At 40.0% G+C, this 288,358-nt stretch overlaps 1 long non-coding RNA gene across 1 annotated transcript; it reads right to left on the bottom strand.

Moving 5' to 3' along the window:
- Positions 1-125,073: 125,073 nt before the first annotated feature.
- LOC134807595 (uncharacterized) lies at positions 125,074-220,766 on the bottom strand. The gene is made up of 3 exons (XR_010148439.1): positions 220,597-220,766; positions 142,404-142,501; positions 125,074-125,308 (listed from the first exon to the last, which is right to left on the bottom strand). It is a non-coding gene; the product is annotated as an uncharacterized LOC134807595 (long non-coding RNA).
- Between the last annotated feature and the right edge of the window lie 67,592 nt (positions 220,767-288,358).

The raw sequence follows: 288,358 nt of genomic DNA, 5'->3' as shown, positions 1-288,358 counted from the left end.
GCTGCTTGGATAATAACTGCACTATGGTAAGTGCTTAATAAATGTTTGTTGATAAATAAAGATAAAAAATTATACCAGTGAAACTTCACAGTTGTCCATGGTCAGGCTGAAATGCTCAGAAAGCATTTAGTGACTTCTCTAACATTGACAAAAAAAAAAAAAATCTTCGAGGAAACAAAATTAAGAAAGTATATAAAAATGTATTTTGCAAAGGAAAGATTAAAAATGTGTTTAAAGTATCTTCTTCCCAGTAAAGTGTGTATGCACCCTCAACACACACACACACACACACACACACACACACACAGATGGTCACTGTCTTTTAATAGATTTCATGTGACGTTTCAAAAGTAAAATTGCTTGAAACTTGAAAGTTGCTAAGAGTAGATTTTAATGTTCTCACCCCCCAAAAATATAAATATGTTATGTGATGGATATGCTAATTACCTTGATTTAATCATTTTACAATGTGTGTGCACATATATGTATATGCATATGTACATATGCACATATATGTATATGCATATGTACATATGCACATATATGTATATGCATATGTATGTATGCATATATATGCATATATGTGCATATCTATATATGTATTGCACATATATATATACACCACATTATACACCATAAATATATACAATTTGTATTTGTGAATTTTAAAACTTTCTTTTAAAAAGATGTGCTTCTCTGAGAGATGGGATTCTTAAGTTTCCAAGAAAACATTACTAAAGAAATCATAACAGCCTTTTAATTTTTTAATCTGCCTAAATGAATAAAAGATAAATAGCAATTAAGCTTGAACTGCAGTACCTATTTTTCTTTAGATCATTCTTAGGTGGTACACGATGCCCAGAGGAAGTAAGTGGATCAGCATCTTTCACTGATGTTATTAAAATTTGTCTAAACTTTGGATGCCTTTAATTTGCTATTCCTAGAAGTAGACATAAATTAAGGAATATCTATTTTAAAAGAAAGAAACTTAGTCCTCTTTGGGGTCTCTTTATTCCAAAGGGTTCTCAAGCAAATGTTAGCTGGACCTGTCTTGTCCCACAATCTTACCTTGCAAATGTAAGGTAAGTGAATGAGTTGTGTCAAAGGGATAATTTTTATCTTTCCTTGTGAGCGGTCTGGGGAGGATGGAATTTGGATTTAGAAAGGAAGGACTAAGATGTATGTTCATTGGTAACTTTGAGTCTCTCCCTCATGTCTCTGTTTTCAAAAGTGTGGATTTCTTTGAGAAGTCATTTATTCTATCACCACTCCCCTCCATTCCTCCAACCTCTCAGAGGCCATAGATAGGGCTAAGTTGAGGAATTCATCAGCAAAGGCACAGAGCAGCTGGCCCTTTCCCTAAGACCCACCCTGCCATATATTGGAGTAGAACACATTTTAAAGCTGTTCATTAGAGAGTCACCAGGCATCAAAATCATCCCAAAGCAAAAAATTAGCTTGGAACAACTACTTTGCTTGCAAAAGGTAACTGTTGGTCTAGAAAGGCTTCCCACCTCCGGCAGCACCCAAATACTGCTTCTGCCCACCTTCCCCAAATCTGTGAAGATAGATAGATAAACTCTGTTTCCTTGGACTAACAAAATAAATCAAGTATGAGAGTGAAAAAGGAGGAAGCAGAAACTTTCCCAAACTTTCTGTTCCTAGAATGTCCTTGGGAAAGCCAAGGAGGCAGGAGGCTGTCTTTGAAGTCACTCTTGTGAAAAATAACTACTAATTTTCCCACATGGAGTGCAGCCTGGAATTACACAATAGAGGTTTTGTGACTGTGAAGTGCTTGTGCCTTCTAAGACAAGGCACCTCAGCCTGGGGCAAAGACAGAGGAGCAGACTATACATGCCTTCCAGAGTGGAGATTCTCAGCACCGAGGACAGCACCCACATTTGTTGCCAGTACTGAGGGCAGGGAAGTGGATGGTAATCCTGAAAGCCTTTATTTATTTATTTATTTATTTATTTATATTTTGAGACAGAGTCTCGCTCTTGTTGCCCAGGCTGGAGTACAGTGGTGCGATCTTGTCTCACTGAAACCTCCGCCTCCCGGGTTAAAGCGATTCTCCTGCTTCAGCCACCCAAGTAGCTGGTATGTGCCATGACTCCTGGCTAATTTTTTGTATTTAGTAGAGACGAGGTTTCACCATGTTGGTCAGGCTGGTCTCGAACTCCTGACCTCAGGTAATCCAACCGCCTCGGCTCCCAAAGTGCTGGGAGCCAACATGCCTGGCTGAAAGCCTATCTTTTAATGGAGCAAGAGTCAGGCATGGAAAGAGAATGAGTTTGTACAAACACCAGGAAACAAGATTATGACAATTATTTTGCTTACAGGAAACTTTGAATAAATTTTGGCTGCATAAAGACAGAATGAAAAAGTGTGCCATTTATCTCCTTAATGACAATGTCCAATGTCTTACATTTTACACAGAGAAAAATCAGGTAACTTTTTAAAAAAAAAAAAAAAAAGCAGTACACTCCTACATGTTACAATTTAGGATAGAGACAGAAAGATGTAGCATCTTTCAGGAGACTGCTCTGGTGATCCCAATTCAAATGGCAGTTTTTCCATCAAGCTGAACTTATTTAAATAGACTCTTAATCTCCCCAAGTCTCAATTTTTTATCTGTAAGGTGGAGAAGATGCATGTCTATCTTATAAGGTTGTCACAAAGATCAAACAACATTTTGTGTATATGGAAGCTCTCAATCACTTCCAATATTACCTAACAATTTTAAATATTTATTATTCTTATTTAAAGCACAAATGGGCTCTAATAAGTCTTGGTTATTATTACTCTGATCATCTTGGTCCAGCAACATAATCCCAACTGACCACTCTTTCCAAAGAGATGACAACTGTAGAGAAGCTTCCAGTTGAGAAAAGAATTTTAATTAAAGTAGAATTTAAACCTTTCAACACACACTGCACATGCACACACACACATACATGTACACACATGTGCATGTGTTATGAACAATAAAATAATAAAATTTGCATCAACTTGAAACTAAAACTATCTTGAAAACGGCAACTTTAGAGATTGAAATTGAAATTTCCCATTTGAAGCTTAAGGCAATAGACCTTCATACTTTCACCCTCACTTCTGACATTGTTCTTCATTTTGCAACCTCCTTTCTCTCATGGAGCTGCAGCATTACCAGACTGGTAGATCATAATCTTCAAAAAGTCAGCATTTGCTTTATTGCTAAAGACATTTCTTGAAATGATCTGTCTCTGTGTCCCCGACCAAATCACATTTTGAATCCAAATTGTAATCCCCACAAGTTGGGGGAGGGATCTCATGGAAGGTGATTAGATCATGGGGGCAGTTTCCCCATGCTGTTCTCATGATAGTGAGTGAGTTCTCATGAGATCCCATAGTTTTATAACGGGTTTTTCCCCCCTTTGCTCTGCACTTCTCTCTTCTTCCACCATGTGAAGAAGGACGTGTTTGTTTCCCCTTCTGCCATGATTGTTAATTTCCTGAGGCCTCCCCAGCCATGCAGAACTATGAGTCAATTAAATCTCTTTCCTCTATAAATCACCTAGTCTCAGGCAGTTCCTTTTAGCAGCGAGAACAGATTAAGACACTTCTTTCAGCTGGGGGTGTTCCGCAGTGCACGTTTTATGAAATAGTTAACACTTTAACATAAACAACATTGATTTTAAAAAAATAGATCATGCTACAGACAGGTTGTTTTACTAAGGAACCAGCATAAGAAAGCATGACTTCACTTTGCTGCCCAATTTTAAGGTAATTTTGGTGAGATCTGGGAGGCTTTTTGTGTTTCCAGGAGCAGGAAGTGGAGAACAATTTTTAACACAAAAGTCGCTGGCACTGTGGCCATTTCACCCTTTGAGCACATTGCAGCCTACAGAAAAAGCCAATTTGGAGGCAGAATCAAAAATTCTTGCAAAATAGGGCAAGACAAACCAGTCTTTCAAATATGAGGAAGTGAAAAGAAAGCACCCTATTGCTCCAGGAATACTGCTCCATCCCCACTCATTAAAGGATTGTAAAATAAAAGTTGCAAAAATCTGCTACCAGGTGTATAGTTTGACGAGGGGGAAAGATAATCAGCTAATATACAAGGTTTTAAAACTCAAATTATTGCACTTTTCGGGCTTAATTCCACAAGTTTTTATTTGAAAATAAAATAAATATTTTATTTGGGCTCAGTGAAAGAGTAGACACATTAAAATGATTACTGCAAGGGCGATGCAGCAGAACCTCTATTGCTCCATCCTGTGGAGTTGATTTAGGATATTAGTCTTTTTGCCTAAGCACCGCTGGATTCCTCGACCTCCTTTTCTCTTCCCTCCCCGGGAACTCTCCAACCTGAAAAGGAGCGCCTTTCACTCATCAGTCCTGGCTTAGAACCAGCTTAGCTGGAACCAGAAACATGCTCCATTCATTTCAAGAGATTCAACCCTCATCGTTCCAAAAATTTAGTTTATATTTGATGAACTTAAAGTGGCATCCCGTCAACATACAGGCGGGGACGGTGGGTTTAAAACCAGTCCCATCCCCAGTTTGCCTCAGAATCCCCAAGGCCAGCAGGACTGCCTAGAGATCAGGAGTGAAGCTGGGAATGCCCATTTGGCTACTGCAGCCCTCACCTTGCGCTTTTCCACCTAGATTTGTTTGTGCGGCAGGGGAGAGAACTGGAGAGAAGTGGGGCGGTGGTGGACAAATTCTGGGGGATAGGGGAAAAGAGAACATGAGACGTATCCGAATAAAGTTTTCTAAGTCCTCAAAGAGAAATGGCACTGACGGAGAAACCGAAAAGAAACCTTCAGATTCTCATCAGCGGTGATTTGCGCTGCAAAGGGCGCAGAAACGCGGCTCTCAGACCTTGCCTGCGCGTGGGTTAATTAAAACCAATCCAGGTTCTGCAGCCCCCGACTCCTCCCTGCGGTTTAGCAGAAGGTAGGCGGGCTGCCCCAACCCTTAAATACCCACGGGTCGACGCCGGCCAGAACCACGGACAGCTCCCGCCCTGTGGCCCTTGTGTCCTCCCAGCGCTGTGCGGTCTGCAGTTTCACCCGGAGGACAAGGAGTGTGGCAGATCGGGTCGGCCTGCCCTTGCTCTGCTTCTTCCCCACCCACACTTGGTAGGTGTCTTCTAGGCTGTCCAGCCTTGAACTAAGCACCCCAAGAGGAGTCAGAGCCCGAGAGATGAGAAAGGGGCGCCCGATGAAGATCTAGGTCCGTCCCTCTCTGGGAGCCCAGCTACTGCGCCCGAGAGGCGGCGCTCAGACAGCGGGGAGGAGGCGGCCGCGGAGCCCCGGGAGATGGAGGGTGAAGGCCTGCTTTCAAAGTATCCCACGTCGTTCAGGTACCACTTCCTTTGAGAACTCTTGTTTGCTCACATATGAGACAGAGAGACCAGAGACGTGTCAGAGGCCTCACTGTACAGTGAAACTGAGGTTTCCCAGCATAATAAGAGCAGTCCTCATCCACTTTCCCCTCCCCATCCCTTCTCCACGCTCTTTCTAACTTGGTTCTTCGAGGAAAGAGGTTAGCCAGATGTGAAATTCACTCATCCATCGCGCTTCCCCTTTCCCCAACCACTGGGAGGTCTTTACACTCCCAGCTCCCTTCTTCCCAGACCTGGCAATCTTCAGGTCCCATGGAGAGAGCTGAGAAGAAGGTTGAGTCTCCAGGGCCCAGATGGGTTGGGACCTGGGGGTTCTCTCCTTTTGGTGGAAGGTGGAGAGGGAGTGTGAGATCCTTCTGCTTCAGGTTGGTCTTTTCTACTGGCTTCTGTTTTAAGTGCAGGGGAGAGCTCAATGAAAAAGTCTGTTTCTCCAAGACTGAAGAAGCTTTTTGCAAGTGCAACCTTTGTTCAAAGAGTTGGACCTTTCTTTGTGTATGTGTGAGGAGGGGTGTGGGTGGATGAGTGGGGAATTCTGGGAAGCATATTTTAATTCATTTGATCAATGGCTTCCAAGTGTTCGGTCTCTGTTAACCCCCAAAGGACTCAGGGCTGGTCGTAGAGAGAGTGGGAGGCTGGACTAGGCAGTGGGGAGAAGATAGAGGAAGGTGGAAGGTGGCCACCAAGTTTTCTTCTTGGTTGGGCATTAGAATGGGAATGCAGACATGCTGTTGTCTTTAAGGATTTAGAATATAAATTACTGCTGTTGGCTATGGGTATCTGAACTAGAATCAGAAGCAGGAAGTGTTTGTAAAAGGGTGTCTGGAAATCTGAAAACTAAATATTCAGTTAGGCTTTACCTACTTAGTTGAAGACAGAAAAAAACAACCACCTGATATCTTTAGGCAAGTGCTGCATGCTCTAAAAAGACACTATTTGGAGAGTATAAAAGAATACACCAACATGATCTCTGCAGCAAATGTCGCAATACAAGCCAAGTGCCCACTAGTAAGATTGCTCAGATAAATTATTATCTATGTAACAGAACATTGTTCAAGAGTTCAAAATAAAATGAAGTAAATCTATAAATAATAACCTAGGGAAGTCTATGAGGTATTTTTAAGCAAACAAAAAGCATGACCACATTTCCATTTTTTGAAAAACGCTATTAATGATGTATATGTATATACATGGATATATGTATATTTGTATGATCACAGAGGATAACAGAAACTAGCAAGTGGGAATGTTGCCAGTGGTTACTACTGGGTCTGAAATGATGGCTAAAGACTGCTCTTGCTCTTTATCCCACATGCTGTTTTAAAAAGAAGAAAGATAATGTGATTAAAGGTAATTTGAACTTGTTACTCTTGCTGTTTTCATTTTTATTTTACTATTTTATGTAATAAAAAATTACTGAAATTTGAGGATAAAAAGCAAGTACGTGAAGATTTCAATTACTGATCCATCTCTCCCTTTCAATCCCTTGAAGCAAAGATTCGTCATTTAGAATTCAGACCTGCCAAGACCAAGGATGCTTTGTCTCAGGTGAAAATTTACATGAAATGTAACATTTCTAAGTCCATTGTCACCATGTTTATTGATGCCTTAAAACAAGAGCTCAGATGTGGGCATGCTCACCCAAAAGAAAGAGGTAAATCATTGTATTTCTCTATGCAGAGGCTCTGAATCTAAACTGAGGATGGAGATGAAGTTCTGCCATTTCCCTGGATTGGCTATGATTACAAACCTGTTCCACTTTAAAGGCAGTTCCTGGAATTGCCATGTGCCACAGTCTACACACAACTTTGCTATTTCAAACCTTTCTAACTAAGGAGACAGCAGAACATCGTAGTTAAGCAAGGGGTGAACATGGTTTTGCCATTCACTCAATACATGACCTTAAGCAAGTTATTCATCATCTTGTGCTTTGGTTTCCTCACTGGTAAGGTGAGAACATAACAGTATCCACCTTATAGGTTTGATGGGAGTGTTAAGGAAGACAAGCCTGTAAGGAGCTTAGGAGAATGCTAACTGTAGTAGTTATTATCACTAATCCTACATGGAAAAAATGCAAATCAAGGAGAGTGGAAACCTTTTGGAAGCAAATTGGTCCTTTTTGGATAAAAATATCCATAATGAACAAGAGGGATGGAGCTGGAGATTATAGGTTAAGGAACCTGACGCTACAGTCTGCATAGTTAGATGGAATAACGTGGAGGGTTTGAGTCAGGACCCCTGGATTCAACTCCCAGCTGTGCCGCTTACCAGCTATTCCCACATGAACAAATATGTTACCTCTCTGTACTTCTTGTTAACCACAAAATGCCAACAATAATACACACTTTCTATGCAGACTGTGAAAATTAAACGAATTCTAAGCATTCAGTACATGTTAGCTACCATCTGTCTCTTACCCTCTAAAAGCAAAATTGCTTCAGATGTTCTCAGTGACCCTCCCCCCACCCTTCTGCCCTTTCCTTTTCAGTGCAGAGTGGCTGGCTGCCAACTGCCAGCTCCTAAGTTTCTCTTTTTAAAAGTTTTATTCAGATTCTAAGGCACTTTGTCTTTATGGTAGACCAAAAGTTCCTAGGAATTAATACCTTTGCATCACATTATTCCTCTATCAATGACTAGTAAGAGCTGGTAGAGGCTTTCTTCCTCACTGACTCTCAAAGTTTTATCAGAGGCAGTAAGCTCAGTTGCCCACAATAATAGCTGCCTGCCTGAAAACACTCCATGTAATTATTGCCTTTCTTTACCTGTCTCTGTTTCCCATTTTTCTATTTTTAGTTCCCAACTATACTATTTCCACCAGGATCCTTTTCTCAGAGTCTGCTTCTAAAAGACCCAAACTAGGACATATGTGCATATGATGATAATGACGACAATGATGAAGACGATGATGATGATGATGATGATGGTGTGTGTTTCTCACCCAAGCTTCTGCATTGTTTTTTCCCCAAGAGTCTCATCTATTAGCCCTTATCCTATAAATGATTAATTCTAATGTCTCTTTTTTTCTCTCTTAGCTCGGATATCTTCATTTCTCCTTCTTACAGTTTCCTTGTTTCCAAGGAAAAACACAAGATCTTGACAACTGCAATCACCTGGTAACCAATCATGAATCTGGTATGGACCACTTTCACCCTGTAAGTAAAATGCACTTGTTTATCTTAATTCCACCTCACAACTTATTGGTTATACTCTTCAACCTTCCAAAAAGAAGATTCTAGGCAGGCTTTTTATCTGCACTGAAAATAAATGCCATCATTGCCACTATCACGCAAGAACCTGACAGGCAGATCCCTATCTTTCCTAAGAATATGGCTAGAAATTTAGGCCAATCAATATGTTGTACTATAAAAACTCTAGCCCCAAATATAAAGACAAAGGTAAATTGAACTCTCTTGTTCATGTGTAACTTGGAGAGAGTAATTCCACACAGTAGAGTGAGTAGTCTGGAGTGAATAGTCTGGGCTGGGTTTATATCTTGCCTCCTCCACTCCTAGCTGGGTAACCTTGGGGAATTTATTTAACCTACATCAACTTTGGTCTCCCTGTTTATGAATTGGGGATAATGAAAGTAATACATACTTCACATTCTTTTTGGTAAGGATTATATATACTATATATAGTAAGTACTTAATACAAAGGCATATAGTTAGTGTCCAGGAAATGTTAACCCTTGTTATTCCTATTGATAATAATAATAAACAGCAATAGAATCTTACTGAGGAACCATAAGGGACCTCATGGTACATACCGGATTTATACATCTCAAAGCTGAAAAGAGACCACAGACATTCTGCAGCACAGAAATTCCCCAGCTGAGGTCAGGTGAGGTGACCTTCTCAAAAACACAGGATTCATTTCAACAAGCAAACGTGGTGATTGCTTACTGCATGATAGATATGATTGTTGATATTGGGTTTGTTATTGTACGTACTACAGGCTAAGAGAAGAGCTAGTTTTTGGAACACAAAAAGGCTATAATTTCATGCAGAATCTGTTTATTGAGATCTAGCAGGTGGCCACAAATAATACCTAACACCAGCTGAAAATAGGAAACCATTTCTCTTTTCCAGGCCAAGAATATTTCCAGGAACCAAACTGCTTTCGAAGGGGAAGTGGGGCTTCTTGGATAAAGTTTCCTGGAGAGAAAAGGAGTTCTAATTAGTATGGGCACTGAGGTGAGGGTAGATAGAAACAGACATGGGGGCAGCATGCTTCTGTCTGGCCACCCTTAGCGGGTTGATATCTTGATCAGTTGGTTGGTCAGTTCCTAGGATAGAATAAGGATCCACAGCATGTAGACCATATCACTGCCTAGGAAACACACAGTGGTGCTTGCCCTAGGAATTCTGCCCCTTCTTTCCAAGACCCCACATTGGAGGCTCTATCCAGAGTGAACTACTGAAATTCTTTTAGAACTTTTAACCCAAATAAAGCTGGGCTACCTTATGTCTTATTTTAGAAATAGTACTTCTTTCTAAAGAAATGTCATCATGACAAAAACAAAAAAACAACAACAAAAAACATTGTCAAGCAATATAATTCTTTAGTGGAATCTTTGGAAAGGGCAACTTATGGGAAATTCCATTTCTTGCCATACAGTAAAATGCCCTGATGCGCCACAAATTGCTCTTCTCTCTTTTGCCTGTACTTTTTATCAGTCTCAAACCTCCAGCTCTTCTTTCTTTCTCATATTTATCTTCCTATCTCCTGACTTTCTGGCTCTAAAGATAACAGCGTTATGGTACACATCAGAATCTCTGAAACCAAATTGGCTAATTAGCTTTGAACCTCGGCACTATCATGGTTTGTTTGTGGTCTTGGAAAAGTTGCCCAACAGTGGTTGACATATATTATATTAACTTTTACCTTGTGCCAGGCAGGTATTAAGTAACTAGCCCAAAGTTACTTAGCTAGTTAATGATAGAGCCAGGACCAGGCTCAAGCAACTTGACTCCAAAGCCTACATTCTTTTTTTTTTTTTTTTTTTTTTTTAGCGGAGTCTTTCTCTGTCACCCAGGCTGGCACAGTGCAATGGCACGATCTCAGCTCACTGCAACCTCCGCCTCCTGGGTTCAAGTAATACTCCTGCCTCAGCCTCCTGAGCAGCTGAGATTACAGATGCATGCCACCACACCCAGCTAATTTTTTTTTTTTTTTGTATTTTTAGTAAAGACAGGATTTCACTATGTTGGCCAGGCTGGTCTTGAACTCCTGACCTCAAGCAATCCTCCTACCTTTGCCTCCCAAAGTGCTGGGATTACAGGCGTGAGCCACCACGCTTGGCCCAAAGCCCAGACTCTTGAGGACTATGCTGTTCTGCTATGTTATGCCTCAGTTTTCTCATCTTTAGATGGGGGTAATAATAATACTGCTTCATGGCAGGAAAAATAATGTACTGGGGAGTGTTAACGCTATAAATATATTAATTTCCTTCTGACATTAAATGGTTTTAATGGTTGCATTTTACTGAGTCTACTAAAATTCAGAGACATTAAGTTACTTTTTTTGTAGTCTCCCTGGTAAGTTGCCGAACAAAGCTGGGCTTAAATTTAAATCTATACTATTTCTAGTTGAGGCATTCAAACTCATACTCAGCCATCTGAGGATGATGTAATATTGGGCGTCTGATTTTTACCTTCCTGGGCCTCACTTTTCTCACCTTTAAATTTAGGGTGTTCACCTCACAAATCCATGATAATTATAAAAATTAGATATAAAAATGTAATTTGTAGACCTTCCAATGGCATGGAAATGTTAAGTGTGGTATTGTTAAGTATTATTGGGTCTTTCTAGAAGCGTTTGCCCAAGTTGCACAGAGCTGGGGAATAAACAAAGTTTCATGGAAACACCAGACACGTCAAAATCACCCAAGGACACCACAGATGGCCATTCAGCCTACTGGGGGATCTAGTAAGAGAACCTACTGAGGAGAGGATAGAGGGGAGCCTGCTAAGGTACCTGAGGCCAGAGATACAGGAAAATTAGCTGACCTCACTGCACATGTGGGGATGGGGGGAGAATCCCTGTTCTGCTGGAAGAACAGCGCTTCAGAGAGGCTACTACTCATGGTGAAGAAGGAAGCTTTAACAGTGGAGATCATGAAGACCACAATCACCTACACATCCAATCTTCCCTTATCCCCTGTCCTAACAAAATCGCTGTACTTGCCTTTCCTTTGAACATGGGTTGCCTCAGGCATTTGTTCAACAAATACTTGTTAAGCACCTATGATGTGACAGACACTATTCCAAAGCATACAGACAAGATTTCTGCTTTTATAATATCTGTATCCTGATAGAGGGAGGCAGGAGGGGAGACTAAAAGAAACAAATGAAGGATATGATTATTTTGTCTGATAAAGACTGTGAAGAAAATAAACATCTGATTGCTCATCAAAATCATCTTTGGTAATAGATCATGATACACGTTTGCCAAATAACCTGAAGGTGCTCAAAGAATTGAGTGGCATTACTATATAGTTTCTCAGCACCTACAACTATAAAAAATGGGGAAAAACCCAAACAAATATAATCAATACTGGTTCCTGTTTCATTTTAGTAACAAATAAATTTTGCATAAACTAAGAGGGTTAAAAAATTTTCCATCATTTTAATTAACAAATGCATTTCCAATTATAGTGCACTTTTGTGGTTAGCAATTATTTATAAATTGTGTATTAATAATATTTGTAAATATCACTCAATCCAAAACATGTTTTAACCCTCAGGATCTTAGAGTCATGGAAAAAAAGTTTTAAAGAGGCTTAATTTATACTCATTTTTTTTGTGAAGATCAATAAAATGCTTTTAGGAATAAAATATATTGCATTGCAACAAAATTTTGTGAGCAATATGAAATGAAAATATGGTTTCAAGAAAAGAGGACAAACAGAAAATTTCTAACTATTAGCAAAGTGCATACCACAGCTTTTGGCTGGATTATTGTGAGTATCAAGCTGCAATGGAATCAGATTTCAATGGATACCAATAGAAGAATTAGCTAACCGTTTTATTTTAAATGTGAATATTTTAATACACCAGCGATTACATTTTTATGACATAGGATAAATTTTTAGGCGATGACTTAAAAAAATCTGAGGGGTATACATATTTGCAAAATTCTTTTAGAGAGTGTATAAGATTTGAATATCACGTGCGTAATCTTTAGACTGCACTATACTTAGTGGCCCCTAGATGGAGTCTCTCCTCACATGTTGCCCCAGTTCCGCAAGGACAACTTGGAAGGGTGGAGAGCTCTCATTTGCATTAACTGCTCCACAAATTATTAAAAAGGCCTTGATAGGAAGCTCACTGGAAGGAAAATGTGGCATAGTGGAAATAGCAGTAGATTTTGCTCAACATTAGTTTTCCTGATTCTTCTCCTAACTAGTTCATTGGCTCTCTGAGCGTCAGTTTCCTCATTTGAAATATGAGTGGTAGGATACATTCATATAAAGAATACAGACTCTGGGATTGGACTGCCTGAGCTCAAATTTCAGCTTTTCTACTTACCAGCTGGGTGACCTGATACATGTTTTTGATATCTCAGTGTTTTCTGTCATCTAATAACCATAATAGTAATGATAGTAGTACCTATTGAATAGAGTTGTTGTGAAGATTAACCAAATTAACACTTATAAAGTGCTTTGAATAGTGCCTAGCACATAGATATAATGACCACTTATTACCTTAACTATTAGTATTATTATAATCATTAACATGGCTTTTGAAAAAATGAAAATGAACAATGCATGGGAAATGCTTTAAACCCCATGGCTGCTACACAACTAAAAGAAATGCTAATACATCACATTAGCTATGGTGCTTTCAGCAGCAAATTACAAAAACAAAAACAAAACTAAAATGGGTTTAACCTAGGAGGAGATTTATTATTTCCTATAACAATAAGCTCATATACGTGACAGTCAGAGCTCCAGTGCTATAATTCCAGGCTCTGCCCCGTGAGGTGTTCTTTGTGCTCACAGTATCTTCCCTCTCACTCACAAGACAGCTACTACCGGAAGCTGAAGCCAGGTACTTCCTTCTTCCCTTCCATCTAATTGGCCAACGTAAGTCAGGTGCTCACCTCTGCATCACTAATATATCTTAAGGAAGTTCCGCGCACTGATTGCCTTAACCCCGGTGTCTGAACTGATCCCTGGTACATGGGATAGTGTGACTAGGTTAGGACAATCAAGATCCAGACCCTGGAACTGGAGATATGAGTCACACATCTCAGTCAGTGTCCCAGCAGGGAGCAGATGGCACATTGAAACTAGTTTAATGAGAATTTAATAAAGTGACCATAAAGCTGTGGGCAAAGTTTAGGGAACTCAGCAAGGGATGGTGCAGTGTCCAGGGCTGGCAACAACAGGAACCAATACCGCCCTCAGCCTGAGGATTAGGGGGCTATTATTAGAACACAAGTGCGGAGAATCAGATAGGGAGGGTTGCCCAAGAGGTTCTTTGTCCATTCATAGAGGGATGCTGTCAACTTGCAACTACCTAGCAAAGAAGGAAGCCAGAAGAATAAATACCCACCCTCCCTCTGAAAGCCACAGTGCAAGGAAGCCATTAATGCCATCAATGCACACTCATCACCAGATCAGGCACTCAGACTCTAGGTCACAGTGGAGAAGGATAAGCAAATGGAATTATGAGCATACATGGACATTGAATACACATGAGCTGTACAAAGGAGGGGACAGTTACCTAAACAAAATCATATCCTGTTAGGAAAGAGGAAGAGGAATGCTGGTTAGACATCTAACACAATTCACTATAAGTATTCTTTTTCAAAGTAAGATTGTTCTGTTTTGGTTTCAAATATAAATTATCTACAATTGAAGATATCTTTAATTTTTAAGTAAAATTCCTCCTCAAAGGAGAGGCACAACAAGATAACAAAAAAGGCTGAACTGTCACTACTTGATGAGAGATTCAGGGAAAGATGAATGTCTTGACCTTTCAGGGGAAAGTGAAGAAATCCATTCCCAGAAGGGATTGCAAAGGGAAGTGGCTGTTCCCTTGATAAGGCCAAAGAGGGCAAGCCTAATGAGGCCTAAGCCAGTTACATGGTGTAATTTACTGAATGGTGTTGGCTGCCTTGCAGTGTTTCAAGGCAATCTTTTTGCAATACATGATTAGTAGGAAAAAGAGATTTGGATTTTGCCATTTTCCAAAGGAAACTTGACTACATTTAGTAATACAGAAAAATGTTCTCTTTGGAAAGTCTCATATTTCTATGCAAAGTGGTGTCCCAAGTCAGAATTTACACAATGTATTATTTCCTAGTGTATGAGGATCAGCTAATTAGTTCTGAATGAAATGTCAAGATAAACAAACCCAACCTCTAAAGAACTCCAAGAAGCTCTGTGGCTAAGTGTCACCATCAAGGACGAGAAGAGTCTACACCAGTGATTCTCAACACTGGCTATGTATTAGAACTTTTTGGGAGATTTGAAAATTTTCTGGGCCCAGATTCCACCCCAGAGCAATTAAATGAGAATCTCTTTCATTAAGGTACAGGCATTGGTGCTTTTTGAAAAGCTCCCCAAGTGATCCTCGTAAGCTTCCAGGGTTGAGAAGCTCTGGTCTATAGGACACCTATACTTCCAATAGATGCAGCATGCTCAAATCAATCAGATCAGTTGCTGTGCTGATGAGTCAATTCAGTCCAAGTAGCCATGTTAGCATGTAGAGCCTACGACTGTTTTGTTGTGTCTTTTAGCCAGATATTGAGCCAGCACAATAGAGCAGTTAAACAGGAGGACTGCCTGGGGTCAAATTCTGTGTCCACTCATGGGCTATGTGACTTTGGAAAAGTCACTTAACTCTTTTGAGGCTTAGTTTCATCATCTGTAAAATGGGGGCAATGGTAGGAATTACAACACAGATTGTGTTGAGTATTAACTTAGAAAATATTTATGGAAGTCTTAGAGCAGTGCCCATCACAGAGTGAGCCCTCACTAATTGCACACTGTAGTTATGTGTCTAGATTTCAGCCAGCTGGAAGTGCCAGGAGGATCCCTACACCTTTCCCACTGGCTTTGTAGAGTTCTGTCTGGCATGGAGTTGGGGAGGAGAGGTTGTTGAAGTTACTGGATATTTTGGCCCCTCCCAATCCAGAATATATGGGTCTATGCGATGCTTTGGAGTATTTCTGCATGACAGGTAAGGACTTTAAGAATGAAAACGACTACTATTTCTGCCAATAATTGCCACCGTTTATTGATTGTGTCAGGTACCCTGTCAGGCAGTTTCCATCTTCTCACAATCTTCACAAGAATCCTACAGAAACAAGACGTATCCCCCGATTTACTGATGATGATCCTTCAGCCCAGAGATGGTGAGTAACTTTCCCAAGGTCATCCAGCCAATAAATGACCAAAGTGGGATTTAATCCCAGATGTCTCTGGCTTCAGACCTCATGCTTTTTTAACAAAGCTATGTTGCCTGCCTTCAATGACACTCTTCAACCTTAGGACTGTGGTAACTTCTTATCTTGGGGGGACAACAAACAACAAACAAAACCCCCAAAACAAAATTTCTTGCTGAACAAATGGGGCCGTGTCCCAAAGATGGAGCCTTCTCAGCAAATCTCTTCCTTTCTAAGGTACCACAGGTCTAGAGAATAGAAGTTAAGGGCAGACGTTGTGGAACTGGCTTTGGTCTGTGAAGAGTAGGTAAACCCACTACGTAGTATTCTGGGATCCAGAGCCTTCCCTGGAAGGGGACATTTTTAAAGGGAATATTTTTAATCGTGCAGGATGAGCAAGCATGTAGTGGTGCTCCATGAAGAGAGGGCAGTGTCTGCCTTTGGTGCTCCTCTGAAGATGGGCTCTCATTACTGATGGGTTCAGAGGTTGGGAGTGATCAGTGGGTGGAAGGCTGCTCACAGCCCATTTCTTAAGAAGTTAACATAAGTCAATCCATACAATTAGTTCAGAAACCCACTACCTACTTACTCCTGGGAAGGCTACCAGAACTATTATAATCTCACTTTCTCCTGGCGCAAATGGAGACACTTGGTCACACATGAATCTTTAATGAGTTTAAAAAGTGCTTATGTGAAGTCTCTTACAAACGTAACATTTTAAATCACATTTATAAACATATATTTAATGTCCTCATTGCAAGGACAAAATGTCGATAATAATAGCCTAGGTTTGTTGGTTTTTTTTTTAATGTGCCAAGTTTTATATATATTAACCCACTTACGCCTTACTATAACCCTATGAAGTATTGACCTATTTTTCAGCTGAGGAAAGTGTAGCCCAGAGATGCTGAGTAATTGCGTGATGGATTGTGTGGTAGTTCTCTATTATCTATCAGGACCCAACAGGAATAGAAGGAATACTCAAATTGAGTAAATTGGGAGGAATTCATTATAGGGACTGCATACAAGCAATGGGCAAGTTGTAAAAAAATCTACAAGGAATAGGCAAAGCCCCACCCCTAAACTTAAACGGAAAGAAAGATTTTAACAGGAGCTGTTACGTTGAGTGGAGGGAGGTAGCCAGGCCACATGGCCCAGCAGGGAGGGAGCTAGGGGAATAAATATCCTAATCACTCCCCTCTTTCCCTCTCATCTCCTACAGCACTCTCCATTGGCTGAACCCAACTGGAAGTCGGAGGGTAAAGGGCCCATGACTCAGTCCGTTCAGGCTGACCCGCCTGGGGCTCAGAGCATAACAGACAAGGGTGGGGAAGAAAAAAGAATGGACTTGGAGAAGCAAACGGGAAATATTCAGGCACTTCTGATCTCAGTTTGGCCAATCGGCTCCCCTCTCTCTGACTGTAAACACAGAGATACAGAAACTGTCATTAGAAATGAGTAGTGTTAATGATCCATGACAGAAAGCTCGTGAATTTCTACTGCTGAGGAGGCTTGAGCTTTTCTGTTTTCATTCCTTCTACACATCGGGAGCGGAGCTCCCCAGTGCCTTTCTGATACATCGTTACTTCTGCTTCACCTAATCAAAGGCACTAACTGCTGCTCAGAACCTGAGGCCTCCAACTGAACAATGCCCAGGTTTTCTCTCCATCACCCCCTGTTCTCTAGTGTGAGTAGTTAGATTACTGCTTTTATGTCTGTCTTCCCAACTACAGTCCACAAAACGGCTCATATTGAACAGTAATACAAATAAAGAGAAAAAGGAGAGAAGACAAGAACAAAAAGTAGTGAGTTTAGAAACTTGGAAAGTAGAAACTTCTTTGGTATGTTCCTGTTGAAAACCACTAGTCTCATCTTCCACTTTCTCACATTGCCGTTTCAGAGAAAAACTTAATTATACTTAATTATAGGGTTGTAATACTTATAGGGTTGGTTATTCTGGTTAGCCAAATTTACTGGTTATCTGTTTAGAGTCTTTGAATTTTAATTCTAGCTGACACATTTGTTAAAACATTATTAGCTTACCTTTCTTCCTTAATGAGTACTGGATCTTCCCAGAGAAAAGGTTCCCAGTCATTTACCTGGAATTTTTTATACATATTTGCAGCCATTCTTTGAGCTCCCTAAAGAGCATAATTAGAGACATAACATTCACTCAGATTTTATGCCCTTCTTTGTAATAAGTCAATGAGCCAGTCATTTATTCCACAAATATTTGTTGATACCTACTGTGTGCCTGTCTCAGCAGTTCTCCAAGCAGGGGCTACAAAAATAAAAAGATTGTCTTTTAATGAGGAGCAACTTCGAGTCTTAGCTCTTGGTACTCCCTCTGTCTAGTAATATCCATTTTTATACTTAGTATTTTAATAAATAACTCTTCCTCAAATTATTTTAAAACACATAGTAACAGAAAAAATTATTTATTTATTCTACTTTCTCTTAATTACACCTGTGGGGAGCTTGGCCGGGCAGACTCTGGGTTTCCAGCCAAGGTCTTTCTGTCCACCTGGGGGCAGCAGACCCTCACACAGAAAAGTACCTCGAAGGAAGCAATTGGCTTTCTGAGCTCCTGGCTTTCAAACACAAGTCTTCCAAATTATGGACCCATGAATATTCTAAAGACTTATACTCGAAGGACGCTTCCAAAATCAAATAAATTTGGGTTGAACCAAGTTAAATAGGTTTTTAACCCTGCAGGACTTCTCACAATGTTTAATACACTTTTTTTTTTCTTTTCTTTCTTTCTTCGACAGAGTCTCGCTGTATTGCCAGACTGGAGTGCAGTAGCGTGATCTCGGCTCACTGCAACCTCCGCCTCCCAGGTTCAACTGATTCTCCTGCCTCAGCCTCCTGAGTAGCTGGGACTACAGGCGCCCACCACCACGCCTAGCTAATTTTTTTTTATTTTTAGTAGAGATGGGGTTTCACCATGCTGGCCAAGCTGGTCTCGAATTCCTGACCTCAGGTGATCCACCCGCATTAGCCTCCCAAAGTGCTGACATTACAGGTGTGAGCCACTGCGCCCGGCCTAATATAGTTTTGTCGTACAAAACACAATGGCATACTTGCTCTGTGACTGGCTCTGTGCAAAGTACATCACCCACAGTGGCTTATTTAAACTTGGCAATAGTCCTATGAGATAGGCACTAATTGTGTTCCCCATTTTACAAATGAGGAAACAGAGGCACGGAGCTTACAACTGGTGGCTGAGTTTCCGGTTGGGGCCATCTAGTTACAGAACTTGCATGTTTAATCATGACACCATAATGCTTTGCAATGGGAGATTCCAAGAGGGGGAATTTGACATTCAGTGTTTCCCAAATTTATTTGGCTTTGGAAACCTTTTATTCCTTCTAATCAACATAGAGGACAAGTATGTAATGGGATACTCTGATAAATGCTTCAATAAAGCAATGGCTTTATGCCGCCCCACTTTAAAAGATAACTAAAGATTATTGGAACTGTAACACATTAGTAAATTTTATTTACCAAAATTTCTCTTAGAAAGTAAAGTAGGCTGTGTGGTAGATAGAGCTCCCTCTCCCCTCTCCCCTCCCCCCTCTCCCCTCTCCCCTCCCCCCTCTCCCCTCTCCCCTCTCCCCTCTCCCCTCTCCCCTCTTTCCACGGTCTCCCTCTGATGCCGAGCCGAAGCTGGACGGTACTGCTGCCATCTCAGCTCACTGCAACCTCCCTGCCCGATTCTCCTGCCTCAGCCTGCCGAGTGCCTGCGATTGCAGGCGCGCGCCGCCACGCCTGACTGGTTTTCGTATTTTTTTGGTGGAGACGGGGTTTCGATGCGTCGGCCGGGCTGGTCTCCAGCTCCTAACCGCGAGTGATCTGCCAGCCTCGGCCTCCCGAGGTGCCGGGATTGCAGACGGAGTCTCGTTAACTCAGTGCTCAATGGCGCCCAGGCTGGAGTGCAGTGGCGTGATCTCGGCTCGCTACAACCACCTCCCAGCTGCCTGCCTTGGCCTCCCTAAGTGCCGAGATTGCAGCCTCTGCCTGGCAGCCACCCCGTCTGGGAAGTGAGGAGCGTCTCCGCCTGACCGCCCATGTCTGGGATGTGAGGAGCCCCTCTGCCTGGCTGCCCAGTCTGGAAAGTGAGGAGTGTCTCTGCCCGGCCGCCATCCCATCTAGGAAGTGAGGAGCGCCTCTTCCCGGCCGCCATCACATCTGGGAAGTGAGGAGCGTCTCTGCCCGGCCGCCCATCGTCTGAGATGTGGGGAGCACCTCTGCCCTGTCGCCCCGTCCGGGATGTGAGGAGTGTCTCTGCCCGGCCGCCCTGTCTGAGAAGTGAGGAGACCCTCTGCCTGGCAACCGCCCCGTCTGAGAAGTGAGAAGCCCCTCCGCCCGGCAGCCACCCCGTCTGAGAAGTGAGGAGCGTCCTCCCTCCTCGTCCGGGAGGGAGGTGGGGGGGTCAGCCCCCCGCCCGGCCAGCCGCCCCGTCCGGGAGGTGAGGGGCGCCTCTGCCCGGCCGCCCCTACCGGGAAGTGAGGAGCCCCTCTGCCTGGCCAGCCCCCTCGTCCGGGAGGGAGGTGGGGGGGTCAGCCCCCCGCCTGGCCAGCCGCCCCGTCCGGGAGGCGAGGGGTGCCTCTGCCCGGCCGCCCCTTCTGGGAAGTGAGGAGCCCCTCTGCCCAGCCAGCCGCTCTGTCCGGGAGGGAGGTGGGGGGGTCAGCCCCCCGCCCGGCCAGCCGCCCCGTCCGGGAGGGAGGTGGGGGGGGTCAGCCCCCCGTCCGGCCAGCCGCCCTGTCCAGGAGGTGGGGGGGCGCCTCTGCCCGGCCGCCCCTACTGGGAAGTGAGGAGCCCCTCTGCCTGGCCAGCCGCTCTGTCTGGGAGAGAGGTGGGGGGGTCAGCCCCCGGCCCGGCCAGCCGCCCCGTCCGGGAGGGAGGTGGGGGGGTCAGCCCCCCGCCCGGCCAGCCGCCCCGTCCGGGAGGGAGGTGGGGGGGTCAGCCCCCCGCCCGGCCAGCCGCCCCGTCCGGGAGGTGAGGGGCGCCTCTGCCCGGCCGCCCCTACCGGGAAGTGAGGAGCCCCTCTGCCTGGCCAGCCGCCTCGTCCGGGAGGGAGGTGGGGGGGTTAGCCCCCCGCCTGGCCAGCCGCCCCGTCCGGGAGGTGAGGGGCGCCTCTGCCCGGCCGCCCCTTCTGGGAAGTGAGGAGCCCCTCTGCCCAGCCAGCCGCTCTGTCCGGGAGGGAGGTGGGGGGGTCAGCCCCCCGCCCGGCCAGCCGCCCCGTCCGGGAGGGAGGTGGGGGGGTCAGCCCCCCGCCCGGCCAGCCGCCCCGTCCGGGAGGGAGGTGGGGGGGTCAGCCCCCCGCCCGGCCAGCCGCCCCGTCCGGGAGGGAGGTGGGGGGGTCAGCCCCCCGCCCGGCCAGCCGCCCCGTCCGGGAGGGAGGTGGGGGGGTCAGCCCCCCGCCCGGCCAGCCGCCCTGTCCGGGAGGTGAGGGGCGCCTCTGCCTGGCCGCCCCTACCGGGAAGTGAGGAGCCCCTCTGCCTGGCCAGCCGCCCCGTCCGGGAGGGAGGTGGGGGGGTTAGCCCCCCGCCTGGCCAGCCGCCCCGTCTGGGAAGTGAGGGGCGCCTCTGCCCGGCCGCCCCTACTGGGAAGTGAGGAGCCCCTCTGCCCGGCCAGCCGCCCTGTCCGGGAGGGAGGTGGGGGGTCAGCCCCCCGCCCGGCCAGCCGCCCCGTCCGGGAGGGAGGTGGGGGGCGTCAGCCCCCCGCCCGGCCAGCCGCCCCGTCCGGGAGGTGAGGGGCGCTTCTGCCCGGCCGCCCCTACTGGGAAGTGAGGAGCTCCTCTGCCCGGCCACCACCCCATCTGGGAGGTGTACTCAACAGCTCATTGAGAACGGGCCATGAAGACAATGGCGGTTTTGTGGAATAGAAAGGGGGGAAGATGGGGAAAAGATTGAGAAATCGGATGGTTGCCGTGTCTGTGTAGAAAGAGGTAGACATGGGAGACTTTTCATTTTGTTCTGTACTAAGAAAAATTCTTCTGCCTTGGGATCCTGTTGATCTGTGACCTTACCCCCAACCCTGTGCTCTCTGAAACATGTGCTGTATCCACTCAGGGTTGAATGGATTAAGGGCGGTGCAAGATGTGCTTTGTTAAACAGATGCTTGAAGGCAGCATGTTCGTTAAGAGTCATCACCACTCCCTAATCTCAAGTACCCAGGGACACAAACACTGCGGAAGGCCGCAGGGTCCTCTGCCTAGGAAAACCAGAGAACTTTGTTCACTTGTTTATCTGCTGACCTTCCCTCCACTATTGTCCTGTGACCCTGCCAAATCCCCCTCTGCGAGAAACACCCAAGAATGATCAATAAAAAAGAAAAAAAGAAAAAAAAAAAAGATAACTAAAAATATAAGTCCGCAGGCCCATCACATAATTGAACAGGTAACGACTGAATTTTGATTTGATGGAAAGACTCTTATCATATTAATCTAAGTTCTCAAAGTGAATGCCACTAAACCAAGACTATTCAGTGTATTTGAAGTAGGTACAATACCAGTCAGAATTGGGACTTCTCAGGAAGAAAAAAGGGTATATGGAAGATAGGTAAGAATAGAAAGCCACAGGTCTAGCAGGGAAGCTAAATATGGTGTGGAATGTGTTGGGGAGATGGGAAAAATGCTCACCTCTTCATGGAAGTTCGAAAAGAAGACTGAGATTCTAAATAATGCTGGAGTATTGCAGCTGGAACAAGCATGATACCAATGGCCAACACAAGGCCTTTCTAGAATAAATCTAAAACAATTAAGAGATAATATGATGGCATTGGGAGATATACCTAATGCTAGATGACGAGTTAGTGGGTGCAGTTCACCAGCATGGCACATGTATACATATGTAACTAACATGCACATTGTGCACATGTACCCTAAAACTTAAAGCATAATAATAAAAAAAAGAAAAAAAAAGAGATAATATGCCAGGGGGTTGATGCCAGGTAATACTGATAGTTACCTTAAACAATGTTTTCTAAACTTCAGTTTTTTACACACCAAATTCATGATTTTTTTCTATCAAGATACGACTACTATTATTTATCTAGCGTTTTTTAAATTGTCTTATATCTTTGCTTAAATTTATTTTTTTAAACCTTAATATCTGAGAATTCATCATTTTGAAAGAATAATTATATTGTTCTAATATATAAATTTTAAAGTTAATATCTTTATTCCATCTAAAGTGGTATGTGTACTATTCTTTGTAAATGATTTTCTAAAGGATTAAAAACTTGCCAGTGTTGGAAAAAAAGGAAACAGGAAAATTAAGACTGAGTTAAAGAAGGTGAAAACAAAATTGAAGAAAAAGACTAAAGGTTAGACATGAAATATATCTGTCTCTAATTTGAGGTGCAATGTCAAATTTTTTTGTAGATTGTTCTAAAAATATCAGTTGTTCTTTTGCTTGTATTTTAATTCAATGATTAAATAAACAGATGACCTAGTTTCGTTAACAGATTATCTTTTTCTTAGTTCTGTCTGATAACTGCAACGAAAATATCAAATACCCCCATATAAATTATCAAATCAAAAGGTTATTCATTATATGGAATGTTTTATTTATGACCATCTGTATTGCAGCTTTGAGTTAACATTAACTTGGATGGCTTTTATTTTTATTTTTTTGAGAGAGTCTCACTCTGTCACCCAGGCTGGAGTGTCAGGGCACAATCACAGCTCACTGCAACCTCAACTTCCTAGACTCAGCCTCTCAAGTATCTGGGACCACAGGTGCCTGCCACCATGCCTGGCTAATTTTTTGTTATTATTTGTAGAGATAAGGGTCTCCCTGTGTTGCCCAGTCTGGTCTCGAACTCCTGGGCTGAAGTGATCCTCCCACCTTGGCCTCCCATAGTGCTGGGATTACAGGTGTGAGCTTCTGCACCTGGCTTTGGGTGACATTTTAGAAATCAATTTTGAATTTTTAAAAACTCATCTTGTGCTTCCAAAAAAAAAGACATATTAATGTGCTACAAAGTCCACTTTATTAAAGACTATTTCATCATTCCATTGATTACCCATGGCACGAAACATTCTTCCATGTTGACGTTAGACATAGAAATTGAAACACAGATGACTAAACTTACTGTTTCAACAAAATGTGAATCAATAGATTATTTGATAAGAGCAAGAGACATCCCCTACAGCAGTACTATCCACAAAACTTTCTGTGATGATGGGAATATTCCACACCTGCACTGTCTGATTCAACAGCTTCTAGTTCCATGTGATCACTGAGCACTTGAAATGTCTCTTATATGCCTAAATAACTGAGTTTTTATTTTATTTTAATTCATCTAAATTTAAGTGTAAATGACCATGGGTGGCCAGCGGCCTACACAATGGAATGTGGAGCCCTGTAGGGTAGCAAACCTTCTGCTCAGGATTCTGTCTTTTAAAGAGGGTTTGGAGAAAATTCATTCACATTTGACTCTTTTTCTTAATAGAGGAAGTCTCCATTTATGCCTATATTTTAATAAAATGGCTTCAACATTCTGTTTCATAATTAGTCTTCTAATTGGTTATGTTCAATATATTTACACAATGTCTTTCTTTGTGTTTTCTTTTTCTCTACTTTCTAAGTGTAGATCCCATGATAGATAATGGGCAACAAGTCTAGGGGCCAACAGCTAAGAAGAACTGGATGGAATGGCAAGACTCCGTCTCAAAAAAAATAAAATAAAATAAAGAATCGGATGGAATGAAATGGATGGTATATAAGATCCTAGAGGCTAAGCTGCTTATAACTCCTAACTTATAACTCAACAAGCTAACTCCTAATTAGTTTTATTGCCTGTTAAAATACTCTCTTAGACAAACAAAATTAGAGCAATTCCAACTATTAGAAAAACTAAAGACGTATTATCTAGGACCTAAGATTTTTTAGACCTTCTAGAACTGTTTGAACCTTAGAAAAAAGATGTTTTGGTTCCAAAACATAAAAAGAAAATTACAAAATCAAAAGTAACATTTAATTAGATAACTGCAAAATGTAACATGCTAACCAACCAACTGCAGTTTAACTATTTTGTAGCTAATTTAAATTATATTTAATTTGGGATGTGAAATATGGTTGACATTAACATGCTTGATAGATTTTATGGCCCTGCAAGAAAAAGACTGCCTAAAGTGCTGAAGAAAATGGCAATAACAACACCCTTCTGGAAGCAATATGAAATCACCAAGCTGCCAGCTTGCAAGCCTCAAATGACATGTTCATTGCCTAGTTAAGAAAGTCATGTCCAAGAAGGTCAAGTGATAAGTTCCCATAGTCTCATAGAGGTGTGTCCCGACTAGAATTTTTATCTCTTACCTCCCACATGAGGGCTTTTTCACCCAAAGGCGTGCAAAGGCCCTCAATCACCTGCATCTGGTTCAGGTGCTTGCTAAAATCCAGATTCATAGGCCATACCTCACGTCTACTGAATTAGAACCTCTGGGCTTCAAATCCAGCAATCTGCATTCTGCCCCACACAATGCTAACTATCATTTTACCTCTTTCCGGTGACATACTTAGCTAGATGGCTCTAGTCAGTTCAGCTAGGCAATTTGTTTTCAGTGAGTTGATTAATTGGATTCCATCGACCTGTTGACCCAATGTGGATATAATAAGTCCAAAAGTGGTTTCTTTTTTTTAAATGACCCTAAAATGGAGAAACAATAATACTTAGATTCTTTCCTCACCAATGCCATTGGATCAAGCATTCCAAAGCTCTCTTAGAAGAACTGTGGAGACAAAATGCCAGGACACAACTGTGAAGGAAGTACTGAGGACAGACATGGAAAAGCTTGCTTGCTGAAAGCTCAGGGATAGCCATGGCAGCCACCCAAGATTTTGTTCTCTCTGCTTCTCTGGCCTCTTTTTCTATATGTTAGGTCAAAATGGTGGATGTATGGAATGTTCTACATCTGTCAGTGCCAGGCACTGTCCTAGGTGCTGAGGAATCTAGGATGAGCAAGTTAGACTCAGTCCTTGTCTTAAATTTGCTTACAGACTAGCTCAGGAAGAGGCAAACTAGGCTTTAATCCCAGCCGTGTCACTCACGTGCTGTGTGACCTTGGGTAAGCCACTTCACCTCCATGCATTTCTGCTTTCTTATTTTAACCTCTCCTTCACCACAGCCCCTACAGGAGCATCTGTGGCCTTAGAGAGTCAGTGGGGTTACCATCTACATTGATAATTCATGGGTGCATGTGACTGTCTTCCCATTAGCCAATTCTTGTTTGTGCAGAGCTAGGCCATGCCAGCCCAGTGAAAAGGCTGTCTTCTCCTTCTGACCCCACCCAGGGGCCCCTGGGGCCAATTACATCAACCTTTTCAGAATTTGCTCTCCAAATTAGCTCGTGTGTGCTCTGGCTATGTGAGAGGGTCACATTCATTACCTCATGGATGTGAGGGCTCCAGCAAAGCCCCAGGGGAGCTGTGTAGCCCATGACAACCTCCTCCAAATGCTTTCTGAGGAGCTGCAGCAGGATGCCTCCCCCCTGCAGTGCCTCAGGTCCATACGAAGAGAAAAAATGATCCCAGAGTCAAAAGATTCACTCCCAAAACAGTCCAGGGCTAAGGAAAACCATGGGGGAGAGCTGGGGGGAAGAAGGAGATGAAGATACAGAAAAAAGTGACCTCTGTGGCTATTAAGGGAAAATGCTAATTGTTTCAATCACAAGCCTAACCAAGTCTGGCAAATTCTGATAGGGGCATTTTTATGAACATTTACGTTTAATCTGGGATTTCCAATTGCTAAATTAGTTCAGAGTACACACTCTGGGAGAGTGTACACATACTCAGTCAATTTGACTAACATGTATTGAATACCTATTGTGTGCTTGACATCATTATGTGCATTTTGAATGCAGTGGTGAAAAGCCATCTTTGCCCCCATAGTACGTACATCCTAGCTAGGGAAAACAGGAAATAAAAACAAACTAGTTAAATAAAAAGATATACCTGACATAATTTTAGGTAATGATAAGTGCTAAGGATAACAGGATAGCAGAGAAGGGGATAGAGAGAAAAGAAAAAAAAACACTGCTTTTTAAGAAGCATCTGAGCAGGGAAGACTTCTAGACAGAGGTGACATTTGAGCAGAAACTTAAATGAATGGGGGGTGGATCTGGGCAGATATTTCACACAAAGGAAATAGCCTAGCCAAATGCCTATCAGAGGCTGCCTGCGATGTAGTGTATACACATTATAAATATTTGTTGAGTTATTTTATAAAATATGATACAGGTATTTTTACTATTTGAAAAACCTAGGGCACAGAGAGGTTAAGTGATGTGTCCAGGGCAACACAGCAAGTTAAGTGGCAGAGTTGGAAAGTGACTCTAGCTTTTTGCTTTTTAATCCTTTGCCAAATTATTCCTGGAACTAGGCACTCCTAAGATTCACTAGAATCTGATTCTCTGCTCCTTGCCAGTCCGCCCCTCCCCCACCCATGTAAAGTGTATTTCCCCACCACCTTAAGCTTGGGTGCAGATCCCTAGAGACAGGGTTTGGTATTAATGCCTGACTCTCATAAAGAGTTAGATGAGAAACCACTTGAGGCATGTGCCCCCAAATTTCTGGGTCTGAAAGCACCTGAAGACATGGTGGAACTTGTTCTAATTGTATCAGTGGTAAAACCAGCCTTTCCCAGGCACTCAGTTAGACTGCTGACTCCATGGTCTGACTCCATTTCTGTCTTTCTGGGGAGAGCTGGATGTGAGAGGGGGTGTCAGTTACACCCTCCCTGACTAAGGAAATGTGCAGAATGGAAAGACAGCCATTACCCATGGCTGGCCATCGCCTCCTTAGCAACAATAGCCGTGTACACACTCACACACAAACACTGCACCAAAACAAGCAAAGGTCATTCTCTCTGGGCACTTCCAAGAATGATCTCAATTTTTCATAAAACAATGTTTATAAATTAGATGGAACCCCAGAGTAGTCCGGGAACAGAAATAACCATTTTATGAGACTTCCTGCCATTACATTATTACTTGTTTGCTTTAAATAAGCAAAATACAGTGTGTAGTGGACTCTAGCCGACCCCTTCCGGAGTCAAGCAAAGACCTCCTTACAAAGACCCCAGGCAAGTAAGTCTGAGTTGGGAAGGATTTTTTGGTACTGAGGGGGAGGAGCGCTTTCCATTCTGGGCCTTTTGACTAGAAGCATCTTAAAGGCAAGAGCTGTGCCCTATTTATCTTTCCATCCCAGCACCTAGCACAGTTACTAATACAACATATGTATTGAAGAAATGATTTTCATTGTTGAGTGAGTAAATATATTACCAAATCAATGAATGAAAGGATGAATGAATGATCTGATCCCCAGGGCTAAGTGCTGAAGAAAACGAAAACACCCAGCAAGAGCTACAAACACATTTAGGCCCTTGTTACATGTCAGGCTCTATCCTCAGAGCTTTATATGTGATGGCCATGAATAAGCATCCCATGCTCTTCACCCTTCTTCCTGCTGTTACTGGCTTTTCCTCAATTCCTTGGGACCTCCATGCAGCAATCTATAGCCCCTGACACAGACTGCTCCTTCATTCTAACTCCAGAATTTCCTTTTCCTCTTCATCTATAAAAATCCCTGCTATCTCAGTCCGCTGAGTGTAAGTGGCTGTCATAAAGAAAAGCATTTGATAAACTAACTGCCTTAGGTTGACTTTCCTCAGAAGCAGACTCTGAGCAAGCATCCAAGTGCAGGGGGTTTATTTGGAAACAGAGGCTGGGAAGGAAAGACAGCCAATCAAGGCTCACAAACTTAAGCCAGCTACCACTATAGGCAACCTTAGTTGAAAACTCTTATGTGATGCACACGTATGTTTATTGCGGCACTATTCACAATAGCAAAGACTTGGAACCAACCCAAATGTCCAACAATGATAGACTGGATTAAGAAAATGTGGCACATATACACCATGGAATACTAGGCAGCCATAAAAAATGATGAGTTAATGTCCTTTGTAGGGACATGGATAAAGCTGGAAACCATCATTCTTAGCAAACTATAGCAAGGACAAAAAAACAAACACCACATGTTCTCACTCATAGGTGGGAATTGAACAATGAGAACACATGGACACAGGAAGGGGAACATCACACACTGGGGACTGTTGTGGGGTGGGGGGAGGGGGGAGGGATAGCATTAGGAGATATACCTAATGCTAAATGATGAGTTAATGGGTGCAGCACACCAACATGGCACATGTATACATATGCCATGTATACAACCTGCACGTTCTGCACATGTACCCTAAAACTTAAAGTATAATAATAATAAAAAAAAGAAAAATCTTATGTGAAAACTCTGAAAAATGGTGAGAAAAATATGCCACCTATTCTGAGCTATCCTACCCAGGGGCAAGAGGGCTGGGGTCTTTATACACCACCTTGCCAGTCTTTGTTTGAGGAGTGTTAATTCTCTGGCATAGCCAGGCTTCCTTGCACAGAGGCAGACTTGGCTTTTCTGGACTTTGGAGGAAACAATCCAGTAAAGTGATGCAGATACATATGGTTGGAAATACCTGGGGCACATTAAAGTGTCGAAGCTGAAGAAGTGTAGGTAGGGCACTGACAGCATTGGCCACTATAATTTTTATAGGGTGAAATGGCTGACCACAAATTTCCACCCCTTGCCAGAAGGATCTCAGCTTCTAAGGAAGGGTTTGGATGGGGCAATAATTTGACACAAATAAATGTGTCTCTTGTTCAGGTTTGGAAGATCAGATGGAAGTATAGAAATTCATTTGACCATGGAAGGGGCAAATGAGTTTCCACTTACATATGGCAGATATATGAGCTTCTCCTGAGATTATAGGTGAGATGGGATCCATTTTCATAATGGAGTAAAAATGCAACCTGTACTCCTTCTACCGGAAACTAAGTAGTCCCTATCAAACCCATGCCTGTAAGCAGTACCTGGATACCTTTCTGCTACCAGAGAAATTCTGTGGGTCCTCAACAAGTGGGTGTGGAGGCCCAGCATGGAAAGTCACTTGCCCAGTGTTACACAATGGTTAGTGGCAAGCTGGTTTCATCAGGCAGTTTAGCCAATAAAAGAGAATCACACTAGGTCTGTCAAGCAAAAAGGGATTTAACATTGAGTAATAAGTTTATAAAATCACTGAAAAGGCTGAAAGGGCAAGTTAGGAGGATTAGCATTAGCTTTTAAGCTGGGGTTCCAAGAGTCATAACATTTATGAAGCTCTGCCTGGCTCAGAAACTTGTCCTCTCCATAGGCCTGCGGCAGGTAAATTTCAGGAGATCATTATAAAAGCATGCCTGCATGACATCACATGCTACTCCTTCCAGAGGAAAATGATGGCTTTGGTCTGTCTTCCCCCTTCCACGTCTTATGCTACTGCATCTCACTGGCAGACTGGAAGTCATAAGACTAAATCACATTTAGACAATCCTGGAGGCAAAGGAGCCCAGGAAATGTAGCTCCTTGGCTTCCAGCCCCTGAGATTCAGGGGCGAGCATTAAGTAGGCAGAAATAAATGCAGATGGTCCAAACAAAGCAAAACAACATCTAGCATTGTGAGAGCCCCAGTAAGTATAGGAGTGAACCTAGATAGGAGAGGGAACATCTGCTCAGTGGTACATGCCTCTCCCAAAGAATATATGGGGAACAGTGGCAAAGAAGAGAGTCAGCACTGGCCATAATTCTGTACCTGTCCCACCTTTGGCAGCAGTTCTAGAGACCCAATATGAGTATTTCCAACATCATCATTGAGCCTATAATATTCATTGTCTTCATTATTGCTGCCTCCCCACACCTATCAGTCCATAATGCTATACCCTGGTTTTATAGTGACAAACCCCAGATAAAAACTTGGGGCCCTCAGGGCCTGTGGCCACAAGTGGAGCAATTAGATATGGGCATCCAGAAAACCTCCATTAGTGAAGCCTACAGATGTTCATCAGAGACTCCGTCAATGCTTTATGGGTGTACAGATATTCGGAGTAATGCGGCTTGTTAATATCCATACATTTGGGATGACTTGGGTGGGGTTATGGCTGTCACACTAATTTGATGCATGACTTTGGGCAAGCTAACTTAACATTCCCTCCAGGGAGAATGTTATTGGGCTATATTGTCTGCATTCCCAATTCTAGTATCTTCACACAAAACATCTTATCTTAATTTTGCCATCCCAAAGTATGGCAAAGTTTCACAAGAATCTGAGACTTTCTATCTTAAAGGGAAAGATTCTGTTTAAATATTTCCTTCCTGATCATTTCTCTCTTAACCAAAGTTAAGATTGACCCTTTGAGACCAATATGGTCGCTATAGTGTTTGGTTCACAAACGAACATGTAAACTCTACTGCACAGCATAATTTTGAGTCATTCATTAGAAGCCAACCCAAAGCCCCGAATCATGTGTTGAAAACAATCCTTGTGCCAACCTTTGAGGATAACAAGACCTCCATTTTCTTGCAGATGTCCAATGCCTTCCTATCGTCCCCCTGCTTCAAACTCTTCTGGTATGGGGACATCTCATGTTCCTAACCTCTTTCTCATGAATCAAAACTTACCAAGTGTCACTCCTTCCTAGGATTTTTCTCTCTGTTCTGAGGTTGGTTTATGTCAAATAATCAAATTCTTGCTAACTTATTAATGAACTAATGTATCTCATCAAATATATAGAATATTTGAATCAATTAAAAATGTGACATTCATGGTAGGTTTATTAGAAGTATTGCCACTGTTATTATTATACTAAGGTAATTATTATTATTATTGATGATGATAATATAGCACTTTGCTTTTGCAGAGAACTTGTGATCTTCAAATCACCTTACAACTGATTTTCTAAGGAGGAACTAAGTCTCAGATCAGTTAAGAGATTTACCCAAGATCACCTAACTGATCAGCGGTGAGTTAATGGAAGTAAAACCCAAGTCTTTTGGCTTCCAGCCCATGCCCTTTTATGGCATATCTCACTGCTGAGAGGAAAAGCTGACAAAAGTCCCAGAGTAGGCATGACTAAGGAGGATAGATGAACCAAGTGAAAGGACTGACTCCATGGTAAGTCCCAATGTGCCATTAGGCTTGCAGTCCTTCACAGCAAAATACCCAGAAATAAGACCAAGTAGCTGGTTCACAGGATGGTCTGATTTCTGATTTTTAGAGGTAAATATTTATTTCTAAATATATCAACCTGGTTTCCTGCTCTAGGAAGCACAGGCAGGGCCACCATCTTTGTGTAAGTTGGGCAGTGCAAAACCCATGGGGGTTCCATTTACAAGATAGGCACTGTAGATTTATATACTTATTATTTAAAGTTTTAAGAAGATGACAGTCAAATGTCTCATTTTTAAAAAAATCAATGTATTATGACATTTTTATAATTGTCATAATTATGGAATGAATCGATGGGATGGAAGAGATGGGAGTGAAGTATCTTAAGGAAGAAAGCATTTTTAAAATTTTTCTGATCCACTCAAAAGCAGATAGGTGGGTGTTTGTTATAGATACAATCCAGGATCCAGATAGATGAAAGACATGAAGAGTGATTTGGCTTTTATTCATTTACTTATTAGTTTATTCATATAATGACTTATTCATTCATGCATGCATTATGCATCATCAATTTAAAAAGTAGACTTTGAGTGATAGCTTGTGCAAAACATTGTGCTAACATTGGAATGCTTAAGGCCAAATTCTGGCTTTCAGGGAGTTCAACCTAATGGGAGAATCTGACAAGTAGATAAAATGCCTTCAAGTAGCATAGGGTTTCATGAGGACCCAGAGGCAGGAATCATAACCCAGTCTTGCATGGGAGCTGATCGACAGAGTGGGGCGAGTCAGGGAAAGTCCCTTTCCTTCTTAGGAGGTAGCATGAGGGTGTTCCAGGCTGAAGGAGTAGCAAGTGCAAAATCCTGGAGCAATAGTCTGTGTCCTCAGCAGGTGACACGAATTTGCTTATTTAAACCTCATAACAACGCTACGAGAGAGGCACCATTATTATTCTCATTAATAGATGAAGAAGCAAAGGCACGGAGAGATTCCGTAACTTGCTCAAGGTTGCCCAGCTGATAAAGAACAAACCTAGCACTTGAACCCAGAGAATCCAGCTACAGAGACCACACTACTCTTGTCTGCCTCTTGAGAGAGAGCGTGGGCACTTTGGGAGAACCCTGAGAAAGTCAGTTTGGCAGATGCTCAGCCTTGGGGCTGGTGGTGGGATAGAGGCCGAAGGAGTGCAAGGGTGTGAGCCAGGCAAGCCTCAGAGCCTGGAGCTGGTTTGGTTCGGGGCTGCTTATAAGAACATGAGCTCGGCTCTTCTTTAGCTCCAGCTGGTGACTCCGCCTTTCCCTCTGGCTGCTTCCCGGAATCCACTGCCCAGTCCCCCAAGGGGCATATACCTAACAAACTATGGGGACCCCGGGAAATTACTCATCTTCCCCATCCCATGTCTGTACTGACTCCAGAGACATTTTCCAGAAGTTGCTTTGTCAATTTTTAAACTAAATGTTCATCTACTTGTTTTGTTGCTATGAGGCTCTTTTCTCTGAAACTTGAGTGACGGGAAGAGTGACCCAAAAACTAAACCTCAGTCATTTGAGCTCCGGTTTAGATTGATTTCAGTTCATTGTGAGTTTATGCTATTGTGTTATTGTGTTACTAAAGTTCCAAGAAAGCTGGGAAGAATACACAAATTTCAAAATGTCTGTTACTTGCCCTCTTGGAACTTTTGATCTATTTGGCCAGAGCCAAAATGTATCCTTGGGAGATTATTAGAAAAAAATCAAATTAAAACTCAGTTGAAAAACTAACTTTTTCTGTGCATACTTTGTGTAACAGCCCATTAAAAACTAACTTATTCTGTGCATATTCTGTGTAATGGCCCATTAAATCACTATGCAAATTCTTGCCACTGTTCATAGGGCCTGATCAAATGAGCAGGGTTTTTTTTTTTTTTGGCTCTGTCCTGGGTTAAATAACTAGATGATTATTTAATCATTAGATACAAACACTCTACCACTAAAATACCAGATCATTACACACACACAAGTTACAGGACATGTTTTAGCAAACACTAGAGTATCTCTAATACATAGCAAAAAGATCTTAATAAAATGTTCTTTCTGAAAACCAGTTTACTGTAGGTATTTTGCTATTGATCATGGAAAGCAAAGATCTGTCACTTTGGTCCATTTTCTGGGGAGATTAGCTTCCTTGTTTGAAAGGCAGTTCATATGGTGGAAATGGTACTGACCTGGGAGTCAGAGGTACACAATACCAACCTCAGCTCTACCATTAACTTAACTCTGGGCAAATCACTTTGTAAGCCTCAGTTTCTTATATGAAATGGATTGGACTCTATGATCTCTGAAGGTATTTGTTGTTCACCCAATTCTATGGTGAAAAAATACCAAAGCCTTGATACTGATAGGGATAGGTAAGCCTCAAGTAACCTTAAATTTTATTTAGGTCAGAGCTGTGCAAACTTTTTCTATAGAGGGCCAGGTAGTAAATATTTTGGGCTTTGTGGGTCGAAGTCTCTTGATCATAACTACTCTGCTGTTGTAGCAGGAAAGCAGCCATAGACAATACATGAATAAATAAGTGTGATTGTGTGCCAATAACTCTTCATTTACAAAAACAGGCAAAAGTTAGCATGCTGGACTTGGCCAGTGGGCTCCAGTTTACCAATCCCTGATTTAGATGATGGCTGTCATAGAGAGAGTTGGGAGAAGCAGTGACAGCAGAACCTTGGCCCATCTTAGAGATCTGATCAAACAGGGAAGCCCACAACACACTCCGGGCCCACCTTGCAAAGGCCACTCCACCTGTTCCACCTCCTGGGCACCCAGGAACAGGCTTGAATGTGTCTCTCCCCCAGGGATGAAAGAGTTAAGGAGGCAGGGACAGACATGATTGTTTCTTTCTAGGGAAGTTGTTTGGAATTGGGAATTTGCTCTGCTACACAGCTGGAACTCATTACTGCTCATTACAAGTTTTTTAAGTTAAAAAGTTTTATTTAGGCCCCTGCAAAGGTTTTCTTAGGCCAAGAGTGAAACCTCGTGCTTCGTACTTGCACTGCAAGCTCTCTTCATCCAAGCGCTCCTGTCGGGGCTGTCCGTGAGAAACCATCCTCCCTTCATGCATGGTGCCCTCCTCACCCTCCTGATGCCCCACTTCTCCCCTTCTTTTCTTCTAGCATCTTTCATAAAATATCAGTCCACAAACCTTCTCACGGACAAGGAGAACAGGCTTTTCAGCAATATGAGAAATTGCATAACTGAACAATAGAAACATTCACCTTCTTGTTAGCTAGGACCAAAAAATGCTAATATTTTAGGTGGATTCCAGAATCTCTCACACAGAGTCTGGGGTACAGACACAGAAGGTATGGTTCATAGACCATTGAAACTCAGGCCAACACGTGTTGGAAATAAAGTGGAAAAAAAATAGAATCTCTTTCCTTCTTTCAGGTTAATTCAGACAAAGGAGGCCATGGGTGGTTTGGATGATTTGAATGATGGCATGCCTCTTAACTAAAGCCCAGTGAACAGTAAATAGCCCTTAGCTAACTATACATCTTTCTTTTTTTCTTCTTTTTTCTTTTTTTTACTTTTAGGCTAAAGAAAAAAAAAAGCAAGGAACCAGCTTGTGTCAGGGTTTGATACACAATGTTTATCAAACAATGCTTATCAAATGTTATTTCTGGGATCCCATCTACAGGGTGACAGTTCGGTGGAATGGTAATACTTTGGGTTCAGAGAATCTACCCCTCAGCACTGGAGATTCAGAATCATCACAATTCAATTGCATTCCCCAGTCCATGCTTCAGCAAAATGGGAAAGGATCCTCAGATTTGTCAACAAGGCTCTGACCAGACAGTTTTTCTGGCTAACCTACTTCATCAGAAGACTGCTGAAAGGAGTAAACTTTCCTCGAAGCACTAGGTTAAAGATCTACTAACTCTAGGTAACAGTGGGTTACCCTGGTCAAGTTAGCTGTCCTTTCAGAAATTTGGTAGCAAGACTACGTGTAGCCGGAGTAGAAATAGGAATCAGAGGATCATGAGACAAAGATTTAGGTTCGAGCTCTCACTGAATAAATTGAGCATTCAGATTAAGCCAATCAAAATATGCCCAAATTAGAAAGGACATAATAATACTAGTCATATTAGTGATAATACACATTCTCTGCATCTTTACAGTGTACCAGGCATCATGCTTAGGGCTCTTCAAGCATGATTTGAGGCAGATACAACTGCTCTAGTTTTACAGACAAGGAGACTGAGGCTCAGAGAGATAAAATGATTGCTCAGTGACACATGGTGACCACGTAGCAGAACCAAATTGCAGGCCAAGTTCTAGCTGATTGTAAAGCCTGTGCCTTTAATCTTTACCCTGAAGATCTAAAGACTAGTAGAAACTCTGCCACCCAGTAGCTAGGTAAATCCTTTTTCCTCCCTAGGCCTCCAAACCCACCTTTACAGTGAAGGGTTGTTTCAGTGGATCTGGGAGTGTGGTGGTGGCCTGGGACTCTGTGTCAGAGGTCCAGATCATCCTCTTCTCTATAGGCAGAAAGAAGAGACTTTTAGCTGCAGGGCTGCTGTCAGCTGGAAATTTCCTTGCCAGCCTCACCTTCCAGATCCTCCAGAGCACCCAATACATCAAATACCCCTCATTCCATGAAGCAGTCCCCTGAGCTGTAAGTGCAGGGGCGGTTTGTAGTCTCCCCATTCCTGAGTGCTCTGTGCTTTGCTAAATGAATTACTCTTGCTGTGCATCCCTCCAGGGCTGAGCCCCATAGGCTCTGTCTGTGAACACTCTCCCAAGAAAGCCCTCTTCCCTGCAAGGGCACCAGGCCAGGCTAAGATTCAGCCAAGAGCCAGGATGGAGATGTAGCGATTATGAAAATAATTAAATATATCTGTATATCTTGATAAAAGCAGCTGCTCTAAGGTTCCTGCATGATGCCTTTAGGACCCCAGCCACTCTCCTGGTGCCCCTGGAACATCCTAGAATCCAGCCACTGAAGGGTTGATGCTTGGCCCTGAGAGCCACTCCAGTCTACTGCTAACATCAGAGTCACCAGCAGAAGCTGCCATCGCAGTCCTTACATATTTCGAGTATCACTCCTGGCCCCACGCCACCTGCACTACCCATGGGAAAAGCAGGTGGCAGTCTCTGGATAAACACTTTTAGGGGCATTAGAGTAGCTCCTTCTTCAGCCACTCGCAAATGCTTAAAATTGGACAAAACTTTTCTTAATAATATAAGTAGAAGAGAGTCTTACTCTTCATTCACTTATTCCCTCATCAGATCTGATATGTACCAAGTTCCTGACGAGTGTCGAGAACACAGCTGAACATGAGTACAAGGAGGAGAGAGAGAGAGACAGAGAAATGAACATGTTATGTGTGATTTAGCATGACAAGCTCTTAAGGAATGCACAAGATTCATTCATCGGACAATAGTTATCAGCCCTGACAGTGTACCAGGCTGTTTTAGGTGACAGCGACACCGCAGAGAATGAGACAAGCTTCCTCTCTCATGGGGAGACACAGAAAATAAACGTGAAACAAATATATCAATACAATAACTACAGAGTTGCTGGTGCTATGAAGAAATTAAAATAGGGTTAGTGAATAACTGGGGGAGGAGACTCGAAGCCCGCGCTGCTCAAGGGAGGCCTCTCTGAAGAGATGCTGTGTGCAAGGAGGACTCCCTAGAAGTCAGTCAGGTGAAGACCTGGCCAGAGTTGAGGGAGCTGTGGGGGAATTGGCAAGCCCCTAAATGCTGCCAGAACCAAGAGGAGGAGCAAATAACTCTGCCTGGGAGTCAAGGCTTCAAAGCCTGTAACAGAAAAGGTGGCATTTATGTGAGATGTGTCTTAAAGGATGGAAGTTCACCAGGAAGAGGGTATGAGGAGATTAGGGGCTTGGTGAGAGGTAGCAGAGGGTACGTGTTGACAGAGCAAACAGAGTTATGTGGGGCAATGTATGCAGTGAGTGGCAACCAAACCACCCCTTTGGGGTGGTGATTTGGGACATAAACTCACACCAAAGGATAAATTGCTGGTATTAGCTTAAGTAAAAGCACTTTTTGATAATGGAGAGCATCTTGAGTATATTGTGGTGTTTGTGGGCAAGCGGGAGCAGGTAATAAGAAGTCAGAGAAGAAAGGGGAGGATGGAGGCACACAGCAAAATGACCCTCCTCCCAGATGATCCTGTACAACCCTATTGCAGCCATTTTCAGGCCAGGAGGCCACTCTGCACACTGCCATGTCTAGTCCGGGGTACTTGAAGGCTAGTGAGGGGACTCAACCCTATGTCCTGGAGCATTGAAGAGTTCACAATTCTTCCCTCTGGAAGTTCCTGTAGAAATCATCTTCAATTCTCTCCCTCCACAGAAGGGAGAACTGAATCTCAGAGAGGTGGACAAACTTGCCCAATATCATGCCGCTCAGGTTTAGGTTACCCTGCTCCCCAGCCCCGCTGTACCCCTTCAAGCTGCTTATTATCCACAGTACAGTTCATTGTTTAAAGCAGTTGTTCTCAATCTTTTTCCTGCCAAAGCACACGTAGTGGGTATCATTTATGTTTTTGACAGATGCCCCAAAATGTGCCAAGAAAAAGCCCTGTGAGACAGAGCTCCATTGTAGGATGTGTATAATTCACAGCTGAGACTCCAACACTGTCCCTTCCGCACTCCAGAAAGCACATTGCTATGCAAATGAATAACCGGGAGGCTATTATAAAAGGGATCAATTTTGAAAATTATTAATGTGCTTTTTTTGCATTCTAATTGCAGCATTTCTAATTTCTCCTCAATTCTCTGCAGATTGATATACTGAGCCATGCACATACTGGGAAAAGCAAAAGAGTAAAGTCTATTATTGTCCCCATTTCACTTTATCCTTGGTAAAGTTTCACATACCCATCAATAACTTTTACTTACATCTAAGTGCTGCCTTATTTTAAGTGGGTTTGGGATCAGGCCTCGCTCAAATCTGTTTTTCTCTCCACTCTCCAAGCCCTCAAATCCTGCCTTGCTAACCTTTGGTACTCATGAAGCTTTACCTCCTGCCACAAGGTGCCATAACTCAATCCCCAAAGAGGCTTGATTCTCCCCTAACATAGATTCCATGAGTCCCCGAGGAGTTCAGTCACTGTGGCAGGAGTATCCCTGTCCAGAACCAAATCATGAGTGGGTCCTATACAGCTGGGAGTGAGCAGCTGGTTTGTTATGGCAAGTATTGGCTGATAATTCAACTCAACCATCCATCATGTTCCCCTCCTGACCATCTTGAATTATATACTCCAGGCTCCTGCCTGCTGGCTTAGGAGAGGAAGTGGCACTAGCTGAGTTAGCTCTTGCGGGACCAGCATGGCTCCCACCCTGCCTCCTATGGACTTATAAACACTTCTGCATTACTACCCATGTGCTTTCTGAACTTGTTATGAAGTCCCATCTCTTCCCCCAAGGTGTCTCAGAAGAAGTCCCAGGTCAGTGAATTAATGGTCTGAGTTCCAGCTGCAATTGGACTTTCTTTTCTGAAAGAACAATTCAGTTGTTGAAAATTTCAGAAGTCAAGAAAGGGCCTCATGATAACTTGTCTTATTCCTCCCATCTGCCGATTATTCTATATCTGTTCCTGACCTTGGCCTGATATACCTTCCTAAATTTAGTTTGAGCATTTATTAACCTACACAGAGACAGGGTAGCCATAGATCCATAAATCCTAATAGAACTCTCATAGGTAGCTGGCCACAAATTTACTCACCCAACAATTTGAAAGTGCAGAGGAAATGCAATTTTATTATTTTATCTATAACTAATTCTAATCTGCCTTCTGATAGCCGGAGGGGGTGGGGGAGTGGGGAATAACTTTCAGTCCTAGCTACATACTTTAAAACTTCAGTGAGATCTGATCACTAAAATAGTCCCTTTAGATAGTGCTCAGTGTCTCATCAGCGTTCTGATAATCTCCCTGATTCTTCTGTAAGATGGCATCCACGTATATGGGGTGGGGGTACGTGGCTCATGTGACCTTGTGAAGGGTGGTAAGGTTCAGAGACTTTGGGGGACAGTATCTTTGGCATTCCTGGTCTCTTGGGTGATGTTTCTTATTGCCTGAAAGCTGGGTATTTGCTGCCTTCTAATGCTAACCATTCTTTGACCTGGCCAGTACTCTTAGGGAAAATTGACTAGTCCTCTCTTTTCAGCATTGGCCTCCTCTTGTTCTCCTGGTAAAATGCCCCACCTAACTTCTGCTACAGGATCTTTTCACCCACTGTGATGGTTAATTTTATGTCAGCTTGACTGGGCTAAGGGATACCTATATAGTTGGTAAAACATTATTTCTGGGTGTGTCTGTGAGGACGTCTCTGGAAGAGAGGAGAGATTAACAACTGAGTTGCTACTGACTGAGAAAAGGGGATCTCTCTCACCAAGGTAAGTCCCATCATCCAATCTGTTGAGGACCTTGTAGAACAAAAAGGTGGTGGAAGGGTGAATTCACTCTCTGTTCTTGAACTGGGACATCTAACTTCCCTGCCCTTCCACATCAGAGCTCGTGGTTCACAGGCCTTTGGACTAGGACTGAATTACACCAATGGCTTTCCTGGTTTTCTCCAGTCTGTAGACGGTAGATTGTTAGACTTCTTGATCTTTATATTTGTTTCCATAATAAATTTCCTCATATCTATACCTCCTATTGGTCCTCCTTCCCTGGTTCTGCTAACCCTGACTAATACACCCTTCATCCATAGAAGAGACCAACCACTAGCCTATTGGGTCTCAATTCCACTTTTACCCCAAATGGGAACAGAAGGCAACTTCAGATGATCTCAACTCAGGGCCACCTTCAGCCTGACCACACTGCTATGTCAAGCCTATGGGGAAGTCTGTGAGTTAAAAACACAATACCCCCTTTTTCCTTCAGGATTATCTCTGCTTTTCTAATATACCTTCCTTTCTCCAGTCCAAAGATGAAAAAAAGGGAAGGTGAAGACACACAATCTACCAGCTTTGCTTTCTATCTCTGTTTTCTCTTTTCCTGAGATTGATGTCTGGGTATATGGGAAGAGTGATGTAACTTTTATTTTGTATCATTTTTCATCATGTACTATAATGAACTGATAGGCTTCTATCACATAGATGGGGTATCATCACCCACCCTACAGGAGGAGTCTTAGAGCTCATTCTTCCAGGAATGGCCCATGCTAAAAGAGAGACAAAGAGATTACAAAATCTTCCTCTGAACAAGAACTCAAGTTTCACACATTTTTTTTTCTAGTTCTGAAATCTTATTTTTTATGAAAATCATCCTCATCTTTAGCGATGAACTCCTTTATGATAGCTGTGATAGCCCTACTCCCCCAGCAAATGGATGAATGGATCTAGTAGAGTGAAAGTCAAATATGGAGAAAGAAAAAGGAGTAAAGTAAGGCACATTACATTTTACATTTTTAAAAATATTGTCTCTGTTTTGTTATAATAAAAGTAATTTTGTATTCATCTTCAATATTTTAGCTGCTATCATTAAGCAACTCCTTGTTAATTGATAGTGGCTAACAGTGTGAGTGTGTCACACCAGGGGAATATGTTACAATAGATTGTAGTCTAGCTTTGTAAAACTTCATAGGCTTCCAAGTTATCCAAGTTATCATACATCATGCAAATTTTTAAATAATAAATTGTGTCTACTGATTTTCCAAAATGCAGGAGGAAATGGGAAGTATCTGAATCTTCAAAGCCTCTGAATCATCATTTGGAGCCATAGTTACTATTGTATCAAGTGCAACTGAACTTTGAAAGTGCAGAAGATTGAACTGAAAGGATGTTTAACCCTGGATACTCTCTGCAAGTAGTCCTTACGCCTTACTCATTGTTTATGCCACGTGGTTTTCTTCTCGCTTCAATTTTTAATTTAAAAGAAGGATAAATGTGTCTAATTGAAAGGTCTTGTTGCTTCAGTTCTAGTTAATCAAGATGTTGCTGTAATTCAGACATAAGCATTCCTCTTGTGCCAAAATTTGAAGCAAACCTCCTATACTTTTCTTATGAAAGCCAGTCAGAGCTATTGTTCAAAATCTGGCTAGCCATTGAGTAAGCTTGCTTTAAAGTTGTTGAAAGTCTCAGGGCCAGCTCTAGAAAATGTTCTACAGAAAGCCCCATCATCATCTCCGAGTCTCACTATTCAGAATGCTCACTTCAGTGCTGCTTAATTTTAGCCTCTGTAACACTGGCATGGCTAACGGGTCCCCAATAATCTTAGTTTTTCTGCTTCTTTCTGGTTATCATGCCCTGGCTTGAGAGGGAATCTTGAGGAAGAGGGTCAGCTTGGTGCTTCTGACTATGAATTTGATTTTATACATCTTCATTACAGACAATCTTCAAAAGTCTGGGTTTCCGAAACAGACTTCCTGTTCAAGCAGCATTTCCCTTCATGTCTTCGGGTAATCTGATGGGTACAGCATGTATATGAATTCATTAACTTTGTGAGACTGTGCTGAAATTCTTCCTTCTTGTAAATGTTTCTTGGCTACACGTAAAGAACATACTGGGCAAGGCCAGGCCTATAAGAACTAATTTTAAGCCCACAAACTTCCTGTACTCCAAAAATACCTAAGATTTTGGATGTATGTAGGAAATGAAGATTTCCTTTTGAGATCATCAAATTGGCCAGGTGCGGTGGTTCATGCCTGTAATCCAGCATTTTGGGAGGCCAAGGTGGGTAGATCATTTGAGGTCAGGAGTTTGAGACCAGCCTGGCAACATGGTGAAACCCTCTCTACTAAAAATACAAACGATAGCTGGGCATGGTGGTGCGTGCCTGTAATACCAGCTACTTGGGAGGCTGAGGCAGGAGAATTGCTTGTACCTGGGGGACAGAGGTTGCAGTGAGCCAAGATTGCTCCACTGCACTCCAGTCTGGGTGACAGAATGAGACTCTGTCTCCAAACCCCAACCCCTCCGCATAAAAAAAAAAAAAAAAAAAAAAAAAAACTCCATCAAATTTGAGATGGATACTCTCTTTCTTGACAACCACCTACTTTAGACACCATGAAGGTGTACTCATTCACTCAGATGGATACAATATCCTATTTGTAATGTGCAGAGACATGATGCATAATCTAATGGGGAGTGAATTTCTATTATTTATTTTCTTTTATAAATATTGAAATCATTCAATAAATAGTTTTTGAATGCCAACTCTATGCCAACACAGATTCTAGGTCAATGGTTCTCCACCTTCTTGACCCCAGAATCCTGTTACACTCTTAAAAGTTATTGAGGACTTGGCTGCTCTGTCTATGAAGTAGCCATTCTTTTATTCCTTCACTTTCTTAATAAACTAAAAAAAAAAAAAATTGAGGACTTCAAAGGATTGTGTTTATGTACTGTGTTTATTATTGTGTTAATCAATATTTACTGATTTAGAAATTAAAACTAAGAAATGTAAATATTAATTGGTTGATTTTAAAATAATAAATCATGTATTAATACAAATATGATTTATGAATATAAAATAGCTTTATTTTTTCAAAACAAAAACATAGTGAAAAGAGTAAAATTGTTTTACATTTTTTGCAGATTTCTTTAGTATCTGGCTTCATCTGGAATCTGGATTCTCATACTCTACATCCAGTCTACGGTGATATGTGTTCTGGTTGAAGTACATAAAGAAAATCTGGGCTCACATAGTTACATAGTTGGAAAGAGGAAAATATTGTAATAGTCTTTTCAGATAATTGTGGGTAATCTTCTTTGATGCTAAAATAAAATCCAAGTGGCTATAAGTTCTTAAAAGTCAGTTGCAAGGAGGAATTTGAAACCATATCAATCAACTTTTCATACTCATATTAAAATTCATTGGTCTATCTTGAACTTGGAATAGATCCTTTAACCATGAATAATTTTGTAACCTCATGCATTTTTCACTTGGAAAATATTGGTTTACTGAGTCATTAACATAGTCTAAAAGTTGACACATTACATTGTACTATATAGACTAGATCCAAAAATAGCATACATTCGTTAACATCACCTATCAATTTCATCAGAAAAGTCTCTTAAGTATTAGGAAGCTGTCAAACCGATGGTGGCAGATACAAGTTTTCCAAAACTCTAACATTCACTTGAAGTTTTGAATTTTATCGAGTGATACTTTTTGTTTATTTGAGAAAATGTCTGCCAGATACGCAAATATAAGTAACTATTGCTTGACTGGTGGTCATTCTTTCAAGGAACAATGGTGTTTCATGAAAAATGTAGCTAGTGCAGCTTGCAATCAGTCACACAAATGCTTTTCCTCAAGACAATCATTATACTTTGTTACGTGGGGAGGGCTGTTTTAAGTGTGCTTTCCTATTTACCACATGGCACATCAAAAGAAAGTGTACTCGGCGGTCACAATTTCAAAATAATTTTTACCGCTTCATCAAGGGCACTCTTTAGTAAAACTGACTTTTTTTTTTTTCCTGAAAGAGCATGAAAAAGAAGAATGCAGTGACCTTTTGTACAGTTTGGTGCCACTGCTTGATTTGTGCTAAGGAGTCAGTAGTTTTACCCACTGTTGCGTTTACACAATCATTGCAAATGTCAACACAGTGAAAAAGGCATTTAATGCCTTAGTAATAGTATGAAAATAATTTGATCAGCCATCTATGGACCATACTTTGAGAAGTGCCATTCAAGGCACTGAGAATACTCACAAAGTCTCTGCTTTAATAATGTGGGGATTACACTATTCTGGAGATCAAGCACTGGGGGAGAACACTACAGACAAATACACAATTAAATGAATCAGCTAACATGAAGTAGTAAGTGATACAATGAATATATAGCAGAGTGGCATTGTAGAGAAGAAAGACTAGAACCGAGGGATTACTTTATACTGGACGGTCAGGGAAGCATCTCTGAGGCAGTGACACTAGAGCTGAGCCATAACTGACAAGGGCCAGTCATGTAAATATCTGGAGGAGGAAATTTCCAGGCAGAATGAAGAGACGGTGCAAATTCCTGAGATGGGATTGTGCTGGGCATGTCTGTGGAAGGCAAAGAAGGCTAATGTGATTGAAGCCAGCCAATGAGGCGCCTAATGGCAGATGTGTTTGTAGAGGTCACATCCATTTATAGGCTTAGTCCATTCAGGCTTTTATAACAAAATACCTTAGACTGGCTAATTTTTAAACAACAGAATTTATTGTTCACAGTTCTTGAGGCTGGGAAATCCAAGATCAAGGTGCCCAGCAGATTCAGTGTCCGGTGAGGGCTTGCTATCTGCTTCAATGATGGCATCTTCCAGCTGTGTCCTCACATGGTGGGAGGGGTGAACAAACTCCCTCAGATCTCCTTTATAAGGGCACTAATTCAACTCGTGAGGGTGGAACCATCATGACCTAATCATGTTCCAAAGTTCCCATCATCTAATACCATCATCACATTGGGGATTAGTTTTCAATATTTGAATTTTGACGGAAGGGGGCCCACAAAATTCACCTGACAGGTGCCAGATTGGTGTTCTCTGGAGAGAATATGGAATTTGCCTTCAAGTTCTGTTTCTGTTAACTGTTGGTAGGATGACTTAGAGTCATTATTTGGATTTCCCCAGGAACCAGGCCCTCAGGCAGAGATTTGCATGCATGATATTTACTGGGGGTGTAGAGGCAGACCCTGGGGATTCACACCTATGTTGGAGTAAGGGAAGTAGAACTGAAAAGAGGCAAAAGATGAACTGCGATGAAGTTTCAGAAGATTCAGCTGATCCTACAATGAATTATGTAGCTGGGATAGGATGGTCCTTAAGGAATGTCCTGAATCCAGGCAAGGGAATTAAGTTTTGTACCCTTTTACTGGCAAATCAGTAGATGTGAGCTCCTTCAGGGAGGGTGCCTGAACTTGGGCAAGGCAACTAACTTTGGCAGAGGGCAATTCCTGGAGAGAGAAATAAACTGAGATCTGTCAGCAGCCTCCCATTCTGTCTAGGAGAAGGAGAGCTCTGGTCCTAAGGGGAATTTGGGTGGCACACCACAGCATCCACTAAGTCTCTCTCAGTTTTTATTTTATTTTCTTATCTGTAAATTGGAGATAGGATCAGAATTGTATAAAATACAAATATTTTTAAAAATCTGAATAGTTGAGTGATTCAAATGTGATAAACATATAAGAAAGGACTATAATGATGACACAGTTATGTAAATAGGATTTTTGATATTACAGGGAACTTGCATGGATTTAGTGCTTCTTCCATGAATCATTTATGCTATTAAAAGCTATTTGTACAAATGTAGTAATATTTCCTTTATACAGGAATACATCTTCTGAATAGCTGGACTTTCTGAGATAACATTTTAATGAGCTAGAAGGTGAGATACTCTGCAGTAATTTCTGAATGTCAAAGCATGCACCATGTTTAACTTTTTCCATAGATACGTCTTCCTGTGGTCTTTGCTATGTGACTATGAATCGTATTTATCACCTCTTGTTTTTCTTCTCTAGAGGTTGCTGTCATGAATTATTAGATCATAGTGCCATGTTTGCAGATAAGGAATTTACCCAGTGCTCACAGGTAATTATTCTTTTGTTTTTTTTTGCACATACTGTCTTGCTGATAAGTCTAAAATTGCTAGACCAGGAATTTCTTGGGGGGAAAAGAAAGAATTCCATGATCAAATAAGTTTTGAGCAACAGCTATTTACCCAGTTTATTTACTGCAGGACTTCTTGGAGCCTTTAATAAGCTAATACACATTGTGATCTCTCAGCATAAAACTATGTGCAATTCAAGAAGGCAGTCTTTTCTTTCCCCTAATGACTAAAATGCTGCAAAGCTGACTTTGAGACATTTTGGATAAAATTATATAAAGTGATTACAGGGCTTCAATGTATCTCAAAGTTTCTCCCGTCATTCAGTTAACCCACTTTTATGTTATAGATGTGCAAAAAAAAGGCACATTCAAAAATTCATTACAGTGAGGTAATTCTGTTTCCAGGAAATAATTTCTGGAGAAACGTATCTTGCATCCTAGACAGATCACCACCCAGTATTCATCCCGATGAAACCGTCAGCCCAGTCATCACCTCTCAGCCCAGTTCAGGCAAATCACTCTTCCATGTGGTTCCTGGACCATATGGAAAGACAACAATTTCACTATCAATTTATTTTTTTGCTTCTCTCAACACATGAGCAGAAGTTTAAATTTTATTTCAAGATGTGCATTGTAAAAAAGAAATTATTCCAATTAAGGCCTAATCAATTCTAGTTTCTTGAGAAAACACTTGGCTGGTAGTAAGCCAGGACCTAGTCACAAGGATCAGACATGGTGTGGACAAGGCCTGGGATTAAGACCTTTCGAGTGAATGAAGAATGAGGGAAATAAGTAAACTTTGAAGGGAAAGTGGAGCAATGAAAAAGGAAGGCAGGTACAGTTTGATTGCCGGCTATTAGAAAAGCAACCACAGATGTCTGCATTAACAACTCCTATTCCTCGTTTGCTGATTCGAATACTGGATTTACTTCTCTTGTATCATCCGATGTTGATATTAAAATCTGGCACCATTAAGTGTGCACTGCATGATCATGGTTTATTCTCATGTTAGGAGAGAGGATAAGAGACATAATACTTTTTTGGTTTACAATTCATACAGTTAGTCATGGATGGTTGTCCTTTTACAAAGATGACATACTGGAGAGAATACCATACTAGGAGTCAGACCTGAGTTGAAATCTTGCCTTTGTCATGGATTGACTAGTCTCTTGAACATCTCTCTGGACCTAGGTTTTCTCCTTGGTCCCAGGTGAAGGCTGAGCTGATTGGGTTATTTTCCAGGCATTCAAGATTTCTTTGACTCTATATCATTCTTATGTTATTAAATATTGATCCACTCTCCCATTTCTTGTAGGATCAAGGCCAAAGTTCTTCAACTGTTATTCAAGGGCTTCTAGCTCCTGGTTTCACCCTTCCTTTCCAGCCTCAAATTTTAAATGAGACCTCTGTTTTCTTACCTTTTTTTTTTTCAGATACAAATCACATGCAAAAACACTCCAAAATATCACCTCTTTTCTGAAGCTCTCTCTGACCACTTTTCCTGGAAATTATCTCTGCCCCTCTAATGCTGACGGACATTGCTGTGTCTTTGGCTCTACCCACTTACTGTAGAGTACTATTAGGTTTCTTTCCCATGTAAATGTTTATTTCCACAAATATACTAATCTACTGGTATAATCCATGAAAATGAAGAGAACATAATGGAGATTATAATGAAGAGAACATAGTGGAAATTTGTTAACTAATGTCTTGTGATTGAGTAATGATTTTTTTCTAGCCATGGTGATAAATTCCTCCACACGATCTAACTTAGGCCAATGCATCAACAATGAATTCATTTATTACATTTATTAGATAGATATTCTGTGAATCAAGAGTGAAGCTTGTGACTATGGAATGGTGACAGGTCACCCAGCTCCTGTGTTTCTCTTTAGACTCCTTCTCTTGACACCGGGCTATTATCCTTATTATCCTAAGTGTTCTGTACATTCTCATCATATTTATCAGTGCTTCATGTACATAATCTCATTCATGCCTTACAATCACCCTCTTGAGGAGGAACTATTTGTAGATTAGGAACTTGAGTCAAAAATAAATTAAGAGGCTTGCTCTTGGTCATACAGCTAGCACATGGAAAAGTCAAAATTGGAACTAGGACTTCCTGTGTTCAGGGTCAAAGCTCTTATCTGGAGTGATCAGGAAGAATACACAATAAGGAAGTTTGATAAAGTACATTTCATATCCAATAGGCTATAGACAGTCTGCTTAGAATGTTCTCATTTGTAGAATTTCTTTTCAGTATCTGACTGAACTAAAAGAGAACTTCTTGTCTCACTCATCCGCTTGGGGCAGGGAATGAGTTAGAACATGGAAAAGTATGGCTCTCTACTTCAAAAGCCCAGTAGAAACTATGGTGGAAATGCTGACAACTTCAGGCAAAGAGAATTGGCATGGAAAGGACTAGCGATTAGAGGTGGTAGGACTAAACCTGAAAGCTACTGGTTTTAGGAGATGGAATATTATGGAAGGTGAAGCAATATAATGGTACCCTACTGTAAATGGATCAGGCCAAATAAACAGCAATGATCATCAATGTGAGCTTCCACAAGTCACTTAAACTTTCTAAGCCTTATTTTCTTCCTCTTTGAAATGAATAGAGCAGAATATGCTTCATAAATTTGTTGAGAGGATTAAATGATATGATTCATATTTTGAACACATAATTTCTGAATGTTTATTATGTATCAGGCATACTTTTGATATGGGATTTAACAAGGAAAAATTAGACAAAAATTCCTGCTCCCAGAGATTGTCCAGAAAAAACAAACAATAAATAAAATAAATAAGGACCTTACAGTATGTTAGACAGTGATGAATGCTAAGGAGATGAATTAAGCAAGGAAGTAGAGGTGGGGATTGCTAGTGGACTAGGAAGGGACAGAGGAAGTCTTCCTGAGGAGATCACATTTGGGCAAATCTACAGGATAGAAGGGAGTAGACCATGTAATTAGGCAAGAAAAAAGTAAGTCTGAGGGCACCGAGGCAGAAATGCACCTTAGGAAGAGCACAGTGGACAAAAGAGAAGGGTAGTAACAGATGAAGTTAGAATTGGTAAGGCCACATAGGTCACCATGAGAGCTGAATTCACTCTGAGTGAGGTGTGCAGCCTTTGGAAGGTTCTGAGCAGAGCAGTGACTTAACTTTGACCTAACTTAAGTTTGAACAGCATGACTTTGACTGCTACATTGAGAACAGAATCAAGGAACAAAGGAGGAAGCAGGGAGAGCATTAGGAGATTATTGCAATGATCCCAGCCAGAAATAGCAATGGCTTGAACCACATTGGTAACAGTGGAGGTGCTATAAGTTGTAAGATTGTGGATGTCGTTTGAAGATGAAACTGACAGAATTTGACGAAAAACAAGTGGTAAAAAAAAAAAAAAAGGATCAAAGATTGATGCCAAGGTTCTCAAAATACTCAAATAGAGAGATGGAGTTTCCATTTACTGAGATGGAGAAAACATTTTTTTGTGTGTATGTTTATGCGTACAGCGAGGGGATCAAGAGTTTGCTATCACTCATGTGACATTTGAGATGCCCATTAGATGTCCAAGCAGGAGATATCAAATAGGCAGTTGGATATACAAGTCAAATTCAGGGAGAAATGTGAGCTGAATAATAAATTGAGAGTCATTAGTATTTAAATGTTATTTAAAGCCATGATCCTGATTAAGATCATCAAAGGAGAGAGAGTCAAGAAAGAAGAGTTTCAAGACTTGAGCGTTAGGACATTTCAGCTTTTCAAGAGCCTGAGAAGGAGTAGTTGTGATGTAGGAGGAAGATCAGGAGAGTGTAGGGTCCTGGAAAGCAAATGGTGATTTAAGAAAGGTGGGAGTGATAATGGAGTCATAAGCAGCTTCTATGTCAAATAAGATGAGGACTAAGCATTGAACACTGGATTCAGGAATGTGGAGAGTATTGGCACCTTGACTAGTGTAGTCTGTTGAAGTGGGAGAGATCAAATTCTGACTGCAGTGGACTTAGTAGGAAAGAGAAGACTTGGTGATGGAGAATATAGCCAATCCTTTCATGGAACTTTGCTATAGTACGAGTCGGAGAAGTGAGGTGGTAGTTGTTGGGGAAAATAGGAGTCAAGAAAAGTGCTCCCTTCCCCTCTTCCCCTCTTTCCTTCTTTTTCCTTCCTTTTCCATCCCTCCCTCCCTCCCTCGCTTCCTCCCTTCCTTCCTTCCATCCTATGTTGATGGAAATGATGCATCTCAGGAGAGGAAATTGATGATGTAGGATATGGAGAGGGAAAAAATCTGGAACAAGAAGGATGTGATTTAAAGCTCAAAGGGAGAAGTCACTTTTGATAGGAGCATGAACAGATAGTTCATTTGGAAGAAATGGCAGAGTGTACGGGCACAGATGCTGGCCAGTAGGACAGTGGTTGAGGAAACATGTTCTTTTCCAATTTTTCCCATTTTTCTCAGTGAAATTATAAGCAAAAGACATCGGCCAAAAATGAGGAAGGAATAGTACATGTTAAAGATTTGCAGATAGAGACAGATGGACTAGGGAAATGTATGTTGATGCCAGACAGACTTAGGGGCTATCATAAGATTGACGATCCTGAGTCTGAAGTGATTACGTATCAGTTACTGTCATTAAATTGGCACCATGTAACATACAACCAAAGTCCCAGCAGTATACCACAATGAACATTCTATTTATCATGTTGCTGTTGCAGGTTGTCTTGGGGTTGGCCAGTCTCTGCTGGGGTGAGCTGGACAGCTCTGTTTCAAGCCACAAGTCCAGCTGGACTTTATTCCTCATTGCTGATTGTACTTAGGTCAGCAAATATGCAAGGGAAGCTTTTCTCAAGAAAATGCAGAAATGAAAGGGACCTGGGCCCAAAGCTGGCACATTGACATTTCTGCCAACATTCTTCTAGCCAAAGCAAGTCACATGGCCAAGCTCTCCATAGCAGATCAGGGATACATGCTTGCTCCATTGGGTGGTAATGCAAAGTCATAGGGCAAAGGGCATAGATCTAAAATTCCAATAAAGGGCAGCCCTAAATATGACAGTGATCCAATCACCCACACATTATAACCTGCATCGCTGTTTGTTTTTCTCCAGCTTTACTCAGGCGTGTGAGTATAGTTGAGAAGTAAAAGAGAAGAATGTACACAAAGCACACTTTGTCTGGCACATACTAGCCAGTAAAAATGTCACTTACCCCCTGCCTCTACTTTCTTTTTTTGGGGGGGGGGTGGGGGGGGTGGGGATGGAGTTTTGCTCTTGTTCCCCAAGATGGAGTGCAATGGCATGATCTTGGCTCACTGCAACCTCCGCCTCCCAGGTTTAAGCTATTCTCCTGCCTCAGCCTCCCAAGCAGCTGGGATTACAGGTGTGTGCCACCATGCCCAGCTAATTTTTGTATTTTTAGTAGAGACGGGGTTTCACCATGTTGGTCAGGCTGGTCTCAAACTCCTGACCTCAGGTGATCCACCCGCTTCGGCCTCCCAAAGTGCTGAGATTACAGGCATGAGCCACTGTGCCTGGCCTCTACTTTCAATATCATCGTTAAGCAAAGGAAGAACAGTGACACATGACTGATATGTAAATAGTTTGTATTGACTGAGCCCTCACTCCATGCCAGGCATGGAGTGTTTTACATCAGAAAATGTTTGCTCTTTCTTACCCCAAGATATGCAAGTTGGAAAGAAATAAATTTAAGAGTCATGAAGAGACACAGAATAGAATATCTGAATAATGAGTTGAGCCCTTGCTATGTCCCCAGTGTTTGAAACACATCTCTAAAACTGTTAAGGTTGATAGGCCAGCAGTTTGCTTGTCACTAGTATTCTACAACATTTTTATTGGTGTTAATGTCAATGGCATAAGCTGGATTAACAGACCATGGGTCTGAGCCAAGGGACAGTTTGTTGGAAAAGATGCCATGTGTACAGCATGTTATGGTGCACATAGTAGGTGCATAATAGCTGCCAACTCCCACATGCCTTAGAGATGTGGTTCCCATATTTTCAATACAGATTTTAAATCCTCCTCTCAAAGAGTTCCTTGTTTAGATATTTTAACCAGAAAACCATAGTTATTAGGTTGTAATTATTTTGTTGCAAATGTTTGCCACTGCTTTTCTATTTCACCATAATAATGATGCTGATAATAACCATAAAGCAATAGTTAACATTTATTGCTCAATAATTTCCATGTAGCAGGCACTGTTCTAAGTGTTGTGGTCATTATGTCATTTAATCCTTATAAGAAGCCCATAGTCATGCATTATTATCATACCCACTTTCAGATTAAGACATTGAGGCACAGAGAGGTTAAGTAGCTTGCTAAAAGTCATACAGCTAGTTTGTACAGCTAAATATAAGATTTTTATAAGACTGTTAAATATTTATAGCAGCTCAGGGACACATTACTACCTTTAGGTCCCAAGAAGAGGAAACTAAAGCACAAAGAGGTTCAGAGATTTCCCCAAGGTCACATAGCTAGTTAAGAGCAGTCACACCTTGACTCAAATACATTTAAATTTCTTTGCAACTACACCTCAGTGACTATGATGAAGCCTCTTTTCAATGTAAACCTGAAAACTTCATGTCTCACACTAAGTTGGTACCTCTGCTAAAGTCGTTTTGCCACATGCCTGGTAAATGAGACTTGTACTCACACCAATTAAAATTCTGATTTAGTATGGTAAATAAATGCTAATTTTAGTTCTTTTCTGAAGGAAAGTCAGAAAGGGTATAGGAGTGGTGTGTGTGCATGTGTGTGTGTGTGTGCATTTGTTTGAGAGGGAGATTAGAGAAGACTGAAGAAACTACTTTTTAGTCTTGTTTTCTATTAATTAAATAAAATCTCCTTTAGGACAGGAGACTCGTGATTCTTATCATAGAACCTTACTATCTAGCTCAAGGCCATAAGGCACACACAACATGTGGAGTCTTCTGCACCATCATATACCAGTGTTCTAATAGCGTCTACTCGAAGTCCAAATTTGGAGCCCACGTACATTCGGTTCGCAATATAGTTCTTCTGATTCTTCTCAGCCCACCCTGCCCCATTTCTTTTCTGCTTGTATACATTTAACCATACTTTTCTTCCCTTGTGCTCTTTAATCTTCCTTTTGATCCTGTCTCTAGTGTGGCAGAAAGGAAAAGGTTTTGGAGAGAGCAATCCCAAGTTTGATCCCTGCCTCTAACTTTCCTAAGTAAGAGACCCTGAAAGTTGCTTAACTTTGATGAGCCTCAGTTTCCTCATCTGTAAAATTAGATAATGATATGTGGCTTTCAGGGTTGTGGTGAAGGCTAGTAATAGCACGAGGGTGTTGCATAGCACTGTGGAGTGGCAAATGGCATTTGTGCTGTGCTCTGATAATGGGAAGGAGTTTAAAATTAGAGAGGAGGCAGATCGTAAGCTCTATAAGGACAGGATTCTTTGCTCACTACATCTCTAGCACCTAGCATGGTGCTTGGCACACAAAAAGCATTCAATAAATATTTTTTACCTTAATGAACTAATGAAGAGAAGAAAAGGCACTCCAGGTACAAAGATCACATTCAAAAGCTGTGGCCAAGAACTTGAGATCATTATAGATTTTGGGGAGTCAGACACAGAAACAAATAGAAATAACAAAAGAATGAAATCAAGAACACATAGAAATTAGAATAAAGAAGTCTAGGCTGGGCGTGATGGCTCACGCCTGTAATCCCAGCACTTCGGGAGGCCAACGCGGATGGATCACCTGAGGTCAGGTGTTTGAGACCAGCCTGACCAACATGGTGAAACCCCATCTCTACTAAAAATACAAAAATCAGCCAGGCATGGTGGTGCATACCTGTAGTCCCAGCTACTTGGGATGCTGAGGTGGGAGGATTGCTTGAACCTGGGAGGTGGAGGTTGCAGTGAACCAACATCACACCACTGCATTCCAGCCTAGCCTAGGTGACAAAGTAAGACTCCATCTCAAGGAAGAAGGAGAAGGAGAAGAAGAAGGAGAAGGAGAAGAAGAAGGAGAAGGAGGAGAAAGAGAAGGAGAAGGGAGGAAGAAGAAGGAGAAGAAGAAAATAATCTAGGAGGGCAGAGAAACATAAAAATCCATTACATAATACAAGAAAAGGTTTTCCAGAGGAGTTAGCATTTTCATCGTCCATTCAGCCATTCATTTAGATGTTGGATAGAGGAAGAGAAGGCAGCAATGGAGATGAAGGAGGAGAAGGAGGAAACCCAAGATAACACAGTATCATAGAAGCTGAGTAATTAAAGTGTTGCAGGAAAGGAGCAGGTAATTGAGTTTACTACCACTGATAGATAAGAGGGAAATGAGGGCACAGTAGCAATAATGGAATATATAACATTGGGGCTGGAAGAAAGCACGGCAAGTAAAATTCAGTTACAGGGAGAGGGACAAAAGCCAGACTTGATAGATTAAATGGCAAATGTGTGCCAAGGACGTCAAGATGGTGGGTTTAAACAACTCTTCAGTGAAATATTTCTGAGTGAGCTCAGAAATCAGAAATATCTGGGGAGGAATTGAGGCCAAGGGAGAGTTTTTAAACATGGAAAATTCAAAGCAGTATAATTCAAAGTGTGGTTCAGAGATCTCTGCTAGTTCTGTAGATCTGTGCCAGTCTATGAACCAAATGTGAATCAACGACATCACTAAGCCAAATTCTTAGTTCAGTTGACATTCTTTCATAGGAAGACATTCTCAATGAAAGAACCAATGCATTGATTTACACTCTGGTGTAATCTTATCTCCTCATGGCCTAGCCTGCTATGTAGCACTGATGTAGAACAGGTTTATATGCTGATAAAAATGAGGCAACAGAGTGGGACAAACAGGATACAGAAGCAAAGTGCCTGAGATGGTGTATTAATTGTTCTCATATTGCTGATAAAGATATAACCAAGATGGGGTAATTTATAAAGAAAACAAGGTTTAATGGACTCACAGTTCCACATGGCTGGGGACGCCTCATAATCATGGTGGAAGGTGAAAGCCATGTCTTACATGGCAGCAGGCAAGAGCAAATGAGAGCAAAGTGAAAAGGGAAACCCCTTATAAAAACATCAGATCTCACGAGACTTATTCCCGATGTTGAGAATGGCATGGGGGGAACCTCCCCCATGATTCAATCATCTCCCACTGGGTTCCTCCCACAACACGTGGGAATTATGGGAGCTCCAATTCAAGATGAGATTTGGGTGGGGACAAAACCAAACCATATCGGATGGTGAGAGGGTGAATTTCAGGTGTTAAATGAAGGCAGGTGCAGGAGCAGGAACACAACTTCCATTGTGGCAGCGAGGTAGGCAGAGAATGTAGGTGAGAATAGAGGTTGATTTTTGTAGATGTTTTTGCCTGGTAGATAATGGAGTTCTGACTTTTCATTCCTGTTTTTTCAAGTGGGATCATCAGCTGAGAGTGAGGAGAGGGGTGGAGAAAAAGCATGTGAAAATTTGGAGGATGAAGAGAAGGTATACAATAACTATCTCAGAAAGATGTGAAGTGAACTTATGAGTAAGTCAAGTAGATAAATGTTAAATGATCATGAGTGATCATTTGAGATCTGGAATTATGAAATTCAGCCAAGCCAATCAGCACATCCATTTGATTTTCTCCAGCAACATTAAGCTACTTAGGTGTAGGAATAGAAAATATTTAGATTTAAATAGTGTTATGGTTCTTCCAAGAAAGATGATGGAGGGGAAAAAGGGAGGAAGGGAGGGAAGGAGAGGAGAGAGCGAGGGAGAGAGAGAGAGAGAGAGAGAGAGAAAGAGAGAGAGAGAGAGAGACTGCTACGTGGATTGAGGGACAGTTTATTGTTAGGGCCTAGGTACCAGTAATGGAGTTGAGGAAGAGGGGGTTGTGGTTAGAGGGGACAATGCTTGGAACAGATTGGGGGAGTGAAGATTTTAGTAGGGGTGAGACTGTGGGGTATGTGTGACTGAAGTGAGGTAAAAGCAGAACTATATCAGTGGCAAAGAGTTAAAAGAACTGAGAAGGCAGGGAGCTAAATGAGTCAGCCTTATAAGTGTTGAAGTTATCAATGGTGCCAGAAATAGAGGTGGAGAAGAAAATAACAAGGTAAGTGCTGAAGTCCTCAATGGATGAGGCCATTCATCAAGTGGTCAGTAAAGATCAGTAATATGGAGGCATGGAAGGTCACAAGAAACTGGATTGTTGAAGGAGGAAGTAAAAATAGTTTCCAATTAGTAATTCCAAGCATAGAGGATGCCTACCCCATCTTTACATCTTGAGGTATTTGGGGAAACGGGAGGAGGAAGCTACAATTTGAGAGGGTTACAGAGAAATTGGTTTTTTGAAAGACATTTATGTTGCTCTTGAAAGAATTTTATGGACAAAGAGAGGGAGAAGGACATCATAGCAGTTGCTCTGTGAAATAATATAATTTGTTCCACCCTACGGATATGGACATCTTCTAAATACACCCTGATGTTCTTATGCATCGGGGCACACTGGGCAGCTGTGGAGACAGACTTCCCCGGCTCTTTAGTTGGGGCCAAATATGGGATCCCACAGGAGAAATGCCATAGACCCAATAAAGAAAGTATTCTGCACAAGCTAGCTGCTGTCAAGACACATTGGTGGCTTCAGAGGCATCCATCTAAAACAGAGAAGGTTCACTTCACTGGGTGGAGGGACCTCCTCCAGGTGGGTGCTGACTCAAGCCTTTCTCTCACTGAGGCTGTGGGAGGGCCTTCTGCTGGTTCTAGTGATCAAGCAGATCACATTATAGATCGAATCAAATTTCAAGTTCTCAGGGCCCTGGGGTGCACTGACACCATCAAGGTAGTTCACCCTGGGAAGTCCCAGCTTGATATCTTTGGGAGTGTACTTACTGGACCACAGAAGAAAACAATGTGTGTAAGACAGTTTCCACTGTAATGAAATTCTCCCTAGTTACATGAACTTGGCTCCACTGCTATTTAGAAGCAGGTGAAAAAAAATTTAATGAAATTATTATTAAAAGTGTTTCCGATTACCTTAAACAAGCATTGGTGGATGACTGGCTCCCTCCCACATGGCCCAGCCATCTGGCCTGACCAAGTTGTTCCATGCTTTCAGCTGGACATACCTTGAATGAGGTCTTTGACATGGCAGCTATGGAATTGGCTTTGCCAGCAGTGACAGAAAAAGCCAGGCATGCTTACCCCATGTTCCCTTGTTGAAGCACTTAATTTAAGGATTTGGTGAGCAATGCAGCCTGCCCCAGGTTATCCCAGACCTAGCAACCCACAACCATGCAAAAACACAGAGGCTCCCCCTGGGGCCTTCTCCAACAGCTCCATGGCCAAATGCATTTTTGGCATGTGAAAACACAGCCTTCTGCTGGAAAAGTTTGCTTGCTACCCACCCTCTAAGTACTGGAGACAGGGCCAAAGCTGCAGAGAGCCTGCACCTACTGAAAAGCAGCCATCCCAACTTTCTCCCAAAGGGGTGAATGTCCAATAACTAAAAGTCCATATGGCACAGCTACTAGTCTGTCCTACCTTTGGGAGCCATCAGTCTCCTACATCATTTTGAAATGGCCCCCATGTTGAGTGGCCCTCTGTACCCCTCTGTAGGGTGGGATGAATAGTGCAGCCCCATTTCTAGGACAGCAACTCTTAAAGGGAGAGGAGCTGGATTGCTTATGTGTCCATAAATGTACATTGGAGAGTACTATGGTTAGAGATGATACTACTATGCTATCCATCAAGCAGAAGCAAGCTAGTGTTAGCTGCAGTGGCAGTTGCTTCAGGATCAGGGGGATAAATCTAGACATTCATTTCTTCTTCTTATGGAATTATGCCACAGTTAGAGATCACAGATAAGCTCATTTTAAATTCTGATCTGGCTTAATATACCAGCTTTTAAAAGTATTGCCTCACTGTGCAAAACTTAAGTGTGCATGCACCCTGCTGCTGCTCTCTGCTCAGAGCTTCCACACTGAGACTCCTCGCAGGGTCAAAGAATGCCTCATCTTCTATAGGAGCTTGTCTTCTGTGCAGATTATGTGACTACAATTTTCTTTAAAAAAATCAAAGCCCTCAGAAAAGGACCTGATATTTTTTCCAGGATAGCTGTTACATATTAGCCTACAAAATGCAGACACTATACCCAGCAAACGTGAGAGCAGACATTTTTCCAAATGCATTTTCCATTCTGAGCTGACCATCTTACAATAGAAATGGATTGGACTTTGATGTCAGACAGACCTGAGTTTGAATCTTACCTTCTCCACCTACCAACCAGGTTACTTAGCTTGGTGTTATGACCTTAAAAATCTTCAGGATCTCCAATATCTTCCTCCAATATCTTCAGGATAGTAATCTTTATTATTATGAACTTATTGCAGTTAAAATGCTCAGTATAGGTCAAGTGTTTGGTCCAATAAATGGATAAGTTGGAACTCAATAATCCTTATTATAACTTCCAGAGTAGAGTGATGTTTAAAGAATTCTTTAGTAATCTTACAAAAATCAAGTGTTCATATGGGTGGTACATCAGTATGTAAGAAGTAATTACCAGAGTATTATATAGGCCATGTTAAATGACAAAAGCCTCTAGAGGATTAATAATAAACATGGATTTGATTATAGTAACTAGTGCCTAAAGCAAGATGATTGATGGATCAATATTAATCTGGAAGCAAGTTCCTAGGACCACATGGCTGTCAGTGATTTACATGAAAATACAAAATGCATGTTTATCAAATATATATATATATATAATTAGAGGATTGGAGAGAAAATGAATAATTTAGGCAACAGAATCAGAATCAACAAGCATCTTCGCAGGTTATAAATTGATAGGCCAAGATGAAATGCAGTGAGGATTGATGAAAGCTCTTATACTTGTTTCCAAAAGAAGGAACAAGATGGGGAAGGATGATATGCTGGTGCAGGTAACAAAGACTTAAAGATGTTGAGGACCAGTGAACTCTTTAGAAATACATAGTCTGACTTCCAAGGCTAATGGAAACACAGATTAATAAAATCATAGCATATATAATGAGAGCATTGTATTTGAGACTGGCCCCCAAACCTAAATAGGCATACAGACAAATTGGAGGCAAATAACCAAGGTAGTAAATTAATTTCACTCTATATTATATAATTGAAAGTACTAAGAATGTTTGTCCAACTGGAAACTCAATGAAGATTGGCTGTTATTTTCAACTAGTATATACAGAGAAGGGGTATGCATGGTGTTTCCCAAATGGGATGGCCATACTACCATTGATACATTAATGATAATATAATTAATAATACATTAATATAAATAATGTATAACACAAACAATATATATAATTAATAATACATTACTATATAATTAATAATACATTAATAATATTAATATGTTAGAAAACCATAAAGCTAACACATCAACCTATGATTTCACAGATTTTATTGCTTAGTTGTAGATTAAAATAGGTAAAGTTATAATGAGTTGAATAAAAATATTGAGTGTATAAGTGTGTAGTAGAGCAAGTACCATAGGAGTAGTCTGGAAACACTATTCCTGGGGATGGCAAATCACATTTCCTAGTGACTCCCAGGAAGAAAATTAGAAACAATGAGGAGAAGCCACTTGAAGCAGGTTTCAGCTCAATATACAGTGAACTTTCCAATAAGCTCACTCTAAAGATAAAATGGGCTATCTTAAGCATGAAGAAATTCTCCAACTAGGAGTATCCAAGCACAGGCTAGAGGGCATTTGGGGAAGGGAGCATTAGAGAAGATTCATCATCAAGAAAACGGTTCAAATAGGTGACTGTTAGACCTTCTTTGGTCCTGTTACCTTGTAACTGAGTTCTGTATCAAGATTCAATCCGCTCAGCGACAACACATCTTTTGGTGTTAAGGAAATCTGTTGTTTGTTTCACTTTATTTGGAAAATGTTGGGAGGAAATCAAAACTGCTTTATCAGAGATGCCCTTGGTTTCTATTAGGCTGGTGTTGGTAATGATTGCCTTCAGGGCATTAATTTCAGTTAATGGCCACGACACACATCTCCAGCTGTGACACATTAGGTGGAACTCATCACCTCATCCATCCCCATTTAGTTTCATCCGGAAAAGAAGACCATGTTCCTCAATAATAAAATAGGGTCTGGGGAAAAGAATGAAACTACCCCTTAAAGGAGAAGGAAAATGTGAGTGTGTTCTCAGGCCACTGATTCTGTTATTATTTGTGCTTATAATTTTGAAGCCCTGGGAAAGTTACTTAATATCCCTGAACTTCATTTATGCTCATCTCTAAAATGAGAATATTGATACTGAACACCATGGTTGCTAGGAGGACAATGATAAAAAAGTACACAATGTCATAATTACCATGTAACAAGAGTTGACTAATTCATAGGTATTCCCATTCACCCCCCTTCATTTCATCATGATTATTATTTATGTAGAAAATGAAATTTAGTAATAATGTTTCTAATTAATTCTTCCACTCATTCATTCATTAAGCAGACATTTCTGAAGGTGCCTATGAAACCAGGCACTGTGCCAGGTAAGCACAGTGAGATTCTCTATTTCAGAGACTGGAGGCTATGCTTGACAGCAGTAGTGTTGATGGGTTGTTAAATTATAATAATACTCTACATTTACCCAGCCTTTCATATCAGAAAATGCACATATATAAAGTAATCTCACTGAAATCTCCACAATTCTGAGATGTAGCAAACTCCAGGAGGGCAGGGACCATGTCTGTCTTATTATTATATTCCCTTTCCTTAGCACAGAGTCTGGCACATAATGGAAACCTTATATTATTTCAATGAATGAAGAAAAATTGACGAATCAATGAAATCTGAAAAGATAGTTACTGGTAGCATCATTTTACAAGGAGAGGAATAAAGTGTCATTGGCATTGATATTTATCAGCAATCATTGAGTATTGCAGTAATTTCACAAACTAAACCATTTGTGGTGGAGATAGCATCTTACCCTTCAATTTTATTGTACAGGAACAGTAGAATAAGAAAAAAAGTAATACAACATAAATGTAATACATAATAGCAAGAATGATAATAACAACACAAATAAAAGCTAACATCCATAGAGTGCTTAACCTGAGGCAGGCTGTGTTCTGATAACTTGATGTGATCATGGTGAGAATGCTGTTGGATATGTTCTACAAGGCAATGTGCCCGCAACTTACTGTATCTTCATCTGCTGAAGCCTTCCTTAGAACTGAGCCTTCGTTGTCTTCTCTTCATTCCTCTTCCAGTGGTAGAAATTGTGAGCTCCTCTGGGGGGTAGGATCTTTGTCTATTTCAGATCTGTATTTCCCAGCACTGTATCACGCATATGGTAAGTGTTCAATGTGCTTTTAATGAATACATGAAAGGGTGATCCAATTGAAGGAAAGGAAATGCTCAGTGGGTCCCCGAGTCATGAAAAGATTTGAAGAAGAGGACCCTTGAACTAAGCCTCAGATATAATTGAACTTTGAAAGAAGAGGGGTCCAGGGGACTGAGGATGATGCATTAGGAGAGCAGTACCAAGGCTCTCTGTCCTGCCTGAAGATCGGGATGGGGTTGAAGTGGGGAAGAACTGGGTTGCCTCTCAGCCTCTTGAGGGATCTTCCAGTCCTTGGCACTGTTGATTAGATATTTGGTTTCAGTCACCGCTCCATTCTTTTTCCATTTTGTGCCTTGATCGGCTCTATTGGTTTACTTTAGAGTTTGATCTTTGCAAGCAGAGTGGAGCCATCGAAGCCTATGGGACAGGACTTGTTTCATCAAATGGGTAAGAACTTCATTTGTACTTTTTCTAGTAGCATTGCCCAAAGTACGTTCCATGAGAAGTTGTGTTAGGGGATGACATGGGGCTCGTGGAGGTAAAAAATAAATAAATAAATAAAAATAAAAAAAAATAAAAAAAAAGTTCAGGGGTCAAATGTTTGTGGGAAGTGGATTTTTCATCACTGCATAACTTCCCAACAGCTTTCCTAAACACTGAAGCTGTAACAGGGGCTTGCAGAAGACTGTAATGATGTGTAGAGGATTCCGAACTTACTTAACCGTGGGGCACTTTAAGAGTGGGGTGGGGGAAGGGGGGAGGGAAAGCATTAGGAGATATACCTAATGTAAATGACGAGTTAATGGGTGCAGCACACCAACATGGCACATGTATACATATGTAACAAACCTGCACGTCATGTACCCTAGAACTTAAAGTATAAAAAAAAAAAAAAAAAAAAAAAGAGTGCGTGCGGACGGAATCTCGTGGGATTAGTATTTCACAGAACATTATATTCTTTCTTTTGGAAGCGCTCCCTTAGATCTTTCTATTAAAGAAGTACTTTACCTTAGAGCACTTGGATATATATTAATTCATGGGCTTCCTGCAGATACAAGGATATTTCTCTCCCTCTACCTTCTCCAGTCTTCACCAGCTGCCTTTGTCATGAACAGGCTTCAATTCCCACGTCCGCCCTTTGTGCACACTAGAGGGTGGTGTTGAGCCTGTTTAGAATTTCCCGCACTTGGGACTGAGAAAAAGTATGATGAAGTTGCTCTTCCTTTTTACATAAATCAGGGAGGAATAAGTACCCCGCAGCTGTTGCTCTTACTGTGAAAACCATTGCGGGGGCAGGAGTTTGTTCAAAATTCCTAAATAACAGAAGGTCCTGAAAACCACAGACCGATGCTCCTAAGAAGTTTCTCTGTCTGTCCTTCCATGCCTGGGAGAATCAAGTCCTCATCTGGGCTCTCTAGGGATTCGTGAGTGCACAACACTGAAAAAATAAAATACAACAAAAGTGTGTCCCTGTTTCATTGTATCTGGAATACTACTATGGTTGGAATGGAGCTGAAATTTGACAAACTTATGTCACAGAGACACTTCTGAATAAACTCAGTCTTTCTTTAGCTATACCCAATTCTAACCTTCCTGCCTTCTACTCAGTCTTCAAGACACAGTTCAAATTTCTACTCACCTAAAAATTCAAAAGCTAAGAGAATCACCATCTCTGAACTCTTATGCTCAGCCTCGGATTACTAAAGTCTTAGAATAATCTTTAAAAGTTTTCATTTATGTTCCTTTTTTCTATCAACTCTATTGTAAGGGCTTCTAGAATAAGGGCTACATGTTACACTTGCCCATGTTGCCCAGCAAAGGATTAGAAACTTGGCAGAAGGAAACAGGTATCTACCGATTTCCTACCATGCAGCAGGCACTGTGTTGGGTACTTTCATGCCTCTGCTCAATTAAGCCTTAATTTGGCTGGCTGTAAAGCCTGTCGTCTTTTCACAAGATTGTAACCATTCAACGAGTAGATTTAAAATGGCAGAATATGTTGGACAACCTCATGTCCTGGTTTGCCAAGGTCAGTCTTGGTTTATATCTGTTGTCCTGGCATAATTATTAATAGTATCTCGTGTCACTCTCAAAAGTGTTGCAGCTTGGTCTATAAGTTATATGACAACCAATATCTGGAGCCAGACAGTTTGGGTTGGGACCTTGTTTCTACCATTCACTAAACTCTGTGATATTAAGCCAGTTACTTAACTTCTCCAGGCTTTGGTTTCCTCATGTAGACCAGGCTTTGGTTTCCTCATGTAGACCAGGATTTGGTTTCCTCATGTAGAGATTGAGGATGATACCTTCCTTAGTAAGGTCTGATGACGATTACACAGTAAAGTGTTTGGACAAATGGCTGGCACACTGTAAGCACTCAAACATGGCAGCTATTGTTAAAATGAGTTCTTGATCATGTGAGCAACACCAGGAAGGCACAAAGTATTGCAGTATGAAGTGACTCAGGAATGAGAGAGAAGCTAAAACCTGAGTGATGGTTTTCTTTTTTTTTTTCTTTTTTCCTTTTCCTTTTTTTTTTTTTTTTTTGAGATGGAGTTTCACTCATGTTGCCCAGGCTGGAGTGCAGTGGCGCGATCTTGGCTCACTGCAACCTCCACATCCTGGGTTCAAGTGATTCTCCTGCCTCAGGATCCTGAGTAGCTGGGATAACAGGCATCTGCCACCACGCCTGGCTAATTTTTGTACTTTTAGTAGAGACGGGGTTTCGCCATGTTTGGCCAGGCTGGTCTCAAACTCCTGACCTCAGGTGATCCACACCGGTCTCGGCCTCCCAAAGTGCTGAGGTTACAGGCAAGAGCCACCGCACCCAGCCCTGAGTGCTGGTTTTAAGGAGAAAGCAAACATCATAGGTAACAACTAGTGAGTAATGGGTCTACAGCCGTGGTTCTCAACGTGCCAACACTGGACCAGCAGCTTCAGCAGCTGGGAGTCTGTAAGAAGCGCAGATTCTCAAGTCCTAACTCAGACATTGTGAATCGCAAACTTTGCAGGTAGGACCCAACAAGTTGTGTTTTAACTAAGCCCTCCAAGTGACTGTGATGCACACTAAGCTTTGAGAACCTTAGTGATTCTTAGAACAAGGGGAGCTGTGGGGTTTTCCTGGAAAGCAGAGGGATCAGCTGGGAAGCTCCAACCAGCAACAGAACAACCTGTTTAACCAGGGGGCTTCAGGATCGCCGTATGCCAGGACTCTCGTGTGGAAAGCAACCTTAGGGAGCCTTAGTCTGGAGATTGCAAATGTGGACTCAACAGCTAAAATATGCCCCACATGTGTAATTTTATTTGGCCCGTTAAAAAGAAATTAGCCAGAGAATAAAAAAAAAAAAAAATTGGGAAATGTTACATAGAAATTCTGATTTCTAGCTTCCCTAAAAATTTCAGAAGATTTGGCATCTCTGGGCCCCATTCCCATCTGGCCACAATTGACTGCACTGGAGGAGCAGCTGCCTGCTTGAAGCTTGCAGCTTCCAGTTTCCCTAATTCCCATCAGGCCAGCGTCATTCCTGACTAGATGTCACCTGTCCTGTCCTTGTTCCTACTTGTGACTTCAGTGCTGCCCCCTGCTTTAAGATGAGAAAGGCCTGGAGAGTTTAAGTGATTTGTGTAAGGTGTGTGGCCCAGGCTTTTGACATTACCCTGTGTGTTGCGGGAGGGGAGTCTCTGATCTTCTGAGCCAGGTCTTGAAGGAGAAAGAATCTGGGAAGCCAGAAGGCTGGTCTTGCTGAGGTTCTTAAACTTTACTATATGTCACAATGCTGGGTCAGGGATTAAAACTGCATATTTTCAAAATTGCCCCCACCTCCAGTCCCCAGTCTGGTTTAGGGGTTGGAGACCTGAGCCCAGGAATCTGCATGTAAAAAAAAAATCCCTTTTTCCCCTTTCTCTACCCCAACTCCATGACTCTGAAGCAGCTGGTCCAGAAAACACACTTTGGGAAACACTGGGCTATTTGGAATACATTCCAGGGGGAATCTATACTCAGATGAGTGGAGAGTGGGCCAAGCAGAGCATGAAACCCTGTCTCAGGCTATGCCCAGAGAAGGGAGCCAAAGGCACTGGGGGAAGATGGGCAAAAGACTTAAGTGTGGTAGGACCAGATTAAGTTGGGGTATAACAGCCTGAGAAAGTTCTAACACATAAATGTAAATGTCCCTGAGCCAGACCATGTAGTCTTTGATAGGAAGGACAGGAGTGATGGTGGCAGAAAAACAATTAGGGAAGAGATTTCATGGCATGGCAGGAGGCAAAGAGTTATTAGGACTGAAGGTGAGACCAGAAATTCTAGTTTTGTGCCTCTTGGAAAGAAGACAGAGGAGATTACATAAGTACCCATCAGAACACACTAAGACCAGCCTTAAGTATAAAGACCATCCATCCCAAATGAAGGGAGGGCCCTGACCTGGATCCTCCTAGCATCCACCCTCCTCTGACATCCCATCTCCTTTCCTCACTGCTCTTCATCCACTCTTTTCCACTCACTTACAGTTGTGGGCATTTTTCTTCCTCCCTCCCTTCTCTATCTCTTTGTCTTTCTGTGTCTTTTACTCTTTCTCTCTCTGTGTCTTTTTCCCCTCCTGACCCCCTCCCAATATCTAACTCACAAACCACACAAATAGTCACAGCATCAAAAAATATTAAGGAGAAAAACATCCATCACCAGGCAAAGAGAATCCAGAGGATGAAATCAAACCCCTGAAAAACGTTCCTAAAGTAATAAGTCCTTGTCAGATTCCAACCAGCCTGGGTCTCCAAATCGAGAGGCAGAGGTATTTTTCTTCTGTTCCAAAGGCATGAGCAACGTCCCACAGAGCTCTTCCGTTCCCACTGTGCCTTTTCCTCTGACTATTGCTGTCAAATATGCTTTATCATGTCATTTTAGCACCAGGCCTGGCGCATTTCTCTGTATAGTAAAAGCTAATGAACCGTATGGCTTTTGGCAGGATTGGGCAATATACATGCTCCATTTGGAGCAGAGTAAGTCCTTGGAGTCTCTGGCTGTGTGAGCAACCTCAGGCTGTCTCTTGCGCTTCATGGGTCTGTAAATATCATAGCTGTGGTCACTGCTCAGAATTATTAATATTTCAGAGGCCCGCTTTGACCCTACCCCCTACAGAGGAGGCTTTGGTAACACACAGCTTCACGTTGGACCCCGTCCAATTGGAATTTATGACTGGAAGTGGCAGAAGGCCCGCATTATAGCAATGTCTCACCTTCAGCTGGCTCCACAGCTTAGACCCTAAGGACATCATGGTATTCAGTCAATTCAAAACCCATTTATTGTGTTCCTAACATGTGCTGAGCACTGTGTTTAGATGCTAGAAATGGAGACGTGATAATGGTCCAATCCTTGCCCTAAAGAAAGTGGTCTGGTAAAGAGAGAGGGCCATGAAAATAGGGTCCCTTGTGCTAATAGATTTCAGGTACAGCCCTTTACAGATTTTAAATTAAAGCTGCCCATTCTTTCCTCTGGGTTTCCTGAACCCTTGCTGCTTGCAGTGTGGTCCTCAGATGAGCGGCACAACCTTAAAACTTGTTAAAAATGCAGAACCTTGGACGCCGCCACAGACTGAATCAGATTACAGTTTCAGATGCCTCAATCTAAATCAGGGCCTCCCAAGCCCAGATAGGTTCAAAAATCACGTGGTGGTCCCATATTTGTTTTAAGTGTCAGGATAAATATTTTCAAGTACCTATTCTTGGGCTTTACCCTTTGAAATTCTGGCATGTTAGGTCTGAAGTAGGGCTGGCGATTTCTTTATAAGCACTCCAGATATTTCTGATACAGCTGATCTGTGGACTGGCATTTGGGAACTAGCCTTCTAAATCTGTGGTTCTCAAATCTAGCTGAACATTACTGTCATCTGAAGAGCTTTCAAAATTCTCAATGCCCAACAAACATTCTGAGCAATTAAATCAGGAACTGTGGGGGTGGTGCTGAGGCATCAATAATTTTAAAGATCTTCTAGGTCACTAGTGTGCAGCTAAGGTTGAAGATCACATTTCTAAACCACCATTACCAAAAGTTTAACTACATAAGGATCACTCGACACAACTCCCAGTCCCCACCTCTAGAAATTCTGTCAGTCTAAGACTCCAATTTGAGTAGCAATGTTCTAAGCAATACAATGGGGTCAGCAGAATCCCAGTAATACCAAATTGAGAAGGAGGTGGAGCTAGGTCTGAAACAACTTTCCTGGCCCTAAGCAGGGTACATGCTGCCTGCACACTTGTCAGGCAGTATACTGAGGGCTACACTGGGACCACCTGCATCCTTTGCGATGACAAATTGAAGTTCAGACTCATACTTCAATAGCCTTAGCCCTTCTAGTCTTCTCGTGGGCTCAGGTTTCAATGGTTCATTCCCTGTCTTGTTTTCTGGGGTCAAAGTCTCTATCTATATAGCTGGTGCAGAGTCTCACCTCCTCCGAGACAGAAGTATTTTTCTCACCCACACTGAGCTCAAGACATATTGGCTTTCTTTCATTTTCTCAAATGTATTATCTTCCTTCTACCTCGGGGCCCTTTGCCGGAAATGCTCTCCTCTCTCTCCAGTTCCCAAGAGCTGTTCCCTTTTAAAAGACCAGGCTCCTCACCATATCAATCAATTTAGAACCTCTGGGGATTGGATCTAGGCACCGGTATTCCCTTTGCCAGAAATGCACAAGCTGTTCCCTTTGCCAGAAATGCTCTCCTCTCTCTCCAGTACTTCTTCAAGGAAGCCTTTTCTGAGACCCCCAAATGAAATCAGATTCTGCTATTGGATGCTTGTATAGCACCTTGTACCTTTCCTTCATCACACTTGCTACAGTTTTGTTGTGCCTTATGTAAATATTTGAACAGTTTCTCTAAACAAGTCTAATTAAGGCAGAAACCATATCTCTTTCGCTCAGAACCGTATTCCAGCCACTTGCATTGTGCGCAGAACACAGTAGGGACTCAGTGAATACTTGTAAATGTGAAGCACTCTTTCTAGACATTGGAGGTCCACACATATTCTCCACATCCAACCTAAGGTGATAGCTCATTTGCCTTAGACAGGTACCATTCTCATCCTAAGACACCCATTCTAGGCCCTGCTAAATATTCTGGGCATCTGCCACCTCCCTGCTGGCTTATTACCCACTCCCAAATTTTAGACTCTGTCAGTCTACATGAGGCTCCCTGTCACTTCCAGCCATAGCTATTAGCATTCCCCCATCTCCCACTCCAAGCTGTCTGAGCCTCCATGGATTCATTTTTGGTGGGGGAGGGCATTCTGGCACTGACCTGACAGAGTTCCCCAGCTGTTTACTCTCCATTACACTATTAAGCAGGAAATACGATTACCACTGTTTTTAAATATCTTGTGATCCTCATGTATAAAGCAAGAATAATAGAGCCTACCTCAAAGGGCTGATGGAGAATTATATGAGATAATCTGCATTCACAGTACATTGCACAGTAAATATATATTTGGAATTTTTATTACTAGTAATAACTTCAAAAATCCCCACTGGACCCCACAAAATGTATTAGCGCTGCTGTTTGTACTTACTAAGATGATGGAAAGCTAATATGGATTTGATAATTTTGAATGAGCTCGCATTTTATTTGTTATGACAGTATTACAATCCAACAGTACATCTAGGAGTGGAGAATAAAGCTTATTTCCACTCCAAGAAAATATATGACATGGCTGAGGATTAAGGTCCTTTGCACAATTCCATGCCCTAATCCTCCCACACTATGTCCTCCGCCTTCAGCTTGAGAAACACAGCTTGAGACTCTAAGCTGAAAGTAAATACTTTGGAAAATTTTATACATCTGGTCTCTTCGCTCTCATTTGATTTTTTCTTTAAACACATTCTGTCAAACAAGCCAGAATACAAGCCCTTTGATGCAGAAGCTGCTGCCATCCAGGCATATAAAGATTGGGACTTTCAGCCCATCTATTTTGTGGCAGAGAACTTAAAAGATGACAAGGCTGAGCTCCAGTGAGTGTGGGATGGGGTGGAGAGTAGGGGCAGGAAATCTCAGTGTGGCTTTAATTCCACCACAGAAGGTGTGGGCAGGCTTGAAAAGACAATAGCTCATGCCTCTATTCTTTCACTCAACAAATCTTTATTGAACACCCTACTAGGTGCCAGGAACTGAAAATAGCGCCAAGGACTTCTAAGCAGTGTGACCTGAGGCAAGTTCACTTTCTTAAACCTTCAATTGTCACCTGGAAAATGGAGATGATAAGAGGGTTGCAATGGGTCTTAACTAAGGTAATAGAGGCACAGGGACTGGCACATGATCAGTGTGCACTGAGTGCTCATTCCTGCAGCTGTTGTTCACATGTGAGCAAGGTGGCTACTGTGTTGCCATCATGAAATTTTGAGGCAAATGGGACACAGTAAAAAGTACACAGGAAATTAAAATAGCTTTTGATAAAAGTAACGTAGGTGCTGTAGCGCACGCAGGGGCACCTAACTCAGACTTCCTGGAGGAAAAAAACATTAAGGCATAAACTGAGACATTAAAGGTGAGTGTCAGTTCCCCAGCTGAAGAGGGCAAATAGAGGCACATTCCCTCCTCTCCTACAAAGAACACCCATTTCCAACAGAGGGACTAACCTTCACCCCAGGATCTTTAAAAAATACTGGTACATAGTTCCCACCTCAAAGGTTCTAAATTAGTTGGTATGATGAGAAGCCTGGGTTCTGGGGCTTTTAAAAGCAGTCAGGGCTATAAGCCACTAGGTCTTTTCACAGCTAGGATGGGGCCTCTGCCCCAAGCATATCAGGTTTTTATCAGCCTGCCTCTCTTTCCCATCTAACCAGAGGTACCCAAATTGTTCTCTTTGGGGGAATCAATGGTAATCATTCTGCCATGACAGAGTCAATATTTCTCAGACTTTAAAGTGCATATAAATCACCCGGTCAGCTTGTTAAAATGCAGGTTTCAATTCAGTCAGTCTGGGATGGGGCCTCGATTCTGCATGTCTAACAAGCTCCTGGGTGATATTGATTCTACTGGACAGAAGACTGGGATATGGCTAGCAAGGACTTTTATCTAAAGTTTTCCAGTATTTCAAAATTTGAAAGAGTATAATTTTAATTTCATAGAAAAGCATAACAGAGTAAATTCCAAATGAGTGCTGGAAATATAAAGGCAATAGAGTATGTTATGCCTATCCCTGTTCACAAGATATGCTTTATTTTTGTGTAGGCTAGTTACTAGGAAGTTGGCAATAAAATGCATAGTTATGCAACAAACTAGGTTTGGGCAATTGGTTTTTGTTAGAAAAGTAAAAATATATGTTCTCAGAGAGCTCCCTATAAAATGTCTTGGAAACCACTGAAGAGGAAGAAGTCACAGATACAGCCACATAGAGAAGAATATAGCATAACTATTGAAAATTTTGTCTCTGGTTTCAGACTCCTTGGGTTTAAGACTGATTTCTACCTTTTTTTTTTTTTTTTTTTTGCTGTGTAAGCTGGGATTAGGTAATAAACCTCTCTATGCCTCTATTTCCTCACTTATGAAATAAACAGAATAACCTATTTCCTTGAGTCGTCGTGAAGATTAAATGAAATAAATGTAAGGAGCTGAGAAAGGTGCGTCTCTAGAGGATAATGTGTGATCAGTAAAAGTTAGCCATGATTTCCTCACTTAGCCTGGGATATATTTGCACGTTGGTTAGGTAATAACCCTGTGACTTTTATGAATTCACTGCTGGCTCACCCAGTCTTTGAGATAGCACTCTGCCCAAACATCTCTGTATTGTAGCAGCTTCCCTAACTCTCCTAAGCATGGACTTTTTAACTCAATGCTATGTAGTTATTCATTCAGCTACTACTATGTGCCCGTCTCCTACCAAACACTGTGCCAAGTTCCGGGCTAATGAAAGGGCAATCTTTTGACCTCAAGAAACTTATAGGTCGGAAAGGTGAAACCCTTGCAAATAAAACAATAACAAGAATAATGACAATGATTACTTGTGATTAGAGGTATAGACAGAAGTGGACGAGAGGTTGGAGAATCATGGAGCAGCTTCTCATTCTATCTTATTTAGGATTGCCTTTGGCTGTCAAATTCAGAACTGCAACAATGCTTCATTATAAATGTTAGCCATTTGACCTGTCAGCTCCTCTTATTTGCAGTTTTGGGTTATGTAAAATTAAATAATGTCAAATTTCATTGATATTGTACCAGTGAAATCCTACATTTTCAACCAACTGAAAATGACAGATATAAGTTAAGACAGACTATCAGAACATCATTTTGTCACTGTCATCTAAGTCAGGAGTAAGCAAACTTTTTCTGTAAAGGGCCAGATGGTAAATATTCTAGGCTTCGTGGGTCATGCAGTTTGTCACAATTACTTGACTGTATCATTGTAGTGCAAAACCAAACATGGGCAATCTAAAAATGACGTGGCTGTGTTCCAATAAAACTTTATTTACAAAAATAGGCAGCAGATCTACAAATCTTAGCTTGCGGACCACCCTCCCCATCTAAGTGCCCATTTTCATTTGACAATGTCTTCACTCAAACATTCAAGACAAAATGATCCCACACCTTCAAAGATACAACAATCTCACTGTCTTATTTGCATTTTTCACTTATTTGTGAAATGCTTGCTTATATACGAGCTATAAGATGCATTGTCAAAAAAAGCAGTATTTATATCATTATTTTTAATGCTATAATTTTATGTAATACGTACGGCTGTTTTCTACAATGACCAGAAAAGCTGCAGAAGGAAAACCCTAAAGATTGCATAAGAATTCATTATTTTTAGAAACTTAAATGAGAAAGCCGGAGAGATCACTTACACTAACAGGCACAGTGGTTAAGAATGTGAATTCTTGCTATACTGCACAGGGTCAAGTCCTGGCTCTACCATTTACTAGCTTGTGACCTTGGATGGTTCTTAGCCATTTATTGCCTCAATTCTTCCTCTATAAAATGGGGCTATTAATATTTCTTCATAAGGTTATGGTGAAGATTAAATCAGATGACCAGTGTAATATTAATGGAACAGGGTACACAATAAGCACTTAACAAATGTAGCTATTGCTTTTGTTCTTTTCACTTTTGCTTGTGGAAGGCAACCTTACCTTGTGCTTGCCTTATTTTTTCTGCCAGGAAATGTGCTCTGAAGATCAAGAGGTCCTTCTCAGCAGGCTACAATCTGATCAGCTGCAGCATAGATGTGTTGGACTCACCCCAAAGAGTCAAGATGGTCTTCAATGAAATGAAAGCAAATTTGGAATAACTCGGCTTTGACCTTGAGAAGTTTCCTAAGCTTCAGCTACATATCTTGGAGTAGCTTTTATCTACCCTGGAATTTTTCCAAGACTGTTACATGAATCATGAGAAGGTTTCTTAGGCTGTCCTCACCATGTTTAAAGCAAGAGTATTTGGTGGCTATTCCTACAGGACTATTTGTTTCCTTTGCTGATTCCACTTTCTTTCTATTCTCATTGTCATCTCTACTGAGATATGTTTTGTGGTTGCAGCCAAAGTCTCTCATATATATGCATTTGGTAAAGGCCCAGAAGTCCTCTGTTTTTGACCTTCTCCAATTTTTCAGCAATCACTATGCCTTGTAGACTTGAGCCAGCTTAGAATACTAGGTAGAGTCAGTCTTGGACAGTTTCGTGCAACAGACTATCAAAGGGCACTCCAGATTTGCTGGGTAGATGGACTTTTAATTAAGCTGTATGTGCCAAGGTGTTTGAAAATTTTGAAGCAAGAGAAAATTATGTGTAAAGTACCTAACTTTGTGTCTGGCATGTTCTAGGACAACACCGTTGAATGGAACTTTATGTAATAATGGAAATATTGTATATTTGTGCTGCTCATTACAGTAGCCACAGCCCCATGTGGCTCTTGAGCACTCGAAATGTAGCTCATGTGAGGAAGGAACTAAAGAATTAATGTAAGCACTTTTAATTTATTGGCCACAGTGCAGTTATAGGACAGGTTGCATGTGTTCTGTAATTCTTGCAAGTCTTGTCAAAGCAAGTAGTACAAGTTGAGTATCCTTTATCTGAAATGTTGAGACTAAAGGTCTTTCAGATTTCCATTTTTTTTTCCAGATTTTGGAATATTTGCATATACATAATGAGATATCTTGGGATGGACTCCAAGTCTAAACATGAAATTCATTTATGTTTCACATAGACCTTATACACCTATCCTGAAGGTAATTTATACAGTATTTCTTTAATAATTTTGTACATGAACTGAAGTTTGTTTTAGTACTTATGCATGGAATTTGCCACTTGTGGTGAAATGTTCGTGCCCTAATAGTTTCATATTTTGGAGCATTTCAGATTTTGGATTTTGGGGTTAGGGATATTCAACCTGTATACACTTAACTGCTTTATAGAAAAAGGACAAAAATCTCAGAAAAGTGAAGAAATTTTCCAAGGGTCACCAAACTAGCAAGTTGCACATGGTCAGGAAGGGATTTACACACTTCTCTCTCTGAAGCCACACCCGGGGGTTTTCTTCCACATCACACTACATAGTACTGTGCTGTAGCATTATGTTACTATAATTCTTTTCAAATTACCATAACATCAACTAAATGTTGTTATATGTTGGTAGAATTACTCTAACCTATTGTCTCCAGAGAATGAATTGGATGAATTGACTTGTGCCTAGGGAGAGAATTTGCAACTGCCTATGGAAAACCTGGTATTCCTTCCCCCTTGAAGACACTTCAGAGTAGGTTGTACCTCTCTCTTTCCTCACCACTGTGACGATGGACTACGATCTCAAAAGAACAGTCAGATATCACAGCAAGCTGGTAGTTTGGGGACAGCAGTGCATTTCTTTTGCAAACTTACACCAAATTGATTTCCCAACACATGTTTATAGATGTGCTCTCCTGAGCTCCACACACAGAGAACCATTTCCCTTTTGAACAGCTTGTCTGGTTACATCTTGTAGTAATTTATCTGTGTGCTCTCTGCCAACTAGTTTGTAGGGAAAACATGTTTGATACATAACAATAGATCATTTGGGGATAAATCAAACTCTTAATGAAGTCCTGCTTCTCTTCAGCCAGGCATTTCACTCTGAAGAGTCTCTCTGAGGCGCTGGTGACTTGAGGAAAGGGAACGTGGGTGCCCCAGTCTGCGAGACAAGTAGACGCATGGAAAGCTGGGTTTCTCCAAGACAAGACTAAAGACACAGCATCCCTGGGGTCCCTTCTCATGGAGTCCAACTAAAACCACTGAAGTTGGATTGGAGACTAGAGCCTGGAGACAGTTCAGATTAGACCTATGTTTGGAAGAAATGAGAGATCTATTTTGCCCAAAGCCTCACACTTTCCTTGGAGGGGAGCCATGACCGCCCACACACCCTTGTCTTTCCCAGTTCCTGTAGGGAAAGGAAAGTTACAAGGAGATAGAAAGTAAAAAGAAAAGAGGGAACGAAGGGGGAAGAAACAAGAATGAGCTGAAAAGAAAAGCTGAAAGGAAAGAGAAATGAAGTGGGAAGTAAGTGAGCAAGAAGGAAGGGAGAAAGAAAGAAGAAATACATCAAAAGTTACAGTTTACAACCCTGTGTATCATAAACACTGTTACTAACAAGTTCTGGCTGAGTTCCTGCCATGTGCCAGGCCCCACTGCCAGACAGGATGCTAGGTGTTTTCATCCACTGCTAAGGACTAAGTGAGACCTCGAGAGCTTGAGAAAACAGTAGTTCAGTTCTTGCAAAGCCCTTACCCGGAGAATCTACACCACACAGATGCCACCAAGAAATTATACAATCTGTCTTATAACCATTTTACTCTGGATATCTGGAAGTGGAGGGGTCAGAGACTGAATGGTGGAGAGGAAGGGCACCACTGAGAATCAGCTGATATAAAGTGTATAATCATATCGGTCTGTCCTCGTTTGAGGACATGCATCACCCATAGAAATGCTTAAATGCCAAGTAAAACACATCTTGTGCTTTGAGTCTGAACTCATGAACTCCCCCCCGGGAGACTTTGCAGGGGCTGGTATATGCTTTTCCCTGAGTTGGGGGTGCATTTAAAACTAAATTCTGTGATTGTTTTCTAAGGAGAAAAATGAGCTGTGCTGGTGCTTTTCTTTAGTGAATGAGGAACTCTTTCATCAAGTAAACCCTTTTCCCCAGTCTTCTCTGGCTCCCACTGCCTCCAGGATCAAGTCCAAACCCTTTGTCCTACAATCCAAGGCCTTCCACAGGCCGGCTCCAGACAGCCTTATCAACAGCGTTTTTCCAGCACTCTTCACTGTGAATGATCAATCCAGTTAGGCTTGTCTGCTCACGCTCCCTCTCCCCCAGCACACAATACTGCCCCTGAATTTGCCTTCCTATGCCTTTATTCCCATGGTTCCTTTCAACTAGGAGGCTCTTGCTGCATCTCACCCTCTTCTAAAATGTAAACAAAGCTTCACAGCCCCATTGAAGGCTGGTCCCCTTGGGAAGAATTCCAAATCCATGGTGACCTTTTGCTCCTCTGAGCCTTCTCGATACCCAGTGTTGGTGCTACGGTGGTGGGGGCAATAGTATGTCATCCAGCGATGCCCCAGGGTTCCTGTGAAAGAGATTATTCTCTCTGTCCTGCTGTGCTTCCAGATCTCTTATATTCTTTTTTTCCTGTCGCCTCCCTTCATGTCCATCAACATTGCCCTGTTGTCTGTGTCTCCTCGTAAATTGTTCTCCAACTATCATTGCCTCCCCTCATTGCCAGGAAGCCAGATTACCAAGCAGCCCCCTAACCCCCATTAAAGAGAATAACTTCCTCCTCTCTCTCTCCTAAGGACTCTAAGGATCTGCAACTATTTACTGTACTGTTTATTTCATTCTGCAATATGAATAGCAATTCATAGACATTTTCTGTCTTACAAATTAGATTGTAAGCCCCTTGAGTGCAGGAAATTGGGTCATCTTTGTTTCCCTCTCAGTCTTTACCATATTGGATCATATACAGATGATGCTCGATAAACGCTTACGAAATGTATTTTCATAATTATTTTATTTCCCAACTATGCCTTAAATATAGGCAGATACACTGAGTGAAGGCTCAGAGAGGCTTCTGATGAGTAAAAGCATTTCTGGAGAAATAGGAAACATCTGAAATATTTAGGGTGTAAGTCTTCTCTCCCCTGTGCATAGGATTCATTCTCAGGTAATCTTAGTTCTCACAGTGGAATGGTTCCCTTAAGGAAATTCAGTGAATTATTTCCCTAAGAAGAAGGGTGGATATAGGATGACTGGGGAAAAGTTTTTCTAAGTCAGGTACATCCAAGGATTGGAAACCAAGTCCATCAGGTTTCACCAGAACTAGAATTGAGAATGAACTCAAGGGGACAAAGCTGTGCTCTCAGCCTTTCAGGGCAACCTTGTGTCTTATCACTGGCTCTTTCAGTGCATGAAGTCCATTTTCCCCTCTCCAAGGACTTTCTCTACCACCCAGCTCAGCTTGCATAGGGCTTTGACTTGCTGTGATGCTAAGCGCATTTTGCAATGTCTCCAATTTTCTCCGTCACTAACTAGAAACAGTTGCTCAGCTTTCTAATTCCAAACTCTGAGCAAAGAATGTGATTATCCTTGTTCACTCTTTCTTGTCTGGCCAGAAGTCCCTGGCAAGCTTCAGGATGGGCCACCTCTGATTCAGGTGCCATTTCTGGTGAAGTCAAAAGTCAACCCAGGGTGAGAAGTGGAGAGGTGGAGTGAGAGGTAACATTATAATAAATACAACTGCCCAAGCACATCCCACCAACAGAGCCTAGGAACAGGTATGATTATGATTCCCCTTTCATGGAACCTATTTACAAAGACAGACACTTTTATAATGGTGGAAAACACAAATTCCTAAAGGGATTAGACAAGCAATATACATGAGTGAAACAGTTCTGGTATAAGGCAATGGGAGATGGTGGCTCCAATAAATTGTTAATGTGTCAACATGTTGCCATAACTTTCAGTTTTTAAAGAGGTGCTGCTAAGTATGGATTTTAGTGTAAAGTTTCCGAGTTTTAAAACAATTGTGCAAGCCAAACCAAACCTGTCTGTGGGCCATATTAGTCCTGCAGGCTGTCAGTTTTCAGGCCCTACTTTAAAAACTGATATACAAGCCAGATATCCTAAAAGTAAGGTAAATGACATATGGGCAATGGGCTCATTATTGTAATCCATGTTTTCACCATATATCATTTGCATATTAATCCCTCACTAGGTATTTATTGGCTAACTTTTTTTTTTTTTTTCAGATATTGTCTCGCTCTGTCACCCAGGCTGGAGTGCAGTGACGTGATCTCGGCTTATTGCATGCTCCGCCTCCTGGGTTCACGCCATTCTCCTGCCTCAGCCTCCCGAGTAGCTGGGAATACAGGTGCCCGCCACCACACCCGGCTAATTTTGTTTTTGTATTTTTAGTAGAGATAGGGTTTCACCATGTTAGCCAGGATGGTTTCGATCTCCTGACCTCGTGATCCGACTGCCTTGGCCTCACAAAGTGCTGGGATTACAGACGTAAGCCACTGCGCCTGGCCTTGGCTAACTTATTAAAATAAATTATTTGCTTTGGATTATTTTGAGACTCGCATTTGCGTTTTCATCATTTCAGAGCTCCTCCAACTTCTTGCCCAAGCTCATGTGATACTATCTTTACCTAACTAGGAGAAGACAAGACTCCGGGGAGGTTTTAGCCTGCGACTTCATAAAAGATCACTTTTGGGAGATGATCTCTCATTAATGACCTTTCCTCTGATTTCTCAAAGACCACCCAGGCCTCTGGCTTGAAGATGAAGCCAGGAATAAGCCAGCAGGGTAATTGGAAAAAACCAAACCCTCATGCCTTGGGAGCTGTAGAAGGTAGATTTTGCAAGGTTGCTTGCAAAAGCCAGAACAAATAGGCACGTACATGTTCATGGGAAGGTGGTGAATAGATGGAGAGTGGAAACATGTGATCACCAAGTTCACCAAGTTATTCACAAGATTGACCATGCTTTGTTGAGAAATCTCCATGATACTCAATGTTCAGGGCAAGTTTCCAGAGGCAATGAGTGTTGGCTGTTTCTCCCAATCAAGAATAAGCCTACTCCACAGGGTTGAGTGATGCTTAAATACCTCTCCAAGGGGAAGATGAATGTGGCCCATGGGCTGTTTCTTACAGAAATACATGGTTTGGGAAGAACCAGTGTCATTTCCATTTGCCAAACATTATACCACATGATTGGGGGAGAAAAGAAATCCTCAAATGTCAGTTGAATGTTTTGTCCCAGAGATGAGTTTTGAGAAATAGAGCCAGTGCAAACCTAGCATAGAAATTCCTGTGAGTGGGGTCTTCTCCCTTCTTTTTAAAATGCCATGTGTTTGTGTGTGTGTGTGTGTGTGTGTGTGTGTATGCCTGCATGTGCATACATGTGTGCCTGCCCATGTGTTTTCTTGAAATAGGATATTTTAATAGAAAAAACACATTTGTTAAGTGTACGGATGAATAAATTATCTTAAAATGAACATATTCATATAACCACCACCCAGGTTAAGAAATAGAATATTATCAGTACTCCATTAGCCCCCCTACTATGCCACTCCTAGGTTTTTGCCCCCTCCAATTCCCGAAAGAGAGACATATCTTGGTTTCTAACACCATAGTTTAATGTTTTTCAACTTCATATAAAATGAAACCTATTGAATATACTTTCTGTATCTACTTTTTGCAATAACCGATTAATTTTACTACAATATAATATTTTATCATAAGAATGTGCTATATTCTTATGATGAAATATTATATTTTTATTCTGCTATTGAAGAAAATCTAATTTATTTTCAGCTTGGGGCCATTATACATAATGCTGCCATGAAATTCTTGTTCAGACTTTAGGTGTTCTTAGAAATGTAGGAATTTCTGTTTGATTTATATCTAGAAGTAAACTTCTTGGGTCATAAGAAAGGCATATTTCAGCGTGGATAGGCACCATAAAAGAATTGTCCAAAGTGGTTGTACCAATTTATACCAATAAGTGAGAATTCCTATTGGGTTTTGCGTTTTCACCAGCTCTTGTATCATTGGGCTTTTTAACTTTAGCCATTCCGATGTATGTTTTCATCCAGCAGTTGGAAACACAGCAATTTTTAAGGTTTATTATACTATGCAAACTTCTGGTTGCATGTGACTTTGGTGTCACTCGAGTATATAACCAATATTTTTAAAATCTTTTATTATAATATTTTTAATGTACCCATATACACGATGTTTATACAGCATTTCAAACAAAATCCAGTAGGCCTTAAACTGAATCTGAAAAAATGCAGAACCAATCTTCATACCCTTGTTTATGTGCCCCACCACCACCCAGCACTCTTCCCACCATCTTTTGCCCTTTTAGAACTCTCTCATTCCGCAGGGCTGAGCTCCATCCCCTAACCATGCCCCCTACAACCTCCCGACCCCCACCAGCCAAGCCTTCTTTGATTACATCACCCCTCATTTAGTGCCTGCTCTTTGCAATTTCTATAGCACTTTCAGTGTTTTTCAGACTTTTCTGAAGTACTTGTAAAATTACAAATTACTAGGCCCCATCCCGGGAGAGAGTCCTTGGAAGTGTTTTGGTTTACAAATACGCCAGGTGATTGTGATCATTGGGGATATCTGATGAATATCCAATGCCACAGAATTTAAGAGAAGTAGATAAAAGTAGTCCCAAATTATGACCACCCCAGTTAAGAACTGGGTTCTTAATATGACTGGTTACTTACTCAGTTCCACCAAATATCCTCCTCCTGCCACTCTCACACCTTCCCTAGACCTAGCCCCAAGAACTGGAGAAGATGCAGATCCTAGAGACTTCACCTATTAACCAACCCATTGGAAAGTAAATAATGCAGCCTTGCTACTCAAAGTGTGGTCCCTGGACCGCAGCATCAGTACCACCTGGAAACTTGCTAAAAAGGCAGAACCTCGGGTCCATTCCAGATTTACTGAACCAGCATCTGAAGTTCATCAAGATCTCCAGGTGATTAATATCTATATTAACATTTGAGAAGCACTACTTTATTGTGTGTTTGCGGAGAACTACTAGATGGTCTGGGGATCCCTGAGCAACATAGAAATGGCATGAGCTTTGGAATCAGACAGTCATTAGTTTGAATCTCAGTTGTGTGGCTGGCATGAGCTTCGGAATAAAATGGTCTTTAGTTTGAGTCCCAGCTGTGTGGCTGACAGGAAAGTTACTTAATTTCCATATCATCAAAAGTCATCGGCAAAATGGGGCTAATAATTTCTACCACATGGGGATGTCTTAAAAGTTAATGAGGTAACCTAAGTAAAGTACCTGCTTCACAATAGGTGCTCACTCACTGATGGCAATTTGCTTTACATAGTGCCTGGCACACGACAAGTGCTCAAAATGCTATTACAGCTGCTGGTCTCAGAGGAGGTGGTCTAGATATTATTGTTATTATTACTATTATTTTATTTTGAGACGGAGTCTTGCTATGTCACCCAGGCTGGAGTGCAGCGGCATGATCTCAGCTCACTACAGCTCCCAGGTTCAAGTGACTCTCCTGCCTCAGCCTCCGGAGTAGCTGGGATTACAGGCACCGGCCACCACACCCAGCTAATTTTTTTTATTTTTATTTTTAGGAAAGACAGGGTTTTGCCATGTTGGCCAGGCTGGTCTTGAACTCCTGACCTCAAGCAATCCACCTGTCTCACCCTCCCAAAGTGCTGGGATTACAGGCATGAACCACTGCATGGCCGATAATATCATTATTATTAACCTGAAAGTGTTTACAATCTAGGAACAGACAAAGTAAACACATAAAAAGTTGAAAAAAGATTATTATTACAAGAGACTCCATCCCCAAGTTGCAGGTCCTATAAGAATTAGGATTCTAAGAAAGTAAGCATTAAATATATTTCAGAGCAGAGCAACTAACATATCTAAGCCTTTAGTTTATGGTACGCATAGATTTAACTATCTTATTCCATACACCCAACTATAAATTAGACAGGTACTATTACGATTGCTCCCATTTTACCACTGAACCAATTGAACTTCACAAGGTTAAGTAACTTGTCCAAAGTCACTTGAATATTAAGTGGTGAAGCCAAGTCTCCAGAACACAGATCTTTTTTTTTTTTTTTTTTTTTTTTTTTGTGGACAGGTTCTCACTCTGATGCCCAGGCTGGAGTGCAGTGGTGCCATCATGCTCACTGCAGCCTCAACTTCCTGGGCTCAGGTGATTCTCCTAACTCAGCCTTTGAGTAGCTGGGACTACAGGCACATGCCACCATGCCAGGCTAATTTTTGTATTTTTTTATAGAGGTGAGATCTCACTATGTTGCCCAGGCTGGTCTCAAACTCCTGGGCTTAAGTGATCCTCCTGCCTCAGCCTCCCAAAGTGCTGGGATCATAGGCATGAGCCACCGTGCCTGGCCAAAACACAAACTTGTAATGCTGAACAATTTTCTTCAAGTGATTCTTCAAAAGTGAGAGAAGCCACTATAGCTGGAGTGAGTTAGGAGACTTCTCTGAGGAGACTAGGATTCATCAGAGCAGTACAGACTGTATAGAATTTGACAGAGAGGTATTCAAGAGAGATACATTCTTATAACACTGGCAACATCTTGGATACACGATTATGTCATAGTTCACAAAGTGCATTCACAAACTTTCATTCAGGGCTACGAAGATAGAATATAAATCATCCCTGTCTTGATGATCTTAACATCTATAGCTTTTAATTTATTCTTCAGCTACCAAAGGAGCTTGGTATTAGCTTCATTATGCAGATAACAAAAAGAGAAGTTTAAGTGGCTCATGTATGATAATAGCAATAATAGGTGATGATCCTGGAAGCTGAACTCAGATCTCCAGAATCTAAGTCTAAGGTAATTTTATTATTTGCCCCTTTAGGAAAAGAGATAGATGCTAGGATAACCAACCCTCATGGTTTTTTCAGAATAGAAGATTTTCTCAGGATGCAGGACTTACAGGAAAGTCCTGGGTAAACCACGGCAAGCTGTCCACCCCAATGGAAGCTTAAACCCCAAATGCATGCTTGAGAAACAACCCCTTTGGTTGAACCAAAGTGTTTATTGTGCTAAGGTAGAAATGCTGCTGTCACCAGTAAAAGATCCAGTACTCCACACTGTGTCCATTACCTACTCACTTCTTAGTTCTCAGCAATGCAGTGGCTACAGAACAGGCCTTCCTTCTTTGAGCACAGACTGCACTCCAAATTTTTATCTCTGTACTTACTTCTTCCCTCAGAACTTGCTGCTGCTATTGTGTGTGTGTGTGTGTGTGTGTGTGTGTGTATGTGTGTGTGTGTGTTGTGGTGTAGACCAGTGCTTCTCAACCTTTAATGTACATACAAATCATGTGGGGATCTTGTTAAAAAGCAGATTCTGATTCATTAGGGTTGAGTTAAAGTCCAAGACTCTGCATTTCCAATAAGCTCTCTGATGTGAAGGTTGCTGGCCATGGACTACACTTTGTAGAAGAAAGAACACCCATTTTTGCAAAAGGAAACAGGAGCCCTTAGTCTTAAACAGCATTTAAATTGGTTGAATCCAAATAAATAGTTGATTTCCCTCTACCCTGAGACCTTCCCCTGGTGTCTGACAAGTACAAGCTTGCTCTCAAATAATCTGGATTAAAACCTACCACTGGCTAACTGGGTTACCTTAGGCAAATTATCTAATTTCTCTAAGATTCAGGTTCCCCACTGGTCAGGTCAGGTTGTTATTCTACTCACAGTCTTATTGTGAAGAATAAAGATAATGTCTACTGAGTATACACCACATTTCCAAATAAACACACATTATCTTTATTCTTCACGAAAAGACTGTGATCCGTTGATATGGTTTGGCTGTGTCCCCACCAAAATGTCACCTTGAATTGTAATAACTCCCATATGTCAAGGGTGGGGCCAGGTGGAGGTAATCGAATCATGGGGACAGTTTCCCTCATACTTTTCTTGTGGTAGTGAAAAAGTCTCATGAGACCTGATGCTTTTACAAATGGGAGTTCCCCTACACAAGTCCTCCTGCCTGCTGCCATGTAAGGCATGACTTTGCTACTCATTCACCTTCCACCATGATTGTGAGGCCTCCCAGCCATGTGGAACCATGAGTCAATTAAACATCTTTCCGTTGTAAATTACCCAGTCTCAGGTGTGTCTTTATTAACAGTGTGAGAACAGACTAACACATTCATGTTACTGTTAAAAGTTTCCCTTGCTGGAATGCTTATACACTGCTGGTGGGAAAGTAAATTAGGTCAGTCAATGTGGAAAGCAGTGTAGTGATTACTTGAAGAACTTAAAACAGAATTACCATTCTAACCAGCAATCCCATTATTGGGTGGATACCCAAAGGAATATAAATCATTCTAACATAAAAACACATGCATATGTATGTACATTGCAGCACTATTCAGTATAGTAAAGACATATAATCAACCTAAATGCCCACCAACAGTAGACTGGATAAAGAAAATGTAGTATATACACACTGTGGAATACTCTGCGGCCATAAAAAATAATAAGATCGGCCTAGCGCAGTGGCTCACGCCTGTAATCCCAGCACTTTGGGAGGCTGAGGCAGGTAGATCATGAGGTCAGGAGTTCGAGACAAGCCTGGCCAACATGGTGAAAACCCCATCTCTACTAAAAATACAAAAATTAGCTGAGTGTGGTGGTGGGCGCCTGTAATCACAGCTACTTGGGAGGCTGAGGCAGGAGACTTGTTTGAACCCAGGAGGCAGAGGTTGCAGTGAGCCGAGATCACACCATTGCACTCCAGTCTGGGCGACAGGGTTAGACTCTGTCTCAAAATAATAATAATAATAATAAGAAGAAGAAGAAGAAGAAGAAGAAGAAGATCACAGTCCTTCACAGCAACATGGATAGAGCTGGATGTCATTATGCTAAGCAAACTAACACAGGAACCAAAAACCAAATAGTCCGTGTTCTCACTTATAAGTGAGAGCTAAACAATGAGAACACATGGACACAAAGAAGGGAACAACCAACACTGGGGCCTACTTGAGGATGGATGAGGGAGAGCATCAAAAAACTACCTATTAGGTACTATGCTGATATGGTTTGGCTGTGTCCCCACCCAAATCTCATCTTGAATTGTAGTTTCCATAATTCCCCCATGTCATGGGAGGGACCCAGTGGGAGATCATAGGGGCAGTTTCCCCCATGCTATTCTTGTGATAGTGAGTGAGTTCTCAGGAGATCTGATGGTTTTATAAGTAGATTCCCCCTTCACTCAGCACTCATTCTCTCTCCTGCTGCCCTGTGAAGAGGTGCCTTCCACCATGATTGTAAGTTTCCTGAGTCCTACCCAGCCATGCAGAACTGTGAGTCTATTAAACCACTTTTCTTATAAATTACCCAGTCTCGAGTATTTCCTCATAGCAGTGTGAGAACAGACTAATACATATGCTCATTTCCTGGGTGATGAAATAATCTGTACACCAAACCCCTGTGACACACAATTTATCCACATAACAAACCTGCACATGTATTCCTGAACCTAAAATAAAGAATTTTTTTTAAAGTTTCCCTTGTTCAAAAAGATGAAACAAATTTTGAAAATCCGCAGCATCATGAGTTGAGAAAGTGGAAACTGTGACCTATTTCTCAGAGATATTTGCCTTAAAGCTCTGATGACCCACAGAAATTCATCTGCAAATAGCAGCATTTCTGGTTTCCTTCATCCATTTATTCAACAATATTTACTCAGGCATGTATGTGATGTGCACACACAGGAATGAACAGAACAGGCCAGGCTCCTGCTTCCCCAGAGCTTGCCTTCTCAGCAAGGCTTTAAAAAATGCAGAGCGAGGGACTCAGAAAGATGAAAAGGACCCTCGAATCACATTCCAAGGGTTTCCTGGCATCCAGAAATGACTCCCGGTTCTAACATTGGGGGTGCCCTTGCATGAAGCCATTGCCCACGGACTGCTTCTTGGTCTGGCTGCTGAATGTTCCAATGGAGTAATCAACACACTGACCTTTACTTTCCTAATAGGTCAAAAAAATGTGAGGTGAAGAGACGATTTCAACAATATTGAGAAGAGGCCACTTCTAGAGAATGTGCTTCTTGGGAGCAAAGTCTTTCCTGTCCTGCACTGTACCACACACGTATATGGACTTGCTAGCTCATGTTGGACATGTGTCCACATGAGAAATGGCAGGAAAAACCACTGTACGTGGTAGATGAGTAGACAAATTGAGCTACAGGTGGAGGACTATGATGAGAACCTCTTCACAGGGATGTCAAGCTGCATCAGTGCCTCTCCCTCCCCTAGGAGTCTTGGGCTTAAAAGTATGAGGCTCACAATGTCTTTGTGGATGAAGACTGAGTGACCGAATTCATGCATCACTGGCAGTGGCATAAACTAACATCCGAAGACCTCATCCCAGCAAGCAGGGAGAATCCACTTCAAGCTCTACAACAGACTAAAGCTTGGCACTCCCTGACAAAATTATTCCAGCTGGTTTCCATCCACGCAAGACGCTAATGTGTGTTAAATGCACTTGGTAAGCAGCGGAGCCCCACTTCATCTTCCTTTTACTGAGCAGCTATCTCCCAGGGAGGAAGATCCAATAAATGTCGAGAAGATTATAACTCCAGGCTGTCCAAGGAAATGAGGTAGGTAGCTGGCTTTTGCATGAGGGAATTTAGAAGATTATCAGAACACCTAATTAGAAGAGATTTTGTTAAGCTCCTCCTGCCAACTTTCCTGTAGATAAGGGTCAAACTGTGGGGCCCTGTTCTGGACCATGACGGAAGCAGGCAGCCATAGCCTCCTCTCAGCATGACACACCCTTCAAGTTAGTGGAATCTATGTAAACAGCTGATTCCACTGATCACGGAGGCTTCCCTCTGGTGTCTAATAAGTAAAGGTTCCCTTTCAGTGTTTGCCTCTTCTCCATGTCTCCCTTATGAAATGTGATGCTAGCTATAGAGTTGGAAGGACAAAAGAGCTGAGTAAGTGTGATTTATTATCCAGGATTGTTTTCAACCTTTTTCCAATTATACACATTTTTCTTCTGGCTTTGACAGACCTGGATGTATGAAGCTATTCTTGTGGTCACTAATGGGCCAAAAAATTGGGCCCCAAGTATTTCCTAAGGGATGTATTACTGGCCTTTAGTAAGTTGCTTATGGCATTAGTTCTGTTGAATGCAGTTAATTAAATGAGAAAATTAATGCTTACTCCTGCTTCCCCCTACTATCTGCCTCCCTGCCCTCCATGTACACCAATACTTAACTTGGGCTCATTTCAGAAGGGAACCAGGAAGCTGTCAGATCAACAGAGTTGGAAGCCCAGGCTGGTTTGGAGTGCTATCTTCAGAATTTATCTATTCTCACCCGCTGGGGAGCAAATAATGGGCTGAGGAAGACAAAAGGGCTGTATTTTAAAGTTGTGGGGCAAAAAGCAATGGGTTGGTGGACATGGACCATGGTTTATGGTCCCAGGTTGGATGCTGATTTGATGTGTGACCTTGAACAAGTCACTTCTCTCTTTGTATTGCAGGTTCCTGATCTGTAAGTAGTGGATAAGGATACTACCCATATCTTGTTTCTTGGCTTTCTTGTGGATCAGAGGCTCATTCTTTTATCCCACCCACTTACCTGTTAGCATTCTTTAGAATATTGGTTTGTGTTCCATTCTTCCTATGTCTTCCTGCAGTGATCTCAGTTCTAATCTTTAGCTTTGGCATCTATGCAGGTGACCACAAAATTTGTATCACCAGCTTCAACTTCTCTCCCAAGTTACAATCTTAAATAGCCACAATACTAATTTGGATACCTTGTAGGTGGGTATTTTGCTTTATAAAATTTACTGTCCTCCTATCAAAACTCATACAGGACACACCACAATCTTTAAATACAGACCACAGTATGGCATAAGCAGGGTATAAACTCTGAGTTCCAAATCTAGTACTTCTAACTGTGTGACTTGGGTGAGCCACTTAAGCATACCAAGCTTGAAATGGTGATGGTCAGGCTACGGTAAAGACTGGAGACAGGATAGAGAAAAGTATTGGCAGACTACCTGGTATGTCATAGAAATTCAATAAATCATATCATTCTTCTTACTATTAAGCTCTTCTTGGAATTTATATAATGCCTTTACTCTCAGATTACCTTTTATGTCTATTACCCATATTTCTCAAATACAGAGCAAATAAGTATTTAAAAGGTTGACTGTGTAGAGATGTTCTAGACACTGAGCCTTATTTTCTCATTGAGTTCCACTATTCATTTGGAGATAAGTTCATCTGGAGACAATAATAATTTTAAATTACCCTAAAACTCTAAGAATGCAGCAAAGTTTTCTTCAAAACAGAACATTGATAATGTTATGATAAAATTCTAGTATTAGCATTCAACAATCCATCACTCACATAAAAATGTATGTAAACTGAAAATACTATGTGCAAATTGTGGGAAACAGTGGGATATGAAAGGTTCCTTCCCCTCATTAGATTTAGATAAGAAATGGGGAAGGATTCCCTATTTAATAAATGGTGCTGTGAAACTGGCTAGCCATATGTAGAAAGCTGAAACTTTCAGCTTTCTGAAAAGTTTGTAGAAAACTAGATCCCTTCCTTACACCTTATACAAAAATTAATTCAAGATGGATTAAAGACTTAAATGTTAGACCTAAAACCATAAAAACCCTAGAAGAAAACCTAGGCAACACCATTCAGGACATAGGCATGGGCAAGGGCTTCATGTCTAAAACACCAAAAGCAATGGCAACAAAAGACAAAATTGACAAATGGGATCTAATTAAACTAAAGAGCTTCTGCACAGCAAAAGAAACTACCATCAGAGTGAGCAGGCAACCTACAGAATGGGAGAAAATTTTTGCAATCTACTCATCTGACAAAGGGCTAATATCCAGAATCTACAAAAACTCAAACAAATTTACAAGAAAAAAACAAACAACCCCATCACAAAGTGGGCAAAGGATATGAACAGACACTTCTCAAAAGAAGACATTTAGGCAGCCAACAGACACATGAAAAAATGCTCATCATCACTGGCTATCAGAGAAATGCAAATCAAAACCACAATGATATACCATCTCATACCAGTTAGAATGGTGATCATTAAAAAGTCAGGAAACAAAAGGTGCTGGAGAGGATGTGGAGAAATAGGAACACTTTTACACTGTCGGTGGGACTGTAAACTAGTTCAACCACTGTGGAAGTCAGTGTGGCGATTCCTCAAGCATCTAGAACTAGAAATACCATTTGACCCAGGCATCCCATTACCGGGTATATACCCAAAGGATTATAAATCACGCTGCTATAAAGACACATGCACACGTATGTTTATTGAGGCACTATTCACAATAGTAAAGACTTGGAATCAACCCAAATGTCCATCAATGATAGACTGGATTAAGAAAATGTGGCACATATACAGCATGGAATACTATGCAGCCATAAAAAAGGATGAGTTCATGTCCTTTGTAGGGACATGGATGAAGCTGGAAACCATCATTCTCAGCAAACCATCGCAAGGACAAAAAACCAAACACCGCATGTTCTCACTCATGGGTGGGAAGTGAACAATGAGGACACTTGGACACAGGAAGGGGAACATCACACACCAGGGCCTGTTGTAGGGTGGGGGGAAGGGGGAGGGATAGCATTAAGAGATATACCTAATGTAAATGATGAGTTAATGGGAGCAGCACACCAACATGGCACATGTATACATATGTAACAAACCTGCACATTGTGCACATGTACCCTAGAACTTAAAGTATTTAAAAAAAAAAGAACTATCTGAACATCCAAAAAAAAAAAAAAAGGTGCTTTGGCAATATTGGTTTCATAGCTAATCAAGGCAGAGTTTCTATCCAGCTTGTATTAGTCCATTTTCACACTGCTGATAAAGACATACCTGACACTAGGGAAAACAAGAGGTTTATTTGAACTTACAGTTCCACATGGCTGGGGATGCCTCAGAATCATGGCAGGAGGAAAAAGGCACTTCTTACATGGCAGCAGCAAGAGAAAATGAGGAAGAAGCAAAAGCAGGAACCCCTGATAAACCCATTAGATCTCATGAGACTTATTCACTATCACGAGAATAGCACGGGAAAGACCGGCCCTCATGATTCAATTACATTTCCCTGGGTCCCTCCCACAACACGTGGGAATTCTGGGAGATACAATTCAAGTTGAGATTTGGGTGGGATCACAGCTTTTTTAAAGCTTCTCAGACCTTTTAAAATAATGACCTCTCTTCAGAGACCACATTTATACTTTTGCCACAAGATAAAATGAAAAAAAAAAAATAACCCATAATATACTCCCGAAGAGGAGGGTCAAGAACCTTGAAATACAAAGGCAAGCGGAATTGCTCTGGAATCCCTGGTCCAGTCACTCACTTGTAGTCAGTTGCATTTCTATTTCTCACCTGTCCTCCTCAGACCCAGTACTGGGAACAAATGCCTGTCTAAGTGTTGTATTGTCTCTGTTACTGTTGCTGTCATCATTGTCATCATCTTGTTGTAGCTTTAGGGCTTTTCTATTTGCAAAACTCAGTGCTTCAGCATGAATAGTTAAATGGGGTGAACATACTTCTTTTGAAATTGGCTCTCTGTTATGTAAGCAATGTTGTAATAGAAACATATGTATTTAGATTAATGAGCTAATGAAAGATGGTGGTATCGTAATTGTCAAAATATAGCTATGGGAGGTAGAGAAGATACAGATTACTCCTTTTTTTAAACAGGAAGGAAAACTGTGTAAGACCAGTTATATTTTTTGCTCATAACAAAAATGAACAGTGTGTGGCCCTCTTAAATGATGCTTTGCCACTAGTACCAAATTGGGGGTGGGAGAGTTACCAGAGACCTGGATCCTCATGTAACCTACATTTTCCTACATGTAAGAAAAACACCGAGAACACACACACACACAAGTATATGGACACACACAGAAAAACACACAAACACACAAACACACATACTTGCACATGTTTCTAACTTAGATATGACGGCTTAAAGGAAGAATTGAGGGAATACAACAGACCCTTAGCTTGTAGTAGAAACTTTTAACACTGGAAAGTTCTAACTTTAGAAGGTCTTCTGAGCTCCAGTGGGCAAGAAGCTATTTGGCATACTGTAAATAAACTAGAACCACAACATCAAGGGTAGGAGACTGATAGTTACAGATTCTTCCTTAGAGATTCTCTAGTTACCAACTGTCATAATATCTATTAGCAAACAACAGCAATAAAAAAAAAGCATCCTTAGAAATTTGGAATAGAAATCTCCTGTTTTCCTGTCTTTTACGTGGTCCCCTTTTCAAGTACTTTCTTATATTCTAGAAGAAGAGATTCAACAAGCAATTGGATATTATACAAGTGATTCATGCATTAGAAATGTAATTGAATTTAATGAACTTGATGGTCCTTGCCTACCCTAAGATGCTGTGATCCTATAACTTTCATGTCATACAGCTGTGATGACACCATCTCCTTCTGCATCCTATGATGTCATTGTTTGGTACCATAGCAAGTGAGATATGCACCTGTATGTTCGTGTGAAAACCATCCAGGAGAAGAGTAACTAATTTTTGTATCAGTTAAAGAACAACTGGTTAATAAATTAATTTCTCTTGGGATCATAACGTTCAACTCCTCGGGATATTATACAAATCTAACCCTGTCAACACCAACCAAAAACCTATGTGTTCAGTATAAGATGACCAGAATCAACACTTGCATTTTGCATTTAGAAAAGTGAAAACTGAAGAGGCAAGAATCAAAGGCGAAGGTTACATGAGGATCCAGGTCTCTGGTATTTGGGTTCCAAAATTTTCTTGGTAAGCTCCCTTTTCTTCATGTTGAACTGTACCCAATTTATTAACAAAGATAATTCAGTGCCAAAGTTCTAAATTGCATGGAATGGTCACCATGAGTGCATGTGGGAACCCAGGACAAAATAAATGTTCACTGTAATACAAAAGAGATGGTAAGTTGTCTTGAGTATATTTCAGTGTTATTGATATTTTGTCCACAAGATGGTAGCGTACACTTTCCAGTTAATGTAAAGCTGGCCTGTGATCCTAATTTCCCGTAAACTAGAGAATGGTTGGTGTTGAACGAAGGCCAGCCACTCTGGATATCACTCAGTATTTTTTTTTTTATTGTGATGAATTGTTGATTTTAAGTATATTTAGTACTGCTATAGCAAGGTGGGGATTCAACTGAAATAAAGAACACTCAGAAATGCATTGCATTCCAGCTTCTTAAAGGAAATTTGAGAAGTGGGAATACTTTGGACATCTAAAAACCACACACCAAGGATCAGATACTGACATTTTTTTTAAAAAAATCCACTTTAGTACATTGTGCAAAAGACATTCAGGATGTCAAGTTCAATTAATCTTTGGTGAAATTTTGCACTGTAACAAAGTTCCTTCCATGAAATGAGTTCAAGAGGACTATAGATGTTTTCCCCTCAAATCCAGAGGGAAAGTAAGACCTTAGATGTTATGACATTTCCATGAACTAAATAAGAGGGCAGTATTAGCAAGCTAGCCTGCTCTTCTGTTGTGTGCCTCTCTCCCTCAGCTAGCCCCATGTCAGGGGGGACAAGACACAGATGGCAAAAACATCTGGCCTGTCTGCCTCTATTGACCAGAGGGCCTTCTTTGAGGTTCTCAGGCTTACTTTATCTTTTTTTGAACTCTTTTTAAAATGAGAAGCTCAAGTGGGATTTCCTTTCATCTTACTATATTATTTTCAAATTAAATTAGGTCTAATGCCCTGCATCAGAATTACAAAAGCAGGGCTCCAGGGCATATAAGTGACTTCCTATTTTGTTTTTCAGAACAGCTGAGCTCCCCACCTGGGAAGGAGAGAGACAGATGAGCCACAAGCAGAAGGTGGGGTAGAATAAGAGCTGAGGGCAGGAGCGGAGGCCCTGCAGCCTCAACTCTAGGGTTTGCCCTTCCAATGGGCTTCAGCATCAAATCAAGCTTCCTCAGACCTCCAGAGTCCAGCCCTATCACAGCTATCTATTTTATTCCCCTTGTTCTGCAACATGCATCCTCTGATCTAACCTTAGAGAGGTCACTTTGCTGCTATCTATTTGGTTCTCACTGCCTTTATTGTTAGGCTTTGCCTTTCACATTGGTTTTTGGTTCCAGTAACTCCAACCTCAATCAGAAATTCCATGGCTCTGGCTTACTTATGAGAATTTATTTCTCAAACTTTCTCAAGAAGCAATGCAAATGGCGGATGTAGTCACCTTTTTTTTAAGGAGTATAGAGTGATGATTATGAAAATAAGAGAAAAGTATACTTTAAAACATAGAAATAAGCAGCTTTTAAGTCTAGCCATGATTACGACTGGGTAACCCTTCTGCTTTCCATTAAAAACTGGGTATCTTCTCTTCTAGGTCAACATGTTTCATGATATGTCTGCCTAACTATATGGCAAATCCAATGAAACCTGATGGGGTTTTCTGTCCCTCTTACCCCTGATAGGGTGTTCATTACTATAAATAACCCCATAAATTATATGTGATGAGCTAAATATTAGCAAGAGGAGTTCACCTCAAAAAATGCCTCACTCTGTAACCCCCAGAGGCCTTAAGCCTGCTTCTGTGGAGGATTGCAAGGCTCTGTTAAGGCCAGAGTGATATTAAGATGCTGCAGAAATGTGTAAAGGGGTGGGAAAACCATAGAGATAGAAAGCAAGCAAAGAGGGAAAGAGAGCAGCAGAAGAAGGACCCCCGGTGACCACTGGTGACTCAGCGAATAGACTGAATGGGAACTCTGGTGTTGCACCATGCTCTGGATTCTCTACATTTCTGCATTTAAATAATGGTTATGATTGTTTCCTCCTAGACATATACTCTGTCTGCTTGTCTTTCTAGATAACATAAGGCAAAACAGAGAGTTATAGAAACATAGTTCCTCGGTTTGAGATTGAGTGTCTCGAAGAGCTCTTCAGTGTTTTGAGGCACTCATCATCTTTCATGCTTGATCCATTTATCATCTATCTACCTATCATCTATCTATATTACAGTGTAATAATTTTTTTCACTTAATAATCCATCATCAACCTTTTCCCAGATGGTTAAATAATTTTTAAAAGATACGATCTTCAACAGCTGCATTACATTCTATCATATGGAAGCACCAGGTGTGCTTTGGCCATCCGCACATGGTTGGGCATCATTTGACAGAAGCTGTGTGAAGATGGAGTGACTGATCTCCAAGACATTGTTATCTCCTTGCCCATGGAAGAGGGAAATCATAGGCTGGACTGCATATTTTGAGGACGAACATTAGCCCTGAATAGGTGATTGTGCCACACCTTCAGACTGAAAGTCTGAGACTCCAGCTGACTGAATGGGCTTCCAGTCATCCAGGCCAGAGCACTGCAGGAGGAAAAACACAGACAAGTGCCACGACCTGGGGCCATTGTTCAGCTCTCTGCAATTGTGGCCTCTTTCCCATTGGAAAGAGGGTCCTGACCTTATAGTCTACAGGACATGTGCTTGACCCCAGAGTCACCTATGAAGGCAAGTATCGATTGACCTAAGCTCACACAAAGATTTATGTGTGGGAAAGTGGTGCTGCCTGAGGCCCACACTTAAGATTTACAGATGTTCTGCATATAATGTCATTCCTCTGTGTAGTGGAAATGAAGAAAATGTTCTGTTCTTAATTAAGAATCTAGATGGAGTTCAGGAGAAGGCACAGCCCAAAGTGAGCCCCGGGATCTAGGAGGTGGACCAGTGCCTGGACAGGGTGACTGGAGAGCCTACGTACAGGTTCTTTCTGCTACTGGGAAGGTGGAACACACTCTAAGTCCTATTACTATTATGATTAAATGCCCTCATTTCCTCTTTTATCCCAGCTTTTGTCTTTTTCAATAAAAAATAAATGTTCTGCCACGGGGCTGGAGATGAGGCATGCAAGTAGGAAATTGATAGGTTCCCATTGACTATACTCCCCCCTCCCCTTATGCGCTGTGCTGAGGTGGGAAAGAGAAGCAACATGAACACGTACAGTTGGCTTAGGGGCTATTAGCACTCACCCAGGAATAGGGAGGACTGGGTCAAAGAACCAAGAAGAATGAACCAGAATGTGACTCCTGGTGCCACCCCCATCTGAAACCTCAGCTCCAATTCAAACCAATATTTACTAAGCCCTACTTCTATGTCAGGGACTGTACTAAAAAATGATAATCAAAAGATAAATTTATTTGTTCATACTACAAATATTTATTGATGGCCTATAATATGCCAGGCACAATGATAGGCCCTGGGGAAGCAATGATGAAACAGATAGAAGATCTCTGCTTTCATTGACCTTCCAGTCTAGCAGGCAATACAGATATTCAACTCAAAACAATTTAGCATTTTAAAAAATCATGTCATTATACCATTCTCTTCCTCACCCAAGTTCTGGATCACCTGAGAGAGACACGGGAGTCAGAATGGTAGAAATCAAAACACCAGGACCGGCACAGTGGCTCACACCCCTAATCCCAGCACTTTGGGAGGCAGAGGTGGGTGGATCGGTTGAGCTCAGGAGTTCAAGACCAGCCTGGGTAACATGACGAAACTCCATCTCTACAAACATACAAAAATTAGCTGGGCATGGTGGTGCTTGCTTGTAGTCCCAGCTACTTGTGGGGCTGAGGTGGGAGGATCACTTGGGCCTGAGAGGTCAAGGCTGCAGGCAACCGTGTTTGCACTACTGCACTCCACCCTGGATGACAAAGTGAGACCCTGTCTCAAAAAGAAAAGAAAGAAAAGAAAAGGAAAGAGAAGAGAAGAGAAGAGAAGAGAAGAGAAAAGTGAAGGAAAAGAAAAGGAAGAAATAAGCACACCAGCTTTATGACTGATAAAACTGTTTGGAGCATGTGGCTTACTTAGCCAAGAGGCCTTTACAATGTGCCCCTGAACTGAATTTTTTCCACAAAACTATAGGCCTCCTTCACAGGGGACTAATTTAATCATCTGACTTATAGTCCCTGCAGAAAGACAGAGCCAAACATCATTAAGGTTCTCTGCCAATAGCACCCATTGCCAAGCAATCTGTGCCCACTTTCACCTTCTCCTATCTGACCAGCAGCCAACTCAGGATGGCCCTTGCCAATCAGCTGGGCCACACCTCTGGCTAAGCTCTGTTGGTTAAGAGAAGAAAAAGCTGAGATGGGATAAGAGACCAGAATTTTTACTCTAGTAGAGACCCCTCCAGAGAAAGTCAAAAGAGCGCAGGCTAAACACACTCCTTACAATTATGAAGAGTGCTCCAGAAAGAGCAGCCCAGGGGATTGTGAGAGAGCATGACACAGGTGCCTAACTTATTCCAGGAGTGGGGTGTATGAGCAAGGCATGGTTTCTGCTCTCAGGTAATTTACAGCCTCACCAATGGGGAGGGGCAGTCATCATAAAACAGTGAGGATAAATTATCTACTAGCAACATAAATTAGGTTCAGAAGAAGTATGAAGAGGGGTAGCAATTGATGATTGGCCATCATTATTTCCTGTTCATCTTTTAAGTACACCTCTTACCCCTATTATCTATAGTATTAGAAGACAATGTCATGCAGAGATGGTCTCTGCACTATTTCAATGTGAGAATAAATCAATTATAAAGTAAAAATTTCAGTCATTTAGGGATAAATTCCAAATCTGGATATTTAGGGATTTTTTTTGTTTTTTTGTTTTGTTTTGTTTTGCTTTGCTTTATGCTTTGTTATTAGATCTGTTGGTTGTCTAAGAAACCACCATATCAATTGAGCTTTATGACATCATGTAAGCAAAATCTGAAATCCACCCAAAAGTGCAAACACATCTCAAAATACTTAAAATAAAAGCTGTTTTTTATTATAAAATTAGTGTATATTTGTTAAATATTTTAGAAAATGCAGAAGTGCCCCATCATTTAAACTCAGCCATGGTTATCACTTTGATATATTACTTCCTTTGCTTTGACTTTTTTCCCTCTGCATAATCTTTATTTTGTTTTCTTAGTGGTTTTGTTTTGCATGCATAATCAACTCTCAGTTATCTGCAATGGATTAACTAATTTGTGGATTAACCATCATTATATATCAGGCAAATAATCTGTGAGAAAATATTAAAGCTATCACAAGTCACTGAAGACCTTTATTAAACACATATCTATTGAATGCTTATTATGTGCCAATCACTCTTCTATGTGCTGGGGAATCAGAGATGAACAAGAAAATATGACTCCACTTCCCATTTAGCCTACATTTATCACCCCTGTATTGGAAGGTATCTATTGTCTGGCATTGTAGTCAGCTGACACACAGAATTAACTACGTGAGGGAACATCTTCTCTTCTCTCACCTACAAGGAGAGGAGACATTCTTTACAGCATCTACTCTGCCCCTCACAACCCAGACAAACCAGGTTGGTGGCCCAGCAAAGGGAAACACTTGTGACAACTGTGAATTTTATAAACTCAAGGCTAGAGAGGGAGGTGTTAGGTGAGAAAAAGCAAGATAAAAGAGGAAGCACATTTCAATTCCACTCCTATATTCGGTTTTGGTTTTGTTTTGAAACAGTTTTGCTCTGTCCCCCAGGCTGGAGGGTAGTGGCATGATCTTGGCTCACTGCAGCTTCTACCTCCTGGGTACAGGTGATTCTCATGCCTCAGCCTCTTCAGTTGCTGGGATTACAGGTATGCACCACCACGTCTGGCTGATTTTTGTATTTTTTTAGTAGAGATGGGGTTTTACCATATTGCCCAGGCTGGTCTCAAACTCTTGGCCTCAAGTGATCCTCCTGCCTTAGCCTCCCAAAATGCTGTGACCACAGGCATGAACCACCACACACAGCCTGTTCATTTGAATTTTAAGCTTATTTATATTTACTCTATGTGTTGACTTGTAAAGAAACATTTTTCAAAAAATTTATTCTAGGCCCCACCCTCTCCAGAAGAAGCTCTCAGTTTATTAAAATCTTTTATGCCTCTCTTAGTTCATGACTAGTATTTTATGACTAGTACTTTATAATATATATAAAATATTGGGATAGTACATATAGTTATATGGATATATGGATATTATATCTGATACATTATTATGTATCCATTATACATACTTATATATTTATATATTTTATATATATTACAGTTGATATATTTTTCATGTCTTCAGGTTATTAGATATCTATAAAGGAATTTTGATTATTTATATTGTCTCAAATTTTTAAACCACTAATTGTTTTTCAATTGATTCTTTTTAAAGTATCAAATCATCTATAAATAAAAATAATATTCTATCTTCCTTTTTTTTTTTTTTTGAGACGGATTCTCGCTCTGTCGCCCAGGCTGGAGTGCAGCAGCATGATCTTGGCTCACTGCCTCCACCTCCCGGGTTCAAGCGATTCTCCTGCCTCAGCTTCCCAAGTAGCTGGGACTATAGGCGCGCATCACCACGCCAGCTAACTTTTGTATTTTTAATAGAGGCGGGACTTCACCACGTTGGCCAGGATGGTCTCGATCTCTTGACCATGTGATACACCTGCCTTGGCCTCCCAAAGTGCTGGATTACAGGCGTGAGCCACCATGCCCGGCCTCTATCTTCCTTTTTAATGCATCTGCCTTTTATACTTGTTCCATGTCTTTTACTCCTGTTCCATTGGGATTAGAACTCCCAATGAATAATAATAGTGGTGATAGCAACATATTTCTTTTGATCTTAGTTTTTGTCAAATATTCTGATATTTTAAGTGTTATCTTTGGTTTATGATAGTTATTTTTACCATGTTAAGAAAAGTCTTCTGTTATTAGTGTTTTAGATTTTCACAGAAATGCACATTATGATTTATTAAATAGATTTTGGGCACTCATTTAATGATCAAAAGGTTTCCTTTTTTATCTCATATATTATTGGATTCATAATTATAAAACTATTTGCACTTTTTACTTAGATATTCCTTGGTCCAAGTGGAATTGTATTAAAGAATTAAATTGGCTAATACTTCATATATACATTTCCTTCCATATTTATGAGAAGATGGTTTAGAGTTTTCTTTTACCACAGTATTTTTTAATCAATTTTGGGCATCAGGTTTATGACACTTTATGGATCAACTGTGAAATTTTGTACTTTTTGTATGTACAAAACTTTTTTTTTTGAGACGGAGTTTTGCTCTTGTTGCCCAAGATGGAGTGCAATGGTGTGATCTCAGCTCACCGCAACCTCTGCCTCCTGGGTTCAAGTGATTCTCCTGCCTCAGCCTCCCTAGTAGCTGGGATTACAGACATGCACTGCCATGCCCGGCTTCTTTTGTATTTTTAGTAGAGACAGGGTTTCTCCATGTTGGTCTCAAACTCCTGAGCTCAGGTGATCTGCCCATCTCGGCCTCCCAAAGTGCTGGGATTACAGGCGTGAGCCACCATGCCCGGCCTGTATGTACAAAACTTTTAATTAGCATCATAAGCATTATATTTTCTTTAAAAGTTTGTAAGAAACTCATCAATGAAATCATTTGGTTTTTCAGTGTGTTTTATTTATTTTTGTTTATTTTTTCTTTTTCCCTAGGATATAGATCATGATGCTTTCTATGTCTTCTTGAATCATCTTTGTTAATTGATACTTTTACATAAATATTGTTCACAATTCATTGAGGTATCTACTTAGACATTTCACTCATTCTAATTGTACTCAGAGGAGTTGTTTAAAATAATTTCTTAATCAACTACCTGTTTAAATGAGTGCAGTTCTTACCTCCAGTGATTTCTATTATATTTAACTAATGATGAAGTTTTTACTTTTGACTCATCTCTCAGTCACCTGGCATAAGTAATTTTTATTTTTATTTTTATTTATTTATTTATTTATTTATTTATTTTTTGAGATGGAGTCTCACTCTGTCGCCCAGGCTGGAGTGTGGTGGTGCGATCTCAGCTTACTGCAAACTCTGCCTCCTGGGTTCACGCTATTCTCCTGCCTCAGCCTCCCAAGTAGCTGGTACTACAGGTGCCCGCCACCATGCCTGGCTAGTTTTTTTTTTGTTTTTTTTTCTTTTGTATTTTTAGTAGACATGGGGTTTCACTGTGTTAGCCAGGATGGTCTCGATCTCCTGACCTCATGATCCACCCGCCTCGGCCTCCCAGTGCTGGGATTACAGGCATGAGCCACAGCACCCGGCCCATTTGGGATTTTTTAAAAGAAGTGCACATAGTATATTTTCTAAACCCTCGTATATTGGAAATTTTCTTTTGTAGCTTCTCATATAAATTATGACTTCACTATGTATAAAAATATAGGTTACGTTTTTCCCCTTAAAAATTTAGACATTGTCCCATGCACTGATGTTATTTTACACCCAAAAGTAGAAGCCAAACGTCAGTCTGACTTCTGCAGATTTGTAGATGTGGCAGATACTGCCAGTTGCTGACTCAATATTCATTCTCTTCTTTCTTACTAACTCTGTTTTAGTTGGGTATATAAATATTCCCTGCCAAAACCATATTTCCCAAACTGCCCTGCAGAGAGAATGGCTATGTATCATGGTCCTGGCCAATGAATTAATTTTAGGTGGAAGTCACCAAATGCAGGCTTCTCAGAAAGGCCCTTAACAGGGAGAGAATCACGTTTGAGCATGTGTTCCTTTTGCCTCTTCTTGTCTTCCTGCCTGGACACAGTGGCTGGAGTCTTGGCAGCCGTCTTGAGAGGATCACCTTCAGAATGTCAAAGGGGAAAGCTAGAAGGAAGCTGCTCCCTTGAATGACACAAGGGCTGCCTTTGGAGCTCTGAATTGCCTCTCCAGATGTATTAGTCCGTTTTCACGCTGCTGATAAAGACATACTGGAGACTGGGTAATTTATAAAGTAAAAGAGGCTTAATGGACTCACAGTTCCACGTGGCTGGGGAGGTCTCCCAATCATGGTGGAAGGAAAAAGGAACATCTTACATCGCAGCAAAGGAGATAAAGGAGAGCCACGTGAAAAGCGTTTCCCCTTATAAAACCATCAGCTCTCATGAGACATATTCACTACCAAGAGAACAGTATGGGGAAAACTGACCCCATAATTCAATTATCCCCCACTGGGTCCCTCCCACAATACGTGGCAATTATGGGAGCTACAATTCAAAATGAGATTTGGCTGGCGACACAACAAAACCATATCATCAGACTTCTTTTGCATGTGAGAAAAACAAAACTTATCTTCTTTAAGCCATCAATTTGGACCTCCTGTATTAGGTAGCCAAACCATCTCCTAGCTAATCACTGAGTAATTAATTGTATTGTCATGATCCTTGTCAAGTTTTTATTCATACATGTATTTTTTAAAAAATTGTCCACAGTCTTGGAGTATGTATTTTTATTTGTTTCCTTGGAATTTAATTGGGCTTTGGAATGATGTGCGGAAGACTATTTCTAGGCAAAGACAGTTTTAATTATTTTTAGTTTGACCTCTGTTCTCTGCCTTTCATTTCCATCATCTTCACTTTAAAGCATAACTAAAGTGCAGTTCATTTGCACAGCTGCTCACCTGTGCCTAGCAGGCATTTCCTCAGGATGGTTCTCTGGCCCACAGTGGAATCTTTCCTACCTCCATCGTGTGGTTCCCTGCAACTCTGAGCTGCACAGCTTGTGCTATTATCAGAATGGCTGTGTACCTGTTACGTCTTCTCTATAGTACTTTGCTCAGAGAACTCTACCTCTAGAGGGCAAAAGCACAGGGGTAACCACCTCACCCTCACTCCAGTATCGCCACCACCCAACAACCTCCTGCTTTGCTTTCTGGAAGCAGGCTGCAGAATCATGTCTGGAAGCAAAAAGCAGAGCACCCTGCAAAATGATCGTAAAAGACGGATCAGGAACAGGATGGAAAGGAAAACTTCTATGGCTTCTTACCTAGTAGAAACGTGACTACCTGGTTTTCTGATGAGTAAAGGTTTTCAGTGACTGAGCCAGACAGCAGACAATGAGAGAAAAATATAATATTATCCCACCTTGTCCCAGGAGTCCAGGACTGTTCAGTCTTCTTGGGCGATGCATTGGTAGGCCATTGATGGATTTTCTCATTCAAACTCCATAGACAAGAAAATGTGTGGAAAATTATCATAGATTCTGGCAATGAATTGTGTCAATAGTTATGTTCAATGTTGTGATCCGCCCCACTCCTGGCACAAGACGACAAATGTTTATATTTGTGTCCTTGAAAAAACATGCCACATATGAATGGCATGATATTTAACCACAGTTTATAAGCTCTTATTGTTATTTTAAAGGCAAGTTAAGTGAGACTCCACCAGGGGCTATAGAATCATAATTAATAACTCAATAATCTACAAAGAGGCAACTTATTTAATCATTACTTAAAAATTCAGATTATAATTTTTGCTATCATGAATAATCGTAAATACCATATTATTTCCTCAAGAAAGAATTCCAAGAGTGAGATTATTGTGTCAAAGTTATCACTGTGTTTAAGGTTTTTGGCATATATTAAAGACATTGATTAAGCACCTTTAGAAGTCATCATCTGAATGTCCCTAAGTCTTCTTGTTCTTTTGCAAACCCTAGGTATATAAAATCTTTCTTGACTGGTCTATAATTCTTCTTTACTTAATTTAATCTTCTCAGTAACTTCATAAAATTTTGATGTATTATTCTCCCAATAAGGGACTGTGGTTTAGAGGGGCCATTTGTCCAAGATCATGAAGTAAATAAGAAGCTAGTTAGAAGCAATTGAATTGGAGTTGTTTTGAGAAACACACTCTTAACTGCAAATTCACTGCATTTCCACCTTTCCAAACCACTTTTCCTAGCATCCTTATTTTACAGATAAAGAAACTGATATCTGAAAGATAAAGGAGCTTGTCAAAAGCCGCAAAGCAAGGTAGTGGCATAGACCCAAGTCTTTATTAATAAAATGATACTGTATTCAAGATCAGTTTGTAACAATTATAAATGATATGAAGAACTGATCAAATACAGTATCCCAAAACTTTGTGAATCATTATGGAGTATCTATGCTTTTGTTTCTATAGCCCCAGTAGAGTTTGGCCCAACTTTTCCCAGGGTACTTCCCACTTTACCTTTCTGCTCCAAACAGAACATCATGGAGCTCAAATCCAACCCCAATCTGAGTCCAGAATTTAAGGAAGGGGCAATCGAGAAGACAGATTTCAAGAAGAAAAGGATGCTGAAAAGGAGAGCATTTCTTATGTCCAAAGTGAGGGATCATTTGCACAGCTTTCCCAGTGGAAAAAAAAAAAAAACCTCTCCTTGGAATATCTCTTTCTACAAAAATGATTGGCTTTCCCATCTTGTATCCAAAATTTATTTACTTGTCTTTTTTTATGACTATGCAAGGGGCCTCAAGACATTTTTCTCTTTATCTTTGGATTTTCTTTTTTGTGTTGTTCACACTGTGCTTTGGAAAATAAGGTTCCTGTTATGAATGGTTAGCAATTCCAGGGAAGGAGTTTTCATAGTTTCCCAATCATAAAACATAACGTTTCCACAAAAACATCTTTGCACAGACATAAATTAGGAGGCTAATGTCACAATGACCGACTCCACACCCACTATTCTCCCCATCCTTACATGGCTAAAGATAACTGTATCCATCGTAAAAGAGTAAGTCAGCCTGCAAGCTGCAGCAGCTCTGATGAAGGCTACAGTAAGATGGAAAGGGGATTCCCGTGTCAGAATTAGAGTTTTGTTTTGATTTCATTCTAGGACCCACCCACCACTAGCCTCAATTACTCCTTCTGTCCCCACACACAGATGCTATACCACAATGGGCAACTTAATGAGTGATTCCCACACTTTCTGCTTCCTTTCCTGCCTCCTTTGCTCATACTGAATCCTCATCTGAAATACCTTTTTTCTGTCCACTGAGCAAAATTTCAGACAGTGAGATACTCAAATTTTATCTCTTATTCAGGGACTTTTTAGCAACTTTCATAGAAAGAACTAATCATTTCCTGCTTTGTAATCTCATCCACATGGTTTACACAATTAGTTGAAAAATGTCTCCACTATACTGGGTTTTTGTTTTCTTTTATGTCCCTCACTCTAGTCTGTAAACTCTTTGAGAGCAGGCACAGTGATCTTTTTGCACCTGTGCAGCCTAAGCATCTAGCAAAGGGGTCTGCATACATTTCCTGTAAAGATCCAGATGAGCAGTTACAACTACTCAACTCTGTGGTTATAATGTAAAAGCAACCAATATGTAAGCAAATGGAAGTGGCTGTGTTTCAATAATACTTTATCTTCAAAAGCAGGCCGTGGGACACATTTGACCCACAGGTCATAGTTGTCAACCTCTGATCTAACATAACATCTGGCACATGCACACACGCACACACGAGCACACACACACACACACACACAGCTCAATAAATAGTTATTGCTGAATAGCCATACTTTCTAATAGTCTCATTATAGTCACCAGATAACATCTTATAATGCCATCATAAAAATATGTGCTTATTATATGTTAGGTACATAGTATTTAGTGGCAGCCTGCAAACCAAACAATATATATCTTTCTTTGAATCTGTGAGTAGTAACTCCGACTACCTTATCTAAAAAAAGTAGACAAAAAATTAATTTGAAAATGGCATTCCGTGATGGTCAAAATTCTCAGATACAGGAATTGAAAGTTAGTAAGGAGAAAGTATTGGCCCTGTGGTGACTAGCAACTATTCCTGCTAGAGTTGAGAGAGGGCTCTGACCTCCTGATACTGAGAAGTGGTAGGGCAAGGCCCCCAAATACAGGGAGATGGAACACATGGCAGAGGAACCAGCTCTTACATCACTGAGTAATGACAATGTTAATAATAAGTATTATCACTATAGCAAACACTTAACTGAGTAGTATACTTACTATGTGCCAGGCACTGTTCTAAGTACTTGGCATGCGTTTAATTTTCACAAAAATCCTCTGAAGAAAGTATTTCTTTTATCTCAAATTTACGATGAAAATGAGGCTCAAAATGGTTAAATAATTTATTGAGGGTAATGCAGCTAGCAAGTGGTGATACTGGCAATGTAAAATTCAAGGATTGGTGTTGGTGTATGCAATAGATGTGGTTCTTAAATACAGGTGTATAGACTACTGAACAAGAATCACCTGAGGAATTAATACAGAGTCCTAGACCTCATCTTTAAAAACACTGAGTCAAAATGCCTGTGGTGAAATCAAATAATCTCTCTCGTTTTTTTGTTTTTTGTTTTTTTAAAGTTGCCCCATGATTCCAATGTGTAGCTATAGTGAATTGAATGGTAGCTTTCAAAAAGATATGCTTTGTTCTAATCCCTGGAACCTGTGGGTGTTACCTTATTTGAGAAAATCTCAGTGAGCCCTAAATTTACTAACAAGTGTCCTTATAAAAGACATGCAGAGGAGATAGAGAGGGAAGAGGAGAAGGCAATGTGATATGGAGGCAGAGATTATAATGATGCATCCACAAGTCAAGAAATACTAACAGCCAGGTTCGGTGGCTCACACCTGTAATCCCAGCACTTTGGGAGGCGGAGGCGAGTGGATCATCTGAGCTCAACAGTTTGAGACCAGCCTGGGCAACAAAATACAAAAATTAGCAGGGCATGGTGGTGCATGTCTGTGGTCCCAGCTACTCAGGAGGTTGAGGTCAGAGGATCACTTGAGCCCAGGAGATGGAGATTACAGTGAGCCAAGATCATGCCACTACACTCCAGGGTGGGGACAGAGCCAGACCCTGTCTAAAAATTAAAAAAAAAAAAGACAAAGAAAAGAAAGAAAAAAACGCTAACAGGCATCAGAAAGCTGAAAGAGGCAAAAACAAATGATTTTCCGCTAAAGCCCCCAGGGGGAATGTGGCCCTTGATTTCCACTTTATGAATTCCAACAACGTGACAGAGGAAGTTTCTGTTGTTTTAAGCCATGCAGTTTGTGGTACGTTGTTATAGCAGCCTTAGGAAAGTAGTACAGAAACACTCTGACTCCTACTTTATAATTCCCAGGCCCACGTAGGCTGAGTATGAGGGAGATATAATGGTGTCTGATTTGAAGCATATACTACATCATGTAAAACAGAATCCCATCCTTGCAGGGTATTGTCTCCCAACTGATGTCATAACCAAGTCTTCATCAGCCACCATCTTTCAATTAGGCCAGCTAGTTCTGAGTAATGGAGGTGTGTAGTAAGACTAGCTGATTTTATGGGCATGCATCCATTGCTGTACATCTGTTGTTGTGGCATGAGATTCTTGATCAGATACAATGCTGTGCAGAATACCATGACAATGGATAAGGCATTTCATTCGTCCATGGATCATGACACTAGGAGAAGTATTATATGTATAGAAGGCAAATCCATTTCTAGAATATGTGTATATTCCAGTGAATGTGAATCTCTGCCCTTTCCATGATGAAAGAAGTCAAATGCAATCAATCTGCCATCAAGTAGCTCACTGGTTCCCCTGTGAATGGTCCATATCAACAACCCAGTGTTGGTCTCTGTTGATGGCAGATCGACTCAGTAGTTTTATTTAGGTTAGCCTTGATTAAGGGGACGTCCATGTTCTTAGCCTATTCCTGCCACCATGACCATTTTGTTCATGGTCCCAATGAACAAGCACTGATGTGGCTGGGGAAAGAGTGATTACATCTACAGGAGAGTGCAACATTCTGTCCATCTAATTATTAAGCATCTCTTCTACAGGGATAACCTGTGGTGGACATTTGGATGAAATACAAATATCTTCACCTTCGGTGCCAATTCTGAATAGTCTACCCACATACTTCTTCTGTAGACTTTCTTGCCACTAATTTTCCAACCCTGTTCCCACTAAGCACCCGACCATCCAACTGCCCATGAATCAACATAGGAGCCATACTTCTGGCCTTCTATCACTTCAAGCATCATAGACAATCAAACATGCTGCTCAGAGTTCTTCCCACAAAGGGAACTTTTCTTCACCACTGTCCTAGCATAAGAAATATGGGTTTTCTCTTGTGGGTAATGGGGAACCTGAGAGAACATTAAACAGAGAATTTTAATAATTAACTTTTAAACAGAGATTTGAATAACTCACCAAGCCAATTATTATATGGTAACAAACCCCACTCCTAGAAATAAATGGGCTCCTTCAAGGCAGAATTCTGTCTTGAAGGGATTTTTACTTATAGCCCCTTCTTAATACCAGAACCCTGATTCTAATCAAAAGTAAAGTCTACTTAGGTTTAAAAAATACAGAAAGCAATACCTAAATGTTTATTTAGCTAGGAATTTTGGAAGACAGAATTTATTGAGAATGTCTAAGCTTACAATCAGCAACACAAACCCTTATACAATGAATTATATAAACATGTGCACTATAAATGTTCTCATATTAGTGTTCAGTTATTTCTTATTAATTAGGTGGTGAGAAGTCTTAGGCCGTGCAGCAAAGAGGCTAGTTTTCCAGAATTGGATCCACTTCGTCTAGGCATCCTTGCTGTAATGTTTAATTTTTATTTTAGGATCCTTGTAGTATTTAATAATTTCCTATTGAATGCTATACTGAATTGCCACAAACTTAGTGGTTTAACACATAACAAATTTATTTTCATGCAGTCCTGTAATAAGTCCAAAATCAGGTCACTGGGCTAAAGTCAAGGTGTCAACAGGGCTGGTTCCTTCTGGAGGTTCTCAGGCAGAATCTACTTGCCTTTCCAGCTTCTAGATCCCCCTACATTCCTTGGGTGGTGGCTCTTTCTCCCATCTTCAAAGCCAGGAGTACAACATCTTCAAATCTCTCTCCTGACATCCTGACCTCTGCTTTCATCATTACAACTTCTGTGAAGAATCACAGAAGTGATTCTTCTGACTCTCTTTCCTCCCTCTTGTAAGGACCCTTGTGATACATTGGACCACCTGGATAATTCAGGGAAACTTACTTGTCTCAATGTTCTTAACTTAATCATATCTGCAAAGTCCCTTTGCTATGTAAGATGACATATTCACAGGTTCTGGGGATTGGGATGTGGACATCATTGGGAGATCATTATTCAGCCTACCACAGTTCTTAACACTATTTACTGAGATGAGTTAATCTTTGCTTGTGAATTGCTTGAAGTACCATTTTTGCTGTTAACTGATTCCTACAGAAGATGTTGCTTTCCTCTGCAAAATGCTCCCTGCAGCTTTCTCTGTTAAGGAGAGGGGCTGTGTGAGGCTGCACCCCTGTCTTTCCCAGGTACACTCTACATCTGAGTTCTCTTTGATAATTCTGTTCACTACTGGGAACTGACATTTTCCATGGGGATATTGGGCTGGAATGTGCATTTTAGACCTTATCTGGCAGAATACCTTTCTCCTTGGAGTTGCAGCCAGAAACAAATTCCCTTTTGTACAAAGCATGAATACCATCTTACTTTCTGTGAAAACACAAATACCTCCTCCAGCCACACTGTGTTGCTAAAGTTTCAGAGGCCTAAAAAGGAGCACACTTCTTCCCCCACCCAAGTTCTGAGCCAATCAAGAAATAAGACCACCAAGTAAGGCAGAAGAGAAATCAAAATGTCACCTTTATGGTTATATTTGAGAATTTTGTCTGAAACACTAAGCAAATAGGCTTCCTAATACTGAAACCTAGAATTAGGCCAATTTTCCCATGCTATGACAAGCAGCATGAGTACTATAGGTCTCCACATGTGAAGTCTTACCCTAGAAAACCTTATGGCTTGGAGACACATGGCAGGACACATGGTTCCTGCAGGCAGCTCATACCTAAGAGCGAGTGGCTGAGCTATGCATACCCCCTTCTTTTCTCAAACTCAACAATTAGATTATTTACTCTACTTGCATCAGAAGAGGCAAGAAATGAGACAAGATCCAGGAATGTCCCATTAGTGAAGTTTACTTCACATGCAAGGAAATGGCAGTAACATTGGAAGGAACTTCCACTACTGCCAATAACACACTTGGCCCAGATAGGTGGATACAAAAGCTAAGGAGTAGTACTAGAGCATTACCATCTCTGATCAAGCTGTCTACAACAGCGTTGCTAAGAATTCTTCAAACACAGAAATGTTATTTCTTATATAATTCTTTCTTTTTTTAAAAAAAAGATGGGACATATGAAATGTCAGTTATATGTAAATTCACTCATAGGCAACTGAGCCAAGTCACACAAACATATTCTTGTTTTAATTTGTATATATAATTGCCTAATAATCATCCTGGTTCACCTCTGAACAGTTTGATTTAAGAGGCACTGGTGTTATATAAAAATATACAAAATGGACAGCTTGAGTCAGAGCATAAAGAGCTGTTAAATGACACATATTTACCCTGTCTCCCTGATCCCAGTCTCTTTCCTTACTGATGTTCCAACCAGATTAATTTACTTGAAACCTACTCTGTTCACATTACCTATCCACATGATTTCACAGTCAAACACAGACTCCTTAACCTGGAATTCAAGGTCTCAACCTGTCACCAACCTTCTTTCCTACTACTTTTCTTCACACACCCTTTGCCTCGAACTATATTCTTCATCATTCTATACACACGGCCAGGCATTTCCTGCCCCTTTACAACTTGTCCCAATATTCTCTCTTTCAACTTTATTCACATTTTCATGTTTCTTGATCCGACCTTCATCCTGACATGCAATTCAAATGTCACAACCTTCCAGCTCAAAGGAATCTTTCACTTCTCCCACCTGCCCATTCAATTCCTCTCTGGGCCTTGGACACTAAGTCTGTTGCAGCAGAGACTACATCATGTTTTTATCTTTTGTTTTCTAAAGAAGGCTGGCCATGGTTACTTCTGCAGGTTGTGCATGGTAGTCTTGCCCTGAAACACCTAGCAGACTGCCTAACAAATGAGAAGTACTTGATCAATAATTTTTAATAAATGAACGAATGACTGTGAATTGAGGATATTGGCATTACATTGGTAATTACAATTACCAATGTAATGAACTCAGACCTTAAGACACTGAAAAGCCTGAAGTCAGAACTTAAGGACTAAAAAAAGGGAGACAAGGCTAAAGGGAGCTTAACTCTTTTATCACATGAACTAAGATCTAGGCTCCATTTTAGGTCTGATGAGACTCCTCCGTCACACACACACACACACACACACACACACACACACACACACACGACAGAGTTTCTTCCTAGCCCTGTAGATCCTTCCTTCCAGGATCACTGTGTGTGGTCATCATGGTTGTGCAGGGTCCCCAGCAGGCCTGTGCTTACCTCACTGCACCCACTCCCCACCTTCAGCCCTTGCCAGGACCCATTTAGTAAGAGTCGATCTTACCGCTGAGTCCCTGTCACCCATACCAGGAAAACTGCTACTAGAAACAATATCCAATGCCAACTCCACTCTTTTCATGGGAACCTACCTGGCTCTGGGAAGAAAGAGTTAGAACATATTATCATAACAATAACCCTGAGAGCCCCCATTGTCAAGAGATCAGATTCTGAATAGATGGACTGTTCTGGACCTGGATGGCTGCCTTCAAACACAGCTTGCTTATTCAACAGAACTTTGTCCCTGAATAGGTATCACACTCAGAAGAAGGGGAAAACCTAGCAAGATAACAGCCCAGAGCTCTCCAAATGAAACCAGGCCCCTGACCACTTTCCTTACCACTTATGTAGCCAACTGAGATGAGTAAACAAACCAAGGAGTCCTGACAGGTTATCCAGATGGCCTGAGCAGTTAGTGCCACATCTCACTGTTCTCTTATGGACCTCAGTGCCAGAATTTGGAACACATCCATCTGTGCAGACAAGTTACACAGAACTCAGGACAAAAGGTGATATTGCTTAGAATCTCAGATTGCAGGTGTTACAGCTAACAAACTTGGGCTTGAATTCTGATCTACAGCTCACAGGGAAAGTTCACTTTCCCTCATTCGCATTCCACCATTTGGGGATGTGAATTATGGGATGGGAGGGAAAGAGCCAAATTTTCCTTTGTGCCCTCAGGACAGTATGTAGTTGTGAGTATTGATCCTGGATCCAGACAGGCCCAACCTCCACCACCAGGCCTGCCACTGCACTACTTAACATCTCTAAGCTTCAGTTTTCTCATCCGCAAAATGGGACTGCTTATAATAGAACTGAATTCAAAGGTTTCTTGTGAGGGTTACATGAGACAATATTGGTAAAGTGTTTGGTCTAGAGTAAGTCCTCAATAAATAATAGTTACTTTTAAAGGAGAAAATGACATGCAATTCAATAAACATTTTTTTCTAAGTGCTACTATATTAGAACTTAGACTGATTTTCTCTTTTACCAGTTTCGACTAGCTATTATTCTTTTAAAAGGTAAATAGTCCCTGTCATTTCTAAAATTCCTTTTTAGCTCATGTGGTTTGAATACCTACCCTAGGCCTGGTCATGTAACACATTTAATACATGAAATCTCTTTTAGCCCTTACTGTGGTTATATATATGCAAAGCAGGTGATACTATTCCCACTTTATAGCTGAGGAAACTGAGACTCAGGAGAGTTAACTGCTTTGCCAAATGTATTAAGTAGATATATTTGAATCCAAGGGTCCTGACTCTGAAATTTCCTCAGAGCCTAAAACTAATTCATGCACAATAGCCAAATGAGAACCAAAATATTGATTTTATCCATGATCCAATAAAGTGGAAATTGTCTACATTGAGGAACACAAAATGAGACTCTTCTCTCTCTAGATCCAGACCTGGAGACTCCTGTAGCAAGGGATGGGTCTCCAGTTAGCCACTAAGCTTACATGTCCAGCCAGTCACAAGTCCACCTCACCTCCTACCTGACCCCAGAGGAGAGCAGCTAAAAGAGGATGGTGACATTTCCCAGGTGTCAGTGTTTCCACATGGAGATAGGAAACAAGGGTTAGAGGCAACGCGAGTAAGAAATAGAGGAGACTACACCCATTAGTAAGAAGAAATGGCCTAGGCTCTACCCATTAGTAAGAAGAAATGGCCTAGGTTCTCATCATCCTGATTTGCCACTCCTACCCAAGGGATGAGGGGCTGTCGGAGTGAGCACGGGCAGAGAACAGCTGAACAGTTCAGCTGAGATGCACCATTTTAACGGAAACATGTCAGGTGAGGAAGGGGAGGTAAAGGGCCTTTTCTAATCATTCCAATTCCAAAGCTCACTTCACACCATCACATCTGTCCATATAGGAATGTACACTGCTCAATAGATAACAGAACTTTTTTATTTCAACTTATAAAACTGTCAGCACAGTTGTCAAAGAAAATAATGCCACCTCTTGGTCAATCCACCTAGTGGGAATGCCACCAGACCCTTGACAAAACCTCTAAAGAGAAGGAAGGCAGAGAATGAATTAGAAATACATATAATAGTGTTTTTATCCCCCTGGAATCAGTTGGGAGGTCTGTTGTCTTAAAAATTTGGAAGCCGGATTTCTTACTACAAATTATGAGCCTTTCAGGATGGTGGTTGAAAGTTTGGATTTTGCTGTTAGAGAAATCTGGGTTTGAATTTTGACTTAGTTGTGCAGAATCGTTCTTTTTGGCTGGCTAATATTTGAAATTCCTTCCAATGTTTGGAAAATACCCTTCCTTGTATGAGTCTTCATAGGAGGTATGGCTCACCTCCCACTTTGGAAAGCAAATATCATTTCTCCAACCTCCTTTACAGCTGAACTTTAAGCATGAGGTCTAGAATCTACCAAATAAATGAAGCCAGGTAAATTTCTAAATTAGGAGCTACTGACACTAAGAAATAGGGACCCTGTAGAATCTACTATAGGTCAAGCAAGATCAAGTTCCTATGGTTGCAGTCCAGTGGTGCCAGTGGAAATGTCCTAAATCCGGTATCAGTGGCCTGGGTGTTAGTGGCATTAATGGACCTTGATTCTGGCTAAATAGCTCATGATCTTGGTACTCCTGCCCCCCCAACAATTTTGCATATTAGTAATATTCTCTAAATACATTTCTTTTTTTGATTAAATCAGCCAAGTTAATTTCTGTTGTTTTCCATCAATAATCTTCATTTAACATTAGGTAAATTATCTTTTTAAGCCTTGAATATTCTTATATATACTGAAAAAAACCCAGTACCTGTCTCTTAAGGCTGATATACGACTAATCGATTAACTGAGGGTATGCATGTATATATATAGAGAGAGAGTGCATGTTTACCATGATGTCAAGCACATAAATGTAAATAAATGCTAGCTATGAACATCTGTTCTTTTAAATAACAATGTAAAAATATAATTTCTGTGAAGTTTAAGTAGTACTTAATTTCACCAAAAAACTTTAATTAAGCAGAGATGATCAAGCAGGAAGCCCTTTTCTTGATATTTCAAGAATAAATGGTTATTTGCCCATTATCATGTGAAATAACCCTTATGTTTATAATTCAGGAAGAAAGAAACTTAAAAACTTTTTTTTCACTCCTAGTATGTCCTGGAAATATACCTCTTACCAGTAGTGTGTGTGTGTGTGTGTGTGCGCGCGCGCACGTGCGTGTGTGCATTTTACATTTATTTTTTAAAGCATTCACATTTTACACATTTCCATATAGGTAAAAACAGTACATTAACTAATAATGCTTTCTGCTGAAAGCAACGGAAAACTATGGCTTCAATACATAAACATTTTCTTCTTTCACATATCAAAAAGCCAAGAGGAAATTTGTCGAGAGTGATGTGATTGTCTAAAGATTCTGCCAGGGATTTAACCTCTTTCTATCATCTGCTTCATTGTATTTAAAGTGATGGTATCATTGTTGTTTCATCACAGTCACAAGATGGCTGTCACACCAATAGCAATTCAATCCATCTGCATTCCAGGTGGTAAGAAGAAAAAGGCAGAAAGAACTAAGTGTCAAAGAATCATACTTTCTGAGTCGAGTTTTTTGAATAAAATTTTCCCTGAAGTCCCATCCAGCAACTTCGAGTTAGAGATTATTGAGTCACACGTGCATTCCTAATCCAATCTCTGAAAGCTTCCAGGGAAAAGCAAATTGTGACTGAGGATGTGTCCAGGAACCCTACGGTGTCTGCCATGAATACTAATATGGTCAAAGCCTAGGTGGATGAATGTCCAAAGACGGCATAAGAAAAACAATCTTGTATCCTTCATTTTATAACAAGAAAAAAGACTAAGGACCATGTATGAAGAATAATGATTAAAATATGGATAAGGCAACAATAGCTATCAGTAACTAATATTTGTGTGGGACTTACTATACTCCAGGTACTATTAAAAACACTTAGATAATAATCATTATATGAGAAATTTAAACTACAATAAGAAACAAAGAAGGTCATTATATAGTGATAAAGGGGTGTATTAGTCTGTTTTGCATTGCTAAAAAAGAGTAACTGAGATTGGGTAAATTATAAAGAAAAGAGGTTTATTTGGCTCTACAGGCTGCCCAAGAAGCATGGCACCAGCAAAGAAGGCTTCTGTTGAGGGCCTCAAGAAATTTTAATCATGGCAGAAGGCAGAAGGGAGCAAGTGTGTCACATAGCAAGGGAGGGAGCAAGAGAGAAGGGGGAGGTGCCACGCTCTTTTTAACAACAAGCTCCTATATGAACTAATAGAGCAAGAACTCACTTATTACTACAAGGACAGCACCAAACCATTCATAAGGTATCCACCTCCATGTCCCAAACATGTCACTGGGCCCCATCGCTAACATTGGAGATCAGTTTTGGACTATATCAAGGGGCTAATTTATCAAGAGGATATAATAATTGTAAATACATATGTACCCAACATAGGAGCACCTAAACATATAAAGCAAATATTAATAGACATGAAAGGAGAGCAGATTGTAATAAAATAATAGTAGAAGACTTCAATACCTCACTTTCAGCAATGGCAGATCATCCGGACAAAATATTAATAATGAAATATTGGACTTGAACTATATTTCAGACCAAATAAACCTTACAGTCAGATACATGACATTCCATTTAACAGAGACAGAATACACACTCTTCTCAAATGCACATGAAACATTCTCCAGGATAGATCATATATTAGTCCACAAAACAAGTCTTAACAAATTTAAGATGATTGAAATTATATTGAGTACCTTTTACGACCATAATGGTATGAAACTAGAAATCAAGAACAGGAGGAACTTCAGAAAATCTACAAATATATGGATATTAAACAGCATGCTCCTGAACAACCCATGAGTTGAAGAATAAATTAAAAGGGAAATTTGAAAAATATCCTGAGACAAATGAAAATGGAAACACAACATACCAAAACTTACGGGATGCAACATAAGCAGTTCTAAGAGCAAAGTTTATAGCAATAAATCCCCACATCAACACAAAAGAAAGTCCCCCCAAAAAACCTAATGGTATACCTCAAGAAACTAGAAAAAGAAGAACAAACTAAGCCTAAAGTAAGTAGAAAGAAGGAAATAATAAGATCAGAGTAGAAATAAATAATAGAGACTAGAAAAGTAATAGAAAAGATCAACAAGACTAAGAGTTGGTTTTCTGAAAGATAAACAAAATTGGTAAAACTTTAGCTAGATTAACAAAAATGAGAGAACTCAAATAAAATCAGAAATCAAAAAGGAGACATTACAATGGATATCACAGAAATGCAAAGGATCATGAGACTATCATGAATAATTATACATTGACAAATTGAATAACCTAGAGAAAAATGAATAAATTCCTGGATATACACAACCTACCAAAAATTAATAATGAAGAAATAGAAGAAAATCTGAACAGATCAATAATGAGTAAGAAGACTGAATCAGTAATAAGTTTTCCATCAAAGAAAAGCCTAGTACTTGATGGCTTCACTGTTGCATTCCACAAAACTTTTAGAGAAGAATGAATACCAATCCACCTCAAAATTCTTCCAAAAATTTGAAGAGGGAATATGTCCAACCTTACCCTGATACTAAATAAGGCCAACATTACCCTGATACTAAAACCAGATGAGGACACTACAAGAAAAAAAAATACAGGCCTATGTCCCTGATGAATATAGATAATAGTAAACTGAAATCCACAGCATATTAAAAGGACCATTCACCATAATCAAGTTGAATTTTTCCGAGGGGTGCAAGGATGATTCAACATACACAGACCTATAAATGTGATATACACCACATTAATAGAATAAAGGACAAAAACATATGATAATCTCAATAGATACAGGAAAAGCATTTGACAAAATTCAACATCTTTCATGATAAAAATTCTTACCAAATTAGGTATAGAAGTACAATAAAGGCAATACAACAAACTTGTAGCTAACATCATATTCAATGGTGAAAAGTTGAATACATTCAATGCAACCAAAATTCCAATGATGTTTTCATAGAAATAGAAAAACATTTCTAAAATTTGTCTGGAACCACAAAAGATCCCAAATAAACACAGCAACCTTGATAAACAAGAATAAAGCTGGAGGCATCACAGTACCTGACTTCAAAATATACTACAAAGCTATAGCAAGCAAAAGAGCATGGTACTGGTATAAAAGCAGATACATGGACCAATGGAGCAGAATAAAGGCCAGAAATAAACTCATGCATTTATAGTCAATTGGTTTTTGACAAAAGTGCCAAGAAAACACAAAGGGAAAAAGACAGCTTCTTCAATAAATAATGGTGGGAATAAAGAATATTCACATACAGAAGAATAAAATTAGGCCCTTATTTCATATCATATACAAAAATCAACCCAAAATGTTTTAAAGATTAAAACATAGACCAGAAACTATTAAACTACCAGAAGAAAACATAGTGGGAAAGCTTTATGACATTAGTTTGGACAATGATTTTTTGGATACAACCCCAAAAGCACAGGCAACAAAAGCAAAAATAGACTAATAAGAATGTATCAAACTAAAAATTTCTGCATACTAAAATAAGCAATCAACAGAATGCAAAGACAATTTATGGAATGGGATAAAATATTTGCAAGTCATACATCTTATAAGGCAGGGGTCCCCAAGCCCTGGAGACTGGTATGGGTCTGTGTCCTGTAAGGAACCAGGCTGCACAGCAGGAGGTGAACAGTGGGTGAGCCCTACCTCCTGTCAGATCAGCAGTGGCATTAGATTCTCATAAGAGTGCAAATCCTATTGTGAACTGCACAAGCAAGGGATCTAGATTGTGCATTCCTTGTGAGAATCTAACGTCTGATGATCTGAGGTAAAACAGTTTCATCCCAAAACCATGCCCCTGTACCCCAGTTCATGGAAAAACTGTCTCCCCACGAAATGAGTAGGCCAAAAATATGGGGACTGCTGCTATAAGGGATTAATAACCCAAATATATAAGGAACTCAAACAATTCAATAGCAAGAAAATAAATAACCTGATTCAAAATTGAGCAAAGGGCATTCTTTCTCAAAAGAGTATGTACAAATGGCAAACAGGCATACATGAGAATGCTCAACCTCACTAATTATCAGTTAATTGCAAATTAAAACCACAATGAGATGTTTCACACCTGTTAGAATGACTACTATAAAAAAGATAAATGAAAACAAATGTTGATCAGGATGTAGAGAAAAGGGAACCCTTAGATAGTCTTGGTAGAAATGTCAATTGGTACAGCCATTATGGATAATAGTATGGAGGTTTCTCAAAAAATTAAAAATAGAACTACTATATGATCCAGCAATTTCACTTCTGGGTATATATCTAAAGGAAATGAAATAGTATGTAAAAGCATTCCCATGGTCACTGCAGCATTATTCACAATAGCCAAGACATAGAATCAACCTAAGAGTTCATCAATGGATGAATGGATTAAAAATATATGGTATATATATATAATGGAATTCTATTCAACCTTAAAAAAGAAGTAAATCTTTTTATGACAACATGGATGAACCTGGAGGACATTATGTTAAGTGAAGTTAACCAGGCACAGAAAGAAAAATACCACATGATCTCACTTAAATGTAGAATTCAAAAAAGTTGAACTCATGAAAGTAGAGAATAGAATGGTTGTTACCAGAGGCACTGGGGTGGGGGCACTGGGGACATATTGGTCAAAGGATGCAAAATTTCAGTTATATAGAAGGAATAAGTTCAAGAGATTTACTGTACAACATGGTGACTAAAGCTCATAACAATGTATTGTATTTTGAAAACTGCTGAGAGGGCAGATTTTAAGTGTTTTTACCACAAAAAGTGAGGTAAAATGTATGTTAATTAGGGTCACTTGAGCCAAACCACAATCCATACATATTTCAAGACATCATGTTATTCAAGATGAATACTTACAATTTTTATTTGCCAATTTATAAAAGCTTAAAAATGCTTATATACCTTATTTAATCCTTACAACAACCTTAAGAAGTAGGAATTATTATTATCCCTGTTTAGCGTATGAGGAAACCAAGGCACAAAGGAATTAAATAACTCAAAGAAAGTCTCTTAGTTAATAAGTGCTCAATCTGCAATTCAAATACAGGGAGCAACAATTCTAACTCAAGTTTACTAAAAACATAAGAAAAGGATCTTTTGCTTATTTTATCTTTTCTTAAAAATAAGGGATTTCTCTGGAAGTCAACAAATATTGAATAAGCCAACCTGAGTCTGAGAGTGAAATTTCCAAACTCAAATGATCAAAATATCAGAACAAAAATACTAGTCAGTCCATTATTTAGCATAGAACCCATCTGTTGGGACTTGTTATCCTAAATGGTGGGCTGTGGGAGAGAACTTTTTCCTTGCCTTGAAAGTATTACCGCTAGTGATATCAGTAATATTCTGCTTATAGGCCTCCTCAACCTGCTGGTTTCAGGATGTTTTAGAGAATAGCAGATGCAGAGAAGGCAGCAATCACTTCATGAAAGTGGCCTGAAGTGGAGGCATCACCTCTTCACACCAGCGGAAATAATTCACAAGCCCCAGGGAGTCACCACTCCTGTCAAACACCACCAGCAACAAGAAGTTTAGATATAAGCTAACTTCTCATTGGTTTAAAGCAGTTTTCCTCATTCTTTTTTCATTATTGTTCCCTAAAAAGACTTATTTATTTATTTATTTATTTATTTATTTACCAAGATGGAATCTCGCTCTGTCGCCCAGGCTGGAGTGCAGTGGTGCGATCTTGGCTCACTGCAACCTCCGCACATTTTTTCCTAATTGTCCCCACCATGATATGTAAATACCACATATATATTATATGTCTGTTTATGTAGTGTGGCCCTTTGGAGGTCCACAAACCATCATAAGATCTGAATTTTCTCATCCTCCAAGAACCAATTTTCATCCTCTTGGGGTGATACTGCTTTTGTAAGAATGCATGGTATTACGGACTTCATGTTTGTGTTCCTCCCGAAATTCATGTTGAAACCCTAACCCCCAGTGGAATGGTATTAGGAGGTAGGGTCTTTAGGGGAAGGTCATGAGGATGGAGCCCTCCTGATGTGATTATTGCGCTTCTAAGAAAAGACACAAGACAGCTTGCTTCCTCTCTCTGCTTTCTGGCCATGTGACGACAGAGCAAGAAGACAGCCACCAGCAAACCAGGAAGAGGAATCTCATCAGAACCTACCAATGCTGGCACCACAATCTTGAACTTTCCAGCATCCAGAACTGTGAGACATAAATTTCTATTGTTTAAGCCACCAGTCTATTTTGTAATTTGTTAATAGCAGCCCAAACTAAGACACGTGATTCAAAGTGATTAGCTTATGATTCTAAAAGTCATTCTGGGAAATGGAGCTGCCTCATGGCCTCACCAAAATTCTAATAATGGTCAAGCTCCCATAAAAAATTAAGTTAAAGCCTTCCTTAAATGTAGTAGTCATTATTGCTATTAATAGTTTTGGAATGTAGTCAGATTGCAAACATACTTCCACATGGTTTGGCAGGGAACATGTGACTAGCTCTGTCCAGTGAATTGTAAGTTAAAGGATCACATATGACTTCCAGGCCAGAACATTCTATTACTGGTTCAAAACCTACAGCTCTCTTTTCCTCTATCCAGTGATAAGCAAAATTCAAGATGGCAGCTTCTTTGTCAGCCTGGGTTCCAATGGGAGGAAGTATGGAGGAGAGCTCCCAACTGACCTCAGTGCATAAGAGATAGACCACTCAGATTTAGAGGTTGTGTTTACTGCAGCACAACGCAGGTTACCTTGACTGACACATTGGTTCATTCATTTATTTATTTAAATGAATGAGAACCCACCATGTGCTGGATACTGTCTTAGGCACTCAGGATACAGTTGTAGCTAGACAAATCCTTGTCCTCATGGAACTTATATTCTAATAGAGGAATCTAGTGAGATCAAATTCAGCAATGCTTCAGCCCAGACAAGAAGGAATATATTAGGGAAGGAAATCAATCCTTCTTCTTGAAGACAAAGCTAAAATTATCAAATTCCGTCCCATGATTTACTTTCAACTCTCTTCTCCAAGATGAAGCCAAGTCCAGAGAATACTAATTCCTCTGCCCCTCTCCCAGGACACCAGAGGAATGTAAAATCTTGTCCTTTTAATTTTGAAGGTAAATGATTTGGGAAGGTTATTGGGGAATCTTTGAAGAAAGAGCAGGATTCAGCAAACTGAAAGTGTGAAGGGGCCTTCCAGATTGTAGGAATTTAAAGGGACAGGGATGTGAAAGTGCGGATACCCCTTGCCCACACTAAATCCATCACAGAAGCACCAAGTGATTAAATGAACGAATTTACCAGAACATCAAATAGGGCTCTTAAAAGTGATTTTATTTTGTCTAAGCCCCCATAATATTCACAGAGAGATGTTCATTTCCCACAGGATGAAGCCCATTCTTCCTTAAGAGGAATCCTGAACAGATAATACAAACAATTAAACGGAAATAAACCATTTTAACCACCCCCTACCCCCGACACCCCCAACCTCTGCAGTTCAAATGCTCCAGCCATCAAAGCTGGCCAGCCCAAACCAGCTGCTTAAGATCATCCTTTGAGGTACAATGAACTAGGGCTTTGTTAGATCGGGAATGAGAAAGGATTTCAAAGACAAGTGCCCTGCTTGGGAAATGATTTCCTGATGACCTCTTCAAATTACATACTTTTTCTCAGAATACAGTTAGGTCCTAGTCCTTATTCCCTCCACTATGAATCTCCCCTAAACCCCTCGGTGAAGCATGGCTAGAAGAAAATGATAAGAGAAATGGTGAGATCTCCCCAACCCATGACAAAATTTCACTGATTAACCACTGCCTAAAAATATAAAATGAACTAGAGACAAGATGTCCTCCATTTCTGACTCTGCACGTTCTGGATAACTTGATTCTGTGTCTTTATATCTTGGTTTAATTTCAAAAAACAAAAGGTTCTAGATGTTAAGTCTTGTAATTAGGTCATTTTTAAATTTCTTGCCTTATTGCCACTGTCTAATACTAACTAAAGCTATTTCTTTTTTCTTTTTTAATTTTTTTATTCACACATAATATGTATACATATGTGGGGGGAAACGTGATAATTTGATACATTTATATAATGAGTAAAGATCAAATCAGGGTAATTGAGATATCCATCAACTTACAGCTCTTTCTGAAGATTTTCAATACTTGGGTAATTCTGCTTGGAATTTTCAGCTAAAAACAAACGCATATTTGAGGTTTAACATCAATTGATGCTTTTTTTTCCTGTAAAGTTGTTTGAGATAACAATAATTTTTAAGGGATACATACCATAAATTCAGCTGTCTGGCTTTAACCTAGGACTAATATTATTGCTCAGAAATTTATGAAAAGGCTGTCTATATGAAGAATTAATATCATAATATCAGAAGGGAAAAAGAATAGAAAACAAACATGAATCGATATACTTACTAGAAGCAAACACACACAATGAGACTCAAGTATCAATTATGTTGAGAATGTTCATAATAATCTGCTGTTTGAAAAAACATACTTGCCTGGAAAACAGGATTAGGAGTGAAAAATTCTGTTTTCTGACATTAACTACGTGGATGACCTTGGGAAAGTAACTTTGCACACTGACTGCCAGGCATCGTAGGAAGTGGTTTTCATGAATGAACGCATTTACTCTTCATGTTATAACCTTCATGGCAAGTATTATTATTATCCCCACTTAAGAGACAGGAATCTGGTGTTCAGATAAGTTAAATAACTTACCCAAGGTCACAAGTTTCAAGAGCAGGTCCTTTACCTTAACTCTTTCATTACCAGATGATCTTTAAAGTCTCATACAGGCTTAACATTCTGGTCTTCTAAAATCTTTAGTTCTAACACTGCACCCTACTGCTTCCTTTCTAAAATTATGCATAATTCTACCAGTGACATGTTTACGGGTTTTTTCCTCTTAAAATATTTAATTTTGAAGACATCAGACTGAAAACGTAGATGAAATCTTTTGCTTAGTTTAAAATTTTAAGAGAAGATGAAAAACAAAGAAGGAAGAAAACTCCACTGATTATTTCTTAAACATTTGGCCCAAAAGAGTGACCTGTAGCTGTATGTAATCTCTTACTGATTTTTCTCAAGGGAATGGAATTATTAGCAATCAATTGAAAGAAGCCCGAAGTGATGGAAACCAACAAGCATATATCATAGGAACATTTATTCATTCCTTTATACTTTTTTTGTTCGTTACTTTTCAAATAGTTCCATTAAACCAAGACTGATTTAGGGCCCTACCATCTCACTCTGATTTTGTTTGTTTCTTTATTTATATATTTATTTATTTTAGAGACAGGGTCTTGCTCTGTTTCCCAGGCTGGAGTGCAGTGGCACTATATAGCTCATTGCAGCCTTGAACTCCTGGGCCCGAGTAATCATCACCATGGCAGTGACCATCAACACACACAGCTAATTTTTAAAATTTTTTGTAAGGCGGGATCTTGCTGTTGCTCAGGCTGGTTTCAAACTCCTGGCCTCAAGATAATCCTCCCACATTGGCCTCCCAAACCACTGGGGATTACAGGCATGAGCCACTGCATCCAACTTGACTCTCATTTTAAAATTGCAAACCAGAAAATCATTGTGGCAAAGTGGCTCAGCACAAGGACTCAGAAGGCCAATGTCTGAATTAAAACCTGTCTTCTATGTATTTGTTAATTGTGAGACTATGATTTAACCTCCCTGTGCCTCAACATACTCATGTATAAAATGGAGACAGTAGTACCTTCTTCCCAAGGTTGTTTTGAGGTTAGCATGCCATGGAATATCTATTAAGCACACAATACATGGTGGCTATTATTCCAATTACTTTATAATTATGAGAACCCAGTTTGAAGCTGATATGGTTTGGATCTTTGTCCCCACCAAATTGCAATCCCTAATGTTGGAGGTGGGGGCTGGTGGGAGGTGATTAGATCATGGGGGCAGATTTTTCATAAATAGTTTAGCAGCATCTTCTTGGTACTGTCCATGTGACAATGAGTGAGTTTTCATAAGATCTGGTTGTTGAAAAGTGTGCAGCACCACCCCGCTCCCTCTCTTTTGCTCCTGCTCCTGACATGTGAGATGCCTTGCTCCCCTTTGCCTTCCGCCATGATTGTAAGCTTCCTGAGGCCTCCGCAGAAAGAGAAGCCACTATGTTTCCTGTACAGCCTGCAGAACTGTGAGCCAGTTAAACCTCTTTTCTTATAAATTACCCAGTCCCAGGTATTTCTTTATAGCAGTGCAAGAACGGACTAATACAGAAGCCCTAATCGCAAATTTCTAACTCTCCTGAAGCAAATATTTTCTTTCATGAACTTCTACACACTCAGGAAATTTAATTCCTTAAGAATTATGTTTGAGCATTTTCTATGAACCAGACACTATTCTGTATACTTTGAGTATAAGTAAGGCAATGCTTCCTTTGAATCTCACCAGACAGGTACTGTTATTATATCCATTTTACAGAAGAGGAAACTGAGGCACAAGGAGGTAAGAAATCTACTCAAAGTCACTAAGGAGATAAATGATACAGCTGAAATTGTAATCTAGGCCCTAGGGCCCAGCGGCCCCAGTTCTACATTCTCTGAACTCCCACCCCTGCTTTGCCATTCTCCCCCCACCCTGCCCCAACTCAGGGCCTTTGCATAAGCTGCTCCATCTGTCTGGAACACATCTGCATTGAACCTGGACCCTCCTTCACATGGATAATTCTACCCTTCTCTTTCTCAGGACTTCTCCATCACCTGTTCTACCTCCAGGTACACAACAGGCCATCCATAGTTCTCCTCACCTCTGACGTTCAGCCTCCTCAATGTAAATGCTACACTGTTTCCAGGGGCCCCTGCTTGGCCACCATCTCCATAAAGGTGGGGACTGGGCCTTATTTTTCTTGGTGCCTACCACCACAACATCTGGGAGCACAGAGCATTTACAGTGCTCAGTAAATGTGACTGGTACAAAATCATTTAATTCACCTCTTTACTAAGCACCTAGTAGGTCCCTAGCCTTCTGCTAGCCCTGGGAATACAGTGGTGAACAAAACACAACCAGACAGAATAGTAATAGAAGGATTTTAGAGAAATGATTAAGTCTCTGGATCTTAAAGACAGATAACCTAGGCTCAAATCCAAGCTCTGACAAGTTTTGTGAGGCTGGGCAAGTTACTTAGCTTCTGTGATGATTAATACTGGGTGTCAGCTTGATTGGATTGCAGGATGTCTAGATAGCTGGTAAGGTGTTGTTTCTGGGTGTGTCTGTGAGAATGTTGCCAGAGGAGATTGACATGTGAGTCAGTGGACTGGACCCACCCTCAATGTGAGTGGGCACCACCCAATCAGCTGCCAGCGTGGCTAGAATAAAGCAGGTGGAAGGATGTGGGATAAGCTGTCTTGCTGGGTCTTCTGGCTTTCATCTTTCTCCCGTGCTGGATGCTTCCATCTGTTCCTCTTGCTCTTGGACATCAGACTCCAGGTTTTTTGGCCTTTGGACCCTTGGACTACTTACACCAGTGGTTTGCTGGGGCTCTCAGGCCTTGCCACAGACTGAAGGTTGCACTGTAGGCTTTCCTGCTTTTGAGGCTTTTGAACTCAAACTGAGCCACTACTGGCTTCTTTCTTCCTCAGCTTGCAGGTGGCTATTGTGTGGAACTTCACCTTTGACTGTGTGAGCCAATTCTCCCTAATAAACTCCCTTTAATATAGACATATATCCGACTAGTTCTGTCCTTCTGGAGAACCTTGACAAATACAGTTTCTGTGTGCCTCAGCTTCCTCACTTATCTAGTGGTACTATGCATATAAAAGTATCATCATTACACCATTGCTCTAAGAATTAAAAGAGTTAATTTACTTAAAGTGTGTAGAACAGTCCTGGCCTCCTAGGAAGCACACAGAAAGTCAGCTCTTACTGTTAACTGTCATGGAACTTACATTCTGGGGGGTGGAATGGAGAGAGAATAGACACATGCCAACCCAAAATGTAATACAATGGGATAAGGAGATATTTGGCTAAATGATATAAAATTGCCAGATTTGTAGGTCAAAAATGGTTACATAGAGGCAATTTTATATGGTACAAACTAAAATGTACAGAGAACATAGAGAAGGGAGCAACTAATTTTGCTTGGAGAAGTAAAGAAAAGCTCCATAAAGAAGTTGCGCCTTAACTGGGCACAGTGGCTATTACCTGTAATCCCAGCATCTTGGGAGGCTGAAGTTGGAGGATTTCTGGAGGCCAAGAGTTTGAGACCAGCTTGGGCAACATGGTGAGACTTCATTTCTACAAAAAAACAGAAAAGTTAGCTGTGCATGGTGGTGCATGCCTGTAGTACCAGCTACTAGGGAGACTGAGGTAGGAGGATTGCTAGAGCCCAAGAAGTAGAGACTGCAGTAAACCATAATCATGCCGTTGTACTCTAGCCTGGACAACAGAGCAAGACCCTGTCTTACAAACAAAAAAGAAATTGTACCCTGATGGAGCCCCACAGGATGGGTAGACAGTCACTGGACAGAGAAAGGGAGAAATGGTATTTAAAGAAGAAAAACAGCAGGAGCAAAGAAGGGGGCTTGATAGAGTGTGACCAACAGATGCTTACAGAACTCGGAATCTCTTTTGGGAATGTCAGAATTGAATACTGGAAAGGAACCAAAGGATTGCTAATCACACCAAGCTCATTCTGGCTTCAATGTTTTAAGTGATATTAGTGTTTTTTAAAGAGTTAAGAAAGCATTATGGCATAAAAGCAAAAAGTATACATGGGTTTTGGTGCCAGAAAGACCTGGTTTGAATCCCAACTCTACTATTTACTGAGTGAGTGAACTTGATGAAATCACTTAACTTCTATGAGCCTCAATATCCTTATCTGTAAAATGGGTTAAATATGACTTAACTAGCAGGATGTTTGTAAAGATTAGAGGAAATGTATATAAAGAATTTAGCAGATTATCTGAGACATTAGTGTTTTTCAATTAAGAGTAATTCCTTTACTAGTATTGCTAATGTCTTGGAAGCCTCGGTGCTTTATAGAAAAAAATTCACTGGTAACCTGCAGGGACTAGTAACTCTAATTATAATAAGTCTAGGTGATTGGCTGGGCGCAGTGGCTCACGCCTGTAATCCCAGCACTTTGGGAGGCTGAGGCAGGCCGATCACGAGGTCAGGAGATCGAGACCATCCTGGCTAACACGGTGAAACCCCGTCTCTACTGAAAATACAAAAAATTAGCCGGGCATGGTGGCGGGCGCCTGTAGTCCCAGCTATCGGGGAGGCTGAGGCAGGAGAATGGTGTGAACCCGGGAGGCGGAGCTTGCAGTGAGCCGAGATCGCGCCACTGCACTCCAGCCTGAGTGACAGAGAGACACTCCGTCTCAAAGAAAAAATAAACAAATAAATAAGTCTAGATGATTTAAGGTAAATGCTATGATTCCCCAGTCAGAAGACTTTAAAAAGACCAAGAATTATTGTGCTGAGAAGATGCATACTCCAAAGAACAACTACATCAATTAATATTTGCATAGCAAGTGTCCATATGTGAAGTACTTTCCCATGGGTTAACTCATCTGCTAATCACAGCAGGCTTATGATGGAAGTTTATATTAATGGAAGTTCATATTAGTTCCCCATTTGGAGAGAAAACAAGCTTCAGAGAAGTCCTTGCTGAAGGTCCTGTTGTGGCAAGTGGCAGTTGGAAGTCTTAATATTGATGAAAATGTAGACCACGGCTTTGTCTCTTCCTTAAAAGACTGAAAACGTAATTTGTTTGGAAGGTTTAGAATGTTGTTACTGGATGGTCTGTTAATAGTGCAGGAGATTATACAATCATAAAATTTTTGAGTGGGGTTTATCAAAGCCCATCTCCCTTAGCCATCGCATTTTACAAAAGAAAATTGAGAAAAGAGGAATTAAATGACTCTTCTGTAGTCACTTTGAAAATTCATGGCTGTGCTTCTAGTTGAAGATGGCAGATTTAACATATGCTATACATTACATTCCATCCCCCAAGCTCACTAAAAAGACAGTAAAGGGACTGATTTTAAAGACATTCACTCACAAAGACAAAAAGAATTAGGAGGAAAACAACAACAACAACATTTTGGAAAATGGAAGGCAGATGGTAGAGGGGTAACTAACTGGCTTAGCCGAACCATGAAGGCTGAAATTTAAGTTGACAGTGGGCAAAACCCAGAAGCAACCTGCTTTGCATTGCAAAACCCTGGAAAGGCTCAGAAATTGGAAGCAAGAAGTACATATGAAAGTGGGGATGCAGTTGAGGCAGATACAGAATTTGTTAATTGTATGAGAAGCAGTTTCTTCACCCTCCTGGCAGGAGACTGAAGACTTACTCTCTGGAGAACATGTCTCAGAAAGATCTAGACAAGGGATGGCAGGCACTACTCAGGGCAGGAGCACCCCCACGGAAAACAAGGAGAATTACTAAAGGGGTACATTCTGAATGGTGAGAATCCCAACCTCCTGGTCTACTTTGGCTCCCAGAAAACTGACAGCCTAAAGACTGAATGATTCTGCTCTAAGTACTCAGTGAAAACCTAAAGATGCTAATGGTCAGGCATCCTCTAGTGAAACAGCCCAGCCAGATCATCTTAGTAACATCCAGTAGTCAACAGGTCCTATCCATGCACACAGACGTTTCTTCAGTTGCTTCTTGCCCCTCTCTTGGGGTTGCCAGATTTAGCAAATAAAAATGCGGTCTTTGGGACATATTAAAAATGTATTCATTGTTTATCTGAAATTCAGATTCAAATGACTGTTCCCTATCTTGTCTGGCAACTCTATCCTCTCTTAAATAAGAATGGACATCCAAGAATCACCAGACATTTCAGGAAAACCTCAACAAGAAAGACAGTAATTTAAACATACTAATGGGGGAAAAGAAACAGAAAGATGAAAAAAATGCAAAGAAAAAATAATTTCAAAAATAGTACCATTCGTTTCCTCAAAAAGTTAAGACAGGATACTGTGGCTTTGAAATAAGAACAGTTTGTTATAAAAAGAAATACTCAAATATCATCAAAAGGCTATTGTTAATTACAGTTATTGGAGCAGAAATGAAGGAAAAGCAGAAGTACAGAAAAATAAAAATAGGAAATGGAGGGAAAAATTATAAAAGAAATAATTCAAGAAACTTTCCCAGAATGGAGGAAATGAGTTTCCAGATAGAAAGTACCCTTTAAGCACAAAGGATGACAAAATGCTCCCAATAAGGAAATAGTAAAATAGAAGGGAACAGGTGGGGAGGGAAGGGAGGGAGGGAGGGAGGGAGGAAGGAAGGAAGGAAGGAAGGAAGGAAGGAAGGAAGGAAGAAAGGAGAAGGAAAGGAGAAGGAAAGGAGAAGGGAAGGAGAAGGGAAGGAGAAGGGAAGGAGAAGAGAAGGAGAAGGAGAAGCAGGAGAAGGGAGAAGGCAGTTGAGCTAAGATATATATATATATTTTAGTTCCAGGACATCAGGACGGAAGATGCTCAATAATTATTAAGCAATTTGTTTAAGATGCTCTAGTCTAACCTTAATAGAATACAAAAGTTTAATAAGTCTATAAAGCCTTAAGAAATGAGGTTTCTTAACGATGATGTTGTACAAGAATAAACACAATGTAGTCAAAAGAACTCCAGGTCAGGAATCACAGACATATATTCTAGTCTTGTTTCTGCTTCTGTATAACCTTATATGTATCACTTCACGTCTTTGGACACCAGTTTTGTCACCTGCAAACTTAGCTTAGGTTATAACATTCTAAATTCTATTTAATTAAGCAGTCATAACATATAGATTATATAACTGGGTAATTAAACTTTAAAAGTTCCTATTTCAATAATACTTATTAAATGCACCAATATTCTCTTTCTTGAATTGCTTTTCCTACTTTTTCTATATTTCATATTATCTTATTTATATATAATGAATTCACATTTCTATAACATTCCACAGGTGTCATTTATTCATTCATTCCCCAAATTTCAACTGATGCTATTTACAGGTGCAAGATAGACTGTAGTGAATTATACAGTTATGGTACATGTCCTCATGGAACTTTCACTTCGGTGGAGAAGATGGTCAAAAATAGCAATTTAAATAAATACATGCTTGCTATACAGGATAAGACCTATGAAGGAAAATAAGGTTCTATGAAATAATATAATAAAGTGAACTATTTTTAGAACTAGTACTTAGCAAAGAAATTCCTGAGAAGGTGGCCTTCATTCAGAAAGAAGATAAATAAGAGTTAGGTAGGTGAAGAGTAGGAAGACGCTTATAAAGGGGAGGAGAAAGTACATATATGGGCCTTAAGGGGGAAATTGCACTTTCAAGAAAATGACAGTTGACCTGTATGAAGGGGTGAGATTCTCCAGGGGGAGAATGGTGTGGCATGAGGTTGACAAGGAGGCAGTGGATAGATTGTGCTGGGTCTTTGAGTCCATAAAAAGAGGTTGGATTTTATTTTAAGGGCAATGGGAAGACATTAAATTATTTTAAGCACTGGAGTGACCTCATCTAATTTACAACATACGATCACACTTGCTGTTATTTTATCATTTTGGATCTTTGATACTATGCTTTGGGATAAGTAGTGCAGATATAATATAGCTCATTGTTGAGAAAATGAAGCACCGGAGGTGAGGTGGCCGCCTTGTGAACAGGTTGAATGGTTGGTTGCCATATAAAAGACCCAGAGGAAGACCTTGGGTTTCCCAACTCGAATCACTTAGTACATTGCCTGGCACAAAACAGGAGCTCAATAAATATTTGTTAAATGAATGTACACCACACTAGGACATTTTAGCTACTGAGATCCACGGGTCTTGGTAAAGAAAAATGTCTATGTGTAAAATCAGCCACCAGGGGGCGGGTATGCTTCCCCCCACATAATAGAAACATTGACCTTGGCAAAGACAACTGGTAGGGAAGAAAAAAAATCTTTTAACTGAACAAAGTGCTTTCTCCAGTTTATACCAAAAAAAGATTTCATGAAATAGAATTGGCAACATCACAACAGACCCTTTGTTATGTGTTTGAGCTGACCATTTGTCCATGAGACTCAGCTATGGACAGCCTCCTGACTTAGGGTTCTTCTGACTCTTAAAAAAAAATAAAAATTAAAAAAAAACTCCAAAATAAAGTGTAATAAAAGGAAAGTACAATATTTCCTGACAGAATTCAAACTGTACATGCTGAACAAAAGACTTATTTTTTCCACTCAACCTTGCTGTTTTGAATTTCCTTGAACTTACTTCAAAATAAAGTTTGGGAAGAAGAAAACATTGTCTGTGTCACAGAAATGGTCCAAGATGGCTGGAGGAATCTACCTACTGAAGAGGGCTTCAATCACCCAAGGTGAGATAGGATGACTGTTTAATACATGTGGAAATAAAAACAAATAAAACACATATACACCATAAAAAAAAAGCCTTCGAGGACTTGGGTTCTACCTGCCAAACACATTTTCCTCATTAAATAAAGGTTGAATTTTTGTCAACAACCAATTGTTTGACAATATTGGGTGTGTTTTGCTCTGAGCCAATGCATGCTCTAGACACAGGTTTTCTCTACACACGTTGTCAGACTTCTGAGTTGAGGGATAGGAGAGTTTCCAGAAAGCATCTCGTAAATGTAAGTCAATAATCTATAATCAAACTATGAGGATTGATTGGTCATTCACTATGTACTCAGATTTAATCCTGTGGGAGAAATAAACAAGGTATTGAGACATGGTCCATGTATCAAATAACCAAGTGATTTTTTTTGTTAGTTATTGAGGGTGTTTTTAAATATATATTTTTATTTAATTTGAAGATCCAACATTCAAGTAGTTGGCTGAGTTTAAAAAAAAAAAAAAAGCTTTTCTTCTGGATGTGTAGGGTAATGAAAAAACTTGTGAAGGTCTAGAAGAGGCCCCTCTTAAGGTTCTATAGCCAATTATAGCACCTTCTGCTATTTGTCCTTCCCCAAATCCTCTCATGGGTACAATGTAGGGAAAGAGGGTTGGGTGTTTAGAAAGAGTATAGGAGACTTTGTGCTTAGTGTCTCAAATGTCTCACTACTACAAAGCATTGACCATTTTGGGTTTTGCTTATTTGTTTATTTGTTTGTTTTAGAAGGAGTACTAATTTCATAATATCTTGTCCCAGGAGCTTCTGTGTAGATGACATTCAGATCTTTGTTTCCTATTTTCACTTAATTATTTCAATAAAAAGGCATAATCACTCTCAAAATGTTTTTTTAATTTTTATGGGTACATAATAGGTGTATATATTTATAGGGTACATGAGATGTTTTGATACAAGTGTGCAACACATAATAATTACATCATGGAAAATGGGGTATCTATCACGGCAAGCATTTATCCTTTGTGTTACAAAAAAATTCAATTATACTCCTTTGGTTATTTTTGAATGTACAATTAAATTATTATTGACTATAGTCACCCTGTTGTGCTATCAAATGCTAGCTCTTATTCAATCTATATTTTGGACCCATTAACCATTCCCACCACCCCCTTAACAACCCACTTCCCTTCCCAGGACTTGGTAACCTTCCTTCTACTCTCTAACTCTGTTAGTTCAGTTGTTTTGATTTTTAGGTTCCACAAATGAGTGAGAACTTCTGATGTTTGTCTTTCTGTGCTTGGCTTATTTCACTTAACAGAATAGCCTCCAGTTCCATCCATGTTGTTGCAAATGACAGGATCTCATTCTTTTTATGGCTGAATAGTATGTAAGTATCACATTTCTTTATCCATTCATCTGTTGATGGACACGTAGGTTGCTTCCAAATCTTGGCTATTGTGAACAATGTTGCAACAAACACAGGAGTGCAAATATCTGTTTTACATACTAATTTCCTTTCTTTGAGGTATACACCCAGCAGTGGGATTGCTTGTACATATGGTATTTTTAGTTTTTTGAGGGACCTCCAAACTGTTCTCCATAGTGATTCTACCAATTTACATTCCCACCAACAGTGTATGAGGTTTCCTTTTCTCCACATTCTTACTAGAATTGGTTATTGCCTGTCTTTTGGATTCAAGCCATTTTAACTGGGAAGAGATGATATCTCATTGTAGTTTTGATGAGCATTTCTCTGATAATCAATGATATTGAACACCTTTTTATATGCCTGTTTGCTATTTGTATGTCTTCTTTTGAGAAATATCTATTCAAATACTTTGCCCATTTTTTATCAGATTATTAGACTTTTTTCCTATAAATTGAGTTCCTTATATATTCTGGTTATTAATCCCTTGTCAGATGTAGAGTTTGCAAATGTTTTCTCCCATGCTTTTGGTTGTCTCTTCACTTTATTGACTGTTTCCTTTGCTGTGCAGAAGCAGTTTAACTTGGTGTGATTCCATTTGTCCATTTTTGCTTTGGTTGCCTGTGCTTGTAGGGCATTACTCAATAAATTTTTGCTCACGCCAGTGCCCTAGAGAGTTTCTTCAATGTTTTCCTTTAGTAGTTTCATAGTTTGAGGTCATAGATTTAAATCTTTAATCCATCCTGATTTAATTTTTGTACATGGTGAGGGCTAGGGGTCTAGTTTCATTCTTCTGCATATGGATATCCAGTTTTCTCAGCACCATTTCTTGAAGAGCCTGTCTTTTCCCCAGTGTATGTTCTTTGCACCTTTGTTGAAAATGAGTTCAGTAGGTGTGTGGGTTTGTTTCTCTATTCTGTTTCATTGGTCTCTGTGTCTGTTTTTACGTCAGTACCATACTGTTTTTGTTACTATAACTCTGGAAGATAATTTGAAGTCAGGTAATGTAATTCCTCCAGTTTTGTTCTTTTTGCTTAGGATAGCTTAGGCTGTTCTGAGTCTTTCTTGGTTCCATATAAATTTTAGGATTTTTTTTCTATTTCTATAAAGAATGTCATTGGTATTTTGATAGGAATTAATTGGTTTGGGTAGTATGAACATCTTCACAATAATCATTCTTCCAATCCATGAACATGGAGTATTTTTCCATTTTGGGGTTTCCTCTTCAATTTCTTTCATCAGTATTTTATAGTTTTCATTATAGAGATCTTTTCACTTTGGTTAAGTTGATTCCTAGGTATTTAATTTTATCTGTGCCTAATGTTAATGGGATACTTTTAAAATTTCTTTTCCAAGATTGTTCACTGTTGACATATAGAAATGCTACTAATTTTTGTATGTTGATTTTATATCCTGCAACTTTACTAAATTTGTTTATCAGTTCTAATAGTTTTTTGTAGTCCCCACATTTCTCCAAATATAACATAATATCATCTGCAAACAAAGATAAATTGAGTTCTTCTTTTCTAATTTGGATGCCCTTTATTTATTTCTCGTCTGATTGTTCCAGCTAGGACTTCCAGTACTGTGTTGAATAGCAGTGGTGAAACTGGGCATCCTTGTTGTGTTCCAGATCTTACAGGAAAGCCTTTCAGGTTTTCCCCACTCAGTATGATACTAGCTGTGTATATGCCTTTTATTATGTTGAAGTATATTCCTTCTATACCTAATTTTTTTGAGGGTTTTTATCATGAAGGGAGGTTAATTGTATCAAATGCTTTTTCAGCATCAATTGAAATGATCATATGGATTTTGTCCTTCATTCTATTGGCATGATGTATCACACTGATTGATTTGCATATGTGGAACCATCCTTGCATCCCAGGGATAAATCCCACTTGGTCATAATGAATGATCTTTTTAATGTATTGTTGAATTAGTTTGCTGGTATTTTGTTGAGGATTTTTGTATCAATATTCATCATAGATACTGGCCTGCAGGTTTCTTTTTTTCAATGTGTCTTTGTCTGGTTTTGGCATCAGGGTAATACTGGCCTCACAGAATGAGTTTGGAAGTATTTCCTCCTTCTCTATTTTTTGGAATAGTTTGAGTAGGATTGGTATTAGTTCTTCTTTAAATGTTTGGTAGAATTCAGCAGTGAAGGCCTTGGGTCCTGGGCTTTTCTTTATGGGAGACTTTTCATTATGGCTTAGGTCTCATTACTTGTTATTGGTCTGTTCAGGTTTTTTTTATTTCTTCATGGTTCAGTGTTGGTAGGTTATATGTGTCTAGGAATCTGTCCATTTCTTCCAGATTTTCCAATTTGTTGGCACATAGTTGCTCATTGCTACTGATGATCCTTTGAGTTTCTGCAGTATTCATTGTAATGTCTCCTCTTTCATCTCTGAATTTATTTATCTGGATGTTCTCTCTTTTTTTCTTAATTAGTCTGGCTAAAGGTTTGTCAATTTTGTTTAACCCTTCAAAAACACAACTTTTTGTTTCATTGATCTTCTGTATTGTTTCCATTTCAATTTTATTTGTTTCTGCTATGATCTTTACTATTTGTTTTATTCTAAACAAGACAAGATTAGGTTCGGTTTACTCTTCCTTTTCTAGTTCCTTAAGATGAATTGTTAGTTTTTTTTTATTATTATTTGAAGTTTTTCTTCTTTTTTCATGTAGGCACTTATAGCTCTAAACTTCCGTCTTAGTACTGCCTTTGCTGTCTCCCATAGGTTTTTGTATGTTGTGTTTCGATTATTTGTTTCAAGGAATTTTTCAATTTCTTTTTTAATTTCTTCATTGATCCACTGGTCATTCAGGAGCATATAGTTTATGCTTGTATTTGTATCGTTTCCAAAATTCTTCTCGTTATTAATTTCTGGTTTTGTTTCATTGTCATCAGAGAAATGCTTGATATTATTTTAATTTTTTGAATAATTTAAGAATTGTTTTGTGACTCAACATGTGGGCTATCCTTGAGAATGATTTAAGTGTTAGGAAAAGAATATATATTCTGCAGCCATTGGATGAAATGTTCTGTAAATATCTATTAGATTCATTTGGTCTATGGCACAGATTAAGTCTGATATTTGTTTGTTGATTTTCTGTCTGGAAAATCTATCCAATACTAAAAGTAGGGTGTTAAAGTCTCCAGCTATTATTGTATTGGGGTCTGTCTCTCTCTAATAATATTTGCTTTATATATCTGGATACTCCAGTGTTGGGTGTATATACATTTAAAATTGTTATATCCTTTTGCTGAATTGACCCCTTTATCACCACATAGTTTCCTGTTACCTCAGTTGTTGTCTTGAAATCTATTCTGTCTGATATAAGTATAGCTATTCCTTCTCTTTTTTGGTTTCCTTTGGCATGAAATATCTTTTTCTACCCATTTACTTTCGGTCTATGTGTGTCTTTATAGATGAAGTATATTTCCAGTAGGCAAAAGATTACTGAGTATTGATTTTTTTTTTTTTTTTTTTTTTTTTTGAGACGGAGTCTTGCTCTGTCACCAGGCTGGAGTGCAGGGGCGTGATCTTGGCTCACTGCAACCTCTGCCTCCCAGGTTCAAGGGATCTCATGCCTCAGCCTCCCAAGTAGCTGGTATTACAGGCATGCGCCACCACACCCAGCTAATTTTTGTACTTTTAGTAGAGACGGGGTTTCACCATGTTGGCCAGGATGGTCTCGATCTCCTGACCTCGTGATCTGCCCATCTCCACCTCCCAAAGTGCTGGGAATACAGGTGTAAGACACCATGCCCAGCCTGTTTTGTTTTTTTTTTTTTTTTTTTTTTTTTTTTGGTAATTGTTTGTTTGCTTGTTTTTACCTATTCAGCCAGTCTATGTCTTTTGATTGGAAAGCTTAGTCCATTTACATTCAATGTTATTATTATAAATAAGGTCTTACTCCTGGCATCTTGTTATTTGTTTTCTGGTCTTCTCTTCTTTCTTTCCTTCCTGTCTTCCTTTTACTGAAGATGATTTTCTCTGATAATATGTTTTAGTTTCTTGCTTTTTATTTTTTGTGTACCTGTCATATGTTTTTGGATTGAGGTTACTATGAGGCTTGCAAATACTATCTTATAATCTATTATTTTCAGCCAATAACAACTTAGCACTGTTTACATAAACAAACAAGCAAGCAAAAAGAAAATGAATAAACACTCTGCCTTAACTTCCTATCACTTTTTAACTTTGTGTTGTTTCTATTCATATCTTATTATACTGCCTATGTCTTGAAAAGTTGTTGTAGCTATTATTTTTGATTGGTTCATCATTTAGTCTTTTTCCTTAAGATAAGAGTAGTTTACATAGAACAGTACAGTATGATAATGTTCTGTGTTTTCTGTGTATCTACTACTAAGAGTGAATTTTGTACCTTTGGATGATTTCTTCTTGCTCATTAACATTCTTTTCTTTCTGATTAAAGTACTCCCTTAGCATTTCTTACAGGACAGGTCTGGTGTTAATGTAATCCCTCAGCTTTTGTTGGTCTGGAAAGATCTTAATTCTTCTTCATGTTTGAAGGATATTTCTGCTGACTATACTATTCTAGGATGAAAGTTTTTTTTTTTCCTTCAGCACTTTAAATATGTCATCCCACTCTCTCCTGGCCTGTAAGGTTTCCACTGAAAAATTTGCTGCCAGACATATTAGGGCTCCATTGTATGTGTTTGGTTTATTTTCTCTTGCTGCTTTTAGGATCTTTTCTTTATTCTTGACCTTTGGAAGTTTGATTATGAAATGCCTTTAGGTAGTCTTCTTTGGGTTAAATCCGCTTAGTGTTCTATAACCTTCTTGTACTTGGATATTGATATCTTTAGGTTTGGAAAGTTCTCTATTATTATCTATTTGAATAAATTTTTTATCCCTATCTCTTTCTCTACCTCCTCTTTAAGGTCAATTACCTTAGATTTGCCATTTTGAGACTATTTTCTAGATCCTACGGACATGTTTCATTGGTTTTTTCTTTTTTCTTTTGTCTCGTCTGTGTAGTTTCAAAAGCCTGTCTTCAAGCTTACTAATTATTTCTTCTGCTATCAACAGACTCTGATGCATTCTTCAGTTTGTCAATTGCATTTTTCAGCTCCAGAATTTCTGCTTGATTCTTTTAAATTATTTTAATCTATTTGTTAAATTTATCTGATAGGATTCAGAATTCCTTCTCTGTTATCTTCAATTTCTTTGAGTTTCCTCAAAACAGCTATTTTGAGTTCTCTGTCTGAAAGGTCACCTACTTCTGTTTCTCCAGAATTGATCCTTGGTGCCTTATTTAGTTACTTTCTTAAAGTCATGTTTTCTTGGGCAGCCTTGACATTGTAGATGAGCGTATGAGTCTTGGCATTGAAGAGTTAGGTATTTATTGTAGTCTTTGCAGTTTGGGCTTGTTTGTATTCATCCTTCCTGGGAAGGCTTTCCAGATACTCAAAAAAAAAAAAAAAAAAAAACTTAGTTGTTGTGATCTAAGCTGTATCTACTTTAGGCACCCCAAGCTAGCAATGCTCTGGTTCCTGTAGACTCATAGAGTCTTGAACACGATCCAGAATTCTCTGGATTACCAGACAGAGAATCTTGTTCTCTTGCTTTACATTCTCCCAAAGTCTCTCTGTTCTGAGCCACCTAGAGCTGGGGGTGGAGTGACACAAGCACTCCTTTGGCCACCAGCACTAGGATTGTGCTGAGTCAGATCTAAAGCCAGCACAGCACTGAATCTCACCCAAGGTTTTCTATAACCACTCCCTGGCTACCGTCCATGTTTTCTCAAGGCCCTGGGGCTCCAAAATCAGTAGATGGCAAAGCCAGCCATGCCTGTGTCCTTCCCTTCAGGGTGGCAAGCTTCCCAGTCTCCAGACAGGTCCAGAGGTGCTGTCCAGAAGCAAGGGACTACGGTCAAAAACCTTAGAAGTCTACCTGGTGTTCTATTGTACTGCAGCTGAGCTGACACTCAAACCACAAGATGCAGTCCTTCCCACTCTTCCCTACACTTTCCAAAGGCAGAGAAGCCTCCCCCATGGCCACTGCCACCACAAGCCCACAGTGAGTACTGCCAGACTGCCACCAATGTACCCTTAAGGCCCAAGGGCTCTTCAGTCAGTTTATGCTGAATGCTGCCTGGTCTGGGACTCACCCTTCAGGGCAGTGAGCTCCCCTCTGGCCCAAAGCAGGTTCAGAAATACCATCCAAGAGCCAAATGCTGGGATTGGGGACCCCAAAAGCCCACTTGGCGCTCCACCCCACTGTGGCCAGAGCTGGTACCTAAGGTGCAAGACAAAGTCACCTGTACATTTCTCTCCACTTTTCTCAAGCAGAAAGATCCTTGCCCCACAGCCAACACAGCTGAGAATGTGCTGAGTCTCACCTGAAGCCAGCAAGTCTCAGCGTATCACCAAGGCCCACAGTGTTTTGGATTATTTACCCGGTTATGGATGCTGGTTATTTAAGGTCCAGTGGCTTTTCAAGTTAGCAGGACTGCCAGGACTGGGTTCTTCTTTTCAGGGCAACAGGTTCCCTTTTAGTCCATGGTGTGTCTAGAAATGTCATCCATGGGCTAGGGCCTCACATCTCTAATGGGTTCCCTATCCTGCTGTGGTTGAGCTGGTATCCAAGATGTAAGACAAAGTCCTCCTCACTCTTCCCTCTTCTCTCCTCAAGCAGAATGAAGGGGTCTCTTTTGGAGCTGCAATCTGTGAAGCCTGTGGTTAGGGGAGGAGTGATGCCAGCACTTCCTTAACCACCCCAACTGATGTCTCAGTAGGTCTAATTCCCCCCACAGTGCACTGGCTCTGGGCCCATTTCAGCATTAGGACTCACCTAGCAGTTGCAGTTCTTGTGGCCCAGGCTGCCTTTGAAATTTATTTGAGGCCCCAGAGCACTTTAGCCCACAGTGGCAAGGCTTATGGGAACTTATGTTCCCATGCTGGGATTGGCAATTACTCTCAGTCTTGGGCTGGTTTAAATGCCCCCTCCATGGCTGGGTGTCATGTGAGTTTGGCCTGTTTTTTACATTCTACTTGAACAAGGCAGCACTGAGTCAATGTCTCATAATTACTCCACTCTTCCTTTCCCCAGAGCATAGAAATGCTTCACACCATGCCACCACTGCAAGTGGTTTGAGGAGGGGTGGCATTGGTGATTCAGGACTGTTTCTCCTGCCTCTTCTGTGCCTCTTTCAGTGATACGAAGTTAAAACCAGGTACTGTGAGTGCTCACATGATTATTGGATCTTATGAAGGTGCTTTTGTGTGTGTATAGATAGTTCTTAAATTGGCGTCCTTGTTGGAGGGACAATTAGTGGAGCCCTCCAGTCCACCATCTTGCTTCTGAAGAATTATCTCTAAATGTTGATGAATGTAGTCACCTTTGGGAGAAATGAGTTTGTTTTGAGAATGTTTATGTGAGGTGAATAGTTACTAGTATTTTCCAGTCATTAATTAAAATAAAAAATAAATAAAATAAAAAATTTAAATATTTTCCAAAACAAGAAACTGAATATAAAGTTTCTAAAAATATGATTAGTTTATTTAGCATTCAACAAATATATATTGGAGCCTACAATGCAAAAGATACTGTCCCGGATGCCATGCAAGATTCTAAGAAAGCCTACGATATACTCTTTCCCTTCAAAGATTTTATAAACTGGAAGAGATAGAAGTAGAATAATTAGGCTACCAAAATATGCAATATTAAGCAGACAATGATCAGGGTAAAAAAGCAGGCACAAACTAAGTTTTATAGGGTTTCAGAGAAGGAATTGATTCCACTGCATTTGAGCAAAAGTGCTCTTGGGGGAGCTAGGTAAAGGAAAGAATATAAACAAAGGGGCAGAAATTGGAAATTACTGGGAAATTTTGAGCCATCACATTTGATTAGAAAATAGATTAATTTTAGGGAAGTCCTGAGAATTGAGCTTTGAAAGATCTTTTAGGACCTTAAATGCCATTTTAAAGGTTAGCTTAATTTAGCAGAGAGGTGAAACCAGCAAAGACTCATCAGAAGTGGGCTTTAAGAAGATCAATTTGCTGAAGTGGGTGGATCATTTGAGGTCAGGAGTTCGAGACCAGCCTGGCCAACATAATGAAGCCCCATCTTTACTAAAAATATAAAAAATTAGCCGGGCATGGTGGCGGGTGCCTGTAATCCCAGCTAATTGGGAGGCTGAGGCAGGAGAATTGCTTGAACCTGGCAGAGGTTGCAGTGAGCCAAGATTGCGCCACTGCACTCCAGCCTGGGTGACAGAGCGAGACTCCGTCTCAGAAAAAATTTTTCAAAAAAGAAGATCAGTTTGTCTGAGTGTGTTAGATAATTGGAAAAGGAGAAAACAAAATCAAGGAAACAGTCACCAAACAGGCTATTGCAAGCATCCAAGCAGAAAGATAAACTATGCATTCAGGTGAGAGCAACTGCAGTGGAAAGCAGGGAGTAGAGCCAAGAGCCAGTGCAGAAAACAACCAAACAGAAAAAGTGAGTTAAATAAATAGAGTGATGCAATGCAGAAGAAAATATTTTTAGTTTGCATGACTCAGGTAATGTTTATACCATTTACAAAAGTAAAGAGGCTGAAAAGGCTGAGTCTGTTTCAAGAAGAGGGGAATGATTTGGGTATTGAACACTCTGGGTTAAGATGCCAGCAGTATACCAAAGGAAAAATCTAGCAGGTAGAATTGAGGGACTATGATCCAGGAGGCAAGAGACCTCCGGAGGCAAGGATTTGGGAGTCATTTCTGTAGAGGTAAGGGGTAGTCACCAAAACCATGGCAGTGCATGAGACAAGGGGAGGGGAGAGTGGAGTAAAGGAAAAAAAGGGAGGAGTGGAGAAGAATCTCAAGAATGCCAAGGACGCATCATTTAGGAAACTTGAGAAAAACTATCCCTGGTTGAAAGAGAACTACTACCGTAGTGTAGCAGAAAGCATTCATTTCAAGAAGCAAGGGGATGTCAGCTGTGTCCTATGCCCTGTAGTGAGGGAAGGGTGAGAATAAGACTGAGAAAGAAAGAAAAAACTGACTTGGATGATTTGAGAGTCATCAATGGTAAAATCATTACACCACCAATTATGTTTCAATATTGCAATTTGACCAGAAGTAAGATCCCAATCAGAATTGCAATCTGCAGATTGGAAAGAGATGAGGTGAGAAAGAGGAGCTAGTCAGTGCAGGCTGCTAATTTAACAATTCTAAAAGGAAGGAAAAGAAAGGTAGGGTACACATTGAGAGGGCATTGTGTGGGAAAGACTGAGGGTTCTTCTTACAGAAAGGGTGAGACTGAAATTACTCAAGAGGAGATCACTGAGTGATATTTGATCATGAGCCCAGGTCAGGGCCTTCAATTTGAAAAGGAGAACAAACCTTCCTCAGATGCCAAAGGAAAGGAAGTGAGTGAAGAACAAAGGAACATTTTGAGACGGAGGGGAATAGTGAGCGGGGAAGATGGATGTTTCCAATGCAGAGGGGGAGCTGGTGGCATTTTAGAGAACTAGGTGGGGAGGGTGAGTCTGAAGATTTGAGAATCATGGAGAAGCTTTAAAACAACCCCTAGGCTGGTGTCAGAGGACACAATAAGAGTAACAAGTAAGGAAGTAAAAGGCTGGTAAGCAGCAGCATAGATGATTCTCTCTCTCTCTCTCTCTCTCTCTCTCTGTGTGTGTGTGTGTGTGTGTGTGTGTGTGTGTGTATGTGTGTGTGTCTGCCTGTCTGTCTGTCTCTCTCTCTCTCTGTCTATCTGCCTGTCTGTCTCTTTCTGGACTCCTGGACTCTCAGGATCCTGTGGGCCTTGACTTTCAGATTGGTGACTACTCCCAGCCAGACTTCAAAGACGCAGAGTTGGAACTCCAAGGTTGGCAATTCCAGGAACTAAGACCATGCCACCTGAGATTGCTGGGAGAGGCTTTTCCAGGCCCCTCCTGCAAGAAAACAGACACCAAAGAACAAGGTAAAGAAGTATGGAAAAACAGGGTTGGACCCTATCCATCTTTTTACTAGTCACTGCACTAAAATGTCAGAATCGGGGAAATGCCTGACCTCGTTTCTTGGGAAGAATGAGGCGCATATCAAAATACATAAATCCTAAAAAGCTCATTGTGAAGGGCAGAGTCCTAATAATTTGTATTTTGATAGCTTTTAAATATTTTTCAAATGGGTGTTTCCAGGAGTAAGGTAAATAGTCCCATTTTTGTGGGGCTTCTGATTAAATTCCAAACATATCAATGTTCTGGGGTGTGTCCAGTGACTCTGATACCTCTCAGCAGGTTTGCCAAGAAAGTGCAAATGTGAGTCTCAGGGAAACAAGGAAACCATTCTCCCAGTAGCAAGTTGCAGGGCTGTGCAAGGGAGAAATGTGCAGACTTTTGTCTCCCCAGTGAAGAAGAGATTAGAATTAGAATGGAATAAATTGTCGATGTGAGCAAGAGCTGTTACTATGTAACAATAACACTTTGTGTTCCATTCAAAGAATTGCAAGCCCTTTGACATGCCCTGAGCTCTTACTTTCTCTCTGGACTCCAAGAAGGGACTTGCTAAGCGCATCCCAGGTCCAGAGAGAATCTGCCTGCACCCCCCCCGCCCCCCCGCCCACCCCCCCCTCCCCGCCACAACCAACTTACTGTGCCTCACTCTTTGCTCCTTCTTCACCAGTTACTCTCCTTCTATTCCTTTTAGCCCACCTCCGCTCAGCCTCCATCACCAAACAGTCCATTTTTGCCTGGAGGAGGAAACAAGACTATATTGAGCACACAAAAAGACATTTGCTTATTGAGATTGTAATGAGATCCTCAAAAAAGTTGTATAGACAAGTGATAGTCAAAATATTTAACAACACTTTCGACACGGTCATCAGCCACCCAGAAACTATCGAAGTTTTACTGAAGCAGAGTGGATTCACCCACTGTGACAGGCATTACTTCTTATTTGCTGGACTGTGGAAAGGTCCCAGGACAGAGTAGGGCATGAGTGCTCAGAGTAGCAGGAATAGGAGATACTTGAGTGGCAGTAACGTTTACCAACTGGGACAGAAGTATTTCAATGTTTCACCAACCAGTACTGCTGAATCTTAGCCATGACTTATGTCCATATAATAGATAAAAATTGGGCCATGGAGGTGTTAAATAACTCATCCAAAGCCACCCATTGAGTACCAGGATTGGGACCCAGTGACTCTACTGTGAGGCCTTTTCCACCACTCCCCACCTCACTGGCTCAGTACCTCTTCTCCCTCATCTGTCTCTTTCTGCTTAGAGATAAGAATATGTAGTAGTTTGGAGAGGGCATGCAAGGGCACCTGAAGACCCTCTCCCAGGAAAACTTTAAAGGTGTGTCTATTAACTCTCTGCTGTGGTCCCACTAAAAGTTTTCTCCGTAGTAGCAAGGTTAGGGGAGGAGATTGAAAAGAAAGCCTATTATTTCCTCTTTTCCGCCTAATGAGGCAAGAACCTTGTTTCTTTTGTTCCTCATGATGTCCTCAGAGTACAGCACGTGATTGATTCTTAATACAATTTTGTCAAATGAATGAGTGAGTGAGTGAATGAGTGAGTGAGTAAAAAGGTATTTCTTCCACTTCTATAGTACCTTATATTTCTGCAAAGCGCCTTTATACTTTATCTCATTGGACCCTCAAGGAGTGTTTAGAAACATTTTTATTTCAGTTTACTAATAAAGAAGCTCGGATGCAGAGAGGAACACTAATTATCACAATACTAACTGGGGTGGAGCCAGGATTGCAACTTGCCAGCTCCCTGTCCAGGGCCCTTTCTCCCACATTGCAGTATCCCCTAAATATGAATAAAAGTTAATATAATTGGAAAAATGAAGTTACTTACAATTTACAGCCTGTAATATACTTAGTGATGAGCAATGGCAAACAGGAGAGCTGGATCTTCTTCTCTCTCCTGTTTACCACTCCAACCCCACCGCAAGTCACCAGACCCAAGCCAGTCCCTCACTCCCTCCAGGGCTCAACCTTGTGACCCTTGGGTAGCATCTGACTTCACCTCTTTGTGATTTTTTACTGAATTTCCACAGGAAATTATGTTTTGTGAACTATGCCAGCTGGCATAGCCCTCCCTTGCACAGCACCCTCACTAAGTTCAAATATGACACTTAATGGAAAGAAAAGACTGCATCCATCTACCTAACTAGGGAAAATATCTACTCATCAACTCCCTCCATGAAGCCTTTAGAGGATAAGGGAATTGAGTGGCTTCATACAGTTGCCTTCCTCTTTGTTCTCTTTTTATCTAATACAGAAGTTTTCAAAGTGTGGTTTCTGTACCAGAAGCATTGGCATCACCCGGGAACTTGTTAGAAATGCAAATTCTAGGCTGGGCGCAGTGGCTCACGCCTGTAATCTCAACACTTTGGGAGGCCGAGGCAGGCAGATCACAAGGTCAAGAGTTCAAGACCAGCCTGACCAACATGGTGAAACCTCATCTCTACTAAAAATACAAAAATTAGCCAGGTGTGGTGGTGCACACCTGTAATCCCAGCTACTCAGGAGGCTGAGGCAGAAGAATTGCTTGAACCCCGAAGGCAGAGGTTGCAGTGAACTGAGATAGTGCTACTGCACTCCAGCCTGAGTGACAGAGCGAGACTCCATCTCAGAAAAAAATAAAAAAATAAAGAAATGCGAATTCCAGTGTCCCAGACCCACAAGAATTAGAGGTTCTGGGGGTGAGGTCCAGGGATTTGTGTTTTAAAAGCCCTGTCAGTGATTCTGGTGCATGCCAAAGTTTGAGTACTACTATTTTCTTATGTCCTGTTTTTTTCCTATCTAAGCCAGGGAATCACTTACTTTCTGTTCCCAGAGGTCTTTGGGGACCCCTCTGCTCACTCAGTGCTCTAACCCTTCTTCTTTCCACATGAAAGCCTGTACTATGGTTTTGTTAATGACAATTTTAATTTACCTCCATGAAGTAAGGGCTGGAATAGATGATCTGCTGAGATTTTTTGAAATCTAGAAGCTCTGATTCTTCAGGGGAGCCATATCAAAGCAGATGGCTTAAGGAGGGCAAAGGAGGACTTCTGCCTTGTGAGTTTCCTTTTGCTGTAGGCCCCAGGACTGGAGTGAAGTGAGGACACAGGCCAGTTGCCAACTATGGTTACAGCCCCAGGAGATCTTTGATGTTCTCCCCTTGCTGTCTAGGTCCCTGTTTTCAAGAATTTATCAGAATGACCCAGACTTAGTAAATCTGTTCTATGTACCTTGGACAAAATAACTGCTGAGTCAATCCTGTAAGGAGTCTTGGATTGCCAGCCTAAAAACCTGTTTATAGTTGACTTCCTCTGGCAAACTGCTATGAGATGCAAAAAAACAGCATCATCAGTTTGGCACATACTGGACCATTCTCAGCATCTGCATTAGGTAGGTAGTCAGTGCAAGAACAGATCACAAATATATTTTAAAAATCCAATTCCTGCCTCTCTGTCTCCCTCCCCTCTTGCCCCTACTCCTATATTTTCCAAAATCCCTACCCCTGAAAAGATGACTTGAAGACTCAACAGGAAGATGATTTTTCCACATTCTGAAATTCTGACAATTAAGAAAGAAAGATCCTAATCTCTGTTCAGTTGCCAGGCTCTGATATGCTTTTCCTGTTTAAGCATTCATAATCTACCACTCATTGATACATCTTGCCAACTACAAAAATTACTTAACTCCTGACCTTTGTAAACTTTCCTCCCTCACAAGGTTCTTCAAGTTATGAAAGCACAGTAAGTGGATGGAGATGATTGGGTAGGATAAGACAAAAACGTTAGTCTCCACTGAAGTTAACAGGCAAAGGTCCTAGAATTAAAGTTATGAGACATGAGTTCTAACCAGGCCTTTGCCTCTGGTGACATCCTGAGATATTGGGGCAGGTTACTTCCCCATTGTGGGTCACTGCGAAACAAGGGGCTTCAGCAAAGCAGATCTCTAAGCTGTTTTCCAACTCTGATATGGTGACTAAGCAGGTATGACATAGATATGTCCTGTTTAGGAGTGTCAGTGTCCTTATCTGAAAACCCAGGTTTGGTGATAGCAGGTAGACTTCAACTTTTTGCCAATTGGTTTTCGCTGAGAGGAATGTGGGAAAGGGTGTAATCGTTGACTAACAGGTCTGCCATAGATGTGATAGGAAGAAATTCCCAGAGTTTTGTGTGTTTCTTTCATAGTTCTTTCACCCTAGCAATAGTTGTATGTATCTGTTTAGTGTATTTTAGCTGCCTAAAATATAAGTGCCATCCCGTCATAGAGCCCTGTGCCTGACACAGAGCCTATTAGCTGATAGGTGCTCAATATTTTTTGAATAAATGAATGAGTCTAAATAGCTTAAGGACCGTATCTTGAGCATTTGGCCAACAGCAGGACAAGGCTCCACTAGTACTGGACTCACATAGTTAGAATAACCTCATTCCATTTGTCCTTTAAGGGTCCTTGCCAAATCTGATTCTTATTTCCTCTAAGACTGATCTCAGACCTTCAACTTCATAGGGGAAAGGGCAGTGGTGGTAGGAGGAGGAATTTTCCTGGGATTCAATGAATGCCTCTTTTTGATACTGCTTCTTTAGAGTATTCACTGAGAGTTTGAATAGGGGGTAAGTAGCTTGAGAAAATGGGTTCTGACTTTCCAACCACCAGGTGAATTTTCATTGATGTAAAGACCCCATTCTGCTCCCTTTTACTCTTCATTTATGTTGGAGGGTTCATATTGTTATAGTTGGGTATTAGGCTTTACGTAAGGTTGGGAGGAAAGAAGGCTTTCTTGGTAAGCTTGGCTCTGTGGCTTGGCAGTCGCACAATTAAATGACTTTATTGCCAAAACAGATGTTCAAGTTGTTTTAATAATATCTTATGATCCCTCCTCTAAATAAAACAAAAAATCACTCCATCAGAAAGTTCTTCAGGATTAGAAGTTCAAACTCTGCTGTCTGATTTTACCCACCAGAGGGTAGCACCAAGATGAATTTGGAATAAATCCCTGAGAAAACTCAGACATGGTTTGGGATGATTTGTTCTGGATTCTGTGTGAAAGTACCTGAGGCCACCAAGATATGTCTCTAAATGCCTCATAAAGTTTCTGGGAAGACGCTGGTCTCCACTTGTTCCTAGGAATAGTGTTGGGACATTGAGTAAATCCTTATAAAGTGGCATGGATTCATATTCTCCATGAACAATCAGTTTACCCAGAAGTTTATTGTGAGCCCTTCCACTGTATGTGAAGTTTGGATTCAATGATTATTGAGGTCTCTTTAACTCAATCATTCTAAGACTTCTTGTAAGAATAATGTATTGACTTTTCCAGACTTGTCCAAATCTGCATTTAATTGGCCTGCAATAAGAAGTGGCTATTGACTTGAGGTATATCCTGGAGAGTCAAAGGATGACACATTTGGTCATATCCTAGAGAGTCAAATGATGACACTTTTGGTCATATATTAGAAAGTCAAAGGATGACACATTTGAGCATATCCTAGAGAGTCCAACGATGACACATTTGATCATATCCTAGAGAGTCAAAGGATGTCAAATGTGTCATCCTTTGACTCTCTAAACTATACCCTGAGTTCATATGAACTTGGTAGGATTGGGGGCTTTCTCTGAGGCCCAGGGACCCTTCTGTTTAGCTTTACATTTTCCCATAACACTCTGTATAATTTTCTCAAATTTTTGACAATTCTGGTTAATGTATCTAGACCCCCCAGTAGTAGACTGTAAGCCTCTTATGAACAAGAACCGTGTATATTTTTTTTCACCTTGGTATTCCCAGTCCACAGAAGAATGCTTAACATAAACAGGTCCTCTCTTAATAAGTATCTATTGAAAGAATGAATAAATGACTAGATGTAATAAGTGAATAAACATTCTTTCCATCAGGCTCTTGAAAAATGGGAAGTAAATTACACATCCCCAAAAATTAACTAATTAAACAAACTATTTATTGAGCACTGGGTGCTAGGCACTATGCGTGGAAAAGTTTCTGATCTTAAGGAACTCAGACTCATGGGAGCAGCAGACAAGAAACTGGATGATTACAGTTGAGGTCACATGAAAAAGGAGAACAAAAGGTTTTATAGAATTACAGAAAGCAATATCTGGCTTCTTCTGGAAAAGATTAGGGACAACTTCTCAAAGAGGATGATGCCCAGTCCTGAAGAGTAAATGAGGGAAACTCAGTGCAAGGAATGTCTCCTTCAAGCAAAAGATCCTCAACACAAAGGGTGAAACTTGTTTATCCCTCCACGTGCATAAATCTCCTATAGGGCCAATAGTCAAAGAGAGGATACAATATAGCACAGAAGTTAAGAATACCGTCCCTGGACCGGGCGCAGTGGCTCATGCCTGTAATCCCAGCACTTTGGGAGGCCGAGGCAGGCGGATCACTAGGTCAGGAGATCAAGACGAGCGTGGCCAATACGGTGAAACCCCATCTACTAAAAATACAAAAATTAGCTGGGTGTGGTGGCACACAGCTGTAATCCCAGCTACTCGGGAGGCTGAGGCAGGAGAATTGCTTGAACCCAGGAGGTGGAGGTTGCAGTGAGCAAAGATCGAGCCACTGCACTCCAACCTGGGTGACAGAGTGAGACTCTGTCTCAAAAAAATAAAAAACAAAAATTACAGTCCCTGAAGGTAGATTCCCTAGGCAGGAATTCTGCTTCTATCCTGCCTATAAGCTTGTGTGACCTTAAGCAAGTTAATTAAACTCTTTACATCTCCATTCTTTATTTCAGAACTAAAATAATAGTACTGATAACCTCATGGGATTGCATAAGGAAGAAATAAAATGAAACATGAAAAGCACTCAGAATAGACCTTAACAAAAGGAAAGACTCAATAAATATTAATTATTATTATAATCATTGTTACTACTGTTGAGTACTTCCTGGATGTGACATGTTGAGGGCATGGTTTGGGGACAATAAGAGACGGAACAGATGAGTTAGTGAGGGACCACACTGATTTGATTTGAAACAACAATAACAACTGTATCAACCCTATCTAAATAATGACCACTAATTTTGGTGCACCCACTGATCTTCCGTGGGATTGTTCTCATATTATTAATTGTTTGAAGAATGAAATTAAAAATCCATGGGTCTTACCATATTACATTCAAACCTGCCTCCTCGGTTCCTAGAACAGATTGGGAAATTAAATCATCCACATCATCGTCATCATCACCATCATCATATTTATAAATATGTGAAGAGCAATCTACCTTTCCAAATTAAATGTTCATTGTCAAATTTGTTTTAAAAACCTTTACTAAGCACCTTCCGTGTGCATGGGAGTCAGAGATGACTATGACATGACTCCTGCCTGCAGGGCTCAGAGCCTTATAAAATAGGCAGATATACGCACAGAAAATTAGACTATAATAAGTGTGATAAGTGCCACAGGAGAAGTACGCACAAAAGCACAGAGAAGCAAGAGATAAAGCATAGAGAAAGAGCAACATGTCTGCCTAGGAGTCAGGAAAGTCTCCACAGGCAATAAATAAGAATATGGTGAACAAAGATAGGAAAGTCAAGGACTCTCAGATTCAACCTGATATACCTTCTACGCTTATTAAAGTACCTTGTACACAACGAAGCTCAATAAATAGCTATAAAAGTGTTGAATGGATGAATAGAGAAGCTAGTTTTTCACATCACTCCCTTCTTTTCTACCCCTCCCAACTACATCTTCCCACACACTCTCTTCTACCCCAAGGGGAACCTCCATTTCATTACTCATCCCTTGCACTGCCTAGCCTTTTGTAAACCTCTCAAAAGCCTTCTCTATGATTGCCTAACAAACACAGGTGTCCTGGTTAAAGCTTACAACATTTAAATCATGAGGAAAGACTGACACAAATGAGTATTTCTTGCTAATTTTCCACTGGAGAATGTGAAGTGCTGAATCAGAGAAGAACAGTGTGTGCTATGTGGTCACATAATGACCATGCCATGTCCCACCTGGCCTTTCCCCCTGAACAACCCAGCAGAATGTCAGGTCTGGTGAATTTCACATCTATGTACATAGACACCAAGCACAAGTTCCCACTAGTGCCAAGAGGGCTGAACATGACACGCCCTGTGTCTCCTCACCACTGTATCAGAAGGAAAGGAGATCTTATAGGAATCTAGGGAAATGGGACCCCTAAACCATTCCACAGCTGCAAGCAATGCTGTGCTTCACTCAGGGCCAGCCCCTGCATCTTGTTCAATCCATCCTTCTACTCTGCACCAGCCCCACTTCTGCTCTATCCCTTGGGCACCCAGATTTTATTCTCAGTACTAGACAGCCAACAGTCTAAAACGTCTTCCAAATAAAATCACATTTCCTTCTCTTTTCATCCCCAGGGCATGGTGTGTCCAAACCATGTGCAAACTTCACTCCTCATAAGTCACTTGTCTAATTGACAGAAGAGGGGGTTTTGTTTAGAGACTGACAAAATTCAAAAATTCATGTGACCCATATTCTCCAAATTCCTTGATGGTCTATTGTTTCCCAGGAACTTTGCAACTCCCACAGGCTAGAGAAGGGTCAAGTGACCACACCCCAATTCTCTCCCCATTTCTCTAGTCTGAGAAGATGAGAAGTTCATCTGGGATTTACAGTGAAGTGTAATTTGTGTGGCCTCCTTGCATGAGGATGTGATGAAGTATTTGGATGCAGAGCTTTTTCTTATCTATAGATTGCACACAGTGCAATACAGAGAACTCTCCATGTTTTGAAAGAAAGAAAGAGAGAAAAAGGAAGGAAGGAAGGAAGAAAGAGAAAGAAAGGAAGGAAGGAGGGAGAGGGAGAAAGAAAGAGAAGGAGGGAGAGAGGAAGAGAGAAAGGAAAGAGAGAAAGAGAAAGGAAAGAGAGAAAGAAAGAGAAAGAAAGAAAGAAAGAAAAAAAGAAAGAAAGAAAGAAAGAAAGAAGGGAGGGAGGGAGGGAAGGAAGGAAGGGAGAAAGGAAGGAGAAAAAGAATGAGAGGGAAGGATGGAAGGAAAAAGGGGGACTTTCAAATATTTGAGGAAGCATTCTAGAAAGTTCTAGGGGGACTAGAAAGTGGTAAGATTACAGAGAGAGAGAGAAATGCAGAGAGTAAGAGAATTGAAGCAGAAGGAAAAACAGGAGGATGAAAACAATAATAACAGGAGGCTCATATCCAGAAGTTTCTTCCTTTCAGCCAATCTGCCACTTAAATGCAATTCTAAGCTCAGAGAAGAGGTAGTCAATATCTGTGCACTGACTTCTGTGGGGTCTCAGAATACCATGGAGTAAATGGGTATCTAAGAAGAGGGTGACATCATGTTTCAGGGAGAGCCCTTCTTTATAATCAGAACCTGTGGGTTGTGGTCTCTGTTCTGCTGACAAAGCAAATGATCTCAGGCATGTCTCCATCCGTCTGGCCTCAGGTGTACTGTATCCTAGTCCAAGTGCAACCCCATCTAACCACCTTCCCTGTGACCACTGCAGTCCCTATCACCATAATCTTTCTCCTGGGGAAATGCAACAGGATCACAAAGAAATGAAAAGATTATCTGGCCCAGGCTCCCCAGACTTGGGCATATATTAGAATCATCTAAGTAGCTTTTAAAACTACAAAGTGCTGGGCTCTGCTGCAGCCCCAGTAAATGGGCACTGCTGGAGGGTGGTCCTGGCTACTGTATTTTTTAAAAGCCCTCTAGGTAATTCTAATGTGCCTATCAGGACCGAGAACCACTGTTCTAGACCAATCACTGGGAAACAATTTATTCATGTATTCAAAGCTATTCTTGAGTGCCTACAGGATAGCAGGAACTGTCCTGTGCATTTAGCAGTGACCATGACAAAGTGCTATGCCCTTTTATGTTTGACTGGAGGAATACAGACATACATAAAGTAAAGAAGTCAACCGCATAGTTATAGATAGTGGTATGTTCTTTACAGAATATGAGACATGAGGATGTAATAGAAAGTAATTGGAGGAGTGCTAGGGTGGTCAGAGAAGGTTGCTTTAAGGAGGTAACCTCGGAGCTGTGAACTGACAGAAGAATCCTCCAAGGAAGTCTGGATAAAAAGCATTCCCAGGCAGTGGAGCAGCAAGTGCAAAGGTCCTGTGTGCTTGACTAAGAGACTGAAATGTCAGCATGGCTGGAGCAGTCTCTCAGTAAAACAGGGATAGTGACACCTGCCCCAAAATTATCATATTGTTATCTTTTAAATATGTGTGAAGTACTAGGAAACATTTGCAAAAGAAAAGCCCAATATAAATGCAAGAGGTGTCTTGTTTCATTGTTATCACACCTTTCTAATGTACTTCAGTGGCTCAGACATCCAATGACATAGCCCTGTGACAGCCCACTAACAGCTGTGGTGTCCAAACACTGCACCATGATGCAATTGCAGATTCTGGGCCTGGGCTTTTCTGGGAAGTCCTAGGTAACTTTTGCAGAGATGCAGCTATGTTCCAGGAATCTTCTGTAATAAAATGCTGAGACAGGTTTCCATTTATTAGATTCTAGTCTCTACGCAAAAGACAAAGTTGAAAGTGAAAGTCAAAAGTCCTTAAAATACACAAAAGAAAGATGATTTACCATGCTAATAAATTGGGTGGTGGGCTACCCAGATAGCCTCCTCCCAGGGCAATCTGGAAGTTTGCCTTTTGCAACATTCCACAACTTTACCCTAGAGACGGGAATAGACAAAGTTCAATCACATTATCACTTTCCACTCTCTCCCCAAAAAGGTACTTTGGGAAAAGGAGGTTAACATTTTTTTTAGCCAATGTTTGTTCTATTAATGTTTTTAATCATCTTTAATCCCACAAGTAATGTAGCTTGTGTTTTCCTTATTATGAAACTAAAATATTATAGAGAAGCAAAAAGTCACTTTGAATACTACCTTGATCCTCAGAAGTAACTACTATTAACAGATTGTTCCTATGCATTTATGTAATTACATATATGCTCATACCTTGGAAAATATTCAGACTTTTTTTTCTTTTCACATAAATGGAATCATAGTGAAAGTCTTCCAGGACTGCACAGGATGCTTACTGCAAACAATGTAAAGTAAAAGCTATGTATATGGCCACCAGTAGAGGAATGGTTGAATGCATTGTGGTATATTCAAATTATGTGATTCTCTGCAGCTGTGAACTGAATGATGCCCACCCACATTGAGGAGAGCCATCTACTTTACTCAGTCTACCAATCCGAATGCTAATCTCTTTTGCAAACACTCTCACATCATATGCAGAAATAATGTTCAACAAGATATCTGGGCATCCCACAGCCCAATCAAGTTAATACACAAAATTAACCATCACACTGAGGTTTTTTGTTTTGTTTTGTTTTGTTTTTTAACTTTTTGTGGACTTGATTTTTCTGTTCCCTCAGTCACGTCTCAGGACTTGGGGATGTGTGGACAGTTACATATAGCAAATTGAGGCAGCTGGGGGAGGAAACAGGGACAGGCTCCAAACTTTCCAAGAGAAGTGCAATGGTGGGATACAGAGCAAGAGAGAAGATGCAGTTTGGCAAGCCAAGTATGATGACATCCAAGGGAATAAAGCAATCTTGTCATGGTTCAGGCAAATTGGTAGCAATTAGAACAAGGGAAGGTAAATTCCAGGAGGTGAATGCAGCACAGAGGTGGAGAATTCAGTCTACTTCAACATGCTCAGCAATGGCAAGCCCTGCTAATGGTAGCTGGGTTCTGGGGACTAGGCTGGAATTAAAGGTCAGTATTTCCAGTCCTTAGAGGGAGGCTACAAAGAACAAGATAAGATCACCATCCATAGTTTTATTCCTTCCTTTCTTCATTCATTCATTAAATATCCTCCCTTTTATCATCAAACATTTCCTATGTGTTAAGTACTGTTCTTAACTGAAAATGCGGATTCTAATAAGAAAAACACAATTCCTGCCGTCCTATAAACACATAAATAATATATTTGCAAAGAGTGACCGATAAGAAATTAGAAAGGATCAAGTGCAGACTACGTGAGATAGGGGTCAGGGTAGGCCTTTCTGAGAAAGAGACATTGCTGCAACGACCTGAATAAACAGAGGGCTAGAGCCAGATAAACAAATATAAGTGAAGATAGTTCCAGGAAGAAGAAACAGAGAATGTTTAAAAATGAAAATATTCCAATGGAATTGGATTGATATAATCCATCTTGCTTCATTCATTCATTCATCTGCCAAATATTTTTTAGGGCCCATTGTGCAAACCCCCATGCTGCAACTAGGGGATATAATGATTAACAAAGTAGACAGGATTCCTGCCTTCATAGAGCTTATATTCTATTAGGGAGATAAATAAAGAACAGACATAATGAATGTATTAGGCCATTCTTGCATTGCTATAAAGAAATACCTGAAAGTGGGTATTTTTATTTTGTCAAAAAGGAGGTTTAATTGACTCACAGTTCTGTAGGCTTTGTAGGAGGCATGGTTTCGGCATCTTCACTATTACAAAAATAACACCAAGGGGATGATGCTAAAGCATTCATGAGACATCCACCCCGATGATTCAATTACCTCCCAACAAACCCCAATTCCGACATTGGGGATTTCAATTCAACATACTTAGGTGGGGACGCATATCCAGATGATATCAATGAACATCAAGTGCAAAGGGCAAAGACATGAAGTTAAGTGTTTAAAGAACTGAAAGACGTCCATTGTAGTTGGGGTCTAGTGGGGTGGGTCTGGGAGAATGACACTAGAGATCAGAGAAGTTGACAGTAGTATGGTCTTGCAGAATATTATAAATCGGAAAAAAGTTTACATAAATTAAAAACATAATGGAAAGACATTTGTGGAAGGCTTCATGCAGAAGATGGGGGCAAGGGATGACATGATCTACTTAATATTTTAAGAAACACATTTTTTAAGTACAAGAATGAATTGGAGGCAAGCAATATGGTCATAGAGATATGAGTTAGGATGCTATTGGAATGGTCTTGGCAGGAGATGTTGGTACCTGGACCACGGAAATAGCAATGGAAACAAAAAGATGGCATATTTAAGAGATACCTCAGATATGGAATCCAAGGCTTTGTTGATGGATTGGAGTAAGAGATGAAGGCAAGAGAGGAAGACAGGTTGATGCTCAGGTAGACGCTGGTCAGATGAATTGGGCGGATGATTGTTCCATATCCCATGGAGACTCAATTGACTTGCACATACCTCGTCTTCTCTTCTTCTGAATTACACTTCTCACTTTTAGTTAGTGCCTTTTGCAATGGCTAACAAACTGTTCAATAGCATGCTACAGTCTCTCCATATATTTTTAAATTAATTTTATCCTTTATTAAGAAGTAATACATTTACACAATTCAAAAAATAAAATGACACAAGCCTCATTGAATAAGCCTCATTGAATAAGAAGTCTAACTGCTAGTTCTGTCCCCATCTGCTCTGCTACCCATCTAGCTCACCATTTTTAGATAACTACCTGTATCAGTTTTGGATGTGCAACAAATGTAGTGGCTTAAAACAACTGTTTATTTAGCTTGTGATCCTATGGTAAGCTGAACAGTTCTGGTCTGGGTGCTGCTGGCCAAACTGCTGAGTAGGCTCATGTGTCTGGGGTCAGTTGGCCACTTGGCTGGAGGCTGAATGTGTTAAATTGACATGGTGGTTATACTGCATTGACTTAGCTTAAATTCAAGTGTATTTCCTAGAATTCCCTTCCCTGTGTAATTCTGGATTAGGGCAGACAACACAAGCTATTTGCATGATACCTGGAAGGTAGAAGTAAAGCAGCAGTCTTTATACTTGTAATATTGGTGCAGGGCCCAAGCACTGTTGCAACTCATGCATGCCATTGATCTGCTGGCTTACCCTTTGGCATGGGACAGCAGCAAGACACACAATTCCTCCAGCTCCCATGAATCTCCTCCTCTAGCTTCCCTAAATCCTGGGCCAGGCACATGTGCAGCTCCATAGCAAAGGAGTTAGATGCAATAGAAGACAGACATGGGTTCCAGTGTGTCCTCATTCTCTCTTGTTTTGTGCCCAGGTTTGCTTTTTGACTACCTGTCTTGCTTCAGTGACTTCAGAAATAGTATCAGATGCAAAATCAACAGCTTTCCCCAGATCTCCATTGTGGTTTCTGGTCAATAACTTTCAACTGTGCAAGGTCTAAGTCTTATGGTAAATCCCTTATTACATATCACTCTGCAGTTAATAGACTGCTAGATAGGTTACAGGAGGTAAGAAGTGGGTAGGCAGCTGGTTCTTGTGTCTCTCATTATCCACCAGGCCAGTCTGGGCATCTTCAGATGGCAGGCAGAGGGTTCCAAGAACAATAAGAGAAGGCAGTTCCCAAATTCTGCTTGCATCACATTGGCCAAAGCAAATCCCATGGCCAATCTCAGAGACAGTGTGGCACAGTATTACCCAAAGAGAGTAGATAAAAAGAGGTGTGAACCTATAAGGCTATTATTGCAAAAAATATGTAACAGGAATGACACAGTACAGATTACTGCCTAGGCATTAGCTTACCACACCCAACTAGCCAAGCCAGTGACCAGAGATAGGAACTTAGAGGTAACTTCTTCACCAAGTAGACTAGGTGTATTAGTCCCTTCTCACACTGCTATAAAGAACTACCTGAGATTGGGTATTTATGAAGAATATAGGTTTAATTGACTCAAGTTCTGTAGGCCATAGAGTGAGCATGGCTGGGAGGCCTTAGGAAACTTATAATCATGACAGAGGGGGAAGCAAGCCTGTCTTTACCATGGCAGAGCAAGAGAGACAGAGAGAGAAGAAGGAAGTGCCATACAGTTTTAAACCATCAGAACTCATAACTCACTCACTATCACGAGAACAGCAAGGGGGAAATCTGTCCCCATGATCCAATCACCTCCCACAAGGCCTGCCCCCGACACATGGGGATTACAATTTGACATGATATTTGGATGGGGACACAGAGCCAAACTACATCACTGGGCTCCCCACTTTTCCTGCTGTTTCCTTTAAACAAATCATTCAGGCATTTGCCCACAAACTTAAAGTGACTCATGCTCTATTCCCTTATATATATACTGCTAGTTGTCATGCTCTCTTTCTCTGTCTGATTCTTCATTCTTGTTTCACGTGACCTGGGGACAGAGGACTGACCACCCAACTCATTGTGCCCTCCTTGCCTGCAATTTTTTTCCCATTTCCTATGGCGGTGGTATATTAAATTTTTGCCTTCCATCTGAAGAACCAGGGACAACCCTAGGCCAAATTTTCCCCGGAGGTAATAGGGAGAACACAAGTTTCTGCTCCCAGTGGCAAAGCAGTAGTCAGGCAGGTGAAAACTGGAGATGGGTTAGACAAGAGCCGCAAGGGCATCTACCTGCATAAACAAATTTCTCATGTGAGGGATCCCCTAGTCACAGGTTGAGCAACTAGACATCTTCCAGGGATGCCACAAGTTTACTGTGAGAGGCACACTGTACGCACCTATGTCCAACTCTCCTTCATTTTCTGCTAGGAAAATGAAATGAAAATCCTAATTTAGCTGGAGGCTCTCAAAATAAAATGCCACACGACTTTTGTTGGTTTCTTCTGTATCTCTTCAGCACTTCCTCATGGGAATAAACACAGCTAATCATGAATATAGATTTTACTTTCCTCCTTTTTTACACCATATATTGCTCATAACTTTTTGCTTAACAACATACCTTTGCAGTATATGGTTTTCTCATTCCTTTATACAGCTGGATAGTTTTTGTATGTGAATGTGCTGTAGTTTACTTAATCAGTACCCCACCTATGAATAATTGTGTTGTTGTCAATCTTTTGCTAGTTCAACGGTGCTATAAAGAATTATTTTGCACTTGTGTCATTTTTATTTATACTGTTGCTCTTTTAAGTTAGCATATTTTCTAGTTTCCTCCAGTAATTATTTATGGAGATGAGATTTTTCCCTTTCTCTATATTTGTTATATTGGTGTTATATAGTCTGAGTATCCAACTTATCACCTGATGATAGACTCTGGAAAGCGCACCTATTCACTATCTTCAGGAGAGTCATTCTTAAACATTCACCTCAGTGGCCAAATAAAAATTCAGATTCCCAAGTCCCATTCTCTAGATCCTTTGAGAAGTAGCTTCAGAGTGGAGCTTCGAATCTGCATGTTAAACAAGCACCTCAAGATCATTAGGAATCACTGATCTGCCACATACATAGAAGTAGTCTTTCAAATATTGCTCATCTGGACCTGTAGAATAGCTAGCATACCAACAGGAAGATATATTCTCTAGAAAAACAACCCAAAATGTAAAGCAAACTTTACATGTAGGTTCATTTATTCTGTCTGTCCTGATAATGGTGATAACGAAACTGCCTCTACAAACCTTATAAAATTAATCACGGAAGAAGGGAGAGGGAGAAATAAAAATACACCAAGTTTGCAGCATATCTGGCATTTACAGTTAAGTCAGCTCACTCTCTAACCTGCTTCCTCATAGTTGTTTGGTGTCTATTGTCCTGGAATTATATCACATTTCAAAATTATATTAATATTCCCCCTTAACTCCTCATGGATAACAAAACAGTGTGATAGGTTAAGTTTTCCCTTTGAGATATTCCTTCAGGTCCTGCATACCAATGAAACTACCAGCTCAGTTGGTCTGAAGAACCCCACTGACACCAGGTGGTCTGAAGGACCCCACAAGAAACTGACTCACTGAAGAATCAGTTTCCATATCCTGATGATTTTATTCCTCTTACCCTTACCAATCAATCACCCGAATTCTCTAGCCCCTTGCTCTCCATGATCCCTTTATTAACCCCAGCACAGAAGTCCTTGGGGAGACGGATTTGAGAATCTCCTTACTCAGTACCCTGCAATCAAACTCTTTCTCTGCTGCAAACTCTGCTGCCTCAGTGTAATGGGTCTGTGACTACACAATGGGCATATAAACCTATTGGTCTTACAACAATAATGATCTCCCTCACTGTATACCATGAGGAGAGAATTGTTATGCTGATGGGATAGGGTGTAAAATCAGAAGGTGGTTGTGAAAGATTGTTCAATTTGTAAAGAAGCCCAACCTATGTATAATAGGCTCTAAGATACTAAGAGGAAGCTTGAATTCAATAAAGTCTCTTGAGACTCAAGGATTACTGAACTCTTTCTCTGAAAGTTTCCCAACATACTCCAGGAAAACAATACTATTAGCTAAGCACAGTAGGTCACAGTAGTTGTGAAAAGAACCTGAGAACAAGGACTAAGCAGAAAGGCCAAAACGAAGTACAAAGTGCACAGTGGGAAATAAGATTCAGGAATGAGGAAATGGCTCTGTTATTCAATTGAGGGCTTTAAGATGGTGTTAGACAGGTTTCCTCTGACTCAAAGTCACATCACCTGGGCCTCTGTTTCATACTTACTCCATTACCCATTATAAAATATTTATTAGTGAGGCTCCTAACTTATGTGCTCTTAAACAGCAATGGTTTTCTTCCCAAACACTTATCTCACATGTTTTTGGGGTGTTTAATTGATTATCACCTGTTTCTCTCTAGCAGGCTGGAAGCTCCATGAAAACAGGAGTGTATCTAAATTTTGCTCCTATTGCTTATCTGGCCAGCTCACTGATGTCATGACAAACCAGAGGCCATATCTAGCTATAAGCATATCCAATGGTGCCTGGCTCCATAAGCATATGAGTAGTAGAAGAAAAGCCAGGTTTGAACTGTGTAGAACTAGAACTAGTCTGTTGAAACTTTTCTGATAATCATACACATAAGACTGTGAAAGCAGAGGATTCAGTTCTCATAGATGCCTATGTACAACAAACTTGAAAATGCAGTCTATATAATTGTGAATGCCAGGTGCATTTATTATTTTTCTGTTTTTAATAGGATAAAAAATGAAATAAAATTTATCATTATACCCAAGATTATAGGGTATAAACCTATATTGACACTATTAAAAAAACTTTGAGCAACTAAAAGACAATATTTTTCTATTCTCTTTACAGAAGATGATATTATTAAACCACAGTCATGAAACCACCTTTGCAAAAGTATAACTGATACATTGAAAGAGATCTAACTTAACTGACTCCATTTTGCTTCTAACCACCAACCTGTCCTTGTTCATTCCTGGGCATAGGCTGAACTAACTTTTGGAGAAACTTAGTTTTATAGTTCATAGTTTAAACAAAGATGGTAACAGCCCTTTCTCAAAGCAGACCTCCTTCTTGCCTGGGGACTAGATTGCCTTTGTAGGACTAACATTAATGACAAGATTAGAAATGATGGTTTAGGAGTCATGCAGCTGGAGGCTGCAAGATTCTGACCCTCCCTAAACTGCTCCTAAGATCAGTGCTTGAGATACTTTGCAGACTCTGCATGTGATGGATCAGCTGGCACCACCCAGATTAATAAACTGACTCATCTGATCTTGTGGCCCCCTCCCCAGGAACTGACTCAGCACAAGATAACTTCAACTCCCTATGATTTCATCCCTGACCAATCAGCACTCCTGGCTCACTGGCTTCCCCCCACCCCCAAGTTATCCTTAAAAACTCTGCTCTCCAATGGTTGAGGAGACTGATTTGTGTAATAATAAAATTCCAGTCTCCCACACAGCCAGATCTGCATGAATTACTCTTTCTCTATTGCAATTCCCTTGTCTTGATGAATGGGCTCTGTCTAGGCAGCAGGCAAGGTGAAACCCTCAGGTGCTTACAGTCATATGAAGAAGTAATCAAGGAATATGTTACCAAAAATGTAGTTAGAAAAATTATAATAGGGAGGCTGAGGTGGAAGGATCATTTGGGCCTGAGAGGTCAAAACTGCAATAGGCTAAGATCATATAACTAGCCATAGAGCAAGACCCTGTGTCTAAAAAAAAAAAAAAGAAAGAAAGAAAAAAGGAGAAAAGCTATATCAATGTGCAGCCAATTAAAGTTTTCATTTTGTGATATTTATGGTCTTTGTCAGCTTTTTAAAATCTGTAATTTGTTCTGATTTTTTTCTATAATCACAATTTTTGTTTTTTTCTTAGTTTCCCCAGAAACCAAGATATGCCTGTGGGCATGCCCCACGACCTTTCCGCACATGCTTAGGTAGTAGACAGTTGTACAATTACTTTAAGTTGCAAACAGTCTCAGTTCACAAAGTTTAATGTCAATCCAAGATATCATTTAAAAATCCCAAGATGACTTAGAGTTAATTCTTCTTTTCTCCTTAGTTTGAGTATATTTCAGGTTGCAGAACTGCAGAGGAAAAGGGGAATCTTTGTTGATTTCTGCTCTATATTTTCTACCTTATGCTTCTCTTCTCTACTCCCTCCCTAGGTAGCCAAAAGTTTCTGACCTCTCCAAGGTTAGAAGGGAATAGTAAAGGAAGGTCTTAATGGAATCTCAGAGCCTGCCTGTTCTCTGGACCTGGCCCATTATATCTCCTCGGTGGTGTTTTGATGGGAGTGTCTGACGGTTCTGCACGGAGTCCCTCCCACCTTCAGGTCCCTTGATTCAGGCAGATGTGGATACATTTCTCTTTTTAATGGTTGCTCTTGATTCCTTCCTTATCCAAGGTGTTCACCTACAGATTCTTGCTGCTGGGATCCCTTTGCACCCCCAAAATCAAAAATGATCCATCTCTGACTCTGTCTCCTGGTAGCACATGTATGGTCCTTAGGAAGTCATTTTGTATTCCTTGCTCCAGCATGCCTTGGGAACACAGTCCAACCCCAGTAGAGAAATTTTCTTCTGATAACAGCACCAAAACATTGGGCAGCCCTCCTCTTTTTCTGTAGATTCCCCAGACAGGGGTCAGACCCTGTTCCCAACCACATAGTGGCTTCCTCAAAATCTCCTCTCACTACAGAAGAAGTGAAGAAATAGAAAATCACTTCGCACCTCTCCCTTTTTATAGTCTTACCTGCCTGAGGGGGTCAAACATTTATCAAGCAGTTCCTCAGGCTCATTTCCTTTATAAATATGCAACTGGAAATCAGGGACTCCTTTTTTGAATTTTTCATCAATTGTATTTTGGAGCCTGCTTATAACTTCAATGTTAACACCCCATTACAGTCTTAATTGCCTCTGTTTCATTTCATGGTAAGCAGATGTTTTCTTCTTTGGACTGCTAAATTCACTATCTGTAAAGAAAGACAGTGTTTATAAAATGCTAGATATCACCAGTTCAAATTAGCTCACTCTTTCTCTTATATTTCCTCATTTTTAACTCCTTTGGAAGGAATAAAATTGCACTGAAACACCTTTGGTCAATGTGTGGGCCTATATAAACACAAAATTAATAAGTTAATTATTTCAATTAACTAGTTAATTCCTTTAACATGGAAGAGGTATTGAGCATTTCTTTTGTGCAAGTCATTCTGCTAGGTACCAAAAAATCAAGCCACAGTAGAGGTTGTGTGAAGTAAAGTTATGTGTATTATTTAGTATTGATTTCCTATCCCTTCTTTTTTGCCTAAACTCTTCTCAAAACCCAAAGAAGCTAAAAACCATACTGGAAGGAGGATTCTGCTAATGATACCTCAATGCCTTCCCTCAATGTAATACTAAACTACTTCACCTAAATAGATTGGAACTAAGAGGCTGTCCTTATGTTCTCCAAAGAGAGTCAGCCCTCTTAGCAGTATTTGTTTATTAACTCACAGGCACTAGACTCCAATGTGGTAGTTCCTCTGCCCAAGAGTGAACTATGCGTTCCGCCAATGTAAATTTCCATCTCTCCCTGGCACCTGAATCTTCTCCTCAACTTCTGCCTTGATTCTTATTTTGAAATTAGTTATTTTCATTTAAATTAGGCCTTTCAAACTGCATTATTTGATGGAATTCTTTACAGCTCCTCTTGCTAATGCAAGTTGGTGACTAATTCCTAAGTCCTAGAAAAATGACTTTTTCTTTTTTTTTTTCTATCTTTAGGGGTTCTGTTTGGCAAGGATCCTTCAAGAGCCCTGTTAAGAAGACAGAATACTTTTCTCAAGTGTTAACTTCCTCAATCAAGACAGGCTCTATTGAGAGCTGGATCTCTGTCTTGCCAATAATCTATGCTTTAGATGGGGGGTTGGGAGGAGAGTAAATGACTTTCCTGGAACCCAGGAGAATAAGTGACCTTAGATGACTCCTCCCAGAGACTTCTGGGAAGAAGCTGCAGCTGCCATTTTAGTTTTCTTACAGACGGTATTCTGTGTCTTTTTTTTTTAATGGCTTCAAGGAGTAAAATCAAATATATCTTCTTTATGACCATGTCAGGTTCTACTTCTGCTAAGTACTAAAGGTTTTCTTAGGTCTTAAAACAAGTGTCAGGGGTGTAAATTCTATAAAAAAGAAAGAACTGGATGTTCAAAAAACAGATCACATGGTGGCCACTTGAAAGTATAAGTTTATAGCAAATGGCTGAAACTTTCTAGTAATGCTGAAATGATTTTGTTTAAGTGTAATGTTTCCAAATATTTTTCAGGATTCATTTGGGAATGATTAAGATAATGTTACATCTTTTCAGTGTTATGAAAAAGATGGCTTTCAATCGGAGAGAGATTTCAGCAGATCACTAAGGAAATAAAGCCAACCTAGTCATCTTCTCCCCCTGGTATGTGGAGGGAACAAGCTTTTGTTATTAGGGCACCTCAGGACATGCTAGTTGTCTGCTGTGTATCCAAAAGAATGAAGAACATGCACCCTCAGGAGCTCCCTGAGGAGTTTAGAACTGACTTTTAGTTAGAGTAGGGTATTGCTATCATGCCCATGACAACCTTGGAACCTCAGAAGGCATGCCACCAATTTGCTCTGCAGTCCCAGCAAGGATATGCTTCACTGCATTATACAAATATACAAATAAAATGAAAAGGACTGGTCAGAAGCATCTGGGAATGGGTCAAGAGCAGAGTCTGTAAGGCATAGTTAGCCAACAGCTGAATGGGTGTTGTGAGGACAGGGTGTCTAGTGGTGGGGGAGCCCCTACATGCATTTGGACAAGCCCTTGCTGACAAGGAGGTCTGCTGGATGTTTTATGTTCTGAATACATTCCCATGAAGGTTAGCCTAAAGCCACTGATGCATAATGGGGAGAGACACAGCTTAAACAAGGTAAGAGAGAAAAAAGCAAAGTTGATGCAGATAAAATATGATTTACAAGTCTCTGGGTTGGTGCCCTAATTGGTTCAAGAAAGGAGGGAGCAGAGGTAGTGAAAGTCCAGACCAGAAAGCATTTACAGACTGGTCTTATGAAATTCCAAATTAATATGGCTATATAAATCCTAAGGACATGCTATTTCATGGATTTATATAAGGTGGGGGGTGTTGGGGGAGAGAGAGGTTATGTTTAGTAATGAAGCATGTAGAAAAATAAATGAGATTATAGGTTTCTGGAGGCCAAGAACTCTAAAGTCAAAATGCCTGGGTTCAAATCCTGGCTCTGCCTTTTTTCAGATATAAAACCTTGAGTGAGTCACTTAACATCTCTATGCCTCAGTTTCCTCATAAGATTGTTGTATTAATCTTTATAAACCACTTACAGTGTCCCTAACACATAAGTGCTCAATTAATATTACTTATTATTCTTCTAATCATTATCATTATCATCATTATTTTAAACATAAATCTGTAAAACACATTGTATTAGTCAGGGTTTTTCAGAGAACCAGACTAATGGAGTGCATATGCATAAAATATACTGTTGGGAGCAGGCCCCCCAAAATCTGGCCATAAACTGGCCCCAAAACTGGCCATAAACAAAATCTCTGCAGCACTGTAATATGTTCATAATGGCCCTAATGCCCATGCTGGAAGGTTGTAGGTTTATGGGAATGAGGGCAAGGAACACCTGGCCTGCCCAGGGCAGAAAACCACTTAAAGGCATTCTTAAACCACAAACAATAGCATAAGTGATCTGTGCCTTAAGGACATGCTCCTGCTACAGTTAACTAGCCCAACCTATTCCTTTAATTCAGCCCATCCCTTCGTTTCCCAAAAGGGATACTTTTAGTTAATTTAATGTTTATAGAAACAATGCTAATGACTGGTTTGCTGTTAATAAATATGTGGGTAAATCTCTGTTCAGGGATCTCTGCTCTGAAGGCTGTGAGAGCCCTGATTTCCCACTTCACACCTCTATATTTCTGTGTGTGTGTCTTTAATTCCTCTTGCACCGCTGGGTTAGGGTCTCCCCAGCCGAGCTGGTCTCGGCAAGTGGCATCCATCATGGGGGCTCGAATCCAGGTCGAAGGGTCACCAGAGTGATGGCTAGAACAAAAAACTAGCTGGAGGACACCCGAGTACTCTTAAAGCAATCCCTGTGGTGAGTAAGAAGAGGAGCTCAGAAGCATCAGGGTAACAAAGGGACAGGTGTGGGGTCTGGTTCGTTTCACCTTGGAACTTTTTCACACTGATGATGATGAGGAACGAGAATATAACGAAGTAACAGAAGAGGTTACAAAGCATGTTTATTTACCAGCTAAACTAAAGCGGCAAAGGAAAGAGAGGTTCATCCCTACCCTTCTACACCCCCTTCTTATTATTTTGAAGAAAAAGACCCTCCAGATTTTTCTTTACCAGAGGACACTGGGAGAAAAGTAGTTGCCCCAGTGACTGTTCAAGCAGCACCTCGAATGACCACTCTTAGTTCTATTCAGGCAGGAATTCAGCAAGCTAGACAAGAGGGTGATTTAGAGGCTTGGCAGTTCCCTGTTAGAATACACCCCCCAGATCAACAGGGAAATATTATAGCTACATTTGATCCTTTTCCTTTTAAATTACTCAAAGAATTTCAACAAGCGATAAATCAGTATGGACCAGGTTCTCCTTTTATAATGGGACTGTTAAAGAATTTTGCTGTTTCCGGTAGGATGGTTCCTACTGACTGGGGCACTCTTACTCGAGCTTGTCTAACTCCTGCTCAGTTCTTACAATTTAAAACTTGGTGGGCAGATGAAGCTTCCATTCAGGCTGCTCGCAATGCCCAGGCCCAACCTCAAATTAATATAACTGCAGACCAACTTTTGGGGGTTGGCGGCTGGGCTGGTTTAGATGCACAACTGGTCATGCAGGATGATGCCATAGAACAGCTTAGAGGAGTGTGCATTAGAGCTTGGGGAAAAATCACTTCAAGTGGGGAACAATACCCTTCCTTTAGTGCTATAAAACAGGGACCAAGAGAACCATACATTGATTTATAGCTCAGTTATAGGAGTCTCTTAAAAAGATGATTGCAGATTCAGCTGCTCAGGATATAGTGTTGCAGTTATTAGCTTTTGACAATGCTAATCCCAATTGCCAGGCTGCTCTGTGAGCTATCAGAGGGAAAGCACATTTACTTGATTATATCAAGGCCTATGATGGTATCGGAGGTAATCTGCATAAAGCTACTCTGCTAGCACAGGCAATGGCAGGACTGAGAGTGGACAAAGGAAATACTCCATTTCCTGGAGCTTGTTTTAACTGTGGGAAGCATGGTCACACTAAAAAAGAATGTAGAAAAAAATCAGCCAGTCAGGCCGCCAGATGGGGGAAAAAAGAAAACTGCTGATCCTGAAAGATGTCCAAAATGTAAAAAAGGAAAACATTGGGCTAATCAGTGTCACTCTAAGTTTGATAAAGAAGGGAAACCGATTTCGGGAAATGCCATGAGGGGCCCATCCTGGGCCCTGTTCTAAACTGTGGCATTTCGAGCTCAGGCCATTCCCTCACCCCCGTACAATGTCTGTTTCCTGCCACAGCCAGTGGTGCCACAGTAGATTTATGCTGCACAAAAGCTGTAAGCCTTCTGCCTGGGGAACCCTGCAAAATGTCCCAACAGGAGTCTGTGGACCCTTGCCAGCAGGGACAATAGGATTACTTTTAGGAAGGTCTAGTTTAAGTTTAAAAGGTGTACAAATACATACAGGAGTCATTGATTCAGATTACAATGGGGAAATTCAAATTGTTCTGTCTACTTCTGTTCCCTGGAAAGCAGAGCCAGGAGAGTGCATAGCACAGCCTGATTGTGCCGTAAGTAGGAATGAGAAAAAGTGAAATTAAACCAACAGGAGGATTTGGAAGCACAAATAAACAAGGCAAAGCAGCTTATTGGGTAAATCAAATTACTGATAAACATCCTACCTGTGAAATAACTATTCAGGGAAAGAAATTTATAGGTTTGATAGATACAGGAGTGGACATTTCAATCATTTCTCTACAGCACATGCCATCCATGTGGCCAATTCAACCCACTCAATTTAACATAGTTGGAGCTGGTAAAGCCCCTGAAGTGTATCAAAGTAGTTATATTTTGCATTGTGAAGGGCTCAATGGACAACCTGGGACTATTCAACCAATTATAATTTCTGTACCTATAAATTTATGGGGAAGAGATTTATTACAACAATGGGTAGCACAAGTTCTAGTTCCAGAACAATTGTATAACCCTCAAAGTCAACATATGATGCATGAAATGGGGTACGTCCCTGGTATGGGACTAGAAAAAAATTTGCAAGGTTTGAAAAAACCACTTCAAGTGGAAAGACGAAGTTCCCGCCAAAGATTAGGAAACAATTTTTGATGGTGGCCATTGTTAAGCCTCCAGAACCTATACCTTTAAAATGGTTAACAGATAAGCCAATTTGGATAGAACAATGGCCGCTAAGTAAAGAGAAACTGGAGGCTTTAGAGAAATTAATTACTGAACAATTAGAAAATGGGCACATAGCTCCAACATTTTCTCCTTGGAATTCTCCAGTTTTCATAATTAAGAAAAAAATCAGGTAAATGGAGAATGTTAACTGACTTAAGAGCCATCAATTCAGTTATACAACCTATGGAAGCATTACAGCCAGGATTGACCTCTCCTGCTATAATTCCAAAAAATTGGCCTTTAATAGTCATAGATTTTAAAGACTGTTTCTTTACTATCCCTTTAGCTGAGCAAGACTGTGAATGGTTTGCATTTACAATTCCTGCAGTAAACAACCTGCAGCCTGCTAAGCGTTATCATTGGAAAGTGTTGCCATAGGGCATGTTACACAGTCCCACAATTTGCCAGATGTATGTGGGGCAAGCAATTGAACCTACCCGTAAAAAATTTTCACAGTGTTACATTATTCACTATATGGATGATATACTTTATTCTGCCCCCACTTGAGAAATATTACTCCAGTGGTATGATCACTTGCAAAATTCGATTTATCATGCTGATTTAATTATAGCTTCTGACAAAACTCAGACTACTACTCCTTACTCCTACTTGGGAGTAGTAGTCTTAGTAAATGACACTACCATTGTGCCACAGAAAGTAACCATACGTAAGGATCAACCAAAAATGTTAAATGACTTTCAGAAGTTACTAGGGTACATTAATTGGATATGACCTGCTCTAGACATTCCTACCTATGCCATGAGTAATCTGTTTTCTATCCTTAGAGGAAATCCTAGTCTTACTAGCCCTCAGCAATTAACAAATGAGGCTGAGGCAGAGTTACAACTAATTGAAAAGCAAGTCTATAAAGCTCAAATAAATAGAATAGATCCAGAGAAGACTCTAGATTTGCTAATTTTTTCAACTCAGCATTCACCTACTGGTGTTATTGTCCAAGAACAGGACTTAGTAGAGTGGCTTTTTCTTCCACACACTAATTTGTGGACTCTAACTCCTTATTTAGATCAAATTGCTACTATGATAGGAATTGGGAGAACTCGGATTGTTAAATTACATGGATATGATCCTGGAAAAATTATTGTCCCTCTCATGAAGGCACAAATACAGCAAGCTTTTATAAATAGTCTTACTTGGCAAACCCATTTAGCTGACTTTGTGGGTATTCTCAATAATCATTTTCCTAAAACGAAGCTGTTTCAGTTTTTGAAATTAACTAATTGGATTCTCCCTAAAATAACTGAATTCAAACCAATTGACGGTGCTGAGAATGTTTTTACAGATGGGCCTAGTAATGGTAAAGCTTCTTATTCTGGCTCGAAAAGTAAAGTTTTCCAGATGCCCTATACTTCAGCTCAAAAAGCGGAACTTGTAGCTGTAATTGAGGTATTGACTGTTTTGATATGCCTATTAATGTGATTTCTGATTCTTCATATGTGTTTCTTTCCACACAGTTAATTGAAAATGCTCAGTTATGATTTCATACAGATGAACAACTGATGACTTTATTTACCCAATTACAAACAGCAGTTAGGAGTAGAATGCATCATTTTTACATCACTCACATTAGGGCTCATACACCTCTTCCAGGACCTTTGACTAAAGGGAATCAAATGGCTGATCACCTAGTTGCTAATGCAATATCTAATGCTAGACATTTTCACAATTTAACCCATGTTAATGCCTCTGGTCTCAAACACAGATACAACATTAACTGGAAAGAAGCTAAAGCTACTATCCAGCGATGTCTAACTTGCCAAATTGGTACATTCCTCATCTTTTACAGGAGGAGTTAATCCTTGAGGATTGGAACCTAACTCTCTTTGGCAAATGGATTTCACACATGTTCCCTCATTTGGGAGACTAGTTTATGTACATGTATGTGTGGACACCTTTTCTCACTTTGTCTGGGCTACATGCCAAACAGGAGAGTCTTCTGCCTGTGTTAAACGTCATCTTTTGCAGTGTTTTGCAGTGACGGGCATTCCAGCTTCTATTAAAACAGATAATGCCCCAGGCTATACTAGCCAAGCTCTAGCTACATTTTTCTCTACATGGAATATTAAACACATTACTGGTATCCCATACAATTCTCAAGGACAAGCCATAGTGGAAAGAATGAATCTCTCCCTAAAACAGCAGTTGCGAAAGCAGAAAGGGGGAGACAGAGAATATGGGACCTCACAGATACAACTGAATCTAGCATTATTAACTTTAAATTTTTTGAGCCTGCCCAAAGGCCAGATGTTATCAGCAGCTGAACAGCATCTACAGAAACCAGTTGCAAAGACAGAAGCAGAACAACGGATTTGGTGGAGAGATCCGAAAACAAAAAGTTGGGAAATAGGTAAAATAATAACTTGGGGTAGAGGTTATGCTTGTGTTTCTCCAGGACCGAATCAACAGCCGATTTGGATACCATCAAGACACCTGAACCCTTATCATGAGCCAGATGCCAAGGAAGAGACTCTGGGAGGATCCCAAGGACCCCCCAGTTGCAGCCATGTTGAGACTGACACTGAGGAGGACCCCAACTGTCATGAGCAACACCCATAGAACACAGCCACCCACCTGGGGATAGATCAAGAAGCTGTCATAGATGGCAGAAGAAAACCTGAGGAAAGCGGGACAACCAGTCACAATGAATAATTTAATGGTAGCTATGATAGCGGTTATCACCACTGCTGTGAGTATTCCTTCAATAAGGGCTAACACAGAGAACAATTATACTTACTGGGTATATTTATCAATCTTGGCTGGCAATAATGCCTGGATGCAATCACTTTATGACACAGTTACACATGCTTTCTGATCTCAGCATTTACTATAATAAATCTGCTCCTATAATTGAGGCATACCACCCTCAAAAACCTATTTGTAAACAAGATTGGACTCAGTTAGGAAAAATAAATGTACTTTTTTAGGAAGATTGCATTGCAGAACAGGCAGAGGTTCTGCACAACGATTCCTATGGAAACATTATTAATTGGCCCCCTGAGGGGATGTTTAGCTTGAATTGCACCTCTCAGTCTGCATGCCATGGCCACACTATGTTCAGCTGGTCTGAACAAAATGGCCAGATGGTAGATACAATAAGAAGTACGGCAAGAGTTCCTATTATCTGGAACCATGGCGGTATAGTGGCACTTCAACCTCAAATGATATGGCCTGCTCTAGGAGCTTAACATAAGGATTGAAAACTAAAAGAACAAATATTTAAAGCATCCCACACACATCTGACCTTAATGCCAGGAACTGGAGTGCTTAAAGGAGCTGAAAGTGGATAAAAACACTTGGAAGCTCTGTGATTTCAATGATGGTTGTGCTTTTAATCTGTGTTGTTTGTCTTTGTATAGTCTGCAGATGTGGATCCTGACTCCTGTGAGAAGTAGCTCACCGTGACAAAGCTGCCTTTGTGTTTATTGATTTTCAAATCAGAGAAGGGGGACATGTTGGGAGCAGGCCCCCCAAAATCTGGCCATAAACTGGCCCCAAAACTGGCCATAAACAAAATCTCTGCAGCACTGTAGTAAGTTCATAATGGCCCTAATGCCCAGGCTGGAAGGTTGTAGGTTTACGGGAATGAGGGCAAGGAACACCTGGCCTGCCCAGGGTGGAAAACCGCTTAAAGGCATTCTTAAGTCACAAACAATAGCATGAGCGATCTGTGCCTTAAGGACATGCTCTTGCTGCAGTTAACTAGCCCAACCTATTCCTTTAATTCAACCCATCCCTTCATTTCCCATAAGAGATACTTTTAGTTAATTTAATATCTATAGAAACAATGCTAATGACTGGTTTGCTGTTAATAAACATGTGGGTAAATCTCTGTTCAGGGCTCTCAGCTCTGAAGGTTGTGAGACCCCTGATTTCCCACTTCACACCACTATCTTTCTGTGTGTGTGTCTTTAATTCCTCTAGCACCACTGGGTTAGGGTCTCCCCAACCGAGCTGGTCTCAGCAATATACTATATTATACATACTTGGTATGTATATAATAAAAGAAAGAGAAAGTCTTATAATAAGGAATTGATTCACGTGATGATGGTTTAGTTCCAATCTGGCTCCAAAGGCCTGAGAACCACAAGAGCCAATGATATAGTCCCCATCAAAATTCTGGCAGGCTAGAGATCCAGGAACAGCCAACGTTTCAGTTCAAGACCAAAGGCAGGGGGAAAAAAACCAGTGTCCCAGTCAAAATCAGTCAGCCAAGAATTTTCTCTTACTTAGGGAACGGTCAGTCTTTTTGTTCTATTTAGGCATTCAAACTGATTGGATGGGGCCCACCCAAATTAGAGAGGGCAATCTGCTTAACTCAGCCTGCTGATCTAAATTTAATCCTGTCTGAAAACAGCCTCAAAGAAACACTCAGAATAATGCTTGAACAAATACCTGAGTTCCCCATGGCCCAGTCAAGTTGATACATAAAATTGACCATTACAAACTCACTCCATGTCAACTTGGCACCCATATACAACTCCTTAACTCAAATTTAACCTTCCAATAAATATAAAATAACATGGCTATAATTCTGCTTAACTTGATACAACTATCCCACATGCAACTAAAAATACATCAACTCCTTCCCCAGCTGAGGGAGTAAAGTCTTTGAATGATGTTTACCCTTCTTCTTGATATTCCATAACTTAAGTTCCATGATGTAAAGTTAACAACATTTCAGTACTATGATATAAAGTCAGTACATCCTGTATTATATGATAAAAGGATAAAGAGGGAAGAAAACAAAGATATTTGCAGATATTTGTGATACGCACACACATATTCATAGCAAAATAAGGAGGAAATACTCATGACAACTACAATTCTCATTTCTGTAACTGGTCATGTGGTTACAACTTATATTTATAACTGCCTTCTTGGAAGTTATAAATAGGTAGTGTTTATACCCACCCATTCCTGTGTTCCTTTTACTTTAAGCAGGCATCTTGGCTGCTGGTGGTTTTTGTTACCTGGTGGACTGATCCAAACCTTCATTACTGAGGGGTCTAGGTCATTAGTAATCCTGCTTGGACTGGCTTGTTGTATTTTCTGGTAACTTTAGTCACAGGCCATGGTAATACTAAGAGACATGCTAAGAGATCTCTAGTATTCAGACATGCTCTATCTTACTTCCATTGACAAGTAGTTATCCAATTTCCTCTTGGTAGTCAGGATCAATCATCATGGTCAACACAGTAACTCTCTTCTTTGCCCGTTGATTCAGAGGCATGAGGAGTACAGAGTGGCTGGATGACAGTTCAGCGAAATTATTGCTACATATCTTGGTGGAAGCCTTCCTCCCTTTGGAGCTAAGACTGCTAGGCCAGCAAAGCATAAGGTTGTGGGAACAGGAAAAAAAAATGTGTGAATATGTCAATAGGGGTAATAGTGAGTTATGCTACTTCCATTTCCCCATTGATTCCTGGCCTCATGAATCCTGGCTACAGGAGAAACACATCATATATTGCACACTGATTCAGAGCACACCTAACCATCTAGAAAACTTGCCCCGGCCCTGCAAAATACTGCCACCTAGCTGGCACTGTAACTGAGTCTTCAAAATGTCACTATACCATTCTAACAAGACAGCTGCTTCAGAATGGTGGGGAACATGGCAAGATCAGGGAATTCCATGCATATGGGTTTATTGCCACACATTTTTTTGTTTAATTTGTTTTTGCTGTGAAGTGAGTTCCTCAAGCGGAAGCAATGCTGTGTGAAATACCATAACTGTGGATAAGGCACTCTGTAATTCCACAGATGGTAGTATTGGCAGAGGCATCACATGTAGGGAAGGCAAAAATATGTATCCAAAATTAGTGTCTATTCCAGTATGAACAAAACTCTGCCCCTTATATGATGAGAGTGGTCCAAAGTAATCAACTTGCCAACAGATAGCTGGCTGATCACCCCTTAGGAATGGTACCATATTGAAGATTTATTGTTGGTCTCTGCTGCTGGCTGACTGATATGGTTTGGCTGTGTCCCCACCCAAATTGCATCTTAAATTCCCATGTGTTGTGTGACAGACCCAGTGGGAGATAACTGAATCCTAGGGGCAGATCTTTCCCATGCTGTTTTCATGATAGTGAATAAGTCTCACGAGATCTGATGGTTTTAAAAAGGGGAGTTTTCCTACACAAGCTCTCTTCTCTTTTCTGTCACCATGTGAGATGTGCCTTTCACCTTCCACCAGGATTGTGAGGCCTCCCCAGCCATGTGGAACTGTAAGTCCAATAAACCTCTTTCTTTTGTCAATTGCCCAGTCTTGGGTATGTCTTTATTAGCAGTGTGAAAATTGACTAATACAGTAGATTGGTACCAGTAGAGTGGGACACTGCTGAAAAGATACCCAAAGATGTGGAAGCAACTTTGGAACTGGGTAACAGGCAGAGGTTGGAACACTTCAGAGGGCTCAGAAGAAGACAGGAAAATGTGAGAAAGTTTGGAACTTCCTAGAGACTTGTTGAATGGCTTTGATAAAAATGCTGATAGTGGTATAAACAATATGATCCAGGCTGAGGTGGTCTCAGATGGAGATGAGGAACTTGTTGGGAACTGCAGCAAAGGTGACTCTTGTTATGTTTTAGCAAAGAGACTGGCAGCATTTTGCCCCTGTCCTAGAGAGTTGTAGAACTTTGAACTTGAGAGACATGATTTAGGGTATCTGGCGGAAGAAATTTCTAAGTAGCAAAGCATTAAAGAGGTGACTTAGATGTGGTTAAAGGCATTCAGTTATATAAGGGAGGCAGAACATAAACGTTTGGAAAATTTGCAGCCTGACAATGTGATAGAAAAGAAAAACCCATTTTCTGAGGGGAATTTGAAGCTGGCTGCAGAAATTTGCATAAGTAACAAGGAGCCTAATGTTAATCCCCAAGACAATGGGGAAAATGTCTCCAAGGCATATCAGAGGTCTTCATGGCAGCCCATCCCAGCACAGGCCCGGAGGCCTAGGAGAAAATGGTTTTGTAGGCCAGGCCCAGGAGCCCCATGCTGTGTACAGCCTAGGGACTTGGTGCCCTGTGTATACCAGCTGCTGCAGTGGTGGCTGAAAGGGGCCAGCATAGAGCTTGGGCCACGGCTTCAGAGGGTGCAAGCCCCAAGCCTTGGCAATTTCCATGTGGTGTTGAGCCTGAGGGTGCACAGAAGTCAAGAATTGAGGTTTGGGAGCCTCCACCTAGATTTCAGAGGATGTATGGAAATGCCTGGATGTCCAGGCAGAAGTTTGCTTCAGGGGTGGGGCCCTCATGGAGAACCTCTGCTAGGGTAGTGCAGAAGGGAAATGTGCGGTTGGAGCCCACACACAGAGTCCCTACTGGGGCACCATCTAGGGGAGCTGTGAGAAGAGGGCCACCATCCTCCAGACCCCAGAATGGTAGATCCACCAACAGCTTGCACCATGTACCTGGAAAATCCACAGAGACTCAACACCAGCCCATGAAAGCAGCCAAGAGGGAGCCTGTACCCTGCAAAGCCACAGAGGCAGAGCTTCCCAAGACCATGGGAACCCACCTCTTGCATCAGTGTGACCTAGACATGAAACATGCAGTCAAAGGAGATCATTTTAGAACTTTGAGATTTGACTACCCTGTTGGGTTTCAGACTTGCATGGGGCCTATAGCCCCTTTGTTTTGGCCAATTTCTCCCATTTAGAACAGCTGTATTTACTCAATGCCTGTATCGCCATTGCACATCCAATTTTATGGCTTGGTGGGTCAGATAATACCCAGTTCATGATGGGCAGATCAGTTTGCATGGTACTTGGTGATCCATGGTTAAGCATTCAGCCTCTCCTAGAGTCCAGTAGGAGGTCAAGAGCTGTTTCTCAAAAAGAGAGTAGTTATCTGCAGAGGATTGAAAGGCTTTGTTCCAAAATCCTAAGGAACTATGCTGAAATCCACTTATAGGGGCCGGCAAAAGCTCCAAACAGCATCACTATCTGCCACAGACACTGCAAGGACCATTGGATCTTCTAGGTCATATGGTCTGAGTGGCAGAGTAGCTCACACAGCAGCCTTGACCTGTTGCAGAACCTTCTTCTCTTCAGAATCCCTAGCATCTTTTTGGGTCACTTGGTAAATGGACTTGTATTAGTGCATTCTCATGCTGCTATAAAGAACTGTCTGAGACTGAGAAATTTTAAAAGGAAAGAGGTTAAATTGACTCACAGTTCTCCATTGCTGGGGAGGCCTCAGGAAACTTACAATAATGGCAGAAGGCACCTCTTCACAGGACAGCAAGAGAGAGAATGAGTGCAGAGCAAAGGGGGAAGCTCCTTATCAAACCATCATATCTCGTGAGAACTCACTCATGAGAACAGCTTGGGGGAAACCACCCCCATGATTCAATTATCTCCACTTGATCCGACCCTTGACACGTGGGGATTATTACAATTCAAGGTGAGATTTGGGTGAGGACACAGAGCCAAACCATATCAGGCTGAAGTAACTCACTCAAATGAGGAACATTTGCCTCTAAACTTCAAAGATGCTCAGTAGGCATTGTGCCTCTTTTCTGGTTGTAGAAGCCAGATGTAACAACTTATCATTCACATTAGAAGGGATATCTCATCATGCCCCCACACCACTGGACCCTTAGAAATTTCACTGAGGTAGAAGACCCCTAAATTTTCATCTGATTTATTTTCCATCCTCTGACATGCAAATGTATTAATAATAAGTCCAGAGTAGTGGCTAGTTCTTGTTCACTAGGTCCAATCAGCATGTCATTGACAAGTGTAATGTCTTGTGAAAGGTCTGGCATGTAATGGCCCAAAGAATGGCAAGGTGATCAATATCCCTGTGAACTAAATTATGATATAACCTGTAGAGTTGATATTTGTGTAATACATAATAATAACATATTAAGTTGCTATTATGATATAAACTGGGAGAGATACCCCTGAGATAGGACAATGAAGGTATATTACTGGCCTTGCCAGCTAAAGGCAAACTGCTTCTGGTGGTCCTTAATTGACATGTATGGAGAAAAAGGCATTTGCCAGATCAATATCTGCATACCAGGTACCAGGGTATGTATTTATTTGATCAAGCAATGAAACCACATCTGGTATAACAGCTGCAATTGGAATCACCACCTGGTTAAACATATTTGTCATTCTCCTAAGATTCATCTGCCTGCATGGGCCAAATAAGTGAGTTAAATGGGGATATATTGGGAATCACGATTCCTGCATCTTTCAAGTTCTTTTATGGTGGCACTAATCTCTGCAATCTCTCCAGCAATGTGGCATTACCTGTGGTTTACAATTTTCCTAGGTAAAGGCAGTTTCAGTGGCTTCCACTTGGCGTTTCTCATCATAATATCCCTCACTCCACAGGTCAGGGAACCAGTGTACAGATTCTGCCAGCTGCTTATTTCGTCTATTCCAATTACGCATTTCAGAACTGGGGAAATAACTACAGGATTGTTTCAGATCCACTGGGCCCATTGTGAGACAGACCTAAGCTAAAACTCCATGAAAGCACTTGACCTGTAAGCCCCTACTCTGACTGGTGGACCATAGTGACCTTTTGGGTCTTCTGGAATTCATGTCAGTTCAGAGCCAGTGCCTCGAAATTCCTGAAAGATCTGATTGTTTTCTTTTCCCCAATGCAGAGTTACCCTAATAAAAAGCTATAGGTACCTTTGGAGAAGAGTGGAAGAACATATTAATAGTACAGACTTTTAGCAGTGTGCCAGGGTTCTTCCTCAAGAAACCTGGCCTCCCCTATACTGTAGTGATACTGGGTCTGTAAACTGGATCAAGGTATCAAATTGGTTGTGGGGTTGTGATTCTTTGTTTTTATTATTCAGGTTAGACATTGATTCATTTGACCTAGATTGTTTTTGCTTCTTATCAAATCAGGTGAAAACTTAGTAAGTTTCTTATCCATTTCACTCCCAAGGACACCATGATCAACCAGCCAATGCCACAGGACTGCATGACTCAGACTATTCTGATTGCTGCTTTCACTCATCTGTCCATTACAGTAACCACGTCCACCTTGCCTTTGGTACTTGAGTGCTGCCACTTGGTCCCTGCCATTCCAGGATCCAGTTACTCTCCTTGCATTTAGGTTTACCAATTCAGGGATTGCCATTCCCACTGTAAGGTCTCTGTGATTGCAGAAAAGGGCAATCACAGAGCTCTTGGATGTGGGACTCCTCTGACAAATTTATTTCTTAGGCATGATGAAAGGTGTGTTCTCTGGACCCTTTCAGGGTGGGTGAGTAAGTCTCCCAATCTCCCTAAGCCCCCGAATCCCTTCCTCTACATTAAGCTAAAGCAAGCCTGGCATTTCTAACTTGCTCAACATGGGTCACCTTTTGGTCTATGTTTTAGATTACCCATCAAACTGTTAGAGCTCTTTCTAACTCCCTGAGCTGCAACAGTAAATGCTAAATTTCTGCTTAGTGAGCCCATATCAATCGATCTGATTCAACCTTATTTTTCCACCACCATTATCCCACACCTTTAATATCTATAACCCTACATATTCTCAGATATTTGTTTGTATTAATTTTAAAAACTCCAACAGTTATTTTGGAAAGTGCTATGCCTCTTCATGTGTCATGCTCTATACCTCAGCTTTAGGGGCCTGCTGGAAATTGACTCTAGTTATTTGTCTAAAAGCAATGAGGTATTGTGGAAGTGGGTTCTGAGGAGAATAATCATTTCTTGCAAGATAATTGTCTCAGGGGAGGCCATTCAGTTTCCTCAAGCAATAAAGGGTTAATTCCCTCAGACAGGGGAGGGTAGACCACCCACTAGGGGTGGAGAGGCAAAGAAGGCTTAGAATTTAAGACTTTAGTGTCCCCATTTTCATTAAGGTCATCCCATACATTCCCATTCCAACTTTCAGGACCCTATTTCTTTTCAACCAATGACCTCGCTTTAACAGTAGACATCCTTTGAGGCCAGGAGTTCAACTTGCATTGTAATCCAGCCAGTTGCAGGATGAGACTCTGGATTTATAACTCAGCAAACCTGGCTCTGCAGCTGCAGGAGATGAAGGTCTCCTTCAAGGAAGACAGACACTTTCAGGTCATTTATGCAGCCTTTCAGCTGGGAATTTGAATCCTGAGCTCATCCTTTTCTCTCCCCACTTTGTCCAGCAACATTAGCAGCAACCAGTTCATTTCATTTTACTCATTCGTTTGACTAAAATGTTCAAAAGTATTATGTACATAATTACCCAAATCCTTGCTTCTCAAAAGTGGTCGATTAGGAGCATCCAGTGGTCATATTTTCTGTTTATCTATTGCCAGAGCACACCATGATTATCAGTTTTCTCTTTACTACTGGAAATAAAGTCATCAGCATTTTAAATCTAATCAGATTGGACAGCCAATTGCAGCAGCTATAAAACCAATTCAGAAAAACCCATTCTTAAAATTCTGTTCCTCTAAAACCACTCTCAGTTCCAAAATCTATATCAGTCAGGGCTCTCCAGAGAAATGGAACCAATAGAATGTATATATATAGAGAGAAAGAGATTTATTATAATTGGCTCACGCGATTGAGGAGGCAAGCCAGTCCCCAGATCTGCGGGGTGAGCCAACAAGCTGGAGACCCACCAGAGCTGATGATTTAGTTTTAGTCAGAGTCCAAAGGCCAGAGAACCAAAAATGCCTATTGTATAGTTCTTGTCTGAAGGCTGGCAGGATCCAGACCCAGGAAGAGCCAAAGTTTCAGTTTGAATATAAAGGCAAGAAAAAATCCAAAGTCCTAGTTAAAAGGCATTCAGCCAGGAATAATTCTCTCACTTAAGAGACAGGCAGACTTTCTGCTCTATTGGGCTTTCAACTGATTGGGTGAGGGCCACCCACATTAGTGAGGGCAATCTGCTTTACTTAATCTACCAGTGTAAATGTTAATCTCATCTAAATACAACCTCACAGAAATCCAGTGAATAATGTTTGGCTAAATATCTGGGTACCCTGTGGCCCAGTCAAGATGGGACAAAATTAAGCATCATACACATCAAAATAACCCACCCTATATTAAGTTATTATATACTGAGTAATATATGGGAAATGAGAAGTTGTGACTTATAATAAGCATTTTTCACTCAAGCCAAGAACCACCTCAATATATGCCACGATCAGGGAAACAAGTTCTACTGTCAGATGTGCATGAGTTTCAGTGCTACTTCTGCCACATAGTAAGTCTCAGTTTTGTTTTCTGTAAAACTGGGCTAATGAATTGGTGTTAGCATTGGACAATGCTAAAATCAATGAATGTGAAAAATCTTATCATACTACCAGCACAAAGTAAGCTCATCTACCTTAAAGATCAGACATACCAAGAAGTAAGCCATGAATAAAACTGATAGCACACCTTCTCCCATGGAAGTGTCAGGACCAAATTTACTGTGACTCACACTTCTGTTTACTTGAGACACCATCAGCAGTCCCAAGTCCAAGCCTCTTCACCTGGAATTTTATTCCGACATGGCTCAATAAAGCCCTGAATCTATTCCAATCTCCCACCTCTCCTCAACTTGAAAAACTCATGGACTATAATCAACTAAATCTAAATCCTCAGCTCCTTCTTAGAACCTTTTCTTTCCTTCTTGTTTTAGCTCAAAAGTAACTTTCTCCTGAAGACACAGCTTTCTCCCTAGATTGTTTTCTCTTTCTACATCCCTTATGCCTCAGACCTCAGATTCTCCTGCAATGTGGATATCTTTACTTTTCAACATCCTTTCCTTGCTTGAAAAGAAATTCCCCTAAGCATCTGTCATACAATTGCGTCCCTCACTGCCTCTCCTTTTTGCAACCACTCCGCACCTTCTGTGAATATTTTAGCATCTAGCTCACAGTCTTTCTCTGCACCATTACACTTGTCATCATTTTTGATGCCTTCAAAATCACTGGAGACAGTCATTCACTTTTTCTTATTTCTCCAACTCAAGCAATTTTTTTCTCTAACACTGTTTCATGTCATCCTTTTCACTAGACAATTCAGGTCTCATAGTCCATGATTACAATCTCCCAAACTTCCTTGCATATATTCTCAATCACCTCACCCTTATTTCCTGCCATTTTATCTACCTGGGAAAAGCTCAAACTGAATTAAAACCAATTCTCTCCCTAACCTGGACCTGTACCTGAGCAGCCAAAACTGGAAGGAGAAAAACACAAAACTCTGCTTACTGGTTTTCCTTCAAACTCATGGCTACCAAGTTCACATCGGTCTTCAGGGTTGCCTGGCAATACTCCTGCATTTCCCTAGTCAATTCACTCTCTCCTTCTCAAGACAGTTATTTCACACTATGTCTTCTCCATCCTTCTTCATCTCCAGCACTCTCCCTATTCCCTACTCCTGGCTAATGGCCTTGGTTCCTGTTGCATGGAGAAAACTGATGCAATCAGAAGAGGATATCAGATTTTCCCATTGTCAAATATACACGCACCCTATATCTGTAACTATTTTCTCTGCAAATTGTGGTGGGTAAGAGCAAGTGCTTTGGAGCCACACTGCCTAGGCTCAGATGCTGCATCTGCCCCTTCTCAGATCTTACAGAAGTGCCTGAAAAGCTCTATGCTCAGCTGTAAAATGGAGAAAATACTTACATCTACCTCAGCAGCTTGGGGTGAAGATTATATGAGTTGATTCATGTAGAGAAAGCAGGTGTTCAATAATCTTCACTTCCTTCCTTCCAGTAAACAGACTGTCCTCTCCAAGGCAACTTCTTGTATCAATCTCTTGATCTGTACCCCTCTCACCTCTCAGGGTGCTGCTGTACATCCTCTCCCCCCAGAATCAGCATTTATCCTCCTGGTCACTAAGTCATAACCAACATAAAACATGCTGTATTATCTCCTGAAATTTAAAAATACAGCAAAAAACACAAACAAAATCCTTCCCTTTCATCCTATCTAGTTAAACTCTGTAAAAGAGATATCCATATTTATCATTCCCAGCTCTTTATCTTTCACCAGGTTTTTATTTCTGCCACTGGACCAAAAAGCTTATTGCCAAGGTCTCTGGTATTTTCCATTTGCCAGCTCTGTAGACAATTCTGTCTTCATCCTGACTGACGCTGGAAGCAGCACTTCACGCAGGTAATCTCACCTTCCTTTAGAAAGCTCATTTCCTTTACTTGGTTTCCGGCAGCCACACATTTCTGGTTTGTCTCCTGCCTCACTGGTTGCTCGTCTTCAGTCTCCCTTATGGGTTTCTTTTTTCTTTCTTCCAAGAGCATCTCTGGGTTTGGTCCTTAGGCTTTTTTTCCCTGGGCTCTAAATATCACCCATACTCTGAAGGGTGCTGAGTTGAATCCTTAGCACTGGCCTCTCTTTTGAACTCCAGACATGTGTACCTGCCTACCTGACATCTATGTGGATATCCAACAGGAATCTCACACTTAACATATCTTGTTATTTCCACACCATCTTCCCACTCCAGTCCAGATTCCTGTTATTCATCTCATCCCTACCTCTCCACCTCATTTTACTCAATATCATCATCCACTCTAGCAAAAAACCTGGAAATCATTTATGATTCCTCTTTTTGTGTCATACCTCACATTAAATCCATTATGTTGGTCCTGCATCCAACATTTATCTGCACACTTTTCACTCCTTTCACCCTTTACATAGTTCAAGCCACTATCTTCTCTCTCCTGGACTGCTGTCAAATCTCCTCAGTGGTCTCCTGGCTTCCACTCTTGAACCTCTAAATTCTATTCTCTCTGCAGCACCAAGAGTGATCCTGGTAAATATAATGCAGGCATGTCAAGACTTTGCTTAAAACCTTAAGCATCTTCCTGCCATAAATAATGTCTAAGGTCCTTCCACTGACCTATGAGCTCTGTGTGATCAGGCCTGGTCATCATTGTAACCTCACTTCCTCCATGTTCCTCTATGCCCACATTGGTCTGCTTGATGTATCTCCAATACATCACACTCTTTTCTGTTTCGAGACCTGAATCACCCTTCTCTCAGACATTTTCACACCTTACTTGTTAATTTCATTTGGCACGTTATCTAAAATAGAGTCCCTTAGAGTCAGTGACAATGCTATGTAAAAGTAATCTTTCCCTTGCAACACTCTCTATTCCTTTACCCTGATTTGGCACTCTCAGTAGTTATATTTCTTTGATTGTTTTTTTTTTTTGAGACAGGGATTTTGCTCTTGTTGCCCAAGCTGGAGTGCGATGGCATGATCTCGGCTCACTGCAACCCCCGTTTCCCGGGTTCAAGGGATTCTCTTGCCTCAGCCTCCCGAGTAGCTGGGATTACAGGTGTGCACCACCACACCCCGCTAATTTGTATTTTTAGTGGAAACGGGGCTTCACCATGTTAGCCAGCCTGGTCTCAAACTCCTGACCTTAGGTGATCCGTCCACCTCAGCCTCCCAAAGTGCTGGGATTACAGGCGTGAGCCACCGCACCCAGCCTATTTTTTTTTATTTATTCACAGGAACGTTTACTGATGGCTCTTATTTTTATTTGTCTTCTGTTTATGTCTGCAAGTCTTAATGGGTGTGGGTGTGTCCATTTATTTACTTGTCAATTATTTCTTGAGCATCTACTATTTGTCATATACTATATTATGTCTTGGGCATACACTAATTACATACACAAATTACATACCATCCTCATTCTCATATTTCTTAAAGAAACTGAGGAAGAAACAAAAATTCATGAAATAATCACAGAGGTAAATATGTAATCAAAAACAGTGATGAATGCTACGGCAGAAAAGCATAGGGGGAATAAGAAAATACTTAACAGGAATGTGACTTATGTGAGGGGTTGAAAATGTTTTCCAAGTAAATAATGTCCACCAATTTCAATTTCCAATCTATATTTTTCCATCACCATCTTCAATTTTGATCATATAACCACTTGGTCAAAGTCTAGTCACACAGAAGCTTCCTGACCTTTTTTTCTCCATTTCCTGGAAGATTTTGTCATCTGCTTGCAACATAGTGTATGGAAAGAACTACAGATTCTAGGAATCCCAGTTCTTCCACTTCTAGTCCTAGGAATCTCAGTTCTGCCACTTGCAGCACTGAATACATAAACTCTGAGTAAATAATATAAACTCTCAGAGCTTTAATTTTCTTAATTATAAACTGACAAATTAAATATCCATATTCATAAATTTATAAATTTGATTTCTGTTTGAAGTGCTTAGACACCTCATTTGTGAACCTTACATGAGTTAAATGTTTGTACATTCACTACTCAGATATGCCTGAATGTATCTTTCCTTCTCTCTTTTTATTTTTTGAGGTCTCACATTGATATGCCTTGGATTTGTGTCCCGACTTAAACCTCATGTTGAATTGTAATTCCTAGTGTTGGAGGTGGGGCCTGGTGAGAGGTGATTGAATCATGGGGGTGGTTTCTAATGGTTTAGCATCATCTCCTAGTGCTGTCTCGTGGTAGAGTTCTCACAAGATCTGGTTGTTTGAAAGTATGTAGCACCTCTCACTTCTCTCTCTCTCTCTCTCTCTCTCTCTTTCTGTCTCTCGCGGGCCATGTGAAGAGGTGCCTGCTTCCCCTTCACCTTCTGCCATGATTGTAAGTTTCCTGAGGCATCCCTAGAAGCAGAAGCCCATGTAGCCCACAGTACTGTAAGCCTCTTTGATTTTAATAAATTACCCAGACTCAGGTATGTCTTTTAGCAGTGTGAGAACTGACTAATATACCCCAAACTAAACATGATATTACAGATGTGAACACACCCATTTTGTACAAGGGAAACACAAAGTTTTCCCAGGAGTTTCTATATTCACTCCTGATAACATCTAGAATTCTCTTATTGTTGGGGGTTATGGCAACACAACGGGACAATATCTTCAAGCAATTCAGAGTGACTTTTGTGTTCTAGATTTTTTTCCATAAATACAAGTTGTAGTATTGATTGAAAGTTTACCTTTTGGTTTATAATCTATAAAACATTTTTTCTTGAAAATATAAATAGGTTATATTGTATATCCTTCCCTTATTCTTGGTAAAACTGAGAAGTTTCCTTTCTACATTATAAATCTTGCTATCTTTCTCCTTATGAGTTGTGTTTGCTTTCAGTGTCTGGTGATCCTACTATCTTTCCTGGTATCATAGGAGCTAGCATTTATTCTGTGCCTATTAGGTACCAGGTACTGTTCTGAGTGTTTTACCGATATATTATGTAATCTCCACCCAATTCTATATAGGAGGTAGTGTTAATACAACCATTTTGCAGATGAAGCAATCTGCACCTAGATGTAAATGAAGTTACCCAAGTTTGCATGGGCAGTAATAAGTAGAATAGCTGTCATGTAAATTCAAAGAGTCTGGTTCCAAAGGCTGTGATTTCACCCATCATTTCCAGGCTGAGTAAGAAAGATGACAGTGAGACACCAAGGAGTCTGTAGTTCCTAGGGTCCTTTCTCTTTTTTTCTGGATAGTGTCTGAAAGACCATCTACTGTAAGGCCAGTTGGCTGTTTTAAATTCTAGTTAGGTTGCTTATCTGTGTTAGGTTCTATCATTACCTCATGTACAAAGAAGAAAGGTCTCTCCTTCTATCCATAACTAATCTCTCTCTCTTTAAAACCATTACTTAATTCCATCAAAAGAACCCCCTCTTGCCTGTATGGTCACTTTCCCTGTCTCTCCTAATTATTTTCCCATCCTACATAAATATGCTCAGATCTGTTCTATCTTTAACAGCAAAACAGAAAACATAACAACAAAAAGCAAATTAAAACCTTCTTAAAGCCTATCTATTGCTCTTAGTTCCATTCTACTTTTGGCTTTGCCCTTGGCCAATTGAATATCTAGAAATAAGTATCTACACTTGCTGTCTTCACTTTTTAACCTCTCATTTCCTCTGTAACCCACTGGAACCTATTCTGTGCCCCCACTTTACCACCAAAATAGTTCTTTTCCTGTTCTCCACAGTTTCTTAGTTCCTAATCCAGTGGTCTTTATCTTCACTTGGCATTGTTGAGGCCCTCCTCATTCTTGAACCTCTCTTCTCTCTTGATCTAGGCCCTTTTCTTTCCTGGTTTTTTTTTTTTTTTTTTTTTTTTCTCTTTCTGGTTGGCCCTTAAATCTTGGTGTTCTCTGGGGTTCTGTTTATAGAACTGCTGATAACTTCCCAGTCAACACTACCATTCCAAAGCTCACTCCTCAGCTCCAAGTTGGGTATCCAACTGCTTCTCAAATATCTCCATTCAGGTGTTCCACAGACACCTAAAATTAACTTCTTCATTTTCTTACCAGAAAACCACTTTCTTCCCATTGATCCAGGTGCCAAAATCAGTGCCCAAATCTCAATACTTCCTTCTCCATTGCACCCAAGTTATATAAATTTTACCTCTTAAGACTATATCAAGAACACCCCTTCACCATTCCGCTGCACTTCTCTGCCTTAGGCACCCCTCCTCTCTCATTCACTAAGTCACTACAATGTCCTCCTATGTCTCCCTGCCTCAGTCTTTTTTTTTTTTTTCCAAAAGGCTCGCTCTGTCGTCCAGGCTGGAATGCAGTGGTGCGATCTCAGCTCACTGCAACCTCCACCTCCTGGCTTCAAGTGGTTCTGCCTGTCTTACCCTCTTGAATCTCTCCTCCAGAGTGGTCTCTCTAAAATACATTTGGACACTTTTCTGGTTACAACTCTTTGATGGCTCACCTATTGTCTGTAGGATAAAGCCCATACTCTTTATCAGATCACAGTAAGTAATTCATGATCTCTTTTCTTCCATTTTGCCCCATCATTCCCTTCCCACAACAGCCATCCCAAACTTTTTGTAAAACCTATAACATATCATGCTACCTTATTTCTTTGTCACCCTTGTACACACTCGTTTCTCTGTGTGGAATTTGATCATTTGTCCACTTGAAGACGCTTGAGCATCCTTCAAGTCCCAGCTCAAATACACCTCTTTAATGAAGTCTTCGTGACTCCCCCATGCTAAATAAAGCCTTCTTTCTTCCTTGCTTCCATTTCTTTCATAGTTATTTGTACATCTAGATTTGGCTTTACAAGGCTCTCATTTATTGATTCAACAAAAATTTATTGAGCCAGAGAGTAATAAACAAACCATATTAACCCTGTCCTCAGGATCCTTACATTGTAGCAGGCCAGGTGGATTGACATTGTAATAACTATTTGCTAAGTGAGTGAACTTATAGACCCATTCTCAAACATGTCTATGGTTTCACATTTGGAGCTTTCTATCAGGAGAGGCTGTTGGATCTCAGCAATTTATCTAAGCACTTCAGTCTCCCTCAATCATAAGAAAAAACCCCACAGAATCCTCAAGAACATTTTCAACTTGGAAGTCTCCTGGATCAGTCAGGAGCTGAGATATTTATGTCACTGTATGTGATAGGGGATGATGACCCTAGTGAAGAGAACCACCAAATACAGATGTTTCTTGACTTACAGTGGGGTTATGTCCCAGTAAACCCATTGTAAATTAAACATATCCTAAGTCAAAAATGCATTTAACACACCTAACCTACCAAACATCATAGCTTAGCCTAGTCTACTTAAGCACTTACATTAGCCTACAGCTGAGCAAAATCATCAAACACAAAGCCTGTTTTATAAAAAGTGTTGAATATCTCATATAACTTATAGAATACAGTACACTGTAAGTACAGTATGAGTTGTTTACCCTCATGATCGCATGGCTGACTGCGGCTGTGCTTGCCGCTACTGCCCAGCATCAGGAGAGCATATTGCACCACATACCAGTATCCTGGAAAGAAGATCAAACTTCAAAATTCAAAGTACAGTTTCTACCAATTGCATATTAATTTTGCAACATCATAGAGTGGAAAAATCATTAAGTTGAACCATCGTAAGTCAGGGACCATCTCTAGTTATGAAGATAGTAATAGGCACTCAAAGCTACTCTGCCCAAAGGAGACCTGCATCTTCAGAATTTCTCCAGAAAAGGTGAGGTGAGGGTAGGAGACAGGAAGGATGCCCTAGATGATAAAATTAATCAGAGCAAAAAAAATTAGTAGATAATTAGTGTGGTATACAAGTATAAGAGACACAAGGAGGAAATTTTTGCTACAAGATTTATATCCTGGCCCAAATCAACATGATAAATCCAATAGCCAAAGAAGACTGAAAAATAATCTTGATCAAGGAGACATTGTGTGTCTACTGTGAGGTGGCCCCACTGTAGGTCAGATGCTCTGAGGAGAAGGAAGGCACAATCCTGCATTGTGCCTGCCCAGCAGGAGCATGTGGGCCTCAATTAGCAAAATGAAGACATCCCAACACAAAGAAATTGCAAGTCTACACTATCCCATGTCATTTGGAATATGAGGTAGGTATTATTGCATTTACTTTACACACAAGGAACAGAAGCTGACAGAGATCAAATGTCGATTTCAGAGTCACACATCTAGCAGAGCTTGGATTTAAACCCAAGTTGGCCTGACTCCTAACACAATCTGATTACTGAGTCACTGGCACAGTCTAGATAACTTGAAGGGTTGGCATTTCTAGACTTGAGTGTATGGTGGTCTGTCTTCTCTGAGCAGGCATTTAAACCTTTGTTTTCAAAAGGGAACTGATTAGGCAACTGTGAATTTCTGGAGATTAACCTGTGAACAGGGACCCTTGTTTATATAACTCACCTAATGTGCATTCAATTGTGTTATAAAGAATTTGAACATGCAAATATTTTTGAAAACAATAACAACAAGAAAAATTCCTCCAGCTCACACTTAGACTTGGCACCTCCACCCTTTCCTGAAGCAAGATGTGAGAAAAAAAATATAATTATCATCCACTGAGCCATAGACTCAGGCCACAGTTTTTTACCCTGGTATTAATCCATGCACATTTAGCCCTAGCCAATGTACACAAACCCAGGGTTCACAGCTTCTCCCTCTTCTCCACTCCACCCATTGGCTCAGACACACAATGGAGCTCAAAAGAGCTTTCAGGTAGAGCCCTGGTCCTGTTACCTCACTCTGTGGCAAAAGCAGGGAAAGTGTTTGGAATGGCAGGCTTTCCAAACCTGGGGGAATCCAAATCCAGACAGACACCCAGAAAGTGGCCAAGCATTCTTTGGTGGGGAGGGTTCCAGCAGGCAGCTTCTTAGCTTGGTAATTGCTCATGTACCATGCAGAGCTCCTCTGGCTGAGCTGGGGCTCCCTAGCTACAGCTGTACCATGATCTCCTCCGATCTAGACAAACTGAGTGCGGTGCCTCCCTGGGTGTGCTCCAGGAACACCAGGACCCACAGACAGAGCCCAGGCACAAGCAGAGGTCCTGTTTGTACCCTTTGGTCATCTAATGAAGGCTAAACTCCTTCTGAGAACAATTTGTTTAAATGCTTAAAATAAAGTGCAGAAGATTACAAAGAAAGTCCATTATGTTAAAGTAATTATCAGGTCTTTGAAAAATCAAATTTATCATGGGCTTATATAATACTGAATTAAATAACAAAATCTTCCTTCCCCTTTTTTATTTAAACTAGGTTTTTCAAGATTATACAAAATAATCTCAATATGCATAATTACACCCCGCATTTTTTCTCTTTGTGATGAAATTCTAATCATTTCACTCTCCTAATGATACATAGTTTTGTTCTTCCATACTCATTCATTCATTCCACTCAAAAGTATATACTGAGCAAGATATCATGATCATTTCTAACCTGGGGTCAAAAAATGATGCCAACTAGCTAATGCTATCCACAGTCATTCACCTACATATGGTCTGTGACTGCTTTCACATTCCATCAACAGGGTGGAATAGTTGTATCTGAGACTACAGGCTGTCAAAGTAAAAGATATTTATTACGTAGCCCTTTTTAGAAAAAGTTTGCCAACCTCTAGTCAAGTGTACAGGAAAAGAAAGATAAAAATAAATTTCAATGCAATGTTATGTAAATTTACCAACAAAAATCTGTCTTCAATATAGAAATTACTACAAGAGGAATGAATGGTAAGCTTAGATCATGGAAGGTTTCCTAGAAGAGGCAACATTTTAGTCGTTTTTGAATCAACAGAAGTTGGCCACAGGAACAGGTTTTCTGTGCAGAGGATATTGCATGTTCTGCAGTCTGATAGCATGAATGGCATTGTGTTTTGGGGAATTTTAAGCATTTCACTATCACAGACATATAGAGCTCTAGAAGGGAATGGAAAGAGATGATGAAAGAACAAGGCAGGGATCAGACAATAATACATTTTATGTGCCATATTAAGGAGCTCAAATATTCTCCCATAGATGTTGATAGCACTGCTCAAGAGAACATTCTGCACTGACAGACATGTTCTAAAGCTGTGCTGCCCATGTGATATCCACTTGTTATGTGTGGCTACTGAGTACTTGAAGTGTGGCTACTCCAACTTAGGCACTGAATTGTTTATTTCCTTTAATTTTAATCAATTTAAATTTATATAGCCACATCTGGCTAGTGTCTTTCATCTAGGAGATAGAAATTGAATTAAGTATTTAAATAGACAAATGGAATATCAACTCTTCTGTTTAACAAGATTAGTCTGGTTGTGGATGAACTGAAAGAAAGCAAGACAGGAAAGCCAGTTAGAGACTAATCAATAGCTCTGAAAAGACAAGATAAAGTTCTGATCTAAGGTAGTAATGGTTTAAATAGAAGGATAGTTTTGAGGTATGTTAGGAAAGAGAATTGACAGGTGTCTTTGTCCACTTAGTGTTGCTGTAAAGGAATATCTGACGCTGGATAATTTACAAAGAAAAGATGTTTATTTGGCAGATGACTCTGATGATTGGAAAGTTCAAGATTGGGTATCTGCAGCTGGTGACGGCCTCTAGCTGCTTCCACTCATGATGCAATGCTGAGGTGAGCTGGCATGTGCAGAGATTACATGGTGAGAGAGGAAGCAAGAAGGGCTGGGGCATGCCAGGTTCTTTTTAACAACCAGCTCTCCTGGGAACTAACAGAGTGAGGACTCACTGACCTCCAAGGGAGGACATTAATCTATTCATAAGGGATCTGCCCTATGACCCAAATACCTCCAACACTGGGGATCAGATTTCAACATGAGGTTTGGAGGGGACAAACAGCAAACCATAGTGACAGATCTTGGTGATCAATTAAACATGAGCTATGAAGAATAAAGGAGGAGCTAAAACTGTCTCATTGGATCCTGACTGCACAGAAGGGTGGGTGCTAAGACAGGTGTGAAGGATTAAGAGTAGGCTTGGTGTGGCAAGGAGAAACGGAAAAATGAGGAGTTGCCTGTGGGCAATATGAAGATGGGTACCCAGGTCTAGTGAGGGCTCTGTGTTGATGGTACAGATTAAGCACATTAACTGGTGGAAAGAACAGTACCATGTGAGCCAAAAATAAATTAGCTTCTTGTCTTAGTTCTACTCCCAACCAGCTGGATGATTTTGAACATGTCTTTCTGGCCTCAGTTTAATCATCTGTACAATGAGAGGGTGATGGACCATAGAGTTAAGCAATTTTTTTTCTCTAAAGGGAAAGATAGCAAATATTTTAAGTTTTGAAGATGATATATGGTTTTTGCAGTATATGCTCCTCCTCCTTCTCCTCTTTCTTTTTTTACAGCCCTTTAAAATATAAAATCATTCTTAGCTCATGTTCTGTACAAAAACAGAGCTGCAGTTCGCTGATCCCTGGAATAGCTAATCTCCAAGATTCATTTAAACTATAAATTCTTTTGATAAGATAATATGTGAGCTTCCCTGAAAAAAGTAGCTTTTTTCCAGTAGTTTAAGTATATTTTTAACTGAAACATAACACACATATAGAAAGGTACACAAATGATAGGAGATCATTTTGATGACATGTTATAAAGTGAATGCACTCATGGAAATATCACTGCCCAGATCAGGAAACAGAACAATACAGAAAAATACCAGTACCCCAGAACCTCCTCTTGTGTCCTCTTTTGTCCATGTATACTCAACATTTAGCTCCCACTTATAAGTGAGAATGTAGTGTTTAGTTTTCTGCTCCTGTGTTAATTCACTTAGGATAATGGCCTTCAGCTGTATAAATGTTGCTACAAAGGACGTGATTTTTTTCATGGCTGCGTAGTATTCCATGGAATATATGTACCACATTTTCTTTATCTAGTCCACCATTTATAAACATCTAGCTTGATTCCATGTCTTTACCATTGTGAAAAGTGCTGCAATGAACATACACATGCATGTATCTTTAGGATAGAACAATTTATATTCCTTTGGGTATATACCCAGTAATGGGATTGCTGGGTTGAATGGTAGTCCTCAGTTCTTTGAGAACTCATCAAACTGCTCTCTGCAGTGGCTGAACTAATTTGCATTCCCATCAGCAGTGTATAAATGTTCTCTTTTCTCTGTAACCTCACCAACATCTGTCATTTTTTGACTTACTAATAATAGCCATTCTGACTGGTGTGAGATGGTATTTCATTGTGGTTTTGATTTGCATTTCTCTAATGATTAGTGATGTTGAGCATTTTCTCATATGTTATGGGCCACATATATGTCTTCTTTGGAGAAATGTCTGTTCATATCCATTGCCCACTTTTTAACAGGGTTGTCGTTTTTTGCTTGTTGATTTTTTTTTCTTTCTTTTTTTTTTTTTTTTTTTTTGAGACAGAGTCTTACTCTGTTATCCAGGCTGGGGTGCAGTGGTACGATCTTGGCTCACTGCAACCTCCGCCTCCTGTATTCAAGTAGTTTTCCTGGCTCAGCTTCCCTGGTAGCTGGGACTACAGGTGCGTGCCAACACGCCCAGCTAATTTTTGTATTTTTAGTAAAGACGGGGTTTCACCATGTTGGTCAGGCTGGCCTCAAACTCCAGACCTCAGGTGATCCAGCCACCTCAGCCTCCGAAGGTGCTGGGATTACAGGCGTGAGCCACTGCACCTGGCCGATTGTTGATTTTTTAAAGTTCCGTATAGAACCTGGATATTAGACCTTTGTTGGATGCATAGTTTGCAATTATTTTCTCCCATTCTGTAGGCTATTTAATCTGCTGATAGTTCCTTTTGCTGTGCAGAAGCTCTTTTGTTTAATTAGGTCCCACTTGTTACTTTTTCTTTTTGTTGCAATTGCTTTTGGAGTCTTTGACATGAAATCTTTGCCAAGGTCTATGTCTGGAGTTGTATCTCCTAGGTTTTCATATAGGGTTTTTATAGTTTTAGGTTTCATGTTTAAGTCTTTAATCTATCTTGAGTTGAGTTTGGTATGTGGTAAAAGGAAGGGATCCAGTTTCAATCTTCTGCATATGGCTAGTCAGTTGTCCTAGCATGATTTATTGAATAGAGAATTCTTTCCCTGTTGCTTGTTATTGGAAACTTTTTCAAAGACCAGATGGCTATGTAGGTGTGGCGCCTTATTTCTGGGTTCTCCAACCTGTTCCATTTCTGTTTGTTTCTGTACCAGTACCACGCTGTTTTAGTTACTGTAGCCTTGTAATATGGTTTGAAATTGGGTAGTGTGATGCCTCCAGTTTTTATCTTTTTGCTTAGGATTGCTTCAGTTATTTGGGCTATTTTTTGGTTCCATATGAATTTTAAAATAATTTTTTATAATTCTGTGAAGAATGTAACTGGTAATTTGATAGGAATAGCATTGAATCTATAAATTTCTTTGGGCAGTATGGGCATTTCAACAATATCGATTCTTCCTATCCATGAACATTGAATATTTTTCCATTTGTTTGTGTCATCTCTGATTTCTTTCAGCAGTGTTTTGTAATTCTCACTGTAGAGATCTTTCACTTCCCTTATTGGCTATATTCCTAGGTATTTTATTCTGTTTGTGGCTATTGTGAATGGGATTACATTCTTGATTTGGCTCTCAGCTTAGACACTATTGTTGTATAGAAATGCTACTAATTTTTGTACAGTGATTCCGTATTCTGAAACGTTACTTAAGTTGTTTATCAGTTCTGCCTTTGGGCAGAGACTATGGGGTTTTCTAGGTACAGAATCATATAGTCTGTGAAGAGAGATAGTTTGATCTCCTGTCTTTCCTATTTGGATGCATATTATTTCTTTCTCTTGCCTAACTGCTCTGGCTAGGACTTTATATACTGTTTAGTATTAGAATTTACCTCAACAGTATGTTTACAAGATTCATTCATGTTGCACATAACAGTAGTTTGCTTATTTTCATTTTTGTTCTATACTTTGTTATATTAATATGACAATTAATTTATCCATTCTATTATTGACAGGTATTTTGATTGTTTCCTGTTTGCAATCACTGTGATAGTGCTTCTATGAAGATCCTTACATCAGTGCTTTGATATGTGACCATATATATGGAAATAGAATTGCTGAGTCATAGTAGTATGCATATTTTTAGCTTTTTAGATACTGCCAAACAGGGTTACAAAGATATTATACTAGTCTTTACTGCCTCAAGCAATTTGTAAAAGATATAGTTGTTCTTTATACTGCTTCAAGCAATATATGAAAGATCTATTTTATCACAACACTTGGTAATGTCAGCCTTTTTAATTTTAGCAATTCTAGAATAGGGTATGTCTGGGTAGATTTATTCAAATTTCCCTAGTGACAAATGAGGTTCAATATCTTTTATATATTTATTTGCCATTTAGATTCCTGCTTGCTCATTTTTCTATTGGGTGCCTGCTATACAGGTTCTTCATATATTCTGGATATGAGCACCTTATCTAATACATGTATATTACATGTATCTTTTCCCACTCTTTGGTTTGACTCTTTATTCTCTTAAGGTTATCTTTTTATGATAGAAATTTCTAACTTAAACATAGTCTAATTTATCAATCTTTTCCTTTATGGTTAGCTTTTTTGTGTCCTGTTTAAGAAATGTTCATTCATGTATACCCTGTTGGCGGGAATGTAAATTAGTTCAGCCACTATAGAAAGCCACTTTGAAGATTTCTCAAATAACTTAAAATTCCCATTCAACCCAGAAATTCAACTACTGGCCATATACCCAATGGAAAATAAGTCATTCTACAAAAAAGACATATGTACTCATATGTTCATTGCAGCACTATTCACAATAGCAAAGACATGGAATCAACCTAGATCCCCATCAACAATGAACTAGATAAAGAAAATGTGATATAGCCTGTAATCCCAGCACTTTGGGAGGCCGAGGCGGATGGATCACGAGGTCAGGAGATAGAGACCATCCTGGCTAACACGGTGAAACCCCGTCTCTACTAAAAATACAAAAAAACATTAGCCGGACATGGTGGCAGGCACCTGTAGTCCCAGCTACTCAGGAGGCAGAGTTTGCAGTGAGCTAAGATCGCGCCACTGCACTCCAGCCTGGGTGACAGAGCAAGACTCCGTCTCAAAAAAAAAAAAAAAAAAAAAAAAAGAAAATGTGATATATACATACCATGGTATACTACACAGCCATAAAAAGGAACAAAATCATGTTCTTTGCAGCAACACGTATGTAGCTGGCGGCCATTTTCCTAATAAACTATTGCAGGAACCAAATACTGCATGGTCTCACTTATAAGTGGGAGCTAATATTTAGTATACATGGACATAAAGATGGGAACAATAGACACTGGAGACTACTATAGGTAGGGAGGAAGGAGGAAGGCAAGGGTTGAAAACTACCTATTGGGTACTATGCTCAGTACCTGGATGATGGGATCATTCATATACCAAACCTCAGCAACATGCAATTTATCCATGTAGCAAACATGTACTCCCCAAATCTAAAATAAAAGTTGAAAGAAAAAAACTGAAATGTCATGAAAATATACTCTTATGCTGCCTTCTATAAGTTTTATTATTTTATCCTTCACAATTATATATACATTGCACCTGGAGTTGGTTTTTATATACAGTGTGAGGTGGAAGAGTCAAGATTTATTTTTCCCATATAGAGAGCCAATTGACCCAGCAACATTTATTGAAAAGACTATATTTTCCTCTGTTTGCAGCATTACCTTTGTCTAATATTGTGGCCATACACATGCAGGTCATTTTTTGGAGCCTCTATTTATTTCACTTTTCTAGTTATCTGTTCATAAACATAGTACCTCATCCCTCTAATTAGATCTTCTTTAATTTCCCTTAAAAATATTTTATAATTTTCTCTATTGAAGTTTCACATTTCTTTTGTAAGATTTTATTTGTAGATATGTGATGCTGTTTGATGCTATTGTAAATAATATCATTTTAATTTGTTTTATTCTCCAGTTTGTTTCTAGAATATAGAATAACAATTAATTCCACATCTTGATCTTGTTTCTAGTGGCCTTGCTGAATTCACTTACTAATTCTAATCTTAGTAATTTTTAAAACCACCATCAGCTCAATGGCTGGGCATCTGAACGAACCACAGCTGGATTTCAAAGATTCACCCAGGCCTTAGATATTCTCAATGTCATTCATGTAGTGTCAGCAACTGGCACACAGTACAATCATAAAACAGCTCTAACCCAATCTTAGTGTGACCTCAAATCATGTATGTTTGTATCTACAGATATGCCTAATTTCCAGAGAAAACATCACTTTGCATAATTACAAATTTAATGATCAGTAAAACAAAGAATGGATATGTTGTTTTTGCTGTTGTTTCTGTTTTTTTTTTTATTCTTAAGGAAATTCTTTAGTAGCAAATATCATCAAGTAAATGGTGATAACTACTGATGAAATTTCAATTAGTTGGCGGGCTCTATTAGATCCTGTGGAGATACTGATCATAAAAGCAGACAGTTGTTGAAATCAAAGAGGCCTAAGAGATCAGCCATTCCAATATACTTCTTTTTACAAATGGGGAAATAAACCCAAATTGGTAGTGATTTACTCAGTTTCAGAGCTGGTTAGCAGCTCTGAACCAAGCCAGGTGCCTCAATTTCTAGCACAATGTCTTTCCACTAAACCATGAAATTGATCAGCATCGTTATTTTAAAAAATAATTCAGTTAGAGACATTAAAGAGTTTTTTAAAATTCTGGGCTTGAGTCTTGAGTCCCACCTACCTTGATCACTGGGCTCTCTCTTTACCTGAGAGTCCCCAGCAGCATCGCTGCAACATCTCCAAACTGACTGATGGCAACAGGAGAGCACCTAATTAAATTAGTATATTCTGCCTTGATTATTTACAACTTGATAGTTACCCCATAAAATAGATTCAAAATTCAGCTTGCCAAATGATCCCTCAGTCAAAATATCTTCAGGAAACTTGCATACCCTTACCTACATAAGCCACTTTCTCATTCTGCTTGAATTTAATTAATTAATTAATAAAAGACTTCCCTAAGTGATCTGGGACAATCCACAAAGCATGGGAACTAAAAATGGGTATAGGGTCACAACTGTAGAATACCAAGCCCAGGGCCACTTCATTCATTCATTCACACATTTATTACTAAGTACTTCACTGAGCACTTATTATGAATCAAGCCCACTACTAAGTGCTGAGAGACTCAGATGGATAAGGCGTAATCTTTGTAACAACATAAATTTTGTAACAACTCATGTATTTACATGGAGACATGCAAGCAAACATTAGACTCATCAGGCCCCAACTAATAAGTTCTTAAGAGAGGTATATGCAAAATGCTATAGGAAAACTGAGAAGGGACCAGTTGTATCTTCTTGTAGAGAAGGGGAGACAGTGTCAGGAAATGTTCACAGAGGACGGAACTTTTAAATTGGTCCTCGAAAAGGAAGAATAATTTCACCCATTATCTCTTACCTGGAGACCATCATCCACCTTCTCCCTGGCCTCACTGACCTATTCATGCTTCCTGCCCACCCACTCACATAGCAACAATGTGAGCTTTGCACAACAATTCAGACTGCACCTTCTTTCATCAAGCCCTCCAATGGCTTCCCAGTGAAATTAAAATGAAATCCAAAACTTTTAGATAGTCTTCAAGACCTTATATGATCTTGGTCTTGACTGCCTCTCTCCTCATTGTACTCCAGTTTCACCTCCACCAACCTCTATCTCTATACCCCAGCTACTCTGGTCTTCTTTATGTTTACGTGTGAGTTCTTTCTGAATATCACATTTATGCCAAAGTAAATTTTTAGGCCTTCAAAATATTTATTGTGGAAAAAGAATCCAACACCATGAAATTAAATGTCAAAGAATGCTGTCCTCCTTCTTGTCTTTGCACTTTGCACTTGTTCCTTCTGCTGAGGCTGCTCTGTCCCAGATCTCTGGAGAGTTGAGGCCTTCTCTTCATTAGGATGTCAATTACTGAGAGGTCTGCCCTAATTATCTTAGCTAAAATACCACACCCCTCCCATCTGCCCCATACACATACACACTAACTTACTCTCTCCTTCATGATTCTGTTTTACCTTATTCATTACTCAGTAACAAAATCATTTTATTTATTTATTTTCTACATTCGTTCATCTTCATAATTAGAACATAAACTCTCTGAAGTCAGGGACTCTATTTTTTTTTCCACTAATTTTCCAGGGCCTAGAACAGTGTTTAGCAGATAATAAATGCTCAATAACAAATGAGCAAATGAAGACAATGTAGGGAGGTTACTGTAAGAGTTCTTAAATACTCTGCTTTTATTCTCTAATTACACAATAAACTAGTTTTGTTGGTATCAAAAATTTTAGGGAGAGAAGCACTAAAAATATGCAAACTGTTATGTAGCAACCTCTTGAGCTTTTCTTGGTTCAGATGACATCAGCTCACCGGAATGATTGAGGATACAGGGACTACATTTTTCCCATCTGGATCAGTGAAAATCTGAAAGTAAATCTTGGCTTTTTAATTCTGTTTTCATTGAAGTTCTTTGATTTTAACAGCCAATTGCCCAGCCTTTCTGTAAAACATTTTAGGACATGGGTATGATGTATTTAGGGAACTGTCAAAATGTAAATTGATGTTGTAATAGGTTTTCAGCAGTCAGTCCCTATGAAGCAGTAAAAGCAGTGTTCAGAAACTTAACTGTCAGAAACTCCAACCAATATTCCGGTGTGTGCCTTGTAAACCTTAAAAGGCCTTTCACCAGCTTTAAATATGACCTTATGGGTCTTATAACGCTCCTATATAATCCCCAAAGAAATCATAAACATGGCAAGCTTTATTTCCATCTACTAAGATTATCACAGAGCTTTCCACTAGCACTGGTTCCTGTAAGGTTCCCAGAGCTGTTTATTAATCCTTTATGCCCCCAATCATAGTTGAGTAGGGTCTGGTGCTCACCCACAATCTGGGTGGTGAATGTCTTCAGACTTTGGATGAAGGGGAACAACTTAAACATAGATTTTGGTTTGAAGAAATTTTCTCAGTGTGTATTTCCAATTTTATTCACTGCTTGGAGTTGAAAAGGAATTAATAGATAAAGCAGTTCATGAAAAGATTGAATGAACTAAGTCACAGAAAGTAATCAGTAAAATGTTCTGTGAATTCTCAACAAATGGTGGCAATTAGCTATGATTGCATTATATTTATATCATGCCATTTAATTCATGGTGATAAAATATGATTTTGTGCCTGTCTCCCATCAGATAGGGAACTAATGTCCAGGGGACTGATTTCTGCAGCACCAGAAATTAGCAAATTGCCTGAAATATATTAGTCATCCAAATTATGCTTCCTGACTTGACCTGGTTCAGAACACAGAGCACTGGCTTCTGGGTCCCACTCTTTCACTGATTAACTGTGAAACATTGGGTAACTTTTCTTAGCTCTACCAGGCCTCACTGTCCTCATTTGTAAAAGGAAGAGGTTGGATTTTATGGTCTCTGAGGTCTTTTCCAGTTCTAACATTTCATGGCTCTATAAAGCATTGCTGTTAAGGAAGATTATTAGGAAATGTTGGAACTGAATCCTATTTCTCTTTGCCTGTCCTGACCATGTCCTCCACATAGATGAATTATCCAGGCTGATTTCCATGCAATCCGAGTGATGGTCTTGCCATTATTAAGATTTCGTCTTAGACTTTAATAGTTTATTCCAACCCAGAAAACATGGTGGGAGGTGGAGATGGCTATGAACCAAATGCTACCTTGGCCACTTTGCCCCACTCTACTTCCTAACAGCCTATGTGTGGGTTATGGAGGCCCATGGTTTCAGTTAGCAAATAGTTATTTGATAGTTTAATTTAAAACTTATTTAATTCAAAAAGGTTTAATTCAATTCAGCAAATAATTGTTGCATGCCTACTGTGTGCCAGGTACTCATTAGACTACAGATACAGAGATAAATGATAAAAGTCAAAATCTGTTATGACTACAAAATGCTATCTATAAGATTAATAACATCTTATTTATTTATTTATTTAGATGGAGTCTCGCTCTGATGCCCAGGCTGGAGTGCAGTGGCCACGATCTCGGCTCACTACAACCTCCACCTCCTGGGTTCAAGCAACTCTCCTGCCTCAGTCTTCTGAGTAGCTGGGATTACAGGTGCGTTCCGCCACGCCTGGCTAATTTTTGTATTTTTAGTAGAGATAGGGTTTTACTATGTTGGTCAGGCTGGTCTTGAACTCCTGACCTCAGGTGATTCACCCACCTCAGCCTCCCAAAGTGCTGGGGTTACAGGCATGAGCCACCGCACCCAGCAGATTGATAACTCCTTCACAGCTAAGTTGGACTTATTTTTTTCCCAGATAAAGACAACTAGATGTAGAGATACGAGGCTGTCTTTGTTTGTTTGGTGTGGCTATAACAGAATATGTGAGACTGGGTAACAAATAATGAAAAGAAATTTATTGTTCAGTTCTGGAGAATGGGAAGTCCAAGATCGAGAGGTCAGCATCTGGTGAGGGCCTTCTTTCCAAGTCATCCCATGGCAAAGGTCTCAAAAAGTAAGGGGGGAGGGAGGGAGGGAGAAATGGAGGGAGAAAGAGAGAAAGTAAAAAGGGGCCGAATTTCCCCTTTTATAAAAAACTCACTTCTGCAATCATGACATTAATCCATTAATTCCACCCTCATGGCCTAATCATCCTCATTGGGCTCTACCTCCCAATACTCTTGCATTGAGAATTAAGTTTCCAACACACGCTTTTTGGGAGATACATTTAAATTATAGAAAAGGGCAAATCAGTTAAGTCCTAATATAAGTAAAAGAGAAAATAGAGGCCTTCTGGGCTCCACATGATCACAGATATAAATAATTAGCACAGAGCATAGGATTCAATAAATGTTATTTTTCTTCTCCATCTTGTTTAGGTTAATACCTAGAAGTCATTCTGCATTTCTCTGCCATTCATTCCCAAGTTGTCAGGTCTGCCTTATTAATATTTCTAGAATTTAGCCACTTCTCTACATTCCAATCTAAAACAAACTTCAAGTTTCTACTATGAATCTCTTTGCATTAACCTCCTAAATTTTTCCTATTGCCAGTCCTGCCTCCATCAATCCATTTTCCATGCTGAGACTGAAGTGATTTTTCTGAAATTTAGATTTGGTCATTCCTATTTCCACCACTTAAACCAGAGATGAGGAGCAGGGGACAGAGTCTAGAAATGTTTACACATGTAGCAATCAATAACTAGTCATCTAGGGTGAGGAAGAAAAGGTTATGAAGAAGAAGGAGTCAGGAATAATTTACACACTTACAACCTCATTGAATAATGGGTGGTGGTGTGTGCTATCAAAAGAAATGCAATGCAGGAGAAGCAGATTCGGTGGGATGATGGTATAAGGAATGCTATGACTCACTGCCCAAGATTTAGACTCTTATTTCCCTAGTTGCTGGGCGTGTGACTGCTGATGGCTAATAACAAAGACTGTCTGTAGGAATGGCCATCAGCAACTGCCCTGGTGTCTTTCCTTCAACTCACACCTACGCCTTCATGAGAGCTCCTTTTGACCAAGTAATGGAGGAAGAAAAATGCCAAACTAGGAGCACAGATGGGTTAACTCAGTCTATAGGTACAAGCCAAAAATGATTGCTGCTGCAATGTAGCTCTACTCAGAGGTATCTCTAAAAGATGGTGGTGAGAAAAAAAAAAAATCCCCCCAATGAGTAGAGCTTAAGCTTAAGATTATCCGCTTGATGTGGAAAGAGAGGTGGCTTGAGAAAAGATTATTTATGGATTCACAGGCAGTGGTGAATTGCTCAGTTGATCGGCTCAAGGCCTGGAAGAAAATCTGGAATATCATAAGCAAGAGGATCTGGAGAAAAGGTATATGGATTGGTCTATGAGAGTGAGCACAAAGTGTGAATAATGATGTATTAAGGCCCACAAATGAGTGTCTAAAATGGAAGAATCATAAATAATCAAGTACACAGAATAATTCAGCCAGTTGACATCAGTGATTTGTTAATCTGGTGATGGCACAATAGGCATTTGAATAGAGTAGCCATGGTGGGGAGTATAGAAGCTATGCATGGGCTAACAGGATGGGTCCTCATTCTTTTGGCTACTCTAGCTACCATCATTGCCAAATGTCCCCTCTTCCAACAACAGAGACGCAACACTGAAAACCCAATATGAAACAATCCCATAAGGATCATAACCAGTCACTTGGTGGCAAGTCAACTGAATTGAACTCTTTTCATGCTAATTAGGAAAACAATTCATTTTCACTAGAATGGACACATATTCCAGTGATGGGTTTACCTTTCCTGCCCACAGAGCCTTAGCCAGCACTATCAGGAAGCATAAAGAGTATTTGATCTCCAACGTGAGATCTTCATGACATCAAATTCTCCTGCCCTATCCTGCTTCCTTCACTCCCTCTCATGAGTTCTGCTGCTAATAGCACTTCGCAAAAAACTTCCAGCATGCATATCTTCTTTTAAGTGTCTGTTATCCAGGAAAACCAATTTAAGACAGGTAATGAATTCAGTCTAGGTTGAGGTGATTGCAGGACACTCAAGCAGAGATATTGCATTTTTGCATATTGAAACTATAAGAATTAGACAAGATTATTCAGTGAGAATGTGCAGAGTAGCAAGAGTGGTACACTGAGAATAGAATATGAGGAAAACCACAAAAAGGAGGAAAAGGAAGTAAAACAAACCAAGAGAGGGTCAAGTTGCACCAAAAAGTCCAAATTTAAAAAAAAGACTGAGAGATGCGGCAAGTTGGAGATTATGGATGACCTTAGCAAGAGCTGTGCAGTCAAATTGTGGGGCTAGAAACAAAAGTGAGGTGAGTTAAGGAACACATGGGAGGTGAGGAGGTAGTGGCAGTGAGTAAAGACTAGGGGTCAGATATTCAAATACAAGGGCCAGATAGGTGGGGTAAATGGATAAATTAACTTCAATAAATAATATGTGTCCAGGCCTACATGGTCCAGGTACTATAATAGGCACTTGAGTTTTCAGTAGTGATGTGAGAGGAGACAGAAAAAGTAAGAAAAACTGTAGTTTCAGAATTCTTTAAAAATGAAGAAAATAAGAGGGAAATGAAGCAAAGAGCAAATTCCAAGTGAATGAGGGGGAGTAAGGAAAGATTTCTCTGAGGAGATGACATTTCAATGAATTCCTTAATAAGAAGTCAGCCATGTGAATATTTTGGGAAAGCATATTATAGGCCAAGAGAAAATAGTAAATGTGAAGATTCTGAAGCAGGAATGAGCATCTATATATTCCTAATAAAGAAGTCAGTATGGCTGGAAACTGTTAGCAAAGAGAAGGGTGTCAGGAGATAGGGTAGGAGAGCTAGACAGAAGCCACCTTAACTCAGGCTAGTTGGCCATAGTAAAGATCATGATAAAGTGCATCTTGGAAGCCAACTGTTGAGAAAGCCAAAGGTCAAGCATAAGAATGAATCATGATGGTGATAATAGGAAGTGGTGGGAACTGTGGCAGAGTGGAGAGCATTTATCTAACTTAAAGAGGACAGTTGCTGATCAACAACAGCTAATCAGCTCTACTTAAGAATATGGAACCAGCCTCAATATCACAATTCTAAGAAAAGTAGAAATCTGGATTCTTAAATAAAATCTTCCAATTTCTAAGTGATGTCATTCAATTCCAATCTTGTTTTTTAACTAATCTGATCCAAAACACTGTGCTGATCAAACAGTAAATCTGAGGCTAGACTTAGCCAGCAGGTTTCCAAATGCAAGTCCTGGTTCTCAATATTGTTCTTCCAAATTTAGATGAAAAGGGGAGACAGAGGGTAAGAAGTAGCTAAAAGAATAATATGCTGCTGTTTTAGTCAGGGTTCTACAGAGAAATAGAATAATAGAATTTACATATATCTATGTATCTCTATCTCTATCTATCTATCTACATGGGGTACTGGGGAGAAATACTGATTTCATTGTCTCATGTGATTATGAGGGCTGACAAGTACAAAATGTATAGAGGAGGCCAGGAGGCTGAAAATTCAGGTAAGAGTTGATGTTTCAGTCTTCATTCAGAATCCCACAGAGCAGCAAAATGGAAGCACAGGCAAGGTTTCTATGTTGCACACTTGAGGAGAATTCATTGTTTTTCACAAAGTGTGTCTTTGCTTTTAAGACCTTCAACTAATTAAATGATGCCCACTCATCTTATGGAGGGTAATAGCTTTTACTTAAAGTCTACTGATTTAAATATTGATGCCATCTGAAAAATATCTTCACAGCAACATTTAGGCTAGTGTTTTTACCAAACAATTGGGCATCGTAGCCCAGCCAAGTTGGTACATAAAATTATATATCACAAGGGCCAAGAAAGCTTTAATTTATAATGAGATAGGTTTGAACATGTTTATACTCTGAGAAGCCTGTAGTAAGGAAGACAGGAAGAAAAAGGAAAGGAAAGAAAAGATATGCATAGAATGAGTGAGGCCTCAAAGGAGCAGGAAGTAGGATCATGGGATAGAGTGAAAGGATTGGCCTTGAATAGGAGGAGGACACCCTCACTCTCTAGAATAGGAACTAACAAGCTGTGCCCCAAAGGCCAAATCAGTTAGTTGCCTGTGATTTTGTTAGCAGCAGTGAATCTATATGGGTCTGCAGCAACTTGATCTTTGCCTCCTCAGAAGAAAGAATTTAATAGAGGAGTGAAATGCAGAGGGAGAGACCAAGGTAAGTTTTAGAGCAGGAGTGAACGTTTGTTAAAAAGCTTGAGAGCAGGAATGAAAAGAAGTAACATAAAGAGGGCCAAGAGTGCAACTTGAGAGATCCAAGTGCCTTGTTTGACCTTTGACTTGGGGTTTTATATGTTAGCGTGCTTCCAGGGTCTTGCCTCTCTTCTCCCTTGATTCTTGCCTTGGGGTGGGTTGCCTGCATGCACAGTGGCCTGCCAGCACCTGGGAAAGGCTGCATGCACAGTGGGTTTACTGATGTTGTGCTCATGCTCATTTGAGACATTTTTCCCTTACCAATTGAGCATTCCTAGAAGAAAGTCATATACCAGTTAAATTCTGCCATTTTGTCTCTAAGTATACATGTTTGGGCCCACTTGCCCAACTCCTGAGATCTTATTGGGAAACTGCTGATCATCAGTTTCAGATGTTTTCTACATGTTGGGAGACTGCCTATCCCTGGCACCAGCTGTGACCAATTATTATTTTAGAGAGACAGTTTAACAACTGCCTGACAATCACCTGATTGTCCCCTGACATTCTTGGTAGAGAGGAGGCCCTTTCCTGCCCTGCCTATGTCTGCCTAACTACATATTCTAACAATTGTACAGATTCTAGAGCTAAAAATAGTCACTGCATTTTTAAATGGTTGAAAAATAGTAAAAAAAAATTTTCAGGAACATGAAAGTTATATGAAATTCAGATTTCAGTATGTATTAAGTTTTATCAGCACACAGTCCTGCCAATTCATGTAACTGACTGTATTAGTCAGGGTTCTCTTGACCTATAGATTCATATTGTCCACTGCCCAGAAACTGCCAATTTATCAAGACAGGGGAATTGTAATAGAGAAATATTTTAACATGTAGAGCCAGCTAAACAGAAGATCAGAGTTTTATTATTACTCAAGTCAGCCTCCCTGAAAATTTGGAGGCTAGAGTTTTTCAAAGATAGTTTGGTGGGCAGGGGTACTACTGATTGGTTGGTAATGCAGTCATAGGGGTGTAGAAAATGGTTGTCATGTGCCTAGCCCTCTTCTAGGTGGGGGCCACAAGACTAGTTGAGCTGAGAGTTGTGGGTCCAGGTGGGGCTATTCAGTCGTCAGAAATGCAAAAGCCTGAAAAGACATCTTAGGTTCTACAATAGTGTTGTTAATTACAGGAGTAATTGGGGAAGTTGTAAAGCTTGTGACCTCCAGAATAATGGTTGGTAATCACTTAACTATGCCTACATTTTAGCAGAATTCAGGCCCCTCTCATCCTCCTAACTTGGTGGCTTTTCATTAATTTTACAAAGGCAATTTAGTTTTGGGAAAGGCTATTATCATTTCAACTATAAACTAAATTTATCCCCAAATTAGCTTAACTCATGGCCAGAAATGATCAAGGGCAGTTTGAAGGTTAAAAGTAAGATGAAGTTGATTAGGTCAGATCTCTTTCACTGTCCTACTTTCCTCATGTTATAATTTTTGCAAAGGTGATTTCAATCATTTACATATTGTCAATGGCTACTTTGTTTTTTCAATTTTTAATTGATACATAATAATTATATCTATTTATAGGATACATGTGATATTTTGATAAAGTATACAATGTGTAATGATCTAATCAGGATAATTAGGATATCTATCACATCAAACAGTTATCATTTCTTTGTATTGGGAAAATTCCAAATATTTTCTATTTTGAAATATACAATAACATATTGTTAACTACAGACAACCTACTGTGCTATCAGACACTAGAACTTATTCTTTCTATTTAACTGTATTTTTGTACCCATTAACCAGCCTCCCTTCTCTCCCCCTTTATCCTTCCCACCTTCCCAGCCTTTGATAACCATCATTCTACTCTCTGCCTCCAAGGGATCAACTTTTTTTTCTCCCACATGTGAGAAAGAATATGTGATAATTGTCTTTCTGTGCCTGGATTATTTCATCTAACATAATGACCTCCAGTTCCACCCAACTTGCTGCAAATGACAGGATTTTCTTCTTTTATTAATGGTTGAATAATGCTCCATGTCAATGGCTGTTTTCTTAATACAGCAGCAGAATTGGGTTTAATGCCCTACAAAGCATAAAAGATTTACTACCCAGTCCTTTATAGAAAAAATTTCCCAGTCATCAAGGGCGTGGTCACAGGCATGTTGACAGTATAGAGAGCACATGTGGAATGGCAGCATAAGTGCTCCAATTAGGCTGTAGCTGCTGAGCCTGCTGAGAATCTTAGAAAGACTGGTAAGGAAGCGGGCTCCCATGAGGGCTGCAGGGCAGTCCTGAGTCTCCCACTAGACAATAATGGTGGAGGCCTCATAATCAGGAAGATGTGGGACACTGGTGTTATGGACCCAAATCAAGTACAACTTCCTTGTGTGCTTTTGCTCAGAAAGAAGCCTCAAAAAAGGGAAGGGAGGGGAGTCAAATGCATATGCACTCTCTTTTTTTATTCATTACTGAAAAAAAAAGTTAGAAAATAGAAAAGAAAAACTATAATCTCTTGGTAGACATCATGAAAAACAGTGCATACATGTATCAAAATATCACATGTATCCCATAGATACAATTATTATGTATTAATTAAAACTTGAAAAAATAAAGAAAGCAGCCATTGACAATATCTAAATGATTGAAAGCACCTTTGCAAAAATTTTAACAGTGAGAAAAGTAAGACAGTGTTTCTCAAAGTGTTGCCTGAAGATGATAGGCATTAGTTTCACTCAGGGATGCTTCAGGTTTGCTGAATTAGAACTTCCAGGGCTGGATACAGGAATATTCATTTTTAACAAGTGTCTTGGGAGATTCTGAGATGCATTAAAATTTTTGTGATTTATTTGTAGACTAATAAAACAAATAATTATCAAACAATAATTGCAACATTCTGTTAAATAAAACCTCCAAATCCAAATTCATTTGAACATGTAATACAGGTTGAAAGTTAAATTTACATCTGATTCCATGAAACAGAGAATATGGCAGGCTATAGCATCATTTCAAAAAGTGTAGTCTGTATGTGGACAATCACCACATAGTTTGGTAGGGGCACAAATGAATGTGGGTAGAATGGGAATTATGAGATTTTCTGATCTAACTGAATAATGTAATAAAAAGTATCAAATCAAGTAAGTGTGTAGAAACTAGTATCCAAAAAAGTAAAATAATTTTATTCCTTCCTGTTTGCCTAGCTAGAATTTTTTATGGTTAAAATCAATTTCATATATCTTAGCTGCAAAACATTTAAAAGCCCCTGCTATGGTATAAATGTGTCCTCCGAAATTCATGTGTTGGAAATTTAATCCCTAATGTAATAGTGTTGGGAAGTGGGGCCTAATGGGAGGTGTTTAGGTAATTCATCCATCTTCATGAATGAATGAATGCCAGTATAAAATGGGCTTGCAGGAGTGTGTTCACTGCCTTCTGCTCTACTACCATGTGAGGACAGAGTTCCTCTCTTTTTCCCTTCTGCCTTCTGCCATGTGACACTGTCCCCTCCATCTTGGTCTTTCAGCTTTCAGAACTCTGAGAAATAAATTTCTATTTTTTATAAATAAACCAGCCTCACATATTGCATTATAGTGGCACAAACAAACTCAAACAGTTCCCTCGAATAATTTATTTTTCTTTGCCTACTCAGTCTTCATGCATGGCAGAAATAACCTTTCCATTATTCCATAACTAACATCATTCTTTGAAGGCAGCTACTAAGATGAAAAGAAAAAAAAATCAAATGGTTATTTCTGAGTAAATTGTTACTGAAATATCTAGGAAGAAAATTACATGACAATGCTCCTTTAAGTTACTTAGTGCTGATTTCAGGCCTGAATAAAGTCCTGCTGCCTACTGTATATCTTTTGGTCAAAGTGTATGAAGCGTGTATGAAGCTATTCTTTAGGGTTTTGAACTCTTTGGAAGAGAAGCAAAGTGTAGAAGCAATACTTTAGTCTTCAGCTTCATTGCAATTTCCATTTTCTACTCAGTGAAGACTTGTTTTGCCCTATTAGGCAGAGAGTAGTTTTCAGTGTATGACACAGAATAGGAAGTGATAGAAATCAGAGAACTGGCAAAGATGGGGGTGGGGGAGGAGAGTCTATAATGATTGACAGAATAAAAAAAATTAAATCTGACCTTCCTAATTTGGTGAGCATGGGTAAGTAGGACTTCTCGGTTGCACAACACTGGTTAGAATTTGACCTTAGCTGGACAGCAGTTCTCAGAAAATCCTAGCACAATGTAAACAGTGGAAGGTACAGAAAAGACACATGTTGTAGGCTGAAATTACAAAGCAACAATTAAAAGTTGGATCACTGGTTACCTTGAGTTAGCCATGTTTACCTTAGTTATGCTGGATCTCAATGCTTTGTGGGAAAAAAAGAAGAAAATGAGCCTTCATCATGGATGTCCAGAAAATTAACAGATGACAACGGATACCCTCTCCATGAGGTTTGCTGCATGCCAGACACTGTGCAAAGAGCTTTACGTGCATTGTCTCATTTATTTTTGCCACAACTGTGTGAGGTCAGTACTATTATTCTATCCATTTTTTTTTTAGGTAAGGGATCAGAGATTTAGAGAATTTAAGTGACTTGAACAAATTTAAACTGGATAACAATGACAAAACTAGACTTTAAATTCAGGTCTGATTCCAGAGCTGCTTCTTTAAATCACCAGGTCAGGTGACTACTGGAATATCTTAGAAATTCTCTAAAATACCCAACCGAGTTAAAATGAATGTTTGGACTCTTAAATCCTGTCCTTTAATTTCCCATTCAATATATACAAGAACAACTCATGTGCCTGATGTGTAAGCCAGAACTCCAGTGATTGGTACCTCCGTGCATCTATAGAGGATTTTTGCAGTTCAGTATTGAGCATCTATCAAGCCATTTGGGGAATATAAATACATTATCTCTACCTTTAAGAACCTCACAAATGTATTATGAGTAATTGTACAAGAAAACAAATGGAGAACAACACAAAAGAGTCATGTGTTCAAGAACTAAAAGTCATAGATAGCTTGGTTAGTTCACACATTGACACACTGAACTGGTTCATAGGCCTGCTAGTCAAAATATAAGAGGAGAAAACCAAAAAAACATAGCTGAACTATTTTTTTTAATAAAATACGAACATTTCAGTGCACTTGAAGTGGAACAGAAATGCTAAGTAATAAACAAGTATACTGGGCTATGGGTCTAGAAACTGGTAACAGGGGCCAGAAGTTTGGCTCCTGTGGGCTAATGATAAAAAGGCTGCATGTGAGATGAGCAGCTGCAATTAGCCTTCCACTAATAAGAATTGTCCGGGATGAAAACACCCTGCTAGCAACTGGTGCCTACTGCTCTAAGTTTGTAAGACATTGAGGTCCAAGGGAAGAAGAAGGACATAGATGTAGCTTTACTACCAGAAATTTTAACAGCCATTCAAACTTGGTGTCTGGATAGCTGAAGACTCCAAGAGCACCACAGCACAAAAACTCTACACAGTCACTAGCAGACCTGCTTCTTTTAATTGGGATTTAAGAGACAGATTGAGCCCATTGATATGGAAGGATGAATACAGAGAAAGACAAAACACTCAAAGAAATCTAGTGAAGGGCAAGAGTGCTGTGGAAAATATTGTAGATTGGCTTAATGTCTATTCCCAATCTCCCTTTTACTTATCTTTCTGTACTATAGAAGCTAGAAAAAGAAATACTCATTATTCCAGCTTCTGTTGCAGCTATGGAAGGCCATGTGACATAGTCATGGATGGTGAAATAAAGCAGAAGTGCCATATTTTTTTCCTGGAAAAAAAAAAAAAAAAACAGACAAAGCCTCACTGGGATAAAGTCCTTTTGACCTTCACCCTTTTTCATATCTAGAATGTACACATTATGCCTAGAGGCACACACCCATCTTGTGAAACTGAGAATAAAAGATTATGGCGCATAAAGGCATAAAGGAGCTGGATCATTGGTGACATTCTTGAATAGTTGCACAGCCCTATACTGTCTACTTTGAAATCTCTTATGTAAAACAAAAATTCCTATTGGTGAAAGCTAGACTTAATGAGGTTTTTCTATTTATCTGAGGTATATTTGCAGTATCCCTAACCAATACAAGAACTAACAAAATTAACTATATAAACATAAATTGACTAAAGAGGAAATAATGTTTGTATATAAATTCTGACAAAGGCTTTGAAAGAATTACTTTTAAAAAGTATAAGAAGATAAATGTTAATAAAAGAGTAATTAGGAGGCAGAAGGCAGAGATGGAGATGTCCAACACACTTTTACAGGGAATTCTGGAATAAGCAAAGAATAATAGCTGAAAAGCGATATTTTCCAGAATTAAAAAAAAGAATGGAATCCCCAGCTCAAAAATGTATATGAAAGATCTATTAACATATGCATAATTTAAATGTTCAAAGAGAAAAAAAAGAATGGAAACTAAAAGGCAAAATAAAACTTTTTTAAAGAAGAATCAAGTTTGAAAAGAAACCATGTAGAACATTTTCCCCTTCTGAATAGACCTTATATTTTAGAGCACTTTTAAGTTCACAGCAACATTCAGCAGAGGTAGAGATTCTATATATCCCCTGCTCACACAAATGAACAACCTCCTTCACTATCAATATCTCACATCAGAGTGGTACCTTTGTTACAATCAATGAACTTACATTGACACATACTTATCACCCAAAATGTGTAAATTACATTAGGACTCACTCCTAATGTTGTATATTCTATGGGTTTTGACAAATGTAAAATGACATGTATCCACCATTATAATATCATACACTGTAGGTTTACTGCCTGAAAAATCTTTTATACTTTGCCTATTAATTCCCACTTCCCTACTTAGTCCCTGGCAACCACTAATCCTTTTACTGTCTCCATAATTTTGCCTTTTCCAGAATGTCATATAGTTGAAATCATATAGTATTAGTATTTTCAGATTGGCTTCCTCCACTTTGTAATATGCATTAAAGATTCCTCTATGTCTTTTCATGAATTAATCTTTCATTTGTTTTTAGTACTGAATAATATTCCATTGTTGGGATGTACTACAATTTATTCATCTATTTGCCTATTAAAGCTTTTCAGGGTTGCTTTCAAGTTTGGCATATGAATAAAGCTTCTATAAACAGCCATGTGCAGGTTTTTGTGTGGACATAAGTTTTCAACTCATTTGTGTAAATACTGAAAAATGTAATTGGTAGATCATACAGTAGGAGTATGTTTACTTTTATAAAACTTGTCAAGCATCTTCCAAAGTGGCTGTATCATTTGCATTCTCACCAGCAGCCAATGGGAGTTCCTGTTGCTCCATACAACCTCCTAAACATTTGGTGTTGTCAGTGTTCTGGATTTTGGCCATTCTAATAATTGTGTAATGGTGTCTCATTATTGTTTTAATTTACATTTCCCAATGACATATGATGTTGTGCATCTTTTCATATGCTTACTATCATATACTTATTACATATCTTCTTTGGTGAGATACCTGTGCAGGTATTTTGCCTATTTGAAAATTAGATTATTAGTTTTCTTATTGTTGAGTTTTAAAAATTCTTTATATATTTTGGATAATAGTCCTTTATCTGATATGTCTTTTGAGAATATTTTCTCCAAATCTATGGCTTGTCTTCTCATTCTCTTGAAAGATATAAATTTTTAAAATAGAAAATGTCACTGAAACTTGAAAAACACACACAGACCTATGGATGGTAAAACAATAAAGTCATAGTAGACATAGCTGAAAACAGTACTAGAAAATTAGAAGACAGGTCTGAGCAAATCACCCAGAGTTGGAAAACATGTAAATGCTATTAAAATATGTGAAACAAAGGGTGAGAAGTTCAAACAAATATCTAACAAGAGCTCAGGAAACAGAGAAGGTGGGAAATAGGCAAGAGGTAACCATCAAAGTAATAATGTAATAATGGCTAAGAATTTTCTACAACTGGAAAAAATTTTTTTAAAACTCCATCTTAATACACCATGGGAGTATCAGAGACAAATAAACTAAATTTAAAATTACAAAAACCAAAAAAAATGATTATCTACAGATGAATGAGTTCTATAATTAGGTCTATATAAACATCTTACCCGCACTAAAATTTGTCAGAAGACAATGAAATAATGTCTTTGAAGTGAGGGGGGAAGGGATATGTGAGGGTAGAGCTCTATATTTAGCTAAACTATTATTCAAGAGTATAGGTAAAATGAAATCATTTGCGTATGCAAAAACAGAAAATTTACTATTCACGTACCTTAACAGAAAGATTTAGTAAAGGCTATAAAGAAACAAGAAATTTTACCCAGAAAGAATGACAAATAAACAATGGTAAAGAAAGAAATATTGACTGCAAAAAAGGGGATATGTTGTTAATTTGAGAGAGCATAAGGGTGGATGAAGAATGTTAAAAATCTAATGGAAATATAGTCTTCTAGGTGAATAGCTTTTATAGCACTCTTTATTAAATAAATCTTCATCTTCATCTTATATTAAATTCCTATATAGATAATTTATTTTGGGCTTCCTATTATCTTCCTAGTGAGCTATTTGCTTTTTGCCAAATCAATATCATACTATTTTGATTATCTAACTCTATAATATATTTAAAAATCTGCTTGAAGTTTGTCACCCTTTTCTAATTATTTTCCAAAATTTTCTTGGCCACTTTTATTTTTCATGCACTAAACCTGAGGTCAGAATACCTTCTCTGTAGAAAGCCAAATAGTAAATATTTCATACTTCTGTGGCATACAGTTTATCACAACTACTCAACTCTGCCATTACAGCATGAAAGAAGTCACACACAGTATGTAAATGAATATGTATGGCTGTGTTCCAATAAAGCTTTATTTACAGAATAGGCAACTGATTAGACTTGGCTAGTAGGCAGTTTGTCAGTCCCTACACCAAACCATTTCTTACTTCCAATTTATTTTCAATACTAACCTGACTTTCCCATATTCCTTTGCCATATTCCATCACTTCAAGGTTGGTTACTTTAATTATCTAAGTGTCAGTTTTCCCTGATGTTTTGGATACTGCACCACAGTAATAGCGTCATACTACTTTGGAAGTCTGTGTATGAAACTTCGTCTAGTTGAAGACAGGAGAAATCCTTTCCTCATCTTTATGACTCCAAGATCTAATTGAGTATTTAGCACAAAGTAGATGCTCAATGAGCACTGTCAGAAGAAGGTAGAGAGCTAGGATGCTGGAATCTATTCTAATACCCTTGTTTAATACTGGTAAAATCAAACAAGATACGGATATCTTGGCCATAAAATCTTTTGCTCAGATTTTAAAATTAAGTTAATGAAAAAATGGAGAGACAAGTATAAAGACGATTACAATACAGAGAAGTAAGGGCTGAATTGGGGTCAAGCTCTATGGGAACCAATGATTGGCACATAGAGGTCAGAGAGGATGTCATACATAGGTAGGAATTTCAAGGATCAGCAGGAATTAACAAGGAAAGGGGGAAAGGGAGAAAGGAGAATGCTCTAGGAAGAAGAAAAGTCACTTAAGAAGTCTTAGAGGTGAGAGAGAACATGGCTGGAACTGCAATAGTGCAGAGGGGCTGGAGCTGGGGTGAGAAGTGGGATAGGGAGTGAAGCAAGGGGTAGAAAAAATAATAGACAAATGAAGTGAATAGTAGGGAGCAACCTGTATCTAAAGGCTAGGTTTAAGGGCACAGTCTTTTATCTAACAGATTTTTCCAGGCTTAGCAAGCAAAGCTCTGGATGAAGTAAGGGTGATGGTTGTATCTAGGCAAAAAGAAATACTAGAGTCTTGGGTAAGTTGTGGTTAGCATGAAGCAGGGGAGGGGGAAGAAGCCTTGGTACGAGGGGGCCAGAGAAAGATCAGCCAGTTGGACAGTCAAGAACATCTGCTCACAACTGTAATGGGAGCAAAGGGAGGAGGAACACACTTAAGCCCAGGAGCTCGCCTGCCAAACAGTTGTCAGTGTGGGATTCTCTTGTTCCTGCTTGTACTCTCCTGATCAAACACACAGCAGCAACACGATGTGCTCTCCCAAGAAGGGAAAGGTTTCAGCATTTGGGGACTAGGGTTGAGGGGGGAGGTGAAAGGGAACATCTGCTCTGTGAAGCCACTTGAAAAGTAATCTTCTGGTCACTTGGGGAAAACATCTGGGCTGCACACCCCAGACCACCAGTGGTGCAGTAAGTGGAGAAAGATTGGAGGAATTGATGAGGAAGGAGGCAGAATGGACACAGAATGTGCCGTAAGCTAGAGAACAATGACGTGGGTTTCGGGAGAGTGATGTGGCTGCTCTGGAAAGGTCAGTCACTTGGGGACTCTTTCAGGCAAGGATAAAAGGCAGATGGGATTTTCACCCACTGAGTTCACTGAAAAGGCTTACTTGATTCATGCCACCCCTAGCCTCTCAATCTGCAGGGTGCAAAAACACCAAGTGGTGAGCAGCTACCATAAGAAGAGAAGAACAAAACTTCCAAAGGCTTCCCTCGTGTTTAAGAAGGTATGTGTGGACAGGAAGGAAGGGAGTCAGGACTATTTTTGAGATGAACAGAAGGGCTCCTTGAATTCGACATGTTTCTCAGGCCTTATCTTTAATCTCCAGTCAATCTATTAATCTGGGAAATTCAACTTGACTTACTTCAGGTAGATTAGAATATCACAGGTTTTCTTCAGTTCATCTAAAAATATTATTTGAGTTTTTATCCTTTTCCTAGGACTATGCAATACTCTAAGCAAACTTAGAGGACTGTCTCTTAGTCATTGGGAGTTGTATAGAGTTTTTCAATCCTCCAAGGTCGGGAAATTGAGGAAAATGACATACAGAGAAGCAAATTTCCTTTAAAGGACCATATGACTGATAAGGAAGAGATCCTGGGCTGGACTAGATTTTCTGACTTTGATTCTGATTTTTTTTTCATAAGCCCATGATTTTTTTCCTATGTAGAAGGACAATCAATAAACTCTTTCTTGCTGAGAAGGTAAGATGGCCAAGCAGAGGACAGTTAGGGAGACATTGCAAAGCCAAGTCTAGAATAAAGTGTTTGCTTCAAACCATGTGACCATTCAACATTGAGAAAAGTGAGGGGCCAGAAGGGAGAAGAGAAGAGAGAAAATATTCTCCTTGGATGAAGGAATCAAATGAAGTTGGACACGGCTAGTCTTTCCCTACATATGAAAAAGATTTAATTCATACACATTTTTGTACTACAAAGTCTCATTTCTGGAACTCCAAGTTGGAACAACGGGGGACCTTTAGACACCTGGGTCTCGACACAGTTGTGAGAAGTAATGGCTGCAAAAGAAAATTCTAGAGCCAGGAAAAGGCATAGACATGGTTACTTTGCATTGTACAATCATTAAGTCCAGGCACTCTGTTGGGTTCTTTACATCTTCCTAACAACCTTTGAGGTGAGTGTTACCTCCCTCACTTTATGGAAGAAGAAACTGAGGCTCAGAGAGATCACACATCTAGTGAGCAGGAAGAGAAAGACAGAAGAGATCTCCAGCCTCCTCTGCCATAGATATTTTGTATGACTGGGCTCTATAACTGGGGTCAGCTTTACTGAAGTTCAATGCATATCACCTGTTACTATAGAAATGTAGTCTCAGGTCACATCTCATCATATTACTCACATGTTATCCTTGTTTCTGGACCCAAAATTTTATACTGGACAGATCAGGTTAAAAGGAACCAACAAAGACCAGCAGAAGTAAACAAGTCCCAAAGGGCAGGCTGGTATGTATCTGAACCTGATTAGGCAATGCTCTATTCATTCCAACTGGTGGCACAGATTGGGTGGAAATGGACGGATCCGGAATCAGAGCTGTCACCTGGGAAGAATGAAGGTAGGAGGACAGCTATAGGAGCTGCAAGGAGTTCAGTCTCATGTTCAGGATAGCACCATGAAGGAATGGCAACAAACAACAGGTGGTGGGGGTCAGTAAAGCAGTGGGCATCAGAAATATCCAAGGCAAAACAGCATGTCCTGGCCCATGCAAGAACCATATTGAAAGGAAATGTTGAGAACAGGCAGCATGCATACTTGAACTTGTCTAAAGAATGGGACTTCTGCCTAGGCATGCACTGCTTCAAAGAATACACATTTAGAGCAGGAAGAGAGAAGAATTAGCAGAATAAAAGAGTAGGCTATGCCAGGGAATCCACACAAAAAGGCAGAGGCAGCTGGCACCTGGGGAGCAGGGGCCCACCCACCAGAGATGAGGACTGTAGTTCTTGTGAGGGAGCTGGCAAAACAATGCAAGTTCTGCAGCAGTGGGCAGTTGAGCAATGGAGAGGCTGATACAGAGGAACAAGATAGGAATCCAATTTCCAACAGGATAGATAGTATAGGCATATCTCTTTACCTGAATTTAACCTATTTCTAAAAACCTGTTAAATAGCAAATGTTCAAATAATTGGAGCTTACAGGAGTCCCTTATTTTAAAATAGAATAATAATAATAATAATAATAATAATAAAAATACATTAGCAGTCCTTCCTAAAACCTCAATGTTCTGACATGTCACGAAGAAGTCATATTGCAATCCATTAAGGATTTGTGCATAATATAAACCAACATACTTTAATAATTTTTCTATTGTCTCATGTGTAGAAAAAAATTGTATGCATGGCATATGAGAACAAAATTATAATAAACATACATTTGTATGCAGTTATTTGCTTAGTACGCTTTATATCTTCCAAATTTTCTTTCAATGAAAGGACTTCACACAACATTTCAGGCTCACCAACTTTCCCTGCAGTCTTTTCTACTTTCTTAGGAGACATCACCACTTAATTTGGGGGGATGACCATGACAATGTATAACATACTCATTTCTGTAGCCTGAAAGTAACCAGAGACAATACATAAACAAATGGGTGTGGCCGAGCTCCAATAAAATTGTATTTGGCTGGGCGCAGTGGCTCCTGTAATCCCAGCACTTTGGGAGGCCCAGGTGGGCAGATCACCTGAGGTCAGGAATTCGAGACCAGCCTGGCCAACATGGCGAAACCCCGTCTCTACTAAAAATACAAAAATTAGTCAGGCGTGGTGGCGGGTGCCTGTAATCCCAGCTACTCAGGAGGCTGAGGCAGGAGAATCACTTGAACCTGGGAGGCGGAGGTTTCAGTGAACTGAGATTGTGTCATTACACTCCAGCCTGGGAAACAAGAGCGAAACTCCATCTCAAAAAAAAAAAAAAAATGTTTTTACAAAAGCAAGTGGAGAATTGGACTTGGCCTGTGGACCATAGCTGGCAGATTTATCTTTTAAGAAAAAAAATTCTGTCTTGATACCAATGGACTTGTTTCAGGATTCTCAGAATCTATGGACTTGAGTTTTAAAAATTCAGACTCAATTTTATGCTCAAAATATGTTCTTATGTCATTAACATACTTTTGATTTGTCATGGATAAAATGATGTTTTTCTTTACAACTGGCAAGAGTTGTTTTCAAGGTTATCTTTGAATGAAGAGACTAATTAAAATCTATGTATGTTTGTGTGTGTGTGTTGTCATTCGACAGTATCTTTAGATATCTGATTTTGAAGGCAAAAATACAAGGATAATGCAATGGTTATGCCTATAATTCCAGCACTTTGGGAGGCCAAGGTGGGAGGATCACTTGAGTCTGGGAGGTCAAGTCTACAGTGAACAATGATTACACCATTTCACTCCAGCCTGGACAACAGAGGAAGATCCTGTCTCAAAACAACAAAAAAAAAAGAACAAACAAAACCCTCACAAAGATGAAACCTACCTAGCCTAAGTACTTCAGAAAAGTTCTTCATCCCCCAATTTCTTCCCCATGAAAAACATAAAAAACAAACAAAAACACTACAAATGTTTGTAACTCAGCCAGGCATAATGGTTCATGCCTGTAATTCCAACACTTTAGGAGGCTAAGGCAGGAGAATCACTTGAAGCCAGGAGTTCGAGACCAGCGCTGACAACAAAGTGAGACCCCCACCTCTACAAAAAAATTAAAATATAAAAAAAATTTTTAATAAAAAAATTTAAAAAAAATGTTTCCAACTCTTGGCCAGTTCAGCCTACTTCTTTCCTAACTTGGCATTTATGAGGTGCCTAGCATCTTGGTAGGCTGGCAGTCAGATAGAACTATTATATTCCTTCTCTTTCCTGCCAAAGAAATGATTTCATGTCTACTGTCTACTACTAGTTTGGCAGCACACAACCACAGCAACGAGCTTTTTACATTCAGGCATAGATAGGCTTGCATACAATTTCTGATCTGCACTTTCAAAGCTGCTCCCAAAGAAGCAACAAAAACACATGAAGAGGATGATGAAAAGAGATAATGATTTCATCTCTTTTGATGATATTGAAAAAGAGATGATAATGAAAAACTAACAATGATACTCCTTACCTCCTCTGAAATCCCAAGGTTAGAGCTGATTGTAAATCAACTCCTGGGCAAAGAAAAATTCATTAGAGTGTTCAATTCATCAATTCTTCCAATGCATATTTATTGCATACCTCTTTTGTGTCATGTGTTCTATAATCATTGGGTATAAGAAAAATAAATAAGACACAGTCAAAATCCTTAAGGAATTTCTGGTCCAGAAAGAATAACAGCAGCCAAGGAAAGTGGCAGTTTTTGTGTGAGTTTTGGCAGTTTGTGTTTTTCAAGGCATTGGTCTATTTCATCTAAGTTGTCAAATTTATAGGCATAGAGTTGTTATTATTCTTTTAATGTATGAAGATTCTGTAATGATATTCCCCTTTATTCCTGATATTGGTAATTTATGTCTCTCTATTTTTAAAAAGGGTTTTCTCGGTCATTTAGATAGAGCTTTTTATTAATCTCTTTTAAAATATATAATGGCTTCATTTTTTTCTATTATCTTTATTTTCCATTTCATTGCAATGTATGCTCTTTATCATTTCTTTTTTTTTGCTTTCTTTGAGTTTAATTTTATCTTCTATTTACTGTCCCTTTAGGTAGAGGCTTTGATTGCTTGTTGTTCTTCTTTTCTAATACACACATTTAATACTATGATACTACTAAATGCTAAAATAAGTATTTAATACTATAAATGGCCCTTGAAGCACTACTTTAGTTGCATCTTACAAATTTTGATATATTGTACTTTCAGTTTTATTAAACTCAAAAATGTTTTCTAATTTCTCTTCAGACTTCCTCTTCACTCACAGGTTATTTAAAAGTATGTTGTTTAATTTCCAAATATTTGTAAAATTCCCATATATCTTTACGTTATTGATTTTAATTTTAACTATTTTATGATCAGATAACATATGCTGTATAATTTAAAGTTTTTTACATTTGTTAAGTTGTTGGGTTTTTTATTCTTCACTGTGGTCCAGGATATGGTCTATTTTGGTGAACATTCATATAGAGTTGAAAAAAATGTGGTTTTAGTTCTTGTGTTCTGTAAATGTCAATCAGATAAAGTTCATTGGTTGTGTTCAAGTCTACTATATTTTTGTCAGTTTCCTTCCTAATCCTTTATCAATTACTGAGAAAGGACTGTTGAAGCTTCCTATACTTATGGATTTGTCCATTTATCCTTTTAGTTGTATTAATTTTTGTTTCATGTATTTTGAAGCTGTTTTTGGTATATATACACATTTAGAACTCTTATGTTTTCTCAGTTAATTAACTTTTTTTTCATTACGCAATTTTCTTCTATATCTCTGGTAATTTTTTATGAAGTCTACTTTGTCCGATATTAATATATTCACTCTAGCTCTCTTTTCATTAGTATTTGCATATATTTTCTATCCTTTTACTTTTAACCTATCTATAATATATACATTATATTTAAAGTGGATTTCTTGTAGATAGCATATAGTTCTGTCTTTTTTAACAACAACAAAAATCTATCTCTGTCCTTTAATTATTGTATTTAACTATCTACATTTAACGACATTGTCGATATGGTTAGATTTATGCCTACCATTTTATTATTTTTTTCTGTTTGTCCTCTCTGTTTTTCTGTTCCTCTGTTCCCCCTTTCCTGCCTTTTTAATTATTTGAATACTGTTCAATAATTTCATTTTAATTTCTCTGTTGGCTTTCTGGATATATCTTTTTGTATTATTGTTTTAGTGGTTACTGTAGAGATGAGAATATTGATGCCTAACCTTTCACAGTATGGTTAGAGCTAATATCTTACTACTTCAAGTAAAATACAGATGCCTTGCAACCAAATAGCTTCCTTTACTCTCACCCTTTATGTTATAGTTGTCACATGTATTGCATCTGCATAGACTGAAAATCCCATCAGACAATGTTAGAAATTTTTCTTTCAACAGTTATATAAATTTTTAAAGAATTTTAAGATGAGAAAAAAGCTTATTATATTTACCCAGCTATTTGCCATTTCTGTTGCTCTTTCTTCATTCCTGAAGTCTTTAGTATCTGGTATAATTTTCTTCCATCCTGAATAACTTCTTTTAGCATTTATTTTAGAGCAGGTCTGCTGGTGACAAATTCTCTCCATTTTCTTTCACCCGAGAAAGGTTTCATTTTGTTTTCATTCCTGAAGGATATTTTTGATGGATACTAAATTCTGGGTTGATAGTTTTTTTTTTCTTTCAGTGCTTTAAGGATGTCATTCCACTATCCTCTAGTCTCTGTGCTTTCTGATGCAAAATTATCAGTTACTTGATGCAAATCAGCCTTTTGTATTTCAAAGCCACTGCATTTTGAGATGTGTTGTTGGATAACAATAGATAACTGAAAGATCCTCAAACTCTGTATTCTGGTCACACTGAACCTCTTTTAGTTTTTTGAAAGCCATTCACTGTCTTTCTTCTGAGGCTTCACACATATTATTCTCTCTGCATGTGAGCTATACCCTTACACCCATAGCACACATCTATGGCACTCTTTCAAATGTGCCATATTACCTCCTCATCTTTCAGGTTTCAGGCTGTTTCTTCCACCTAAAGGATCTTCTTTGATGCCCCCTGCTCAATGAGTCTAAATCAAGTGCTCCTCCTACATACTCTAACAACACAAACTGTGCTTTCCATATCACAGTTCTAAAATAAAATAAAACTTGTATGAGCACCTACTACATGCTAGGTCTTGCACTAACTGCTTTGCATGAATCTATGAAACAACCCTGTTATTGCTTCTATTTTCTCAGTGAGGAAACTGAAGAACAGAATGGCTAATTTACCTGCCCATAATCACAGAGTACAGCTAATTAGTGGTTGAGCCAGGATTTGACCCAGATGGACTGGATTCAGAGCCAGGTCCTTAGCCACTATTTTAAGCGGCTTCTAAGTTACCCCACTACATTATAATAATCGTTATACAGTTCTGTATAGCTAACAATAATCTAGGCTTTGTAAAGAAAAAAACTATGTCTATCTTGTTAATTCTTGGTATCCTTATTGCTTAGCGTAATTTAAGGTACATAAATGACAATCAGTAACTGTGTGACATCAAAATACTATACTTTATTTCCCATCTTATCTGTATGTGTTGCCTCTATACTATGAATTTCTGTAAGTTAGATATCTTCAATTTTCATCCATCCATCTCTAGATTCAGAAGCCTAAAATATGGTAGCTTTTCAATAAATATTTCACGAATGTAGGATTGTTAAATGAAGAGAAAACATGTAGTGTGGAGGTTAACATGTTTTATGGATCATCAACAGTGCATAGACCCTACTTAGTGGAGCCAGGAACTCAATATCAGTGGTAAATAAATGAAGGTTAAATGCAGACAAATAAGGGCCAGGATTTCTGGACTCAATTCTCTATCAAAGGTTATAAAACTCACTGGTAAGTAGTCCAAAAAATTGAACATAAAATAATAATATACTATTTTTAGCCTACTAAATTATTGAATTGAAATTAATAATACAGAATTATTAATTTAGCAAGGATATAGTGAAATGATGCTAGCATTATCATGCTCATGAAGATTTAAATTGGTATATTTGTATTAAGTCATTAAAAATATTCATAGACTTGAAACCATAATTTCTTTTACAAGAGTCTATTCCTACAGAAATAATGAAAAATGTGAACAAAGATTTAGGTGCCTGCATTAGTTAAGAACTGCTTTTAAAAGTCAGAATCAGTTGAAACTATATAGACCTTAAGTTTTTGTTTAGTAAGACGTGGAGACATGATCAATCACCATCTATATGCATAGAAAAAAAGCCTAAAAGAAAATATTTCAAAACATTAGCAGTGATTAGCTCTGGGTGATGGAATTACAAGTGATTTGAATTTTCATGTTTATACTTCACTGTATTTTTCAATTTTTCAACCATTGGCATGCATTATTCTTTAATCGGATGAAAACAATAAGTGTTACCCAAAAAACTGCAAACTAAGTTTGCAGCTGACCACAAGACCCATCATAAATAAGCAAGCTGGAGTGAGCCATTTCAAGAAAACAGACGTAATAACTGACAGGGTGGTGGGAAAGCATGCAAGCCAAAGGCCCTTCTCCTTTAGCAAAGGAAAGATTATGTTGCTAAAGACACCCTGGGAAAAGAGTGCAGGCATCAAGGAACAAGAAGATCCAAGAATTGTTGGAAGGAGAACATATAGGTTTACATCTGCCTATTAAATATGTCTTGGAGGAAACTTTAAAGCAAACAAATCCAAGCTCTCCAGTGGTCTAAGTGAACTGCCAATCCACAGTCAGAGCCAATTCAAGCTTTGGATCCTTAACTTGAAGGCTGTTAGTGGGAAGGGAATTGGAGACCTAAAACCTTAATTCATAGCCCACACCTCTCTATGTGCACTTTGTTTGGCCTGCACTTTACTCAGGACCTGCTTGGTTGATAGTTTCAGTCTGTTGACCTCCCTCCCCAAATCTCTGATCGTGTCTGGTCACCAGGACATTTGAGAGATTATGCAAGAGTTCTCTCTAGCTCTCCATCTAATTGTCCTGCAGGAAACGAACATTTTCATACATCAAAACCTCGTTCAAAAATAAAAGTGAGGATTTCATTTCTTCTTGAGTCTGTACTGCAATCTATGTCATGGACATACTGTGCTTAGTTATATTGCAAGGACAATGTCTAATAATCCTCTTTATATTTCCATAGTGCCAACCCCAGTTGTGGGCAATATTTCATACAAGTGATAGAAGATTATCAATAAATATGGATTGATTGACTGATTAATGTTTTTCCATTGATGCTTTTCCAGAGATGGAGTGGCAAATGCATTCGTTGCATTGAAGTTGCTGTTCCTCCTCTAATACTATATAATTGGATTTCAAAAATCGGTCACAGCACTTTTTCTGAAGTGCTGAAGAGATCCCCAAATAGTGCCCCAAGATGACATTACCAATGTATTGGCACGCAGGAGAACGTCTATTTGCCATCTATTCTTTTTTGTTTTTTTTTAATACTTTAAGTTCTGGAATACATGTGTAGAACATGCAAGTTTGTTACATAGGTATACACGAGCCATGGTGGTCTGCTGCACCCATTCACCTGTCATCTACATTAGATATTTCTCCTAATACTATCCCTCCCCTAGCCCCCAATGCCCTGACAGGCGCCAGTGTGTGATGTTCCCCTCTCTGTGTCTGTGTGTTCTCATTGTTCAACTCCCACTTATGAGTGAGAACATGTGGTGTTTGGTTTTCTGTTCCTGTGTTAGTTTGCTGAGAATGATAGATTTCTGCTTCATCCATATCCCTGCAAAGGACATGAATGCATCCTTTTTTATGGCTGCATAGTATTCCATGGTGTATATATGCCACATTTTCTTTATCCAGTCTATCATTGATGGGCATTTGGGTTGGCTCCAAGTCTTTGCTATTGTGAATAATGCTGCAATAAACATACATGTGCATGAGTCTTTATAGTAGAATGATTTATAATCATTTGGGTATATAGCCAGAAATGGGATTGCTGAGTTGAATGGTATGTCTGGCTCTAGATCCTTGAGGAATCACCACACTGTCTTCCACAATGGTTGAACTAATTTACACTCCCACCAACAGTGTAAAAGCATTCTTATTTCTCCGCATCCCCTCCAGCATCTGTTTGCTGACTTTTTACTGATCACCATTCTAACTGGTGTGAGATGGTATCTCATTATGGTTTTGATTTGCATTTCTCTAATGATCAGTGATGATGAGCTTTTTTTCATATGTTTGTTGGCTGCATAAATGTATTCTTTTGAGAAGTGTCTGTTTATATCCTTTGCCCACTTTTTGATGGGGTTGTTTTTTTCTTGTAAATTTGTTTAAGTACCTTGTAGATTCTGAATATTAGCTCTTTGTCAGATGGATAGATTGCAAAAATTTTCTCCCATTCTGTAGGTTGCCTGTTCACTCTGATGAGAGTTTCTTTTGCTGTGCAGAAGCTCTTTAGTTTAATTAGATCCCACTTGTCAATTTTGGCTTTTGTTGCCTGCCTTACAAGAATTCCTGAAGGAAGCACTAAATATGGAAAGCAAAAACTGGTATGAGCCACTGCAAAAACATACCAAATTGTAAAGACAATCGATGCTATGAAGAAACTGCATCAAATAATGGGCAAAATAACCAGCTAGCATCATAATGACAGGATCAAATCCACACATAAAAATTTTTAACCCTAAATGTAAATGGGTTAAATGCCCCAATTAAAAGACACAGATTGGCAAATTGGATTAAGAGTCGAGATGCATTGGTTTGCTGTATTCAGGAGACCCATCTCACATGCAAAGACACACATAGGCTCAAAATAAAGGGAGGGAGGAAGATTTACCAAGCAAATGGAAAGCAAATAAAAGCAGGGGGTGCAATCCTAGTCTTTGATAAAACAGACTTTAAACCAACAAAGGTCAAAAAAGACAATGAAGGGCATTACATAATGGTAAAGGGATCAATGCAACAAGAAGAGCTAACCATCCTAAATATATATGCACCCAATACAGGAGCATCCGGATTCATAAAGCAAGTTCTTAGACACCTACAAAGAGACTTAGATTCCCACACAATAACAGTGGGAGATTTTAACACCCCACTGTCAATATTAGACAGATCAAGGACACAGAAAACTAAGAAGGATATTCAGGACTTGAAGTCAGCTCTGGACCAAGCAGACTTAATAGATATGTACAGAACTCTCCATCACAAATCAACAGAATATACACACTTCTCAGCACCACACATACTTATTCTAAAATAGACCACATAATTGGAAGTAAAACACTCCTCAGCAAATGCAAAAGAATGGAAATCATAACAAACAGTCTATCCAGAGCAAGGTGCAATCAAATTAGAACTCAGGATTAAAAAACTCACTCAAAACTGCACAACTATTTGCAAACTGAAAAACCTGCTCCTTAATGACTACTGGGTGAATAACGAAATTAAGGTGGAAATAAATAAGTTCTTTGAAACCAGTGAGAACAAAGACACGATGTACCAGAATCTCTGGGACACAGCTAAAGCGGTGCTTAGAGGGAAATTTATAGCACTAAATGCCCACAGGAGTAAGCAGGAAAGATCTAAAATTGACACCCTAACATCACAATTAAAAGAACTAGAGAAGCAAGAGCAAACAAACTCAAAAGCTAGCAGAAGACACAAAATAACCAAGAGGAGAGCAGAACTGAAGGAGATAGAGACATGAAAAACCCTTCAAAAAATCAATGAAACCAGGAGCTGGTTTTTTTAAAAAGATTAACAAAATAGACAGCTAGCCCGACTAATAAAGAAAAAAAGAGAGAAGAATCAAATAGACACAATACAAATGAAAAAGGGGATATCACCACCAATCCCACAGAAACACAGAGTATCATCAGAGAATACTATAAATACCTCTATGCAAATAAATTAGAAAATCTAGAAGAAATGGATAAATTCCTGGACATATACACCCTCCCAAGACTAAACCAGGAAGAAGTTGAATCCATGAATAGACCAATAACGAGTAATGAAATTGAAGCAGTAATTAATAGTCTACCAACCAGAAAAAAAGCCCAGGACCAGATGGATTCACAGCCAAATTCTACCAGAGGCACAAAGCAGAGCTGGTACCATTCCTTCTGAAACTATTCCAAACAACAGAAAATAGGGACTCCTCCCTAACTCATTTTATGAGGCCAGCATCATCCTGATACCAAAACCTGGCAGAGACACAACAACAACAAAAAATTTCAGGCCAATATCCCTGATGAAAATCGATGTGAAAATCCTCAATAAAATACTGGTAACCTGAATCCAGCAGAACATCAAAAAGCTTATCCACCATGATCAAGTCAACTTCATCCCTGGGATGCAAGGCTGGTTCGACATACACAAATCAATAAACATAATCCATCACATAAACAAAATCAATGACAAAAACCACATGATTATCTCAAAAGATTCAGAAAAGGCCTTTGATAAAATTCAACAAACCTTCATGCTAAAAACTCTCAATAAACTAGGTATTGATGGAACGTATATCAAAATAATAAGAGCTAATTATGACAAACCCACAGCCAATATCATACTGATTGGGCAAAAGCTGGAAGCATTCCCTTTGAAAACCGGCACAAGACAAGGATGCCCTCTCTCACCACTCCTATTCGACATAGCATTGGAAGTTCTGGCCAGGGCAATCAGGCAAGAGAAAGAAATAAAGAGTATTCGAATAGAAAGAGAGGAACTCAAATTGTCTCTGTTCACAGATGACATGATTGTATATTTAAAAAACCCCATTGTCTCAGCCTAAAATCTCCTTAAGCTGATAAACAACTTCAGCAAAGTCTCAGGATACAAAATCCATGTGCAAAAATCACAAGCATTCCTATACACCAATAATAGACAAACAGAGAACCAAATCATGAGTGAATTCCCATTCACAATTGCTACTAAGAGAATAAAATACCTAGGAATACAACTTACAAGGCATATGAAGGACCTCTTCAAGGAAAACTACAAACCACTGCTCAAGGAAATCAGAGAGGACACAAGCAAATGGAAAAACATTCCATGCTCATGGATAGGAAGAATCAATATCATGAAAATGGCCATACTGCCCAAAGTAATTTATAGATTCAATGTTATCCCCATGAAGTTATCATTGACTTTCTTCACAGAATTAGAAAAACTGCCTTAAATTTCGTATGGAACCAAAAAGAGCCCATATAGCCAAGACAATCCTAAGCAAAAAGAACAAAGCTGAAGGCATCATGCTACCTGACTTCAAACTATACTACAAGACTACAGTAACCAAAACAGCATGGTACTTGTACCAAAATAGATATATAGACAATCAGAACAGAACAGGAGGCCTCAGAAATAGCGCCACACATCTACAACCCTCTGATCTTTGACAAACCTGACAAAATCAAGCAATGGGGAAAGGATTCCCTATTTAATAAATGGTGTTAGGAAAACTGGCTAGTCATATGCAGAAAACTGAAATTGGACCCCAACCTTACACCTTACATAAAAATTAACTCAAGATAGATTAAAGACTTAAACATAACACCTAAAACCATAAAAGAAAACCCAGGCAATACCATTCAGGACATAGGCAAGGGCAAAGGCTTCATGACTAAAATACCAAAAGCAATGCCCTCCATTCTACAGAATAAAGTCCAAGCTTCTTAGGCCCCAACAGTCTCACCACAGCATTTCTGCCATTACAGGATCGCATGCATCCCAAGCAATTGCTGCACTTTCATGCCTCTCAGTCCCCAAATCTAATCACTTGTTTTTCTTTTATGTATCTATCAGTTGGCTTTTAGTTCAGTTGTAGCATTTATTAACTCAAACTTGGAATCTTAATATTATCCATAATAGCATCAGCCTTTGAGAGTCAAAATTCCTTTCTTTAGCATCAAAAACTTTCATGAATTTCTTCCTTACAGAAGGCAAGGACTGTGTCTGTCTTAGCCATTCATGTAACTCTAGTACCCAACACAGTAGCTACCCACATGGTAGGTGCTTTTTTTTTTTTTTGACAGAGTCTCACTCTGTCACCCAGGCTGGAGTGCAGTGGCACAATCTCAGCTCACTGCAACCTCCGCCCTCTGAGTTCAAGAGATTCTCCTGCCTCAGCCTCCCAAGTAGCTGGGATTATAGGTGCCTGCCACCATGCCCAGCTAATTTTTTGTATTTTTAGTAGAGACAGATTTCACCATCTTGGCCAGGCTGGTCTTGAACTCCTGACCTCGTGATCCATGGGCAAATTATATCCTTTAATTGATAAGTATATAATAACCAAATGTGATTATGAATTTATATTTTCTCATGAATTTACATTTCAGAAATTACAACAACATCCATTATTTTTAAATAATGGTCAAGTTTAAAGTATAATAAACTTTCTCTTTAGGGGGGTTTCTGGTTATTAAAATATTTAATACAGTTAAGTAGATATAAGTTATTCAGAGAATAACTACTGACATCCAAAGACTTCGAAGACAGTAAAAACTCAATACTAAAATTAGACCGAACATAATTCTCATTGTTATTATGATTCAGGAGGCACTTCATGACCAAGCAATACCCTAGGGCCATCATTATGCACCAATTGCTCTTCCCAGCAATAATTGTTAATAGAAATTTCTGGTAGTTAAATGCCAGATTAACAAGCTGTTCCTGCCTTTGGAGCCCATGTGTACACAGGCTCTGCCAGCCCCAAATTGAATGAAATATATATTGGTTCTACTGGTTTTAGAGTTTTCTCAGTAGAGTAATTCAAAGTCCAATTGCATTTGGGGGGATTTCAATTGGTCTCCAACATGGCCAGTTTCTACACCTGCCTCCAAATAATATGTCATTGATCAAGCATATTAGGTTGGCATTGGTTAGCAATCCCAGGCTCTACTTTTTGTGAATATGTGTGACCTTAAGAAAATCATTTAGCTTCTGTCTTGTGGAGTTCCCTTTTCTTTACATTTTAAGTTCTTTATTATCTCTATTATAATTATCATAATTACCACCATAATCTTTCCCTTGTGTTTTATAGAGATAATCATAGTGTCTACCTCATAGTGTTTTTGCACAGGCTACACATATTGACAATACTTCTCAGGTAATAGATGCTCAGATAGAACATAACCATTATTATTATTGTGATGTGGTTTATTCTCTGCCCATCATTGAATAGAAAACTCCTGACCAAAAAGCATCATCCCCTACCCACCCAGGAATGCTTACTTATCCATTCAATTTATTGAGTGTTTATTTGAGTCTCCACTTGTGCTCCATTCTCTGAGTCAGGCATCAGAGAAAATAAAGATAAAAGAGACCTAGTGTCTACTCTAGAGGATCTCAGAGTCTAATAGGGGAAACAGACACACAACTCGACAGGTATAAAACGATGTGGTATGTGCATACCCACTGACAAAGATGAGGGATTTCTGGGGGAAATAATACCAATGCAGGGTCTTAACAATAAAAGAGAGAGCAGAGCAGGGTGCAGGAAGAAAATGATGAGCAGTCACTGGGAAGAAGATATTCCAGATAGAAGGAACACCTGAACAAAGACAGAAAGACAAGAAAGAACTTGAGTTTGCTTCAGAGTATGGGGACTTCAAATGGTTTGAAATTGCTGAAATATAAAATACAATGTAAGAAGTGGCAAAGTATGGGAGTGGTCAGCAGGGGCTAGATCACAGACGAACTTTTAGATAGTGAACCACTGAATGCTTTAAACACAGACCTGAAACAGAGAAGTGGCACTTTTCACTGCCTCACTGTCAGAGTTCCCCAGTTCATGAAAGGTTCTCTAGACAGGGTAAGATTGAACTATGGCAGTGGCCCAAGGCAGGAAGCATAGGAAACCGTTTGCTCTTGAACTAATGAGTGCCCAGTGGGAAGTCCTATGTAGTTGATTAGGTTTGGGTCAAAACTCCCAAGAATAGAGAATTTTAGAAATGTCCATTTGGATTGCCTCCCTATTTTCCAAGTTAAGCCCAAAAGCTGGACAGACAAATGAGCTTGTGTAGTGAGTTTCTAAATCTTTGAACAAGTCCAGAGGAGACCCCTTACTTCATGGAAGCTGTGTGTCCTGGCCTTAACCTGCCCATCTCGGTTGTGCTTAAAGCCCACTAGAGCCTGCTCTGTGTTTAGGACATAGTTAGTGGAAACTGAGGGGTCTGTGCTTACAGACTAGCAAGGGTGTGCTCACAGGTGCCTCACAGGCCCATGACCCACTGCTTGTAGGCTTGTATTCCAAGAAGTTCAGCATTCCCACAGCTCAGCCAACTTTGGACATAAATGTCCCAAAATCAGCAAATAAATGCTGTATTGTGGCCAAGGCAACAGCAGCTGCTTCTGAGAATATAATGGGGTAAAGAAGGGACACAGAATGCTTTCCACAGGAAACAGGAATAAAATGAATTAAAACTCCAATGCTGGATTTTTATTGTTAAGAACCTTTTAAAAAAGATATAAACACCCTATGTTTATGCAAAGTAATGTGGAGAATTGGGTTCTTGATCTAGATAGTTTCAAACAAAAATATTTTTAACACATTCATCTAAAATATTTGGATCATTGAGGGGAAACATCATTTATTGTTTGAGTTATCTGGAATTCCCCACTTCACTGGATTGTATAGACACAGTTCTGAATTATATTTGTCCCAAAAGAAAATACCAGAAATTCTGAATTGAGAAAAAGGGTTGACATTTGAGGGGAGGAATGGGCCTCCTCAAAGCAGTCCAAAAAATTTTTAATAGCTTCAGAAAAATCAACAAGAAAGAAAAGGGTGTTGTAAAATGCTTTTAACTTTTTCTCTTGTTCTCAAGCCTACACAGAGCCCCTCTTCACCACAGAGTAGAAACATGCTCCTTCAAATTCAAAGCAGCCTACCTGAATGATCACATTTAAATCCCATTTAATCTGGAAGAGTATGAGCAAACATCTGCCAACACATCAATAATGAATTTGGTCACTTGGGTCTAGGGCAAGAAAGTCATCCAAGATCGAAAAGGATGCAGTCTTTGAAGGTGGCCATAACAGGGTTCGTCACAGTGTGTGACGGATCTCAGATGCATTTCTCTTGAAGAAGCCAGAGTACAAATGAATTTGAATTTTTAGAGAACAGATAATCCAATGACTGAATCTCGAAGATTGTAAGAATGAACGCCAGGATGTTAATCATTCTCCTCCTTGTCCTCAGTGCCCTGGGCCATCTGTCCACCTAAACATTTAAATAAGATTTCAAAGCATCAACAACATGCATCATCTATCAACAGCTTCCAGGCACTGGAGAGGTATCATGATGGTCCAGATTATCTGGTTTTCTTAAGCCTTTTCAACATGTAAGATGCCTCAGTAATACACTCACTCACCTACACGAAAACATACACACCAGATGATACAGTTATAATTCTTTTGAAGCTTGTTTATGAATGATACCAAAGTATAACTATGTTTTTATCCACAGTCTATAGAGACAGCCAGATCTGGCCTTCAGATGCTTGACAATTCCACAGTTCTCTTCACACCAAACCTCAGTGCTATTAACTGGTAATGTATTTATCTCCTGTGGTCAAATTTCTCCAACCAAACTAAATTTCCTGGAAGGCAAAGATTGGGATTCTCCCTTTGCTTGTCTTTTTCATAGCAAAGTATTGGTTATGGGATGGGCTCAATGAAAGTTGTATGTGAACTCGGAGGTACATTTAAAAGAAAAACACATGTTTTCTGGTTTATGGCTAATCCTATCAGACTTGTCAATTTAAAAAGATAAAAGGCTTAATGATAGCTTTTGGAACCCAGGAGTTGGTATTTTGGGGGTAATTACACATCCTCAATGAAGAAGACACTTGGCTGGGTGTCACTGTAGCTCTGAGCCCTCAGTATAGCTCATACTATACTCCTAGGTCACTACAAAAAGACCTAAAACTCAGGGCTTAACTTCTAGGAAATGAGTGCAGGAACCTCAGTTATAAAGATCAATTTGTATTTTCTATCTGCCAGTTTTGGCACATTTCACCATGAGAACACAAGTTCTGAAATCCCCAAAGAGGCCCAGAAGATTACCAAGCTAATCAACAAAGCAGAACTGGCTTTGGTGCATATAAAGGGATTCATCCCAGGGAATTTTGCAAAACTTGAATATATGGAGTACGTAGCCCTAGTGATTTCAAATAAGCCAAGGGAAACAAATGAGGCTTTATTTGGGGTTATATAAAATGAGACCATGTCAGAGACACAAATCACAGGGGGAAATGTTTCAAATCCAAGGAAAACCACAGCTAAACGTTCTCTGTCTGGACAGTTTGCCCTTCAAGAGATGTGAATTTACCCGAGGTCAAATAGAGACCAAGGTCAGAGGCAGGACCTGAAATAAAACCCTTAATTTTCAATTTGCTCCAAACCCAGGCTGAGTATTACACCCAAGGCTAAAATAAGCATTGTATCAGAAATCTGTCAGCCTTGAGCAAAAGGAAATAAGTTATTTGAAGTCATAGAAATCCCATTGTTAAACAATTTGGTTTTAGGCTACATTTAGGCACTTTGAAATGTGTAGAGGGTTCCACAGGGAAATAGCTTGCCAATTGAGCAGTGATATTGAGAAATGCTCAAATGCCCTGTGTACCCCTATGTCATATACAAAGTGCTTTCACATGCACTATATCATTTGATTTTCATAGTCACTCTGTAAAGTACACAGGACAGGAAAATATCTCTGCCTTTTATGGAGAATACTGGGGCCACAAGAGGTTAAGGAATTTTTAAACTCTAATGGCTAACAAGGGGTAGTACAAGACTCTGAGTCTGCTGCTCTTTATACCCATCATGTTTCAATAAGTAAATGTATATTCTCTGCTCTCACTGATTGATGTGGGCCTCTGCATGCAAGATGGAAGGAATATAAAGGAAGAACTCTTGGTCTCAAGGAGCTGGTTGCGAAGACAGGGCTGATAACAAATACTGTTCTTCATCAAATTTAAGAAGCTCTTAAGTTATCAAAAGATCTATTTTTTTCCCAATGGTGTTAAAGTGAGAAAAAACATGGCTGATGGTGAGTTGTAGGATGTCAAGAATTAAAGATGTGTCCCAATTTCGAAAAAGTTGAAAGTGAAAAAGATTTCCTTCCGTCTTAGAATCCAAGAACTAGGGTAATCCAAGACAATATTTTATAAATATAATATATTATATATATAATACTGTCTTTGATTATATATATAATGTATAATAAATATAATATTGCCTTGGATTTTATAATATATCTGAGAGGTATCAATGTCTCCTTTCAGTTGCAGAAACAGTCTACAGTGGAGCAAGGTGAACTAGTTAGTAAGTGGCCAGATTGGGGTTCAAACCCAACTCCATTGGCTTATAGAGTTTGATGAGCTGATGGGGTATGAATGAGACCGTGCTCTGTGGGTGAAATGTGTGACACCTTTTGAGGTGTCTCTGGTTGGAATTTCCTAAGGAATAGACAAGCCACCTTGGGTATGGTGTAAACCATAGCATAAGACACTCTTCAGGGGACTTTAGGACAGCAAATCTTCATGTTAATATGAAGCATGAACCCTGAAAAAAATAAAATAAGTACAGATTTCTCAGTAACTGAGAGGGAATTGGATTTAATACTGTGCCCAGACACCTTATAGATACTGGCCAAAGCTAGAAGTGACAAATGCTACCAAAGCATAGATAGAATTTTTCAAAAGACCTTGAAATTGCCCACATCAAATGAATCATGCTGATCTTGAAAAAAACTAACTCAGTCCTATGGCCATGCTACTCAGAAGAATCTGTCCTCTCAGCAGCCACTTTGTTGAGTTGTAGAGGAAAGGGGAATGGATTCTCTGTCTTTGTAAACAAAGAAAGCTTAGAGATAGCAGGAATAAGAGAAACACAAGTCTGATAAAACAGGAAGGAGATGAAGGGAGACCTTTTCAAGCCTAAAGACAATTGATCATTCAAATTACCCTATAAATACATATTATCTGTAAAGGTACCTTTTACCATGCTGCCCCAAAGAATGCTCATTCCTTGGTCAAATAAGTTTGAGAAATTCTGAATGTTATATTCTTATCCTAAAGGCTCACAACACAGATCAGCATATTAAAGACACTGATAAATCCGGCAGGATGGAGACCTGCTTCACTTTAATAGCATTTAAGTTGGCAGAATTGAAATTCAACCCCGGTCTATCTTTGAAGCTCATTTTCATAACCACTCTGCTGTACTCCTCTATTCTAAATGAATATTTTTCTCTTCAATTTTGAAAAAGCTAAATTAAACATAAAAAGAGAAAGTAAAACACACATATCTATATGCCCAACACTAGAAATTAAGAAGCATCAACATTTTGTCATTTGTTTCTTATTTTTTACATTAAAAAAATGGAATGAGAACATTCCAGAGTTGAAGAGTTAGAAAATTGAATTCCCTTTTGTTCCCCTTCTCAGTCTCTCCCTTGCAAACACTATACTGAAATTGGTATATATTCTTAGAAGTGATGTTTTTCTATTTTATAACATACATGTTCGTAAGCAGTATCTAGCATTCCACTTTTCAAAAATGTTATATAAATACTATCATACTATATGTATCATTCTAAAATTACTTTTTTCATTCAGTATAACATTTCTGAAGCTAATCTAACTATTATTTAAACTGTTAAGTGGCATTTTATCATATGAAGACAACAGAGTTGATTTATTTATTTTCTTACAGATGGACATTAAGTTACTTCCAACTTTGCTATTACCAAATAATAGTGTAATAAATATTCTTGTTCTTGTGTCCTTGTGCACTTTTAGGGAGATTCCCTAGGGTATATACCTAGAAGCAGAGTTTCAGGGTCATGGAGTTTGCATATTTCCAATCTTACAGGAGACTGCCAAATTACTCTCAACTGACCTTCTTGTCCTTATTCTATTTAGCCCACACAATCCCAAAACACAAGAGAAAAATAACAGAGTTTTGCAAAAAGAGTCAGCAAACTTGAGGTCCAAGCTCTAACTGTGACCTTAAGACAGTCACTGAAAATTTTTCCTTCTTAGTTTCCTCAGCTGGAAAATGGAGTTGATAATACTTTGCCGAACTTATTCCCTGGGCGTTAAAGGTGAAGACAAAATTGAGACAGTGAATGTGCTTTGTAAACTAGGAGTGTTGAACCATGTTAATTATTTCTGTTAATAAATACACACACATAAATCAATCATTTTTCAAATTTCTGAGTGTCTACTGTTTAGCATGCATTAGTAACAATTTAGCTCTTACACAAAAGAAAATGTAGGTTAGTGACTATAGTTAATTTTTTTCAGTTTCTTAAGTGCCACGGTAGTAGTGATAGGGAAAGGAGGCAGGAAAATTCTGGGAAGAAGAGGGCAGGTCCCTGGCAAGTGCACCACCCTAAAGCCTGGAATCATGGCCCAAAGTGAGAACACACATTACTGTTTTCCCGCTTGAATGTTGCCACTTCCAAAACCACCCATGGCCCACCCTGCCCCTAATCCTGTGCCCATAAAACCCCCCAGGCTCAGCCAGCAGAAGAGGCAAAGAGGAGAAGCAGCAGGATGTCATAGACTATGGTTGGACATGGAGAGAAGCAGCTTGACTTCATAGGGTCATCTTGATGGCATTGCTTCAGAGAGGAGTCCAGCTGGGAATGGCCGGATTCTGGAGAAAGATGAACTTCCTGCTCTGTCCCCTTTCAGCTCCCCTTCCTGCTGAGTGCCACTCTAATCAGCAATAAAATCCCCCACATTTACTATCTGCAATTTGTTTATGCAACCTCATTCCTCCTGGATGCCGGACAAGAACTTGGGTATGGGTGCAAAATGCTGTTGCACTGACCTTCCACTGAGCCGTTAACACTTAAGCCATCCACAGACAGCAAAGCTAAAAGAGCGTTAAATGTAACACTCTTTCTGGAGCTTCAAGGGTTGCAGGTGCCCCCCTAGATGCTGCTGCAGGGCTGCATGGAGCTTTGCTCCTGCTGATGCCCAAAAGTGCTCATCCTGGCTCCTGCACCCTCTCACCTGTGTTTCCCATCGTGTGAGGGTTGGAACATAGCAGGACCAAGTGAGTGGAGTCTGCCCCTGCTGGTACTAAAGCAGCCAGATAGTTCTAGTACTAATGCACTCCAGTTCCTGCCTGCAAAGGGGTCAGGGAAAATTTCCTGCTTCATTTTGAAGGATTGTCTGGAATACATCAGAAGGGTGAGTACATGCAAAAAGGTAGATCTCTCTCTTCCTGCCCTCAGACTTTCCTGTGAGCTATGCCACTTGCAGGGAACAGGATGCAACACTGCCATCTCTATCTTTTGGGTAAAAGGAATGTTGGCTCTGTTTCTCTCACAGAAGTCTTGCTGTCGCATAGGACCAGAATAAAGTCCTGAGGCAACTGAATGCATCTGGCCAAGGCCACTCCTCAGTGTTGCCAGAAGGCCCCCAAATCCAGTCCCCAACTGCCCATCAAGTCGTTGGACAAGAACTCCAGACTTTTCTATGGTACCTTTCCTTTCTTCTTTCACAGTTTGAAATGGCTCCTATCCTTTCATAATGTTAAGTGTTTTGCTGCAAACTGCAGAAATATTAAGTAGAATGAGCGTTGGCTCCAGCAATCAGATATGCAATTCAGAACAATGTGATTTCCATTTGTTCTTGGAGATGCCATCCCCTCCCCAACCCCAACAGCTGCAGGCACACATGGCACGCAGTGGCTCCCGTCTTCACGCCCTCCCCTCCCAGCTGGGGCACTTGGGCACATCTGCAGCATGCACATGCCACTCCCAATGGCCACAGGCGGTGGGAGAGAACCACGGCCGCCGCCAGGGCTCCAGGGCAGTCTTGGGGGCCAGGGACCCCATGTGGCCAGCTGGCCAGAGTTTCCTGCTCACCACCCCCTCCTGCCAAGGGCGCATAGAGCCATCCCTCCCCTGACCAAGGAGTTCAGCTTGGTCTGAACTGGGGGAGGGATGCAGTGATTAAAGGAACCAATTTGCATAGGGCAAGGGGTTCTTCTCCTTAAGCTGTTTTTTTCCTCTTTCCTTTTCTATGCAAGAGGGTTCTTTTTCTACCTCAGCACTCTGCTTATAATAGGGAGGCAACAGAGGAATAACCTCCACCAGCTAACGACTGCAAAATTGGCAAGGGCCATCTGGGGCCTAATCCAAATGAATCCATGCCACTCCTGAGATACCATTTTTGTCCCAAACTCAATTCCAAACTTTGGGTTGAAGCCTTAGAAAGGAAAACCAGATCTGAGGGATACAAAGTGAGGCAACAGGCACCGTATAAATGGGCAGGACCAATTCCTGCCAGTTAAGCTCCTGCTTCATGGGAGGAGGCCATGTGCCATGGCATAGATAAGGCCCAGGGAACTCAAACGTTGCCGACAGTAGGGGGGATGGAGGCGTGGGTGAGTGCAGACAATTTGTAGTCTCTAGGCCTTCCTTGCTTCATGGGCGCAGGTCGCAATGGCACCCATGGGTGGCGTCCGTGTAAGGTTGCCAGATCTTGGGGATAACAAAACAGAAAAGGGGGATGCCCGCTTTCTCTCTCCCTCACACCCTGAGTTTTCACTGAAAGAAGGAAGGAAAATGAGGGAAGCCTATTTCCCTGTCTTTCAGAATGGCCAACCAGCTATCTTCACCATCCTCAGTCTATACTCCTCTGGAGTGTATCCCGAATCACTGGGACTGCTTTGACCCTCAGACTCTGGAAGAAAAATGCCTCATAGCCCTCTGCACAAAGATTTGGCCAAATTATAATCTGCAGGAAGGACTGGCTTGGCCTCAGGAAGGAATCATTCATTTTGATACCATCCTGCAGTTGGACCTTTTCTGTAAACATGAAGGCAAATAGTCTGAGGCCCCATATGTGCAGGCTTTCGATACCTTGAAGGGCAAGTACCTTGCCAACAGTGTAGAATTGATCCAGCCCTCCTACTTGCCCTCTCAGGAGAGGCTGCTAGGGGCAATCCCAGGGAACTAAAGAAATAAACCCCAGAGGCACCTCCAGCAGGGGAGCCAGTTCCCTCCAGCCCTGCTCCTCTGGGCCTACCCTGTTCTCCCTTTCCAGCTTCTCTCTCACTTGCTCCCTCCTAGAAATCCTTACCCTAGACAAGCCCCAGTCTCACTCTTGCCCCTCCAACAAATACCTGGTGAATTTGGCCCCAGTAAGGTCCAGGTCCCCTTCTCTCTGCAGGACTTAAGGCAAATTAAGGGGGATCTTAGCAAGTTTTCAGATGACCCTGACAGACATATAAAGGCTTTCCAGAATTTAACCCAAGTATTTGTGTTTTTGTTGTTGTTGTTATTGTTGTTGCTGTTGCTGTTTTGAGATGGAGCCTTGCTCTGTTGCCCAGGCTGGAGTGCAGTGGCGTGATCTTGGCTCACTGCAACCTCCAAGGTTCAAGCAATTCTCCTGCCTCAGCCTCCTGAGTAGCTGGGATTACAGACACCCACCACCATGCCTGGCTAATTTTTTATACTTTTAGCAGAGACAGGTTTTCACCATGTTGGCCAGGCTGATCTCTAACTACTGACCTCAGGTGATCTGCCCACCTTGGCCTCCGAAAGTGCTGGGATTATGAGCATGAATTCCCGGCTGAACCCAAGTTATTTGAACTCTCCTGGAAAGATGTTATGTTACTTTTGAATCAAATCTTGACTAACTGAGAAGCAGGCCACTCTACAAGCAGCAGAGGGATTTGGGGATGAGCTTTGTATCACACATAGTGTCAGGGAAGGGGTTGAACTTTATCCAACTGGAAGAGAAGCAGTACCATTGGATGACCCTGGATAGGATCCCAGTGATGAGATGGGAGAATGAAAGAGGAGTTACTTTCAGGTGTGCATAATAGAGGGCTTACGCAGGATTAGAACTAAGCCTCTCAATTATACCAAGCTATCCAGGACAGTCCAGGGATTTGATGAGAATCCTACTGCCTTCCTGGAGAGGATAAGAGAGGCCTTCATAAGGCACACCTCTCTATCTCCTGCTTCAGTTGAGGAACATCTAATCCTAAAAGATAAATGTATTACTCAGGAAGCCCCTGATATCAGGGGGAAGCTGCAGAAAAAGGCCCTGAGACCAGATAGTACTTTAGAGAACCTCCTCAAAGTGGTCACCACAGTCTTTTACAGTAGGTCACTGGAATAGATTCTTAAATTTATTATACCCAAATAAAGACCTGGGAAGTTGACAGTTATCGCCATCAACCCAGAAGAGCACCCAAAGTTCCAATGTAAATAGATGGGGGACATCAAGCTAAAAATCACAAAAGATAAGTTTTAATAATTAACCTTCCATGGATATCCTCCTTATAGTCTTGCCTATGCTTGCTGTTTTTACTTTTTTTCTGTTCTATATCATGGGGTACAATGTTGTTTTCAGAACGGTTAGTATATTTCACTTATTTCTGTAAACTTTGGCACTTGATTCTCTCCTTTTAGCTCCTCTTTGTATAACACACATTTGATCCATGCATACTTAACCTTGTAAAACTTGTTTCTTCTCACCGATAAGCCATCAAACTCTAAACAGGCAACTGGAGCCTTGGACGATGGCTCCCTTTTGCTAGGAACTCTTAGGTAGACCTCTGGAAGAAATCTGACTCCCATTCTCCCCAAAACAACGCCCTCTGGCAGCAGGAAGTAACTAACTTCCTGTATTCTAACTGCAGTTAGATGTGCCTCTTCAGAGGGGGGAAAAGATACAGACAGGAGGCAGGGAAATTCTGGGGAGAAGAGGGCAAATCCCCACCCTCAAGCCTGGAATGGTGGCCAAAAGTGAGAACATGCATTCCTGTTTTCCAGCTCAAATGTTGCCTTTTCCAAAACCACCTATGGCCCTCCCAACCCCCCATCCTGTGCCTATAAAAACTCCAGGCTCAGCCACCAGAGAGAAGAGAAACAGCTGGACATTGGAGACTATGGTTGGACATCGGAGGGAAGTGGCTTGACTTCAGAGGGACAGCTTGATGGCATTGCTTTGGGGCCAGACTCCAGAGGAAGATTATCTTCCCACTTCATTTCCTCTTCAGCTCCCCTTCCTACTGACAGCCACTTTCATTGGCAATAAAATCCTCCACATTTACCATCTCCAATTTGTTCGTGCAACCTCATTCCTCCTGGATGTTGGACAAGAACTCGGGTGCAGGTGCAAAAGGCTGTCACACTGACCCTCCACTGAACTGTGAACACTTAAGCCATCTACAGATGGTAAAGCTAAAAGAGCGCTGACTGTAACACTCTTTCTGGGGCTTCAGGGGTCTCCAGAATCCCCCTAGACACTGCCATGGAGCCACACAGAGTTTTGCTCCTGCCAGTGCCCAAAAGTGCTAGCCCCAGCTCCAGTTCACCTGTTCTCCCCCTTCCTGTGAGGGGTGGAGCACAGCAGGACCAAATGAGTGGTGTCCATCCCTACCAGCACTGAAGTGGCTGCTGGCTATTTCTAGTGCCCGGGCACTCGAGTTTCACCCATGAAGAGGTCAGAGAAAATTTTCTGCTTCAGTAGGTGCTTTATCACAAACTTCTCATTGTTTATAATTCTAAAATTCACTTGTCAATTGATTGGTTGAAATTCAAAACAAATTTTCTTTTTTGTGTTATTTATGTATTATTGTTACATAATAATTGTACATGTGACTTTGTCCATTAAACAACTATGACGAAATAAGCCAACAACTGAAGAACAAAAGGAAGAATGAAATAATCTTCATTGTGAACAATAAAAATTATTCTACAAAGCAAGCTTAAGCATGGCTTATGATTCTCTTAAGTTGTTTCTAAAGATGTACCACTTTTGAATTTCTTGGGGTTTGCAAACTCAAACTAATAAGACAAAACAAAACAAAAAACCAAGGCACTTGTAATCTATCCTTTGATTTTGAAGGAGGTTGATAGAGTAGGATAAATAATTCTTTCACAAAGATATTTCACTGATAACGTGTTCATGTATTTATTCAAATTGAATCTGTTTTCTGAAAACAGCTTTATTATCTCCTAGTGTTAGTATCTCACTCTGCTTTTAATTACACATAACTGAGTAGTATTCACCATCATTTGCCAGCCAACCAACACAGCACTATGTTCTTCAAAGAACAATGCATGCTCTGATTATCTTTACACTGAATTGTTCACCTGATAAAAAAATGAAAATATATACCTGTAACTTTTTGTGAGTTTCCTGTTTCTATTTCTGCTCTGAAGAAAGTGGCATGAGTTAACTAATAAATTGGCAACCCCACTAGCTCAAAAACACTCCCCTGGGGAAATATGTGTTAAATTAGCATTGCTGATCAATGCTTTCAAGAAGACGATACAATTATAGCCAGATAAACACATTTCACATACAATTTGAGGATTAATATTAGTCTCTAACAACCTAGAAACCAAGATCATAATTACAGACTGCCATTTACCCTCATTGTCCAGGTAACTGGCCCTCAATATATGACCAGTTTGAAACCTGGGAGTCTTGAGAGAACGCATCGGGTCTGCTGCAAAACAAATTTTTCAAAAGAACACTGATTAGGTGATCTGTATCCAAGCTTGTCTGTAAATATTTTAAGGGCAAACGGAACCAACATATACAGAGTACAAGGTATATGTAATAGAAGATATGCTAAATAATTTTGCACATATTATGTAACATATTCTCCCTAACAATCCTGTGATATAGTCTTAATAACCCCATCTCACAAATAGGGAGCTTAACTTAAGGTCCAGAGAAGTCAATTAAACTGCCTGAGATCACACAACTAGAAAACAATTGAGTCAAAATTTGGACCCAGGACTGGTGCTACACAGAAGTGCAGTGGTACTTCACCATTTACAACACCAAGTCTATATGAAAGTAAATGCCAATGAGTGGCAAGAAAAGGTGTGATAGCTCTGAGAATGTGTGTGCCCCTGGCCAGAGCCACTTCAATCTTCCAGTAACACATGAGCAGTAAATGTGGCAACTCAAGTATTAGTTCTCTGTCCAGCAAGCATTAGCAGAGAAGAAGGAACTACAAAAAGAAAACATGCTTCTTAGGGATTACAGACAGAACTGTTTTCCAAGCCTGTCAGAGCAGAGTGACCATCCTGTAATGACTAACATCTGTATAGCTCTCCATGGCTTACATACGGAAGGTATCTGTAAAATGTAGAAAGATGAAAGAGAATTTTGATGTATGATAGTTGGGATCTTAGAGACTTTCTCATCTTTTGTTGTTGTTGTTGTTCAAATAAGTGCTCATAAATCAGAGTGTATGTCTACACTATATATATATTACTATAAACATGAAGGTATGAGAGAACTATTGAAACTAAACATGAAATCAAGTAAACCTCTTCAAGGACAAAATTCCTTTCTATCAAACCCCATTAAAATTGTATGTGAAGCTGCAGTAACCAATTGGTACAAATAATATAAAGAAAATTCCCATTCACATCAACAACAAAAACTAAAAGCAAATTATAGATCAAATTTCACTTAGAACATAGTCTGGTTTTGATATCATTGTTAAGCTGGCCGTACAAAATATGTTGGCTGGCTTCCCATCTTTTTTTATTGTTTGGAACAATTTGAATAAGATGGGAATTATCTATTCTGTAAGGTTTTGCTGGAATTCACCCATAAAGTCATCCAGGCCTTGTGCCTTTTCTTAGGAAATATTTCTGGCTTCTGTTTCAATTTCTTTTAGTTTATTGGCCTATGGCGTTGGGCTCATTTTGACAACTTATATTTTCCTAAAATATTCTGATCATTTAGTTTCTCTATGGTTAACTTTTAGTTTTATGTTACTGCATACAGTGAACATGGTTTATATAATGTCAGTCTTGATGAGGCCTTCCTTTGTGGCATGGTATATAACCATCTTTTGCACCTGTTCCTTGTCTCTTTGACTAAAAGCTGTATTATTCCTGTTTATTGAATTTAAAGTCCTTTAGTTGGTATTTGATCCTATATACTTCAGTGTTGATAGTTTTACATTTATTCTTATTATCTTAATTTATGTTTTTCTCTTGCCATATTATTGCTTTACTTCCCTTGAGCATTTGGATACACTGTGCACATTTTTTGTTCTATTTTCCCTCTACTGCTTTAAAGTTATACATTCTGTTTCTCTTTCCAAAATAATGTAGAATTAGTCAGCATTTCTATTCACCCCCAGCCCAAATATGACAAGAAGCTTAGCATGTAGTTACTGCTTTTAGCTAACCCACACATTCCCAAACTCTCAATGTAGCCTTAGTTACAACTTAATAATTTTGTGAAATGGGGTTTTAAAAATACAGTTAGTATTCATAGTGTTTCCTTTGTTCATCATTGATTCTTATATTCTATTATATTCTTAGATTCATTTTTCTTCTGGTTAGACTATATTATCTAGTACTAATAGTTTTCCTCCTCCTCCTGAGAGGGTCCTTGATTGGTAAAGTTTGTGTGATCTTGTTTGTTTGAAAATGTCTTTACTTTATGCTTATACTTGAATGAAAGTTTACCTGATTATTAAATTCCAGATTTAATGGCAGTTTTTCCTCAAGTATTCTGAAAATATTTTCTATCATATTCTTGTTTCTAATATTGTTAGTGAAAAAAAAAATTTTAACTGATACTCATTCCTTTGGAGATAATCTCATCATTTGCCCTTGTAGCTTTTAGGAATCAATTTTCTACTTTTTCTATTCTAAAGGTGTATGACAGTCTAAGGGTTGTTTTGTGTGTTTGTTTATATGAGATTTTATTTGGTGGACTCTTTAAATATTCTCTCTCCTCTATTTTAACTATTCTGTCTTTATGATTCTTCTATTAGGTGAGTACTGGAACTTTTGGATCGAGTTTCCATGTCTCTTAGCTTTTCTTTCTTCCTTTCTACCTCTTTTTTATTAATATTTCATGCGGCGTTTTGAAAAAAAATTCTGTGTTTAGGTTTTTGACTCAGTGGTTTGCTCTTCAACTCTATCCAGTACAGTATGTTGTTTACCATACCTAATGAATTTTTATACACAAGCACATATGTACATACACACATGGATGTACACACACATATATATATACACGTACATACATACATATTTCATCCCAGGTTGTTAATAAGTTATTATTTGTTTGTTTACATTCACCTGTTCCTGTTTTGTGAGCTCCTGTTCTGATTTCAATAATTTTTGTTTTACCCCTTTAAGGATATTAAATTCCTAAAGTCCTTTTCTCTCTTCTCTCTTTCTCTCTCTCTCTCTATATATATATATATATTTTTTTTTTTAATTTTTATTTTTTGAGATGGAATCTCACTATGTTGCTCAGGCTGGAATGCAGTGGCACGATCTCCGTTCACCACAACCTCCACCTCCCAGGTTCAAGTGATTCTCCTGCCCCAGCCTCCCAAGAAGCTGGGACTACAGGCGCATGCCACCATGCCTGGCTAGTTTTTGTATTTTTAGTAGAGACAGGGTTTCACTACGTTGGCCAGGCTGGTCTCCAACTCCTGACCTCATGATCCACCCACCTCAGCCTCCCAAAGTGCTGGGATTACAGGCATGAGCCACTGCTCCTAGCCTATATTATATATTTTTTAAACTTTTACAGTTCAATTTCATGATGAAGGCTTTTATAGAAACATTAACAAAATGCAGGAATCTGCTACATTTCTTTTTTAGTATAATTCAATAGCTTAATTATTATTTTATTTTTTAAACTTCGTGATCCCTTAACAATCTTTAAATCGTGACACTAACCAACTATCTTTACTTATGGTTCAATTACTGTTTCCCTTCCTATTACTTTTCTTATTTATTTATTCTATAAAAACAGCAAAGGTTTAATGATAACAGGAAGATGTTTTGCTTTATAGTACCAGATGCTTAAAAACCTGGATACTGTTAACTTTCATGTGACTTTCATTTTTGCATTTTCTTTTGTAAAAGTCAAAGTTGTATTTGTTCTTTTCAGAGTTGCCCAGCTCTTTTTCCTTTGTCCAAAATGGTTCTAAATAGAATATAATAAATCAGTGTAGAATCAATTTTATTCTAAATGAAACCCAAAAAAGAAAAGTGCCTTGCATCATTAAGAAAAAAAAAATCCTCAGTACCTCTAAATTAGTATGTAGAACAGTAAAAAGTTAAGATTTTCTGTAATTCATTTTTATTTTTATTATTATCTTATTATTATTATTATTATTTTTGAGATGGAGTTTCACTCTTATTGTCCAGGCTGGAGTTCAATGGTGCGATCTTGGCTCACTGCAACCTCCGCCTCCTGGGTTCAAGCAATTCTCCTGCCTCAGCCTGCCGAGTAGCTGGGATTACGGGCATCCACCACCATGCCCAGCTAATTTTTTGTATTTTTAGTAGAGACAGGGTTTCTCCATGTTTGTCAGGCTGGTCTCAAACTCCCGACCTCAGGTGATCCTCCAGCTTCTGCCTCCCAAAGCGCTGGGATTACAAGCATGAGACACTGCACCCGGCTCTTTTCTTTTTAAATCATAAATTAGTTTAAACTGAAAGTATGAGGCTTCCCAATACCTTAGTAAATTATTTGAAGTTTGAAATATTTACTCTTTCATTTTATGTTGCCTTATGATTCTGCGAGATTGTTCCAGCTGAGACAGAAGCTTTTCTTTGAAGATGCATTTATTGGGGAAAGTCATTTGCAGGATTCTATTGTATTTTAAATTAGTATTTAAATCGGTTATTTACATTCGCTTAACCCAAAGTTCTCCCCAAATTTGCTTTAGCAAAGTGACTTTATGGGTCATTGTTTCTCCATGTTATTATTTATATGTGTAAAAACTGGTCTAAGCAAAATATTTTTGCCATTTTTACTAATGAAATGAGGGAAGAGAGGAGTGTTTTTAGCTTTCTATAGTTATGACTTTAGGGTAATAGAAACAAAACTTCTTTGCATCTCACTTTTCTCAGTCCTCTCTTGAGGTGCTTTACTGATGGGAATGATTTCTATATGTTCCCTTGGCTCCAAGAGGTCCTATTGCACCAACTTACTTGCTTTGCTTTCTTCTCTATAATGTAATGATACAGTAATTATTTTTTTTTTTTAAGATAGAGTCTGGCTCTGTCACTCAGACTGGAGTGCAGTGGTGTGATCTGGGATCACTGCAACTTCCACCTCCCAGGCTCAAGCATGACTCCTGCCTCAGCTTCCTGAGTAGCTAGGACTAGAGGCACATAGCACCAATACCCTTGGCTAATTTTTGCATTTTTACTAGAAACAGTGTTTCACCACGTTGCCCAGGCTGGTCTGGAACTCCTGAGCTCAAGTGATCTGCCCGCGTTGGCATCCCAAAATGCTGGGATTACAGGCATGAGCTGCTGCACCTGACAGTAAAAGCTATTTTATCCAGCGGGAGAGTGGAAAAGTTGTTGTTGATTAAGAGTTAATTCCTGTTGATCAAGATTGTGTCCTCTTCTGATTTTCTTTCCATTCTCCTGTCTTACCACCCTGAAAACAGCTATTTTTAATCCCACAGTGGTCTAGTATTCTGTTGTGTGATTAGGTCACTTGGTGTACAGTGGTCTAGTGGAGTCAAGATTCGCATTGGGTGTTCAAAAATTCCAGCTGGTAAAGTACCAATAACATAGTTTTCCTGTATATAGATCACTATAGGATAGGTCAGCAAAGATCTCTATTGCAATCTAATAATAATCTATGCTGCTTCATTCAGCAGAAACTCTGCTTAAATGAATCTTCATACTAGTAAATTCAATTTTTTAAATGAAGCAGTTAATATTTTTAAAAATTAGTTTCATAAACACACATATCCTGTCTAGCAGTCTGGCCAAAAATACAGATTTGGTTATCGGTATTAATTTATAGCTGGTAATTTGCCACCTTTTATAACCACTATAATTTTTATGTTGTCACTAAAGCGCCTGCTCAGTACTGTCTATTAAAGACAGACTCTCACAAACACTAGAAAAAGGAAATGTCCTCATCCTTAGTACAGTGTTAATGTAGACAAAACAAGAGGTTTATTCTTTCTGTCATATAAGAACATTGCAAGTTTGTTTTTTTCTTGAATCTTTTTGTCCACCTCATGTTAAGCCAGTTCTGGTACCACTTCCTATTCTTTCTTACTTCAATTTGGTTCCATTTCTATGATTTCTTTATTTTCACTGATGTTTTGTGATGGTTAAGTATAATAAATTTAACTAACTCTGATTTATTTTCTACAGTATTTGAATAACATATGAGTGACCACCCAGTCACTATTACATTAAATATGTAATTTGGGCACCAAATTTAAGGTGGAACAACACAAAAACAGACTTCATCGCTGTCCATTTTTAAAGTATGAAATTTAAATGTTGAAAATATTCAATCTGGAATGGCAGTATTCTTACCTTCTAATTTAAGTTAATTGGTTCATGTTAATTTCTTATCTATGTGATGTTTAAACAGCACTTTCTTCTACTTGTATCTACTCTAAGATGGAAATGTTATACCATGATAGCTTTTGCTACCAACTCTCAACCGCTTAACTTACAGAGAAGAATATTCATTTAGGGGGATTTTGTGCTTCATCTGAGCTCAGAAGTAATGCCAGAAAATGTTAAGCATGTACTTTTTAAGAACATATAAGGATTTTAATTGTCCTATTACCATGCTATTTCAAGTGAACTAGAAGTATTTCACAGTAGTCTTGAATTATAAGGTTGAGATGTATGTATCAGGACCTCAACTTAATGTAAAGTAAATGAGGAGGTTACCTGGCAGATTTTTTCTTTTTAACTTTTATTTTAGGTTCAGGAGCACATGTGTAGGTTTGTTAAATAGGTAAACTCATGTCATGGGGGTTTGTTGTACAGATTATTTCATCACCCAGGTACTAAGCCTCTTACCCAGTAGTTATTTTTTCCTGGCAGATTTTTAAAGTAACTGGTTTAATCCATAATCCCATAACAAACATAGCTTCACTTCAATATTTACTTTATCTGTCCATTCAACAATGCTCCAACAAGAAGCCAAGAAGAAATTACTTAGAATTACTAAACAATTTTTTTATTGATTAGAAAAATAACTTTCTAGGGTCTTTGAAGCCTGGATATTTTTTGTCTTCCCTATCCATGGAAGCTAAAAAAATCATGCAAAATATTCAGGTTTATATATTAACTCTCTCTTACAGGAAGTTGCCATACCTCACAGTTCAAAGTGTATTCTATAGATCAGCAATGTTAAACTGATATGTAATTGTAATTTGCTAGGTAGCAAAAGTGATTCAAGAAGAATAACAACCTACCATTTATTTACCTTTGTACAGGCGATTGCTTAAGTTACCCTGCTTTTAATATTTGCACTTGGATAAAATGCCTATTTATATATAGGAAAGTCACAGTGCAAGATGCTGCTAGCACAGGCACAAAGTATTAGAAACTATTTTGTGAAGATTAATGATTGTATTAAGTAACTGAACAAATAAGGTCCTTGTCTGATCGGTTCACCAATGCTATTTCCTATGATAAGTTTTCTACTTCTTGACCTTGCTGTGACCCTGTTGCAGTGTAGTTATTTCTCATGGGTTTACTGATGTTTGCTTGTGAGTTTATCTTCTGCAACAGAATTCTGATCCCTGTGTCTTGAGCTATAGTGTCTTCCCTATGGCTTATGGCTTTCCATTTTGGGTCCCTGCCTATACGTGGCTTGTTGTGAAGCAGTCCTAACTTACTTCTGGGATTTCCACTCTCCATTTTTGTCTATGGATTGGCCTTTGAATAAAGAAAAATTATCTTTCTGTTTCAAAATGTAATTTTTATTACTTCAGTATTTAAATATGTCCTTTATCTTATTTTCCTGGGCCTGGGCAAGAAGGAAAGATTTCAGTATGTGCTCATTCAATTTTATTTGTACTTCTAATTGTCATTGCCTTGTCTAGTTCAATATGATAGTATTCAGCAAGACAAGGTTCACAGTAGCTATATCTTTATTGTGTTTCAAAAATAATTTGTTATATGGAATGTTTTTTCTTAAATTTTTCTTTGAGATTGACATTTAAGTCTTTAATCCATCTTGAGTTAACTTTTGTATATGATGTAAGGAAGGGGTCCAGTTTCAACCTTCTGCATGTGGCTAGCCAGATAACTGGCTTCTCAGCACCGTTTATTGAATAGGGAATCCTTCCCCCATTGCTTGTGTTTGTCAGGTTTGTCCAAGATCAGATAGTTGAAGGTGTGTGGTCTTATTTCTCTTTTCTGTTCCATTGGTCTGTGTCTGTTTTTGTACCAGTACCATGCTGGTTTGGTTACTGTAGCCCTGTAGTACAGTTTGAAGTTGGGTAGTGTGACTTGCTTTGTTCTTTTTGCTTAGTATTGCCTTGGCTATTCAAGCACTTTTTGGTTCCATATGAATTTTAAAATAGTTTTTTCTAGTTCTGTGAAGAATCTCAGTGGTAGTTTAATAAAAATAGCATTGAATCTATAAATTGCTTTGGGCAGTATGGCCATTTTAATGATATTGATTCTTCCTATCCATGAGCATGGAATGGTTTTCCATTTGTTTGTGTCATCTCTGATTTCTTTGAGCAGTGGTTTGTAGTTCTCCTTGTAGAGATCTTTCATCTCCCTAATTAGATGTATTCCTAGGTATTATATTCTTTTTGTGACTATAGTGAATGGGAGTTGGTTCCTGATTTCGCTCTGGGCTTGACTGTTGTCCGTGTATAAGAATGCTAGTAATTTTTGTACACTGATTTTGTATCTGAGACTTTGCTGAAGGTGTTTGTCAGCTTAAGAAGCTTTAGGCTGAGACTATATGGGATTTTCTAAACATAGGATCATGTTGTCTGCAGCCAGAGAGAGTTTGACTTCCTCTCTTCCTATTTGGATGCTCTTTATTTCTTTCTCTTGCCTGAGTGCCCTGGCTAGGACTTCCAATACTATGTTGAATAGGAGTGGTGAGAGAGGGCATTCCAGGTTTACAAGGGAATGCTTCCAGCTTTTGACCATTCAGTATGATGTTAACTGTGGGTTTGTCATGTATGGCTTTTATTATTTGAGGTATATTCCTTCAATACCTAGTTTATTGAGAGTTTTTAACATGAATGGATGTTGAATTTTATCAAAAGCCTTTTCTTTCTGCATCTGTTGAGATAATCCTGTGTTTTTTGTCATTAGTTATGTTTATGTGATAAATCACACTTATTGATTTGCATATGTTGAAACAATTTTAAAGCCTGTTTGGTCATGATGGACAAGCTTTTTGATTTGCTGTTGGATTCAGTTTGCCAGTATTTTGTTGAGGATTTTTGCATCAACATGCATCATGGATGTTGGCCTCAAGTTTTCTTTTCTTGTTACATCTCTGCCAGGTTTTGGCATCAGGATGATGCCGACCTGGGAGACAACCTAGACCAATACCATTCAGGACATAGGCACAGACAAAGATTTTATGACAAAGGTGCCAAAAGCAATTGCAACAAAAGCAAAAATTGACAAATGTGATCTAATTAAACTAAAGAGCTTCTGCACAGCAAAAGAAACAATCAACAGAGTAAACAGACAACCTGCAAAATGGCAGAAAATTTTTGCCAACTATGCATCTGACAAAGGTCTAATATTCAGCATGTATATGGAACTTCAACATATTTACAAGAAAAAGTAAACAACCTCATTCAAAAGTGGACAAAGGACATGAACAGACACTTTTCAAAAGAATACACAAATGTAGCCAAGAATCATGTGAAAAAAGCTCAACATCACTGATCATTAAAGAAATGCAAATCAAAACTACAATGAGATACCATCTCACACCAGTCAGACTGGCTATTATTAAGTCAAAAAATAACAGATGCTGTCAAGGTTGTGGAGAAAAAGGAATGCTTTTACACCATTGGTGGGAGTGTAAATTAGTTCAACCATTGTGGAAGACAGTATGGTGATTCCTCCAAGACCTACATACAGAAACACCATTCAACCCAGCAATCCCATTACTGGGTATATACCCACAGGAATATGTCATTCTATTATAAATACACATGCATGCATAGTTAATCACAGCACTACTCACAAAAGCAAAGACATAGAATCAACCTAGGTGCCTATCAGTGGTGAACTGGATAAAGAAAATGTGGTACATATACACCATGGTATACTATGCAGCCATAAAAAAGAAAAAGATCATTTCCTTTGCAGGAACATGGATGGAGCTGGAAGCCATTATCCTTAGCAAACTAACACAGGAACAGAAAGCCAAATGCCACATGTTCTCATTTATAAATGGGAGCTAAAACAATGAGAACACATGGACACATAGAGGGAAACAACACATGCTGAAGCCTAGTGAAGGCGAGAGAGTGGGAGGAGGGAGAGGATGAGGAAACATAATTAATGGGTACTAGGCTTAATATCTGGGTGATGAAATAATATGTACAACTCTCATGACACAAGTTTATCTATATAATAAACCTGCACATATACCTCTAAACTTAAAAGTTTTTTTACAAGGGAAAAAATTGATTTGATGTTATTATTAAAATATCTGTTTTCTCATTGAATTCACAACATCTACCACTGTTCATAATTTTGCTTTTAAACTTTCAAGTTATGTTAAATAGATTCCATGGATGCTTTTAGTTAAAACTAACATCTACTAACATCTGTCATCTTGTACTATATTAGTACTATATTGTTTTGGAGCTTTCCTGTTATTGATTTTATAAATTGCTACTTGTAAGATTTTCAAAATTATTTTTTAAACCTCAGTGACTTTTATCTTGATTAGGAATCAGAAAGTATCTTCTTAATTCCCTAGTTTTCTCCCATCTGTCCCTCATTTTATGGTCTTTGTTGATGTAATCCTGGATTTTAAATCCAAATAATTTATAATAATACTGTTTATTTTGTTTTCAACTGAGAAAAAGATTGAAATCCTGTAACCATACTTATGGTAATTTGGTCTTTTCTACTTTCACTGGCTTCCATTCTTACACCCAAAACATTTATACTGCTACTTTACTAGGCTTGATCATTTTGTTTTGCTTCAATTTTCAGTAGGTTAAAGAATGACTTCAAATAAAAATTTTCAAGAAGGGTACATGATTAACCTATTTTCTCAGTTTATATGTGTCTGTTTTGTTTATCATTGTATCTAAAGTGCCTGACATCGAATAAGTATGGTTATATTTGCAGAGAAAAACTCAGTTCAATAATGTTTTAGTACTTTCCCAGGAGTTCGAGGTCAGTCTCAAACTCCTGACCTCAGGTGATCCACCCACCTTGGCCTACCAAAGTGCTTGGATTATATGTGTGAGCCACTGCACCCACATGAAAGAGTAAGATAATTTGGTTGCACATAAAATTATTGGTTTCTAATTATTTTTTCTACCTCAAAACTCTGAAAACATTGAATTTATCAATATGAAGAAGACTGAGCCTAGATTTTTCTTACTATTATTTTTTCTGTCTGTATTTGTGTTAAATTTTTCTTTATCCTCTTACTCCAGAAATCTTGCCTGGATGAATGTAAATTTAATTCTCTTTTCACTGATTTTCTCCTGGAATGGGGTGAGCCCTTTATATCTTTAAATATCTCTCACTTCATTTCAGTTAAGATTGCTCTGTCTTATATTTTTAATTAACAATTTGATTCTATTTGTGCTGTTTTTCCTTTTTTTTTTTTTTTTTTTTTTTTGAGTGGAGTTTTGCTCTTGTTGCCCAGGCTGGAGTGCAATGGTGCAATCTCAGCTCACCGCAACCTCCACCTCCCAGGTTCAAGCAATTCGCCTGCCTCAGCCTCCCTAGTAGCTGGGATTACAGGCATGTGCCACCACGCCTGGCTAATTTTGTATTTTTAGTAGAGACAGAGTTTCCCCATGGTGGTCAGGCTGGTCTCGAACTCCCAACCTCAGGTGATCCACCCACCTCAGCCTCCCAAAGTGCTGAGATTACAGGAGTGAGCCACCGTGACTGGCCTTTCTTTTTCTTTTTTTTTTTTTTTAATTTTTATTATACTTTAAGTTCTAGGGTACATGTGCACAATGTGCAGGTTTGTTACATATGTATACATGTGCCATGTTGGTGTACTGCACGCATTAACTTGTCATTTACATTAGGTATATCTCCTAATGCTACCCTCCCCCCTCCCCACAACAGTCCCCGGTGTGTGATGTTCCCCTTCCTGTGTCCAAGTGTTCTCACTGTTCAATTCCCACCTATGAGTGAGAACATGCGGTGTTTGGTTTTTTGTCCTTGCAATAATAGTTTGCTGAGAATGATGGTTTCCAGCTTCATCCCCGTCCCTACAGAGGACATGAACTCATCATTTTTTATGGCTGTATAGTATTCCATGGTGTATATATGCCACATTTTCTTAATCCAGTCTATCATTGTTGGACATTTGGGTTGGTTCCAAGTCTTTGCTATTGTGAATAGTGGTGCAATAAACATACGTGTGCATGTGTCTTTATAGCAGCATGATTTATAATCCTTTGGGTATATACCCAGTAATGGGATGGCTGGGTCAAATGGTATTTCTAGTTCTAGATCCCTTTTTAAGGAGAATGATTTATTTGTTTTTTTGTTTCTCTGTTGTTAGCCTCCATATCTTTCATCTTCTCTTTCTAGTTTTACATTTTTTTGATTTTTTTCCTCCCTGAATTCTAGAGCAGCTCGATTTATCTTTTACTCCACTTCTGGGGTTTTGTGCAGCACTAATCATGCTCTCTACTGCCTCCAATGTGAATTTCAACGTCTTTATCCTATCATTTCCTTTTTCATCTCATTCTATTTTCTTTTTTAATTTTTTTATCATATTCTATTTCATTCTATCTTATTAATTTCATATTGGTTCATTTTAATTGCTACCTGCTATTTCTAAAGAATTTTCTGTCATTTCCCTTTGTATGGTGCCAGTTAGCCAGTTTAAAGAATAATGAGGATGACCCCCTAGGGCAGTGCTACTCAAAATGTGGTCTACGGACAGGTACTATCTATAAACTACTTGTTACTGGTCAATGATAAGTATGCTTACTTCTAAACTGTATCAGTGCACAATGGGGCCAGATAAACACTCTCAATTTCTGTACATGTCTCACCTTTAAAGGAGGGAGAGGGAGTATGCTGACAAGTGGCAAGAAGTCCCAAGACCAGCACTGGTCTGGACCACATTTGAGTAGCACTGCTCTAGGTGATTACAGAAAAACAAGATAGAAGGGAAACAGATCCTCTGTATCTTTGCCCTTTGCCCCAATGACCCTCTCTCTAGACCATTATATGAAAGAGGAATAAACTATTGAAACACTTTATTTTTGGTTACATATATACATATATATATGTGTGTATATATATATATACGTGTGTGTGTATATATATATATATATATACGTGTGTGTGTGTATATATATATATATTTTTTTTTTTTTGAGACAGTCTCATTCTTGTTGTCCATGCTGGAGTGCAGTGGCATGATCTTGGCTCATTGCAACCTCTGCCTCCCCCATTCAAGTAATTCTCCTACCTCCCAAGTAGCTAGGCTTATAGGCACATGCCACCACACCTGGCTAATTTTTGTATTTTTAGTAGAGACAGCCTTCGCCACATTGGCCAGGCTGGTCTCAAACTCCTGACCTCAGGTGATCCACCCACCTCAGCCTACCAAAGTGTTGGGATTACAGGTGTGAACCACCACACCCAACCGGTTACCTTTTTTTTTTTTTTTTTAAGAATTTTTGCTTACACCTTAATTAATACACTACAATAGGTCATTTTCAGAAATAGGTTCTTCCTTTGAGTATTCCAATACTTTCCTTTATTCTATAATTTTTTATGGACCCCATATTGATTTTATTTCATCTTTAATCATTCTTAAGTATGAAAAACTGTTTTCAAACAGAGTTTGTCCACAGACAAAGTATGTGGGTTGGACTTATTCTATGGCATGTGATGGAAAAATCTCCTTTTCAGCTATAAAACTGGTGGAGGTGGGATGTACAGGGTGAGGTTGGGTCAGTGCACTTCATTCCAGCCCAATCTCCAAATTGTATCACAATTTCACTTAACACACCTCTTCTACATTCATCGCCTTGTTCTCTGATATTCTGAGCTCTGGGTATTTATTTAAAGCTCATTTCCTATTATCCACTGTTAAGTTCTTTATTTCAGCATCTGCCTCTTCCCACCATGGGCGCACAAGCACGCGCGCGCACACACACACACACACGCACATACCCATGCACAAAGGGCTTTATATTTTGCCAGGACCTGTGTGCTGGGAAGGAGTAGGAACCTATCAGAATTGTGCAGGAGGTGAGGAACACAGGAGGGAGATAAAGTTTAGAGATTGCTCGCACTAAATCAAACATCAGTGGGGGTCCTAGGTTTTTTTGTTCTGTAGTTTTCACAACGGGACTTGCTAACTGATTGGATATGAAAGAGGAGGGAGAGGGAGCATGCTAGGAGAAATCCGAAGTTTTTAGTTTGAATGACTGGGCAGATAGAAAGTATAGTATTTCGTTAAAGAGGGGCAGATGTGGCTGGAAAGAGGATGATTTTGGTTTCATACGAGCTACTGTTGCAATATCTCAGTAGAAATTTCTAGTAGAAGGATGTTTATACAGTCAAGAGGTATGGACTGAGTACATAGATTTAAAAACTATCAGTATGTGAGTAAGAACAGAAGCCATGGGCATGAGTTGAACTGCTTGAATAGAATGGAAGAGGAGGTAGCTCAGATGAATGCTAAGGAACTATTTAAAAGGTCAAATGGGAAAGAAGGAACAAGAAAAACAGATAAAGACAAAGCTACAGAGGAATGAAAACTATCAGAATATAGTCATGGGAGCCAAAGAAAGAAAATGCCTCAAGAAAGAGAATATCCCACAGGGACAAATGCCACTTAGAGGTTAAGCCAAATAAGTTCTAAAAATCAGCTCTCTTGATTGTAGAATTAGGTTGACTACCCAACTCAATTTTCAATGTTATTGTGAGTTGTTTCTAAATCCTTTAATTTATATGTATTTTTGTGGGAAATCAAGAAATGCTGCAGTGAAGCTGTTCTCCAGCTGACTTGCAAAACAGAAGTCTATACTATTACTGAGGTTTTTGTTGTTTTGTTTTGTTTTTAGTATTCTTGCAATCCTTCTTTATCGGTCAAGGACCATTTGGTTGCAAATAATAGTATCCCATTCAAATTAGGGTAAGACAAAAGTGAAATGTTTTTAAAATAATACAAGTGTAAATTCATAGAACCCAAAGTCAGGAAGTCTAGTGAGGCCTCATAAGAGACTGGAATGAGGAACTGGAAAGTTGTCAGGGACCAGGATAGCTACTTTCTTTCTGTGTCTCTTTCCAAATCCTGTGGTCTCTTGTCTCTGTTTTTCTTTCTTCATCTTCTAATCTACCGGTCTCTGCAATCCAGATCTCTATTTCTCCATGGACAGAAAACAAAACAGCCCCCAAGACATCTCTACCTACCTTCTCTCTTTCAGCCCTACCTAAGCCTGCATAGCATTCTTGTGTCCCAATATTCTAGAAGAAAGAATTGATTGACCAAGTTTGGATCATGTGTCCATTCTGGATCCTACTCATTGTGAGCACAGCAAATCATGTGTCCTTTCCTTATTGGGGAATTGAGAGCTCACTCTGACAAAGAAGCACAGACAGGGAAATTAACTAAATTGGCTGCTGCATCTTCTTGATCCCATCAAGTTCATTTTTCTGCTCAACTTGCTGTCTTCACATTTCACCTTGTGTATTTTCATTCCAGAATGTCCTCTTCTCAAGATTCTCTGTACTTATCTTTAAAAAGTCTGTGTCTGCTTGTAACTTATTAACAATTCTTCTGGTACCCATTAAAAAACCATTTTGGAGATAATCATCTTCATGTTCTAAGCCTAAGACATTTATTCCTCTTTTCTGCTATAACTTTTCACAGATCTAGAGAATTTCTCTTTTTAGAGTGTATTTTCATCCCTCTCGCAGGTTTCCCTTTTATTCTTCAAAAAGGGGGTGTATCAGTTCATATTCACACTGCTGATAAAGACATACCCGAGACTGGGAAGAAAAAGAGATTTAATTGGAATTACAGTTCCACATGGCTGCGGAGGCCTTAGAATCATGGCAGAGGGGAAAAGGCACTTCTTACATGGCCGCAGCAAGAGAGAATGAGGAGGAAGCAAAACTGGAAACCCCCGATAAACCCATTAGATCTTGTGAGACTTACTCACTATCATGAGAATAGCACAAGAAAGACCAGCTCCCATGATTCAATTACCTCCCCCAGGTCCCTCCCACAACACGTGGGAATTCTGGGAGATACAATTCAAGTTGAGATTTGAATGAGGACACAGCCAAACCATATCGGGGGAGATATCTGTAATAAGTGTTTGCTGCTAATAGGATGTGTGACTTTGTCCCAACCTATGAAAAATACCCCCACTAAAATACTAGGATGAGGAAGGATGAGTTGATGTGAACAAGTTCTTGCCCAAATATCATCATGTTCCAGGCCCGCATCTGGTGCTGCTCTGATAGAGTGAGAGAGTAATTTTCCCTCCCCTTTTATTCTCTAAACCAATCAAAGACAAAAAGCTATGGTTCCCAACATGCATGAATGTCTGGATCTTTAAGATATTTTAGCTTTCTTTCTTTATTGTAATTTTTTTGACAGAGTCTTGCTTTGTTGTCCAGGCTAGAGTGCAGTGGCACAATCATGGCTCACTGCAGCCTCAACCTCTTGTTCTCAAGATTCTCCCACCTCAGCCTCCAGAGTAACTGGACCACAGGCACGTGCCACCATTCCCAGCTCATTTTTTATTTTTATTTTTTTGTAGAGATAGGGTCATGTTTTATTGCCCAAGCTGGTCTCAATCTCCTGGATTCAAGCGATTCCCCTGCCTTGGCCTCCCAGAGTGCTGGGATTACAGGCATGAGCCACCACACACAGCCAGATATTTTATCTTTAATCTGTCAGAGTTTCACACACAGTATGTGGCAGATGTTTAGTAGTAGTTTGAATCTTTTTTTTTCTGAAATGCGAATTTGATCATGTCATCTACCTGCCTATAATTCTTTAATGTGTCCTTGAATGCAGGAGAGAATTCAAGTTTCTTTGTCTGGAATTTCAAGCCCTTAATAAATTGGCCCCTACTTCTCCCAACCTGAGGAGAGAAGTACTAGCTATATCCTCACATGCATTCTAACCATCTGCTTGCGATTCAGCTATCTACAATGCACTCTCATGCTTCCACATCTGTATTGCCTATGTCATTCTCTCTGCCTCAGTCCTCTCTCCCCTTATCCCTCTTTCTGCAAGGTAAACTCTCACTGAGCCTACCAGCCTCAGCTCCATCATAAATAAAATGTCTGGGGCAACCTTCTCTGACACTTGGACAGAGTTAGACTTTCAGTCCTCTCTGCTCCCACGGCACCTACACGTGTATATGCTTCTATTAATGCACCTGATGCACCTGGTTGGAATCATTTTTTTTTTAACTTGTCTGTTTCCTAACTACACTGAATGCTCTTTGGAGACAGGAACCACATATTTTTTATCTCTGTATGTCTAGTTTCTACCTGGAATCAGGTGAGAATTCCTTAAATATTTAATAAATGAAACAATTAATGTTTCAGTATTAAAAGTGCAAATATAAGAACAAAAACACCCAGGTTTGTAATACAACCCACAGTCATTACTTTAATATAAATTCATTAAATAACCAACTGTTCACTATTGTATGTTCAATTCATTTTCAAGAAGCATGAGTAGTTATAGAGCCTCTTAGTCCTTATTCATAATAACACATGTGCATCCATGAACACCAGTCATTTTTAATTATGTGCTCGGAAACAGGGAGGTAAATAAAATGTGTATTTATTGGCAAAGTTCTTCAGCTTTCTCTTTTGTCACATGAGCCAAGAGAAAAATGGATCATTGTGGTAGCTCACAAGGGAAATACTAATGAATACTCTCTCCTTTCATATGCTATTTTGAAGCTTACAAAGTACTCTCACATCCCATGTAATCCTTAAAACAGTCCCGTGAGTTAATTAGAATGAGTATTGTAAACCTATTTCACAGATATGGACACCTTAAGGATCAAAAGGTAAAATGATATGCCCAAAGATTATTCTGCCAAAATGTAAAAAAGTAGCCCCAAACTCAAATCTTCTACCTCCAGCGCTTAAGTACTCATTTCATTTAACCAGCTAGCAGAAAAACCCAAGTAATGTATACATTCAGCAGCGTAGTTCCAAGACTACAATATCAGTAACGATTTATTTTGGTTTATAATTTATATGCTATACAGAAGGTTTCACATCCTTTCATTTGCTTCATACAACAGCCTTGTAAAGTAGACTGGACAAATATTCTTATACCTATTTAGTAGATGAGAAGTCTGAGGTCCACTGAGACTAGGAGATTCTCTTCAGGTGAAACAAAGTTAGTCAGTGACAGACCTAATTCCTGATTCTTTGCTCTATCCATTCCCCCTAGTTAGCCAGAATCTGGAGATAATTAAAAGGTTCACCAAATCTTAGAGAGTTAGCTAATTCTGGAGGAAGCCAGAAAGATAAATAGAAGTAATTAGCTCATGTCTAGACAGCTCTAGAGTTGTCTCAATGGCAGTCATCCTGATGATGCCATCCCTTTTGTTCAGATTTCTTAAGGGAGGGTCTAAATGGATCTGTCATATCCCTGGTTGTGTTTTGTTCAGAGTAGCTTAATGTTGACTGGGAGGTGTGTTTCTAATTCAAATGGAAAATCATATACTATCAGTCTAGAGAAAATGTAAACTGTTCATCACTTAGGAAATGTATTTCGAGCTCTTTGAATTTGTACATTTCTCTCTAATGAACGTTAAGCCTGGGATTTATATATTCCTTTCCTTGCACCTGAGCACATGCACTTCCCCAGTATACATGTTCACGTCTGTGTTTGCACACGCACACAGATCATACACAAATATGCACATAGCATTGCATGATCACCCTTATACACGCACATACTTTAAACACACACACACACACACACACACATCTTTTGATTATACTCCCCTTCTCCAATGGCAGGATATGTAGACATATAAGACATATGCATATCCATTTGGATAATGTCTCCCCTCCTGCCCCTATGCTGCCTCACACTCCTTTAATTAAACATACACATACACACTTACACACAAAATGTCAAATTTCACAGTGATTAAGAGTTATGTCAACTTTCGGGTCCTGAATGTGCCTGAAGAATTATTTGAGCTTCACATGAGGGGCTGAGACTGCCGAAGGAGGATTTTCAGATTCTGAAGTAAGGAGGAGAGGGAAGCACAGCAGGAATGCCAGATGGGAGACTTTTCTATTAATAAAGTCAACAGCTAGAAAGTCATTCCAGTTGAAGGCTCCTATCCACAAATGTCTCCCCCACTCAGATGTCATAATATTTCACAAAAACCTTCCCCAATGAGCTGAGCTTGGACACTCTCAGGTAATCCTTCACCCCAGATAAAGTCCTCATGGAGGAGTAGAAAGACCACTGGACACTGGAGACAGAGACCTAAGCTTGACACCCAGTTCGCCCTCTGTCATAGCCCATTTTCTGTTGCTATAATGAAATACCTGAGACTGGGTAATGTATAGAGAAAAAAAGTTAATTTTGCTCACAATGCTGAAGGCTGGGAAGTTCAAGATCAGGCAGCCCATCTGGTGAGAGCCTCAAGCTGCTCATAACAGAAAATGGAAGGAGAGTGGGTGTGTGCAAAAAGGGACCAAACAGGAGGCCAAGAAGCCTCACAAATGAGCACAAATGCTTTGCAAATATCACTAGTAAGCAGTTTCTGGGTAAAACCGTATTTCACTTTGGCAATTTGTGGGGGCAGGCTTTATAACAACCCACTCTCTTGCGAACTAATCCATTCCCAAGAGAAGAAGAGCTCACTCATCCCTGTGAGACAGCATTAATCTATTCATGAGGAATCCACCCCCATGACCCAAACACCTCCCACTAGGCCCCACCTCCCAAAACTGCTGCATTGGCAATTAAACTTCATCATGGGTTTTGGCAGAGACAAATCACTTCCGAACTAACAGCTTCTTAAACTTTCTGAGCCTCAGTTTCCTCACGTGTTAAAAATGAGATGATAATCTTCACCACTTAGTATCATAGTGAGAACTAAATGAAATGTGATGACACATATATATATATTTATATATATATATATAACCAATCACAGTTTCTGATACACAGCAAGCTCTCAATTAATGATAGGACTAATGTTATGTTATACTCTAAACATGAGATGTTACACAAAGCCAAATTGTCTAAGGCATACTTTTTATAAAATAGATATTTCAGTTGAATTCCTCATTACAACATTAACAACATTGGGAGAAAAAAACAAAATTTGGATTGTTGATAAAAAAACTAGTCAAGGATTTAGGAATCTTTTGTATGATGCTTTGATTTCTCAGTATCTAGAAGAAATGATTTCTGTTTTGTATGCTTTTACTTAACCATATACGTTTTGAGGAAAAACAAAAACAAAAACTGATTTCCAAGAAAAGATATGAGAATCAAGAATCTGGAGATCTGAGCTCTTTTCTAACCAGACAGTGCCCTAAAGTGAGACCCAGGTGAAATGAGTATTGACAAGGCAAATTTGAGAGTGCCAACAACTAGCTAGCGTGACTATAAGTTCGGAATATTTGCCCTCAATAGTTTTTAAATTGCCCATAGAAAAATGAGAAAAAAAGTGTCTCAAAGATCAACTAATAACTTGAATAACCTCCACATCAGACTATCAAGCAGTGAGGTCTCTGTGATACAGTGAGAAATAAATTGGAGTCGAAGTCAGATGCTTGGGATACCTATTGAAGCTTCGGTTTCCCTATCCTTCGAATGAAGTTAATATTAGTATCCGTCTAGTAGTCTTACTATAAAGATTAAATGAGCTCTGCATGTAAAGTGCTTACAGCAATGCTTAGAACACCTAGTAGTGGTATTTTTACCCACTTCATAGGTTTATTGTAAGGGTGACATAACTAACTGCAAATATTATTTTTAGTTTTTTGTAAAATGTATTTAATATCAGCCAGATGTATTTTGAGGATGGGAGGTTCCTAACTCAAATGTTCACTTTTGTTCCTAACTCAAGGGTTCACTAAAAGGGAATCTCTATAAAATTTTATATCTAATTTTACTTTTTACATCTAAAAAATTAGAATGCTGGACATGCTCTCCCTTCTTCTCTTCTCTCTATTACTCTTACCTCCCCTCATAAGCACTCAGTTCTGCTCCACTTCACTAAAGAGAACCCCTCCCACCCCACCCCCACAAATTGTTAAAATGAAACAACTTTATACAGAAACTGCTTACCAGCAATATTTGCAAACATTTGTGCTCATTTGTCAGGCTTTCTGGCCAAATATGGCCATCCTACAAAGCTGTAATAAAACATGAAATACACATTTCCATAAAACAGTTAATAAAGCTATAAAAGTTAAATAGCTCATAATAAGCAACCATATAAAAACATGCAGCATCCTAGCTCTGGATCATTAACTTTCATCAAAGATTGGAGGAAAATTCATTCCATCCTTCTAAACTGCCCAACTCACAGTGTGGAATTGAATCAAGGGTATTGTTCCCAGGACTCCACTTTGAAGCCAGAGAATTTCACAATAGCTTCAATGAATTGAATCTAAGATGATCAGATTCCTCTTACCAAGGTAACAATTAATTTACAAGGAGGCTTATTGAAGCTCTTGGAATCCCTGCATTCGATTTGAGAATAAAATGGGCATTTTTTGCTTATATCCCTAAGTGTGATATTAAGCAAGGCATGGACATTTGGTTTTGCCTGCCCAGCATCCAATTTTCCTTCCCAGTGGTATCTTATTTCCGTTCAGGGAGATTCTGTTATAATGGATTGTTGGGAGTGTGTGGGTATCCTAAAAAATACAGCCTCATCTTCCACCAGTCAGTGACAGAGTGTGTGATCAACCTATGCCAATCAAACTTTGCTTCTAGGACTACCATGAATCTTGATCAGACTGATAGCAACAGGCATGAGATGGGGAATCAACAGTTGGTAGTCACTGTTTTTCTCATTTCACAGTAGCAACCTGTTGAGGCAGTTCAATAATTCCTGCTGCCTTGCCCCCTTGACCTGTCCAGATTCCACTACCTATCAGTCTCCAACTTGCTAGCTTTCTCTTACAAATTGTGAGTAGCAAATTCCTTTTCTGCTCAAGTTTTCTAGAGCTGTTTACTATTACTTGTCGTATAGGATCCTAAGTGCAGAAAGTACCAAGTAATAATTGTCATTGATTCTTTTTTATTTTCAAGAAAATAAACACACGATACAGAAAAATACCACCAAAAGTAAGAATTACACAACGATAATTTGTCCACCTCACCATTCCGCCATCAAAAAAAAATTATCACCTATCTTGGGTTTGTCTAATAAAAATTATGTCTGAAAGAAATTAAATCAAATGGTTGTCAAAATTTAGAAAGTATTCAAGGAAAGGAAATTCATAAAACCTATATCAAAAATTTAACTGAGGAGGTATAGACTAGAAGTTTCTATTCCACAAAAAAATGATTTCAAATCTCTTAATAGCTGAGAACTTTTATAAATATTTGTAGCTGGGTACAGTGGGTCACTTCTGTAATCCCAGCACTTTGGGAGGCCAAGGCGGGCGGATCACAAGGTCAAGCGATCAAGACCATCCTGGCTAACACAGTGAAACCCCGTCTCTACTAAAACAAAAAATACAAAAAATTAGCTGGGTGTGATGGTGTGCACCTATAGTCCCAGCTACTCAGGAGGCTGAGGCAGGAGGATGGCTTGAACCCTGCAGCTGGAGGTTGCAGTGAGCCGAGATCGCACCACTGCACTCCAGCCTGGACGACAGAGTGAGACTCCATCTCAAAAAAAAAAAAAAAAAAAAAAAATTGCCTAATGGCTTGAAAGGCACCAAGAAGAAACAAAATCCCTGTGAGTTGAGACCTTATAGATTACAGTTACAGTTGGTGGCCCCAAATTGTTTGAGGTTAAGAGGATTTATGATTTATAAAAGACTAGCATTGTTGCCTTTGCATAAAACAGCTACATCTCACAGGCTCATTTTTACTGGGAACAGTTCACTGGAGCCAAAATGATATACAAAATGAAATGCCAGCCTCTATACCTTGTTCAAATGCCTTTGCCTTTCAGGCCAAGTCATGTTAAGTGGAAAAAAAATCAGTTAGAAACTTGGGAAGTAAACTGGTATTTAATACAATTCCATCAGATCATTTTCTTTCTCCCTGAAGTCCTACTCACTGAAGAAATCTTAATTAAGAAGAAGGCAGAGATTTTGTCTAAATGCATATGTGATGTATTAAATATCTGACAGGCCGTTTGCATGCTGACTTCACATGTGGGCCGGGATGGAGCACCAGGCTGTAACTAGGCTCAAGGGCAGCTTGAAGCCATCACTGCTGAATAATGGCTGCTGTCTTTTTAAAACTCTCGGAGGTTCACATGGTAGGTTCCCTTCCAGTTTCCAGTGGTATGAGAGACACCGCCAGTATAAATCTTGTTGTCACAAAAGAACAAGTTATAGTATATATTCAACCACACACATACAAAAACTTTCAAATAACATTAACTTAAACCCACAAAACCAAGAAGAGTCAGAAGCAAAGCTGAAACTCTGTCCTTAAGTCACCCTCGTTGTGTTTAGATCTTGAAGAATCTCAAACTCATCACAAGGTATCACCAGGGCTGTGTCTACACAATACTAAGACAATAAGTCAAACTGGCTTTAAAAAGGAAAAAAAAAAAGAAAAGAAAAACAAAAGAAAAAATATCATAGTTCAAGTTGAGTTGACAAAATACAAACCAGTCTCCTTTTGTGATTTTTTTTCATCTTAATATGTGGACCTAGACACCCTATCCAATCCCCATAGAGTACCAAATGCTGAAAGAAATAGAAGGGAAGACTAAGCCTGGAGCAATTTGAAGATTTTCTCCCTAGCATCATGGGTTCTTCAGAAAGACTTTTATGAAAAATAAAAAGTGTTACTATTATCTGGCTCTGGTATGCATATTGTCTCTTGGTTCATTCAAGAGTCAAGTCTTGAATTTTTCCAGGGTCACTTGATCCGAGTAATTAGGAGACCTGGCTGTTCTTGGAAATGATTCTGAAGAACTGTAGGCATTGTCAAATCTGAGGCAGGAATGCCGTTTGTGAAACGGTAAGTGTAGGTAGTTAAGGGCCTGTGTTTTACAACCAGACAGACCTGTGTTTCAAACCCAGTCCGGTAATCCCTTACCAGCTGTGTGACCTGGGGAAGGGAGCTCGCCTCCCTGAATAGTGGATTTTGCACCTATAAAATGAATCAAGGAACACCCACCTGGCAGGGCTGTCATGAGGATTAAGTGAGAGACTCATGAGGCTCTGAGCACTGTGCCTGGTGTGTGATAAACCTTCAGTAAATGGTCCCTATATCTGTGAGCATCAAGCATTTCCAAAGGGAAAAAATAAGACAAAAACTCTTTAAGATCAAGACAGGAGGAGGCTGAAAGTTTCTAGATGCAAAAAGAATTTGCTTTCCTGATACATAAAATAACTTTCACACAGGGAAGAGGCTGCAAAAGTGAATCATTCATTCCACAAATATGCCAACTATGCACCAGGCACTGGGGAATTTGAAGATCAACAAGATAGAAATGGTCCCTGCCCTTCCAGAAAATAACAGTCTAGAGGGGATGCAGACACAGAAACAGGCAATTACAGCAAGGAGTCTGGTCAGGGTCCCATCTCTCTTACACAGTGCCCTGGTGCCCCATCCCCACCACCCACCCCCAGAAACCACATCGGAGCCCCATCCTGTGCTCACATCCCACTTCCTGCCAATCCAAAGAGGAGACTTGAAATCATTGACCCTGACCTTCCCGGGTTACAAGTTCTAATAAGATGAGCACACCAGCTTCCAGCCAATGACTGAGCTTTAGAGCTCCACCTTCCTAGACTGCTGTTATGACCTGAATGTTATGAGCTAAATTGTGTCTTCCCAAAATTTATATGTTGAAGCCTTAACCCCTAATCCCTCCCAATGTAACTGTATTTTGGCCTTTAAATAAGTGATTAAAATAAAAATGAGGCCATTAGGATGGGATCTAATCTAATCTAACTGGTGTCCTTATAAGAAGAGAAAATTTGGACACACAAACAGAGATACCAGAGGTGCGCACACACACAAGGAAAAGGCTATGTGAAGACACAGGAAGAGGATGGTCATATTTAAGAAAAGGAGTGAGGAACTATAAGGAATAAAAATACATTGCCAGGAAAAAAAGCATAGCATGTAGAATTATGAAGTTTTAGAGCTGGAAGGAACCTTTATTTTTATTTTTATTTTTATTTTTTGAGATAGAGTCTCACTCTGTCACCAGGCTGGAGTGCAGTGGTGCAATCTCAGCTCACTGCAACCTCCACCTCCCGGGTTCAAGGGATTCTCCTGCCTCAGCCTCCAGAGTAGCTGGGACTACAGGCATGTACCACCAAGCCCAGCTAATTTTTGTAGTTTTAGTAGAGATGGGGTTTTACCATGTTGTCCAGGATGGTCTCGATGTCGTGACCTTGTGATCCACCCCCACTCAGCCTCCCAAAGTGCTGGGATTACAGGCGTGAGCCACCACGCCTGGCCAAGAAACCTTACGGGAAACCTTTTTATTCCTTTCATTTAACAGATGTGTATACTGGTACCTAGAGAATTTAGGTGATTTGTCCAAGATCACAGACATGACTAGAACTAGAACTGAAACTAGAAGCCAGATTCCCTAACTCCAAGTCTATTAAACATCACACATTGCTCTACCTTTTCTCCAATTATTTTGATACAATAATTAACTTACATAAAAATACCTCATATCCGAACTTCCGGTTGAATTGCTGTTTATATAAGAATGTATTATAACTATTTGAAAAGCATTTCTGTAGCAGGCAAAATGTAAAAAGATGTAGAAACGTGGCCATGTACATGCCCAGCATTTCTCTTTTTATCATTTCTTCATTCATCCTTTGGCCTCGTGCTATGTGTTCAATGCTGTGCTTGATGCAGAAGAAAACAAGTAGAAGATACAGTCCCAACTTATAAGGAGTTCTGTGCACACACTAGTTGGGAAGACATTTCTGTAAGTAACTGTTCAGTTGGTTACTTAGCAAATATATGATGAGCCCCTGCTCTGTACTAGATAACTCTGTTAGGTTCCAGAAATGTAGTGGTGAGTTTGGGTAAGGTTAGGCTGCTGTAACAAAGGAACCAAAATAATCCAGTGGTTTAAAGACTGAAGTAAATGACTTCTTCATGTAATAATTTGAGGTAAGTGTTCAGGTTGGTGGGTAGCTCTACCTCACTTGGTCCTGTGGGCCTACATCCCTCACCCTCTGCCATCTCCTGCAGCTTTGTCATCCAGCCTCTATATGGGGGGCACTGAGTCATAGTTGGCTCCAGCTGTCAACAATAGAAAGGAGAAATAGAAGTGGCACCCAGCATTTGTGCCACATTTGATACGCCAAAATTTAATCACATGGCCACACATAGCTGCAAGGGAGGCTAAGAAGTGGAGGTAGCTAGGCAGCATGTGTCTAGCATAATTCTGTCACCTTGTGTCTCCCCACAAAGAGGAGAATGGGCTTGCAGAGATGGCTAGTTGTCTTGGCCCCAGCATGCAAAGCCTTCACAGTATCTCTGTATGCATCCACAATCTATCTAGGGAGACAAAATAATAAAATCCTTACAAATTACAGTAAATGTCATAAAGGAAAGGTACATGATCCTTAAGAACATAGAATGGGAGGACTGACCGGGTCAAGGCTGGAACATCCAGTCAGCAGGAAGAGCCCATGAAAAGGCCTGGATGCAGATGATGGGGGAGCTGGTTAGAAGCTCAGATCCTGGAGCCAGACTTCCTCTAGAAGACTGAAGAAGGTTTGAGTCTTAGCTCTAGAACTTACTGACTGTGAGATCTTGGAGGAGTCATTTAACCTCTTTATGTCTTAGTCCCTTGTTTGTGGAATAATAAACATTATTATTATATAATATAGCAATAACTATAATTATTATATCAGTACCTTTGTTATGAGGACTAATTGTAAAGGCTATACTATAGGCACATACTAAATATAGCTAACACTACCTAGGGATATGGGGAACATCCATCTCAGGTCAGAATTTTAACAAGTAGTAATCTAGGTGAGGAGCTGTCTGGTAGTGGTTACTTAGGATTTTCTAGGCAAAGACACAGGCTTTTATTATTGCAAGTAATTCAAGAGTTTCTATCTCTTAGTCTGTGAAAAAACCCAGGCTTGACCAAATATGCTCATTCCATGGAACGAGGGGAAATGTCTAACTAGTCCATCTTTGTGCTGCTGCCACCAGAGTAGGAATAAATCATGTTATTTGTACGTTATACACTGGTACAGGAATTCTCAAGGGGTGGCAACAAAGAACTTCAATGTATATAGTCAGGTGGACATTCCCTTTTTTTTTTTTTTTTTTTTTTTTTGTCGACTCGAAGGAAAAACCTCCCCTTCACTGAGGGTTTGCTGAAAATCAACTGATCAAAGGCAGATTAATAGGGGGGAAAGCATACAGGTTTATTAAATCATAGTTTTATATGACGTGGGGAACTTCAGCATGAAGACCCAAGGATATAGGGGGAACTATCCATTTTATGTGTAGGTTAAGGAAGTATGGACAGCTGTGTAGAAAGATGATGGAACAGAAAGGCTATGACCTAATGCTACTAGACTAAGTGGCGAAAACCAGCAAGGCCTGTCTGTCTAGATTCTTCTTGGCCTCTCTGAGCAGCGTTCCTTCCTTCTGGGTGTGGGGCAGGACCTTCTCTGGAATGAGGATCTTATGACCTGCAATCAAGCAGGTCAGATAATTTATTTAAGTCTAGTTTTTACACAGAAAGGCGGGAAGGGGTTAGAGTACTATTTTCAGGTTTTATGGCCGGCTTTGGGGAAAAGGGGGTCTGTTTTCTTTTATTATTATTATTATACTTTAAGTTCTAGGGTACATGTGCACAACGTGCAGGTTTGTTACATATGTATACATGTGCCATGTTGGTGTGCTGTACCCATTAACTTGTCGTTTACATTAGGTATATCTCCTAATGCTGTCCCTCCCCCTTCTCCCCACCCCACAACAGGCCCCGGTGTGTGATGTTCCCCTTCCTGTGTCCAAGTGTTCTCCAAAAGCAATGGCAACAAAAGCCAAAACTGACAAATGGGTTCTGTTTTCTACAGCCCACTTTGGGGAAGAAGGATTCTAATGTCTACAGCAAGCCTCAGGGTAGACTGAGGGGCAGGAGGGCAGGAGAAAGTGACAGAGAAACGTTTGCTTCTGAGGCTGCTGCTGAGGCCTTCATTTTGAGGTGTTATATTTTGAGCCCCAACAGTCTGTGCATATTCCTTTGTGTTTTCAAAATCAGTGAATTTCAAATCTAAGTTCCCCTTACACTGCGCAGTTCATGTGTTCTACACTGGTCATTTGGGGCCTCCTCTCATGCCTGGCATTAGATAGATCCGGGGTCTTCTGTAGGACCCTGAAACAGGGAGTCCCCCTTATCAACCAAGCACTGTAGAGATGCATTAGTTCTGTTTTCTCTTCTGGTGGTCCCTTCAGATCGTGGGACTGCAAAGTGACTCTGGGGAGCCCAGTGTTTATTTGTGGCCTCTGCCACTGTCCCCTCTGAGATCGGTCACCTCCTTGGAGCACTGCCAGGGAGTGACGATGTAGGAACCTTGTCCACTGCTCCCAGAAACCACAAACCTCTGCCCCCTTCCTACTGTCTGAGATTTCTTTTTTTAGCTTGGGAGAATCTTCCTCCCACTGTTTACTTTTTCCTCAGGGCTATCCTCTCTCTCCTCAAACTCTCTAGACTAGAGCACCTAGAAAATACCCTCAGTGGCATGGAAGTTTGAAAACAAAAGCCAGGAAAGACAATTGTTTATATCCTTCATTCCCTGCCACATACCTGCCTGAGACCAAGGAAGCAGGCTCCTGCTGCCTGCTAAGTTGGGGAACTGCAGAGGAGGAAACCCAGGAAGAAGGAATGAAATGGGAAATAATTATCTTGCTACAACAATGGCACCTGTGTTTCTGTCCACCTAGGGAGCCATTTTTATCAGAAACTTCCAAATTTGCCTCTTTCAGAGGTCTCTCCTTCCCTTTCTGCCCCAAAGTGCAGGACTCCAGCAACAGCAAGTCGGATACCCTGAGAAGAGGCCCCCAGACATTGTGTGTGCATGTTTGCTTGTTTTAGTGTGCTTGCATTTGTTTCGATTAACAGTTGCACTAGTTATCAATGATTAAATGTCTGCAGTTTTTTCACATAAAATCAGGATATCTTGGCTTTTTTTTTTTGGACTCTTCCAAAGTACCGAAGCTGCATTCCCAAATGGCGACAGTGGAGCGCTGACTAGTGAACCTTGTCCTCCTTCAGATGGAGTGCGCGTCACCTGGTTTCCTACAGAACCCAGCACCCCTAACTCCCTAAAATCCAGGTCTGGTGCCAGATGCCAAGTATCACTTAATTGGGATACTGTTTTCTAACCCTACAGATCAGAGGAAAATAACTATTTTATGGACCCATGTTTAATGTAGAGAAGTTAAAGGCAGACCAAGAGCAAAGAGGGCATTTTTGCTTTAGGAAAAGTGGGAGTGAGGGCATTTCCTTGTGGAAGTGAAAATATTTGCACATGTTTAGTATGCGTGCGAAGTGTATCTGGGTCTGAGAATACAACTTCAGAGTAGAGTTGCCAGATGAAATATGGGATACAGTTGAATTTGAATTTCAAATAAACAATGGATTTTTTTTAGCGGGAGTATGTCCCAAATATTGCACAGGCAATATACTTTTAGTTTAAAAAATCATTGTTTCTCCAAAATTTAAATTTAACTGGAAATTTTGTACTTTTTTCCCCTCCTAAATCTAGCCATCTTACCGGAGAGGCTGTTGGAAATCAAATCTGTCTCCTTGCTCATTTTCTTTACCTGCCATGCCTATTTCCTGCTATGGTGGTGCAGGGAAGGTGGAAGCACAGGCTCTAGAGAATTCAGAATTGCAACCTTTAAATGTAGATAGCGAAGGCTGCATTTCGAATCTAAATATGGACCTTCAGCAAGTACAGACAAAGAGAATGAAGCTTTTTTTTAATAAGGATCTTAGTACCCAGAGAGAAGACTTTTGTGTGAAAATATCAGAGATTTGGCCAGGTGCAGTGGCTCATGCCTGTAATCCCAGCATTTTGGGAGGCTGAGGTGGGCAGATAACCTGGGGTCAGGAGTTCAAGACCAGCCTGGCCAACACAGTGAAACCCCATCTCTACAAAAATTAGCCAGGCATGATGGCGCGTACCTGTAATCCCAGCTACTCGGGAGGCTGAGGCAGGAGAATCACTTGAACCTGGGAGATGGAGGTTGCAGTGAGCCAAAATCATGCCATTGCACTCCAGCCTGGGCAACAGAGAGAGACTCTGTCAAAAAAAAAAAAAAAAAAATTCAGAGGTTTTAAGAACATAAGATCCCAGTGGATAGTTTTTTGTCTTTTCTTTTAAATCGAAAACAGATCTGAACAAAGATAATTCCCTAACCACAACTGGTCAAGGGGTTTTAGCAAATGCTTAGTGAGAAGCAATTAGACATTACTATGTGCCATATAGTTTCCCAGGTCACATATGATTGTGTTTGTGTGATCATTAAACTAGTTGTGATCTCCATTCCACTCATTCTCAATTAAATCTTCATTAAAGAATTGGAACCATTCACAGGAAGTGTTTTAGATAGATTCCTGGGCTGCATGTGTCTGGGTTCTACCTGAATACCGCAGTCATGACTTGGGTTCTCAGAGCAGTTAATATTTTGAAACCCACAGGTTTGGGATATTTGGAAACAGATGGCTGATTAAGAACCTGATTCCTGTCTTACAGTATGAAATGGTGTATTAGTCAGGGTTGTCTAGAGGGACAGAACTAATAGGATGGACGTATATATGAAAGTGAGTTTATTAAGGAGTATTGACTCACATGATCACAAGGTGAAGTGCCACAATAGGCTATCTGCAAGCTGAAGAGCAAGGAAGCCAGTCCGAGTCCCAAAACCTCAAAAGTAGGGAAGCTGACAGTGCAGCCTTTGGTCTGTGGTCAAAAGTCCAAGAATAAAAAAGCTAAAGAACTTGGGAGTCCAACGTTTGAGAACAGGAAGCCTCCAGCACGGGAGAAAGATGGAGGCCAGAAGACTCAGCCAGTCTAGTTTTTCCACGTTCCTCTGCCTGCTTTTATCCTAGCCGGGCTGGCAGCTGATTAGATGGTGCCTACCGGGACTGAGGGTGGGTCTGCCTCTCCCAGTCCACTGACTCAAATGTTAATCTCCTTTGATGACATCTTCAAAGACACACCCAGGAATAATACTTTGCATCCTTCATTCCAATCAAGTTGACATTCAATATTAACCATCACAAATGGGAACTTGAAAATATAAATGGGCACCCCTGCTATCCAGTGACCCGCTGATGAGTGGCAGAAAAGGACATGTGAATGGATTGTTATAATACAGTGTGGTAAATCTGTGATAGAGGTGGGTGCTGGATCCTACAGGGGTGAGAATTCTGTCCAGGTTTGACATGTTCTTGGAAGGCTTCCTTAAATAGGTAACACCTGAGCTGAGTCTTAAAGCATAAATAGAAGGTGAGTGAGAAAAGGGCAAAGGTGCACTCTAGGCAAGGAGGTCATTACACACAAATCAGATGCCAAGAGAGCTACAGTGCCACCTAGAAGTACAGTCATCACTTGGCATATGCCAGGGATAGGTTCCAGGGCCCTGCCTCACCCCTCCCATCTACTCAAATCTGCACATACTTAAATTCCACAGTTGGCCCTGCAGAACCCGCATATATGAAAAGTCAGCCCTCCGTAATACATGGGTTTCACATCCTGCAAATACAATTTGAGTTTGGTTGAAAAAAAATCCGTGTATAAGTGGACCCACATGTGTGTTGTACAAGGATCAGGTGTAATGAATGGCCAAGTGCCAGGCAGGGAGAGATGAGAGATGAGGCTGGAGAAACAGGTAAGAGCAGGTTGCCAGGGCTTTGTGTGTCATGCTAAGAAACTCAGATTTTCTTTCATGATCACTAGCAAGCCCCCAAAGCATTTTAAGCAGGAGTGACTGGCCCTACTTGAATTTGAAGTCAACAATAAGGAGAGAGCAAACAGAGCAGCTACAGGGAGACCACTTATACAAGTATTACAGGATCAAGGTGAGCGTTGACCAAGACATCAGCTACATCAGTGTGAGAGAAAGGGAAGAAATTAGTGAATTTAATACATAATTAGGAGAAAAATCAGTAGGATGTAGCAACTGATTAAATGGGGGAATATGAGGAGCCTTGGATGAGATCAAGTAGCCAAAGATGACTTCCAGCTTGGGTGATTGGGCGATGCCAACTAAAATAGAGAATACCAGAAAGGGAAGAAGATGAATTAAACGCCTGTGGAATATCCAGATGGAGATAATACAGGAGGCAGGGCTGTTTGTAAGACCTTCAAAGGCCCAGCACTTATTTCTGGAAGCCCCATCCCACATCATAGCAAATATACTGAAATTTATCCACGTCCCATTAAATATTAACTTCTGCAATAAAAATTTGAGAGGATTTTTACAGTTTTGATTTTTGAAATTTTTTACAATTCATTTAACTTTTGATTGGTTATGGTTTTTCCCATTGTGTGGAGATTGAACTTTTTAAAATAAGAAATATATTTTTGTCATGAAATTGACATAATATTGTGTTTTAAATAGGCATTAAGTTTGCCATCACCGGGTGTTTTTGATTTTGGAGTCCATTGTTCTTTGATTTAGGTCTCACAGGTATTGGCAGGCCCTTGTAAAGCTCAAGGATATGGGCAGCTAGCCCATTGTGACTAACACAAAATGGCCTTGTGAATAGACAGTTGAATAGATGCTCAGGAAAAGTAGATTTTTACAAAGCAATAATAGATCAGTTCTGGGTAAGACCATAAGAGTGAATTTAAACACCCCAAGAAAATAAAAATTGAGAAAAGAACTAAAGAATAGAGAAGGGAAGAGCTCCAACATATGACAAAGTTGGAGAAAGGAGGATTTTTCAAAGGAGAGGATAAGAATGCAGAGAAAAGCAGGAAGAAAATGAGGTCAGAGAACCGAGAGAGCTAAGTATATAAAAAAGATTATGATTGATCATCAACGTGCTGTCAAATGAAGAGGAGTGGTCCATCTAATAAAAACAAGACTGAAAGTCCCTAGAAGAATGGGCTGGTTATCTCAGCTAGTGAGGAGCCACAGCTGATCTTACAGAGAGCATCTCTAGGGACAGGGAGTCATAAACCTGAGAGTTGAGGGAGCTGAAGAATGAAAGGGAGATGAGAAAGTTGAAGTAATGACTGTAAATATTTGTATGAGATGGAACGAGGAAAAATAGAAAAATTGCTAGAGTAAGACCTGGCCCAAATGAGACAGTTAGTGTTTGTTCAGAATAGGAAAGGTTGGCGCACTCTTCCAAGCCAAGGAGAAATGTCCAAGACAGATAAAGATATGGAAGTTAATAAAGAAAGGATGGTGGGTGGAAGACGGCCTGGAAACACAGAAGAGAGTAGAGCCCGATCCGACGGCCAGGATGTTCCTTGAATGGGTAAGAGGATATCTTGTCTCCTGGGACTGCAGCACACAGACATACTAATTGTTTGGACTTCAGCATATGCTCATTTATTAACATTATTTCTCCATCTGAACATGTCCTGTCTTTCAACAGGACTGTAAATCCCAGAAAATATTTATCTTTTAACCCAGCCTTTTGCTCCATATATGAGGAGCCCTTGTTTTGGGTTAAGACACCTTAGAGATCATGTAGAAAATTCTCTCTTTAAAAAAGAAAAAGAGATTTCAAAGACATATGTTCATGTTTTTCATAATAGCAAAAGAGATTCTCCTGATTCCAGGGGCGAGAATTTCTCTTTCTGGCAAGTCACATAATTAGAAGAGGAAGAGGAAGAGGAGGAGGAAGTAGTTGGTCTAAAACTGAAAGGAAATTGAATTCCCCTTCCTAGTCAGTTACATATCAAACATCTCTGAGGTTATCCAAACCCTGCTTGGCCTTATTGATAGCATTTATTCATTCAGCAAATATGTGTGGAGCCCTCTCCTTGTGCCAAGCCCTGCGAGTCTAGGCTCCTATGTGGATTGACAAATTCTGAATGACCATTAGTCAATATATAAAGCAATTATCTTTATTTGCCCTCAGATGCCTCCTTCCAACTCCAAAGGGTGCTCAACTGCTCAGCAGTTCTAGAACTTAATGAGAAACTCTCTGCTAACCCTGTCCCAAGTTTTTCTCCCCACCGCAGAGCAGATACAACCCGCTTTGAAGACTTGGGTTGGCTCTGGGTTAGAAGTGGGTTTGGATTGGTTGTGTGGCGTGAGCTGCAGAAGATGAGGAATGAGCATACTGACGTGAACCCATATTAGTCAGGAAAATTCTAAGAAACTGTTCCCAAAGTGAGGCGGTAAGAGGATTTTTTCTCCTCTATTAGACTTATATAACTTGTAAAATAACAGGCTGCCATTTTAGAATAGTTGGTGTTGGCATGATGTTATCGTGAAAATTACATGAAACTATTCTTTTTAGAAAATATTACTTCAGGTTTTAGGTTAAAACTTGATGCCAAACACAGATGAGTAGTTGGTTTACACAATTATCGCCTTTTTCTTAGAAGTAAGAGCAAAACCTCAAAACATGCCACAGCAGAAAAGCTATTTCTGTCACTGGCTAACAATTGAAGGACATCCATAAACCTTTGGAAATTAATATCCCCAGGAAAATCTATTTGACGAAAGTCACAAGGAAGTTATTAACTAGAGTTAAGTCACTGACAAGAGATATTATTAATGATCTCATCAAAATTTTAAGTGCATTTAACTATCACATTGCAAGCCTTATTATTGACGACTCAGAGAATATTAAATTATTCTACAGTAGTTACTTGGCTAGAGATCAAATGAAAAAAGATGAAAAGCTTAAGTTCTAGGTAATTCCATAATTCTTTAGGCTTCACACAATTAAAAAGTTAGAATCATTAGCCTTTCTGTCTCCCCCACCCCCAAATCTACTGATTGTTAATGCAGTGGGTTTCTTTTAATTGTTCATTGTTCCCTGTTTCTCTTCCAAATGCTGACGCAGGAAGGATGAAAGTCAAAAAATCTTCCAAGCTTTGGTTTTCCAAAAGCAGTTCAGGAAGTTCAATTTATTTTCAGATTGGAAGAGATACTTTCAAGTACACTAGGTCTTTAATTGCAACTCCTCAAGGACTTTCCACAAGAAAAAGAGACATTCTCCTTCCCGCTCAATTTTCTCTCTTTCTCTGAGATCTTGACCCAACTTTCAGGTTGATATCAGGTTAAAATCTAGGCCTTGCCTTTGTTAATAACCCCAATAAGTGCTGCAGCTGGGCCAAGCACCAAGGATGGGTAATAATAAATTGTGTGTGTGTGTGTGTGTATAAAACCTTTTCAGGAATATATATTTTATAATCTTCTTTTCTAAATTGTACATTTCTGAAGATAGGTAAGAAAATATTCTCTTCACTTCAGAGCCCCTAGTTTGACATTTACTGAGTTCCTATCATGCATGCAGCAGCATGCCAGGAGTTGGAGAGACAAAGGTCCATGTGAGATGGTCCTAGTTTTCAAGAGGATGCAGAAATAAAAACAAGCCATTCAATACTCCACAAGATGAGTGATGCAAACAGTGTACTGGGAAGTCTAAGATGCAGAGAAGAGTGGAGTACCTAACCCATCACAGATGGAATTAAGAGAAGTGCAAGGAAAGCATCCTGAGGGGGTGATGCCAGCAGTGAACCTTGAAGAAGGAGTAGGGACTAGGCAGGAAGGAAACTTGCATTTTTCAATGTCTACAATGCGCAGGTGCTTCACACATGGTTTCCCATGAAATCTTTTAACACCCTGGGGAATAAGTATTATGAGCCTCTTTTTGCAGATGAGGAAACTGAGGCTTAAAGAGAGTAAATAACTTCAGTAAACTTGCACATGACGGAAGTGGGATTCCAAGTTTTTGCCCATAACCACTGTAGTCTATCATATCTGCTGTATCCCCCTGAATCTTGTATCCTGGGTCTGCCATTCTGATTTCTGTAGAACTTTTATAGACAATCCCCTTTGCACACAGAGACCTGGCAAACCACATGCTATAGTTTGTCTCAGCCAGTGTTCAGGATTGCTGCGGGTGGCCACAGGGCATCAAGTATTCTTGCAGACAGAACCTTTCCTGCAGGCTCAGCACCCTTCTCTTCCATAATGTGAAGCATTCAATGCACAGACCACAACTTTTGGCACTTCAATAACCATGGCTCCCTTGCTAATTGGCTCATTCATAATGAGATGGAGAATTTATTTTTCCCCTCTTAACAGCTTGTGTCAGAGGATTCTTTTCAGAAGAAGGATCATCCTTGATAAGAAAATGTCTTGAGAAGCCATCTTAGGATAGCCGAGTCCACATGGAGCATAAATGTAAACTGGTGTCAAAGCTTCAAAGAAGGGAACTTAGTAAATTCATGTAAGACAAAGAGAGTTTAGTTGCTCCTGAGACAATGGAAGGAGAAAGGGAGAAGAAACTTAGAGAAAGTGTAGATAAGAGAAACCTATGGTGTGATGTGACTTTTCTGTGACTTTCAACTTCCCTGAAAAGACTCTTGTCACACTAAATGCTTGGTAAGACTAAATGCTCAGGACTTTTCGTGAAACCTGGTGAAGGAGAAGTTTCTATATGCAGAAGGGGTCCTGAAAAATAAGCCAAAGAGAAAGTCTAGAGGCAGAATGTGTTTGATCTACAGAGGTACTGATTTGATCCATCAAAATGTGGTATTGCTATTGTCATTGTCATTGTTTTTAATCTGAATACATTGACAACATTGTAAAATTCAGCTTATCTCACTTTTTTAAATCCAGAAATTTTTTCTTGAAATAGAGTAAAGTATTTGGGAAATCTGGGACCACAGTCCACAAGGAAATAATTGGCAGGAGATGGATAAGACTGCCATGTTACATGAAGCACACAGTGTCCAACTTGCCAGTCCCCACCACCCCATATTACCCTATGTAAGTGAGTGAACTTACCTAGTTTCCCTCATTTACATTATCTATCTGGCTGCAATAGGCTTCTAAGTTTGTTACCCCTACCATAAGGCTGAGAAACAATCATAGATCTGTTGGTGGTGGGAACTGGGGTTGCAAGCAATTTCTTCTTCTTGAAGACAAGGGGCAGAGAGACCCCAGCTAACATCTGGGTTGTGAAATTATGCTTTCTCTAGCTAGCAAAGGAGGCCAAAAATGATCAGTCATTAATGATTAAGTAAGGACTTTAAATGTAGTGTATCTTCTCATTCTCACAAAACACCTGATCAGTGAATATCACAATTACTTATATTTTACAAATAAACTAAGAATCAAAAAGGTTAACCTGGCCAAGATCCAGTCTTCTTTAGATGAGAAATGAGGTGTGAAACTGGGACTTCAAGGACTCCATTCTTTCTCTGTGTCTCAACCCTTTCCTAGACTGTGAGATCCACTGCATCTTCTTTTGTATTCTCCCACATTATCCCAGCTAATCACCCAATGAGTAGACAGTTGGTGACCTTTATTGAGGCAGCTGGTGGCAAATTGTACAGAATCCTTCGGCCATGATTGATTGAGTCCTTTTGGCTCTAAGTTAAGTGGCATGGGAGAGTTGGCAAATGCTGGTCCCCTCTCCAGGAGCTCTGTCCTTTTAGTCTTTGGCACATGCCTCCATGTCTATGTTTTCTATAACATGCCCCAGATGTGGAATAATGGTGGGGCAGAGCGGGAGTGTACAGCTTGGGATGAACTTGGGGAGGGGTGGCCAGGAGGACTGGCCTTTGAACGTCACATGGATTTGAGAACAATGACTGGTGAACAATGGTTGGGCAAAATGAAAGAAAATTAAAAAGAGAGCAGAGAGAAAGGGAAAAAAACTACTGGATTAAAAGCAGGGACAGCATAAAGAAAAAAGAGAAGCAGAAAAGGAGAAAGAGGAGGAGAAAGAAAGAGATGACTGTACAGGTGACTAAGGGAGAAAATTACCCCCTGCAAATAACACAAAAAATTCCACTAAAGAGACAAGAAACAGCTTGGAAGAGAGAGAGAGGACGAGCCATTCCTTTGCTCTCAGGTCCTCTCTTCCTACATCCTATATCTGCACATTGTGGCATCATGCAAATCCTTTTCTTACCTCATCTACCATACACAACCTCCAAAGGCATTACGTTTCCCCTTTCCAGCCTAGGCCTGGATAAATACCTCCTTAGCCCCTTTGGCATAAGCAACAAGCTTGAATTTTTTTAAAGGACTTTACTAAGAACCAAGGAGAAACAGAAGAAAATATACAAAAGTGTAGCAAATGGCTAAACATATCACTACAGCTTTCTAAGAATAAAATACCAAAATATGATGTGCAAGTTGCCTGATCCAACCCTAATTCTATCGTTCATTCATTCAGTCAATAATTACTGACTGCCTATTAGGTGCCAAGCACTGTTTCAGCTGCTGAATATCAATCAACCAGCAAGACAGGAACAGTTCCTGGACTGCCCAGACCCTTCTCTCCTGTTATCTTTCACCAAGCAACCTGCATGGCCAACCCTCTGCATCTTCTTCTACATGTATGTGTTTATACTCTTTCACTTGTGTATGACTGAAACCCGATTCAAACTATCTTAAGCAAAATTGGGAATTTATTGGCTCATATAATTAATATGTGGCTTCAGGCATGGCTAGATCCAGCCTTCCGGTTTTTCTTCAGGAACATTCTCTTTCTCCCTCTGAGTTCTGGGTGCCTCTTCTTTAGCTTCATTTTCAGACAGATATTTTCCATATGGTGGCAAAATGGTTACAAGCAGCCCTAGGCCTACCACGTGTCCTTACCGTGCCTGTAACTCAGAAAGCATCTTACTAATAAAGCCAATGGAAGTCCATGGGAGACCTCTGATTGGTCTGGCTTAGGTCATACAATTATCCCTGAATAAATTATGGGATCAATTTCAGTCCCATATGTAACTTAAACATACAGTGGTGGTCACAAACATGAACCCACAAAAAAAAAAAATTTGCAGTAGGTATCCTCACTCCTTTCTCTGATTAACTAAGGATCAGAAGTTTTTGAGCATCTTATTTGGAAATCAAAGGAAAGAGGGAGTATTCTTAAACAAGACTAGGTTTAAGGACCCACTTAATGAAGAACCAGCTCACTGATCCACCGCCAATACTTCCTCAAGGAATTTTTCAAGGTCTCAGCTGACACTGATGTGACTTCTTCATCTTTGCATCTCCTAGAGGGCCCAGCACAGCAATTTGCCTACAGCAGGCACTTTGAAATGCCAGCTAAATTGTCCTTGTAAATGCAGTAGAAGGAGAAAAAGATTAAGAAGAAATAGGAAAAGGAAAAAACAAAAGGAAAGGAGGAATAAAGGGAGTACAACATGGTGTTTCAGAGCCCATATTCCAAAGTTTCTGATGTTCAAATCCCACACTACTATCTTGCTATCATGGACAAGCAGTAGACACTCTGAACCTCTGTTTTTTTATCCTACAATGAGTGTAACGATACTTTCCTTGCAGGAATCTTGTAAAAATTACATGCAAGGATGGTAGTGAAGCACTTTAGCCCAGCTCCTGGTAGGTGACACTCATCTAATGATAATTTCTGACATACCTTTCTTTTATCCCCAGTGATACTGTTTGGGGTAGGGGGATAGAGAGGGGCCAAGTGAGGCCCTTCCCATAGGCCATGAACAGCATTCTGGAGAAGTTCAAAATGCGTTCTGAAAAAAAAAAAAAAAAGCCTACAACCAAAAAACTCAGAGCATTTCTAGAACCCAATCCAAACCAAACCTTCTTGAAGGTCATACGTGTTCTGAGGTTTCATTCCACTATTTTTCACTTATACAGTCCTCAGCCCTGCCAGGGCTGAGCTAGAATTTGAGCTCACCATAGCCAAATACCACAAGGGGAAAAAATGCCCAAGCCCTTTGCCCTGAATATATTTCCAGCCCAACAGAGAACTGAAAGCCCTGGAAAGCTCTAGGCAGCCAGTGACCCCAGCAGCCACCTTTTCAGAGTAGCTTCAGGGCATTGGTTTGTGGGCCTCGGGTGCTGACCACAGCCTTCAGCCTCCTCTGTTACCTCGATGGCCACATATGCAGAGAGGGCTCACAGCAGCCCTTGGGCTTTGCTGAGCCAACCACAGCTCTGATGAGAAAGGAAGGCTGCCAGAGTGGGATAAGTTGACTTGTTTTTCCAGAAAGTATCTTCCCTCCAGCAGGGCCAATGTGGAATATAGTCACAGAGCTGATACATGCGCACTTTCTTTACAGAAAAGAAAGTACTTCAGTACTTATCCAGTACACTACATGCTCAGTAATTTGCTTCTTGCCAAAGTAACAGTATGAAGGAGAAAACATCATAGGATCATTCAAGAAACTGAGTAAGACAACTTTTTACAAAGAGAGAAGGGAAAGAAGAGGGAGAGGGAGGCAGAGAAAAAGGGAAGGAAGGAGGGAGGGAAGTGGGGAGAGAGATAAAAACACCGACATCTTTTGGAGGTGAAATGGAATGCTGTGTGCTGTCTTAGAACACCTTGTGCTTTCCAGTGATCCCCACGACTTTGCTGGAAATGAGGAAAGTAGCTGTAGGAAGAATGGGTTCTAGGAAACAGGCTTTCTGCACTTAAGAGTTTCCTCTTAAGGGGAAGATGAACTGAGAGACAGGAATCTCTAGTTAAGATGGACAACAGACATTAATTACCTTGGGTAACAGGTAATGGGTAAGAGACATTGATTATCAACATTGATTAAGCCAATGTTTAAATTTCTGAAAAAAAAAAGTGTGCATGTGTGTGTGCATGAGAGAGAGAGAGAGAGTCTAAAGCCTTCCTTGTATATTACGCACTCTGACTTGGTGGTTTCAGTGCCTAGAGACAAAGAAATCTCAAATCTGAAACCCAGCTCTACCACTTACCAGTTGTGTGACTTTGGGAAAGCTATTTAAGCTCATCTTTTTTTTTTTTATTGGTAAATGAAGATAAACTACAGCCTATTGATGAGGATTAAATGTGATAACATTCGTAACACATGGTGCTGGTACATAGTAATCACTCAATAAATAACTATAATCATAACTATCATCAACACTATTATTCCCCAAAAGATCTATCACTCCAAAAGAAGTTACAAATCATTGGTCTCAGTCATTGCCAAGCTCCATGCCAATTCTAGAAGTCTGTCTATCTTTCTACTCCAAGTTACCAACCTGCTCTCAGCACAATGTTCTTCCCACTGAGAAAAGGGAGAAGACAAAAACTGCATGCCCCTCCCCTCTCTGATCTTCTCCTTTGCACCCTTTCCTCAACACCCATACACACAAATGCACAGCCCTGATCAAGGCCAGTGATTTCAAGGAACATTTATTATATGTCTATGCTAAGCACTGGGATCAAACACACAAGAAAGGTCCCTATAATGACGTGAGATCAGCCAAGACCATGACAGCCCTGGTTGATGGAAGTGATTCTCAAATTTGAGTGAGCATCAGAGTCACTGGGAAGGCTTGTGAAAACACACACTGCTAGGCTATACCCCCCAGAGTTCCTGAGTGAGGCCTGAGAATTTTCACTTCAAACAAGATACTGATGCTCTGGGTTGGGAGCCGCACAGTGAGAACCAGTGGCCTGGGATTAGGAATGTTTCTCGAGGCAACTTCACAGCCACTGCTGGGAGGTGGTGTCATAGTAATAGAACCCAGAGCCACTATATGAACTGTGTATAACTGGGGTCAAAGTCATCTGAGATTCTATTCGAGATGCTGGATATCCCCCAGGATCTTGAGACACTGGGGAAGGAAGGATAAAAGTAACTGATGTCTCAGCATTTATCCTGAAAGTTCCTAGAGAGCAGGGACTGTCTTAAGCTTCCCAAGACACACATTTCCTCCTCCCTGCTTCTAGAATCAGGATTTTTTTCACAGTAGACTTTCAGTTAATATTCACTGATTGAATCAGAGGAGGGACCTACCTGCAAACTGGGCCAATAAAGCAAACTGCAATCACTCGATAAATATTTATGGAGCACCAACTTTTTATAAACAATTCAAAGGGTTCTAACCTCAACTATTATTTATGATTACCAATACTATTATGCATGAGGATCTAGCACAGTGCTTAACACGTAGTGAATTCTCCATGAATGTAATTTCCCTTCTACCCCCTGATTACCAAAGTGGTATTCCAACCTCCACCGTCTCACTCGTTTCCTAGCCCTCTTCTCCTTGGGCAAATGATTTTTGCTAGTGCTTCTTTGAGATAATTATGAAATTTTTTCAGTTTCCTACCCCACACACATGACTGCAAATATGCCCATTTCTCTAAACATTGTTATCTTCCTCTCTGCTATTTTCAAAGAATAAATGTCCGGTAAAGTTAATCCTTCCACTTGTCCTCTGTTTAGCTGCCCTTAGGCACTTAGGTCCATTAATAGTGCTCCTCTTCTTTTTAAATCTTGAGCTTCCCTCTCTCCTCTGATTCTCTCACCTCATAAAAAAACAAAACAAAACACCACACATTCTTTAAAAAAAAAGAAAGAAAGAAAGAAAGAAAAAAAGCAAATACATCAACAAATGTCCCCTCTCTGTCCTCCATCTCCATGCAGCTTCTGCTCTCCCTCTCTCCCTCCCTTCCCAGGCAAATTCTTGGAAATCTAGGCCACCCCTTGCTGATTTTACTTCCTCCTTTCCTCACCCACAGCAGTCTGGCTGCCAGCCACCCTTCCAATGACTCTGTTCTTGTCAAGGTCACGCTGACCTCTGTATTTACAGATCCAGTGGTAGCTCCACATGCCTTACCTTACTTGACCTTCCTAATCCATTTGGCACTGGGGCCCACTGCTTCCTTGAAACTCCCTGTTCCATCGAATCTATCCTTCTTTCCAACTGTCTCCCACACACCACTCCTCAGATGTCCGATGAGCACTTCAAACTGTCAAAATGAACTTTGTCTTTCCATGCAAACCAAACTATCCTCTTCCATTTCTTATTCATGATGATGGGTACTGATATTCACCAGCTCACCTAAATCAGAAACTTTGAAGTCATCCTCAATTTGTCTTTCTGTACCCTCCATATGTAATTGTTCACTGAATTCTATTATCTACATTCCTTTAACAGCTTTGGGATTCAACTGCATCTCTTCTTTCTACTACTGCTGCCTGTTTTCAGGATATCACCACACCCATCTGAATTATTTCAGTGGTCTCCTAAGTGGAAGGAACATCTTCAGCCTCTTCTTACACCAAACAATCTGCCGTAAAGTAAGTGGATGACAGTATGGCATAGTTAAGGGGACAGACTGCCTTGGTTCAAATTTAGGCACAAGTCTTTATCAATCAAGTGATATTAAGCAAGTGACTTGTCTTCTCTGTGCCTCAGTTTCCTGGGCTGTAAAATGGGGATGATAATAGTAATCCTCCCCATAGGGTTTTTATAATATCAAATGGCTTTACAGTATGTACAACAGTGCCTAGTAAATAGTAAATTTTCATTAAGTATTGTTTATTATTATTATTATTTACTGCTGCCAGAGTAAACATTAAAAAATAAATTTAATAAATCACTCCCTCATTTTAAAATAAATCAAGTCTACAACACAACAGACAAGGTTCTCCTTGTTATGTTCCCAGCCTGCTCCTTCAATTCAATCTCACACTCCACTCACACTCCACTGAAATTCACACTCCAGTCATATAGTGCAAATCATGCACTTGTAAATTCCTGAAACTCCACACACAATTTCTCTGTGCCTGGTATACTATTACCCTTCTTGTATGCCACATAAACTCATATTCATCCTTCAAATCCCTTCAATCATCTGTGAAGTCTGATAATTTTCTACGAACCCCAAAGAGAAAAAAAAATCACTATTTTCTATTAACTTACGTAATACTTCGCACATACATGTTATATATACATATGTGTGTATATACACAGACACATACTTCACGCTGTATTGCAGCATGCAGATACTTGCACATCTGTCTCTTCTAGAATGTAAGTTCTTAGAAACAGAAACTATCTGACTTAGCTCAGGGTAGAGAGAACTTGCCACATAATGGGCTCTTATGACATTAATATTTTATATTCTTATGTGCCTCATAATTTACAAAACAATATTCATAGCAGAGAGTCTCCAAAGATGGCCATCACCAAGACCTTCTCCCACTGTATGTATATGCTGCTCCATCTAGCAAGAAATAGGAGACTGTTTCTTTCCCCCTTGAATTCAGACTGGCCTTGTGTCTGCTTTGACCAAAAGAATGTGGTGGAAGTCACATGTTGGAACCCTCGGAGAACTGGCCACTTCTGTTTTCTCCCTTTAAAAAATCAGCCACCATGTAAGAAGTCCAACCACATTGAGACCCAGGTTACAAGAAAGTAAGAGCCTTAACAACCAGGGGCCTGTGGACAACCAGAGGAGGCCATCTCTCCCTCTTCTTCCTCATCACCACCACTCAGGAGAAAAAGCCCAGTCATGTTTCAGAGCCAGTCTGCCCCCACTTTTGGGTAGGGTGAGCAATTGTCACCCTATTTGCCAGGGATGTACCTGGAATATTTGCAATTTTAGCACTGCAAGCCCCACATCCCTGGAACCCCTCAGTCCTGGGCAATCTGGGACAGTTGCCCACCCTCCTTTCAGGATACCTGCCACTGTCGCTATCCTGTCCTGGATCTCTGGAGTGAGCCATTCAACTGTTACCCTGAGAGTTCTCTGGGTTGGAAAAGGAAATTTCTTTCTTCCAGGGCCAATTTCCTCATAAGCCAAAGAATCACCCTCAATTCTATTTCCCATCTCTAACCAGACCCTATCACATGATCCAGTAGAGCTTGCCAGAGGTTATAACAATGAAACCAACTAATACAATGAAGACTGTCCCAAAGTTATAGAATATAAATTCCCTCTAATTATCAATGCCCACTGATATGAAAGCCCAAATGTTAAACCTCAAAGTCCCCTTATAAAGCTCAAAGTACAAAAATCTAGATACATAAAATAAAAAACTCTTTTCCTTCAATTTCTTTATCTGCTCAATCTCAGACAGATGACACATGGGTTCTTTCAGCAAATCCTGGCCTATCTTCCTCAGGAACTGATAAAGTTCCACTATCTCCTAAAGTACAAGGCTTCAGCTCTGCCAACACCCTCCCCATATCAACCCACCACAAGCAAATCTGCGCACTCTAGCTATTACTACACAGTTCAGTGACCTCCTCAGAACACATCCAGTAGATAATTCAGACATATAGTGCTGTTGTCAACCACAGACCACCATGGGGACATGATGTTATCTGGGAGAATAAGGTTGAGAGAAAAACATCAATGGATCAAGATAGGAACTTGAAAGGTAGTTCTTTTCACCCAAGCCAGTGAGAGATGGAAGGCATTGTCTCAGAGGGTCTTGTCTTAGCTTCTAAGTATCCAATTCCCATATCCAGGTAAGACGACTACTCATTTTCTGTCCTTGGAGGTCCATAACGTTTTTCCTTATATTTCAACTAGTTTCTGTGAGTTTCTGTTCTCTGCAGCCATGGAACCTTGACTGAAACATTATTCTTAAGAAATTACTTATTAGGGATGGTACTTTTCTGTATACCAAAGATCCCATTCATTTGGTCCCCTGAAATGTCATCTTCCATAGATTGAAGAAGCTATCAATAAAGTGCATGTTCAATACAGTAGGAAAATGAGTTCTGGGAATGTAACTGGGAAGATAAGAAGCATGAACAGAATTTTTAAAATTTTAATGACTAAATTGCATTTTTACTCATTTATCAACTTTTTAAAATATTAACACTGTAGGATCTATAACAGCATTTCTATTTTAGGGGGAAGCTTCCACAGACATGTATCATAGTATGATTTAAGATTTATAAAATTTCAGAATGCTCAGAAATATCTCTGCCCAAAATTACAGCCCTTATTATGGTTCCCAAACTGCAAACATGTGAAATAGATGAATACAAAACAGATGGATCAAAGGACATTATATGTCTTTTTAAAAAAATAACATAAAACCCTAGAGGTTTCAAGAATAGCAATGGAGAGAGAATCTTCATATTGGAGTGGGGGTAGGGATATTGAATCTTACAACCATGGTGCTTGTTCAAAAAATTCACGTTCACCATCCTGTGAACATCTCTCACTAAGAACAATTACCACTGCTATGGTAGCCTAGGGAAGAGCAGAGGGCACTCCTCCGTCTCCCCCCACCACTTTCACTTTCTGGTCCAAGTATGGACACACGAACCTTCCCTAAATAGTCTGCACTACAGCTTCAGACCAAGCTGGAATGTTTAAACAAGACCTTTCTAAAGGCTCAGTAATAACAAAAGGAAATAAAGAGCTGATGTAAGTGGGAATCCTCCCTATCCCTGTGTTCTAGAAAAAAAATTCATTTAAACCACCTGCTTTGCCCCCTCCATCACCAATTACTATTACCACGGCCCCCTACGGAAGTCCAGAAATTTGTCAGGATCCTGCAGCCTTGGGTTCCTCCTGCCTGGTATCCTGTTCACAGATGCAGTCTTTGCTTCTGCATTGACTCTAACAGTACACAAGAAATCAGCGTCTATTCACACTTCCAAAAAAGGCTCATACACACACACACATACACAATACAGTACCGCACAATCTAGACTCTACTAAAAATTTAATATGGGAATCCAGAGGAAGTGAGGACTTATATCACATATATCAAACGAATGAAAAATCTCTTCTTGAACATCTGTTATCCCAAAATCCCCTTCTCATTTTGGGCCACGGGGCATCTCTTCCTTTTGCCCCTCTCCAAGAAATGCCAATGTTCTGGCTCCCCAGCTCTCTCTCATCTCTCTGTCCTTCCAGTCCTCTCACCCCCTTATCCCTTCTGGATCCATACAAGCTCCTTTCCTTGCCTCACACATAGCAGTTTAGCAATCATCTTCTGCTACTTAAATGTGCCCTTGGGATCTCAGCCTCCTCCACCGGAAATTTGCCAAGGAATTTCTTCCATCTAGGTACAGTGTATTTCTATGAATAATTCTACTGAATAATACCTTTTCTGTTTTTGCATAGAAATAAACCCAGAAAAT

This window comes from Pan troglodytes, chromosome 10 (assembly GCF_028858775.2).
Source record: "Pan troglodytes isolate AG18354 chromosome 10, NHGRI_mPanTro3-v2.0_pri, whole genome shotgun sequence".
In the NCBI taxonomy this organism is placed as follows: Eukaryota; Metazoa; Chordata; class Mammalia; order Primates; family Hominidae; genus Pan; species Pan troglodytes.
The sequence above is the reverse complement of the archived record's forward strand: the minus strand, read 5'-3'. Positions and strand labels throughout refer to the sequence as shown.